Source organism: Mirounga angustirostris, unplaced genomic scaffold, assembly GCF_029215605.1.
Source record: "Mirounga angustirostris isolate CCGP_5_RB_7025 unplaced genomic scaffold, mMirAng1.0.hap1 SCAF_9, whole genome shotgun sequence".
NCBI classification, from domain to species: Eukaryota; Metazoa; Chordata; class Mammalia; order Carnivora; family Phocidae; genus Mirounga; species Mirounga angustirostris.
This window is the reverse complement of record NW_026991717.1, coordinates 4,697,060-4,904,306: the sequence shown is the minus strand read 5'-3', so window position 1 is coordinate 4,904,306 and position 207,247 is coordinate 4,697,060. Positions and strand designations below refer to the sequence as shown.

Below are 207,247 nucleotides of genomic sequence, written 5' to 3'. Positions count from 1 at the left end.
ACACATGTGGGCCATACTCTGAATAGCACTGTCCTCTAGTATTTTCTGTTAATGAAAATTTGTCAGCATTGTCTACTCACATGATTTGTCCTGAATGTTAACTTCTCTAAGGAGATGTGGGAAAAGGCAGCAGGACTCTGGTTGGAATCTAGGACGCATGTCTTTCATGAGAGAATGTACGCAAAATCGCATGGACAGAGGCACCTAGGTTAAGCGTCTGCTTTCGGCTTAGGTCATGATCCCAGAGTCCAGGGATCGAGTCCCGTGTTGGGCTCCCTGCTCGACGGAGAAACTGCTTCTCTCTCTGCCCTTCACCTGGCTCGTGCTCTCTCTCAAATAAATAAATAAATCTTTTTAAAAAATTGCACAGACAGTAGAATTCCAAATAATTTATGCAATACTTCCCTTAAGGGGAAGTGCAAATCAAATTTTGCCTCAAAAATGTTTCCCTTCGATCCCAGTTTTGCCATTCTGGGCCATTCAGAACAAGTCCTATCTCATGGATATATCTTTATTGTTTGTTTGTTTAATTTTAGATTTATTTACCAAAGGAATACTTGCTCATGGGCTTTAAAAAGTCCAATCTTAGAGAAACCTTATAGACGTGTTTTAATCCCTTTTCCTCATGGCAGCTCTTCAGCAGTTGGAAGATGGCAAGCATCCAGGCTTCCCTTTTCTGAGCTGGGACCCTTAGTCCTTTCACTTGTTCCTCACATAGCACGTCATGGTTTCAAAATTTGCCCCAGACCTGATTCTTAGCTGTTCTGCACTTATATGCAGACATTGCGCGTCTCATGAGCCAGTTCCAGACTGAAGCCAGAACACAGGGGGATAAATAGGATCTCATGGGTGTAACCACGATGATGGGATGGGACTAGAGATTGGATGTAGCCGAGGAGGGAGGGTATTTAAGAGAGGCAGACCTATAAGGAGAGTGTTAAGAAGCTACGTGTCTGCTCCAGAAACACTCCAAGCCGAGCGCTGGCATGTTGAGGGTGAAATATCATGGAGGGAGGAGAGAATAGGAGAAAGTTCTGTCCCAGAGCACAAATGGGACCACAGATAGGATAGGAATGGGGTGGGTGGGACCTTGCCTATTGGGACATCCGATAGGACTCCTACTTACCTACCATCAAGGGTGCAACAAGTTCATAACTTGCCTAGAGGATGATTTCCATCCCCAGAGATAAAGGGAATTGCTGCTTTTTCTTTCTTTTTTTTTTTTAAGATTTTTATTTTTAAGTAATCTCTACACCCAACATGGGGCTCGAACTTATAACCCTGAGATCAAGAGTCGCATGCTCTGCTGACTGAGCCAGCCAGGTGCCCGGGGAATTGCTGCTTTGGACCGAGTTCTGATAAAGATGTGGACCCGTGGAGTGGGAGGCGCCATGGCAGCAGAGATTATGTGACTGGAAGTGACGGGGAGGCTGGCACAGCTGGGCACTTTGTCCACATTGAAGACAAAGGCGTTCAGAAGACTCTGGGAGGAAAGACTGGTTCTGCTGCAGGAAATATCCCAATGAGGAAGGCAGACAGAGATAACAAAAGAAACCAACATGATTATGAATGAGTAGCAGGAACCTGGTTCAGAAGCTCAGAATTTTAAAACAACAGGCACCAAGATCTGACCAAAGGACACATGACCCAGCATAGGCAAGAGAGCTGGTCATCCTCCCACAGTTATTCTCCCCTTTTTCCTGTAGTAATCACTAAAGCTCTAGCTGGGCAACGGGCCAGCTAGCATGAAGACTACATTTCCCAGCATTCCTTGCAGCTAGCTGTGGCCACGGGACTTGGGTCTAGTCCTTGGCACTTGACTTCTGAGCAGTCCAGTAGGCAGCCTCCAGATCATGCCCTTAGGGAAGGGGTCAGCAAACTTTTTTTTTTTTTAAGATTTTTTATTTATTTATTTGAGAGAGAGAGAATGAGAGACAGAGAGCAGGAGAGGGAGGAGGGTCAGAGGGAGAAGCAGACTCCCCGCTGAGCAGGGAGCCCGATGTGGGACTCGATCCCGGGACTCCAGGACCATGACCCGAGCCGAAGGCAGTCGCTTAACCAACTGAGCCACCCAGGCGCCCCAGCAAACTTTTTCTTAAATAGAAAAATAGATGTACCCTCCCTCAGCTACATCCAATCTCTAATCCCATCCCATCATCAACAAAAAAATAGATGGTAACTATTTTTAGGTTTGGGGGTCCCTACTATCTCTCTTGCAACGATTCAACTCTGTCCTTGTAGTCTGAAAGCAGCCATTAGGCAATGAACAAATGAGAGTGGCCATGCTCTGATCAAGCCAGGCTTACAAAACCAGTCGGCCAGCCCAGAGTCTGTAGTTGGCTGACCCCTGCCTTAGCGAAGGGGCTCATCCTCCATGTCCCCAGTATGTTTCAATTTTCTTCCATGCCATTTGGAATACGGATGGAAGATGAGCCCACTTAGATGGAGACAATTTCCATACCTTAGGGATGGAGCAGCCACAAGTTAGGAGGAGCCTGGGCCTCTGGTGTCTTGGTAAAGGGGCTGCCGTGACGGTGAAGACTCCATGTGACCCAGGAATACTGTTTCTCTTGTTCATGGCATCATTTGGTGTCTTTATTACACACGCCCTGCCCGTGGACAAGAAGAACAGACCAGGCGGTAAGAAAGAGCAAGTTTGGGCACCTGGGTGGCTCAGTTGGTTAAGCGACTGCCTTCGGCTCGGGTCATGATCCTGGAGTCCCGGGATCGAGTCCCGCGTCGGGCTCCCTGCTCGGCGGGGAGTCTGCTTCTCCCTCTGCCCTCTTCCCTCTCGTGCTCTCTGTCTCTCATTCTCTCTCAAATAAATAAATAAAATCTTAAAAAAAAAAAAAAAGAGCAAGTTTGCCTCTTCCCTGCAGGATTCCTGATGAACAAATGGGAAACAAGATATTATTAACCGGGTGCCTATCATCCCTGGCATTTCTGATTCCCTGGCAATTTGGAGCTGGTGCATTCCACTGGAGCCCTAAATAGGACTGCTCCCTCTGACAAAGTCCAAATCTGGAATGTACCCACCCACCTGCCACCAAGATTTAGAAGAGAGAGTCCTCACACACGTGAGAGGGAATGCGGAGAGAGAGCCATGTGGCCAAACTGCAAAATTTTCCAAGCTAGCTTTGTTCCCCGTAAAAATAAAACTGCCAGTTATTTTACCAGCAAAAGATGGGTTTATTCGAGAAGAGCCGAGAACTGCAACCCAGGACAAGCAAGAACAAAGGAGAGTATGCTCTTTTATAGAGGAAAGGCTGTTGTAAACAAAAGGTCCATCAGCGTCAACTGGGAGCTGGATGTACGGAGGCTTGTCATCGACTGAGTTTTGAGTGTCCGTCATTGGCTGGACTGTGGTGGGGGGAGGAGGAGAGTCTCACTTCCTCCTGCCACAGCAGCAAAGTGGTAACCACGTGCGAGGGGAGCAAAGTCCGTCTCTTCCTGTGGGATTTGCAGGGGAGCCCCCCTGCTCACCTCCTGACTCCATTCTACTGAAGTCCCCCTCTCTTGATTCTCACAGCTTCATGGCAGGAAAGCACCAGCAAGAGAAAGAAGGAAAGAAGGGGCAAGGTAGGGTCATATCAGCTTCACACCTCAGGCCACAGACGCAGGAAACAGGAAAGAGGCTGATCACCATGCAGAACGTGTTCAAGTACAATGACTTGGCCCACTGGTAAAGGTGGCCCAACCCATGATGCAGCCTCTGCCCGGATGGATCTTGGTCCCCTCCTCTTGGAGAACAGCGAGATGGAGCTAGAAGAAGGGCCTTCCTCCCCAGTCTCCAACCAGCTCCCCCCTCACACGCCACGCATTGCAAATTATATTCAGGGCATAAAAGAACAAGGAAGAGGTCATCTCATGAAGACTGTGGAACAGACCTCACATCCTTCCACGGGTTTCTGTTGCTCTCTCTCTGCCTTCTCTCCGCACAGACTCCTTTCTTATCTTTTCAAGATGGCACCGGTTTCTCATCTGTAAGGGAGACAGGGAATAACCCCAGGTCACGGCTGCTCCCCGGACTGGCACACAGAACGTCAAGAGCTCTCCTGGCTGTCAGGAAACGGCGGCATGCGCGGACTGCCCGCCCTCAGCCCCCCGAAGTGAGCTCGCTGAGGCGGGGGGCCCTCCAGCGGGGCTGCGCCTGTCTGTTCCGCTCCAGCTGACCAAGGACACAGTTTTCCCCAAGGAACCCGCTTCTGTTTTTCTTTCCATGAAAAAAAGAAAAGTCATTTAGGGACGGAATGGGAAACTCATTTTATAAACTAAAGATCGCTTTTATCTCCTGCAACTTAGCTTCTGAATAAGATTCTTTTCTACTTTTAGAGACATCGTTTGTTTATATTCTAACCAAACTATTTTTCCCCCCAAAGCCAGTGCCTCGATTAGAGGAGAAATGAACTGTATCAGAGCACATGGCGTTCAAGGGATCGTTTCTCGGGCAGCGCCCCGAGGGCACGTGTGTCTCATCCCCTCAAATCTTCTTTGTCTGAGCCTGGAGTGGGGGGCGGGCAGCAGCCTTGGCCCAGTGTGGCTGAGCTGCAGGCTGGGCCCAGGGTCATCTTGTTAGGACAGAACCTCGAGGTGAGAAAGCCTGACGACAGGTATGGAAAAGGAGGTGGCCCGCCTCCCGAAGAGTTTCCTTGCTCAGTGCATCATCATGTTCAAGGACAGAAGCTGCAGTGAGCTTTCAGGAAGCTCAAGTCGGCAGGCAGCTCTCCACACTTGGGTCAGTTGCGAGGTGTGTCAGAGGCATGACCTTGTTTCCTTGGAGTAGTGAAAGTAGTGGAGTTTATGGACAATTTACCTTCCTAATAAAACGATGTCTAAATCAGAGCAGTCGGTGACTCAGAACTCTTGCAGTTGCAAGTGACAGAAAACAAATCACAGGAAGGGATGGGCTCTGTCACCAGAGAGGTGCAGGTGGACAGCTGTGGCACCGGGCCCCGGGACCTCGTGGCACCAGGACTCTGTGTGTACCTCTCGCACCTGCTTCTCATGGTATCTTCCTGCACAGTGACCTCCTTCGCGTGAATTGGTTTCTCCATAAGACTGGGATCATGGCTGTCAGGCAATCCTGGATTCATGTGGTAGCTCGTGTCCCTAACAGCTAGTTGACGATAGAGGGGCAAAATCTCCAAGAGTGTGATTGATCCTCTGGTCCGCCCTTCTCCAGACCAGTCATGAAGGCAGAAGGCGGGATGTGATTACTCCAGTCCAGCTCTTTTGTCAGCTCCTTGAGCAATCACTGTGACCAGGAGGCAGAAGATGGCCACTCCCATTTGGACGGGTTGGTTGGCAGCAGGGGGGATGAGTGGTTCCCCCAAAGAATGGGGGTGTTGTCCCCTGAAGAGAGGCAGCTATTCTTTCCATATATCTGTAAAGATGTGCCATGGTAGCATACCTTAGCAAGTCCGAGATAATAGAAATAATGGAAATTTAGCTTCTGAAATAATTTAGGGAAAAGAGACTACCATTTTCTGAATGCCTACAGTGGCCCAAGTTCTTCACATCTACTGTCCTGTGTAATCGTCAAGAAAAAACAAAAACCCATACCCAAACCCTCTAAGGTAGGTATTATTCTCATTTTGCCAGTGAGGAAACTGAGATGTAGAGAGGTGAATTGTCTTGTTCCCGGACACACAGCTCAGTGGCTGAGTCATGGTTTGAACTCGGTTCTGTTCGATTTTAATCTTAGACTCTTTCTTTTTCCTTCTTTCTTTCTTTCTTTCTTTTTTTTTTTTAGAGAGCATGCATGAGTGGGGGGGTTGGGGGCAGAAGGAGAAGGGGAGAGAGACTCCTAAGCAGGCTCCATGCCCGGTGCAGAGCCCCATGTGGGGCTCGATCTCACGACCCTGAGATTATGACCCGAGCCAAAATCAAGAGTCAGACCCTCAACCAACCGGGCCACCCAGGGGCCCCTTAATCTTAGACTCTTAACCATGATAGTACATTGGCTTCCTCATTCATCTACCCAGTGAACAGATATATGTGTAAAGTACTTTAAAGTAAATCTTTCTGATTCTGACAAATAGTATTGGGTGCTTGTGGTAGTTTTAAAAGATGACTCCAAATTCTGTAATGCTGCTTCCATCCAGAGGCCAGCATGTGTCCCCTGTCTCTTTTCTCAGACAGGCTCGTGACCACTCAGACCAACAGAGTCTGATGGAAATGGTGCTATGGGCCTTCTGAGGCCGGGTGTCCCAGTCAACTCGGGCTGTTATCACAGAACACCACGGGCTGGGTGGCTTAAATGACAAACATTGATTTCTCACAGTTCTGGAGCTGGGAAGTCCAAGGTCAAGTGCTGGCAGATTTGTGTCTGGTGCGAACCCTCTTCCCAGTTGGCAGATGGCTGCCTTCTGGCTGTGTCCTCACATGGCTCTGGTCTCTGTCTCCTTATAAGGGCACCAATACCATCATGGGGGCGCCACTCTCATGACCTCATCTAAACCTAATCACCTCCCAGAGACACCGGGGTGGCTCAGTCGGTTGAGCACCTGACTCTTGATTTTGGCTCAGGTCATGAGATGCAGCCCCGAGTCGGGCTCTGTGCTCAGCACAGAGTCTGCTTGGGATTCTCTCTCTCTCCCTCTGCCCCTCCCCCTACTTGTTCTCTCTCTCTCTCAAAATAAATAAATAAAATCTTTAAACGTAATCACCTCCCAAAGGCTCCACTACTAAATACCACCACACCAGGGATAAAGATTTCAACACATGAACTTTGGGAGGACACAGACATTCCAGTCCATCACACTGGGTCATAAAAGGCGAGGCAGCTTTGGCCTTGTTCACTGGTGCACTCACTCTTGACACCCTGATCCACCATGTAAGAGGTCTCGCTATTCTGAGGAAGCCCAAGCCACATGGAGGGGCGGCATGGAGACACTGAGTCAACAGTCCCCCGCCTTCAAGTCATCCCAGCCAAAATGCTTGATGTGCATGAAAAAGCCTCCAGCTGGTTCCAGTCCCCAGCCATATGAGTCTTCCCAGCTGAGGCTTCAGATATCATGGAACAGAGACAAGCCAGCCCTATGGTACCCCATCCAAATTCCTGGCACACTGAATCCTGCAGCCTAATAGGCAGTGGCAGTCTGATGCAACTAGGTTCAGGATGGTCTATGACACAGCAAGGGACAACTGGAACAGCTCCAGGGCAGGGATCAAAGGTGTCTGGTCATGGAGCATCTGAAGGAAGAGGAAGATTAAAATTGAGGACTGTCTTGTATTCATCAAGTAGCAAAGTAGTGATTCTTCCCACCAGGGGAGCCGTGGCAAAAACCCTGACAGCTTCGGGTTGCAATCTCCCTCCCTCCACCAGGTGGGGCGGGTGCATAGGCTGCTCCCTCTCGGCCAGGGCGCGGTGACAGACTGGGTCCGCTGGCTCAGCGCGACTGCGGAGGACCCCAGCCCGGCCAGGGATCCTGGGCTCCAAGGCTGCAGAGAGCGGAGCCCCAGGAGGGTCTGGGTGTAGCTGCTGCTGGGAGCCTCCTTCTTTTGAGGAGGGCAGTGCCTCTGAGGGAGGGTAGGACCTGGAAACCAAATCGTGCGGGCTGGATCCACCAGGCCACCGCAGGAGGATGTCCTCTTCCCGTAATGGGGCCCCCTTCCGTGTTGCTCCCTTGCCTCTCCCATCAGATGCCGTGAACGGGGATCGCCCCCAACCCTCCTGATCAAGGGCTGGGATCCAGGGGGATTCCCTGATTCACTGCCTCCGTCCCTCCCTTCCTTTTTCCTTCCATTCCAATCAGCGTTCTCCATTTACAGGATTTTAAAAGTCAAACAATACCATGAGGTTTATAACAATGACAACAGTAAGAGAAAACAATGCCAGGAATCCCCTGCCCAACCTTCCCAACCCCAAATTCTCCCCTTCAAACTCCCTCAGTTGCTTCTTCTGTTATTTCCCTACATATTTCTAAATAATGTACTCACATGGCTATTTTTTTTTTTTTTTTAGTTATTGCTTTTAGTTGTCTTTTTACTCCCCATCATGGAAGATGAAGTGTTAACTCTCTTATACCACCCCATGCCTTATTTCTCCTTCCTCCATCCTCCCAACACGGCAATATCACAGTTTTTGGTAAAAGCCCTATTCCGTGACTGCTTGCCCACCTCTTCACAGCTGTCCATCTGGCTCACTCACTCACAAGCCACGTGGCACACGATAATCACACTCCTTCCTTGCACGCCTTTTGTCCTTCTGGAGATTCCTCTAATTCTTCCAAACTAAGACGGAAGCTTGAATGCACCATTATTTACGTAGCACTGAGAATGAGGCTCCGACTAAGCCATCGTGTGCTGGGTGCGGGTCAGTGCCAGAAAGGTTGGATTGGGAAGAATACGTGCATTCGCAAATTCATATAATACCATGTTTGCCTCCTCTTTATTGCTTCATTTTCTTTGTAACTATCATTAATTCTCCCCAAATTTTTGAAGAATATTATTATTTCTTTTAAATCCCAAACCTAGAGACCTAGTTTCTGTAGGGTCAAAGGCTCAGATGCTATGTCTGATTCACGGTTTTCCTGGAGACTTTCTTCCTGGAACCCCCCCCCCCCCCCCCTGCTTCTCCAGCTCCAGCCCGCTCACAGTCGCCCCCTGGGTTTCCTTGAACCTTTCTCCTGTGTGGATCCATTACTTTTGGATTCCTTGTCTTTCTCTTTCTTGGTTGACTCCCTTTGGAGGAGAGAGCATACACCAGAGATAAAATTTTCCGAAGTGTTGCATATCTGACAATATCTCTATTCTGTCATTACCCTGGGTTGCTAGTTTGTCAGGGAATAGAATTTACGTTTGGAAATCATTTTCTCTTACAGTTTTGAAGACTATCCATCCGCATTCTGGCTCTCAGTGTTGGCGCTCAGAAATCTGATGCCATTCATTCTGATTCTTGACCACTCGTTCATGGACTGCTTTTTCCTTTCTGGAAGCTTTTAGATAATTTCTTCATCCTTGGTGTTCTAATGTCATAATGGATGGTTTTTGTTTTTTTCATGCATTGTGCTGGGAATTAGGTGGGACTTTCAATCTGCAATTTCATGGAGCTCTGAGAAGTTTTAGAGCCTTTCTTAGGTCATTTCCTCTTCTCTCTTTCTGGAACTATTATTTGAATGTTGGACCCTCTGGGTTTACCTTCTACTTTCTTCACCTTTCTTCTTTGTGGGTTTTTTTTTTTTTTTCTTTTCCTTTCTGGAAATTGTCCTTTAAGTTTATCTTCCAATTGCTCTATCAACTTTTTTCTCCCCACCATAATTTAAATTTAAAAAGCTTTTTCCTTATGATTAGATTGTCTTTGTCTTTAACTTCTTTTTGTTTCAGGGATGTAATATCATTGCCTCTGTCTGCAAGGACATTAATGGTTCTCAGGCATTTTTCTCTGCCCACCTGCCTTGTCTCTGGACCCTCTGCTCTTCTGTTATATTTTGTTTGTTTTTACTTCTGTTTTCCATATTGGGTGCTTTGCTCAAATATCCAATGATCCTTTGTTTTTCTTTCATTCATAACAAAGAGGCTCTGAAGAGTTGCTGTGGTGTGAAGAGTTTACTGGGGGCTTTGAGGGATGAGGCTGGGGGGTGGGGTCTGACTATGGGGTCATACATTTGGGAACACCCAAACAACAGTACTGAGAGATCTCTTTTTGGCGGGTAGGGGAGGTAGTACGTTTCTCTAGAGAGGACCGGTCCAGTTTCCTGCCTGAGGGGTATACACAGGATGGGGAGGATCCTGGGAATAAAGTAGCACAAAGTAGGAGGAGGCGGTTCTCAACATTCAGTGTATAAACTCCCACTTAATCCTTCTGTTAAAATGCAGTGCCTTGCTCTTCCCCTAAGCGGCCTGAGGTGACCTCTGAAAATGGTTCACTATTTGCTTGACCCAGAAAACCCTACGAAATCATGCAAACCAAGAGGTTCAAATCTTTGTGTTCACTTTAAGAACACACGTGAGACTGCCCAGGCCATCAAGGGTATGCAGATCTGAAAAGCCACCAGGTTATCTGAAGGATGTCACTTTCCAGAAGCCTGTGTGCCATTCCGTCGCTCCGATGGTGGGGCTGGTAGGCATGCCCAGGCCAAACAGTGGGACTGGACACAGGGTCAGTTGCCCCAAAAGAATGCTGAATTTTTTTGCACACGCTTAAAAATGCAGAGAGTCATGCTGAACGTAAGGGTTTAGATGTAGATTCTCTTGTCATGGAACACATCCAGGAGAACAAAGCTCCCAAGAGGCAGCGTAGAATTTATAGGGCTCATGGTCCGATTCACCCACATGGGAGCTTTCGCTGGCACATTGAGAGGATCCTTACTGAGAAAGAGAAGATTGTTCCTGTTCCAGAAGAGGAGGTTGCACAGAAGAAAAAGATCTCCCAGAAGAAATGGAAGAACCAAAAACTTATAGCCCGGGAGTAAATTCTGCATAGAATAAATGCAAATATATATATATTTATACATATAAATATATTTTTATATATATTTATTAAATATATTAAATTATTAAATACATATATATACAGTGCCTTTTCTCCTCCACTTGCCTGTTTCCCTGATTCAGTGTCGGAATAGAAGTGCACCTTCCTGGGGTGGGGGAGGGGCAGCCACCTGGCTCCGGGGGGTGTGGGTGGTGAAGAGGCCTGGGGCTCTAGGCTTTCAACCCAGCCTCCTGTCTCCAGTCCCACCTCCACCCCATCTTCTGCAGTAACAGGTGCTTTTGGTTCCTCAGTGTTGGGCTTTCTTGGCGTTGGCTGGCCCCCCTCCTTCTGCTCCTCATCTCCCCAACCTTTGTTAGCATCTCTTCTCTCTATCGTTGCTGCTCTCATTCTCTTTGTCCTTCTCAGTTGATAAATATTTTATTTTTCTACTCTCTTCTTAGTGGGGTTGTGAGAGAAAACGGTGCTGAATGCCTGAGCTCAGTCCACCACACTTCACTGGCAGACCCCCAGTCTACTTTGTAGGGAGAGAATGGCAGAGCGAAGGGAGAGTGTGGGCTCTGGAGCCAGGCAGATCTGCGCTTGAGTTCCGGCTCCATTTCTTCACAACCCTGTGTGACCTTGGGCAAGTTAATCAACTTCTCTGAGCTTCGCATTTCTCATTTGTAAAATGAGGACACGATCCCCTCTGAACTCACAGAGGTGTTGTACGCATTAACACTGACGATGCTGGGATTTCCTCCGGGGCCTATGTGAGTGCGAGGCCATGCCCTGAACCGTGGAGCCAGCCTGCCTCCCTAGAGAATGGCAGGAGTCAGAGAGCGGCTTTGCTTTCAGCCTAGACCCCAGGATGAAGAAGACACGTGGAACAGAGCAACCCCCAAGCTGACTTAGGCTGTGGGTGGGAGATTAACCTCAGTGGTTGTCAGTCACTAAGATTCTGAGTTTGTCTCTTCGAGCAGCACAACGTAATGAGAGCTGACACAGCAGCAGCTTGGGGGGGGGGGGGTCCATCCCCAGGAGATGTTGGGGGAGGGGAGCTCAACCCAGGTAAGGTCAGCAGGGGAGGGAGCCAGGAATGAGGGAGACGGACAACAGCAGTGCCTGTCGCATCAAGAGCCGTATTCCTTTTTTTTTTTTTTTTAAAGATTTTATTTATTTATTTGCGAGAGAGAATGAGAGACAGAGAGCACGAGAGGGAGGAGGGTCAGAGGGAGAAGCAGACTCCCCGCTGAGCAGGGAGCCCGATGCGGGACTCGATCCCGGGACTCCAGGATCATGACCTGAGCCGAAGGCAGTCGCTTAACCGACTGAGCCACCCAGGCACCCCAAGAGCCGTATTCTTCACCACGCAGTGGGGGCAAGATGATTGAGATATTTAATGGCGCTCATTTGCTTTGCATTTCTCCCCCCGTCTGGTTCTTTCAAGCAGGGAGCCAGTCCTTTGATATTTCCTTGCCTTGAGTCTTTTAGTGGTCAGAGCACTGAAGCTTCTGGAAGTCAGTGGCTCTTTTTGCCTTTTGCAATAAACTTGACTCTTTATGGAGACTCTGTGACATATTCTGGAAGAAGGAAAAAAGGGTGGGCCTTTGAGAAGAGCAAGGAGGGAGAGGGAGAGGTTTTCACCGCAGAAGGGAAAGGGGAAGCGTGCAACTCGAGAGGGAAGGGTGGGGACAGGTTCCATGCCGCATTCTAGGCAGTGCCCAGGAGGTGACGAGGCCTTGGAAGGCAGTGCCTGCCGGGTACACTCAGGGAGGGTGGACCTGAGACACAGGGCTCACACCTCTCCCCCACAATTCCTACACCCCAAAGGCTGATCCAAATCAGCCCGAGCCTTAGAGCCTGCGGGGCACGAGGGCTGGGAGGCTGGAGAGTCCTGCAGTCACTGGCGTGACCAGAGGGGCCACCCCCAGGCTCTGGTACTAAGACTCTGGGACCTTGACAAAACACTGAGGTTGGGGGGCAGGGAAGCTCAGTGATATGCCTGAGATTGAATTTCTTGCTAGCTCAGTGGGATAGTGGCCTGGAGTCAGATTTCAATTGAATTAGAGAAAATAAATAGGCCAAACCACTATAGCTTTGCAAGCCCTCAGGCAGCCCCTAACCACACGGCTCCCTCCCATGCCCGCCAGCAAGCTACCAGCACGGGATGCTCCTGTGACCCAGAGTTGGGGTTATATGTGCCCTCCATCCAGGAGTGGGTGCCCACCAGTTGTGTTCCCCTGGCCAAGGCTCCCCAATCCTCCATCCTGAGGTCCTGCTGGAATTGGCCAGCAGAGCATTTCCTGACCAGAGGGAGGTGGGGAAACAGGGACCTAGTTCGGGAAGCGGGGGAGAGGGTGTGTACCCAATGGTGGGCATGTGGCATGGGCTGGGACATAGGGCCCGTCACCACACAACGCCGCAGTGAGCAGGCTAGCTCATCTTCAACTCTGGCGTGGCCAGGCCGGACACCTTCCCAGGGGCCCAGCTGTACCCTCAGCTCTCAGCCGCTGCACGCCAGGCCGGTTGATGGTGGGACCTGCCCAATACCACCCTGGATACCAGCCAGGCTGGGTAAGGACAACGGGGCGGTTAAGAAGCAGATGACCGAGTTGGTGCTTTTAGGCAAAGGGCCAGCTCTTCATCCCAGCTCATGAGGGTTGTTGTGACCTGGCCCCTGAGGATACGCCTCATTTCATCTCTAGCCACTTCCCAGCACATCCCCTCCCCTGTCCCAGCTCCAACCCCACTGAGTTGCTCCCAGGCCCTTGAAGGAGTCACCTTCTTTCCTGCCTGTGGCTCTTCTGCAGACTGTTCCATGTCCTCGAACACTCCCTTCTCTCACCTGGCTCATTCTACTCATCCCTCAGGACCCAACTCCTACCCATCCCTCAGGACCCAGCTCTAGGAAGCCCTCCGAATCCCCGAGTCTGGACTGGGAATCTGTTCCAGGCCTCCCATAGCACCCTGATTCCCTTTTCTGGTCCTTGCCATATCTGGTGTGCGGGATTGTTTAACTGTCTGGCCCCTAGGCTAGACTATAAGCTCCTGGACACAGGATCTGCATCCCTTTTGTTTATCATGGAGCTTTGGTGCCTGGTGTCTGATGGGAGAGGAAGGAAAGGGAAGGGAAGGAGAGAGTAGGGGAGTGGTGGGGAGGATAGGGAAGGTTGTTGTTGCCCTCTTTGTGTTGCCCACAAGCCTTGAGACTTCCTTGCCTTTGAAGCTCCTCAGTGAGGAAGCCTGGCGGCCCGCGTGGATGGCGGTTTGGTTGGGTGGTTAAGAGAGCTGTTTGCATGGAAGCAGTCCATGGAAGCCTCCTGTTCTGGACTTAGGACAGCCTGGGTGCAGATATCCAGAAGAGTTGGAAGTTGCATGGCTGGAGGGAAATTTCAACTGCAGCCAAGCAGAAAAATAAAGGTCACGGCTGAGCGAAAAGCCCGCGTGTGTGAGGTGCAGCAGAAGCAGGAAATGCTCTGGGGGCAGGAACGGGGTCGGATGAGAGAGGGAAGCCAGCAGGGACTGCTTGTTCATCCCAGTAACTGCTTCCTCCTCTTTTGTTATAATGAGAGATTAACTAAACATATGGCCTCCAGAATAAAATCAACATTTCCTGGCCTCCCTTGCAGCTAGACGTGGCCATGTGACTAAGTTTTGGCCAATATGATGAAAGAGACGTGTTGCATGACTTCCAAAAAGTGTCCCTAAGGGAGGGTCCATGCCCTTCTTCTAGGGTGACCAACTTCTCCTGGTTTGCCTGAGACGCTCCTGATTTTAGCCCTGAAATTCCCACGTCCCGGCAAGTCCCTCAGGCCTGGGTAAACCAGGAGAGTTGGTCACCCCACATTCCTCCTCCCTTCCTCCCTCCTCCTGCCTAGCACGTGAGTGTGAGGCCAGCCAGCTTGGCCCCTCGAGGTGCAGCTGCAGGCTGAGGACCACTCAGGACTGGCCTGGGGGGACGGTGCTGACCCCTTGACTCCGGCTGATTCAAATTGCCCTGAGTTGGGATCACCTGAGCCTGGATCACTGATTATTCCCTCTGAGCTTCGTTTACTGGAGAGAAAAACAAACGTCCGTGTTGTTTAAACTTCTGTTATGCAGGGCTTTCTGCCCCTTAATCCAGATGGTACAGAAATAGGATGAGAGCCTTGATGGATGCCAGCGGGGCGGGGGGAGCTGGAAACCAGCTCTGGTGTGCCGCCCGTCATGCGGGTGGCCAGGTGGGGTTCGGCCTGAAAATGTTCTACCTCTTCCACAGAGGTGCCTCCAGGGCTGCGCCCCCCCCGCCACAACCCGGGAGTCTGGGGGAGTTTCTGCCTCCCACCTCACCGAAGGCTTCAGTGGTTCCTGCTCTTGTTTCCCTTGATAAAATGATTCCCTTCCTAGAAAGCAATTTGAAAGCCAAGGGTTCTTAAGGGAATGGTGGCCACCTGCCCCCCTGTCCTGCTCTGCCTCTCCCCTGCAGTCGTTTAGCCACTTCTTGCCCACTTACAGGTAGACCGCGCAGAATCCGTTGACACTGACATAATAGTGAACATAGAGCCCACAAAGAGAAAGGACGTCAAATCCTAGAAAAAGTTGCATAAGCCTAACCCCCCAGGAGAAACCTGGTCCCAGATGGTGTTTCTGGCAACAGCTGTGTTTTGGACTTGCCGCTCCAGAGACTTCTCCGGGGCCACCTTGGGAAGCTACCTACTCCCAGGGCTGTTGCGTCATGCCCCAGGTGACTTTGTTCCTAACAAAGCATCCCTGTTGCTGGAAATACGGCCTTTGGGTGCATCTGTGCAGCCCAGGAACTGTCTGGGTCTGTAGATGAGCCTTGGGGGTGGGTTGCCAGGCCAGGGAGGAGGGCACGAGCAGGGTTATCTGCAGATGCAGATTTAGGGAACCTGGGAGTCAGGATTCCCCTTCTGGCCCACTCTTGGGTGATTTGGAAGCAGAACCCGGTACTGGAGGACTAACGGGGGCTGGGCACCCAGGGCAGATGTCATAGAACAGGGAGTTTCTAAGGCACATGCGGGTTAGCGGAGCTGGGCGGGCTTTCCCAGCCTAATTCTTGAAAAGAGGGCTTTGTTGTCTCTCATCTTGGCTGTGTCCTGTCTGTGCCTCAGTTTTCTCTTATGCAGCTTGGGGAAATCATGACGTCTACTTCATGGATGTGGTGAGGTAGGGTGCAAACACTCAGTCCAACATCGATTTTGGGGTGGCTAAGCTGGTGTTCCGGCCAGGTTCTCTCTCAAGCTTGCAGTTAAGCTGTGGGTCAGGGCTGTACCCCTTTGAAGGCCTGATGGGGCTGGTGCATCCGTGTCCAATATGGCTCATGCACAAGGCTTTGGCAAGAGGCCTCAGTGCCCTCTATACGGGCCTCTCCCTAGAGCTCTTTGAGTACTTTCTCCACATGGCAGCTGGCTTTGTCCCGAGTGGGTGATCGAGAGTGAGGACAAGGTGGAAGCCACAATGACTTGCATGGCCTAGCCTTGAAGTCCCCTGCTGTCATTTCTGCAGTATCCTAGTGGTTACCCAGGCCAACCCTACTTAATGTTGAGGGACTACCAAGGATGTGAATTTCAGAAGGTGGGGATCATGGGGGTCATCTTGGAAGCTGGTACCACAAGGACCTCACCGGACTGCTAAACCAATCCTCAAACCACCCGTAGCCTGACTTCTTGTTATGTGAGATAAGAAGTCCTATCATTAGTATACTACTTGTAGCCAAAAGCATTCCGATATCCCTTCCCCAAAGTTCTTTTTTTGGCTTAGGGTAGCCAGAGTTGGACTCCATGACTTGCAACCAAAGCCCTTGTCTGATATCGGAGAGGAAGCCTAGACCATCAGCCTGGTTTAGGGGAGAGGGAAAGGCGGGCTCCTGGGCTGGAGGCACCTCACAATTCTGACCTGGTCTTCCAGGGTTCAAGAACAAGCACTGTGAGGGGAGAGAAAGCCTAGTTTTTCTATGTCTAAATAGTCATGGCTGGTTGAAAACACAAAGAAAAATGCTTTGTTGTAATGGTACGACTCTGGTTCTGGTTGCTTCTCCAGCAAGCTTTGTGCCTTAGTTTCTGTGGAGGGACGGGATCCTTCTCCTTGCTCTTCTCCTGCAATGCCCTGATGACCTTTGGCATTGGGTTAACCCCAGCAGAGATTCCCCAGGCTCTGGCCCTCGGATGGCCAGCCACCAGAAGACTCTCTGAAGTTGCCCCCGTGGGCCAGGAGAACACTGAATTTGCACAAGTCTGGTCTCCTACTGAAGGTCGGTCAGAAATCAGGATTCACTGTGCTCTTTGTTGCCTTCATGTGGGCACCGCAAGCTTTCATACTTCAGAAGGAAGAGGGGCCTGTTTGAACTCACCCCTTCTGATCTTCTGGGTCAGCTGCTGCTGGCGGCATGGTAGTGGGGGGCCCAAAGAAGCCAGCCATGCATGCTGATTATGTGCTGGGGAAGACAGTCCTGCTCCCAGTCGGACTCTGTATGCTGCTGGGTCCCCAGGCATGCATGTAGATGTAGATCGGGGAGGCTACAGGGTGGACCATTATCTAGGCTCATCTTCATCCAATCCCCGACTCCCCTTCAACTCAGGGAAGCTGTAGGCAAGTGGGAAATGGAGTCATTTCTTAGAAACAAGCACTGTTCGGCTCTGATCGCCATCTCTGTATGAAGGGCTTGGCAAAGGGGTGGAGTGGGAGAGATAGCAGCAGCCTAGGGGGTCCTGACTGTGCCACGCCCAGGTGTGACCTTGGACAACTTCCCTGCTGCCCAGCCGTGCTTTCCTTCTTTGAAAAGAGACGACTCTGAATCCCAAGATGTTAGCTCTAAAAAGGACAGGGAAATTCATCTGGGGGCCAAGCGTGTAAGGTAGAATGCGATTTGCGGAAGGCCCAACTAAAAATAGCTTAAACAGGGTGCCTGGGTGGCTCAGTCGTTAAGCATCTGCCTTCGGCTCAGGTCATGATCCCAGGGTCCTGGGATCGAGCCCCACATCGGGCTCCCTGCTCGGCGGGGACCCTGCTTCTCCCTCTCCCTCTTCCCCTGCTTGTGTTCCCTCTCTCGGGGTCTCTCTCCCTCTCTCTGTCAAATAAATAAATAATATCTTTAAAAAAAATAAAAATAAAAATAGCTTAAACAACAGAAATTTATTATACCACCTAACAAGGAGTTCAGCTGCCGGGCGGGTCCAGAGTTGGTTAACTCAGCAGCTCTGGGATTACACTCTGGTTGCCTGGGCAGACTTTTCCCTCTACCACACCTTATGTCCGTGGCGGGGTGGGGGAGATGGAATTCTCGAGAGCTTACCTGGGCCCTTGAAGTTTGTCGGCCCCCACCCCAGCGCAACCCACAGGAGGCTCTGCTGTGGTGCCATGGGGCGGATGGAAGCCAAGGTCAGATCCCACCGCTCCCTCTCTGCTCCTCATTGGCCCCAGCGGACCACCCTGGCAGGAGCCCGCGACAGAGGCAGGTCCTAACAGCCCCTCCCGTCGGTGACCATGTCAATCAGCGGCCAGCCAGGCACGGGGAAGCCGCTGGAGATTTTCAGGCAGAGCAGTTTTAAAGGAGGGAATTGGTTACAAAAGTGTTGGGAGGCCTGGAGGAGCAAAGACACGACAGGGGTGTTCCCCGGGGACCGGGAAGCTGCCCCAGGAGCCCACCCACCTCTTTGCTGAGCTGCTGGAACTGCTGCCCCCTCATCCCCACCCCCACCCCCACCACTGCTTTTGCCCTTCCCGCTGCCTTCTGATGGCCTCAGCACCTCCACTGGCTGAACCCAGCTAGAAACCAGCTGCTCACGGTTGGGAGTGGGACAGAGGGAAAGGGCCAAGGTCGTTGTGGATCCACAGCATGGATTTCAGAGTCAGGGAGGCTTGGGTTTATGTCCTTTTTTCTGTGACAGTAGGCAAGTCACCTTCCCTGTGTGGGCTTGAGTTTACTCATTTGTAAAATAGGAGTGATAACACATCTATCCCAGAGCACTGGTGTGAAGGCTTAAAGGAAAATTATTATAAAAGAGCTTTAGGGGGCGCCTGGGTGGCTCAGTCGTTAAGTGTCTGCCTCTGGCTCAGGTCATGATCCCAGGGTCCTGGGACTGAGCCCTGCATTAGGCTCCCTGCTCCACAGGAAGCCTGCTTCTCCCTCTCCCACTCTCCCTGCTTGTGTTCCCTCTCTCGCTGTCTCTCTCTGTCAAAAAAAAAAAAAAATTTTTTTTTAAAAAGAAGGAGCTTTAGCATAGTGGCCAGAAGCCTAGAAGGGACTCAGTTCCTGAATATACCCTGATTTTTCCTCTCACTTCAGGGCCTTTGTACTCTGTGCTTTCTCTTACTTCTGCCAGGAACATTCCTTCCTATATTTTTTATCTCGTTACTTCTGACTCATCTTCCTAGTCCAGGTAGGACACTTGGTTGCAAGACACCAAAAACCGGACCCAAAGAGACTTAAGCAAAAAGCAGAAGTCATTGGCTATTAAAGCTGAAAAGTCCCAGCATAGTTCTGACTTCAGGTATGGCTTGATCAAGGGCTCAACCAATAACACCAATACTCATTAACTCTGGATTGGCTCATGTGCCTATCTCTAAATCAATGTCTGTGGTCAGGGAAGTGGCACCTGCTAAATGTTCTACCCAAATAATTTGAGCTGATACTAGGGGTGACCGGTTTCCCAGAGGAAAATTCGGTACGGTTCTAAGGAGGGCAAGTGGGTGCCAGGCAAGAGAAGCAGCTCTCCACTCATGTTTCAGCTCAGGGAAAACTTCCTGGTGCTTATTCTCCTCTGTCCAAGGTAAAGTCATTTCCTACTGTGATATACACTCAGAGCTCCTTGGATATCATAGCACTCATGAACTAGTAATTATACTCCTGTGGAGTTGAGTGATGCCTGCGTCCCACCCCAGATTATGAGCTCTGTGGGGGTGGGGGCTCTTTTGTCATCATTGTATCCTCGGTATCCAACCCAGTGCCTACACATGCCGGATGCTCTGTAGAGTTTACACATGAAGGGATGAATCTGGAACCCTGGTTATGATGAGGCCCGGCCTGTTACCTTGACTTTTTCCAGCTGCACAGCTATTTAGGCCAGAATCTTCCCCCCCTCCAGAGTCTTCTTTCCCCTGCAAACAGGCTCGGGGACACATAGGACACAATTCTCCAGAGAAGAGAATGACAATTTTCCCTTTGGACTGGGGGGATGGGGTGGGGGTGGTTCGACCCATAGCTCCGGAGGGTGATTCAGGCCAGCAGAAGCAGCTGGATGAATCAGGAGAGGAGGCAGGGGACAGGAGGGTGACTTTGGATTAAAAGCTTTAAGAAGAGTGATTCATGATCATCGTGGCTGCCATTTAAAAAGCCCCAAATACTTTTGGTAACCAGAGTGCCGCTTTGCATTTAGCCTCACATTTATCCTGGGAATGGAGCAGCCCCCAGTTACTCTGGGGAATATCATATTTCACTTTCTGCTTCTCAAGCATCAAGGATGTTTGGCTCCTCAGTTTCCCGTACATAACTTGTTATTAGCAGGCTTTATTTTCGTGGAAGCTCTTGTACAGGAGGGACAAGTTGGCCTCTGGGGTCAGACAGGGCACGGTTTGAAACCTGGTTGTGCCATATGCTATCTGTGTGACCTGGGACAAGTTACTTAACCTCTCTGATGCCAACCTCGCAGGGCTTTGGGGAGATTTAGATAGGGATGTTTCCGTGTAGTGTGAACTCAGGTTTAGCCTAAGCTGTGGCAGAATGGTGGAAGGAGAGGGAAGGAACATGGGTACTGTGTGAGGGAGAAGGGGGTAAGCCACAGGGCTCTGGTGTCTTTCCCTTCTGCCCAGGGTGGGCATGAGCTGAATACCCAAGAGAAACTCTGTGGACTGAAGTTGGAAGGGTTCTTTGCCCAGATATAAACTCTGGGAGATGCAGGGCACAGAGGGTGTGGTTTCAGGGCCTAGGAGACAATGTGGCACATCGTGTGTGTGTGTGTGTGTGTGTGTGTGTGTGTGTGAAGGAAATTTAAGGTGACTGACCAGCCTGGTTTGCCTGGGACTGGGGGTTTCCCTGGATGCAGGACTTTCATTATTATAACTGGGAGGGTCTTGGGTGAGCTGAGACATGGTTGGTCACCCTGGAAGTGTGCCTTTCCCCCACTCGCCTGGAGCCCAGAGCCCTTCGGCACCCTGAGGACTCCGGAGCCTCAGCTTCCCAGCACCAGGAGTCAGTGCCAGGGCCCCAGAGACAAGGATAATGATGGGGTGACCTCACTACCTCACTTCAGACCCACCTTCAGATACTCCCAGAGGCCACTGGATGAAGCTTCGTGGGAGGCCAAAGGCCTGCATTGGTAGAGTGGGTAAAGCCAGCAAAATGTGGGTTCTCACTGCCATGGTGATCCGGGTGAGGTCTGGGGAAATTTGGTTCCATATAAGGGCCTACCCAGTACCTGTCACTTGGGGTGATTTTTGTCATTGTGTTGTCCAAGTGCATAGTACTACCGCTTTGCTTTGAATCTGGTCACTTTAGAGAAATCTTTTATCGTAGTATCTTTTGAGTTGATTTCTAAGTATCTTGGATAGAAGCTATATTGCCTGCTATTAATGATAAATGTTAGCTCCAGGCCCAGTGTCTGTACTCTCATTTCTAAGTCATGTCTCATTGCACTTCCCAGAACATCCAGACATCATCGGATAATAGCAGCCATGCTTGCTGCCCTTTGTTTTCTGATTCCATTAGTTACGCTCAAAGCAAGGACTCCTTGGTCTTAGGACACTAAGAAGCAGACCCACTAAGACCCAGCCCTCGGAAGTGCTTTAGTGTTTCACTATTAAGTATCCTGAAAGCTCTTGGCTGGACATAAATACACTTTATTATTTTATTTTATTTTTATTTTATTTTTTTAAAGATTTTTTATTTATTTATCTGAGAGAGAGAATGGGAGACAGAGAGCATGAGAGGGGGAGGATCAGAGGGAGAAGCAGACTCCCTGCCGAGCAGGGAGCCCCATGCGGGACTCGATCCTGGGACTCCAGGATCATGACCTGAGCTGAAGGCAGTCGCTTAACCAACTGAGCCACCCAGGTGCCCACACTTTATTATTTTAAAGAAGCATCTTTCCATTTGTAAAAAGAGTCTTTATAAAGGATGGGTACTGGGTTTTATTAAGGACTTGCATCAGCCCTGGTTCTAAAAAACCTCGGTGTCTTTATCTTTAAAATGGGGGCAGGGTGGAGGGGCGGGAGGGACAACAGTAACCACTTTATGGGGCTGTTAGGAGGAACGAGTGAGCTCAGGAGGTGCTCATGTGTGGTGTGTGGGCGAGAGCCTAACACAGTCAGGCTGGCAGTGGTCACTGCTATATCACAGGTCCCCTCTCGGGGATGTCTTGATACTGGGCCAGGAGAACCCGTGGCCCCGCTCCTCCCCTACTCCTCCCCTCAGGGAGGGGTGACCAACAGTGATCTCAGCCCCAGAAGCCAAATGCTTTTTCAGGTAGAATTTGGCTGAGGGCCCCAGGCTGGCAGTTGGGAGGCTGGATGGGTTGGGCTGAGCACTCCCCCTCCCCCGGGGAGAGGCCAAGAGCTGGAGGACCTTGGGGATCCTGGCTGTGCACCATCCAGCTGAGTGACCTGTCACCTGACCCTCTGCGTGTCCACTTCCTGAGGAGATGGTCTCTGAGGTCTGTCCTACCCACAGGGGTGGTAGAGAGAGGGGAGGCCTGAGCCAGGGGGCGACGGAGAGGGGATGGCAGGTGACGACTATCACTCTGACATAACAACCTGAGCTGTAGGAGCAGAGCTTGTGAATTCCTCCTGGGGCACCAGATTCTTCCACACACTCCCCCATGCTTCTCTCCCCTCCATATACCTGAAAAGTGAACTTTAAAAAAAAAAGATTTATTTATTTGAGAGAGAGAGAGAGCGAGCATGAATGAGTGGGGTGAGGGGCAGAGGGAGAAGGAGAGAAGCAGACTCCCTGCTGAGTGGGGAGCCCAACACGGGGTACCATCTCAAGTCCCTGAAATCACCACCTGACTGAAACCAAGAGTTGGACGCTTAGCCGACCGAGCCACCCAGGCAGCCCAAAAGTGCACTTTTTAGAAGCGGTAGACAGGACCAGCAACAGAATTCATGGGGCCCAGTGCAAAATGAAAATGTGGGGCTCTTTGTTCAACAGTTATTAAGATGGTGACAGCTGAGCATTAAACCAAGAGTGGGGGTCTTTCTAAGCATGGGGCCCTGTGACGCACAGCCCTGGGAGTAGGGACGGACCCCTGGGACACTCCACATTAGGAACTTGGGACGAGGAACTTTCATGGTGCAGTGGAAACCAACAGGGTAGTCATGGGACTACCATGAAAATGGAAGCCAGGGCTCCCGAACCATGGCTTCAGCATCACAGCAAACCTTGTCTGGAAGGTCAAGGTGTCAGGATCGAGAGCCGGTCCTAGAGGCATCTGGGTCTGTGGTTTCTGCGTCTCTGATGCTGAGCTCTCCTTGCCCTTCCTGTCTTTTGAGGAAATTAACCAATAAGTACCTACTTTTGCTAAGCTAGGTGGAGTTGGGTTTCTGATATTTACAATCAAATTTGACACTGTTAGGAATTCTGGACTTTATCCAATTGGTGGGAAAGCATCTGACCCCCTTGCCTAGTGGGAAAGGGTGAGTGGAGCCAAGGAATAGGGCATGAGGGGCATGTGGGTACTGGGGACAGAGCCCTTTGTTGGAAACGAAGAAGCCCGAGATTCCAGGTCATTTTGAGGAAAGGAGTCAACATTGGGTTGTTAATCCCAGACTCTAGGTGAACTACAAGTACCAAGGTCTGGAGCCAAATAGGGAGGAGAGAAATGCAGGTGCACCCCTGAATTCTGGAGGTAGAGAACAGTGTCCTAGAGTCTTAGTCATCCACTGTTCTGGCCTCTAGGGGGCGCTCCTCCCTCCTTACAGTTCTGGCCTAAGAGTGGTCACTCAGTTTCTCCCTTATCTGAGAAAGGCTGGAACAATCAAATATACTTTACTAAAGGTGTGGGAGTACCAAGAGAGAGAAAGATAAGGAGGCCTGTGAGTCTGGAGAAGCTGTCCAGGAGAGCCCTTGCATCTGGGGCTGGCTGGATGCCCCCCTTCTCCAGGGGCACAGCGGGTATCTAGGGAGTTCCTCTTCTCAATCTTTCATCCCTGGCTGGGCTATATGTTTTTTTTTTTTCTTTTCCTTTCTTTTCTCTTTTTTCTTTCAAAGATTTTATTTTTTGGGGCCCCTGGTGGCTCAGTCGTTAAGCATCTGCCTTCAGCTCAGTTCATGATCTCAGGGTCCTGGGATGGAGCCCCGCATCAGGCTCACTGCTCGGCTGGAAACCTGCTTCTCCCTCTCCCACTCCCTCTGCTGGTATTCCTTCTCTCGCTGTGTCTCTCTCTGTCAAATAAATAAATAAAATCTTAAAAAAAAGATTTTATTTATTTATTTGAGAGAGAGAGGGCAAGAGTGAGCATGAGCAGGGGGAGGGGGAGGGGAAGAGGGAGAAGCAGGCTCCCTGCTGAGCAGGGACCCCCCCCCCCCGCCACAATGTGGAGCTGGATCCCAGGACCCTGAGATCATCACCTGAGCCGAAGGCAGAGGCTTAACCCACTGAGCCGCCCAGACGCCCCTCTTTCTGTGTTTCATCCCTCCTGGAGTTGGCATAGGGTGGGACATACTCTTTGACCAAGCAATTCAACTTTTAGGAGTCCATCCTACAGAAAAAGATATATTCAAGGATATTTACTGCAGCTCTGTTTGTGACATTGTAACAGCTCTGCCTGTGTGTGTTGTGTGTGTGTGTGTAATATATTTAACATAGAAACAGGTCTGGAAGCATATGGTCCACACTGTTAGCAATAGGGATGGAAGGAAGGAAGGAAGGGGGTGGGGGAGAAAGAGAGACTTTCCTTTGCCTTTGCACACTTTATATACTCCTGCTTCATTTGATTTTTTAAAAACTATTTCCCCAGCATGTATTCATGTGTAAATTATAGAATGTGTAATTTTAAAATGACTTTTTTAAAAAGTCACATGATACAAAGTTTTGAAAGAGAAATTAACGTGATGAAGTCTGATGCACAGATTTGTGGGGGTGTTGATCCTCATGGTGATTTCGTGTCTCCAGAGGTTTCCAGCAGGCTGGGGTAGGCCTGGACGAAGGTGGTGTGGAATGGGTCTGGGAGAAGGCGGTGAGCTAAGGAAGGCACCGCGGCTTAGTAGAGGGGCATATGACGTTGGTTAGCGTCTTTAATCCCACGGAGGTAGGTATCACGAATCCTGGATTCACAATGGAGGAAGGCAGCTCTGAAAGACGACCTAGGGAAGCGCGGGGACTCAGACCCCAGTGCACAGGCGTTCTCCCACTTGTGCTGCTTCCAGCCCCTTTCAATGGGGAAGGCGAGGGAGGGGAGTAGGGAACTCGGTGGCCCGGGCACAGTCTGAATGGCTGACGCCTGGGTGCAAAAGGCAGTAAAACCAGGAAAGAGAACTGGCTGAGGAAGGATCAGCTTTAGTGGAAGAGGTGTGGAAACCGAATATCAGATTCTGATGTTAGATAAACAAAGCTGTGTAGGAACCACGCCCTCATGTCTCTAATGGACAGCCTGCCGGGGAGGTGCAGGGGGAGGGGGGAGCCCCACGGGGTCTCCTGGGAATGACTGGTAGTGGGAGAGGCTGGGCCCGGCCATCTACCCCTTGGTTTGTCTCCTTTCCGAGCCCCACTGACCTTATGCTGACCCAAGGAGTAAGAACCGAAGTAGACACTTAGCTACAACGCTAAGCCTTGTGGGGGTCCAGCAGCTCTGCCTGGAGTGGGGTGGGGCACACTGGGTGGAATGGATTGGGCGTGGTGGTGGAGTGTGTTCTACTGCAAGCAGAGCTTTGAGGTGTCTACATGCCTGACATGGTGGGCAGTGTGTCTCCTCCAGCAGGATGGGGATTGTTCATGAGCTCCTTAGACACCTCCAAGCGGTGGGATTCTTTCTAGGGGCCTGGGAGGCCTGGGTGATCTAGTGGGTGGCACATGCCAGTGAAGTTTGGGTTACTTCTGTCGATATGTCGTCCCTTTTCTGTCCACTGTCACCGAGGACTGGGGGGATGGGTTTCATAGGGTGAAATGTTCAGGGGCCTCAGAGTGGTTATGACTGGGGAAGGTGGGGGCAGGGTGGAATTGATGTTAGGAGCTTCAAGCTGAGGGGGGCGACTTGTTGTGACTTCCTGGACATCCCAGGCTGAGTTCCTGGGTGTGGAAACAAGTGAGTGGGGTTTGTTCTCTGTGACCCCAGAAGTAGGCAGATGACTCTTTTCCTGTCTGCTCCTGCATCCTTTTTTAGCTTTAGGGTCTCTAAGTCTAGGGTCTCCAAATTGCAGAACTGGAAATCAGTGAACGCTGCTCCCCAACAGGTCTCTGGGAACAGAGAGAGTAAATGACCAGCTTGCCAAGGCCACAGGCAGCCCAGGGAGCCAGCAGGTGGGGGCAGGGAAAAGAACACCCCCCCCCCCCCCCATTAGCTCAGGGCTCAAGGATTTCCGAGGAAAGGCCAGGACACGGAGGTGCTGCCTGTCAAGGGAGGGACCAGTAAGGGCTGAAACAGCCTGGAGCTGGAGAAGGCAAGGTCAGTGCCCAGAGTCATCAAGGCCTGACTTCTTGGCCAGGCGGGGAGGACAGAGGACACGCGATAGACTTTCATGCACTCTGGTGGTTCGAAGCGTTTTCTTCATGAATAACTCTTTATTTAGAAGGGTCCAGATTCTGCTCTGAAAATTACGGCTTAGGTGGAATAACGGGTGATAATAAGAATCTTTTCCTGTGTCTTTCAAGACATCTTCATTGAGCCGGTGGTACTTTTATAAGGTAGGGAGGCATAAATATAATTACTGCTTAACGTGCTTAAACTTGATAGTAGAGTCACGTGCCAGTGGTTTGGGCCAGCTCGGCTAGTAAAGAGGGCCAATAGCACCAAGCCGCTCTCGGGTTACCCTGCCTCTCCGCTCCGCCGCCGTCGGGAAACCGCCCGGTGGGCCCCTCGGGCCCCGAAGATTGCGGCTGGAGGGGCGCCGGGGCTGCGGATTTTGAGTTCCTGGCGTCCTGGCGCTCGGGCCGCGCAGGGGAACCAGGACCTGAGCCGGAGCCGCAGTCCCAGCGCCAGGGCAGGGACTCCAGTCCGAAGTCCGCCTCCGGGGCTTCACAGTAACCGGCCCGAGGCGCAAGCGGCGGCATCTCAGGGTCGCTGCGGGGCCGCGTTAGGAAAGGTGTGGACAGCTGGAGAGGAAAGGAGGGGATCGGCCTTGCCGGGGTGTCCCCGGACCGGGAGTCGCAAGAAGGGCGGGAGTGGGAGCAGGCCCGAGGTGGGCTGCTCGCGGGGTATGCGATGGGCACCCAGGGGCGTCGTCCTCCCTCCGACTGGGGCTGGAGCCTCAGGCACAGAGAGGTTACGTGACTCGTCCAAGGTCGCACAGCGAGCTGCTGTGTGTGTGTGTGTGTGTGTGTGACAGCGCGCTTGGCTCACAGGCCCCACTTTGCATGTCGGACGCCGCGTTGTGCCCGCAAGCAAGGTGCTTTGGGGTCGGGGCGCCAGGTGAGAGGACAGCGCCCCCCGCCTGCCTCGAAACGTGGCCTTTCAGCGCCGCCGCCGCCGGGTCGCCTGGGCAGCCTGGCGTTGGCGGTCCAGGTCGTGGCGCGCGCGGGAGCGCACCGGGCACCGCGGCTCGGGCGATTAACGCCCGGACCCCACCCGCCCGGGACCCGGAGGGCGGGCGCCTTCCTTGCCCTGCCCCCAAACGTAGGTCCGCCGGCCTCATTAATGAATGAGAGGTCTAAGGCTCAGCGACAGTGGCCTGACCCGAGTCACGCAGCTGCTAAATTACGGAGCCGGGATTCGAACCCAGCGGTCCGGACTTTTGTGGCCTCAGGCCCGAGGTGGCTGTGTGTCCCTGGGCGAGTCCGTTCCCTCCACCCGGCCGCGGGGCCGCGCGCCCCCTCCGTCGTGGCCGCGCATGCCCAGTCTTCGGCGGCGCCGGGAGGTGGCGGCGGGCGCCCCAGCTGCTTTGCATTGACGCCAGCACCCGCTGGAGGTCACCGCTGGGGGCTGGGCGCGGCGTGCTGCCGGCAAGACCCGGTGCGGAGCACGGAGCCGGAGCCGCGCCGCCCGCGGCTCCCGGGTGAGCGCAGCCGCTGCTGCGTTTCTCGACGGCGCGGCCCCAGACCCCGCCGGAGCCGACGGCTCCGTCCCCGCCCCGCGGGCTGCGTCCTCGCCGCCCTGACGGGCGTCCTTCGACCCCCAGCCCTCAGCAGCAGGAGCGTCGAGGCCAATCTTCCCCGCCGCCGGCGCTTGGGCCCGCGGCGTTTCTTCGCGGCGCGGGCTGCGGGCCCGGCGGGCGGCGGCGGCGCGGCGGGGAGCGCACTTCCCCCGGGGGTCGCGCCGCCCCGCGGCCAGGGCGGCGTCGCTCGCGCGGCGCGGGCTTGCCCGCTCCCGGGTTGGGAGAGCGCGAATCTCCTCCCCCGACATTCCCCGGAAGCGCGGCGCGGCCAGGCGAGCGCGGCGATGTGAGGGAGGCGGCCGGCGGCTCCCGCCTCAGGAAGGGCATGTTCGGAGGGGCGGCCGCGGCGCGCCGCCCGCCCCAGCGCCCCCTCCCCAGCGCCGCCGCCGCCGCCGCCGCGCCCGCACCGCGATAAAAGGGGCGGCCGCGCTTCCTGACGCGAGACCCGCGCTCGCCGCCGCCGCCCGCCCAGGCGGCGATGACACGGCGCCCGCGGCGGCCCCGAGGCGCCGGGCGGGCCGTTTGCTGACCGGATCGCGGCTGCCCGCCAGCGCGTCCGCCGCGCCGCCGCCAGCATGGGCTGCGCCCCGAGCATCCACATTTCCGAGGGCCGGGCGGTGTACCACGGCGGCAAGGAGGCCGAGGACGCGCCGGGCGCCGCCGCGCCGCCGCCGCCCGCCGCGCCGCGCCTCGCACCCGGCCCGAAGACCACCGCCTCACCCGGGGCCCGCGGCGCCGGCCTCGCGGAGTCCGAGCCTCGCGACGGCGGCGGCAGGAAGGTAAGGGGCGCCGGGGCTGGCGGCGCGGGCCGGCGGCAACTTTCCCGCAGGGGGCGGGCGGGGCTGCCGCCCGGGCGGCGGGCCCCTCTCGTCCGGCTTTGGGCGGCTTTGACGGGGCGCCAGCACCCGCTCGCCGGGCAGCGGCCCGAGGGAAGCCCGAGCCGCGCGTCCTCGGACCCTCCCCGGTAGGCTTGCGGGCTGGACGCCCTCCGAGCCGCGGCGTCGGTTCCCGGGCCCCACCCGACGTCTCGGGTGGCGGGGCCCGCCGTGAACGTGCCCGGGGCGCTCGAGTCCCTTCCCTGCCCCAGAGCGGGGAACCCCCAGGACATCGTGGCGCGCCCCTGAAACGTTCAGCGAGCGTGAGCTTTGTTCTGTGGGCTCTCGTGATGGCGAGGGATGGGCGGCTGGCCCCGGGGAGCCGCGGCGCTGGATCTCAGCACCCTGTTTTGTCCTCCCTCTTGTCGGTTTTGCACATGCCTGCAGTTGCAGTTTCCCGGTTTCTCTGGGGCTGTTGAAACGTAGTCTGAAGAGGCGGCAGCAGCTCTGCTTCATTGCACGTGCATCTGAGGTTCACGGTTGTTACCGCACGTGTTGTACTTAGAGCCTATGTAATGAGAAAATGCCATCAGAAACGCGATTTTTGAAGCATTCAGCGGAACAAAGTTAATTTCTTATTAAGGACTCTCGCTGGGACATTTTGCGACTGCTTTTCACAATTGTGTCTTCTCCAGCGCGCATCGCCTTGGCTCAGGTTTCGTCAAAGTTTGTGGGCTTAGTCTTCGTTAAGATTTCCTAAAGGAAAGATAAGGGGGAAAAAAGGGGCGGGGGTGGGGGAGATTTTCATTAAGGCACACAGCAGCAGCTTTCCAGTTCTCTGATTTGGAATTGTAGAGCTGATTCCATGCGTTTATGGTTTATTAAACTGGGAAAAAATCTCTGGTGTGCATGGCCTCAGATACTTGATCATCCCTCTCATTGCTGCTGCTTTTTAAAAAGTCATTTGCGAAGTCGTTTGGATTTTCTGGCTTACTGGGGATTGCTAGACCTCCCAAGTCTGATACCGTTTGTTCACTTTCTGTGTTAAATTTCTAGCAGTCGCCCATGAGGCTTTTTCCATACGAAAGCGAAAAGTCTTTTTCAGTGTTGCATAACCTAGATGAAGTGACTTCCCCACCCCTCCAGTACCCTAGGTGAAAAATCTAACTTTGTTTCGATTATCAGAAGTTGGATTCCTTCTATAGATCCTTGAAGAAACCTGTGATGTAAGTTTTCGACTGTGAACACGCTGCTCCTAATGTCAGCTTAGTGCTTAGACATTAAGCCTACCTAGTTGGCTTAAGAAAAGCATTACACCTGTGAAGTTAAATACGGAATTGTTAACAGCTTTCAAGTTTTTGACCCACATCTGATACTGGTTTTCTTGCATTAACTAATAATGAACTTTTAGGTCACCAAATTAGGTGTTTTAGAAAGAGGCCCTGTGTCTTGCCTTTTTGTGGTGGTGCAGGTGTCCTAAAATTCACGTGTGTCTTATAAGCATCTCCAGTGCAGCAACTTCTTGTTCTGCTATCCACAGTCTGTAGGGCCCCTGAGTTTTTAAGAGTCTTACATATTCTGTCCCATTGTCAGACCGTTGTTTTGAGTTGGGGCCCAGAAAAAGACATCCCTCATTTACAGTGCTTAATCCTTTGGCATGCATACAGTAGCTCCTAAATAAATGTTTGCTGAACTTGGCTCTTTATTGTTAACTGAACGATGAAACTTTTCACTCACTGGAATTTTATTCCAGAAAACCTCCAATATAGGCTTTAAGGTAATATTAGTATTTCTAGAGAAGTCAAACTGTAAATAACAACACCAAAACCGCAGAAATGCTTGTTAGTCACAAACTGTACATGTTGATACCACATCTCAGTTACAGATATTTGTATGTAGGCATTTCAGGTAATAAGGCCGAGGTAAATATCAGCATGTTTTTTAGTTTGTTTGTTTTTTTTTTCTTTAAGGGAAGGAATCTTTTATTTTCATTTTTTATTTTTAAGACTTTATTTGAGAGAGAGAATGAGAGAGGGGTGAGGGATAGAGGGAGAAACAGGGAGCCCAATGTGGGACTGGATCCCTGGACCCCAGGATCATGACCTGAGCTGAAGGCAGACGCTCAACCGACTGAGCCATCCTGGTGCCCTTTTCTTTCTTTCCTTTTTTTTTTTTTTTTTTAAAGATTTTATTTTATTTTTTTTTTTTTAAAGATTTTTTTTTATTTGAGAGAGAGAGAGAGGGAGAGAGGGAACACAAGCAGGGGGAAGTGGGAGAGAGAGAAGCAGGCCTCCCGCCGAGCAGAGAGCCCAATGGCGATGAGGGGCTTGATCCCAGGACCCTGGGATCATGACCTGAGCCGAAGGCAGACGCTTAACGACTGAGCCACCCAGGTACCCTTTAAAGATTTTATTTTTAAGTAATCCGTACACCCAGTGTGGGGCTCCAACTCACAACCTCAAGATCAAGAGCTGCATGCCCCACCAACTGAGCCAGCCAGGTGCCCCAAGGGAATGAATCTTTTAAAATTATCAGACACATTCTAGAAATCTAAAAATACATGTTTAGAGAAGATAAACTTCCAAGGATTTAGCAAAATCAAATTATTATACAATTAATTTGAATTCCTTTATAGTAATATACCAAGATCCAATTTTAGTTTATTAAAAGTTATTTATTTTAGGGGCACCTGGGTGGCTCAGTCAGTTAAGCATCTGCCTTGGGCTTAGGTCATGATCCCAGGGTCCTAGGATTGAGCCCCACAGAGAGCTCCCTGCTCAGGGGGGAGTCTGCTTCTCCCTCTGCCCCTGCCCCTGTTCATGCTCTCTCTCTCAAATAAAATGTTAAAAAAAAAAATTTCTTCTTAAAAATACAGTAAATCAGCATATCACTGAATGGATTTCAAAAAGAAGTCCATTGGGGAAGTTTTTGTATTTTAGTAGTACATATAGAAAACACTAGTTCATCAAAATGCTTGGGAGATTGATAATTGCATTTTCAGATTAAGTAGTGTGTCCCCCTACTTATATCTCGCATGTGTTCCCTGAAGCATCTTGTTGACTGTTAATAAGTATTAAATGAAAAAAGGAGCCATGTCAAAATAAGTTTGGAAAATACTGGCTCAGACTAAGTTCTGCAGATTTCTCTTATGCAGGATTTGTCAGAAAACTTCATTTCCTAAAATACACTGTGAATCTCCAAATGGTGTTTAGAGTGTGCAGCATTTCCCAAACTTGTTCGATTATAGAGGCTTTTTATAGAGTTGTGTCTTAGACCACATGTTAGGACATGATTCCCAACATGAGATACCAATATGCAAAGTACAAGAAACATGCTTAACAGTAGAACACAGTAAACGTGATTTGCTTCTTAATGATTCCAAAGGTACTTCAGGATCTTGTAATACATTGGGCTGGGTCATCTTATAGGAACTTATTTAAGTGTTACTAAAAATGTTCTGTTTATTCATTTCAGAAGTTATAGTCTGTGTGGTTACAGATAATGAATGCTGTGTTCAGTTTGAACACTTAGAGTTTTGTTTTATTTTTAATCAGCTTGAGTTTTAACTGTAACATTTCAATATTTTCTTGTCAGTCTGGATTTACTTGGTCTTCCCTTTCCTTAGCTAGGACTTGAGTTGCCCTTGAAAGATTTGAGGGTGGAGGCAGGAGTGTCAGAGGAGAGCCTGTGCACCCCCCTCCCCTTTTTGCAAACACCCAGTGCACTGCTGTGATCCTACCCCCCATTTGTCATTTAACAGCTCTGTGAGGGTGGCACTCACGTCTGTTTTGTTCACTGCTGTATCCCCCCATATAGTGGGCCTTCCACAGACATCTGTCGAATTAGAGAACTGCGTGAACCAGGCTGGAGAAGGGGAAAATCCACCCAGCCCATAGAAAGGAAATAGAAACCAGTTTTAACTAGAGTGGAGGCTGGAGGATTTAGCTCTGGTTTTGTGGAGATCTCTGGTTATTGCCCTTTCAGAGCATTTATACCAGGGAATAACAGAGTTCTACCGTGGTGAGCGGAATAGATTCCCCTCTGAAGGCTGAAGGATTAGTGCAGCTGGGCGGGCAGCGCACAACAGGTGACAGGTAATAGGGGGCCACACACTGACGTCTCCCGGAGGGTTCCTGGCCTGAGCGCTCAGAGTCTACTCACGCCCACTCTCCATCCTGTCGCTAGTCTTCACTTCTGTCCTTCTCTTCTCCTTCCCCCAGTTTTCTTGTATTTTTTTTTTTTTTTTACTACCTTCCTCCCCTTCTTCCCTTCCTCCTCAAAACTGACCAGACTTACCAGCTTTGATGTCCCCCCAAGTTTAGTGGTTTCTTGGTGTTTCTTAGCTATGGAATAAAATATGTTGCTTGCTCTTAATGTACAGAGTGGGTTAATCAAATTTTTCTGTTTCCCTTAACTAAAGCAAATTTCTCTTTGCGTGACCTGCCTGATTTTTTACCCCCACTAGGGGACATTGACTCTGGGTGGATTATGGAATTATTGAAAGTTTCCTTCGGAAAGTGTAGTTGACAAAATGAGATCTAACTTTCTGTTCCTGAAATACGTGACTATAATTTATCGCTGTAGGTACTGCTTTTTCATTTTCTTGAATTCTTATTATATATATAAAATACTTTGCATTTATATTCTATATTGTTTTAGTGCTTAGTATCATTACCACCTTAACATGAAGTGTGGTTCTTAAGATAGATGTTTTGAATGTCTCAACTCTATCAGCACAGACGTGTGCTGGGCTAGCCCAGACCCTCCTTGCTGAAGTGAGGGTTGGGATAAGGCCTGTGGTCCCCTTCTGACACAAATGTTCCCTGTGAAATGGCTTATGACACTGTTTTTTGTTTTTGTTTTTTTTTTCCCTTTGTACAGCTTGCCCATTTGGGATGGGCCCTTTAATAGGGGAAGTTTCATGATGTGAGTCTGCAGGTTGAGGCAGATGTCTCAGAATAACGTAAAATGCCTTAAAGGACAAAACTTTTTAAAAATTAACATCAAAAAGAAGAGAGGGCGAAGTTTCTTAGAACATGAGTAATCCCTTGGTCTTGTCCAAGGTCAGTGGCTTCAGCCTGCTTTCTCAATACAGTAAGGTGGTAGGAGGCGCTGGACTCAGAAGTTCCTGGAGGGCAGACTATTCATAGTCATAATATCCACCATTTCTTGGATGCTTTTGATGTTGCAGGCACTGTGCTGAATGTCTTACAGATGTTATCTCATGAAATCCTTACAACCCTGTGAGGTGACTGGTGTCATTTCCATTTGCAGATAAAGTACTGTAGGTTAGAAACTCACCCACGCTCATACAGGTGAGCCTCTTCAAACCCAGTGCTCCTGGGCTGCTCTCTGTTACTCCCTATCTCCATTACATTTCCCATCCTCTGGCTCTCTTCTAGGTTGCAGATGTCGCAGGTCCACCTGGGTTTTGAGCAGGTATCCTGAATCCACATTATCAGGATTTTGTTAAGTCATGACCTGCTGGGGAAATTGGTTCCAGCCCTGCCTTAGGTTCCTGTGTTTGTGAGAGTCGAAGCCATATTTGGCCCTGCCCCAGTGAACTGAAGTCAGGCATCTGTGAGGCCTTCTCGTTTGTTCTCTTTGCTCTCTGACATGAGTTGGCAGGCCTCCCTCGAGAGGCCTTTTCACTCTCCCCTCCTCCTGCCCAGGCTTCAGGTAGCCTTCCTTAGCCAGGAGCCCCCCTGGAGCTAGTTCTTCCCATCAGCCTTTGTCCAGAGCACAGCACTCCCTACCTCCAGCTCTGCATGTGTGCATCTTCAAGGCCCTACTGACGAAATCTTTCTTGAGCCCCTGGTTGTACTTGTACTCTCTTTTCTCTGCTCTTAGGATCTTCCCCTGCAGCCCTTGGAGATCTGACTTGAGCCTGTGGTGGGATTACAGGCCTCTTGAGGACAAGGACTGTGTCCTAGATTCCTTACATTTCCCAAAGTGGTTAGTACACTCAGTGAATGTTTGGATAAATACACCAGTCTCTAAGGCTGGGAGGGCTTTTATTCCTGTTCCACAGGGCTCTCTCACCTTATTTAAATTTAACAAAAATTGTTGGGGTGTGTTGTCTGTGCTTTCACAAAAAGCCAAAATACCCTGAAGCCAGTGATTAATGTGTTGGGTGATTGCTAAAGCTTTTGCCTTCAGTTCTGGCTGCACTAGGGTTGAGCAATGTTCCTGGGCCCCCTCCTTCTGTTCTACTTTTGTTCTGCTCTGGTAAGAAGAGTGGTGGAATATCTTGACAGAGAAGTGTTTTGACAAGTTTTGTACTGCTGTTTCTTAGCTACAGGCGTCGTGTGCAGTCTGTCCATCTACACAGACCGGAAGGATGTCACAGATCTCCCTAAACTTTGAAGATGGCCTCAAAGAACCGGGGGAGTGGGGCTTGCCAAGTGCTTTTGTGCCGAATGGGTTTGAAGTAGACCTTGGGTCGGTGAAATCATGCTTTTTCACTGTCTGCTTGTGTCTGTCTCCGCTGTGCTGCTGGGGACAAGAGCCGCCTCGCTCCTCGCACTCTGCTGGTGGCGGCCCAGAGGGCTGGTCACGCCAGCAGTTTGCACGTTGCCTTCAGCTGTTCGGGGAGGATGGTAGCTCCCCAGTGAGGTGTGTTTGAAAGACCACAGAAGAGCCAGAGACCTTTGTGTTGGGTCCAGCTCCGTCAGGCACTGGCTGTGTGATATTTGCCAAATTCCGATCCCGGGTTTTCTCAAGCATAAAATGAGACCAGAATACCCAGGTTTAGGTGAGGATCACTTAAAATAATCTGTGTAGAAGCGTTTTGCAAACTCCAAGGCACCAGCACGTGTAAGGATTGGGCTTTTTCTTTGAGTCGCCTCTCTCAAAGGCAAGCTCGCTCAAATATATCCGCTTATTTTTTTAAAAGCCAATCTCTTCCCTTTGAAAATATGTTTTTGTCTTTTCTCTAATATTGTGAAAAATTTTAAGCATACAGTAAAGTTGAAAGAATGCGTACCCATCTACCTCCCACCTAGATTCTGCAGTTAACATTTTCCTCTATGTGCGTTATCACCTCTTTCTATCCCATTATCCATCACAATGTTTTGTTTTTGCATGAATTTCAAAGTTTCAGACATCACTGTACTTAACTCCTGAACACTTCAGTATGCCTGTCACTTACTAGAGTTCAAAATTTGTTTCCTTTTTGTTTGACAAATGTATATACTGTCTAAATGCAAATCTCTGCCAAGATACACAATATTACTGTCCCCCAGTGGAAAGTTCTCTGTGCTCCTTCCCCATTCCTAACCCCACCTGCCAGCAACCACTGTTGTGATTTTTTTTTTAATTTTTATTTATTTATTCATGAGAGACAGAGAGAGAGAGGCAGAGGGAGAAGCAGGCTCCCAAGGAGCAGGGAGCCCGATGTGGGACTCGATCCCAGGACCCTGGGATCACGACCTGAGCCGAAGGCAGACGCCCAACCATCTGAGCCACCCAGGCGCCCCACTGTTGTGATTTTTATCCATTATAAATTATCTTTGCCTAGCAATAGAATCTTAAAATATGTATTCTTTTGTATAAGGCTCCTTGTACTCAGCACAGTATTTCTGTGATTCATCTATGTTGCACATGCTAGTCACGTGTTTTTTCTTGCTAAGGAGTAATTTTGTTGTGACTAGATCCCAGTCCACTTCTTCATTCTCTTGTTGATGGAGAACAACAGGGCTCTTTCTAATTTTTGGCTATTAAGAATAAAGCTGCTATGAATATTCTAGTATAAATTATTTTGTGGGCATATGCTTTCATTTCTCTTAGGGAAACACCGAGTGGAGTTGCTGGATCATAGGATAGCTGTATGTTTAGCTTTTTAAGAAGCTGCCTGACCTTTTCTGACATGGTTCTACAATTTCACACTCCTGCCAACAATGTATAATAAAAGTTCAGTGGCTCCACATCCTTGCCACTGTTCGGTGTTATCAGTTTCCTAATTTTATCCATCCTCGTGGATGTGTAGTGGTTTCTCATTGTGGTTTTGACTTGCATTTCCTCAATGGCTAATAATTTTGAGTACTTTTTATGTGCTTATTGATCGCTTATGTAACTTCCTTTTTGAAGTTTGTAACACTTTTTTCTTAAAAGGAAATATAAATCCTTTCATGACCCCTGGGTACGGAAGAGCTTATTAAACAAGTTACACAAACCATTTGCCATAAAGGAAAAGGGTGATAAATTCTACTACCTTAAAATAAAGTACTTCTCATCAAAAGAGTGAAAAGGAAGGAAAGCCATAGTTTGGAAGAAGAAATTTGTAACACATAATACCAATGAAGGATTAGTATCCAGAATACATACAGAACTCCTGCACATCAATTAAGAAAAAGACAGCCCAGTTGAAAAACAGTTAAAGACACAGACCGGCCTGTTATTTAAGAGGAAACCAAATGGCTGATAAACACATGAAAAGATGTTTGAGCTCATTGGGGAAATGCAAATTAAAGCCACAATGAAACAACATTTTACACCCACGAATTGGCAAACCTTTAAAAGCTTGACAGTGTTTTGAGGCAGTCTTCAACACTGTAGGTAGACGTATTCATCCACTTGGGAAACCCATTGTCATGACCAGGTACAGATGAACGTGTGACCCTATGACCTAGCAGTTTCACTCTTAGAAACACACATGTGAACTGGAAACATGTACAAGAATGCTCATAACAGCATTGCTTCTAATAGCAACCTTTTTATTAAACTCAAATATCAGCAGTATAGTGGATAAATAAGTTGTGATATATTCAAATATATTGAAAAGGGATACTTCACAACTTTGAAAATGAATGGGTTATAGCTTCAGGTGTCAGCAGATCAATTTCAAAAACTTGATGTTGAGAAAAAGAAGTTACAGAAGAATTTATAAAGTATAACTTTTTAAAGCATAATAGCTGAACAGTGTATTATATGGGAATATATAGGACATACATATAGATATTAAAGCTACACAGAAAACCAAAGAAGTAATTACTATGAAATTCAGTTAGGCAAAGAAAGTTTAAGTACTAAAATGATTAACAGATTAATTTCCAGCGCCTAGTTTAGAGGATGTAGGAGGACTGTGCCAGGCCCTGCCCTCAGGACACAAGTAGTCAGTCTTCTCTGGAAAGGTGGGGCAGGCCTCTGAGCTGGAAGTGAGGCTGGCACCTGAGGGATGGAGAGGCACGAGCCTGGTCTGGATTGGTCATAAGATGCAGAGAGAGCCCAGGTCAGAGCCCTCGCCCCTGCCTGGGGAAGATTGGGAGGACCTGGATAGTAGAGAATAGGGGGATGTACATGGGGGTGGGAGGTGTTGACTTGTTCTGCGGAATTTGGGGACCCTGACCACAGGTAGGAGGGAGGGCCTAAAAGCCGGGGGGAGGAGTTTGTGAAGTCCATCCTGTAAACCTCCACAACTCCTAAAGGCTTTTCATTTTCAGCAGGGTAGTTACAGGGTAGACCTATTTTATGAAGATTAAGTTTAGGAGGAGATCGCAGAGGCTGGGGGGGAGGAAAAGCTAGCAGTGGGGCACTAGCCACGGGGCGGTGGCTGTGGTTCAGGCCTAGGGTAAGACCAGGTATAGGTAATGCGGTGCGGTGGTTTGGGAAAGGACAGAATGAGCGAAGGAAGAGCTGGGAGGCTGGGGGACAGATCAGACGTGGGGAGTGAGGGGCAAGGGCAGTGGAGGGCGACTCAGAGCAGAGGTTGGGGTTTACTGGCTTGGAAGGACTGTGATAACATGTCGCCATTGGTACAGCGCTCTACAGTTTACCAAGTGCTGTTTTTATACATCATCTTATTTGATGTTCCCCAAACTCCTGTGAGGTAGGAAGGAGGGATTTTATTGTCCCTGTTGAAGACCTAAAGAAGCAAAAACTTAAAGTGATCACATGACTTGCCCAAGTTTGCAGTGACCACCTAAAGGTTCACTATATAACAGCATAGGGCAGAAGCCAGACGAAAGAGAGGTGAGAGTTTTATTTATTTATTTTTAATTTTTAAAAAGATTTTATTTATTGGAGAGGGAGAGCCTGTGTGTCCCTTAGGGGGTGGAGGAGGTCCCGGGGAGGGGCAGGGGGAGAAGCAGGCTCCCTGATGAGCAGGGAGCCCCATGTGGGGCTCGATCCCAGGTCCCTGAGATCATGACCCGAGCCAAAGCTGGACGCTTAACCGACTGAGTCATCCAGGCACCCCAAGGTGAGAGTTTTTAAAAAAGCCTCTCTTGTCCTTCGGTTCTGGATTTGTTTTATAAAAGGAAACTTTGACTTTTCCTCATTGTAAAAGTAACATTCATTGTAGATAGCTTGAAAAATAGGGAAAGGAGCAAGGATCGCTTAAGTTGCACAGTCACTGAAATTGCACAGTCAGGAGTAGCTTCTCATAAAACGGTGGTATGTTTCCTTACATCCATGTAGGTTACTTCAAATAACTGTAATTAAAACTATTTTTTGAACAGTTTTGTTCTTTAGTTCTAGGAAACATTGAGCTATTATTTCTTCAGATGTTGTCCCTCTTCCATTTGTTCATTTCCCTTCTGCGGTTCTGTCCAAATGGTGGGACTTAGACGATCTTTTTTTTTAATTAAAAAAAAAATTTTTTTTTAAGATTTTATTTATTTGCGAGAGAGAGAATGAGAGACAGAGAGCATGAGAGGGAGGAGGGTCAGAGGGAGAAGCAGACTCCCTGCTGAGCAGGGAGCCTGATGTGGGACTCTATCCCAGGACTCAAGGATCATGACCTGAGCCGAAGGCAGTCGCTTAACCAACTGAGCCACCCAGGCGCCCGACTTAGATGATCTTGATCTGTCCTTTGTGTCTCTGCTTTTCTTTCCCATCTCTGTGCTGTAGTCTGGGAGGGCTGTGGAAGCTACTCTTGTAGCTAGCTTTCTGGCTCAGTCCTCAAGGTCTCTTCCACTCTCCAGCCTGTCGAGCTCTTAAATTGGACGGGTTTTGTGTTCAAAATGTGTGCTTTGTTCTCTTCCTTACTGCTTATTCGTGTGTTTTGGTTGCACCATACTCCCTTATTTTTTTGAGGATATTAATTATATGTGCTTTAAAGTCCTATTCTGATTGCTGCTAATTTAAGACATTTTTTGAGGTATAAATGCAGTCAGCAAAGTGTACATCTTGATACAAATTTTACCCAGGTGTGCCACATATAACATATCAAGATAGACCATTTCCAGCACTCCAGGAGGCTTGCCTAATGGCTCTTCACTGGGTTTTTTTTTTGTATTTTTAACACTTTATTATGAAAAATCTCAAATATACAGCATTTCTTTTTTTTTAAGTAAGCTATATGTTCAATGTGGGGCTCGAACTTGTGACCCAGAGATCAAGAGTCACATGCTGTACCACCTGAGCCAGCCAGCTGTCCCAAATATACAGCATTCTTGAAGGAGTTTTACAGTGAACACTTGTATACCCAGCTCCTGTATTTTACATTAGCACTCTACTTGCTTTATCACATGTGTCCATCTATCCGTCCTTCTCTCCATCCATCTCCTTTTTCTTTGATGCATTTTAAAGTAATTGCAAAAAAAAAAAAAGTAATTGCAGACATCAGTGCAGTTTCTCTGAAACACTACAACATGAATATCATTAATTAAGAGTTCAGTCTTTTTTTTCTTTTAAGGTAGAATTTACATACTGTAGTGAAATGAACAAATACTTATTGTACATTTGCTGCGTTTTGACAAATGCATACGTATAGTTGTGTAATCCAAACCTCTGTTAAGGTATACTACATTGTCCTCACTCCAGAACCCCCCTCCCCCGTGGAATTCCATAGTATGTACTCTTTTATGTAACACTTTCACTCAGCACTCTGGTTTTGAGATTCATCTATGTTTTCTGTATTAGTGGTTCATGGTATTGTAACTGTTTTAAAAGCACATGATACATACGGTTAAATTTCCCTCCAGAAAGATGTGATCAAATTTTAATATCACAGGAACATCTGAGAGCACGTTTTACACTTTCAACAATCTGATTGTGAGAGAATGGTATTTTATTGGTAATTTAATTTGAGTTTATTTCATTTATTGTTTATTATTATTATTACTATTTTTTCCAAGTGTGTATTAGATATTTGAACTTCCTCTTCAGCAGTGTTGGTATTTCTCTGTTAAAGTCTGTTTCCCATTTCTCGATTTGGGCTTTAGAGTGTAAAAATTTTTATTTGTAAGAGCTTTTTCAAGTACGTTTGGGAGTTCAGTTTTGATCTCATGCTTATTGCACATCTTTTTCTGTAGCCTTTTCCATTTTACTGGGTGTGTTTTTTAAAAAATGACAGACATTTTACATTTTTATGAAATCAAGTTTACTGCTCATGTTTTTTCTATTTGCTTTATATAACGTCAGCTTTTACTACAGAAATAGTATGTGGTACAGGTATTGTAGAACATTAATAAGTGTTGAAATGCAGTTTTCACTACCTGGAGATCGTTGAGCGTGTATCTTTCCAGATTTTTTTCTGTTCATATATGTGCATTTTTTTCACTGAAATTAGATCATATGGTAGTAATGCTGTTTTTTTTTAAATTGTGGTAAAGTATACTGTAACATAAAATGTACCCTTTTAATCATTGCTAAGTGGACGGTTCAGTGGCATTAAGCGCAATCACATTCTTGTGCAACCATCACCACCATCTATCTCTAGAGCCTTTTCATCTTCCGAAACTGAAACTTCCTACCCATTAAATACCAACTCCTCATTCCTTCCTCCTCTCCAGTTCCTGGCAACCACCATTCTACTTTTGACTACTCTAGGTAACTGGGAATCACATGGTATCTGTACTTTTGTGACGGTCTTATTTCACTTGATATGTCTTTGAGATTTATCCATGTTGTAGCATGTATCAGAATTTCATGTTTTTTTTTAAGGCTGAGTAACACTCCACTGTATGCGTATACCACACTTTGTTAATCCATTCATGCACTGATGGACACTTGGGTTGTGTCTACCTTTTGATTATTGTGAATACTGCTGTGAACATGGGCATACAGATTTCTTCAAGTTCCTGCTTTCAGTTATTTTGAGTAAATATACACCCAGAAGTGGAGCTGATTGATTATATGGTAATTCTATTTTTAATTTTTTTTTTTTTTTAAGATTTTATTTATTTATTTGAGAGAGAGAATGAGATAGAGTGAGCATGAGACGGGGGAGGGTCAGAGGGAGAAGCAGACTCCCCGCCGAGCAGGGAGCCCGATGCGGGACTCGATCCCGGGACTCCAGGATCATGACCTGAGCCGAAGGCAGTCGCTCAACCAACTGAGCCACCCAGGCGCCCTATTTTTAACTTTTTGAGAAGCCACTGTAATTACATATTGTTTTGCAATGGACTTTTTTTCAGCCAATAATCTGTACATTTTCATTTTAGTAATGTTTTATCTAATACCCGTAGCATAGCACACTGATATCCCCTATGATCTCAGAAATGTTCCCTGCATTGTATTTGCTTGTTACGATCCTTATATTTCTTTTAACCTAGCACATCCCTTCCCTTACCCACCACTTTTTTGTTACACTGACTTTTTATAGAGACCTGACCAATTTGTCCTAACTTCTGAATTTGTCTTATTGTTTCCTTGTGGTGTCATTTAGCTATCCTTCTTTCCTCTATATTTCTTGTAAACTAGAAGTTTTATCTAAAATGGATGAAAGTTACATATTTTGGGTTAGAATACTTCATTAGTGATCCATGAATCAAGTGAGAAGACACAAAATATCTGATTGACCCACCATTATAGATGGTCAGATTGACTACTGGGTTAGGGTGATGAGAATCTGAGCCCTCCCTCTTGAATCAGGTTCCCCTCATAAGGACAGAAATTGATCTGTGTGGCACTCAGCACTGTATGAATTTTCACTTCACCAGAGGCTAGTCACCTAGATTCCGCCGCTCTTTTAGCACCAATCGATAATCCTTATTTAAAATAACAGTTCTGATCAGGGTTAATGGATGATGTTTCCTAATTCAGTTACTTTTCTACCTGCAGTAGTTAATGTTCTCTGCAAAGTGAAAATTTCCTTCATCAGTTGGGGCCAGGGCTATTTGGTTACTATAAAATATAGTTCCTATTAAACAGGCAGGGTAAATTTTCCCCTTTAATTAACAGTTTTAATAGTTGAGGAGTTGCTGCCTCCAATGGGAATGAATATGTTGTTATTTTTTTTCCATTTTTATAAAGTGTAATTGTGGACATAGGGATTTTCATTGGTTGGATGTGCTTGGATCTATTATAGTCTCTCTCTCTTTTTTTAAGACTGAAATGGTAAAACCTTTGGCCACTGGGGGCTCCTTCAGATTGCCTTCTGTATCCTTCTGACATGATTCTATTCATTTTGAAAGCACCTCCGGTTGTCCCAGGCTCAGCTTGTACCTTCCTTGTCCCGGACCAGACATGGGCCTTTTCTCCAAGGTGCCCTGGTGCTGTTAGTGGGAAATGGAGTTGGAAGCTCCAGTTTAGGTGCTAGGAGTGCTCAGTATTCGTTTTGGAGCATTTTAGGGGATAGATCCAGAAAGTGTATCACTACAAAATCAAACCCCAAGTTACACAACTCATGTATACTTTCAAATTAGTTTTTTTTCTTTTTTAAAGATTTTATTTATTTTTTTGAGACAGAGAGAATGAGAGACAGAGAGCATGAGAGGGAGGAGGGTCAGAGGCAGAAGCAGACTCCCTGCCGAGCAGGGAGCCCGATGCGGGACTCGATCCCGGGACTCCAGGATCACGACCTGAGCCGAAGGCAGTCGCCCAACCGACTGAGCCACCCAGGCACCCATTTTTTTTTCTTTTTTAAAATATTTTTCATTTACTTATTTATTTGAGAGAGAGAGCAAGGGAGCATGAGTGGGGGGAGGGGTAGAAGGAGAGGGAGAAGCAGGCTCCCCGCTGAGCAGGGAGCCTAACGTGGGGCCCAATCCCAGGACCCTGAGATCATGACCTGAGCTGAAGGCAGATGCTTAACTGACTGAGCCACCCAGGTGCCCCTCAATTTAGGTATAATAATTCAGTGTTTTATCTCCATTTGCTTGATTTTATAATTGTATTGCTTTTCTTTTACACTGACAATTTTGATTTTTCTTCCTTTGTTTTAAGCGTAAGTCCTTATTCATCCAGATAGAATTAAGTATTCATATGTCAAAATATTTTTGTGTGTTTATTTAATTTCAGCATTTAGTTTTTTAAATCTGGCATTTATTTTGGGTATTTAGGTATTTTGGTGTGAGGGGAGGATCTTAGTGCTTCAGAATAGCGAGTTACTGTTCTAGCACCTTTTATGTACATAATTATTTTTATTCCCTCTGGTTTATACTTTCACCTGTATCATATTTTTGGGTTCTCTGTTTTTGGTTATTTATTCTCGCTGGTACTATTACTGCACTGATTTCATTTTTATGGCTTTATGTTTTCATAGTGTCTGGTAATGTTAATCCTTTTTCTCGTTAGGTCCCATTAAAAAAAAAACCTCCTTAACCCATCCTTGTCTATTTTTCCATGTCGTATTAGGATGGTTATGATCTACCCCCAAGCTTTGGGGGGATTTTGATTATATTAGAGTTTAATCCACTGTAATTTGAGAAGAGTTGATAGTTTTATGGAATTCTTCTGTCCATGAACATATTTATGGTTCATTTATCTTACACATTTTCACGTCTTTCTAGGATAATTCTGTTGGAGCCAGAATCTTTTTTTAAATTAAATCTTTTAACTATTTCAATTAGATAAAATATGTTGATGTGGCTGAATTTTCCTAAATATTCTATAGTTGTTCAGTTGATTTTTTTTTCATTTGTTTGTGAAATAGATAAATCTTAAGTGCATAGTGTCTTGGGTTTTTTGAGATAAATGTTTACATTATTAGCCGACTGATGGTTTGGGGTTTTCCTTTCCCAAAGTAATGCTTTTTAATGTGTTTCCATGTTGGATTGCTTTGGGGTTTCAGAACATTGTCAATAATAATGATTTTTAGCATGCATCTTTGTTTTATCCTGATTTTAATGGTTGTATGTCCAGTTCCTCACTCTTAGGTGTGATCTTGGCTGTTGCTTTTTTAAGACCATGTGCTTTTATATACTTCATTAAGGAAATAGCTTTCTAGTCCCTGTTTTCTATGAGTGTTTTTAAAAATTGCAAATGTCAGATTTTATCAAAAGCCTTCCCCCGACCCTTGCTTTTTGTTTCATCTAATGAGATAATCACATGCTTTTTCTTGGAATTACTGATGTGACATGGCCTAATTGGATTTTTGATATTTTAAAAACTTTGCATTCCTAAAATAAATCCTGCTTGCTTGTTATAGATAATTTTTTTAAAAAGTTAAAAATATAAAGTTGAGCTTTGAACAAAATGGGCATTAGGGGTGCTGACCCCCTGCCTGTCTAAAAGCCCATGTATAACTTGTGACTCCCCCAAAGCTAACTATTAATAGTCTACTTTTGACTGGGAGTCTTATCGATCACATAAATAGTTGATTAACACATATTTCAGTATTTTTTTCTTTTTGTAGGCTCAACTTCCAGTGTGGTGCCCAACATGGGGCTTGAACTCTCTGAGCTACCCAGGCACCCCTGATTAACACATATTTCAGAGAAAAGAAAATGTAATTAAGAAATCATAAGGAGGAGAAGATACTTTTACAATACTGTAGTATATCCATTGAAAAAAATTTGTGTATAAGTGAATTTCCAGTTTATGTTGTTTGGGGCATCTGGGTGGCTCAGTCAGTTAAACATCCGACTCTTGGTTTTGGCTCAGATTATGATCTCAGGATTGTGCGATCGAGCCCCACAGCAGGCTCTGCATTCAGTGGGGAGTCTGCTTAAGAGTCTCTCTCCCCTCCCCCCTGCTTGTGCACATGTACTCTCTCTCTCTCTCATAAATAAATAAATCTTTAAAAAATAAACCCATGTTGTTCAAGTGTCAACTACTATGAATTCAGTTTGTAGTAATTTGAAGTTCAGTTTTCTGTATTCATGAGTGAAAGCAAAGTCATCTACAGTTTTATACCCTAACAGAAACCCTTATTAACATTTTATATTAATTTGTATATAATATATATAGTAATAACTCCTTACATTCTTTTTTCCTGTGCATGCATGGGAAATTTTAAATTTAAATATTAAATGTAAGTTTTAAACAAATACTTCTATATAGTTTTATATCCTGACTCCTAAATTTAATAATAAATTACAACTATCTTCCCATGTCCTTAAAATTTCTTCAAAATGTAATTTATAGGACAGTACTAATGCTGCCATGTATGGTCTTCTTATACAAGCGTTTATGCATATCTGTGAACATATCCTTAGATTCTACTTCTAAAAATAAATCCTATTTTTAAGTATTGATTTAAAAAAAGAAATTCTGTTTGGGCAGACTTTCGAGCAGTATATAATGAAAAAGAATTCTATTTTATTAAACATTTTTATTGATAAACTTGGCTCAGGTAAGTTACATTTTCATTTTCTTGGAACTTTATTCCTTAGTGGGACCTTCAACTTTACCATATCCCTCTTTCTCGTTTTATGGAGGAGGAAATTGAAGCCCTAAGGGATTTAAGGCTTTAAGGATTTAAGGATCCAAGATCACACAGCAGGTATCGACAAGGCTTGAACAAGTACCTGAACCTGGCACTTGCCCCTTATCCCCGGTACCTTTATATTCATAGGAAGCGGACCTCTGGTCATTGCACTGAGCTGCCTGGGCGTCAAACTTCCCGCACCACTGTCCAGTTCAGGTTTGCAAAGTATACTCTTGTCCAGTGGTTTTCTTGTACAGAAGCAGTAAAGAAATTGAACACCTGGAATTTCTGAGCTTGGATATCATTAGCGGAGTTGCTTGATTATTTTATTTTATTTTTTTAAAGATTTTATTTATTTGACCGAGAGAGACACAGCAAGAGAGGGAACACAAGCAGGGGGAGTGGGAGAGGAAGAAGAAGCAGGCTTCCCGCTGAGCAGGGAGCCCGACGTGGGGCTCAATCCCAGGACCCTGGGATCATGACCTGAGCCGAAGGCAGACACCTAACGACTGAGCCACCCAGGCGCCCCAGAGTTGCTTGATTATTATAAAATGGTTCTGTTTTCATTTTAAAGCCTGTACAGATGTGTGTTTTTTCTTCTTAGTTTGTAACGCATGCATTCAGAGTTGGATGCAGTAAAAACCTACATTATTTACATAGTCATTCACTGCATTTGAGCAGCTTCCTTTGCTGCCCCAATATTTTTAGATAAAAGCAGGAAGTCTTGTTCCTTTTTCCTCCCTCAGCCTTTATGCTGTCTTTTTGTTATTCTAGTGTTAAGAAACAGGGTCTTGAAAAGCCAAAGATTCCAAATGAGCTGAGCTGTAGTATAAAGCCTTGCCTTGGGGTGAAGGCAGGCATGGGGTCAGCCTGGCACTGGGTCCAGCAGTATTTACAAAAGGCTCAGACACTGTGTGGTGAAAATTGATAATTGACAATATGAGCAAACTTATTTTAATACTGACAAAAATCAGTACTTCCATTAGACATCAATCTCTACGGTGAGATGAGTTTTCAGAGAGTACGAGTTGGGAAGTGTGTTAGTGGTCTTCTTTCTAGTCTCACTTCTTCCCCATGGCAGGCATTCCCTCAGTTCTCCATCTACATAGAAAACTCTAGTTTGCATGATACAGAGGTTGCTAATTTTTTATTGGATAACAAAGAACTGGGTCACTATAATCGCACATTCAGCACACCTCTATCTGGTGCTTACCTGTGGGCCAGGAACTGCACTAGGCATTTGCAGGTAACATGGAGATGAGTGAAGATGTAGCCTTCCTTTTCAGATGATACACTCCTTAGAGCATAGGCTTGCCTCTAATTGTCTGTCTTTCTGTCTCCTGATTCTGCAGTGCTTGTTCAGAAATATGAACATACCATTTCTGTGATAATAGTCAAAGAGGGCAGGGGAATTGGAATCAGAAGAATTGGATTTGAATTCTGGCTTTGGTACTTGGAGCTGAGGCAAATCATGTCACTCCTGTGTGAGTCACAGTTCCTTGTACGTAAAGCGAACACAGAAGGTATAGGAGATGTCTTCTAATCTGTTATACACCATTGAAGTGGTAGATGTTTTCTTGTGTCTCTTTGCTTATTGATCAAAATAATGTTTTCTCACCAGTGGGTCAGAAGAGAAGGAAGCTCTGTTAAAATCCTTTCAGTGCTGCCGAATATACTGATAATGGAAAAATAAACAGGGGTGCACTGATTTTCTGGCCCGTAAACCAAAAAACAGTTTTCAGTGCCAAAAGCTGTGTTTGTCTTGAGAGGCCAAGAATATTTCTGCAATGTAGGACTGCTTCAGATCCCACGGTGAATCTCTTGGGTAATCACAGGGTTTTGGTTTAGGTTCAGTTGTTTATGGGGTTAGCTTTGCTACAGTGTAGTTTGCTCACTGTGCTCAGTTTCTGCCGTAGTAAAATAAGGTAGGCTGGCTGGAGGGGCTCTCTCCGGTCAGGGCTAATATGAATTGAACTTGTTCTTTCAGTATGAAGGCACTGGCCAGTTGGAGCAGTATGCCTATGCCATAGCCAGGTTCTAGAAAGCCCTCTGACCATGACACTTACAATGGGCCCTGGCTCTTCCTCACCAGATTGCTTTGGAGTCAGCTGAATGGTGGCATGAGAGTTTGCCCCCGCCCCCCCCCCCCCTTCTTAGCCTTCTTTACTACTGCAGAGCCAACTTGCTAAAGTGGTCTACCTTCCTGTTATTTTTCCCTTATGAGGAAATTTTTTGGAATGTCTACCCCACCTAAGCTGTTCTTCTGTACAACAAGTCTTGAGACTGCATTTCTCTGGGTCCCAGATAACCAGAACCCACATGCAGAGGGCCAGGGGATCTGCCCTACAAACAGAGGTTCAGAGAAGGGGCAGAGTGATCAAATGCTAGTCTGACTGTGTCCTGTCCTGCTTAAAACCCTCTGTGGCTCCCCAGTATCAAATTCAGACTCTTTTTTAACCTACAGAGCCCAGCCCACATGTGGCTCTTACCCCCCCTCCAGCTTCATCCCGTGCCTTATGTGTTGAGCACCTCCAGTACTCCCTTTCAGGGACGAATGGCCTCTGGACTTGTGACTGTGCAGTTTGCTCACAAGTACTCTGCTGAGAAAATCTCCCTAACTTAATCAGTAGAAGTAGCAAAAGAACGTTGATGAAGGTAGAGCTCTAAGAAGGAGGTAACTGTTGGAGGAAGTATTTTATGTCTGGAAGAAATGCCCTCGGAGTTTTGTGTTTGTGGTAGTCCATTAAGAGAGAGAAAGAGAAGATTAAGATAGGATGAAGGGTTCAAACAGTCAATGTCATGTCTGCCCAGAGGATAGAGAGGTCCCTGTGGGCTATTCTGGAACAGTGTTTGCCCTCCTGGCTGCTTCTCTGTGGCCCCGAGGACCGGGGCACTGAAGAGGGCAGCAGAGAATGGGTAGTGTCTGGGCTAGAGGAGCACGCTGGTGGCTGACACAGCCTGTTTTTGCTAAGTACCTGGGGGTCTGAGGCTGCAGAAGTGGCCTCCCCATGGTGGGCACCTGAAGAAATTACCCTTTTATTACAAATAAAAGAGCTTCTGGATCTGATGGTGTGCTGCTGAGTGTCAGGTTAGGTGGGACAAACGTGCTTTTCTGTGATCAATTTGATGCTTATTTTGGTCTACCTTGTTACACCTTAACTAACACATGGGTCACTAACCTGGAAATCAACTAAGATTGATGTAACATAACAATAAAGCTTTCATGTATTGAATGTTTACTACATACCCGGTACTGTTCTAAGTACATGTATTAACTAATGTAATCCTTATGAACATCCTTGGGCATGGTGTTACCTTAAAGGTTCGCCCTTCAGAGTAAGAGAGTCGAGGCAAGTGGGAGATTGCACGGTATGCCCAAGGTTTCACAGCTAGTGATCGGAGGGAGCACTTGGGTTCAAACCCAGTGGCTTGGTTCCTGAGTCCATACTAGACTTTGCAATTTCTGTATTTTTCATTTTATTTTTTGAGGTTCTTGATATCACGATTTTTTGTTGCTTATTTTTCTGTTTTTTTCAGACAGTTTTCCTGATTATATTGGTCAGGATTCTTTTTTGACTGTGGGTGACATCAACCCGGTCTAAACCAGCTGAGGCCAGAAGTGAAACTCGTGGGCCACTATAACCCGGCTTACAAAACCACACCACGGGAAGGACGGGGGGTATACTAGCTCTGGGGTGAACAAAGTGAGGACTCTCTCCCGCTCTCACATAGTGCCCTCTTCATTTTCGTGGGCTGTTTTTTTCTGCTCAGCAGGAAAAGTGCCCACCAACAGCTGTTGGCCTCACGTGTAACAACTTCATCAATGGAGAGGGACTGAGCCCCTGCCTTTAATTCCAGGATAGGAGTCCCTGGAAGGACCGAAGAGGGCCTGGCTAAGCGCACCGGCAGCCAGTGGGTGGCTTGCCTGGTGGTGCAGCGTTCCCAACCCTGAGTGGTGCTCAGGGAGGAGCCGCTCTAAGAAAGGGACTGCAGCTCAGAGCCAGAGCTGCCCCCGCCCTGGGGTCCAGTCCAAACCCCCCAATGCTTTTCGGCTTAAGAATGAATACCACTTGTATGTGTAAGGAGAGTTACTGTTCCTAATTTTCATTCTGAGGAGTTTGTGTTCTGAGTTATCAGAGAAACTTTCCATTCTGTTTGCTAAGAGAAGAATGGATAACAACTTGTGGGAAAATTTCAACAGCTTTTGAAATAGGGCTTCCAGTTGACCTTCTGCCTTACTCTTCCAGTCTGCCTGCGAGATGTTCAAGGACTCCCTATTGCTCATTACTTCTCTTTTTGTCCAGTGCATTCGTAGTTAGGACATGTTCTCGATTCTGTTTTTGCCTTCCACTGGTAAGATCATTGCATCCAGTGTTTTTGTGTTTCTGATTCATTGGCTGACTATAACCTGGGTAAGGCATCCAACCTTGTGGGCCTTGATTTTTTCACCTGTTGGGATAGGCTGACTATTGTAACAAACCCCAAAATATGCAAAAGTCTTAACCTTGGTAGAAGTTTCTTAGTCATGTAAAATTTAAAATAGGTGTTCCTGATCACAGTGGAAAGCCCTCCTCAAAGTGGCAATTCAGGGACCAAGGCTCCTTCCATCTGTGACTCTGCCATCTTCAACACATGGCTCCCAGGGTCACTCTGCATGTTTGCATGGGCAAGCTCACAGAAGGGGAAAGAGATGAAGGGTGGTAGAGGGTTCTTAGTTGCCAGACCTGGAAGGTGGTCCGTGTTCGTTTTTCACATTCCATTGGCCACTTGGCCACACCTAACTTTACTGAATGCTGGGAAACACGATCTATCTGTGTGCCTTAGGAGAAGAGGAACTGGGATTGAGCAGTTTGTCAATCTTTGCCATACCTCTTTGGTAATATCTGTAATTCTTTCCCTTTTCCTCTTTCCCATGCAAAGCAGTTGTAAAGTTTCTGTGGGATTGAGCCCACCCCCAGTTCCAGGGTGGTCTGTAACATCCTCCTTGCCCCAGTTATCGGGTCAGTATTAGATACATAACCCAGGCCTAAGTCATGGGATTTGTCTGGTCCCAGTTACTAGTTCAGGGGTAGGCATGTGACCTAAATGGTCGCAATCAGACTGTGAAGTGGGTGGGGGCATCTCTTCCCCCCCCCCCCCCCCATGAGGACAAAACCAACTCCTGGGTGAGAATAAGCTCCGAGAGTTGCAGTCACAGAGCTGGGGTCCTACTGAACCTTGCCTGAAGCTTACAAGATCTCACTCTCGACTTTGCGTTTACGTGAATGATAAATCTATTGGATAATTATTTGAGGTTAATTTTCTTTACTTAAAACCAAAAGCTTCCTGACTGATATAGCTTGTGAAATGAAAGGGGAGCAGGGAGAGAAAAAGTTTCAGTCTAGATCTCTAAGTTCTGCTTCCCTTTTTTTTTTTTTTTTTTTTTTAAAGATTTTATTTATTTGACAGAGACACAGCGAGAGAGGGAACACACACAGGGGGAGTGGGAGAGGGAGAAGCAGGATTCTCGCTGAGCAGGGAGCCCGACGCGGGCCTCGATCCCAGGACCCTGGGATCATGACCTGAGCTGAAGGCGGATGCTTAACGACTGAGCCACCCAGGTGCCCCAGTTCTGCTTCCTTTTGTTGCTGGCGTGTCTCTGATGTTTCTTTGAATACCTGAGCACCCAAGCAGGGTCTGAATTGATGTTAGCCTCGTTTGACTTCCCAATTTCTTGGAGTTACAGCTGGGACAACTATGTTCTTTAACATTCTAATTTTTTCTACCTTTAGACAATGATGTCTCTCTGGATTGAATGGTGTATAATTTCATTGACATATAAATTACGACCTTTTATTTGTCTTCCACCAGATTGAACAGAACATAGTTGATGTGCTTTCTTTTCCCAATGTTTCATTTTAGGAACTTCTTGGAAATCAGCTTTTTCATCAGGAAAGTGTATGGAATAGATAGATCATACATATTGTAAAATGCATTTGGTTTATTGCTGAGTATTATTTCTGTATCATATAGGAATTCTTTATTTCTTGAATTAGAATGTTCTAAGCCCTTTTGGAATTTGAACAGTTTGTCAAATTTGTTGATTTTATAGCACCTCCATCTTGAAAAAAAATGCCATATGGTCTTCCTGAAAGAACATTTTGAGAGAATTACGTGGTATTCAATAAGGCATTTGGAAATAACCTATTAAGTATTTAGGAATTGTTGTACAAGAAGCTAATTTGCACAACCAGAAGCCATTAGCCCAGCACACGGACACCTCCTAAAGCTAGCGTAGCAAATGTAAACTATGGAAGCCCAACCTTGACTCATCCCTTTCAGGATATGGAGAACAGCAGAGGGGTGACAAAACCACATCATTAGAACTGCCCTACCCTGCTTTGTTTCAAAAGGATTTGAGGTAACGTAGAGAATACTTACAGTAAGATAGAAAAGGACAGAGAAGGGAATTGGGGCCAGTGGAACACAGCGGGTGGGCTAATCCGTTAAGTCAGTAGTCTGTGCCATAGGGACTTGCCTGGTTGCCGGGGTGGGGGGTGGGGGTCCCCCACATTCGGCTCTGAGCTTCCACAGCCTCAACACATAGGAAGACAGTCCCAGAATTCCTGAGATTAGCATAAGCTCATGCCTCAGGAGAAGTATAGTTTCTGAGCTGAGGCCTGAAGAAATTACTCTTCTGGGCCCATTTTAAGGGATGAGGATCTCAACAGTGTTCCCATAATAAAGCTGGTAGTGAATGTCCCTCATGCAAGCCGGGGGCAGAGTGCTATACATGGGCTTCAGGTGAGGCCAAAGCAAGCAGGCCCGGCACCCTGCCGATTTGATTCAGGAATTAAAATTTAGTCTGTCTGGGGGGATGTGGTATTACCAGTTTTTAATTTTGGCCAATTTTATTTACAAGTGGAGGTCAGTCTTTTCCCAAATGTTAATCAGCCATTTGTAATTTATCTTTTGTATACTGTCTGTTACTTTGGCTTTTTCGTATTCGAGAATTGGAGGGTTTTCAATTTGGGATTTTTAAAAAGTGAAGGAATATTAATGCATTTGTCATTTGTAACAAGTAACTTTTTTTTCCTAGTTTGCCTTCTGAAGTTGCTGATTTTATGTCCTTAGGCTCGCTCGCTGAGCTAGGAGCGAGCACGTGTGCTGAGTGGGAGGGGGCTGAGCTAGGCGCGGGACGCGCGGAGTCGCCCCTCCGAGGAGGGGAGGCTGCTCGGGGCTCTAGCGAAGGCCCCCGGGCAGCACCGGCAGCCAGCGGCGTGGGGACACCCGCATCCGTACGCCGCTCTGCCGGGGGCTGTGAGCTCTTTCGTCAGTAGCGTGTGGGCCTGAGCTGTTGGGGGCTGACCTGAAGTGGGGTTCTGCCCCGCTCCCAGGTGCGCCAGCTGCTGCCGCGGCCGGTGGGCTCGGGGGGACGGCAGCGGCGCACCGGGCGAGGCCTGGGGGCCAGGAGAGCAGCGGGAGCAGGCCTGGCTGGCAGCCCGGGGCGCGGGGCGCGGGGCGCGGGGCGACGGCTGCCGAGGCGAGCCCCCTGCCGTGTGCAGAGCCGCTCAGCACGGGGCCTCGGGCGGCAGTGGCCGCGCGGAGACCGAGAGCCGCAGGAGCGGGGCCCCTGAAGGCTGGCAGGACGACGTCCGCTGCTAGGAGCCGGCACAGGGCTCCTGGGAGGGGGGACGGGGGCCTGGTGCGCTCGGGACGTTGCATCTTGACCCGGCTGCCCCTCGCACGAGTGTGAACACTCGGCCGTAATGCGCCGACATACTTTCCCTGTGTTCGATAACATGTGACGAAGTGAATGAGAGCGGGGGAGAGAGTGCTCGCTTTGGTGCCAGACCGCCTCTTTTCAAATCCCAGCTCTTGATAGCCAGTTCATAACCGTGGGGCCTTGGGGAAATTACTCAGCCTCTCTGTGCCTCGGATTCAAGTCCGTAAAGTGACAGTAATAATGACGCCTGTATCTTAGCGGTGCTGGGAGGAGTAGACGAACTGATGTGTGTCAAGCACTCTGAATTGTGTACAGCGCGTAGTAAACCCTCCCTAATGTTGCCTATCATTCGTTGTTTTTCTTAATAGTGGTTCTTACTATGAATGCGAAGAGATATGAGGAAGGCTTGGTGCCTCGGGCAGTTGTGGTCCCCTGAGAGCCGGTGGGCGCCCTGCCAGGTGAAGTCCTGAGTGTTAGCTGTGCCCTGGGGCCTGGAGTGGAGGGGGGTGGGCTGCAGGTTGCAGCCACAGGTAGAGTGAAGGAACGGATGGGTGCCTGGGTGGCTCAGTCGGTTAAGCGACTGCCTTCGGCTCAGGTCATGATCCTGGAGTCCCTGGATCGAGTCCCGCATCGGGCTCCCTGCTTGGCGGGGAGTCTGCTTCGTCCTCTGACCCTATCCCCTCTCATGTGTTCTCTCTCTCTCTCTCTCTCTCTCATTCTCTTTAAAAAAAAAAAAAAAAAAAAAAATGAAGGAACGGTGAGGTGGTGGTGTTGCCATGTGAGCCGTGATACTCCCCAGGCTAATGGTAGGATTTGCAGTGGACGAGACCGAGCTTGAGGTCAAGGCCCCAGGGCATTGCTGGATGATATGTGTCTCAGGCCCTGAGGGAGAGGGGCTGGCTGGGAGTGCCCGTGGGGCATCAGCAGCAGCCTTCCTCGGATGGAGGGGCCTGGATGAAGCCAGCTGTGGCCTTTGGGAGGCTTACTTGGCTTTCCCAGGAATCTTGATGCCTGCGCAGTTAGTGGCCCAGAAAGGTGTCAGAAGCCAGGTGACATTTGGTGTGTTTGACAGTGAAATACAGGTTAATTATATCTGCTTTAATATATTTTCAGAATTCCACTCTCATTCTGCCAGTAGCTGTAATGCTCTGCCTAGCTCCCTGCCCCCTCCCTTCTCCTTGAACCTTGGTTATGTTTGTCCCCCCAGACCCCTCCTCCTCCTCACTGGGTAACCATCCCAACCCCCACCCCAATTCAGTTGGAGGAAATTAAAGTCCCTCTAGTTCCACACTCTGGGACTCACTCCCATTTCTCATACCCGGACCTTGTTGCCTTGGCCCTATTCCTGTCTTAAATTCCACTGCCAGGTATGGGTCTTGTTCCTCTGTCCAAGCCCGGCTACCTGCAGGGCCCCGGTTTCCCCACAGTGGAGGCCTCCTTTGCATTCACTATTTCCTTTTCTGATCCCAGGTTTCAAGGATGAGATCCTCCCACCTGACATGGACTTCCTCTCCACACTGACATGTCCGCCTGAATCTTTTGCTACCACCCTCCTCCTCCCCCACCCCATCCTGCCCTTGCTTGCTGAGCCATCCGCCTTTTGCTGAATCTCCCTAAAGCAGTGTCTGCCAGCATTGTTGGCTGGGGATACTGTGCTCTTCCTGACGAGGGGAGCCTCCCTCCCCTGGGGTGTGAGTAGCCAGGCACCTACTCCACCTTAGTAAGCCCATGAGACTGCCCAGCCGCCTCCTCCCAGGCCAGCCTGTCCTTTGTCTTCAGGGCTCCTGTTTTGACAATGGGCACATGGGAGGGACAGGTTTTGAGTCCTGTAAAAAGAAAAAGGAAGGAAGTGTCCTTCACACAATTTCTGCCCCCTTTTCCTCGTTCTTCCTGGGGTGTCTGTGTGTTCGTGTATGATGTTTTGTTGTTTAGGGGCGGGGGAGAAGGGTGGGCGGGTTGAAGAGCAGTTTTTACTTTGTGCTTCGGCGGAGAAGTCTAAAAAGCCAGCCTGGAGAGCATTCTAGCTCTCTCCTCTCTACCTTTTAATATCATACAAGTGACATAAAAACTCAGCCTCTTTTGTCAGTGACTATTAGAAAGCCATTTGGGGCTGTAGGTGATCTAGAATATTTTATAATCATACCAACAAAATATGTCCCTCTATGTTTGTTTCCTATGACCTGGAATTGTATGAGAGATCCTATGATCTCTCATTGTAATGGAATTTATTGTCTCAAGACTTTACCCCTTGTAAAATTTAGGAATTTGGGGTAGTAAATCATGAAATTCATGTAAAGGGGTATATGTGGGGAGTTCAGGCTGGAGAAAGGACTCTTAGTCTTTGTTTTTTCATGGCCAGTTTTCATCAAAAGTTTAGATTTTCTCTGGACTGTGATAGGTTATTCTGTCTGTTATGACAAAAACTAGCCAAACAAGAAACAAATGTCATATGCTGTTAGTAGGAATGTAAATTGGTAAGATTACTTTGGAAAACTGTCTGGCAATATTTACTAAAGTCCAACACAGGCATGTTCTCTCACCCACCAATTCTACTCCTAGGTATACACCCAACAGAGAGGTGTACATATGTTCATAGCAGTAGTGTTCATAATAGCTAAAAATAAGAAGTAACTCAAGTCCATCAAAAGAGTAAGTTGTGGAAGAAGCATATCACGAAATACCCTGTGACAGCAGAAATGGAAGAACTGTGGCTACCCACGGCAGCATGGGTGAATTTCACAAGCAAAGTATTGAATGAAAGAAGCCAGGCAGAAAACTATATTGTTTGATTTATACAAAGTTCAAAATCAGGCAGAGATGTGGTTTTGGGAGTCAAAATGGTGCTGACCTTAGGGGAAGAGGGCGGGATAGTGACTTGGAGAAGGCAAAAGGGCTTCTATGTTTGGTGTGTTCTATTTCTTGACCTGGATGGTAGTTATGTGGGTGGGTTCATTCTGTGACAATTCACCAAGCTACATACTTATGATTTATATTCTGTGTGTTAACCTTCAGTAAGAATTTGTATTAAAAACTTCAGTATGTGTTCTGTTTGAGCCAGTTTTTATGAATGTGTCTGTCCCTCTGGTCCGTGGACTTGGTATGTACTTTTGCCTCAGTCTAAAGTACTTTTTTACTCCCTTTTCACTCCATTCCTGTTCCTCCTTTGGGTCTCCCTTCCCCACACGTGCAGCGTCCAGGTCCCCACTTGTGTGCTCTCTCGGCACCCTGTTGTGGAGCACAGCTCGGACTTCCATGTCGGTGCGTATTTGATTGCCTCTCCCCCCGTTCTGCAAGCTCGAGGAGAGTGGAGAAGCTGGGCCTGTCTCTGCCAGCCGGGTGTCTCCAGGGACTGGCCCCAGGGCCCACACCCACTGGTAGTTGTCAAATGAATGAACCAAATGGACTGACTGCGGAGGGAGCGGCCTTTTTCTCGACCCCTTTCCAAGTTAGCTTGGGGAAGCGCGAGGCTGAAGGAGCCCTGAGGTTGAAGCCCCTCTGAAGGCGCGTGAAACGTCTTTGAGACTCTAGTGACTTTCATAGCCTTAACGTGTGACCTGTAGGAAGACTTCGAAGCTGAAAGAGCTATGTTGGCTGATCAATCGGCGTCCCTTAACCTAGTTCTGTATTCTCTGCCCACTAGTCATGTTCTTGAGAACAAACAGTTTATATATGATGACTTCATTTGTTCTGGCTTTTCTCATGACAATCCTAAGGTCAAGCCTATTTTAAGCCTGAGAAATATGTCCTGGAAGTTAGTTCCAGAGTCCCTATTTCCTTTTTCTTTCCTTAGCATGGAAATCTTGGCTGTCTTCCCCATCCCCGCCCCCCTGAACTGTTCTCAGAAACAACTTTGAAAGTAACGTAAATATCCTCTATGTTGATTTTGTGTGTGTGTGTGTGCCCTTTAGTTGTTCTTTTTCACCTAGATGTGGGGAAATAGCACGTTCTCATGTACCGTTCTAATCTGACAGAAGGAAGCCCAAAGCCGTGCTCAGATGGACCCAGAAAGAGGAAGAATTTAAGTCAGTACCTTTGCATTTAGGCCTTATTTGTTAGGTGGTTTTTGTCGGGTGTTTTCCTCTTGTGTAAAGTGGTTGGGAGGCGGGCTTTGGAGCCAGACACTGTCGGTCTGGTCCGAATCCCAGGCCTGCCACTCCCTGCCCTTTGACCTTTGCCAGTCACTTAGCCTCTCTGGGCCTAAGCTTTCTCTTTGTAACACGGGGGCTAGTCATCAAGATTGGATTAAATTATGAATGTAAAACAATCTGTTCAATACTTAAGAAGCTGTAAACACTTAATAAAGAGTAGTTACCTAAAGTGGAAGATTCAATTTTGTTGTTTGAAAAAGAATGGTTTTAACATATATTACCTATTGGACTCTAAAGATTAGGACTTATTTTTAAGAACATATTTGGAAATTAATTTTGTGATTTATTTTGTGATCATTTGTGTAAATGATTATACAAAACCCAATCATACGATTTACCTTTGGGAACAAGAAGGGGAATATAGTAGCATTACAGTGGTTTGTATGCTACTCCCCCAACCCCCTTTAACTCTGAAAACAAATAAGAAATTTGGAGAATCCCATCCACTGTTAACCCTAATGATCGTTTCCTGAAGAACAGCCCCATCCAGAGTCACACAGAAATCTAGGATATGAATTGGAGCTTTGAGCTCTTGTCATTTTTTTTCTTCCTTCAGTGATTTCTGGTTGCTTAGTGTGAAGGGTCACACTAATGACGCTGTGTTTGTTGGTGAGCAAAGGGGAAATGGAGAGGTGCTTTGCGAGGGATGGAAGATGGTATTTACATACAAAATTTCAGATTTGGACCTTAGCAGCTTTGGTTCTGATGGGCTGGATGTAGAAATTTCAAGATCAGAAGGGCTTTGAGGTATGGTGGAAAAAACAGACTTTCTGTATCCTGCTTCAACTACTGTGCAACTTGAAAAAATTGCTGCTTTCTCTATCATTTTTCTCGATTTTCTTATTTGCAAAATAGTAATAATTCTTCCTGACAGAGTTTTTTGAGAGGCTTGAGATATATGATGACCTTTTCCTAAGAGACCGTGAGATACGTGTAAAGGAGTTTTTATTTGCTCTTTCTTTTTCCATTTAACCTGTTGTCTGCTCTGACAAGAATAAAGGAATTGTTTAAAGGATCCTCTGTAATTAGCCAACTTACTATTTTGAAATATTTTATTGTGGAGAATTTATAACATGTATAAAAGGAGAGAAAAGGATATTACATTTGTTGCATAACAAATCACCCCAAAATTCTGTGGGTCAGAAATACGAGAGCTTCTTGGGTTGGCGGTTCTGGTCTCTTGTGAGGTTGCAGCCAGGTGTTGGCTTGGGCTGCAGTCATCCAGGGGCTTGAGTGGGCCATAGGATTCGCTTCCAGGGTGGTTCACTCACGTGGCTGGCTAAGTGAGTGCCAGATGTCTTGGGGTGGGGGCCCAGTTCCTCTTGATGTGGGCAGTCTTCAGAGGGCTACTCGTGTCCTCAGGACATAGTAGCTGGCTTCCCCCAGAGAAAGTGATCCTGTGCACCAACACAGAAGATTACGATGCCCTTTTTGACCTAGTCTGGGAACTTGTGTATGGTCAGTTCTGCTCTATTTTATTGGTTCCATAATAAATCTGCCCTCGTTCAGTTAAGGAAGGGACCATGCAAGATCTTGTGATGATCATTGCGTCTTTAATTCATTAATGGTTGCAAATGGTAATAATCTATCATTCCTTCCTCATTTAATACTGAAATACTTATTAAAGAGAAACTTCCCCTCATTAACTATGTGATAAAATTTGAATAGCATACGTAAAATAAATGCTTGTTTCTTGCCCTTCATTTACCAGTTTTTAGAATAAGGATTTGGTTCTCTAGCATCCTTCAAAGGGGACCAGTTAAAAAAAAATTATTTTTAAGATTTTTTATTTATTTATTTGACAGAGAGCGAGAGACACGGTGAGATAGGGAACACAAGCAGGGGGAGCGGGAGAGGGAGAAGCAGGCTTCCCACCGAGCAGGGAGCCCGACTCGGGGCTCGATCCCAGGACCCCGGGATCATGACCTGAGCTGAAGGCAGACGCTTAATGACTGAGCCACCCAGGTGCCCCAGGGCACCAGTTAAATTTTATTTTTTATTTTCATTTTTATTTATTTTTTAAGATTTTATTTATTTGACAGAGACACAGCAAGAGAGGGAACACAAGCAGGGGGAGTGGGAGAGGGAGAAGCAGACTCCCCGCTGAGCAGGGAGCCCGACGCGAGGCCTGATTTCCAGGACCCTGGGATCATGACCTGAGTCTAAGTCAGAGCTTAACTGACTGAGCCACCCAGGCGCCCCTAAATTTTATTTTTTTCAGTCATTATGAACTTAAGGATTTTAATATATTTGATGTCTTTCAGCCTTTTGCATTTAATCTATTTTGATGTTCAGTTATTATACCCCTGTTAGATAAGTAGCATACTAAACATACTCCTCTTTGCTTTGCTTTGCTCACTTAACAGTATATCCTTGAGATCATGCCATCGTTGTATGGACAGGAATTCTTTTTCAAGAATTGAGATCTAATTCATATACTCACCCCTTTAAAGTGTACAATTCAGTGTTGTCTTAGTGGTAATGGTTGCACAACTTTGTGAATACATTATCTGCCTAATTCTAGAATATTTTCATCACAGAAACCCTGTAGCCATTAGCAGTCAGCCCCCATTCGCTCTGGTCCCTCCCACCAGTGCCGAAGCCCCTTGCAAACCCCAATCTGCCTTCTGTCTCTTCTGATCTGCCCATTCTGGACATTTTATTTTATTTTATTTTTTAAAGATTTTTTATTTATTTGATAGGGCAGAGTAAGCGAGAGAGAACATGAGTGGGGGGAGGGGCAGAGGGAGCGGGAGAAGCAGGCTTCCCGCTGAGCAGGGAGCCCCATTCGGGGCTTGATCCCAGGACCCTGAGATCACACCTTGAGCCGAAGTCAGATGCTTAACTGACTGAGCCTCCCAGCCTCCCCTGGACATTTCTTTTTTAATGGAATCGTATACTTTCTGGCCTTTGTGTTTAGCCCTTTTTTACTTAGCATCATGTTTTCCAGGTTCATCCATGTTTTAGTTTGCCCCAGTTCTTCTTCTGTTTTTGTAGTGGTACACTGCTCCTGGGCTGGTCCACCACACCTTAGTCAACCAGCCTGTGTTGGTGAATAACCGGATTGTTTCTGGATTTATTATTAGATGGCTTTGTGGATATATCCTTTTTATTTTATTATTTATTATTATTATTATTATTATTATTATTATTAGAGTACCCTTTGGATAGATTCCTACAAATGGGATTGCTGGGCTGAAGGATAATTGCATATGTAATTTTGCTAGTTGTTGCTGAATCCCCCCTTCTAGGGATTGTACCATTTTGCATTTTCACAAGCAGGGTATCAGAAATTGTTTCCCTACTGTTTTGCTTCAGAGTAGGATTTTGTGGTACCTCACTGTAGTTTTGACATTTTATTTGTATTTCTCATATGCTGATTGAGATTGATTGGCCATATATCTTTTCACATGTTTAGGGGTCATTTGTGTTCTTTTTTCCGTGAATTACTGTTCCTTTTCCTCTAGAACCCTTCTCCAAAGGATTGTCTTTTTCTTCCATTTTTGGATGCCATTTCTCTATTGTACATATTTTAATCATTTTCCTTCTTACTCTGCAGAAGGTGTCTTGTCATGCAAATTAATAAATTTTTGTGTAATTCTGCTAATACTTACTGTGTCTGGAGTTTGAGTCATAGTGGGAAAGTTTCCCTCATTGCCAGGTTGTTAAATATTTACCCATGTACACATCCTGGTGTGTGAAGAATAGATCCACTTTCCCCCTATACTGCTATTGAATTATTCCCAGCACCATTTATTAATAAGTCTGTTTTCTTCACTGTTTTGATAGGTTACCATTATGATAAATTTCATACAAAATTGGATCCATTTGTGGATTTTTTATTCTTTTCCGTTAGTCTCTATGTCTATTTGTGTGCCATTGCTATGCTTTTTTTTTTTTTTTTAAACTTTATTTATTAGAGCTCATGAGCACAAGCAGGGTGCGGGTGGGGAGAGGGAGAGGGAGAAGCAGACTCCTCACTGAGCAGGGATCCTGATGCGGGGCTCGATCCCAGGACCCACGGGATCATGACCTAAGCTGAAGGCAGTGCTTAACTGACTGAGCCACCCAGGTGCCCCTGCTATGCTTTTTAAATATCTGGTAAGGCTAACCTTCCTCATTTCTTTCCCTATTCTTACATATTTGTTATAGATGAACTTTATAATCTGCTTGTTTAGCTCTGGGGAAAAAAAACCTTGAAGTTATTTTTATTGGGGTTGTGTTAAATTTATAAATTAGTACAGGGAGAACTGACATCTTTGTGATGTTGTATATTCCTACCCAAGAACATGGTATGTCTTTCCATTTGTTCAAATTTGTTGTGTTTTTGCGGGCAGTGTTTTTATACCTCTCTTCAGAGGTTCTTCTTAAGCTTCTTCTTAGATATTTTACTATTTTTTTGCTTTCGTAAGTAGGGTTCTCTCTTCATTGTATTTTCTAACAGAATTTTCCTTTTGTAAATGAAGCCTGTTGGTTTTGATATATTTATTGTGTAGCTTTCTAAATCTCTGATTTGTAATACTCTATCAATTCTTTTGGGTTTTCCAGGACATGTCATTATATTATTTGTGAATAGAATTTTACTTCTTTCCCAATTCTTAGACCACTAATTGCAGCCTCTTCTCTAGTTGCATTGGATAGCATTGGATAGCATCTCCAGGGCAGTGTTAGAAAGTAGAGAAGATAGCATTTTGTTTTTATTATACAGTAGTGTTTGTTTCTAACTTTGGTGAGAAAGTTCTAATTTTTCTCTGATAAGATTTAGCAGACTTTTACATGCAATGAAAGGAATAGAAGAAGGAAATTATGTGGAGAAAGTTTTTGTTTTTTGTTTTGCCTTTTGTTTTGCTTTTCAAAGTGTGGGTGAGATATACTCAACATTTGTAGTAAATGTGATTATTTCTACTCCCAACTCTGTAGTATAATATCTTAATTATTATATCGACAGTCGATGAAATTAGTTATTTTCAACTATTTGACAAGGAAAATACTTAACATGTGAGTGATAAACACAGTAGAAAACTGTTACTGTGTAATTCTAATTTTGAGAATAGTTGCATAGAAAAAAATACTAAAGGGGGTTTGAAAATGGAAAACTTAGTCTTTATCATTGTGATATTGCTGTGCCAACACCTGGTTTCAGGGTTTGCCGTGGTGGGGACAAAAGATCCTCGCGTGGCGTCAGTGAAATGCCTCAGTGACACACGTCACTTCAGCTCACAGTCTGCTGGGTAGAGCTAGTCAGCGGCCTGACCGTACGGGGAAGGAAGGGGATCCTCCAGCGTGTCAGGAAAGAGGAGAGCCAGATACGGGTAAGCATGTGAAAGTCTCTGCCACAGTTGAGAACCTCTTTTGGTGCTAATTCTTTAAGATTTTCAGTTTCTTCTATAGTTACTGGCCTGTTCTGGTTTTATTCTACTTTTATAAATTTCAGTTTATTTCCGGAAAATTGTTGATTTCATTAAGATTTTAAACTATATTTGTAACATACCTTGAATAAGCATGGTTTGATGGGCATTTCAAAATGATGAACTTGATGATATCTCCATAAAGCTGGGAATAAAATCACTGTGGCTACTCTGGAAAAATGGGTCACAGGGGCACAACTAGATTTCTGCCGCTGTCCAGTTGGAGAGGTCGTCTGTGTTTATGACATAGGTGTGGAGGGATGTGGGCAAACTCGGGATATATTTTGGAGGTGGGATCTAGAGGTGCTATACAAAGGAGCATGTGGACTGTTTCTTGCTGTTTTGGATAAGATCAGGTATTTATGCCAGATGTAGATCAACACACTGGTTTCTTAAATGAGAATATCTTGCTGTTTACAGTTTTTTGTGTGTGGTTAATTCACACTCTGGCTTAAACTCTTTTATTTCATTGAGGGCCAGTTACAGTTGGTCCATGGGCCACACTGTCAGTAGTGTGATACCAGTGTCCACTCTTTCCATTGTAGGACATGCCATGATTTTATTTAACCAGCCTCTTACTGGTGGACATTTAGGTGGTTAGACCTCTTGCCCCAGCACCCCTGCCCCAAATCTTCTTTGACATTAGAGATAAGTCCTATTGCTATGAAATCCTTATTTATACAATTATGTGTATAGTTTTTATGACCGCTTAGGACTGTTCCTGGGAGAGAATAAAGATTTTGGAACATATGACAAATTGTTCTCCAGAAAACTTGTTACCCACTTACAGAGACAAATTTTTACTATCCTTTTTTTTCCCCAAAAAACCTTTGCTAATTTAGATGACAAATAGCATTATTTGAATATTTATTTCTTTATTAGTAAGATTGAATTTTTGTCATGTGTATTTCAGAGTTGATATTTCCTTTGCCAATTCTTTTTTTTTTTTTTTTAATTTAATTTATTTATTTGACACAGAGAGAGAGACAGCTAGAGAGGGAACACAAGAAGGGGGAGTGGGAGAGGGAGAAGCAGGCTTCCCGCTGAGTAGGGAGCCTGATGTGGGGCTGGATCCCAGGACCCTGGGATCATGACCCGAGCTGAAGGCAGACACCTAACAACTGAGTCACCCAGGTGCCCCTCCTTTGCCAATTCTTTGAGGCATTTTATATATATATATATTTATTTATTTATTATCATTTTTTAGGATTTTACATACTTATTGAGAGAGAGAGAACTCGAGTGTGGCGGGGGCGGGGCAGAGGGCAAGGGAGAAGCAGACTCACTGCTGAGCAGGGAGCCGCACCATGTGAGCTGGACCCTGTGGGACTCAATCCCAGGACTCTGAGATCATGACCTGAGCTGAAGGCAGATGCTTAACTGACTGAGCCACCCAGGCACCCTCAATTCTTTATGTTCTTTGATTATTTTTATTTTGGAATATAAGTACCCTTTATGAAGGGTATTTACTCTTTGACCCTATAATGGCAATATTTTTCTCCGTTTTTAAAATAGATTTTCATTTTTTTGCTTCACATAGAAAGTTGTCCTTGTTCCAGAGGCTGCTAGCAGGTGGTTCCTTGTGTGGGGTGGTCAAGGCTCCTGGCTTCCTTGTCTAAAGAGGCTGCCCTCCACAGGGAGCACGTTTGCTTGGAGTCCACCATTCTGGGGGGAGGAACTTGGGCATTCAAAGCTCCTGTGTCAAGGAAATTTGCAGGGGTGATAGAGGATATTAAGGGATTATTTTTTACTTAGTTATAGTGGAATTGTGGTTGGGAAGAAAAGTCTGTACATACACAGAAGTATTTCAGGGTGAAAAATGTTAGAGAGTTGCTTTAAAATACGATAGCACTCTCTTTGCCACATCTCCTGTGAGAAAGAATGAAGGCCATTCTCAGCAGACTGTCGACATTCCAGAAAATGTCGACATCACTCTGAAGGGACACACTGTTATTGTGAGGGGCCCCAGAGGAGCCCTGCAGAGGGACTTCAATCACTTCAGTGTAGGACTCGGTCTCCTCAGAAAGAAGAGGCTCCGAGTTGACAAATGGTGGGGAGATAGTACGAACCGTAGCCAGTTCTTTTCTGTCTGTAGTCACATGCAGAACCTGATTAAGGGCATGAAACTGGGCTTCCGTTACAAGATGAGGTCCGTGTAGGCTCACTTCCCCATCAACATTGTTATTCGGGAGAATGGTTCTCTTGTTGAAATTCGAAATTTTGGGGCGCCTGGGTGGCTCAGTCATTAAGCGTCTACCTTCGGCTCAGGTCATGATCCCGGGGTCCTGGGATCGAGCCCCGCATTGGACTCCCTGCTCCGTGGGAAGCCTGCTTCTCCCTCTCCCACTCCCCCTGCTTGTGTTCCCTCTCTCACTGTCTGTCAAATAAATAAATCTTAAAAAAAAAAAAAATTCAAAATTTCTTAGGTGAAAAATACATCTGCAGGGTTTGGATGAGGCCAGGTGTTTCTTGTTCAGTATGTCAAGCCCAGGATGATGAGTTAATTCTTGAAGGAAATGACATTGAACTTGTATCAAACTCAGTTGCTTTGATTCAGCAAGACACAACAGTTAAAAATAAGGGTATCAGAAAATTTTTGGATGGTGTCTGTTTCTGAAAAAGGAACAGTTCAGCAGGCTGATGAGTAAGATCTAAGTTGTCCCTCTATAGAAACAGCAAGATGCCAGATGATTTTTCAAACTTACTTGTGATATATATATATATATATATATATATATATATTTTAAAGATTCTATTTTATTTGACAGAGAAAGACACAGCGAGAGAGGGAACACAAGCAGGGGGAGTGGGAGAGGGAGAAGCAGACTCCCTGCCGAGCAGGCAGCCCGATGCGGGACTCGATTCAGGGACTCCAGGATCATGACCTGAGCCGAAGGCAGTCGCTTAACCAACTGAGCCACCCAGGCGCCCCTACTTGTGATATTTTATTATTAAAAATATTTTTTCATTATACATTTATTTTAATACAGGTTCACAATGCCAGGTAAAGCATAAAATCTCCAACCGCCTACTTTTTTTTTTTGCTTTATTTTCTTTCCAAGTGTTTATTTAAATTCCAGTTAGTCAGGGTGCCTGGGTGGCTCAGATGGTTAAGTGTCTGCCTTTGGCTCAGGTCATGATCCCGGGTCCTGGGATGGAGTCCCGCATCGCATCGGGCTCCCTGTGGGAGGGAGCCTGCCACTCCCTCTCTCTCTGCCTGCCACTCCCCCTGCTTGTACTCTCTCCCTGTCTAATAAAAAATCTTAAAAAAAAATAAATTCCAGTTAGTTAACATACAGTGTAATATTAGTTGCAGGTATAGAATTTAGTGATTCAGCACTTACATACAACACCCGGTGCTCCTCACCACAAATGCCCTCCTTAATCCTCACTGTGTGTGAAGTAAAAAAACAAAACAAAACCCAAAAACTATAGCAAAAAAAGGGTAGATGTAGCGAGTGTGTCAAAATTATAATAATTGAATCTGGATGGGCATATGGAGGCTCTTTATACTGTTCTTTATTTTTGTGTATGTTTGTAAACTTTCATAATAAGACATTTTGAAAAAGCTCTTGGGTCTTTGGAGGGCTTAGTGTGGGGGGTGGTTCTTTCGAGTCCTTGTGGCTGGGGTTCTCTTAGCCCCTTTCTCCTGGCACTCTGTGGTTGATGTGGTGATTCACGCCAGAAATGGAGCCACCATTAAAGTCAGGAACGAGTCCAAGAAGGAGGCTCATTATTGCCTCTTTATTTAAATGTCCACAGTCATTTGCAAATAATACATATTCTCTCTCAGGTACAAAGTTCTAAGTATATCAGTTAAATTCGCTTATTAATCTTCCAAGTCCTGTCTGTGTTTATTTGGTATGTGCCCAGTCTGCCAAAGAAGGAGAGTGGCACAGTTGTGGTTTTGGCCGCTTTTTCCTTGTACTTCTTGCAATTTGGGGCTTAAACAAAAAACTATTTTTAAATTTTGAAATAATTTCAGACTTACAGAAAAGTTGGAAAAAATGTAGTGCAAAGAATTTCTGATACTCCTCACACAGATTGCCCAAATGTTCACATTTTACTGTGTGCTCTTATCATTTATTCTCTGCCTATATCCATATTATAATTATTTTTGGAATCATTTGAAAGTAAGTTGCAGACATTATGTCCCTTTACCCCTGAATACTTCATTATGTATTTCCTCAAAACGAGGACGTTTTCTATAATCAATACTGATATCAGAATAATGAAATTAATATTGTTACAGTACTGTTACCTATTCCATAAACCTTACTCAGATTTTACCAGTTGTCTCACTGATTTCCTTTATAACAAAGCAAAATTAATGTTGTTATTATTTTTTAAAGATTTGCATACCCATTTGAGAGAGAAAGAGAGCATTAGTGGGAGGGGTAGAGGGAGCAAGGGAAAGAGAATCCCAAGCAGACTCTTTGCTGAGCTGGGATCCCGTGTAGGGCTTGATCCCACAACACTGAGATCAGGACCCAAGCTGAAACCAAGAGTTGGATGCCCACCAACTGCACGGTGCCCCAAGGAAAATTATTTTTTAATCTAGGATCCAATCCAAGATCACCCATATAGTTGTCATGTCTCTTTAGTCTTTAATCAGAGAACGTCCCTTGGTGTTTATATTGGGATCTAGACATTTTGGAAGAGTACAGGCCAGTTATTTGTAGAATTTTCCCTATTTTAGGTTTGTCTGCTGTTTCCCTATGATAGATTCAGGTCATGCATTTTTGGCAGGAATACCACAGACATGTTATGGCCTTCTCAGTGCATCATATTGGAAGGCACGTTATGTCCCCTTTTCCATTCCTGGTGCTGTTCGCTGGGATTCCTTGATTAAGATAGTGTCTTGTGGGTTTCCTATTTTTCCCTTTGAAATCCGTGAATATCTTCTGGGCAGATATTTTGAGACTATGTAAATATCCTTTTTCTCATTAAACTTTTCACCAACTAGTTTTATCATCTATTGATGATTTTTGCCTGAAATGTTTATTACCATAATGGTTACCAAATGGTGAGTTTTAAATGCTGGCTAGCATGTTTTGGCATGACAGCAACTTGCAGTCAGCCTCAGGTCTTTTAACTGAGATACAGCGGCGTTCTGGCAAAGAGCAGCTTTACTCCAACATGCATGCCTGCTTCACCTTTCTCCTGAGAGAAGACCTGCTTGGGTCCAGTTCTCACCCCTCCTGTGGTTTGGGCACCAAGCTGCCTCTGCTTGTCTGCTGTCCTCTCCGCTCCAGCACTATTCCACAGCCTACCAACGACGTCTGGGTATTGGGAGTGGTTTTGTCTGATGTCTGTGGCACAGAACAAGCATAGCGTTATCAACTAGAAGAAACCAGCTGAGACTGCTTTTTTCAGAAGGGTCTATGGCATGGTAGCATGCATTGGATTTCCATCTAACAGGGTCTGGGGAAGATTTGTTCATTTTGTTAAATGGCAGATAGATGCGCATGTTTACATACTGAAGGGAAAGCGTCAAGCGTCGGTAGAGGAGAAGATTGCCAGTTAGGACAGAGGGACTGTTGTTGCGATCCTTGAAGAGGTGGGCTTAGGTGATAGGATTAGCTCTGGGCAAGAGGAAGGACATTTCTTTTAGGAAGACATTATAAGAAAGGAAGTGTACATGGAAGTGAATGCTACCGTTTTTGCAGGTTAGGAGAAGGCCCAAATTGTAAGGAGTTATTATTGCCTGATTGCCTTATTTTTCTTTATGAAATAGAAGTGTGGTCCTATCCTAGGAGTGAGGGGACACAAACCGTGAAGACATCATTGAATAGGGAAAGAGATGTGGGGGGATAAGAGCTATCTGGGGCCTATAGAGAGATTTCCAAGCAGCTGGGGGTAGAGACCATGCATGCTTGGTGGCCTCAGTCTACAAAGCTGTGTGATTTTCTCCAGTAAGGCCCAGCATCCCAGGTGTAGAAACATAGGAAATGAACAGTTGTGTTGATTAGGGCACATAATTTGCCCCACATTGTGTTAGCAGGGAAAGGGAGGTGGGAGAGCAGAAGGTGAAATGAGAGGGTAGCACTTTATCAGGAGGGGTGGTTTGTACAGGATAGGAGAGGTGGTAAATTGGGAAGAAAGTAGAAGAGTGAATGGATTGGAAGAGAATTTTAAGAAGAAGAATAAGGGTTCCACTGAGCAGGCAGAATGGGTATATTGGTCAGAGAGTAGGATATTGGAGTTGAGTGTTTCCATCGTGGGACAGTTCTGGCTCATGAGGGGCTGGAATGGAGTAGGGTAGAGGTGAAAATCACAGGCTTGTAACAGAACCTGTGGGAGTTGCTGGATGGCTTATTTACATGGATGTTGACAGCAGGTTGATGGTGGGACACTGGTGGAGAGGGGATGACCATGTTCCAGGTGTTCAGGGAGGTGCTGGAATATTCAGAGAAGGAGGTGGAGGTGAGCGGGAATGAAGCATGATGTCAGCATGGCGTTTTGTCTGCCAAGGGATTAGGATGGCTGGCACTGGCTGTCTCCAAGCCTCCAAAGATGCCTTGGAGCTAGTGGAGAGAGGCGTTTGTTCAGCTTTCCAGACGGGTTGGCCGTCAGATCTTTGCTGGTTATTTCTTCTTCCTGTAGCCCCCTTCTCTGCCTGGCTGACTCCTGCTGGCCCTTCAAGAATGAGATCACTTCTCCCAAGAATCTTTCTTGAATGCTGTGGTCTGTGCTTACCTCTGACTTAGCAGGTAGCATACCATTTTGTCCTTGTCTGCTTGTCGTTCTCCTCCAGACCATGACCACCTTGGTGGAGTAGGGGCTGTATCTTTGCAACTCTGGCACAGTGCCTGGCATCTCTTTGGTTGACCCGTAGGAAATTGCTACTTAGTAAGTGAATTTGGTTGGTTTATTATTTCTCTCCCTCATGGGTGACTTTGCTTTTTTGTCAGCTCATCTTGAATCTTTTTCTGAAGTCACACGGCCCTTTCTTAGTTTGGCCTTAGCCAGATTCCATGCAGATGAAGAGAGTTGTTTCATAGTGACCACCTATAATTTCTATGCAGGCCACAGTCCATCTGTCCATTCCGCTTAGGCTTTTGTTTTTGTTTTGTTAACTTCCCTTTTGCTTTTCTGTACAAGTCGTAGAAGAGGTAAAAAAGAAACTTGTTTGTATTCAGTCTTCCCCAGGTGCCAAGAATTTCTCAGCCTGTTTGTCGATGCATTTCATTCTTCTCTTGATTCTTACTGAGTATCTACATACCAGGCAGCAGTCGGGACCCAGGCTAGTTTCTCTGCTGCTGGTGGGTCTCGTGCTGGTGCTTGTTGGCTTCGGTCTGCTAACAGGCTGCAGCCGCTGGGCTGGTGGTTAGGTGCTTTTTTGAGCAGTGACTTTAGCTTACCAATTGCCCCAGATACAGGTTTTTAGACACTTTTATTGACCCGTATGCATTACACATTAAAGAATTCAGTGAAGAATAGCACATCCAAGTTAAAAACAAAACAAACAAACAGAAACGGAACCAGGTTTATCTGGAGTAATAGTGAAACATTTTCCTTTATAGGTTAGGGAGAGACACGCTGTGCATAAATGAGTTAAGTCTAGGGTCTTTGAGTGGCTTCCAGTTCTTCTTTTTGCTTGATCTTTTCTTCTGCCGTCTCAAGCTCAGAGGTGTTTGTTCTTGCTTTTGTGGGCACTGAGAATATAATAGAAATATGCTTTTCATATCCCAAGGCCACCATAAGTGCTTGAAGTCAACTGAACTCTGACTTGAGGGTTCCCTGAGGGCCCATTCCCATTTCCTCTCTGATCTGGACCTTTCCTTTCAAGGGGTACTCCCTTGAGGCCGGGTCCTTGAGATGAGCTCCTTGCATGAGGCGCACTTGCTCAAAGAGCTTCCCTTCCTTTTGGGAAGTTTCCTTAGTGCTCCCATTCCCAGGCTGTCCTTCCTGGGAGTCCGGTCCTCGTCATGAATTTCCTGGTTTTTTTTGCCTCAGGACGAGTACTGTAATATTAACCTAACTAGCGACATTTAAAGAAAGAAACCAAAAGCCTGTTTAACCAATAAAAGTTCTCTGGCCCTAGGCCTGCGGGACACTCTCCTTCCACCAAAAATGCTTCTTACTCTCCCTGCCCTTTTTTTTTTTTAAGAATCTGCTAATCCTTAACAGATTAAGCTTGAGTTTATATTTAGATGAAAGTTATCCATTAACAGAAAAGCCTGAAACTGTAGATAGGCTCAACAGTGTTGAAAGTGGATAGAAGTAAATAGGTAGCCTTTAGACCGAAAACATTTTTGGGGCATGGGGACCTTAAGTATCTGTTTTGGCAGATAGTTATGCAGGGACATTGGACCATCCGTAGGAGGTTGGGAGCACCTTGAGACTCAGACCAGAACAGTGTGACCTTCCTGTGCTTCAGAGTTTGGCTCCCATGAATCTCAAGCCTTTCTGATGCTGGCTCGTTCATATGGGGCCAAAACCCAACTTTCTGCCTTACCCTACCCAACCCATCCTATCCATTCCCAGTTACAACCGGAGTATGCATAGATTCACAGAGAACTTTGCAGGGTTGAATGCCAAGCTTCACGTACTGAATTAGTGTCCTCTGAACAGCGTTTGTCAAACTGCCCACTAATGGATCACGACCTCAGTTTTGCAGGTTATGCCTAGCACTATCGTTCCAGTCATTACTGCTCTGGTACAAACCACCCCAAACTTAGTGGCATTAAACAATAGACATTTTATTATGCTCGTGGATTCTGGCCCAGGAATTTGGACAGAGCCTGATAGGGAGTGGCTTGCCTCTGTTCTGTGACACCTGGGGCCTCAGCTGGCAGGGGATGACTCCAGTGACTGTGAGTTAGAATCCTTCTGAGACCCCTTCACTCACATGTCTGGTCCTTGGGCCTGCTGTGCCTCCAAAGCTGGTGGGATCAGCTGGGACTGTTGACCAAAGTGCCTATATGTAGTCTTTCCCAGTGGCTTGGACCTCGCATAGCATGGTGGCCAGGTTCCTGCAGGGAAGTGTTTGGGGAGTGAGTGTTCTCAGTTGGTTGAAGCAGTTATGAGCCTGTCCAGGTTCAAGGGAAGGGAACAAAGACCCCCACCTCTCAAGAAGGAGGGCCGAAACAAACTTTACTTTAATTCATTAGTTAATTTTTAAAGCCATTCTTTTGTTGTTGTTAAAGATTTTATTTATTTATTTTGAGAGAGAGAACAGGGGGAGGGGCAGAGGGAGAGAGAGAACCTCAAGCTGACTCCACGCTCGAGCATGGAGCCCAAGGCAGGGCTCGATCTCACAACCCTGAGATCGTGACCTGAGCTGAAATCAACAGTCAGACCCTCAACAGACTGAGCCACCCAGGGGCCCCACTCTCGGTTATTTTAAAATGAGATGGACTATAAAGTAACAGTGGCTCATGCAGTAAGAATAAGTACGTCAAACTTGTGTTTCAGTTATATTTGGGATATGCATATATTCTGGTTCATGATGTAGCATGTTTTTCTTAGTATGGACGACAAAATGTATTTCTAACTGTAGTAACATCTAACTAACATCTAACTTGGCTAATGAACACCAAATTTTATCTCTTAATACCTCAATGAATAGGTTATTGTGATGTGGTTCGTAGTCACTTATAAAGATGAAAACCTAAGGAATTGGTTGTCATTTGCCTGTAAGGACAAAAGAAAGGCCTCTTTTTTTGGGTCTGCTTTGTTGTTGCCCACTGGGAGACCTCCCCAGGCTCCATTGGGGTTACCACACCTCAGAAGGGGCTTCAGAAGTGGTGGGGTCTGGCGGCCAGAACTCCCTCAGGTTTTAATTTAATCTTTGCCTATCAGTTTCCCTAACTGATGTGAAATGAAGAGGGCATACTTCTTTTTGCAGATGATCAGAAAACATTTAAGGATCTGAAGGCCGAAGAATGAGCCAGAGCAGAGAGAAAGCCAGCCACCTTCTCTGAGGAAGGTGGTGTGTGAAGTAAAACAGTCTCAGGAGAGGTGTCCCACATCAATATTGAAACCAAAATGAAAGATTGAGAATGGGGTCTGCTAAAACAATCTGCCTTCTTCTCCTGCCTCCCTGTAGTTATTTCCACCCTTTCAAAAAAATGTGGAGAGATGACTAAGCAGTGGCATTCGGTGTCATCTTATAAAACATTGTATCACACAACAGCTTTTGTGGAATAGTGCCATAAAAAGACTAAAGTTGTACTCGAATATCTTAGAAAATTTACATAATTCCATGTTATTTCTTAATGTGAAAATTACATTCACTCTGAAAAAGTAGAAAATACAGATAAGCAAACGTAAAATAAAAATTATCTGCTATTTTATACTTAGAGAAAATCACTGGTTTTGTTGTTGTTTGTGTATCCTTCCTGTCATTTTTTCTGAGGACATATCTATACATTGAAAACAAACAAATGATGGACTCCTACAGTACATTTTTCTGAAACCTGCTTTTAGAACTTAGGTGAACATGTTCCATGTCAGTTAATGTACTTCATTACTGGAAACACTTCATACTATTACATTTTATGGGGATAGTATTTAACCATTTGCTGATGACATTTGACTATTATAAATAATGTTGTGGTGAACATCCATATAACTGAATCATCTTTCCCCACACCATGATAATTCTTAAATTGTTCCTAAGTTAACAAAATTTTTTTTGAGTATGTGATATATGCACATGGTACAAAATATCGTGGTTTTTTCTTTAGGAGCTGTACGTGTAACTTGAACTGCTGAATAAAAGAATGTGAACATTCAAAAAACTTTGTATATGTACTGCTTAAGTTGTCCTTCACAAATGTACCAGTTTACACTCCTCCCAGAAGTGTTGTCTGTTCCTGGTATTTGACAGTTTGACAGGGTAAAAACTCATTCCTTGCTTGCTTTTAATTGTGTGATTTATTTGGGTTGTAACCTCAGCCTTTTTGCCTCTCAAAATCCTGCCTGCCCTTCAAGGCCCAGCTCAGCCTCCGTCTCCTGCCCGACCCCTCCCTTACACCTGCCAGCACAGCGGACGCTTCCCTTCTGCTGTGTCTCTTGGATGTGTCGTCCTTTTCCATCAGCTGTGGTTATCTTGAGAGCATTAAGCACCGTGTCTTATTTTTAATCTTCTTTTGCATGCAGCTTATTTCAGTGCACATCTCCAGGACCTGTAAATACGGAGTGAAATGGGAGTCCACCAAAAAGGACTGATGATAGCAAATAGGAGTCTTTTAGGAGAGGAGGGATGTCAGGAATAAAAATATTCATCAAACTGAAGACCATGCAAAGGTCTCTGGAGAGTATATTTAGCCTGGCCTTGAAATTCTTTGTTAATAATAACTGACATATTTTGTCACTTTTCTTATTTTAACCATAGGTAGTAGGATCCCCTCCGGCCAGGATTTTTTTTTTTTTTAATGACCCAACTTTCCGTTAAAAGTTATTTCTCAAATTAATGTTGGCTATAGTCAGAAACTTACATTTTCTATTTTTACTGTCTTTCCCTTCTTCTGCGTTGTCTTTGCTTCAGACTCCATCAGAGCTACTCTGGCCTCATGGGTCTTTTTTTTTTAACTTTCTTTAAACTTTGGAGCATCATTCATAAATTCGCAGAGACCATTATTATTATTTTTTTAACCAAAGGCCCTTTTCTGTACTTATGACACCCATTTCATTTGCCTTCTATCCTTCATCTTCTCCCAAATATACAGCATTTTATTTCTATTTATTCCTTTTCTCCTTCCACTCGAATTGTTTTGGTGATGCTGAGTAACATTATGAGAAGGTACGATGGTAAAACGGTCTGTAAAATCTTGGGATAGAAACGTTTCCTCTTGCCAGACTCTGCTTACAGTCTCCCTGCCAAGCCCTTGCCCAAGACCTTTCTTTGAAGCTGCGCACGCGGTCTCTGAGCACCTCGGAGTGTTCGGCTGTGTCAGGCCCGGCTTTTCAGCTGCAGCTAACAAGCCCCTTCCTTCAGGCCACAAGTCTGGAGGAGAGAGGTTCTAGGACGAGTGATTCAGAAGCCCTGGGGCCACACGTCCGCCTTCACATGCAAGGTCGCAGCCCTGTGCTCAGCATATTTCTCACACGACACGGTCTCAGGCAGGAGGGGACCCTCTTAACAGGGAGGAGGATGTTTCCCCTGAGGCCCCCCACCCCGGCTGACACGCCCCCTCGGGTCCCCGGCCCCCCCGGGGCGGTTGGTGGTGGAGGTGGTTCTGAGTGCCAGTGCTCGGCCTCGGAGAGAGTGGCCGCCGGGCGCCGTGGGCCCTGCTGCTGTCACGGGAGAGGCTGTGAGCATGCCCCCTCCGGCGCCTGTCACCGTGTAATTCCTTCTCCAGCTGAGCTCAGACCTCTGTGACTTCCGAGGACCAGTTCCAGTTCTCCTCCTCGGAGCCCCTGCCACCATTTTTGCTCTCTTTTCTCAGGCGATGTCCTACAGAGGTCCGACGATGGCTGTGTGGGCTCCTCCTGGGTTTTGTCTTCCTGTGGAATAGCCTCAGGTCCTCGAGGCACGTGGCCCAGTGGCCTCCACGGAATCTTCCCCGTCCGGCAGGATCTTCCAGCCACTGCCTGCCCCCCCCCCCCCCCCCCCCCCGCCCGCCTGGCTTCCTTCTGTGGCCGTAGCCGCTCACTTCCAGAGCTGGCCCCGACGGGAGCAGTGTTCGGAACCCGGTTTATGGTTTCCACCTGGTGTTTGTGCCCGGACCCTGGCGTGTTCACCCGACTGCAGCGGGGCTAGCTGCTCGGCCCTCTGCCATCTGCTCCTAGTCCCTCCGTAGCCTCCTCTATTGTGGAATCTTCCATCTCAGTCACACTTAGCCATTGGTTGTTCCTGAATGCCCCTTCCCCTCCCTTACCTGGCACAACCCTACATTTCCTTCAAGACTCATTTGGGCAGGGTCACTCTTCTGAAAACCCCTGTGACCACCCTCACCCCCGCCGGGTGGAGTTAATCAGTCACTTCGCACTCACACTCTGTACAAGCATTTGTTGTTAAACATTCACAAGGTGTTGTAATTATTTGTTTGTATTTTTCTGTCCTTCTATATTTAGCATCTAGGAGGTCGGATCCATATTTTTATTTCTAGAACTTCAGCACTTGATATAGGTTTAGTGCATAAAAAGTGCCCCGTAAATATTTTTTGAGGTGGAGGAATGAATGACAATTCCATATCCATACCTGCTGATTGAGCAGCTACTACATATCTTCCTTGCAAAGGAAATCTATATATACTATAAGATTATAAGTGATAAAATAGCATAAGCTATTATGTTAGCTAAGCTGAACCTGACAGCACATTACAGTTCTTATCTGACAGACTAGAATGAGGCTCAGCGAGAAGTGTCTAACCTAAGGCCATATGATGGCAAGAGGCAGAGCTGGGACTAGACTTCTATCTTTGTCTCTCACGTATCTCATCTTCCAGTTTCTGTAACACCATCTTGCCAGATGGACGAGAGGGGGTTATAATTAGCACCGTCTGTGTGGCTGTCCAAGATTCTGCCTCTGTGTTCCTCTTCTGTGTGCCTTTGCTCACATGGACCTTTCCGTACCTCTCTGCTTGCCCAAGTCCTGCCTGCCTTTGCAGACCCAGCCTGATTCTTGCCTTTCTGCCTTCCCTGGTCAAAACTACCTTCCCTTTTTCTGAGTTTCCATGGCTGTTTAGCACACACAGTTTAGTGCAGAGACAAGCATGGGCCTTGGGGGTCTGTGCTACACCCTCACTTACTAGTTGTGTGACTGACAAGTAGATGAACCTTGCTGAGCCTCTCTTTCCCAGTTATGAAGAGTAACAGTACCTACTTCATAGGATTGATGAGATAAGATTAAATTAGATACTCTTTAGTACATAGGAAACACCCAAATGTTACATGCTATTATTGTTGGTAGTGGCTTGATTACTATTAATAAATCACTGGAGGCTGGCTCCTGGCCTTCTCTAGCTGCGGTTCTTCTCGTGCCTGCCTGTCGTTACCCAGTGTTACCCAGTTTTATAGGGGGCGTATCTGAACTTACAGGCTACATTCAAACACTTGTTGGAATGTTTTTGCGAATAACATTCACTTATAGCCTGTTCCTTGGCACGTGCCAGTACTTAGCCATCTGGAGGTTTGCTCATTTATGTAGGGGATGTTTCGTTGAAAAAGTTGTTTCTGTGGTCTGCTGAGAGAAAGAACAGAATGTTTTCTATCTTCACAGCTACAACCAGCTTTGAGATTCAGTGTTTCTGTAGCTGAGTGTCTATTAATTGAGGAAATGGATTAGAAAAGACAGTTTAATGAAAACTCACACTGCAGGCAATTTGCACACACTCCCTTATTTGACACCCTAGTATAAGCTCAAGCTCACCTCTAGTTGTAAGAGGAGCTGTCTCTAATTCTCTTGACTGTCTTCCTGATTTAATAACCTGTAGAGATTGTTTGGCCTCAGTATAAGACTTGGATAATTTTGTTGTTTGGATTTTCTCTGTCTTGTAAATGAGAAACCAGGAAAATGCAGTCTATTTATTATACAAGGAACAAAGGTCATGGAAACTGTAACTTTTCAAAAGAACCCTTAGTTACCTAGCTTTTAAAGACCTAGGCCAGCTTGTTTTATTTCTAAAAGCCTGTGGAATAAACCCCTCATTTTCTCTGATTTACAAGGAAACTAAAATATGGAAAATTTGATCTTGAGGGGACATGACTTCTGGTTTATGGGATTGTTTATTTTAAAGTTTAAACATTGCAGTGCCTCATGATACTTAGTTAAAAGGAAGTTCTTGTGAATATCATGTAGCTATTAAAATTATAATTCAGATCTAAATTTCCAAGAAAATAGTCAATTTTAAGTGAAAAAAAAAAAAAAGCACAGGAAAAGGTAGATTTATATGCCACAGGGTATGTGCTCCTATGTTGACAGGGATTACTTTAGGCTAATGAGATTTCAGGTAATACCTGTTTATTTTTTTTTCCTCTGCACCCTTTCTGTATTGTCTGGATTTTGGAGTGCCATGTGTTACTTTATATTCAAAAAAATTATAAAGCCATTTTCTTTTTGGAGGAAAAAAAGTAGAACTTAAGATTTGAACATGCTAAAGTCATCCTTTCTCTGTCCTTTCCTGGAATTATCCCTGGCAACTAGGAGAAAAAAACAAACAAAAATGAAGCTCTGTTTTTGAAGAAATTAGGAGATGTCTGAAACCCCAAGCCAGAAAAGAAATGGAGAGGGTCTCTGAAAGATTGAACCAGGAGTACAAGAGGACGTGGACAGAAGACATTTATAGCTGTAGATCTGAGGAAAAGGAAAAAAAAAAAAAAGCAAATAACATTTTCCAAGATGAGAAATACACACATGGGTTTCAAAGCCAAAATGTTCTGTTTGAACTAATGGAAAGGTATACACAGGCTGGTGGCAGGAGCTGCACCAGATCCAGTTTGATTCTAAGGTACAGAGGTCGGAGAGTGAATGAGGACTTACACAAGTATTGTGTGCAGGGAACAGTCTGATCTGTGGTGGCGGGAAGGAGAGGCGCTAAGCCCCTGCAGCTGCCTGTCCCTTTTGGTTACGGAGAGAGAGAAGCTAAAGAACACCTTCCCATACACCATAGTCCTGCCAGAAAAAGAAAGCAGTCTCCTGTTCCCTGAATATGGCTCTGGCCATTCTCCCAGATGAATCTTCTTCAAGTAACTGGTCTAGGAAAAACTGCCTTCGAAAATGAATGATCAAAGAATGGACCAGTTTAGGATCTAGTCAAACATAATTACCAGAAAAAATGATAAGGAAACATTAAAAAAAAAAAAGTTGAACAGCACTCACTAGAAAAACACCGGCACAGAACAAATGAAAATTATGACTGAACATTTCACAAATTAAAAAAAGTCAATCCACCTTTATAAAGAACTGGAGCACAAAAAAAAGAAATACAGGACCTCAGGGAAGAGCTGACAAGCCAATAGGGAAAGAAATCCAAGTCCTAGAAGGACAGTGAAGGAAAAGAAGGAAACCATCAAAGACAGGGAGGCAAAGTTGAAAGTGATGTAAGACAATGTCTATACATCCATAAAATTGGAATGGAGTAGGTGAGCTAAATGAAATAGAAATAGTTACAAAGAATTAGGGAGTGAATGGTAGATACACAAAAAGTACAAAAATTGCCTAAAGCAGAAACAGAAATGTGAAGGGGTTTTTTTGGTTGTTGATTTTTAGAAGATCTATTTATTTATTTTAGAGTGTGTGTACAGGGGTTGGGGGAGAGGGAGAGAGAATCTCAAGCCAGCTCCCTGCTGAGCACAGAGCCTGACCGAGGGCTTGATCCCAGGACCCTGAGATCATGACCTGAGCCGAAATCAGGAGTCGTCCACTTAACCGACTGAGCCACCCAGGCGCCCCAGAAATGTGAAGTGTGGGGTAGCAAATGTAAAGAAAAATATTGGGCAGCCAGGCCGAAAGATCAACTTACTTGTGAGAGGGGAAAGTGTGGCTGCTTCATATCATCAGTCAACTCAGGAGAACAGGACAGAATCCTTCAGAAGTGTTGATGACTCCTCCACACTCAAGGATTTTATATTCAGTGTAATTGTTAAAAAAAAAAAAAAGTTTTTTAATGTAAGATACTGAAAAGATTATTCCCATGAACCCTTCTTGAGGAGTCTATTCAAAGACATTGCAGACCCCAAAAGAACACTAGAGAAATTACAGCAAAAGAACTGGTTATGAGCACATAATCTGTTTAATTGTAGGTTATTAAAACAAATTTAAAGAGTAGTGCAAAGAACAGAATGTAAAGGTTATATAACCTGACAGTGGGAAATTAACCAGCCAAATTTGGGAGGAGAAAGGGAAAGAAGATGGGTGGTAAAGTAAGAATGTTCTCTTGTCTTTAATAGCTAGGGTTCAAAGAGAATCATTTAGAACTAATAGATAAGCTAATAGAGGTGTAGGTGTATTTAAGAGTACAAAGCTAAACAGGAAAAGAGGATATAATGGGATAAAGGGTAGTGGAGGGGTGGTGCAGGAGAAGAAAATATCTTAATTCCATCCTTTCTTATAGGGGATTAAGTAGATAATGCCTAAAGAGATAAGGTTTACAAATATTAATAAAAGTAACTGCTAAATAAAAACATAAACCTTATCTTAAGTATCAAAATACACACACCAAAAGAAAACAGTCTTTAAAAAGAAAAACAAAAATAATTGATAGAACTAAGGTCAATATCTGTCATATCAATAAATATAAATGGGAATTGGAGGTCACAAGATGGCATCCAGCAGCTTGGTCGTCAGGAAGTCAAGCCACATACTCCACTGATACAGACCCTTTAACAGTAGAGGCACCGCAAACTTCATATTCCAGAAGTGTTGAGGACCCAGGAATTCCATCTCACTTCTGGATATTCACTTTATACAGATTTGTCTCCCCTCAGCCAGCTACAAGGAAGTGTTTGGTTTAAGGAGATTAGCTTCATTCCTTTGAAAAAATTAAAAATCCCAAGCCAATAAATAAATGAAACTAAAAAAAGAAAAAGCCAAAAAGTCATTTAAAGTGAATAGTATATTGGAGGTTTTGGTGAAGTTCTTAAGAGCTGTCACTGGGCTGGGGTGCCTGGATGACTCAGTCGGTTGAGCCTCTAACTCTCCGTTTCAGCTTCAGGCATGGTCTTGGGGTTATGGGATCAAGCCCCACGTGGGGCTCCATGCTTAGTGCAGAGTCGGCTGGAGATTCTCTCTCTCCTTCTCCCTCTGCTTAGGTGTGCTCTCTCACTCTCTTTCTAAATGGACAAATCTTTTTCTAAAAAAAGTTATCACTGGGGACCAGGAAAATATGATATTTTATTTTTGGAAGCTCCTAAAATATAAACAAGCCCTCATCCTAAAGTATTATAATATTTGGTCCTTTAATGTGTGCGTCATGGCATCTCTGCTTCACCAGCAGAACCAAAGCCTTATTTATTCTTTAATCTGTGGTTTCATGAAGATTGTGTGCGTGTTTAACTGTCATATACGTGAGGATTCTAGTTCAGATGCATTTAGCAGTCTTTACTACCACCCTCCCAAATCTTCAGTTTGACTCTCCGAGGTTGGAAACTCACAACACTGAAAGCAGGCCTAGGAGGCCACTTACTACTAGAGTTTACAGAACTGATTGATGGGGCTGGATTGAACCACACACATGCAATGCAACAGGAGTATCAGCCCTGCCAACCTGAAAGAAGAGAGGAAGACCCGTTGCCTTCCTCGTGGTCTACCTCCTGGTTCGCCTTGGTGGCCACCCAGATTCCTCTGCTTTTAACAGCAATCCTTTTCTTCCTCCAGCTTCCCATTGGCTCTTCACTTTTTTTTTTTTTTAAAGATTTTATTTATTTATTTGAGAGAGAGAGAATGAGAGACAGAGAGCATGAGAGGGAGGAGGGTCAGAGGGAGAAGCAGACTCCCTGCCGAGCAGGGAGCCCGATGCGGGACTCGATCCCGGGACTCCAGGATCATGACCTGAGCCGAAGGCAGTCGCTTAACCAACTGAGCCACCCAGGCGCCCTGGCTCTTCACTCTTACATCCATTCAGAGATTCCTGCTCTCGGCACATGTCTGAGCAGTGGATGAGGATGCTTTCTTCAAGGTGCCTGTTAGTAGCAGGGAGGCTTAGACAGGAAGCACCCCCTACATTAGAGGACAAAGCACTCCTGTCATTCAGGCAGAGCCATTTCACCCGAAAGCACAGTGGGCTTGAACGTGAATGTATCAACCTTCCCCCCAACTAAACAATACATGAGTACTCAGCAGAGCTGTGAGCACAACTTGGCTTTGGGCAGATGCTGGATCTAGGTAGAATGTTGATGTCAGGTCATTCTCAAAGGTTTCCTGCCTAAGAAGTTAGCTGACCAGGCTGAGGGACCCCTGCACTAAAGGCTGTGCTGTCTACATTGGGGAAGAAGTTGAGGGAGAATTGGGAAGAACCAGCTGGATGAGAGGCACTGCCTATCTGAAGCAGTTGCAGTGGGAGGGACAGAGAAGGATTCTCTGAAGAAACCACAAAGATGCGCCAAAAGAGAAAAAGCTTTAAAAATCCATCAGGCTCCAAGGGTGAGAGATCATCTAATGGTACCAGGCAAGTGAGAACTTCTCTCTGGCCTTTTCCTATGCTCCCTGCCTCAAACAGCAGCCAGGAGGTGGTGGGGGGTGGGGGAGGAGGAAGGAAAGGAGAGAGAGGCAGCCACCCCCCCTTTCCCAGAGGCATGCTGCCCCTGCAGCTGGCCCTGCTGGTGGAGAGAAGTCTTCTTCAAATGAAAACTGAAGCACTGTTAAGATATTGGACAGATTGCTTTCTTTTTGAAGTAAACGCTTTTTGAAAGTTAATGCAGAAATCCTAAGTGTACAACTTGATGAATTTTTGTAAATGTAACCAGCACACAGATCAAGAAATAGAACATTCCAGGACCCTGTAAGGCCTCCTTGTGTTCTCTCTCTGCCTCAGCCCCCCGCCCCCACAAAGAATTACTACAGTTTAGCCCAATTTGATCTTTATGTAAATGAAGTGGATTAATCATTTTTAATGATTGAATTGAGGCCGAATGTGTGACTTAATGAGTATGCCGGGTTGAATAATGTCCTTCCAAAATTAATGTCCACTGGAACCTCAGAATGTTGACCTTATTTGGAAATAAGAGTCTTTGCAGATGGAATCAGTTAGGATAAGGTCATACTGGATTAGGCTCGGCCCTAATCCAATGACTGGCATCCTTACAAGAAGTCCATGTGAGGACAGAGGCAGACGTTGGAGTGATGCAGCTACAAGCCAAGGACTGCTAGGGGTTTCTGGCAACCACCGGAAGCTAGGAGAGAGGTTTGAAAAGCTGCTTTCTCCCTCAGAGCCTCCAGAATGAACCAAGCCCCTGCCTCCACCTTGCTTTTGGACCTCTGGTCTCCTGAACTGTTAGAAAATAACTTTCTGTGTGTTTTAAGCTATGTGGGTTGTGGTAATTTGTTATGGCAGCCTTAGGAAACTAACAAAATGCAACTCCGGGACTTTGTGTTGAGAAAGAGTGGGCAGAAAATTTACCAGACTTGTCTCAGTTTAAAGAGTGGAGGAAGTAACTATTTCCATTAAACAGGTTTAAAGTGGGAAAATGACTTAAAAATCACTTTTTTGGTTACCCTGCAAGAATAGCTCTGCATCTTCAACCTACCAATTACAGAAGCAAACTGTTGGCTTACTAGAATATCAGAATCTTAAGTGTACAGCAGGGCAATGGAGGTAAAACCTTGCCCAGATTTATTTCATGCACTGTCATTTACTACCAAGCTCTTTTTTTTTTTTTCTGAGTCAGATGTCCCCAAGCACAGAAACCTCTGGGAGTGGGTTCTTCCAGGAAGTTCTTCAGTGATTCTGATGGGGTCCTGTCCTGAGACCCACCACAGTTCACATACCCCCAAGTGATTGCCAAGTAGAGCTGATCAAAGTTAAGAGGTCATAAACGCAAAACCACATATTCAGGCTTCTTGTGCTCTTCTGCTACTAGTCTGTCTTTAGGCCGTGTATGATTTGGTAGATTCAGCTAGCCCTGCGGACCTGGCCCACACTGTCCTTCTCTTGAGTTTTTAGTGTGCTGGGAGTCTGTGTGTCCCCAGTCCTTCAGCCAGCTGTGTACTGGAAACTATTTAGAGAAAATTAACATGTAATAAGTGAAACCAGCCACTTGGAAAAGTGGCCTGCCCTCATTTCATTTTCTGAGGGTAATTATAATTTCATGTTTTTGATTTATTTCTTATCACTGTCGTGCATGTTAAGTTCTAATCTTTTCATTGGGAAAATTTTCTTACATTATTAAATCAACATGATAATATTCAGGTTTCCTTTAGCTTGATATGTAAAGACATTTTTTTTTTTTTAAAGATTTATTTATTTGACAGAGAGAGACATAGTGAGAGCAGGAACACAAGCAGGGGGAGTGGGAGAGGGAGAAGCAGGCTTCCCGCGGAGCAGGGAGCCCGATGCGGGGCTTGATCCCAGGACCCTGGGATCACGACCTGAGCCGAAGGCAGACGCTTAACGACTGAGCCACCCAGGCGCCCCTGTAAAGACATTTTAAGTGTATATAGATACCCAAAATTTATTATTAATCTCTACATTTTTTTTTTTTGCTTTTGTTATTGTTGTTACAGATTTTTTCTACAAAATCACATGGTCATAGCCTGACATTTTTATATGAAAATTGTGCCTTTGGTTGAACTAGAAGGCTCACTTCCTGTTTTTTGTGCATCATGCTTTATTTTCAGGTTCAGTTATGTATGCTCAAAACCAATACTGTTTTTCACTTCTCATTATATGTTATAATTTAAATGGAAAACAATTTTTTTCAAAAGGAGGTCAGGCACTTTCTATGATAGCTGAAGAAAATGTGGTCGAAAATAGCAATTGATATGGTAGCTAAAATACCCAGAGAAGCAACAAGACAAGAATCTAATCAAACAGAACTCTGAATATTTGGTTAATTGAGGATATACTCAACTGTAATGAAATTAAAGATTGTATCATTTCTGTGGAGACCTTTGAGAATGAGAATATCCATTTGGTTGGAGAGCTTTCACAGTGAATTAGAAAAAGAACAGAATGATTTATTATAGAAGCCAATCAGGAAGCCTAGTCATTCTTCATTTTACTCTATCACCTGGGATTGTTTATCCTTTCTTCTTAGATGTTTCCTTTACGAACATTTATTATCAAAACATGAGGAAATGTTGGGGACTTTAATTATTCAGTGGTTATTCAGCAGTTACCAAGCACTGTATTTGTTTAGGTTCCAGTTTTGTGAAAGTGAACAGAAGTCAGCAGCTCAGCCTGGCGCAGGGGAAGTAAGAGAATGAAATTCCACTGTGGTGAAGGTAAGCCCAGGATAACTTGGGAACACATAGGCTTGGCCCCTCATCCAGATGGAGGTTGGGGCTACGGGCATAGTATGTTTGAGTTGTGGAAGATGAGGAAGAATTAGGGGAGAAGAGGAAGAAAGCAGGACCATGCTGTGCTCACTGAGTCACGTGGCCATGGCACGCTAGTAAGAGACGTGGGCTCTCCAGGAGGTTTTAAGTCGTTCGGGCAGCTGAAGCTCAGGCTTCAGACACCACTGGAACCTTGAATGCCGTATCAGAGTCCAGGCTTTATCTAGGGCAATGTGGATCCCCTGAAGGGATTTTACATGTACTCTATTTATGCATCATACATTCCAACTCCTTTTGAAACCAAACATTCTGATGTTTTTGTGACTTTGGATTAATAATTTCATGCATTCCTCACTCTTCCCATCCCCCATAGTATATAGTTTATCTGTTGAATTCAGATAGTAGTGACAGAAGGTAGACAGAACTGACTTTTGTCTTGTTCTGTTGATACAAGAGAATGGTTAAGTGTAATAGTTGTGAAGTGAGCAGAAAGATACTTGGAAATGTTTCAGGTTCTTTGTGGTCAGTATTTTTGTACATCCTGTAGAAATATGTCATTCCCTATATATTTTCAGGCACTTGTGAAATTTTGGGGTGTATGAATTCCTTTTAGGATTTGTGTGGATGTATTCTCATGATTAATTATTACTGAAGTAGAGGAAATGATATCAGCAGATGTGCAGAGCTTTTATTCGCACTGAATACACTATTCATTTAGACAAAAAGATCATTTCTCAATTCAAATCGGAATATTCTAATTTAAGGCCTAAATCAGTTGTGTCATAATCTCTATGGAAACAAAGCTTTCTACTGTGTAGTAGTTGCGTAAGTAACTCATTTCCCCCTTGTAGATACACAAACTGTAGATGCAGATGCTTCTTTTTCCATTTTCTCTCAAGAACTCTTAAAATAGAAGAGACTTTAGCCAGTGACATTTGTTTATATGTTTTATAAAATTTAAAATATCTGTTCAAATATCCTGCTTACATGCATTCTTATAAAATTGCTGGAATTTAACCATCACTGAAAAGCTGCTTTCTTTTCCTAGTTGAATTCTGACTCAGAGGGTTAAATTATCCCACTCAGTTCTTAGCATATTAGCATCACCTGTCTGTGCAAGGCTCCCTCTGGTTGGGCTGTCTCCTTATTTTTTTCTGGATCTTCAGGCATTTATATATCATGGGTATATAGGAGTCCTTTGTCAGTCATATGTTGTGCAGATACCGTCTCCCATTCTGTAGCTGACCTTTTCATTACCAGGGTCTTTTGATGAACAGAAGTTCTTAATTTTAAAATCTAGTTTTCAGTCTTTTCCTTTTTATGTTTAAGAAATCCTTGCCTACCTCCAGAGGTTCCTCTTTTTTTGTGGTTTAGTGATCTTCATCTGATTCTCCACTCCCTTTCCCTCCCTGCCAACTAATCATAATCATTCTAATGTGTTTAGTATCTATGTTATTTCATTTTTGTGTGTTGTTGTAAAGTATGTATTGTTACGTGCTTATGTATTTTTAATTTTTGTAAATGGTATTGTATTGCAGATCTCGTTTCTTTTTTCACTTAGCATCTGTGTTTAAGATTCATCATATTACTGGGGTGCCTGGGTGGCTCAGTGGGTTAAGCGTCTGCCTTGGCTCAGGTCATGATCCCGGGGTCCTGGGATTGAGCTCGGCGCCGGGCTCCCTGCTCAGTGCAGAGCCTGCTTGCCTCTCCCCCTCCCCCGCTTGTGCTCTCTCTTGCACACTCAAATAAATAAAATCTTTTTTAAAAAAAGATTCATCATATTACTGTGCCCCAATTAGATGTACGCATATTGTCTACAGCTCTGCTACTGCACATAAGCCTGGACAAACGTCTTTGCACGTAACCCCTTACAGATCTCTGTTCGTAGACCCCAAATTCTCACTTCTGGGTTTTAGGGTATGCAGGTACAGGCATTTGGGGCTTAACTCAGTAACTGGTTCCTGAACATCACATGCTCTAAGTGGAAATTTCAACTAGGAGTCATTACTTAGTCTTTTAAATGGAAAAATTTGTACAATTCATTGTCAGTCACCTCAAAACCCTGAACCTGTTTCCTGCAACATAACAAATTTACTAAAGCCCTATACGTAAATAACATTCTAGCTTGTTAGGTTGTAAAATGCTTAAAACATCACTTTCTAGTCGCCAGGTGTTGTGGTTATTGACAAATAGTTGCGCCTGCGCAGTGCGTCTCTTCCGCTCTGGGCTCGGCCCTAGTTTGCTGTGACTTGGCTGAACAGGACGCCCCAAGGAGGTCGGAATCGTGGGTAAATATGGGGCCCGTTAGGGTGCCTCCCTCAGGAAAACGGTGACGAAGACTGAAATGAGCCAGCACGCCAAGTACACTTGCTCCTTCTGTGGCAAAACCACAATGAGAAGATGAGCTGTGGGGATCTGGCACTGTTGTTCCTGCCTGGAAACCGTCAACGGTGGCGCCTGGACCTGCCACACCACTTCTGCCGTCCCGGTAAAGTCCGCCGTCGGACGACTGAAGGAGTTGAAAGGCCAGCAGAAGCTCCGCCATTTGAAACATTGCTAGCCTAGAATAAATGGGTTGATTTATGTAACAAAATTACCTTGGCTTGTTAGATTTATGACTTAGATGTTCCAATTTGCGTTGCATTAATTTTGCTTTCTCAAAAAGACTTGGAAATTAAAAATCTTATTTTTTATGGGGCTAGGGGAGGAAACAAGTTGTTGCTTAGAATGCACTAATAAGAACAGTTCGCCTGCCTTCCTGTAACTTCCAAAGGAAGGCAGTGGCCCCATGGAGGATGGTGCTAGGATGCCCTCTCTGCACCAGCAGCTTTGGGAGCTGCACGTCACCTTTGACACTCCATGCTTTCCAAAGTGCTTATGCAATTATGACTACTTGCTGTTCTAACAAGTGTATTTGGATTGTAATTTGAGACTTCCTGCACATCATTTTGTTAAAAATGTATTAGACTTCTAGTTTCTAGTTCTGTGCATGAGGAGCTTAGAAATCAACTCTGTCCTAACAATAAGTAAACAGCTGAAGAGACTGAAGAATCAACAACTCTTAAATCCATGAGGGAAGACACAGTGCCCCCAAGATGGGAGAGCCAGGTGAATGCGGGGATACACTGCTTACCAGAGACTCAGAGCAAAAGTCATTCAGGAGTGCTGGCATAGGGAAACCTGAACTTCAATTGGCCATTGCTGGAGGCTCAGTGCAGATAACTCTGAGAGAATTAGAATGTTCTGAGGGACTGTGGTATGGGGTGGGGGGCTCACAGTATTTTGAAGTTTGCCTCCAGGAGCTTGACACGATTGGCACAGTAAATATCAGAAAGAAAATATGTTGTCTACAAGAAACTCACTTTAAATATAAAGACACATGGGGCACCTGGGCGGCTCAGCCGGTTAAGCATCAGACTCTTGATATTGGCTTAGGGCACGATCTTAGGGTCCTGGGATCCAGCACCCCCATCAGCTCTGGGCTCAGCGGGGAGTCTGCTTGTCTCCCTCTCTCTCTCTGCCCCTTCCCCCTGCTTGCGCCCATGCACGCTCGCACACTCGCTCTCTCTCTCTAAAATAAATCTTAAAAAAAAAAAGACCTCTACAATAAAAGTAAATGGTTAAAGACATGCCGTGCTAACACTAAAAACAAGCAAGCGTAGCTCTATTAATTTCAGACAGAGCAGACCTCAAAGTAAGGGAAGTGATCAGGGATATAGAAGGACACCACATGATGATAAAGAAGTCAGCTCTCCAAGAAGACATAACAATCCTTTATGTGTATGCACCCAACAACAGAACATCAAACTGTGTGAGACAAAACCCAACAGAACTGCAAGGAGAAATGGATGAGTTCACTATCATGGTAGGGGACCTCAAGACCTTTCAGAAATGGACCTATCCAGCAAGCGGAGAGCCAGTAAGGACATGATGGAATGCAGCACCACCATCAATCAACTGGATATAATTGACATCTATAGACTACATCATCTAATAGTAAAGTACACATGTTCCCCTGCCCTCTCAAGCTCCTGTAGAACATTCACCAAGGTAGACCACATTCTGGGCCATAACACTTGAATAAATTTGAAAGAATAGAAATCATGCAATGTCTGCTTTTATTTTTTTAAGATTTTATTTATTTATTTGACAGAGACACAGCGAGAGAGGGGGAACACAAGCAGGGCGAGTGGGAGAGGGAGAAGCAGGGAGCCCAATGTGGGACTCGATCTCAGGACCCTGGGATCATGACCTGAGCCGAAGGCAGACACTTAGTGACTGAGCTACCCAGACACCCCAATGTCTGCTTTTAGACCACAATGGAAATAAACTAGAAATCAATAACAAAGATAACTGAAAAATCCTCAAATATATGGAGATTAAACAACACACTTCTAAATATAGATGGGTCAAAGAAGAAATTTCAAAGGAAATTTTAAAATATTTTGAAATAATGAAAATTAAACACAACTTACCAAGAGTTGTGAGATGCAACAAAAGCACTGCTTAGAATGCATAACTTAAAAAGAGTGATCTAAAATTAGTAATCTAAGTTACCACCTTAGGAAACTTGGGGAAAAAAGAGCAAATTAAATCCAAAGTAAGCAGAAGAAAAGAAATAATGGAATTAAAGCAGAAATTAGTGAAATCAAAAACAGGAAATCAACAGAGAAAAATTAATGAAGCCAAAAGCTAGTTCTTTGAGAAGATCAATAAAATTGATAAGCCCCCAGCCAGGCTAGCTAAAAAAGAGAGCAGATACTAATTCTTAGTATTAGCAATGAAAGAAGGAACTTCATTACAAATTCCATGGAAGTTAAAAGGTTAATATTATAAACAATTCTGTGCCCACATATTTGATAACCTAATGAAATGGACCAATTCCTTGAAAGACACAAACTGTCAAAACTCATACAAGAACTTGATGATCTGAATAGGCCAAATCTGTTGAAGAAATTAAGCCAGTAATTAATAACCTTCCAAAACAAAGTACCAGGCCTATATGGCTTCACTGGTGAATTCTACCAAACATTTAAGGAAGAAATTATACTAACTCTCTACAGTCTCTTTCAGAAGGTAGAAGCAGAGGGAATACCTCCTGACTCATTCTGTGAAGCCAGCATTACCTTAATACCAAAACCAGATAAAAGACATTACAAGAAAAGAAAACTACAGACCAGTATGTCTCATGAACATAGATGTAAAAATTCCCAACAAATTACTAGTAAATCAAATTTAAAAAGTATAAAAAGAATTATATGCCACACCAAGTGAGCTTTATCCCAGGTAAGCAAGGCTGGTGGTTCGACATTAGAAAATCTGTTAATGGGGCACCTGGGTGGCTCAGTCGTTACGTGTCTGCCTTCGGCTCAGGTCATCATCCCAGGGTCCTGGGATCGAGCCCCACATCGGGCTCCCTGCTCAGCGGGAAGCCTGTTTCACCCTCTCCTACTCCTGCTGCTTCTGTTCCCTCTCTCGCTGTGTCTCTCTCTGTCAAATAAATAAATAAAATATTAAAAAAAAAAAAATCTGTTAGTGTAATCTATCACATCAACAGCCTAAAAAGGAAAAATCACATGATCATATCAGTAAATGCAGAAAAAACATTTGAGAGAATCCAAAACCCTTTCATGATAAAAACTCTCAGTAAATTAGGAAGAGAAGGGAACTTCCTCAACTTGGTAAAGAATATCTACAATAAGCCTGCAGCTAACATCATACTTAATGATGAAAAACTTGAAGTTTTCTTGCCAAGATCAGGTGTAGGGCAGTGATGTGCCCCCTCTCACCACTCCTTTCCAACATCATACTGGAAATTCCTGCTAATGCAATGAGACAAGAAAAGGAAATAAAAGGTGTACAGTTGGAAGACCTAAAACTGTTTTTGTTTACAGATGACATCATCATTTATGTGGAAAATCTAAAATAATTGACAGAAAAACTAACAATTGACAGAATTCATAAGTGATTATAGCAAGGTTGCAGTATACAAGGTTAATACATAAAAGTCATTGCTTGGGGTGCCTGGGTAGCTCAGTCAGTTAAGTGTCTGCCTTTGGCTCAGGTCATGATCCCAGAGTCCTGGGATCGAGCCCTGCATCAGGCTCCCTGCTGAGCCTGCTTCTCACTCTCTTCCCTGCTCGTGCTCTATCTCTGTTACTCAAATAAAATCTTTTTTTTTTTTTTTTTTTTAAGTCATTGCTTTCCTGTATACTAACAATGAGCAAGTAGAATTTGAAATTAAGAGCACAATATTGGGAGTGCCTGGCTGGCTCAGTCAGTAGAGCATGTGACTCTTGATCTCAAGGTTGTGAGTTCAAGCCCCATGTAGGGTGTGGAGCCTACTTAAAAAAATAAATAAAAACACAATATCATTTACAATTGTACCCCGAAAAAGGAACAAAATATTTATTAGTATAATTCTAATAAAGTGTGTACATAATCTATATGAGGAAAACCACAAAACTCTGATGGACAACATCGAAGAACTAAATAAAGGGAGAGACATTCCGTATTTGTGGATATGAAGACTCAATATTGTGAAGATGTCAGTTCTTTCCAACTTGATACATAGATTCAAGGCAATCCCAGTCAGAGTTCCAACAAGTTACTTTATGGATATTGATACACTGACGCTTAACGACTGAGCCACCCAGGCGCCCCAGCCATTCTCATTTTTTATGGATCGATTTTCTTACCACCTTTTAGAGGCAGTCTTCTTCCAGGGTTTCAGGAAAACCTTTATTTGTCCCTTGTACCAAATACATTAATATATTTAAGAACTAGGTCCTATTTTTTACACATATTTCAAGGTATCATGAAGTGAATGGTTCTTATTAGAGATTACCTTTGTGCTCTGAAAGAAATAGCTCTTTGGAAAAATATGGTTTTAAAAATGCCTTAAAGTGTGTATGTTTTTTTTTTTTTTTAAGTGTGTATATGTGCATGTGTAAAGTTATAGTTTTATAGCAAAAGCTTCTTGGAAAATCTTTTCTGTAGATACTTTAGAATTTATTGGGCGTTTGCTCACAGTCAGGCATTGTGTTAAACTCTTTAAATAGTGCATTTAACCCAGACACCATTTTCTGCTCGACACTATGGGTTTGGGGAAAAAAGGACCTGAACAGTTTTACCCAAGCATGTGACTTGATTTTGACATTCGGTTGGGAAAACATATAAAAGTCTCCTTGTAAATATTTGCTGTGTAAATTGACTGAAGGGACAATTAGGAGCAGGTAAAGAGAGAAAAGAGAGAGGCGGACAGTGGGGATGGATGTGGAACATTTGGCCTGCTCAGAGAGAAGGACCTGGGAGAACAGTTAGGAGCTTTGCCGTGGGGTAGATCTTGGTGCCATCTTGTGGGTGGATCTGGAAAGAACCAAACAGACCCATACCAGCCTCTACCAGGATGCCTTGCAGAACCCCAAATTTCCATGAACACCTAAATAAAACTGTAAGTCAGATATCAGAACTCTGGTCTAGGAACCAGTAGATTTGATTATGTCCTGTCCATCAGCAAGTCTTGATCACCCTGCCTCCAAAATGCCCCAAAGCCATCTGCTTGTCTCCATGGCAATTCCTGGGCCGTAGGGCCATCCTCTCTCACTTGGACTGCTATGGAAGCTTCCTCAGTGGTCTCCTTGCCTCTGCTGTCACGTCCCACTGTACATTCCCCACCGGGGATCCATTTAAAATATAAAGGGGATCTATTTAAAGGGATCTATTTTAAAAAATAAAAATTAGATCCTATCACTTTCTTGTATAAAATTCTTTAGTGGCTTTTGATGAAATTTAGGATAAAACTCAAGTTTCTTGTCCTGGCTTAGAAAGCTCTGCATCTTACTGCCCCTGTCTAGCCATGACCTCATCTCCTGCCCTCTTCCCCTTCCTTTCCTTGAATGTCCCCCATTCCCACCATAGGTCCCATGCACCCCTGTTCCCTCTGCCTGGGGCTCCTTCTTCCGTTCCTTGCATGGCTGCCACCTTTTAATTCAGATCTCATCTTCCACATTGCTGCCTCAGAGGCCTTTCTGGACTCTGATTCAAAATAGCACCCCCGTTAGTCTCCATCACATCTCCCCCTGATAGGTGGAGATACTGTCTGTCTTGTTCTCTGTTGGGTGTTGAATGCCTAGGAAACCAGTTAGTGTACCAGGGGTGCCCAACAAAGATTTGTCAAGTGGGTGAATGCTGCTTTCCAGGTTCTTGGTCTTATTTCCACTAAATATAGGTTAGGGTCAGGTGATTTTAGGCCTTTTTCAATGGAGCATAAAAAAGACCACAGGAATTCAGTCCCCCTGAATTGGGTCTTGTTCTCATCATTGTCCTTTACCAACTGTTGAACCACACTGCTCTGAGCTTCAGTTTCTTCATCATTAAAATGGAGTTAATAAGGGGAGCCTGGGTGGCTCAGTGGTTAAGCGTCTGCTTTCGGCTTAGGTCGTGATCCCAGGGTCCTGGGATCAAGCCCCACATCAGGATCCCTGCTCAGCAGGAAGCCTGCTTCTCCCTCTCCCACTCCCCCTGCTTGTGTTCCCTCTTTCGCTGTGTCTCTGTCAAATAAATAAATAAAATCTTTTAAACAAAATTAGCTGTTGAGTAAACATCGATTCAAAAATATTTCTTGGGGGCTCCTGGGTGGCTCAGTTGGTTAAACGACTGCCTTCGGCTCAGGTCATGATCCTGGAGTCCCGGGATCGAGTCCTGCATCGGGCTCTCTGCTCAGCAAGGGGTCTGCTTCTCCCTCTGACCCTCTTCCCTCTCGTGCTCTCTGTCTCTCATTCTCTCTCTCTCTCAAATAAATAAATAAAATCTTTTTAAAAAAATATTTCTTAAATGCCCACCGTGTGCCAGGGACTGTTTTGGATATTGGAAATACAGCAATGAATAAAGCATATAAATCCCTGCCTTCATAGAACTTACATTCTTAGTGGGAGAGGCAGACAGTAAAGAAGATAAATAGTAAAATATGGAGTTTTGCAAATGATGACTGAGAACTACAGAGAAAAAAACAGCAGGCAAGGGATAGGCGACGTTGGTTTGGGGGAACAGAAGTTTTAGGTAGATTGGTATTCTGTATCTCTTTTCTCTCCCACCCCTACCCATGATCAAGATTCATAACCCTGGTTTGGCCTTCTAGTGTCACTTCTAAATGTTAGGTCAGTTAGGCAAACAAAAGAAATCTGATATGTGGTTTGTCAAAGTTACAATAATAATTTATTTCGTGTTTCTGTTAGCCATATTTACAAATATTACTTTATTAAAATACAAAGAGACTACTTACAATCTCTCTTTAACAATCAGTATTAATAACACATATCTAAAAATCCAGAAGACTAAGCAACTTGTATAATTACCAATATCCATGAACATAGTGTTGTTTCTGTATTGTCGAAAGATATCAATTGCTTTTGAAGCTGAAAGATTAAATCAAAGCTGTGATATTAAACTTAGCTTGAAGAGGACTATTCTCTTTTAAATATTAATGTGCACAACAAATTATTAAGAGGGCCGTGACCTTGAAACATTAGGTCAGTTTGATTCTGATTTTCATACACAAAGAAAGGAAGAATGCAGGAATTCTATAGTTCTGATCCCCTTTTCCAGAGCAGTTGGGAAGTTGTTTACTCTTTGAGGGCTCACTGCTGACGTCTGCTCACTGAGTAATGTCATTAGATTTCCTGGTGGTGGTTATTTTGGGGGGGCAATGGTAAGTAGTTGTCCGGCTCTGCTGGGACACTGCTCGACAGAGGTCCTGAGAGCCGGATATACCCCGTAGACAGGATGTAAGGTTAAAATGCAATCTAGTTAAGTAAATAAGTGTTCGGTGGTAAAATACAGTTGCTGAAACATTACTGTTTTAAAATGATATTAAAATTATACTGAGGCAAAATTAATAATTTTTAAAAAATCTATAGCTTCTTTTATTTCTTAAAATGAATGCAATGGTGAGTTATTTTTGTAAGTTGAGATCATAAAGTTATACTGTCCTTTGTCTGTGAAAGTTATTTCACCCACTTTTGGTGTGGACCGTGTGCTCAGAGTTGTTTTCCTGGGAGGGATAAGGCTTTGCCCTGAGCCATTCATACTTTTATCTTGTCCCTCAGCTTGTAATCAACTCTGTATTATACATCTATGTGTGTGTGTACACACATATGTATTTTTTTAAACGTGCTAGTCGTTATCATATTTTTAAATTTTATTAATTATTAACCTTAACTTTATTTTTTTTTCCTCTTGGTTTCCTTAAGTTTGTACTGTTGACTTTCTCAAACTTAGTGACTTGAAAGCTTGGTAAGTGTATTTAATTCTTGTTTGGTGACAGAAGGATTTAAGGCTATGAATCTTGCCTCTGAGTAAAATTTAGCAGTATCCCGTAAGTTTCATTACATGGTATTTTCATTTTTATTATTTTCCAGGTAATCTGTAGGTATAATTTGCATTTCCCTCTCTGACCCAGCAATTACAAGTTAATATTTAAAAATTTTTCAGGGCAGTGGTGGTTCTTGATTTTGCTTAAGCTCATGTTTTTAATTTCTGGTTTGTTGGCATTATGGTTGAAGAATAAAAATGGTACCATTTTTACTTTTAGCCATGTGTTTTTAAAGTTTCCTCTGTGACCTAGTATATTATATGTTTTTACACTAGTCATAAATATTTCTTTTTCTCCTTTGAGACTTTTTTGTCTACTTGACCCTTCAGAGCCAATTTCGTAAGTATCCTCTGTCAGAGGCTACCGCTCCCCACTCACGTAGGCGACCCAAGTACTGCCTCGCTCCTGCCTTATCTTGGGCAGTAGCAGCGGGCTTCCTGCTCATGAGTCTTCTGCTTTCTCCTATGAAACTGTCCCCCCTGCTATAGAAAGTTAGCGAAATGATTTTCCTTCTCTTTCTTTCTCCTGTCATTTTCTTCCTTCTTTCTCCTGAGTAGGTCCGCTGCATTCTCCAAGCAGTCCGTCTATATCCTTCTTTGTACTTTCTTTCATTCATTCCTTTAAACTTTGTAAAAACTGACAGAAACTCTTTGTTCAGATTGGTCTCAGTGCCTCTTGCTTTCCTTCTGAGTGCACCATGAGCGTATGATTGTATAGAGCAGACCTGTCTTTGAAGACTCTCCTGGCCTCCTTGGATCATCTCAGGACTGCTGGCTTTGGCATCAGCTGCGCCCCTCGCTATGAGGCTGGCCTGCAGCTACACAGTGCAGGGGGTAGATCGTGCTGGGGGAGGTCTCTTCTCAGCCTCCCGCCCTGCCACAGAGTCCCCCTCAGTCTTAGGTCTGGAATAGTAGTGGCCCTCATTCTTAGGATTTTGAGAGATGAAATTGTTACAAAGCAGATCAGAAACTAGGCTGGTGTCCCATAGTTGGCAGGCATCACCTTCTAGCAGTGAGAAATAAACATGGACTTGCCCCATCACTGAGCAAGCTTTGTTTCATTTGTTAACTGGGGATAGATCGCTACTTGAGGGGAGACATGGGAGGTGGGCAGTCAGGAAATATCTTGCAGGAAAGCTTATAGATCTAGGATTTTTTTTGCCATGGAATCATACCACCACCCAGAGGCCTGGGGATCCCTTCAGTACATACAGTGGTTCTGGGAAAATTGCAGAAATTTGTCTCCTCCTCTGGGTAGCAACTCAGTGCCAGCACCCATCACTCAGGGCTGTATTTCAGCCCCGTATTCTTCCTCCCCTGGGCTCCCTTATGCAGTGCACAGACTGCCCACACCTTCCAGTGGCCCTGGCTTTGCAGTGAAATCCCAGCTGCCACTTGCTGACTCTGTGGCATTAAACAAGGTACTTGGAAGCTCAGTTTTCCAACCGTAAACCTCTCTGTGTTACTATAAAGATCGAGCAAGATAACACACGTTCAGCAATTAGGATGACGCCCAGTATACGCTAAGCCCCTCCATTGGTGTTATGATTATTATTGCTCATTGGGATTTGGTTATGACATTGTATTTACCTGTGTCGTTTTAGTGCTGAGTTCTCAAGTAGATAAGCAATTATTGATAAACATTGTGCTCCTCTGTAAAATGCTCTGATGTCACATGATTCTAACTGCTGGATTTCATTATGTGTGTGCCATTCTTGAAGTAAGATTTCATGGTACATCAGGAGAAAGATAGAAGGAATCAGTGTTCATTCAGTGTCTAGTTTGGGGGGGCCCTTTATATTGTAAACTCATTTGTCTTTGTAACAAGTGAGAAGGCTGAGGAAGGTTGAGTAATTCACTTAAAGTCATACACAGCTAGGAAAAGCAGAGCCAGGATCAGATTCATTTTATTTTTCCCTCCCTACTCTGCACCTTTCCTGAGGGTTAGAAGGAGATCCCTGGGATTCTGTGTAATAACTATTTATGTAATTTTTCTCTGGAGTAAAAATCTCACTTTCATCTGTGGCACTGATTAGAGAAATTTTAAAGTGAGCTTATCTTTAAAAAATATATATATTTTAAGCATACCTTTTTCTTACAGGTAGCAGTAGCTGATGTGCAGTTTGGCCCCATGAGATTTCATCCACATCAACTCCAGGTAATAATAAGCCATACTGTGATTTTTACATATTGATTTTCTTTAAAGAGGGGGAGGGAGAGGGCCTAACAGTGAAAACAGTTTTCTATTTTAGGTAATAGTATTGGATCAATGGTAAACTCCTGAAGCTGATAATAGTACCCTAGTTATACAAGAGAATATACTTTTCTTGGACACACATGTGTGTGCACCGTACTTTGAAAGGTTCAGCAATAAAGAAAAGAATGTGCATAATTGTGGGGGGGGAGGGGGAGAGCAAAGGGAGCACAATCTTCTTAACAATTGATGAAAACAGAAGAAGGGTCCACCAACGTTCATTGCACTCACAGCTTTTCTGTAGGTTTGAAATTTTCCAGTATAAAAAGGCAAAAGCATGGTCTTTTCTGTGTGGCTGAATATGCTCTGTCAGAAAATATTTAAGCGATCAAATCCAAAATATTAGACGACATCAGCTATTGAAATTGAGCTCCAAAGTTATTTGATGCTTCCTGCACACAAACCGCAGAAGTGTGCCTTTGTGGTAGTTGCGCACTTGGCGAAACTTAGAGGAGCTAAGCCTTGGGGGACAGGGTCTCCGTCAGCTTTGCAGTCTTTCTCACAGGCCGCCCCCCTCCACCTTACCAGTGTTGCCCTCATGAATCCATCTGGGTCTGGAGGGACAGAGCGGTGCGCTTTTGACCCAGACCTGGCCGGAGGTGGGGGGTGGGGGGTGGGGGGTGCCTGGCTGGAGAGGCGAGAGGCAGCAGATGCAGGCCTCCGCTGATCGAGGCCAGGCCCCGGGACAGTGAGCCATCATCCTGGGCCAGGGGCATAGCTGCCACCCCTTGAGCCCGGCGCTGTGCCTGTGTTGCTTAGCCGACGGTTTTCTTTATTTTGTCATTTGCTGTCAATGAGAACTTTATCGATTTTTATTGAAATGCAGTTGGCCTACAGTATTATATTGGTTTCAGGCGTACAACAGAGTCATTCAACATTTATACACATTAGGAAGTGACCATCACGATATCTCTAGCTACCATGTGTCACCATATAATGTTGTTACATATTGTTAACCATATTCCCCCTGCCATACCTTGTAACCCCGGGGTCGTATATATTTGAGACTGGAAGTTTACCTTATTTATTTATTTATTTATTTACTTGAGAGCAGGGGTCAGGGGGTTTGGGGGAGGGGCAGAGGGAGAGGGAGAGAGAGAATCTTAAGCAGGCTCCAGGCCCAGCGCGGGGCATGGAGCCCGACGCGGGGCTGGATCTCACAACCCTGAGATCATGACCTCAGCCAAAATCAAGAGTCGGATGCTTAGCCGACTGAGCCACCCAGGCACCCTTGGAAGTTTACCTTTTAAAAATCACTTTCCCCCTTGGGGCGCCTGGGTGGCTCAGTTGGTTAGGCGACTGCCTTCGGCTCAGGTCATGATCCTGGAGTCCCAGGATTGAGTCCCATATCAGGCTCCTTGCTCAGCAGGGGGTCTGCTTCTCCCTCTGATCCTCCCCCCTCTCATGTGCTCTCTCTCTCATTCTCTCAAATAAATAAATAATAAAAAAATCTTTAAAAAAAAAAAAAAGAATAAAAATCACTTTCCCCCAAGACAAATATCATATGATTTAACTTACATTTAGAATCTAAAAAAATAAACCACCACCAACAACAAAAAGCAGAAGCAGACTTATAGAGAACAATCTGGTAGTTTCCAGAGGGAAGGGAGGTTGAGGGATTACCTAGCTGGTTATGAGGTATTATATTTTGGTCTGCTTGAAATCTTATCATCAAAGTAATTTCTTTTAACTTGGAGGAATTACATAAAATCTTGAGTCAAAACATTTAATACATTATTTAAAGTTTTAAGTATTTGGGGCAGCTTGGTGGCTCAATCGGTTAAGCATCTGCCTTCGACTCAGGTCATGATCTCGGGGTCCTGGGATCGAGCCCCACATCAGGCTCCCTGCTCAGGAGGGAGTCTGCTTCTGCCTCTACCTCTGCCTCTGCCCCCCACTCATGCTCCCTCTCCCTCTCTCCCTCTCTCTCTCTGAAATAAATAAATAAAATCTTTTTAAAAAATAAAGTTTTAAGTATTCTAAAAGTTTGACTAAAATAGTTTTAGTTTTTGCCATCTAAGGACTTGTCTAGTTAACTTACTGTTAATTAAAATAAGTATTTGTGTGTTGTAATTGAAATAATTTTAAGATAAAATGCTTAATCAAGCTTTTGTTGAGTTCTGCCAGTGAGCTTATTAGCAAAAGAATAAGTATATGACCCATGCACTTGGACTTCCAGACAAGAGCAGATAAAATAGCACTAATTTGGGGGAGCTGAGTGATAATGTCCCTGACTTATGTGTAGGAGGATTTCTATCAACAGATTATTATGTTCACATCTGTGTACTTGCCTTGAAAACACTTGGGAGTTTTCTGTGGCATGTTAAGAAATTACCATTCTAAAACTTTTTTTTTAAAAAGTGTTCACACTTTTTTGATTCAGGTACTTTTAGTGTTTACCAAAGAAGATAACCAGTGTAATGGATTCTGCAGGGCGTGTGAAAAAGCAGGGTTTAAGTGCACAGTTACCAAGGAGGCTCAGGCTGTTCTTGCCTGTTTCCTGGACAAACATCATGACATCATCATCATAGACCACAGAAACCCCCGGCAGCTGGACGCAGAGGCGCTGTGCAGGTGAGCCTGGGACGCGGGCCTAAGTAGCCCCACTGGCATGTGTGACAATAGGAGCAGCCCAGAAGTACACCAAGTTAAATTCACGGTCTTCTAAGTTGCCTTCTTTGCACGTAAAATAAGACATAAGGACATCATTATTTCTAGGATTGATCTTCCTCTGTTCTGTTTTACTTTGCTTTGCTTAAAACAGTAAAAAAAAAAAAAAAAGAAAAGAAAACCATTAAGGGTTAAAATGAAACCCAATCTGTAACTAACTACAACCGTCACCTGCATGTTACTGCAACAGGAGCTAATAAAATCTTCCAGATGTTTTTAAAGTTATAAAAAATTGAAAACTGTCTTCTAATGTTAGGCGAATGTGCCTTGTTTATAGTACTTGCAGAATATCAAAACATGTGAACTGGGTTGCTTAATAGGAGGTTCTAGAGAAGTATAGATTGTCATGTGTGCATGTCCTCTACTAAGTTCCCACCCCTGACATCCAGCCTCTGTTGGGGGGGGGGGCGGTTCCCAAGGGAAAGCTCTGAGCTGCAGAAGTTCTCTTTCTTGCTGAGCCCAACCTAATCCCCTTTCCCAGATTTGCAGCATTCAAGGGCAGGAATGGTCTTTCCTGGGTGGAGCATATCCTCACTGGTCTTGGCAGCTCCTAAGGTTTCATGTCCCAGCCCCATCAGGGCTGCTTCCTCTGAGTGTCCTCTTCCAGGCGGTAGCCCTTGTAAGCGTGGTTCCAGAACTGAAAATCTCACACCAGGTTTGGATGGGCCAGTGAAGAGTAAGCAGGATAGCCATCCCCCTTAGGCTGTCCAGGGAGAAGATGATTACAAACGCAGCCCCTGAGCATGTTCCTCTCCTGAGGGCTGTGTCACAGCCTTGGCCAAGAATCTCTGGTTTTTCTTGCTAGCTGTGTTTTACCACATCATCTCCATCTTGTTAGCTGAGGGTGTGTGTGTGTTGTGTGTATGTGTGTTGGGGGGGAGGGTCCTTGTGCCATAGTGAGTGAGTTTTCTAGAGGCAAGAGTAGGCCCTGATTTAGTTTTCTAAGTCACTTTCATCTCAATTCTGGTTGTGCCTGGTTTACCTCCCTTAAGATCATCCCTTTAAGGGAACCTGCCCACTGTGGAGTGTTCCTTCAAGGAGTCATTCCAGGCTCTCCCTCCTGAACTTGTTCACATGCTCTCTGTCCCTCTGCTGACTTACACAGTTCATGAGGCCTTCGCCCTGGCAGAGCTCTGTCCTTTCCTTCCTCTTGCTTTTGGGATACCTAATCAACACCACCTGTGAAGGGTTTTCATCAGTTGCTGACTTATCTAAACAACCAGCCTTCTTCTGTATGTCTCTACTGGGGACATTTGGAACTCCTCACACTCCTTTATCAGATGCCTTGCTGAAGGCCAGATATTCTGTGTCTGTGCCATTTCCAAATCCACTGGTTGAGGAACCCTGCTTTGCAAGTCTTCTCCATTCTGGGCACGGTCTTTGGTACTAGAGCTCCACAGGTAAATAAGACATGGTTCTTGCCTCTGAAGAGCTACCGTTCCAGTTGGCAGGGCAGGTGAGTGATTTTAGTACAGGCTGCCCACGAGGAGGAATATGCAAAGTGCCGCAGTTGGCCTGTGTCGGGGAGAGCTGCTCCAGGCGGAGGGGGCAGCATGTGCAGGAAGAGGCAGGTATCCTGGGCTTCTCTGCTCGGGATTGACGGGTGCTGGGCTGGGCAGGCATGCGACGTGGCTCTGGCGAAGGCTGGAGGAGCAGCCCGGAGCCCCATCTTGAGGGCCTTAGGTGCTGAGCCGCAGGCTTGGACTTCAGCCTGTAGGCAGTTGAGACACTGACATGGTCTGTGCAGGGGCACATCAGGAGCAAGTGGAGTGAGCCGCTGCCGGCTAGAGAGCGGAGGAGAAGGGCAGGGGGGCCAAGGCGAGTCAGTCACCTGTGAGGCTGTTGGAGGCCGTCTTGTGCAGATTACAGTGCCGCCTCCCCGCTTCCTGTCAAGAAACCCGTGAAGCTGACAGACAAAAGCTGACCACAGCAATTAAGAAGCCAAAGATAAGCTGATAGTTATATCTGAAGCTGGGAGAGCAGAAGGCGGCCAGGATTCCCACTGTATCTCTTGTACCGTGGGGCCTAATGAAGAACCTCTCCTGAAACGTCCTCCGCATACTTCAGTCTCTGAAGCTGAAGTACCAAACGAACCTAAAGGAAGGAGATGGAAAGAGGCTCTGCTTCGCTGCCACGGTCGTGCTGAGCCTGGGACGCTGGAGTTGTGCTGACCAGAGAAACAGACGGCTCTGCCTTAGCTGAGCACCAGAGCCCTGCCCGAGGTCCCCCAGTCCCTGCTGCCTCCTCATTCTCTACTTTCTGTGTCCCCTGGGATCCCCAAGACCTAGAGCAGAGGGAGAGGGACAGAGACCTGGGTTTTTCTACCATGTTGTGAGGAGGGGCAGGAGCCTAAGGAGTGTGAAAGCAGTCTTTGACGTGTTACAGTTGCAGAACAGCAGACTGCATCAGTTCTCAGGTTTAGTTAGAGGGTGGGGAGAGCCAGCCAGGAGTCCACTGTGTGCAGCTCACCTCTGCCTGCCTGCTGGCCGTGCTCCCTGAGCAGGAACTCGCATCTGCTGACTTGATCTGCAGGCCCAGACCGAAGAGGAGGGCTGCCCATGCCAAGGGCCTAGCAAAGGCGTGCAGGGGAGGCTTCTGTGACCCTCTCTGCTGCAGGCTCCCCATGGGGTTGATCTCGCTTCCCTTCAAGGATGAATGACCAGGATAAAGGCCTATAAAAAGCTGCCAGATAACAGAGGGGAGAGAATAGCCTTAAAGACTAAGAAAATGATTCACCACAAGGAAGTGCCTTCTGAGTGCCTATGGTACTCAGAAGAAATGAAGAACTGTTCCTTTGTGCACCAGGAGCAGGGCTCTGTCATGAAAGGGAAGACTTGATAAAGGGAGGTGAAGGAAATAAAGCCCTGCATGGGAGCCCAGAGGGCACCAGCAGAATTAGATCTAGGTTGAATGCAGGAGCAAGACTCAACTCAGGTGCCGGACGCCTTCGACCATCTCTGGATTCACCTCAGTCCGGGACTCTTTGTTCCACTGTAAATTCCATTCTTTTCCATCCGAAACTCATTCCACACGGTGGAGGGAACAGTGGTGAAGTACAAGTATGGAGTTGTTGTAAAATGTGACTCACTGAAGGGCCTTGCTGGGCTCTTGGAGTAAGCCTCCGTCCCCTGGCCTTTCTTCCAGGGTTGTGTTGAGACCATCATCAGATTTATTTGTAGTTGCCAGTGTGTCTGGAGAATGGTAGTTGCCCCCTATACCCACTTCTACTCTTTCCTAATAACAGAATTTTTAGTGTTTAGCTGGGCCTCTGGCCACCTAGAAAATGCACGCATTCCCCAGCTTTCCTCGCAGCTGGCCAGTGGGAATGTCCTGCGCATCTTCTGGAAAGTGTCCTACTGTCTAGAATGTGGGTGTTGTGGCTAGAGTGCAGCCTCCGTCTCGGACCACGAGGAAGAAGCCCTGTGGAGGCAAGACTCGGGACACCTGGAAGGAGCCAGGCTCCTGGTGCTGCCGCGTGCTGTCACAGCCTTGGACCGCGTGCCTCTGCGCGTCTTTTACGTGGGAGAAGAATCTTGCTTAAGCCACTATTGTGTGGCGTTTTCTCTTACGCATAAACCTGGTGCTAGCCAGCCAGCGTTGCTGTGAGGGCTTCCCAGAGAGCTCACGCGGTCTTCCAGAATCTCGTGCTAGAGATTCGTGCCCGCTCTTCTCTGACTTCTCGAAAGCTGCCTTCCTAATGTCTGGGTATGCATTTTGATGATGCCAAGTCATTGCTTTCTTCATTTTCCTGAATCTGAAGTAAAGGGGGTGTGTTTTTTTTCCAAGCCAGTTTCCTTACATTTCTATTTTCTGGTCTGTTCTTCCCCCTTATGGACCAGAAAAAGTCAGGAGTAGACCTCTGCCTTTTCATACAGTGTTAGCCCTTCTTTGCGGGTATCAACTTGCTTCCAGGTAAACATGGCCTTCCCTTCTGCTTTGTCCTTCGCCCAGCGCCCACCCTCATTCCTGTGTCCCGAGTAAGTCATCTAAAATGACTTCCCAAGTGTATCCGCACAGTTACCTGCCTGCTATTTATACCACTCAGATCTCTGTTTTTCTTCTAAAAAGATGAGAACTGGTTTGAGATAGCTGACTGCATATTTAAGTTTGTCTTTTCTTTCTTGAGATCTTTATGATACAACAGAAATATGAACACAAGAATAAGTACGGTGCCCTCAGAAGTCACGGAAATACCGTCTGTGGGCGCCTGTCTCTCCCCGGGTAAGATCTGTGCTAGGCTCAGCAGCAGCCCACAGTTTTGAGAAGTAAGCTGGCCTTGTCTGTGCGAGTCTCCGCTGTGCCAGTCGCCCTTCCACGCTAGTACAGCCCTCCCCGTGGCCCCGCTCCAGGCAGGTGAGTGTGGCTGTTCTCCAGGCACGGAGGCCCTGGGGGAACCGGGGACCGGCACCTGGTTGGCAGATCTGCAGTGAGCTGTCAGGAGGGCTCTTCCAGTACAGCAGCTGGGCAGCACCCTCGCGGTTGGCCTTGCCTGGCATGGACAGGCGGACAGGAGCCGGAGGAATGGACTGGACACTAGGGAAAACAGCAACAGAGAGAGAGGTGGGAGCTGCGCGGCCCGTGAGAGCGACTGGCTCGTCCCTGGAGCTGCGCGTCCACCCCTGAGCCACTTCTGTTCCCCACATCCCGTCTGCGCCTGTCGTGAGACCCAGCCTTGAGAAAATGAAGCCCCAGTGCTGTGAGGCAGGGCTGTGCCAGAGGGGCCACGGCCACGCCATTCGTTTAGGCATCGTCTGTGGCTGCTTTCACGCTACAGGGCAGAGTGGAGTGGTTGTGACAGAGTCTGCCTGGCTCACAAAGCCTAAAACACTTGCCATCTGGCCCTTTACAGAAAAAGTTTGCCAAACTGAGGTATCCATTGTGTATGCTGAATTGATGTCCTCTGATGCGTCTGGGAAGGCTACATTATGTACCATCCTTGGGAGAATTGAGAAAGAGTCATGCAGATGATTCTCTGTGTTCTGTGACTCAGGAGTGGTTCTGTTTCTTGAACTAACAGAACGGAAGTCATGCAGTAAGTCTTAGCTGTTCTCTGTCCCATCCCGGACACACTCTCTAGGAGGCCAGCACACTTCTGACGTGGCTGGGGCCGTCAGGGAACGGTCGCTCTGTTCTCCTGCTGGAGCCACCGTCCTGCGTGAGTGTCTTCCTTTCAGCCCAGGGCTGCCTTCCCCCTCTTCCTGTGGCATGGCTCTGAATCTTCTCCGGAGTCCCGCATGCACCCCCTCCCGCCCCCCCGCCCCGGCCCAAGGTAGGGTGAGCTGTCGTACATCTCCAGTGGAGCCGTTCCTCCTCCTACTCTCCTGGGTCACGTTGACTTCCACCCTGTCTCATCTCCTGGCTGGGTTTTCGTTCCTGGGAAGGGGTGAATGCACTCTCGGTGGGAGATTTCAGTGGGGCAGCGTCCCCCACGTCTCCTGACCAGTCCTCCATTCTTACCTGTTTCTGTCAGGTGGCCATTCTCTTCTTAACCAACTGAGCCACCCAGGCGCCCCCTGTGGCGATTCTCTTCTTTCTGATGGGTTAGAATATCTTGCATTTCCTAGTTTTGAATTTGTTGCTACTGCTTTTGCCTACCTAGGAACTCTTTGTTTATACGGCTTAGGGAGCTGATCTTTGGGCTTTGTCCCCACTGTAATCATGGCCATCAGCTTGCGGTAACACACATGTACTCACATTTCCCTTTGGCAGGGAGAGACAGATAATCCCAGTCAAGTAGGCCCAAGGTAAGGAGCGTTCTCCACCTGAGGCTGCTTGGATTAACAAAGGCCAGAATGAGTAGCAGGCTCACGGTCTCGCCAGTTGTTAGGTCCGCACTCCTTGAGCGTTAAGATTACTTGTCTGCTGAGCGCAGCTTGTGCCCTGGAGGGAGGAAGATCAAGTAGCGGAGAGGGTAAATCGGAGTATGACTTGCTCCCTCTTCTACCTCTCCCCAACTTTAATTGTTCTACCGAGATTGAGTGTATTTATATATTTTTTAAAGAATTGCTTTACATTTATTTAAAAAAAATTTTTTTTTAAAGGTCTATTAGATCATCAAAACTCTCTGAAAACACAGTTATTATTGGTGTAGTACGCAGGTAAGCTCTCATTTTTTTGACCTTGAAGTTCAGGTGTCAATGTCATGCTTGCTCTTAGCAGGGGCCTAAGAGTTTGTAGGCTATGAAAGGTGTGACTCTTTTTAGTTTAGCATTTTCTTCCATTTCACCAGTTAACTCCCTGGTGGGAGTTTCTGCTCTCATGTGGGGTTTGGGATTTTGGACTGCTATTCACTTTAGAAATAGGCAAACCATGAGAGACTTCCATTCCTAGAAGTACAAATGTTATCCAGGGACACCCCTCAAGGGCTTTCTGACTCCCAAATATCTACAAAGGTTTGATTCATATATAAACGGGGAAATTGGAGGTAAGGAAAGAATAGAAATATGTTAGGAGAAGGGCAGTATTCAAATAAATGTTAATTGGCTTATATACTTTTGTAGATAGAAGAAAGGATTCTTTGTCCTTTAAACTTTTTTCCAGAGCTTTCAGGGGAGAAAAGACTTTTTTTTTTTTAAGAAACTGCAAGTAGAAGAAAATGGGGAAGAATTTAAATTAAAATTTTTACATATCAAATAGGTATGTGGTTACTTCTGTATTCTGGCTGTTAGTGCAGAATCTCCATATTTCAAGCATTGCCAGAAAGTGACATACAGAACTAAAACAGAAAACTATTTTCAATTTTACACTTCTGATTGGTATATTAATCTAATTCATCAAAAGGTATTTAACATGATAGTCCTAGTATTACGTAAATTAGTGAAAAGTTAGAGGTGAGCTGTAATTGATAAAAACGGTCTCTAACCCTTTACTATGTTCTTCTGAAGGACGGATAGAGAAGAGTCATCTGTGATGCCCCTCATTGCTGCTGGCTTTACAAGGGTATGTACCCACTACTTTGTTATGCAACTATAATTCAGCCTGAGAAATTACATTTTATCTCTGTTGAGAGCCAGCAAAAGTTTTGAATTCATTTGAAGAAAAAACTTTGTTGTCCTTGTGCTGTTACAGTGTAGTTTAACTTTAGAACTTGGTAATCTTAATAATCTACAACACTTTAAGTTTTTGCTCTCTCAGGATTATGCCTGCTAAAGTCATCTAAACATCATAAAATCTCCTTTAATGGCATACTCATTAAGAGTTATGCCACATGAGATGTTGTTATAATGCTGACATGTATACGTGCAATTTGAAAGGCAGCAAGGATTCTGGAAATGAGACAGCCCAAACATGACTCCCTCTCCACCCTCAGCACTGATCTGTTGGTTTTCCCTAAGCCAAAAGGCTTCTAAAGGCTTTGGTCAGCTGGTTGCCAGTGAGCCTTGGGAATCACAATGGAGAGAACTTATGTAAGGCTGATCCTGGGGCAGATTTGTGGCCAAAATTTATATCTGGGAGGTAGTCAAGACACCCCAAGCCACAAATTTAGTTTAAAGTGGTTCTAGGTGGTAGGTCGTATTCCTGGGTACCTGGCAGAAGCGAATACAGATCCTCTCCAGAGCAAGACACCTTTATCTCTGGCCTCAGAGAATCTCTGCAAGTAATTGCTCAAAGGCAGCAGCCAGCATTCCACGGATGCTGACCAGTCCACAGGAGATGAGGCACTGCAAGTGAGAAGTAGTAGGGGAAGGACAGCAAAAACATCCTCACAGCCCACAGACACCAGAATTATCAGACTCGAATTATAAAGGAATTATGCTTATTATATGTAAAGAATAAAAGACAAGCTTGCAAATGTCTGCAAGAAATAGGAAAACTATAAAAAGTGACACAGCAAATTCTAGGCAGAACATAATCGAATTTTGAGAAATGAACACATTATAACTGAAAATTTTAAAACGTAGTGGGTCTGAAGAAATTATCCAGCACGTACCACAGAGATTCAATAATAGAAAATAAGTTAGGGAGGTTAAGAAGTGTGGAGGATAGAGTGTATAGTTTAGCGTATATGTAACTGGAGTTCCAGGAGGACAGGAGAGAGAATGGGGCAGAGTGATGTTTGAAGAGAATTTTCCAGAACTGATGAAAGACTGTAGTCCACAGATTCAGAAATTCCAGCAAATTCAAAGAGGAGTAAATAAAAAGAAGATACATCATAGTGAAAATCTCACCAGAAAAAAAAAGGGGACCTTCAGAAGAAGGATGACTAACAGCTTCTCAGCAGTGATAAATAGAAAATAGAAAATAATGGGATAATACTTTGAATGGGATAAAATAACTGCTCACCTAGAGTGGTAACCCCAGCAGGAAGGTTTTCAAGGATGAGGCTGACACACTTTCAGCAATATGGAAATGGAAGGAGTTGGTACGGGGCGTGCCCCAAGCAGAAGGAGGTGATTTCCAAGCGAAAGTCTTGAAATGCAAGAAGGAATGAAGCCAGAAATTGCTGAACTTGGTGGTAAATATAAGCACACAGTTACTGTATAAAACAGTCCTAGTAATGTCTAGTCTGATTAGAGATGACAGCAGGAGAAGGATGCACAGCCGAGTCCTTGTTCACCTTTCAGGGCATAAAATTCAGAGTCCTCTTTCCCCAAGTGTCCTGTCTGAGGCAAAGAATTGAGAAAGGACCCCACTGATACAACAGATGAACTCAAGCAGAAACTTGAAGAGGAGGGAGGAGGGATGACGTGGAGGGAAGTGGGGAGCAGCGAACCTGCCATGCACATGTGCCTGCCTGCCACCTCCCCGTCTCTGCGGCCTGCCCTTCTTCCCCTGTGCGTGCACAAATAACCTGCAGTAGAGCTTTGTTTATAGTTAGAGAACGTACGAAATGTAAGTAAAATATCTCTATCTATCTAGGCGTCATGTTAGACCGAAAAGGAAAAACAGAGTGGACATACCAAAAGAAAAATTTGAACAATAGGTCAGTCTTTAAATGCTAGACTGTCTTAGCAAACGTAGGCCTTTTCAAGTTTTGTGGGGAGGAGGTTGAGGTAAAAGCATTCTCAGGGCTTTATCTAGCAAACGGGGGGTGGGGGAGAGCAGGCAATGAAAGTATTCCAAAGTGTTCATCTGGGAAATGTGCAGACTAGAACATTTGTTCTCTGGGAGATAGTCGATTCTGGGGGTGACTGGCATCTTGTTTTCAAATAGTAGTAAGGAAATCTATGTCGGCCCTTGAGATCAGTGAGAAGGAAGGTAACAATTAATAGAAAAGTTTAACAAACCTTCCAGATTCACAAGAGGAACTGTGAAATTTATAGCAACTTGGTCAAACTGGCTGACAAGGAAGAAGAAGCAACAGTGTGAAACCAGTCATGAAGACACAGCAAGATAGAAAGAGTAAAATCAAATGCATGTGAACAGACTAATTTCTCCCATTTTTTAAAAAGATACGCTGCTGTGAGAGACGATGGACTCTGAAAAACAAACAGGGTTCTAGAGGGGAGGGGGGTGGGAGGATGGGTTGGCCTGGTGGTAGGTATTGAGGAGGGCACATTCTGCATGGAGCGCTGGGTGTTATGCACAAACAATGAATCATGGAACACTTCATCTAAAACTAAAGATGTAATGTATGGGGATTAACATAAGAATTAAAAAAAAAAGATATGCTGCTGGACTGGGTTATTAAGTATAGTTATATGACATTTCTAAGACAAAGTGATAAAAGCTTAGTAATAAGTGAACAAAGGTAGCAAATAAATGCAGACAAAAAGAGCACAGAAATTCCAGTAATAACATCCAATAATATGGAGCTTAAGATTTTACTTTATACACACACAATTTTATATAAAAGCACACATTAGATTATTATTGGTTTTGTGGTGCCCTCCTCCCCCGCCTTTTTTTTTTTGACAACTCCCAAAGCATACACCCATATCAACACCTCCCCCCATTGCCTCACCTCCAGGAATCCATACTAAGTTGTCTGAGAACAACCCAAGTCAGCCAGTGTGAAGGTGAGTGTTCCTGTAAGTACAGGTTCTGGGGTGGGAAGCTGTGGATCACCTCTTGCTGGTGGTGGATCCTAGGTCATGCCCTACCTCCAACCAACTGGGCAAAGCATTCACACAAGGAGAAAAACTGCCCCAGCTAGCTTTGAAAATCTTTATGTTATTACTCTTGAGCTTCAAAACTGGCTATTTTTAAAATTTTTTTTTAGCAAGGACCTCTGAAGCTTCCACTTTCTAGTGAAACTTGGGGATAGATGATGTGCCCTGCCTTGGATTCTTTGCTTACCAACAGCCACCAGAAGTCATGAAGCTTTATGTTTGTATGAGGTCTCTTTGAAAGGGCATAGATGTGTGTTGGGAATGCGTGTGTTTGAAATTCCCCACAGGGCAGCACCCTGGCACGGCGTGTGGACTGGAGAGAGCATCCTGGGAGAAGGGATAGCACACCTCAGTCCTTCTGTTTTCTTAGTATAATCGAGCTATCATGAAGCTGACTTGAAATGCAAGAGCGGCTGACGCACCCATTCTCCGCCCTCTCACCCACACACTCAGTCATGGGGTCCTCAAGCCGTTGCTAGAACCACTCTCGGGTGCACGTCCCCAAGCACAGAAGCTTTAAAGTAGTCACTGTAGAGGTACATGACCTGGCAAATAAGGAGGGAGCAGCAGGCTCACCATTACGTAGATGATTAATTCAAGTGGATGGCCAGTCCTCAGAGACCACAAGTGAAAACTAATTTTCCTCTAAGCAGAGTCCCATACCTTCACGTAACAACAGGATACTGAGGTGACAGAGGGCACGGTGACTCTCCCAAGTCCCATGGCTGGTAGGCAGTGATGCCAACGCCTGAGTCAGCCCTAGACCTAAAAGCCAACCCTGCAGTGGGGTCTCTGGTCTTCAGCGGGCAGTCAACTATTTTATGGGTTAGCGCCATCGTTCAGGATTTCAGGATGGATGGAGACCTGCTTGCTTCCTCAGTTGGACCTGGTGGCACAGCCAAGCATTTGCTGACTAACATCTGAAAGGTTCAGGCTTGGTGTATCTCAGTGCTGGTTGTGCGTGAGAATCCCCTGAAAAGCTTCCCTAGAGAGTCTCTTTCAGGTGGTATTGGAGGGGCCTGCACATTGGTATTAGTTTGTGAGATTGCAGGTAATTCTAATAGCAGCCCAGGGCTGAGAACCACCGGGTGGGGCCCAGCCGGGTGGGCGTGATAAAGGCTCTGGAAAAGCGAGGTTGAGTCAGCTCAGGAGTCCATAGGATTCGTGGCCCGGCCCCCCTGGAGGGATGGGGTAGGGCGAGGAGGCGAGCTGCTGCTGCAGGAGTAGGAGGGGCACAGCTGTTTCCCAAGCGTCCCTGGACCCGGGGCCCTTCTCTGCCCTCCATGCCTCATGGCATCTTTGGGACATACTTGGCGAAGGGCTGGGAAGACTGGATGTTCACAAGCAGAGCAGAAGTAGCGAGGGAGGGGCAGAAAGCAGGGGCAAGATGCTCTACGTGGGGCCCCACGTGCTTATTCTGTAACTTCGATGTCCGCCTTTGGGGTGAAGAAGTTTGGATATACACATTCCTACCCAGTGAAAAGCCTGGTTGCGTGCCTGGGAGGCCATTTATAAACTCACGTGTCTCCACATCCCAGGATCTCACCTGCAGAGCTGGTGAGGCCGGCCAGGCCCTTGGACAGCGCCAGTCCCCACCCCCTTGTCTGCCTGCAGTAGCACAAGCGCTGGGCCCAGGAATCTCCTCCCTGTTCCTGCCGGGCAGCAGCAGACGCCCGCGCGGGTGGACGGCCTTCTCCGGGGTTCTGTGGAGTCGGGGCTGACCAGGAACGGACGGCAGGGCCAGCGCCCTCCTCCTCTCTCAGTAGGTGAGAGCTGCTGGGCGTGGCACCTCTCTGACTTCTGTTTTGGCCTGTGGGTGAGGGACCACCCCGCCCATGGCCAGCTGTCTCTGCCTTCCCCCCTCCCCTCCGAGGGACACAGCAGGCACCGTCCTCGGTGGTCCTACAGCACTTTGCAGCCAGAGCGCTTCCGCCCCTGCCTCACTCGGTTCTCATGGTCATCCGCGGCGGCTACGAGCAGGATAGTCTTGTTCTGCAAGTGGGGAAGCCAGCCCAGGAGGGTTGGGGGCCTCATTTAGGGTCATAGGGTTTATAAGGCATGAACCTGGGGCTGGGTTATTATTAGCTTGCCTGACACTCAGACAAGGTCCTGAGCACTGTTTAAATGGGGGGCTATTCACCTTCACTGTGGCAGAGGCAAGAGCTCTCTGAGGGGCCCGTGTTCCAGACAGGTCTGGCGTTGGCTTGGAGGTGGTGGCCTGTAGAGGCCCTGCCCTGCCTCTTCGGCCTCAGCCTCCCCCTCTCTGTTAGAGTATTAGCCATGCATTGAGCAAGTGAAAGCGAGCCCTGGTCATAGAAATAGGGGTGAGTAAATATCCCCAAATATTTCTTCCGCCTGAATGGAACCGTGTGACAGAACAAGTGAGTTCCAAGATGTCTTCATGGAATCCATCATTTGGTGGTGGAATGGGTCCATGCTTCTCAGAACTGTGTAATTTGCTTTGTGGTGTGGTGCCTCCTTTATGTAAATGTTATTATATGAGGTAGTCATTGTCCACAGCAGTGAGAGCTGCTGGGCAAAGCCACGGCTCTGCCAGCACCTCTCACGTGGAGGACCATCCTCTGATGGCTTGGTTGAGCCGTGGTTAGAGGTGGGTGTAGAAAATGTCGCCTGAGTGGGGGTTATCTTTGTGAAATACTGGTGCAAAGAGAAATGCAAGCGTGTGTTTGCTTACTGTGAGCTTGAACAGCTGTAAGGAGGACAGCATACTGTGCTTGAATAAGGGAATATACTCTGGAAGTTAATATAAATAGGACTTCAGTAAGTTTCTTCCTTCTACTTATTCTAGCCTCCGATAGTGACATGCAGACAACCAAAATCCTCTTACCTCAAACAAAGCATTCTTAAGCCCTGCCTTCTTAAAAGTTAATTTGGTACCCACAGGTTTTCATTTCTCAGTTCCTGTTCATTACTAAAGATGTAATGAATTTTAGATTTCGGTTACCCACTTGAGAAGTCTGTTGAAAAGAGTTATTTTTATTGATAGACCTATTAAAGATGCACATTTGTTTATCCACAACATCTCCTTTCTCTTTGTAGAGGTATGTGGAAAACCCCAGCCTCATGGCCTGTTACAATGAACTGCTCCAGCTGGAGTTCGGAGAGGTGCGGTCCCAGCTAAAACTCAGGTAATTAATCCCGCCACTTCTGGAATACCCACGTCACACCACGCAGGGCAGCTTTGCCAGTGAGGTCTTGGGTTGTGGCTCTTGGCTCTAACTGACCTCCTGCTGAAATGGGAGGGGTGGTGACCTGGCAACTCTCCTGATCCAGACTCTTAGCGTCTGCCTGGGTGTCTAGCAAGTGGTTACTTTAGTGATGGGAGACTCACACTTAAAGATGGGGCCCCAAAAGAATCATAAATGAAAAAGCAGGCTGTAAAAGTATATACTGAATTATCTGTTTAGTTTTTTACGAGAAAAAAAAAAACAAACTTGTATACATACACCCAACCTATTAATACTGGTTATCTTTGCTAGGTGACATGTTTTCTTCTCCACAGATAAGCATTTTGTAGTTTGCTCCTGAGCAACAGTTTTTTGTTTTGTTTTGTTTTGTTTTTTAGTGAAATGAGTAGAAACCTAGTTCCTTGTACAATAGGAAAAGCAAAAAATTAGTAAAATTATATGAGTTTGACAGAAGGAGAAAAAAATCAGCTCTTTGTCATCCTAGGTTTCTTCCTTGAGTGGTCTGCTATTCTTTAATATTTCCGGGGATCAAGGGGAGAATGAAATCACTCTGTATATGCCCAGGGCAGAGATAAGGGGGTCAGGCCTTGGAGGAGGAAAATTAGTAGGGACCAGCACAGGGTTCCACATGCAGGGAGGGAAGTACTTCACAGACCAAAGGAAATGAAGGTTGAGGTAGCAGAGTTCTGGCGAGCAGACATGTTTTAAGGCTAGTAAAGTGTCCAGAAGAGTTTTGTTGCCAGATTTTGCCAGGAATCTAAGGTGGATGGCTGCCTTGAGGCCTGCTCCTCCCTCACTCCGGATGCAGGCTGACTGCAGCATCCCTACAGTGAACTAGGCTACCGGCCACGCTGAGATTGTAAAGCGGGATTTTGGAGCAGTCAGTGATGCTAGAGCTTTCTGGGTCCCGTCAGGATGCAGCAGCTGACACCCAGGGAGATGAAGTGAGTTAGATCTGAGACCTTACAAGCGGCACACCGCACAGGGGATCCTTCGGGTTGTAATCAGCCTTTTCCAAACTGCAGTCATTGTCTCTCCTCCAAATCTAACTGTAACCTCTGACCTTTTCTTCCTCAGTACCTTAGCTTAGTGAACACAGCATCATCTCCCCTGTGGTCCTAGAGAAACCACTGTGTCTCCTTCACACATCCCTAACCAGTCATTCACCTAGTCCTGTTGATTTTGCTTCCTGAGTATCTGTGGAATATGCCCACTTATCTTCCTCTTTAGGCCACTCTTCTCTCTTCTTACCTGGATTATTGAGCCATCAGTTAGTCTCCCTACATCTTTCTTGACTCCTCTTTGTCATTAGTAACATGCAACTCCACTTGTGTGTCGGCTCTGCACCTCCCCATTGCCTTCAAGATAAAGTCCAAGCTCTAAGGTATGGCCTACACAGCTCTCTGTGGTGCGTCTTCTGCTTACTTCTCTGTCCCCATCTGCCATCGTGCCCTGCTTTGTTCTCTGCACCAGCTGGCAACCAAAGGGAAAAGTCCATTATCGAGGGCCATATGAAGATATGAAGGGAAGGAGATGTGGGGCTAGAGAGCTGGGAGAAATCCAGACTTGTTCTGCCAGATGTTAAAATGTGCTAACAAGGTATAAGAAGCACCTTTGTGTTACTGCTAGATCAGTTAACTGGAATGTAAAGTGTAGAAATAGACTTGAGTATATTTAAGAATTTAGCATATGATCAACATGGCAGCTTAGATCAACATGGAAAAGGGCAGACTTTTCAGTGAATAGAATTGTGACAACTTGTTAACTGTTTGGAAGGAAAATTAAGTTATATCTTGATCTCACACTTAACCCCAAAATAAATTCCAGTGACTTAGAGACTTGATGTTAAAAAGTAGGGCTACATGAGTACTAAAAATATAAGTGAGCATATGTAATTGGATGATGAAGTCTTTTTAAATTCAGCATGGCATAAAAGCCAGATTGGGTATAGGAAGAGAGTCAGATTGAGCACTATAAAAATGTTAAGCTTGTCTACAATTTCTTTTAAAAACCTTAAATAATGTTACATTTTTATTTTTATTTTAAAGATGTATTTATTTGAGAGAAAGAAAGCACACATGAACGGGAGGGGCAGAGAGAGAGGGACAGAGAATCTTAAGCAGAACTTGCTGCTGAGCATGGAGCCCGATGGGGGTGGGGGGCTCGATCTCACGATCCTGAGATCATGACCTGAGCCAAAACCAAGAGTCAGACACTTAGCTGACTCTGTCACCCAGGCACCCCAATAATGTTACATTTTTAGATAAATAACATACTGGGAAGAATATATCTGTAACATATAGGACAGACAGGTTAAAACCCAATAATGTAAAGAGCTTTGATGGATCAGTTGAAAAATGGAAACATCCAGTAGAAAGAATTAAAAAGGCCGTGATAAAGCAGTTCACAGGAGATATTAATGGCCAGTAAATGTGAAAAGATAGATATTCAGCTTCACTAGTAATCAAAGAAATGAAAATGAGAATGATACACTATTTTTTATTTACCAAATCTGCAAAAATTTTAAAAAGAATGATAAAACCAAGTACGGCTTCTCACAGATCCATCTACTCTAAGCTTGTTATGTCAGAGTTGGGAACTTCTTTCTCCTTGTTTTTTGATTTTTTTTTTTAAGTAACAGCTTTATTAATATATAATTCACATTTCATCACTTGGTTTTTATATACCAAGAAATAAAAGCTAATTTGTATTGGCTAAGATGCTTTGTTTTGTTTAGTGAGATAGTTTATTAATACCAGGAATAATGTAAAAGCATTGCTATTGTTAGTTTCCTTAATATTGTCTTTGCATTTTATGAACAAGTAGGCAGTTGCTTTCTTTTTTTTCATCTTCTGAGGCATATAAGAGAACTAAATTGGAAATAACCTAATTGTCCAGTCACGGGGGATTGTTGAATAAATTATGGTATAACTTTAAATAGAACCGTGCCATTTCTTTTCAGCTTTAATTAAAGAAGTCCCTTTAACATTTTTGGTACAGCTGATTTAGTGGTGATGAACTCTTTTAGCTTTTGCTTATCTGGAAAATTCTTTGCCTCTCTGACTGTTCTGAATGGCAGCTTTGTCAGGTGGAGTATTCTTGGTTGCAGGTTTTTTCCTTTCAGCACCTTGAATAAGTCATGCCACTCCCTTCTGGCCTGCAGAGTTTCTGCTAAAAAATCTACTGATTTCTTCCAGCTGAAAAGAAATGGCACTAATTAATAATAAGAAAATACATGAAAGTAAAAATGTCACTGGAAAAGGTAAATATATAGTAAAGGTAGCAGATTAATCACTTATGAAGCTAGTATGAAGGTCAAAAGACAGAAGTAGTAAAATTAAGGAAAGCTACAATAATTAGTTAAGGGATACATAAAATAGTGTAAAATGTGACATCAAAAACAAAACGGGGGGTTAGTAAAAATGTATTTTTGGAACATGTTCAAATTTAAGTTTTTACCAACTTAAAATAGACTGTTAAATACATAGGACAATATATGTGAAATTCATGGTAACCACAAAGCAAAACTTACAGCAAATACACAAAAGAAAATGAGAAAGAAATCTAAACATAACACTAAAGAAAGTTATCAAACCAGAAAGAAAGAGAAGAAAGGAACAGAGAGGAACTACAACAACATCCAGAAAACAGTGAACAAAATGGCAGTAAGTACTTACCCAATAATTATTTTAAATGTAAATAGATTAAATTCTCTGATCAAAAGGCATTATACTTGAATTAAAAATTAATAATTTTCAGGCTCCTGGGTGGCTCAGTTGGTTAAGCGACTGCCTTCGGCTCAGGTCATGATCCTGGAGTCCCGGGATCGAGTCCCGCATCGGGCTCCCTGCTCGGCAGGGAGCCTGCTTCTCCCTCTCTCGCTCCCCCCTCTTGTGCTCTCTCTCTCTCTCAAATAAATAAATAAAATCTTAAAAAATAATAATAATAATTTTCAAAAAGACTCGTCTGTGTGCCTGGCTACAAGAGACTCACTTCAGAAGTAAGGATACACACAGAATGAAAGGGAAGGGATGGAAAAAGATATTCCATACTGGAAACAAAAAGAAAGCTGGCGTAGCTATATTCATATGAGACAAAATAGACTTTAAAACAAAGGCTGTAATATAAGAAAGGAAGGGCATTACATAATGATAAAGAGGTCAACCCAACAAGAAAATAGAACATTTATAAATATATATGCATCCAACATAGGAGCACCAAAATATATAAAGCAAATATTAACAGACATAAAGGGAGAAATTGACAATATAATCATAGTAGGGGACTTTAACACCCCACTTAAATCAGCGGATAGATCATCCAGACAGAAAATCAATAAGGGAACATTGGCCTTAAACAGTACAGTAGACCAGATGAACTTAATAGATATATACAAAACACTTCATCCAAAAGCAGCAAGATACATATTCTTCTCAAGTGCACATACAACATTCTCCAGGATAGATCATGTTAGGCCACAAAAGTCTCAGTACTTTCAAGAAGATTGAAATCATAGCAAGCATCTTTTCTGACCACAGTGGTATGAAACTAGAAATCAGTTACAAGAAGAATCCTGGAAAAACCATAAAAATGTGGAGAATAAGCCAACACACTACTGAACAACCAATGGGCCATCAAAGAAATCAAAGGAGGAATTTTTAAAAATGCTCAGGAACAAATGAAAAAAGAAATCTATTGGGATTGCAACAAAAGTGGCTCTAAAAGGGAAGTTCGTAACAATACAGGCCTACCTGAAGAAACAAGAAAAATCTCGAACAATAACACTTTACACCTAAAGGAACCAGAAAAAGAAGAACAAACAAAGCTTCAAAGTTAGTAGAAGGAAGGAAATATGATCAGGGCAGAAAGAAATGAAATAGAGACGAAAAAGATCAGTGGAACTAAATGCTGGTTCAGAGAAAAGATAAAATTGACGAACCTTTAGCTGGACTCACCAAGAAGAAAAAAGAGAGGGCTCAAATAAATAAAATCAGAAATGAAAGAGAACTTAGGATACCACAGAAATACAAAGAATTATAAGGGGACAACTATGTACAGTTATATGCCAACAAATTAGAAGAAATGGATAAATTCCTAGAAACATACAATCTTCTAAGACTGAATCACGAAGAGATAGAAAATCTGAATAGACGAATTACTAGTAAGGAGACTGAAGCAACAATCAAAAACCTCCCAACAACAGAGTCCAGGACCAGATGGCTTCACTGGTGAAATCTACCAAACATTCAAAGAAGAATTAATACCAGTTCTTCTCAAACTCTTCCAAAAAACAAAAGAGGAGGGAATTCTTCCAAACTCAGTTTATGAGGCCAGCATTACCCTGATACCAAAACCAGACAAGGATGCCACAAAATAGTAAAATGACAGACCAATATCCCTGATGAACATAGATGCAAAAATCCTCAACAAAATATTAGCAAACTGAGTTCAGCAATACATTAAAAGGATCATATACCATTTATTCTGGACCTACAGGGATACAGGGATGGTTCGATCTACAAATCAATCAACATGATACACCACATTAACAGAATGAAAGCTAAAAATCCTATGATCATCTCAGTAGATGTAGAAAAAACATTTGACAGAGTATAACATCCATTCATGATAAAAACTCTTCACAAAGTGGGTATGGGGAACGTAACTCAACGTAAGAAAGGCCATATATGACAAACTCACAGATGACGCCGTACTCAGTAGTGAAAAACTGAAAGCTTTTCTTCTAAGATCAGAGGCAGGACAAGAATCCTCCCCCCCCCCCCAACACACACACACTTTTATTTAACATAGTACTGGAAGTCCTAGCCAGAGCAATTGGCAAGAAAAAGAAATAAAAGGCATCCAGATTGGAAAGGAAAATGTAAAACTGTCACTATTTGCAGATAAAATGTTACTATATAGAGAAAACCCTAAAGACACCACCAAAAAGCTACTAGAACTAATAAACAATTCATTAAAGTTCCAGGATGCAAAATCAATATACAAAATTCCATTGCATTTCTACACACTAATAATGACCTATCCAAAAGAAAAATATATCCCATTTATAATTGCTTCAAAAAATAGAATACCTAGGAATAAATGATCAAGGAGGTGAAAAACCTGTACACTGAAAACTATAAGACATTGATAAAAGAAATTGGAGACTACACAAATAAATAGGAAAATATACCATGCTCATGGATTGGAATAATTAATATCGTTAAAATGTCCATACTATGCAAAGCAATCTGCAAATTTAATGTAATCCCCATCAAAATTCCAATGACATTTTTCACAGAAGTAGAACAAATAATCCTAAAAACTTGTAGGAAACCACAAAAGACCCTGAATAGCCAGTGGAATCTTGAGAAAGAAGAACAAAGCTGGAGGTACCATGCTCCCTGATTTCAAACTATACTACAAACCTTAGTAATCCAAACAGTATGGCACTAGAATGAAAACAGACACATAGATCAATAAAATAGAATAGAGAGCTCAGAAATAAACCCATGTTTATATGGTCAGTTAATCTACAACAGAAGAGGCTGGAATATACAATGGGGAAAGGACATTTTTTAAAATAAATGGTTGTTAGGAAAACTGGACAGCTAAATGCAAAAGAATGAAACTGGACTCCTGTCTTAACCATATACAAAAATTAACTCAAAGTGCATTAAAGACTTGTATGTATGACCTGAAACCATAATACTCTTAGAAGAAAAATAGGTAGCAAGCTCCTTGACACTGGTTTTAGTGATTTTTTTTTTTTAAATCAAATTCCAAAGGCAAGGGGACAAAAGCAAAAATAAATGAGACTACATCAAACTAAAAAGCTCCTGCACAGTGAAGGAGGCCATCAACAAAGCGAAAAGTCAACCTACTGAATGGGAGAAGATATTTGCTAATCATATATCCACTAAGAGTTTATATCCAACATATATAAAGAATTCATACAACTAAATAACAACAACAACAAAAAACTGATTAAGAATTAGGTGGAGAATCTGAATAGACATTTTGTTCAAAGAAGACAGATGGCCAACAGGCACATGAGAAGATGCTCAAGATCACTAATCCTCAAGGAAATTCAAGTCAAAATCACAGTGAGATATCACTTTATACCTGTCAGAATAACTAAAATCAAAAACACAAGCTACAGTGTTGACGAGGATGTGGAGAAAAAGGAACCTTCATGCACTATTGGTAGGAATGCAAACAGGTGCAGCACTGTGGAAAACAGGAGTTTCCTCAAAAAGGTTAAAAATAGAATTACTGTATGACCCAGTAATTCCACTATTAGGTATTTACCCAAAGAATACAGAAACACTAATTCAAAAAGATAGTATGCACTTCTGTGTTTACTGCAGCATTATTTACAATAGCCAGTTATGGAAGTAACCCAAGTATCCATCAGTAGGTAAATGGATAAAAAAAAGATGTTTTACACACACACACACACACACACACAGAGAGAGAGAGAGAGGAATATTATGCAGCCATAAAAAGAATGAAATCTTGCCATCAGAGAAAGATAATTAAGTGAAATCTAAACAACAAAACAAATAAAACAAAACCAAACCTAGACTCATAAATACAGAGAACAGAGTGGTGGCTGCCAGAGGGGAAGGGGATCGAATTGATGAAGGGGATCCCGAGGCACAGACCTACAGTATAACATAAGTACATCATGCAGATGTAATGTACATCATGGGGAATAGAGTCAAGTAATACAGTTGACCCTTGAACCATGCAGGGCTTGGGGCACTGACCCTTCATGCAGTTGAAAATCTGTGTATAACTTTTGACTCCCCAGAAACTTAAAGTACTAACAGCCTACTGTAGACTGGAAGCCTTATCCATAACATAACCAGTCAATTAACAGAGATTTTGTACGATATGTATATTATATACTGTGTCCTCACAATGAAGTAAGCCAGGGAAAAGAAAACGCTATTAAAAAGATCGTGGGAAGAGAAAATATATTTACAATACTGTATTTATTGAAAAAATCCACGTATAAGTGAACCTGTGTTGTTCAAGGGTGAGCTGTATTGTATTAATTTTGTATGGTGACAGATGATACCTAGACTTGCTATGGTGATCATTTGCAATGTGTACAAATGTCGAATCACTATGTTTTACACATGAAACTAATAGAATGTTATATGTCAACTATATTTCGTTAAAAAAGACTGAATTATCTTTCTGGTAACTGTAAAAAATACATTGTGATATGAATAAGCAATCAAAGATTATACTGACATATATATGGAAACTGTCCTACAGATCTGTATCCGGTAGTTTATTAATAAAATTACAGTTGACCCCTGAACAACATGGGTTTGAACTGCACGGGTTCACTTATACATGGATTCTTTTCAGTAAATACCTATAAATGTATTTTCTCTTTCTTATGATCTGTTTACTAGCATTTTCTTTTCCTGAGCTTACTTTATTGTGAGGAACAGTATATAATACATATAACGCACAAAATCTGTGTTAATTGACTGTGTTGTATTATGGATAAAGCTTCTGGTCTACAGGAGGCTGTTAGTACTTAAGTTTCTGGGGCATCAAAAGTTATAGGCAGATTTTGGACTGCACAGGGGGTCAGCACTCTTAACCCCTGCCTTATTCAAGTTTAACTGTATGGTTATTTTTCTGGATTTTGTGATGATTATCATCTTTCTAAGATTGTAATTTACTGTGATTTCTTTCCTCATTCCAAATACATACTCTTTTTTTACATTAAAAAAAAGAAATAATAACTACAAATGACTGACCGCCTCCTTTCTGTTGGACTCTGTGCAGGATGCTTGATTTTCTTCTCTCATGTAGCTCTCAGGAGGGCTCTTCAGATGGGGAGAAGGGAGACTCAGGAGGTTCAGTCCCGTGCATAGGGTCCCAGAGCTGGGGAACGGCTGAGCTTTGGCCTGGCGTCTATCCCACCTTGGTCCTCACGCAGGAATGGGGGCACCCAGTAGTCATGGTCCCAAGTAACACAGTTGTGGAAGGTGTTTCTTTTTTCTTTATGCTTTTTAATATTTCCCTCCTCCTTTTTCTTGAGTTAGTATTTGTTACTTTTATCATCAAATGAAAAATACATTTAAATAAGTTAATGCAATAACCCAAGATTTGTATTGTATTTTTTGTAGTATTTACATTAATCAGTCTTTTTTTTTTCCTACCCGTAAAGGGCTTGTAACTCAATATTCACTGCATTAGAGAGAAGTCAAGAAGCAATTGAAATTACAAGTGAAGACCACATTATACAGGTTTGTTATTTGGGAAGTTCATTTTTCTGAATTTCTGGGATTGTTTGTTCTTCTAGGACTGAACCCCGCCAGTATGATCTTTTTTTTCTTTTCGAAGTTCAAGAGCCCAAGTTTTCCTTAGAGGATTATCAGAACAAAATTTATAAAATATGTACTTTAAAATAAGTTCCTTATAGATAAGAAAAGGTACTAATAATTACTTAAGGTGCTAGAAAATATTCTGTGGAAATAACCACATTTGCATTTATTACTGTTCACCTTTTTGTTTATTTATTCAGCAAGAGGAGACTTTTATCCAAAGGGATTACCACTGGAGTAGGAGGAGGCTCTGACCATAAGGTCTGCAAGCTCTTGCCTTTCTCACTGTTTTTGAAGATCGTTTACACCTAAAGAAATTTACTAGAAACTACTCAGAATTTCCAGAATAACCTAGTAGTTGCTGAACAAATTACCCATTATTAGCAAAGCAGATTCATAAAAGCGGCTTAAGATAACGTAACTTGTACTTTTAGATAACAAAAGAGGGCTTGTACCAAGGAAATGCTCCTTTTGTTTGGGAATCAGCTGCACTTTGATGTCTGTTCTGAGCACTCCAGCTCTTCACTTTAATCTCACTTGAGCTTGCTCAGGAGGGAGCTGCCGATCGATTGCGGCTTTCAGGGGTCAGTGTCCTGAGAGGCAGCCTGGGCCAGTGCTGAGGGTACAGGCTGGTGGCAGGTGGGCCACGGTTGCAGGCAGCTGCCACGCCTTCCTAGCTGAGCATCGCTGGGCAAGTTCCTTAGTCTTTCTCAGCTGTACAGATGGGAATGATAGTCGTACTCACAACCACCTGCCTTTTGTCAGGAGGTTCTAAGTGGGTGAGTGTATGCAAAGTGCTCACTCCGGTGTCTGGCAAGGAAAATAGACCTTAAGCGATATCAGTTATTGCTTTATCATCATCACTATTTTATTATTATTACTATTAGCACATGCACAACTTTCCTATACGTTTTCTTCTAGTCTTGTGGTCCTCTCTGAAATTTAGCCATACGGCCTTGCATCTGTAAACATTTCCCAGTTCGTAGCCTGCTTTCCCAGCGCATTACTCATGTGTATCATGTGAGAGCAGCAACCTAGAGGTTTCATTCCCATTAAACAGATACACAGACTGAGACTTAGAGGGTTAAGTCACTGCTGGAGGAGAGCCTGGGTGCTTCGCACTTCAGTCTGGTGCTTCATTCTACTATGTCATCATCCAAAAAGCCCTTTTGTAGCACCTCAGGCCTGTCTCCACGTGGCTTCTTTCCTCTGTTGGTGTTCAAGTGGGATGGGGCCAGCTCCTCTCTCTGGGGCCCCAGGGACCACGGCAGGAAGCCCAGCCAGGTGTCCCAGAGCAGAGGCTTCTCTGGACTCCAGGGATCTCCTGGGGTTATGCTCTTATGGCTTTAGAACTGTCACGGTAAGCTCCAGGCTCCTAAGCTTTCTGGGCAGAAAACATGATAGCTTGGGGTGAAAAGCCTTGATTGTCCTCTTTTCAAATTCTCTTTTAATTTGCTTGATGTTGTTTCTCTTGTCTCCCCCCAGTATGCAAATCCTGCATTTGAAACAACCATGGGCTATCAGTCAGGCGAATTAATAGGAAAGGAGTTAGCAGAAGTGCCTATAAATGAAAAAAAGGCTGATTTGCTCGATACTATAAATTCATGCATCAGGATAGGCAAGGTAAGTAAGAGGTCAGTACCTTTTTTACTTTCACGTAACAAAGAGGAAAGGAAGGAGGCGTATTCACTGAGTGTTGGTGCGTGCCAGGTGATCTGAGTCTTACTCTTCGCAGAAGCCCAGGGGAGTGTCAGTGGTGTCATCCCTATTATTCCCATTTTGCAGATGAGGAAACTAAGATCAAGAAAGTGTAGGATGTGATCAGCTATTATGCAGAATAACTTGGATTGACACTTGAAATCAGTGTCTTTATCTTTGTAATAAGTAAATTGACCTTGCTAATAATGGATCATCTAAGTGGTAGATGTTGGCAAGTGGCTTAGGGTAGAGGACTGCCAGTGGGGTCCGAGTGTCAGAACACATCTGAGCCCAGCAATTCTCTGAGCCTCGTGCATCTGTCCAGCCTTTTTTGGAATGTCTCCTGTGTGCCCGCACTCTGCTAGATTCTGGTATAGAAAGAGGGGCAAAACATAAACAGCTGCCTTAGAGAACTCCTATTCCAGGCTGTGAACACAACAGGTCACATAATCACGGCACTGGAGGGACAGACAGAAGGCAGGCAGGCTCAGTCTGAAAGGACATTTCTCAGAGCACTAGCTTCTGCTGCACCTCACTGTTACTGGGTTTTCAGGTGTGATGACAAGGAAAAGGCTATTGCTTCTCATAGTCTTTCCTGCTGGGCTCTTTTTAACTTTAGGAAGTTGGGGAGAGACTATTAATCTGATCATTCAAAACACTTGAAAACACTGGTGACCTGCTGTCTGGCCTGCTCCTCTGTGGCATCCGGCCAGCATCTTTCCCGTAGCCCAGCAGAGCATTCTGTCATGGGGGGCAGAAGGGCTCTGCAGAGTCTGTACCCCCACTTTACCTGGGCCCTTGAGATGCTGTTTGTGGGCTCGTGTCCCTTTGCTCTCCCGTGGCTCTGAGCACACCAGTTTGCCTTGCAGTGAAAACAAGGAGAGGGCAGGCTGGCTGTGAGGGCCCAGTGACCTACACCCACGGGAAAACAAGAGTAGGCACAACCCGAATCCCATTCTGCCTCCACCTTTCTGTCAAGGATGATGATTTTCTTGCTGGCGAGAGGCAGGTCCTTTGGAAAGAGCAATGAAGGCTAAGATGGATGAAGAGCCCCTCAGGTGCTCAGGCATAGTGCCTGAGCTGGACTCCGGGTTCCCTCGCTCAGTTAGAAGGGGCGTCCTCAGAAGGCAGTGACCAAACAGCAGTCTTCCTGACCCAGCAGCCTTGGGGGGCTTTACCGTGGCCTTCCCGATCCTGCTAGAGAAGGGGTCAGCCGGTGGTTTTGTTGTGAGTGTCGGGTGGGCATGAGCCAGAGAGGACGGCCCTCATGTGCCTCGATCTGGCCACAGGGACACCGAGACATCCCACCCGTCACTGAGGAGAGCGAGTGGAGATGGGGAGGGGCGGTTAGTGGATGAGCGCGAGGCCCTGGGGTCCATCCAGATCCATGTGAACAGCGTCTCGCCTCCTAAGTGGTGTTACTGGCACCAGGTACAAAGGGCCTCGAGCCTGAGCAACAGGAGACCTGTTCTCTAAAATCTGTGTTTATCGTGAGCAGAGAATATGAAAGATTATCATATTGTCGACCTCAGTACCACTTTATTTCAAAAAGGAGCGTGGTTGTTTATTTGTCGTGTCTTGGAGTTCCTGGGGAGGCACACGAGCAGCCACTTGGCCTCTGTCGCTACCCGGCTGGTTTGCTGGCAGCGCTGCAGCCGGCCTGGCCGCTTAGTTGGGCGGATTTTTTGAGGTGAAAGAATATATGGCCTTTCTGATTGAGTCTCCCTAGGGAGGGAGAAGCAGGGCTTGCTGAGGGGTCAGCCAGCCCTGGGTGGCAGCGGCACTGGGCTCAGTGGAGAGAGCTCAGAGGTGCCCTGGGAACCAGAATGGGGACCCAGGCAGTGGTTAGGTGACGGGCGGGGGCTTCAGAGGGTCAGAGCTCAGGTGTGCCACTTGGGGGCGGAGAAGAAATTCTGATGTTCAGAGAGCCTGGCAAACACGGCTCTCCACAAACCCCCTCCACCTGTTGTTCTCAGCCTGCGGCTCCTCTCCGGGGTACATCGCTACTATGACATGACCTTGATCTTCAGCCTCCACGCTCATATGCTGCTTTGCATCCCCATGTATATCCTTCCCGATTCCCTCCCTTTCCTCATCCCCAAGACTTCTCTGGCAAGGCTCTAGAACCCATGCTCTCCTCTTCTCACGCACCAGGGGCTCTTCCCTTGCAAATCGTGTCTCGTAGGTGCCGAGTAAATGTCGGGGGCTCGATGCCGGCCTGTAATCATGACGTTTGGCTGCAGAGCCCTCTAGCTTTTAGAAACTTGGAGCTCCCGTGGTGCCTCTACTTTCCTCCCTCACAGGCTCCCCTCTTCTCCCGACTCTTCTTCACGTTTCCTCCCGGGTTTACCAGGGTTCTTCGTCCCTGCTGTGTTCCTCAGAAAGCTCCTTGTTAGCTGCTCTGCATAGATGACCCACTCCTCCCCACTTTTAGCCCCAGCTGCTCTCCAAGGTCTCGTGCAACTTCCTGGCATCATCTTGAAATCACCTTGTCTAACAGCGACTTTTCTCTCATCCCCATTAACCAAAAAACCCATGCTCTCCAGCCTCTGCCATCTCTGCTTGTTGGCTGGCCTCACACTTGCCTGGGCTTCCATTCCTGGAATGGTTTTACTTCCTCTCTACCCTTCAGTGTCCAGGGGGCCTCCTTCCCTGCCCTGGGCTGTGGTGGCTGAATCCAGTCAGGGCCCTTTGCCCTGGGACCTCCACCTCCAGTCAGCACACTCGATGCTCCCCAGGGGTTAGTCTGATCACACCGCTCCCCCAGCGTAGAGTTCACATCCCTTGGCCTGGCTACAGGGATTCTACACTCTGACCTTGGCCTACCTTTTCCATTCGGGGAACAAAAGCCCCAGTGTCCCTTGACCGTTGACCATGTGCAGGCCCTGTGCAAGCCCTGGGGCCAGAGCAGCCCGATGACTGGGCGCCCAGAGCGGGCTGTCTCAGCAGAGAAGCCCAGCTCGGTGCTTAGCCTGCCCCAGAACAGAAGCGGGGTGTGGGCCTTAGTACAGTTCTGAGGGGACCCGGCCCGGGGAGACCTGTGCAAAACCCCCTGGGCCGGAAACAGGCCATTTACTGAATGTTTGCTATGTGTCCGACTTCGCTCAGACTTTCTGTGCATTACCAGATGTGATCTTCATAATCGCATTCTAAGGTAGTACTCTGTTATTCTTAAGAACTAAAACTCATGTATTTATAATAGGTCAGTATTTTTGATAAGAAATATGATCTGTGGTAAGTAAGAAGTTCTTGTTTCTGTTAGTGACTGGGGAACTTACAGGCCCAGCTGTTCCCCAAGCAGAGGCACTGGCTCAGTTTCCCTGATCCTCAGCTGCACCACTGAGCCCTGGCTGAACTGGCTTCTTAGTCCCCTGCTTGGGATCTGGCGGCTGCTCACGTCTATGCAGAAAGGATTGGAGAAGGTCCTGCATGTGTATTTTAAAGTGCTGATTGATGGATGGACTGAACCGGTCTCCCATTTTTCTCCCTCTCTTTTGTATAACAGCGCTATTGAGAGAATTCTCCATTGAGAATAATTGAGAATTCACATACTATACAATTCGCCCATTTAAAGTCTACAGTTCACTGGTGTCTGGTCTATTCACAGAGTTTTGCAAACATCACCACAACCAATTTCCCCCATTTCTCTGGATAGTGAGCTTCAGAAGTAAGTCTCGTACCTATCTGCGGCAGCCTCCTGCGGCGGATACGTGGGCTGTGCATACGGAAGGCAGGCGGTAGCTTCCTGCCTCGGAACCCCTGTTTGGCCCTTGCCTGGCACAGGCCAGTCTCCCCTCAGAACTGCAGTGCGTAAGACCCTCACCTCCCTTCTGCTCGGGGCCAGTAAGCACGGAGCTGGGCTCTCGGGCTGTCTCATACTTTAGTCCTTCCTTGGCACACAGTGTTTTCAGAAGTACACCGGGGAGCGTCAGGAACCATCCTTTGCTTCTGTCAGAATGTCCTGGCTTCTGCTGCATCCACTTTCGTAGAGGAGCCTGAAGGGGAGATTCTCCTGTTGGCATTTGCATGCAGGTTGCCAGGCTGGAAGCATGGAAGATTCCAGAACGGACCCTGTGTAAGGGTCTGGACAGGAGATTTGAGCTAGCCACCGAGGCTGCCGTGGTGGTCTGCTTCCTGCCTCGGTCAGCCCCAGGTCCTAAGGGATCTAGAAGGTCAGGAAGGTTAGGGAACACCCTAAGAGTTGAGTGTCCTGCAGTGGATTTTAGGGCTATTTCTAGCTGAAGCATGTTTTAGGTGGTGACAAAACCCAGCTCCGTCCCAGGCTTCTCTGCACTTCCCAAGAGTAGGGGTACCACCCCCAGCCCCCGTTCTCACTGTGGTCATGGCCTGCGCACACCTCCTCTTGCAGACTGTGGTTTCACTCGGATCCATGCGTATTCTGTCTGATCGTGAGGGCGCGGCTGATGTAGCTGTGGCCCTGGCTTTTAAGGTCTCACCGATTTCTCCTCCCTGAGTCCGGACCTGTCTGTGCTCCTCCTCCACCTCCCTCACATGTCCCAGAGGGTGGAAGCAGGCCACTGGGCTAGTGGCAGCAGAGGTGGCCCCTCCTCTGCCCCTGTCCCGAGGTTTGCCGCCTCCCAGATGCAGGGGCAGAGGCCATGCCACTCCTCCACTGCAGCAGGCAGGGGCTCGGAGAGTGCGAGGAGCCTGGGTGCTGCAGCCGGGGAGCATTCTTCACTCGTGGGCCCAGGCCCTCTTTTGCCAGCAGACAGCCCCTGAAAACCTGTGACCACTCACACCGTGGCGAGCTGGCGTTTGGACTTGGGAAAGGGTCACATACCCAAAATTGTGTTTGTGGTTGGGGTAGTTTTTTATCCTAATTGCTTTAGCCGTGGTAAATGAATCAGAACCTGAAGTGGAAGATGTTCTTGGGTTTATGTTTTGAATGCACGGTATAATGATGCTTACATTCCATTTATAGGAGTGGCAAGGAATCTACCACGCCAAAAAGAAAAATGGAGATAATGTGCAACAAAATGTGAAGATAATACCTGTCATTGGACAGGGAGGGTAAGTGGAAAAACCAGGTACTCCAGTCAACATGCCATGTTTGGCTTAGTGCAAAATTTGCTCTGAATACTTCAGTAAGCTAAGAACTGCATGCAGATATTTAAAAGAAAGACTTGTCACAAGGTCAGGTGTCATCAGAGAACAGCCTTCCAGGTTACAGCATCTTCATGGCTGCAGCCTAACACCATCCCCCCACCCCCCGCCACCGCCCCCAGCTTGCGGCCCAGAGCCACCAGGCTCCAGACGGTCTTGCTTCCGCTGCATGGACCAAGAGAGACTGAAGTATTCCCATTAGAATGTCACGTTATTAAGCTGTGTGGTAAGAACACTGACTGGTAGACTCCCTATCTTTAAAAGATTTTTAGCTAATATGAAAGCCTGTGTATTATTTCTGCGTAAACCTATCAGACTAGATAAAGGTATTTAAAATCCTCCCATTTATAGCAACTCTCATATAAAACAGATGTGACTACAGGGCGCCTGGGTGGCTCAGTTGGTTGGGCGACTGCCTTCGGCTCAGGTCATGATCCTGGAGTCCCGGGATCGAGTCCCGCATCGGGCTCCCTGCTCGGCAGGGAGTCTGCTTCTCCCTCTGACCCTTCTCCCTCTCATGCTCTCTGTCTCTCATTCTCTCTCTCTCAAATAAATAAATAAAATCTTTAAAAAAAAAAAAAAAAACAGATGTGACTACAGATTGCAAAGTATTATATATCAGGAGCCTAAAAATTTCATATGGTTTGTCTCAGAATCTATCTTAAATAATATGAACAATGGGAACTTATGAATATGAATTACAGGACACCCAACAATAAAATATGCAACTGTTAGAAATGATCATAGAAAATTAAGTGGTAAGGAAAAATGCTGAAGATAAACACAAAAATCAGACTGTAAAATCATACCTAGTGTATGATCACTCTCCTAAAAAGGAAGGAAAGAAAAGAGCAGGAGGAGATGTGGCAGTGGTGGTAACAGCAGGTGCTGCCATTTCTCGAGCTCGTCCCTCAGTGGGCAGGCTCTCGGTGCCCTCCTAAGCGCACACTGTGGCCTGGGCACTGTGATCATCTCCATTTTACAGATGAGGAAACTGAGGCCCGAGGCGGGAGGTTTCTGGCCCAGGGTCCGCCGCCGGCACTGGGCGGAGCGGGGCCGCCGAGCTGACTGCAGGGCCCCCTGTTTTGCTGCCCGTTGGCAATGGCCTCAGGGAGGTGGGTCTGTGTGGGCTCTCTGTCCCGATCTTTGCCTTTTTATGTCCTTCTCCAAATTTTTTTTTGCGATCAGTAGAGGGCTTTGACGATCCAGGGGAAAAACTGGAAAAGTGGAAGGCCCAGTAGGTGAGTGAGGAGTCCAGTTGGCAGTGCGTGGTTGTAGACCCCCCGCTGGTGAGCTCAGTGTGGCCTGTGGTGCCGCCCTGAATGGCCATGAGTGCGGCGTCCACTGGAACCTGAGGAGGAACGTCCGTACAAAGGGCTGTGAAAATGAAAACATGCTAAGGAATGAAAGGCTTTTGGTTGGTTAACATGCAGTCCATTGTTTAAAACACCAGTATTTTTTATTGTATGTTGTGACGACTTGGAAGAATTGTGTTGTTTTCACTGAAGAGTCCACTTCTGTTCGGCACAGACACCAGAGGATGCTTGTAGACTCTCGCCTTTTTATTGGTGGCCTTGGCCACAAACAATAGAAATGCTCCCCTCAGAGCATTTTGTAGACTGTGAAAGAGAGATGCTCTTTCATAATAAAAATTAGCTGCATACCCCTCAGACTAGGGAGCCAGGAGAGAAATAACGCCTTGTTTTCTACTTGCAGAAAAATTAGACACTATGTGTCCATTATCAGAGTGTGCAATGGCAGCAATAAGGTAGGTAAGGGGAGCCCTGGGGACCCCAGGGGTGCCCAGCAAGATTCCCCCGATTGCGTGACTAGACAATCAGAACTAATGGCTTTTACATTCATTTTTAGGCTGAGAAAATAACTGAATGTGTTCAGTCTGACACTCATACAGGTATGGTGCTCCACGTTCATTCTTAGGGGTCATCAGGCTTGTGGAAAAGATAAAACCAGGCCCTTACTCTGCCGAGCTCGCCTTGTGCACCGGGGGGACTGTATCTTCCCAGCACCGCGGCAGCGTGTCTCTCCCTAACTGCCCAGTATGGTTGATGAGCCGAAGGGCCTGAGCACTCATGGGCATTCTGACAGGCGTCCTGGGGTGGGTCTCAGCCTCTGGGGGGAGAACTGGTCGCCTCAGATTCATGAACTTGCATCAAGAGGTGTGGAGGGAAGAGTGACTTGTTGGCCCCACCTGCACTTGACGAGGCAGCAGTGCTGAGTGTCAGACTACAGACAGTACTCGAGCAGGACATCTTCACCCCCTGACCGTAGTCCCCTGCAGCCCATGGGGCGGTAGCTGGACCCCATCAGACTTGGCTCACCTCATATCTGTCCCCTGTTGTGCCTCAGACACCACCCACTCACTCGTCCCCACGTCCGTGTTCCCGCGCATGTTTTTCCCTGGCCCGGAATTGCCCGTTTCCCTCAAGCATGTGCGGGGGCCTCAGCTAGCCGCCTTCCTCCTCAGGCGGTCGCCGGTGAGAGGCCGGCCTGTGATGGTGCCGAGCTTCTGGAGCTCCACGCCCGAGGCTCTGCGTCACACCCAAGGAGCCTCCATCCCTCGGCTGTTAGGGACGTGCTCGCTGCAGTACCAGAACATCATTCGTTCATTCCGGGAATGCGTCCCTTGTGTTTTTCTGAGCATTTACTGTGCATAAAACACCCTGCCAAGTGCTTAAATGACAGCATATTTAATTGAAGCCTTGCAGTGAACCAGTGGGGTAGACATTTTGTGGCTGAAGGTCCCTTTTTACGGGTAAGGAAACTGCAGGGCCGATTCGCCCAAGGATTGTCCGTGTAGGACACAGAGCTGGCATTGGAATGCTGACGGCCCGCTCCAAAGCTCGGAAGCACACACTGGGCAGCTCCCTGCGGGGGCAGGCAGGGCTTTGACCTGGAAAGAAGAGCGACTGTCCACAGGGGACAGAGCAGTGATAAGAAGTGAGGAGTAGTGGGTGGGAAAGGGCTAGTGGTACCATGATGACCTAGAGGGGAAGGTTCCAGTTAGGGGAGGTAGACTCGACCAAGGAGAGGGGTGTGGGAGGAAAGCATCCCAGAAATAAAAACAGTCCTAGAAGAGGGAAAGGTCAGAGCATGTTTGAGAAAGAGCAGGAATAAAATTTGATCAGCGTGGAAAGGGGAGTTGGGATTGTGAAGGATCCCTGGATGCCAGGTAGGAGATGAGGATTTTCATCTGTAGGCAGTGGGAGTCTGAGGACTTTTGAGCAGGGAGTGGTGTGCTGACTTCTGAGCTCTTAAGAACCTCGTAGAGCAGTGTGGAGCAGAGATTCCGTAGGAGGAGGGACCAGAGACAGGCATACCAATAATGCTGCAGGCTAGAGGAGAGAAAGCAATGGCCACGGCATTGCAAGGTGCTGACAGGAGGAAAAGAGGGGAGTGGATGGATGGTGGTGGGACCAGAGAGAGGGAGGCAGGAAGGAGTCATCGGAGAGGCAGTTTGTAGGTCTGGAGATGCGGGGCATGGCCCTAGGGCTGGGCAGGATGGATTTGGAAAGTGTTCCTCGTGAGGTCTGGGGTTTGTGTGTTCACTCATCTCTTCGCTCTTTCTACCACTTTCTGTTGCATACCGGCGCCCTTGTCCCTGTGTTCTGTAAAGAGGTGGGGCCTGGAGATGTAAACTTGCTGGCCAGCAAAGCATTCACAAGTAACTTAGGTGTGGACGTGACGAAGTGGAGCCCAGGGGGGTACGGGGGGGCACAGGCTTCGAGGTTACTGAGGAAGACATGGCAGGGCAGGAGCAGGGAAGGCAGTTCCTGGAGACCCACGGGCACTGGGCTCAGAGAGGGAGCGGGGAGCCGGAATGAGTTACTGAAGTCGGGGAAGGGAGAAGGGGAAGCGTGGATCATGGTCCCAACCGGCCACACACACACAGGAGGGCAGAGGCAGAGGCCGAGAGGGACCTTGGCTCTTGCATCCCAGAACACACTTATGACCTGTGGAAATGCAGGGTCAGGAGGGCCAAACTGTAGGACCGGAGGGGTCAGGATGGGGGCCACACATGTAGGCCTCTGCCAGGACAGTGACCCTTACACTGCAAGATCATGGGGTGCCTTTACTTGGATTTTTTTTTTTTTCTTCCGGAAGAGCCCTGTGAAGTAGGCCTGGCTGTTATTAAGACCTCTTTATTACAGAGAAGGAAACTCGGTTTCTGAGGGTCAGAAGGCTTCAGTGCCACCTCAGTGTCGGGCAGAGTCAGTGACACAGTGCTCGGTGTTAGGCAAGGAAGGACTCCCTTCCTTGGAGGGACGGCTGGGCCGTTCTGTTAGCCCACTTTGTGATCAGTGCCCACTGTGGAGTCTTCCCATCGCAGCCCGCTGAGCTGGCTGGCTGTCAGGTCTCCCTCCCGTCCCTGGCAGCATACCCACCTTGATGTCCCAAAGACTGCCAAATGTCTTGCCTTGGGAAGGCAGTGACGCTGTCGTAGGCCCCGGACCAGCCACAACCCTTGGTTTTACACACAGCACAAGCACTTCTAAAGCAGAAAAGGAGTTCCTCAAAGGAAATCGGGGGGCTCACAGTTGCACCAAAAAGCTTAAGAATCAGTCGGAGAAGAAGGGCAGGAATGACAGGAAGCTGGGCGGCCACCCCTTCTGTGGAAGGTGTGCCCTGGTGCCGCCACCAGCGTGGCAGAGTGGTTCCCCCACAGCCCTGCTGCCCTGCCCCACCAGACTCCGGCGGAAGCACTCATCCGGCTGGCCTGGGTCACTGTCCACTCTGTCGCTGACACAGAATGGAGCAGGGGGGGGGTCTCTCGCCTTCCCCCTTCTGTAGTGGCCGTCATGAGAAAGGGGATTCTGGGGGTCCAGGAAAATAATATGTTCCCAGCACCTGGCCCCTTTTTCCTGGCCTCTGTATTGTTTTCACATGATACTGAGTCTCAGCCAAGACACTCAGTGTGGCAGCTGTCCACTCTGTAAACCTGCAGGTGGTCTGGACCGAGCCCGGAACCTGGCTTCAGGCAGCCAGAGATGAACATGGGAGTTCACTGTCAGATGGACGGGGGCAATAATCTGCATAGACTGTCCTTTGTACCACAGGGGTGAACTGGGAAGCACTTCCCAGCAGTGATGACATGGTTGAGCCCGTGTCTGGGACAGAGGGAGGGGTCAGCCCAAGGACAGGAAGAGCATTCCTGGAGGGACGAGCTGCACGCACAAAGCCATCGAGACAGGCGAGGCTGAGTCAGACCAGCTTGGATTTCATCCTGTAAGCAGAGGAGGGCCGGGGAGTCTTTCCTTAAATAGGTAAATGAAAAGGGGTCCCTTCCAGTAAAGATAGTCATGGTGATGGTGTGGAGAAAAGAGGCAAAGAGACTGGATTCGGAGATACTTCGGTATAATCAGTCCTGGGAAGCAGCTCAGTATGAGGGATGAAGGGAAAACACTAGAGAATGTCCCCACAATTTCTAGCTTGACCACTGCATGATGTGAATGAAACTAAGAAGTACAGGAGAAAGAGCAGGTTTGTGCAGGGAGAATTCAGCGAGTTTAGATTTGAACTTGGTCCATCTAGGGTGCCTGGAACGGCCCTGTGGAGCTGTCCAGTGGCATACGGAGAGGCCAGGGCCATGGGGCAGTGCTCCTGGTGAGAGGAGGGGAGGGAGGCAAGAAGACAGCTCTGTGCATGGGAGCCCAGCAGTAGCAGACAGGGGATGTGGCAGTCATTCATGCAACCAGCATTCTGTGCACAGCCACCACGTGCCCGGCAGTGTGTCTCTCTGCTGGTGAGAAACCTGCAGTCTATGTTTCATGGGTAGGGGGCGGGGTAGCGCAGAGGATGAGGTGAGGGGCAGGAACAGCCTCCCCGGGAAGGTGACAAGTGGCAGGCCAGGCAGCATGGCCTGGGGCGTCAGCGTCTCTTACAGGTACTCCTGGGTGCTACAGGGTCGGGCCTGTGGACACAGGCCTCCTAGACCGCTGGCAGGACTTGGGGCGCTGCTCTGCATCTGGAGCAGGCAAGCTTTCTCCGGCAGTGGAGGTAGAGAGGCCAGGGAGGAGGAGGACTGACCAGGAGCTGGCTTTTGGGAGGTCGGTGGTCCCAGGGCAGAGCAAGCATTCCATATAATGCTTGAACTGTTGGGAGGGTCCCGGAAAGTTCTCTGAAAGTCTGCTGTGTTCCCGGCAAGTCCTGCCGGACACCCAGTTCTCGGCTTCCCCATCTTCTCCTTCCAGAGCACCCGTTGCTGTAGGAATGGAGGCAACTGCTGTTCACATGAATGCCTGCCATCCTCACTGCCGCTCCCCGTTCCCTGGATTTACTGCTCAAGCGGTGGGTGGTGTGGAAGGATCACGTTTGATGCAACAGGAAATCGAGAGCAGAGAGCTGAAGTCACAGGTGGTGCTGAGCCCACGCCCTGGTATTTGGAGGCCTACTAGCCTTCTGTCCATTAATAGGCCAGGTGCCTCGAGCACTCCATATTTGTGGTGCACTCACTAGGTGAGAGGGCCTGGACTCGTGCTCCTTCAGGGCTTGCCGTCATCCCCCAGTGGTCCCCGAGTCAGCTTCTGAGAGTCGGCCCCCCCCCAGCAGGTGCAAGCTGTTTGAGATTGGTCTACACGATGCTGCCAGGCTCCAGCGGGGAGCAGGGACCTCACTGAGGCTCTTGGGAGCAGGAAGATGGAGTATGTACATAGCGATAAAATAACTTTGAAACGTTCGGTACAAATGAGAGCCTGGAAAGCCTGCTTCTCTCCTTCCACTTTTGCCATATTCTGGTCCTTGGTGCACGCAGTGCATTTCCTTCTCTGCAGCCACATCTCCACAGGCACAAGCAGCTTCCTCCTCCTGGAAATGCCGCCGCCTCTTCGTGGCTCCGTGTACAAAACCTAACTTACCTGCTCTCTGCCCCCCTTTCCCAGAGGAAAACCTGCCTTTTCTCCTCGGGACTCCTTCTGCCCTTCAAAGCTATTACTGTACCTCCTAGTTCACCTGCCTTTGTTTCCCTCCATCCCAGCCTGATTGTGGACCTGGACCATACCTTATTTGTCTTTGTATCCCTAATGCCTGGTGTAGGTCCCGGCACAGGGGAGGTGCCCAGTGACTGTCTGTGGATGGCTACAAGGGAGAAGCATGCGAGAGCCACCTCGTATGTTCAGTGCCGTCTTACCAGGTGGCTGTGGGGATGTAACCTCCATGGAGCTCAGAGGAAGGAGACAGGCCAGGGTCTGTTTCTGGCTGGAGGGGGGTGGGGGGATGTTCCACTTTGAGGGAGTGAGCATCTGGACAGAATACGGCGGGACTGTCCTGTCCTTGACTGGCAGCCAGGAAGCAGATCGGTTTGAGCTGCAGTACTTTGACCCATGCTGCCCACAGAGAATGGAATGAAGGGGACAAGATTGGGGACTGTGGTACCAGTGAGGGAGGCTGTCATTCTAATCCAGAGGAGGATGGTGAGTGTCTGAGCTAGGACAGGGACAGAGCAGGAGTAGATTGAAGACCTAGTTAGGAGATAAAATGTGTAGATTGAGCTGGGCAGTTGAGGGAGAAGAAGGGAGAAGTGTATGACTTGTTTCCAACTTCAGCAGATCTGGGGGAAGATGATGAGTGCACTGGAAGTGCCTGGGGTGTCCGACGGGAGGGGGCTGGTGGCCAGTTGAGATAGGAGTCTGGCTCTCAGGAGAAGCCTGGGATGAGACAGCAACACAGCAGCTAGTTAAAGCTGCAAGAAGAAATGAGATCTCCCAAGGAGATGCATTGTCTGGGAAGACCAGAAGAGCTAAGGACAAAACCTTGGGATCAAGGAGAGGGGAACCATGAAGAGGGGGGCTGAGGAAGAGGGAAGTTAGGAAGGAAGAGTAAAGGGACAGATGGAGAACCAGGAGTTTCCAGAAAGACTGGTCAGTGTGTCTAGTACCATAGTCAAGTCAGGTAAGAACTGAACTGTTTCCTTCCGATGTAGCAACAAGGAGCTGAGCAGATGTAGACCACGGGTGGGAGGCTCAGCGAGCGCGCCGGCTCGGTGATTGCTCATCAGCAGGGCAGTTCCCGGTTTCGATGTCTGTGAGATGGGGACAGGTTGGAGAGGCTCAGCAGTATGTGTAACACCCAGCAGGTGCCCAGAGGAGGGGGCTGGAAGGAAAGTCAGCTCTGCCTTGTCATTGATTGGCATGGGGTCAGGGGGAGAGAGGAGTCAAAGACAGCCCCTCTTGGGAGCCTGGAAGAGCAGTGGCCCCGCTCACAGGAAGTGGGGGCAGCGGGGAGAAAGACAAACTGTCATTTGAAATAGACTCCAAACTAGTGTTCCCTATACCATGCTTGAAAAGAGAGATACATTCTTCCCTGGGACATTTTAAAATGTGTACTGTTAAAAAAAAATTTTTTTTCCCTTTGGGGCAAGGATGGGTGACAATCAAAATTTTTTCACCATTTTACTTGATTATATAGAAGTGTAATAGGAAAAATTTTCCTGAGTTGATTTCTTCTAGTTTTTACTTTACATCACAGGACTCTGTAATTATGTAATCTGGAACCTGTAAAGCACTTGTTTATGACTGTACCAGTTGGGACATTCTGAGAAAGTCACCCCCCCCCCCCCCACTTAAAACCTCATTGGTCAAACAAAGTCATCATCTCTGGGCACTCTGTTGATTTTTGTGTCTTCTTAATTGGTGTTCTAAATCATAAATTTTGTTATTTAAAAATTTTAGATCTGTAATTTTCCTAATACGTTGTTAAAATCCTTTTGAAGAGGTGATTTATAGTTTAATTGTTTCCACAGATCATCAGTCAGGCAAACATAAAGACAGAAGGAAAAGCTCACTAGATGTCAGAACTCTTGCTTCTCGAACAAGCGAAGGTAGGTGACAAAGACAAGGAGAAAATGTTGGACACGTGAATACCTGACATCCGTCCCCAGTCTCCTCTCCGGGTCACTGCCCCCCTCCAGTTCAAGACCGGGGAGGGGACCCTCTAGCAACCTGTGTCCATTTCCCCCTCCTCCGACTCCTGCCAGTGGGCTCCATTCTCAGCCTTTTGATGGAGTTAGGGAATAAAGAAAAACACATACATTTTACTATCCATCCTATAGTTGATTTTCTAAACTGTTAACAGCAGAGGATGTCAGTTTATCTGCTGTAATTGTATGGGTAATACATAATGCATTTGGAAATTCTTCATATATTCCATTGTGTGTTGCAGTTTGCCATGGAAACTTAACCTTTTGGTGGGGAGGTGAGCTGCATGTGGGCACGTGAAAGACTCTTACTAAGCAAATACTAAGTTTTAATTGGAAAATAATTTTTAAGATTACGTAGATATGTGGCCTGAATGATCTAGTAGTATTTAAAATGTGATGAAAATTACTAATACCGTATGGAGGCAAATATCACTGCTAGCTGTGTGCTTTCTTTGACCCAGAGATGAATGGGGAAGCATAAGGAGTTGGTTGGTACTAGATAAAAAGCCACAACTTTCCAGGGCAGTGGCAACTCAGATGAGACAACGGAGATCCGGTGCCCTCAGGTTTGTTGTGAGGCTCAGAAAACACTGGAGATCCTGCACAGACCCCACCCTGCTGCGAGGGGAGCGGTGTGGTGTCACAGGCCAGAGCATGGGCTTTGGCCTCAGAGTGACCTTGATTCCAGTCCCAAGGTCATCTACTTCGTGTGCAACCTTGGCGGTAGACTTCTGTGCTTCCCTTTCATCACCGTGAAATGGGGACAGTTATCCTGTGCACGGAGGGCTATGCCCGTGCACCCCCATGGTCCTCGGGCAGAGGGGGCAGGGACAGGGTCACCCTTCCCCACAACGGTCTTCCTCCCATGCTCTTACTAATATTTGTCCTTAGGCTGACTTGGTCCATTTCTGTATTTTTAAGAGGTAAACGTTTTTCTTTAATAGTTTGGGGTTTTATTTTTATTTTTTTAAAAGATTATTTGAGAGAGAGGGAGGGAGGGAGCTGGAGTGGGGGGTGGCAGAGGGAGAAGGAGAGGGAGAATCCACAAGCCGACTCCTCGGCTGAGCGCAGAGCCCGACTCAGGGCTCCATCCCAGGACCCTCAGATCATGACCTGAGCCGAAATCAAGAGTGGGCCGCCCAGCCGCGCAGCCACTGAGGCTCTGCATGTCTCTGGTTTTTTATCACTATTTTTAACTGAGTTTAGTTTACCCACAGTGAAATTCAGGTATTAAGTGTTCGGTTCTGTGAGTTTGGACAGTTCCATGAGCTCGGGTAACCACCATCCAAAGCAGATACAGAAACCACGCACGCACGCATGCATGCACTCACACACCTTGTACCACATCGAGGCAGCCCCTAGATTTCCAGCCCTGTAAGGCTGTCTGGCCTCTTCTTGTGCTTCGAAGACATGGAACCATACAGCCTGCACGCCCGGCGTCTGACTTCTTTCCCTCAGTGTTCTTGAGATCCCTCTGTGTGGTTAGACGTGCCAGGAGTTCGTCCTTTCTACTGCGTGCAGTCCCCTGCTGGAGGGATGTGCTGCCCTTGATCCATTCTCTCATTCATGGGCATCTGTGTTCTCTTCCCACTTTGGGGCTGGTAAGAGTAAGGCTGCATGAATGTTCTTATGCGTTCCTGTCCTACCTAGAAGTGGAATTGCTGGCCTCTGGGCAGCTGCAGACGTCTGTCCACAAGGTGTTGTCCCACGTTCCTGCCCACTGCTGATGTGTGAGTAGTCCCGTTGCTTTGCAACCTCCCACACTTGGGTATCTCGGCATTTCAGCCATCCTGGTGGATATGGTTTTAATTTTAATTTTCCTGATGATGAATGAAGTGGAGTACCCCTTTCATCTGTTTACGGACCATTTGGACGTTCTCTTTTGAAGTGCTGTTCAGATATCTTGCCTGTTTTTATAATCGGGCTGTTTATCTCACTGGTTTGTAGGAATTCTTTATATATTCTAGATATGGATCCTGTTGGATTACATGCATCACAAATATATTTTGTTAGTCTCTGGTTTGCTTTTCACTCTCTTGATGGTCCTTAATGTGAACAGGAGTTCTTAATTTTAATAAAGCTCATTTTATCAATGTTTTCTATTATAAGCTGGTGCTTTTTTGTGTCCTGTTCAAGAAATCTTTCTCTCGCCCAAGGTCAAGATATTCACCTGTGTTTTCTTGGAGAAGCTTTATTTTATCTTTCACCTTAGGTCTGTGATTCATTTCAAATTAATTTTTATATCTGGTGAGGATAGGGATCAAGGATGAATTTTCCCCCCACGTGGAAGTCCAGTTGGCCCACCACCATATTGAGAAAACCATTTTTTTTGCAGCAGCGCCATTATTGTAATCAGGTGACTATAAATATATGGTCATTTTCTGGACTCTTCGGTTTTCCTTGTTCTGTCGGTCTGCACGTGCACCAATACCACTATTGATTGCCACATCCTCTCCAGTAAGCCTTCTTACCTCGTAGCGTAAAGTTGTTCTTCACGATTGTCTTTGCCATCCTAGGCCCTCTGTGTTTCCATACAGCAGTTAGCATCAGCTTGTTAGCTCACTCACACACACGCACACACACACGCCACCTCCTGGGCTTGCATCTGGGAGTGTCTTGAATCTATAGATGGGTTTAGGGGAAATGGAAATCTCAATGATACTGAATCTTTCAAACCATGGATGCCTTCTGTGTCTCCCTTCAGGTGGCTTTTGTTTTCTCTCAGCAGCGTTTTGCATTTTCAGTGTGTAAATCCTACACATCTTTTCTTACATATATTCCTAAATATTGGTGGGTTTGGTGCTTTCATAATAGTGTTTTGTATTTCAATTTCTAATTGTTTGTTGCTAGTTTATAGAACTAGAGCTGGCCTTGTACCCGGTAACCTTGATAAACTTGCTCGTTGGTTGTCAGAGTAGTATTTATAAATTCCTTTGGACTTTCTGCACATAAGGCAGCCTTTATGCCCTGTAGTTCTTCTTCTTACTTTATTTATACTGGTTTCATTTTTTATAAGCATATGTCACTTTCATGACATTTTTTAAATGAGAACAGGTCCTCTTATGATTAGTGATAAAACAGTGGATTTTATTTTTGGTTTAATGACCTCATTGGGTAGAATGGAAAGTTGGCAACCATATGCTGGTCACCAAAATCAGATGTAAGGAGTGTTGTGGGTCCCCAAAATTTAAAGTACCTAAGAGCCCCTGAGTTGGTTCATCTTGCCCCGTGCTTCTCCTTAGACCTCAGTTTGGTGAACCAAGGCTGATGTATCAGGCTGTGGAACAGTCTGTGGTAAACAGCATTTGGCCTGACAGTGGGGCTTTCAGGGAGACACACAGAACTCTATGTGTATGTTTTTTTCCTGCCTGCACACTGCCCGGCCTTCACTTTACCCCAGAGGAACCGTATCTTGACAGGAGCACCAGAACATGAACAAACTTCAGACAGAGCCCAAGAGTTGCCTCCTGTCTCATGTGAGGGGTTTCCCTCATTGATGTAGATTAAGCATCACTGTGGAGAGCACCAAAAGCTGCCTTGAGAAATTTAAACAAAAACTCATGTATTTCGGTTAAGGGGGAATTGTGTTTATTGCTCCTGACATATATAAGACAAAGAGCTTGTGTGGCATTGTCTTCCAGAACATTTTTGCTCCTAGATAGCGGCAAACTGAATATTAAAAGCCTTATTGTTATAAACGCAGAAAGAGGCTAACTGTTTGGCCTTGACTTGCTAGATTGTTTCCTCTGTTTTTTCTCTGGCCTGTGACATCAGAAGTCCAGTCTGGGGGGGGCACGTGCATCCTAGTGCCTAGGACTGAAGGAAGCACAGTTGGTTCTGCCCGAACCCCAGGCTTGTTGGGATGGGGTGGCACTCGTTGTGGACACGCAGTTCCGGTCCTGCCCCTTCATCGTGCAGCTGGGCCCACGGAGGCCCTGGGGGAGGTGGGGGGAGCCAGGGAGGGCCCGGAGCCCTCAGCTGTCAACAGGTGCCTGGGGCCGTACATACTCTGATCTCTGCGTCATGTGGTCTCCCCACAGTTGGCAGCCAGAGGCGACACTCCTCCATGGCCCGGATACATTCCATGACGATCGAGGCGCCCATCACCAAGGTGGAGCAGTTTGTGGACGGTCTCCACCAAGCCCGCACAGAAGGCCCTGGCTCTCGGGGTTGAGTGTTTCTAGTGAGAGGAAACAGGCCTGCAACGACGATAATGCTCTCCTAGTTGTAGGAAGTGGCCCTCTCTAAAGAGAGAGGGTGTGGGACTTGAACACTGAGGCTAGTCTTAAGTTAGCCTGGAGCACTGTGGCCAGCCTGCCCCTCTGGATCGCTCTCCCACTGTTTGTAAGGTTATGAAACTCAAGTCTTCTTTCCATGTTGTAGGTAATCAACATTATCAATGCTGCCCAGGAAAGCAGCCCCATGGCTGTGACGGAAGCCTTAGACCGTGTCCTGGAAATTCTAAGAACCACTGAATTATATTCACCACAGTTTGGTGCTAAGGATGATGATCCTCATGCCAATGACCTTGTTGGGGGCTTAATGTCTGTAAGTACATTTGACCAGGCTGCTGGCTAGAGTCTTCTGTTCTTGTCTGTTTTCCCAGAGGTTATTTGTTTATGGGCTGGCCTGCACCCTGCCATCACCCCGGCTCCACTGCTTTCTGGCCAGAGCCGTCACCCGCCCTGTTGCCTGCTGCCCAGGGAGACCTCAGCTCAAAGCAGAGAAGGGAAGAGCATATTCTAGACAGTCTGCTGGGCTGGGCTCTCCATTTTTGCTTAGGGATCCTATGAGGAATTTAAGCAAAACTTAATTATTTTAAAGATTTTGAAAACTAGGGCAGAAAAAAGTATATATATGAAATGTTTCCTACCAGCTGACGAACCAGAAAGACTACATATGTTTGAAGAGGCACCAGGGGATGGGGCACGGTTTCCTTCCAGAACATCCTGCACAGATTTGGTGGCTTCGGACCATGGGCTCTCAGGGGTCCTGGAGGCTTCCAGCCCATGTAGCAGAGTGGTCTCACAGGGGAAGAACAACTTTGTGGGAAACAAATCATTCTATCACTGTCCGTCACTTCTTGTCTTGGTCAGAAGTGAAATTCACCTCACCAGCACCAAAAAAAAAAACCCACAAAAACTCCCCTCTCCTCGCAGTGCCTGCTCTCTGAAGTTCACTTGGTTTCTTAAAAACAAGGTTTCAGGCAGTAATCTGCAGGGTGGGCGGTTCCCGGGGACGGTAATGTCAGACCATGATCCGGCCTATTTGAAGCAAAGGCACCTCCAGCTCGTCGGTGAGGGGTGAAGATGATGGGGGGTGGAGTGGGACCATTCCGTGGCGTGAGGGGGGGAAGAGAAGGAGGGTGGGAGGGAGGGGCTGCTAGGGGCTCGTGCAGTGGTCTGGGAGGGCTCTCACCCTGAGAGGCAGCAGGAGGGCTCAGGGTGTGTGCAAGGTCAGGAAGAATCCACTTTCCCAGAGGAAGCCGATGTCCACCGTGGCAAGGAGGGTGGCAAGAAAATGGTGGGGGAGGCTGGAGGGGAGAAGCCAGTTGTCCCTGAGACACCGAAGCAGCGCTGAGGACCCCGGCAGTGCTGGTCTCCGGGGCCTCAAGCAAGCTCACCCCGCTGGTGCGGCCCCTGAGCTTAGCCAGTTTTCCCGGCATCGATTTGTGTCCTCTGCGCCAGGTAACTGAGTCCAGTGGTTGCCCACAGGGGCACTCGGGGCGCCTTGGTGGAGAGGCTGCCCTCAGCTCTCCTCGGGGACCGACTGTCCCACCGTCTTCCAGAAGTGAGGAATAGTTATGACTTCTCTTTTTCTTGTTTCCTTGATTTTCATCAGGATGGTTTGCGAAGACTATCCGGGAATGAGTATGTTCTCTCAACAAAAAGTAAGTTTGAACTTTTTAATTTTTTGGAGCACTGACAATATTATGGTGACACCGAAATGATGAAAACAGGTGTTCCAGTCAGGTTTCCAGTTCATTTTTCTCATCAGTAACAAGTTTCTTGGTAGGTCCTAAAAACTGCACAAGGTAGCTGTCCCCCGAAGCAGTAAATACTGTAAAGCCTATTAACTTTGTTCTCCAAACCACATCCCTCTGCAGATCTTCAGCAGATGCCCAGCAGTATAAACGCCCCCATCTCCCTTCACGACGTCCCCCCACGGATAGCTCGGGCCATGGAAAACGAGGAGTACTGGGACTTTAATATATTTGAACTGGAGGCTGCCACACATAAAAGGTGAGTCCACGTGCAGCCTGGCAGACACACAGCTTAGCTCTGAGCGCCTCTGTGGAAAAAGCCATCCAAGGAGTGTGGTCCTTCCAGAGCCCGTGCCTGGTCAGGGAGGGAGGCTCTGGAAAGAGGAGCTGGGCAGCAGGTGCCCCTGACGGCCTGGGCCTACAGGGGTCAGGGAGGGCGGCCAGGTCGCCACTCCTGCAGAGACAGCAGACTCAGGGCAAGTGGGAAGTTGAGCAAGTGACTCACCTTCTCGGGGTGGCTCCGGTTTCTCCTATAAAATACGGATATTAGTGTCTTCTGTATGTGGTAATATGTTGAGACAGCGGCACAGAGTCCCACTCAGGATAGAACTAAAAATTAGAAATACACAAACAGACACATTTGCTAAGAGCTGTCCCCAGATCGCAGTTGCTGTGCTGGTGACAGGCCTAGAGCCTCCCAAAACTCCAGTCATCCTGATCTGGGTGTGCTCACAGAGTGAGGGTGGGATCGGGATTTTTACCTTCTGATTTGTGCTCTCTGGAAAAGAACAGTTGGCCACAGGGGTGTAGTTGACGTGGCACACAGAGAAGGCTGCCCTGTCAGGTGGTGGCCAGGCCCAGAGCTGCAGGAGAGGTGTGCTCTGTTGGCCTGTGGGATAACTAACTCTTCACACCTCCTTCCGGTCTGTCCCCAAGACAGCCCTGCCCTTCAGGCATGCTCACCAGGAGTCAGCCTTCTAGTGTCTTCTGTTTCCATGTACCGCACGTGGGCAAGGACAGTAGAAAGGATCCTCCGAAAGCACATGAACCTTCGAACACCTGGCTTCTAGGTTAGTGACGCTGCATTCATGGGAGGCAGGCCAGGGCAGGTCAGTCCGAGCCCTGTGGGCCAGATGGCCTCTGGATGCTGCCTCAGCATGGCTGTCTCTTGACTCTCCAAGCTGAAGGCCAGATGCCGGATCAAGGCAACTTCTCAAGGAAGGGCCTGACTTGGTGGCCTGTTGGTCACCTTCTCAGGGGAAACAGCCTCATGCTGCGGCACCCACCTCCAGATTACTGAGACCGTTACATGACAGGTGACGGTGTCTGGCTCATAATGCCACCTTCAGAAACTTACTTGCTTCTAGACCGGACATCTGGCCAATAACATAGGTCCAGCGAGTGCAAAGGTGAGGCAAGGGTTCAAGCCTGGCATTACATTGATTTTGAGGAATCTACTGGTGCAAGTAGAAGTGTGAATGAGGAAGGGGGTGGCGAGCACACCTCACCCCAGCCCGTGGAGAACACGGACAGAGAGCCGGCACTGGGTGGTGGCTACCGGGAGAAAGGGCCACCCGGCACTGTCCGGGCGGGCTCCCTCGCTGCCCACACGCTCTCTGAAGACTGGCTCCGCTTTGCTGGTTGGGTCTGAACCTATTCAGGGCTCCCAACACTGGGCCCGTTTCTTTGTTTTAAGGCTGTGCATGTTTTTCTCTGTAGGCCTTTGATTTATCTTGGTCTCAAAATGTTTGCTCGCTTCGGAATATGTGAATTCTTGAACTGCTCCGAGCCGACGCTGAGATCGTGGTTACAGATCATTGAAGCCAGTTACCACTCTTCTAACCCCTACCACAACTCGACACACTCTGCCGACGTGCTTCACGCCACTGCCTACTTTCTCTGCAAAGAGAGGATAAAGGTGAGCTGCGTGTGTGCACCATGCTTAGAGGGCAGGAGTGGTGGGATGGGCTGCGGCCTCCGCCACCACTGAGGTGCTCTGCAGGGCCACTGCCCAGGGGTCCCCACCTGTGGGCCACCTGGCCCCGCGGAGGGTGCGGCCGCATGGGGGATTGGGCAGGAGGCTGAGCTGCGGCTCTGCGGATCGATAGGTCAATTCATGACGTGAGCCCCGCCCTTCTGTGGGAGTGTAAGGAGCGGATTGGTCCCCACGGAGAAAACCAGCCAGAACAGTTGACTGCAACTTGTCTGTAGGCTTGGAGTGAGACCCCAGAAGAACAGCCCTAACTGTTGCAGAGCACCTAAGTCTGAATGAGCTGCCCCTATACTCACCCCATCCCTCGGTGTCAGCAGGGGTTGAGGCCAAGTTGATCCTTGGCCAGCTCTGCTCCCTCCTGGGGTTGCCGGCCCCGAGGCCGGAGTTCCACCAGCCAAGAGGACAGCCAGGTCAGAAACCTGGAAGCATTTTCTGTTCTCTCCTCTCCCAAGCCCGTGTCATCCAGTAGGTCCTGGGACCTTGCCTACCGGGGCCCCCAGTGTCCTCAGGATTATCTCCACCTCCTGATGCCCTTGAGCCGTCCTAGTGAGGGCCCTGCTTTCTCCTCTCCCTGGTACCACTTGAGCACTCCTGCCCCCCCGTCCAGCCCCCCGCGGGACTCCCCCACACTGCCGCCAGCACGAGCTTTCTGAAACGGCACATCTGACCATGCCGTTCCCGGGAGCGGCTTCCCACCTCCTACCGGACTTAAACTCCGCAGTAGGGTGATTCACAGCTCCCGACACACAGGCCCCGTGTGGGCCGTGCTAAACCACTGAGGTTTCTGGCTCCCCTGCCCTTGGTCTGCTGTTGCCTTTGCTGCTGCTGGCTTCCCTGTGTCCCCACCTGTCCTTCAGGGATCCGTACCAGCCTTTGTTCCTCCAGGGAGACTTGCCTGGACTACCCTCCCCCCGCCCCCGGTATGGACTTCGATGCCCCTTTTCTGTGTGTCCCCTCCATGTGGGCCTGCTCCTGAGATGACTGCATTGGCACAGCAGGTCTGTCCTCTGCTGACTCAGTGCAGGGGCCACTGGCCCTACTGGTGGCCAGTCACACCTGGCTCAGAGCCCCCCTGGGCGCTGCCTGGCAGCTTGACGTCTAGCTTTGAGGCAGCAGGAAAGGGGGATGAAAAGAGGTTATGGTACGGAGAGCTTCACAGAAGAAAGGTTCCAGTCGAGGAATGTAACTCACTGCCCACCCCCAAACCAAGTTCCTAAGAAAGCTTTTCACGTTGTAAATGACTTCATTAGGGAAATTTTCAAAGCAGCAACTAGACTTGCACGGATCTGCCAAAGTATTTGTGTTCTTTCCATCAACATCCATCATAAAATGGCTCAGAGGGTCCAGGGAGTTCTGTGGCATCACCATTTCAGTTTCAGAACTCAAGAGCAGAAGGATCCAACCATGGGTTTTGTATCTAATTAACAAGGCTTCTTGAGGGGGGAGACAGCGCTGTGTCATTGCCTGGTGTCCTGGCACCTGGGGACAGCCCTACAGGGCCATGGCAGGTGGGCAGAGCATTTTAAATAATTTTAAGAAATCAACACAATGAGAAATTAATATATTAAGACCTATAGAATGAGAAGACCAAATGATAATCCAAAATGGTTCTTTGAAATAACCAAGAAAATTAAATTCTAGCCAAACTAATCAAGAAATGCAGAAAGAAGAAGGTGCCAGACACTTCTGTACTAACTTAAAAGCCTTAAGGTGAAATGTTTTACGTCACATACTAGAAGTAGGAAACCAAGAGGTCAGTACCGCAGAAGTAGTTCTTAACCTGTCGACAAAATTCTTCATAATCTGGCTCCTGACTCAGATCATCAGTGAGTTCTTCAGCCCCTTGAGGGATTTTTCCAAGTTACATAAACCTTTTCAGAGACTTGAAAATGATGGAGAACTTCCAGATTATTTTACCAAACTCACAAAACCCTGACATCCGCCTGACAAAGATCGTGAAAGGGAGGGAAACACTAGACCAACCCTGTTAACGTAAATGATGCACATTTTAAATTATTTCTCAATAATACTGGTTTACGTTGGTCCAAGTCAGTATCTCAGACTTTTTGTGATGGGTCTAGAGCCAGACTGGCTGAGGAGGTGACTCCTGTCTGTTGAGGACACCTCGTATTTGGGTAAGTCCTTAACTTGTGTGAGACCGGGAATCAGATAATGTTCTCTCGTTAACAAGCACAAACATGCAACTGTTTTTCAGCGGATGTAGGGAAACTGGATTTGCTCAACACTGTGCTTTTCTCCGAAATCTGGGATATTTTTCCCTCGAAGTAATAGGGCAGCAAGGAAACTCTATAGAAGGCTTCCCTGCTTTCAGGGCCAAGCCCCCGTTTTTACAAGCTCTCTCATTTGCAGCAAACTTTAGATCCGGTCGATGAGGTCGCTGCGCTTATTGCAGCCACTGTCCACGACGTGGACCACCCTGGGCGGACCAACTCGTTCCTGTGCAATGCTGGAAGTGAGCTGGCCATCTTGTATAATGACACTGCTGTGCTGGAGAGCCACCATGCGGCCCTGGCTTTCCAGCTGACCACCCGAGATGACAAATGCAATATCTTCAAGAACATGGAGAGGTGAGAGCACTGAGTAGGGGAGCATGCTGGTCCCTCTAACAACTTTGAGATACGATTCACGGACTTGAGAATTCTCTCATTTCAAGTGTACGGTGGGTGTCAGGCTATTCAGAGCAGTGCGGTCATCACCGCAGTGAACTTGAGAACATGTCCATCCTCCCCCACAAAGCACCTCAGACTCGTTGGCAGTCACTTCCCGGTCCCTGCTAGAATCCCCCCAGCCACAGGCACCCGTGGGTGCGCCTTCTGTCCCCATAGATCTGCCAGTTCTGCACATTTCCTAATAAATGGGAGCACCCCTAATGGTCTTTTGTGACTGGCTCCTCTCTCTTAGCACGATGCTTTCAAGGTTCAGCTCTTTTATATCTTGGCATTTCGAGGTGGCAAAGTGTAATGCTGACATCGGAGCTTCTCGAGACTCAGAGAAGCTGTCATCTTCCAGCTCTGCTCCGAACACTCCACTCCGCCCTCCTGGGCCCAGCACGCTTCTCGGCAGTGTCAGCGTTCAGATGTTACTTTGAGGAAGCCTCCCCTGACCCCTCAGTGCCAGGTCCCTTCACAGCCCTTGTCACATATTTACATCATCATTTTTCATTACTTGGCTAATGCCTGATTTGATTCTTAAGTTCTGTAAGTAGCCACTGCCCTTTGTTCATCACCGTATCCTCAGTGTCTAGCATGGTGCCGGGACCATGAGAGGGACTTCATAAATATCAGGTGGAAGACATTTATTTGGAAAACTTCCTTTTGCCATGTTCTGGAATTTCAGTAGGTTTTATTCATAGTTGCTGGTATAGACATCAGTTAGCTCTGGAAAAATACACAAGACCCTGGTAACCTGGGTCGTGTCCAGGGAAAGCAATGGGGTGACTGGAGAAGGGGTTGGACAGAGAGAAATGTCACAAAATGATTGAATAAAAACAAGGACTGGAGGAAGAGGTACACAAGTATTCCCTGTGAGCTTCTCAGCTGTCGGAAGCTACCCTCTAAGTTTCTGGGCACTGAAATTGTTGAATCTCAGGGTTCCTCTGTAGGGGGTACATTCTTCATAACCACAGATCTCTGCCTTTGTTCACCCCTGCTATGTTCTCTTATTCTAAGAGCTGTGTGCTTTATGCTACAGAATGATGAACATTGCACCTGTAAAGTCGTGCCCACAAGCTTCCCGATTTTAGCCTCTGCTCAGGTTCCCCTTGCTAATGATCTTGTTTTAAAGTGTTTCTTGTGACTTCCTGTCACATTAGAATTTTACCACAGTGGGTACTATCCTAGAGAAGAGACGGTTTCCAGGAGTACCTGTCTGGTCTGGATGAGTCCTCTATAGCACCCTCTCGTTTGTCGTCTGAAACAGGAATGACTATCGGACGCTGCGCCAGGCTATTATCGACATGGTCTTAGCCACAGAAATGACAAAGCACTTCGAGCACGTCAACAAATTTGTCAACAGCATCAACAAGCCCCTGGCAGCACTCGAAGTAAATGGGGTAAGGAAGACCGACTGTAAGGAGAGCCTCTGTTTGGGGCCCTTATCCCTGTGTCTTGTGGGGAACCAGAGGGTAAGATGTGATGAGCTGTGGAAGACTTCCCAGTAGTTCCTTGGATTTAATTTCCATTGGTTGAAAAGTTATTTAAAGTATACGAACCTGTCAGGAAAAAATTAAGACCTCCGAAAGTAGATGTGGAAACTCTGCAACTAACTTTAGGTTGGGTGGACCATTCCTGTGCATTCTCACACTCTTCCCTCCCCCTCTTCTTGGGCATCCTGGGGTCAGTTGGTGCCCTTGAGGTCTCCCCCACCTACTCCCCACTGTGCACATGCTTGGCAGCAGTGCTGGTCTCTGTCACGGGAGGGTGGGGGGTTGAGAAGGACCCTGTATTTTGGTCCCAAGGGTGACATTATTGTTGGACATCATTTCTGGATTTGAGGCCTGGAGTCCACAATGACTGCCTGGCAAGGACATTAAACCTCTGGCCAGGCAGGAGACCACAGCTGAGTTCCATCCCAGTTGTGCTTCCCCAGTTCCTTGTCTGTAGAATGGGCAGAATAAAGCTGAAGGCATAGGACTGGTGGGCATGGGACAAGGTAGGCACGGAATAAATGGCACCTGTTACACTAGATTCAGCATGAGATCAGCACCTACAGCATATATTTTCATGTACCCTCTTCCTCTGAGGCCCTACCACCTCCCCCACATACACTGAGCATCTTGGCACCAGCTCACAGTCGTTTCCACAGCCTTCGCCCCTACCCCTGCTCCTGTCACCATCCTGAGAGTCTTTACTAGGCACAGCGATGGTTTATTCTATGAGGCTAGGATTACCATTCCTTGAATTCTGACCCCACTTGACTCCCGCAACTCTTCTGGCCCTGGCCTTTGTCCCTGGCTTTCTAGCTTATTACCGCCTTTACACTTGTTCCTCTTTCACCTGATCTGAAACCCACTGAGAACTCTGCTTCCTTCACCCACCCTGTTCTCTCAGTTTGTCAACCTGCTTCTGACTTCACTTCCTTTCCAAGGACTTCCAGTGTGGAAGCACCCACACCACCAACCTTTTGGATGTCAACCAGGCCACTGCCCCTGGCCAACTCCATGCCACAGTCTTGGTTTCTTCCATCAAGTCTGGGCAGGTCCCAGACTCAAGCTGAGGATTCTGTACCATCGCTCATCTGCTAGTACTTGGGGTTGATTCTGTTCCACTTGAAAGTCACATCTCTCAGCTGTTAGTACTTGGGGTTACTTCTGAGACTGGAAACCAATCTGGTGAGCAGAGGAGGGACAAAGTAATGTGAAAGTTAAAGTTTACAGCTAGCAGGACTGAACCGTAGTCACACAGCTGAAGAGAGAAGAGTCAACACAAAGCTGGTTGGTGGTAGGAAACTTGGGGCAAGGAGACCTATCAAGGCAGCCTTGGTCATGTCCACTGTGGCACTCTCCAGGAGAATAGGCAGCCTGGGCTCTGGATGGGCATACGCCCATCTTAATGGCATATCTGTCCTCATTGAGATGGGACCATCAGGCCGTTTTAGATCATTGTGATTACTCAGTGGAACCGCGTGATTGACTTTTTTGGAAAGCATAAGGAGACTAGCTTGTTGCGGTCTCTGACCATGCTCTTTGTCCTGGTACTCCCTCTTCCAACCTGAATTTGCTTCAGAGGGCTTAACCAGCAGGTCCGTTTTACCACAGGTTGAGAATCCATACCAGTGACGCTCCTTTAAACCAGACAGTATATGGTACTATGAATAGACAGAGCCCACAACTAAAGGTAGACCTGAAGTTCTTACCCTGGCTCAGCCGGGTAGCTCTGGACAAGTCTTTTCACCTCTCTGAGTCCCAGTGTCCTCATGTATAAAATACAATAGTACATAATACTGCTTCCCGTGCCTACCATAAATCTTTGTGAGTGAAGATCAAAAGAGAATGACTGTTAAGTATCACTGTATCTGACAAATCTGGGTACGCTGACAGCTAATTCTCAAAATCATACCTATCATGGGACTGGGTTAGGGGTTGGGTTGTGCAAAGCGGGGAGCCTGGTGCACCACAAGTTTCCTTTTGGTGAAAGAGAAGAGAAACCTTTTATGTTTACAGTTCACACTTTTTTTTTTTAGTAGGTATAAAAAAGATACTGCTCATGTCCCAAGGGAGAGCAGTAGCAATAGAACAAAGAAAAAGCAACTGTGAGAAATATCTGGAGTGGGAAGAAAAGAACCAAGAAGAGGGGAGGGGCACAACGACAATCTCGAGTGCTACCCTCTACTCTTGGGTCCTGCTGGAATCTCACTGGACCTTGGTTTTCCTTTTTGTCAAGTGAGGGGCTGAGCTCAGTGCTCGGATTATACTCCTCACTGGTCCGTGAAATGCCTTACTTGTAGATCCTGGTCAGTGCCTTACTGTATGTCCAGTGGGGGCCACACCTGTAAGACAGGGCTTAGTACCAGGGAACCCACTTTGATTGTGTTCTCTCATGTTTTAGGAAGTGAATAGAGATGAAGAAGCCATAAACACTATGCTCAGGACTCCAGAGAACCGGACTCTGATTAAACGAATGCTGATTAAATGCGCAGATGTGTCCAATCCCTGCCGACCCCTGGAGCAGTGCATTGAGTGGGCCGGACGCATCTCAGAAGAATATTTTTCTCAGGTGAGATGCAGCCTCTTAAGTTCCTTAACAGAGAGAAACACAATACAACCATTAGAGGCAAGGGGCTTAACACTAGGAAATAGAGTTCTAAGTGAAATTCTGTCTTTGAAGAGCACTTCTTGCATTACAGGTTTACCAGGAGTGAATTCGATTAGTTTTATCTTATCTGAAAATGTATTTGCCTTCTTTCTTGCAGAGTATCTTCACTGGCTATAGAATCCTGGGTTAAGAATTTTCTCCTAACAGCACTTTACACTGTTGTCTGCCCTTCATATTGTCTCTGGGTAGAAAAAATTCTTGTGGGACAGGAAAAAAAACTAGAAAATGCAATGGCTAGAAGTTTTTCAAATTTATTGAAAGCATGTACATACATGCCGCATCCAAGAGGGTAGGAAGGGCACCTTGAAGGAGCCAAATGGACCTCCAGGGCCGCCCATGGTAGGGAGGGACAGGCGCAGAGAGGGGAAAGGAGCAGACCCCACACCAGGAAGACAAATCCCCATAACATTTGGCTTTGAAAAAACAGAGAGGTTTAACTTCTAATCAGTGGGGCTTATAACCTGGAACTTGAAAAATCAGTGGACTTCAGGGCGCCTGGGTGGCACCACCTCAAAGTGACTCCTGCTGCAGGGAGAGGGGAAGAAACCCACACATACTAGTTCAACTGTGGCCCCAGTAGGTCTGGTCTGACCCAATTCAAGCCCCAGACAGACCCGCTAACAGCACAGGGACCAAACCCTACCCACAGTAGGCACAGAGAGCCATTTCGACTGGAGGCGAACACGGCACAGCAACACGCATATGAGACACCCCTGAAGCGCCAGGTTCTGGTGAACAAGGGACACTGCACCGCAGGGCACTACAGGACCTCGCCTTCTTAAGGCCACTGCTTTCAAGAGCAGCAGACATAACTGAATTTCCAAACACAGAGCCAAAATGAGGAGACAGAGGAGCATGTCCCAAATGAAAGAACAGGACAGAATCACAACAAGAGATCTAAGTGGAACAGAGATAATATGCTTGATGAAGAATTTAGAATAATGGTAAGAAAGATGCTTAACTGGACTTGCGAAAAGAGTGGAAGACCTCAGTGACACCCTCAACAAAGAGATAGAAAACATAACCAGTCAGAGATAAAGAACTCAATAACTAAAATTAAAAATACACTAAAGGGAATAAACAGAGGAAGGAGAAGAACAGATCAGTGACCTGGAGGACAGAGTAACGGAAAGCAATTGAGCTGAATATGAGAAAAAAGGGAACAGAATAGAATGAGGGAACTCAGTGACACCATCAAGCATAATAACATTATAGGGACCCCAGAAGAGGAAGAGAAAGAAAAGGGGGCAGAAAATTTGAAGAAAAAGCAGAAAACTTCCTGAATCTGGGGAAGGAAACAGAAATCCAGATCCAGGAGGCACAGAGAGACCCCAGCAAAATCAACCAAGAGATTCCCACACCAAGGCCCATAGTAATTAAAATGGCAAAAAGTAGTGATCTTCAGAGCATTTTTTTTTTTAAAAAGATGTTATTTGTGAGAGACACAGCAAGAGAGGGAACACAAGCAGGGGGAGTGGGAGAGGGAGAAGCAGGCTTCCTGCGGAGCAGGGAACCCCATGTGGGGCTTGATCCCAGGACGCTGGGATCATGAGCTGAGCTGAAGGCAGATGCTTAATGACTGAGCCACTCAGGCACCCCAGAGCATTTTTAAAACAGCAAAAGAAAATAGTTACATAAAAGGGAAACCCCATAAGACTACCAGCTGAGCTTTCAGCAGAAACTTGGTAGGCCAGAAGAGTGTGGCATGATATATTCACAGTGCTGAAAGGGGAAAAACCCTACAACCAACAATATCTGGCAAGGCTATTATTCAGAATAGGAGAGAGAAAGACTTTGGCAGATCCACAAAAGAATTCATCACCACTAAAGCAATTATACAAGAAATGTGAAAGGGGATTCTTTGAGTGGGAAGGAAGGACCATAAGCAGGATTAAGAAAAGTAGGAAGCAAAAAAGCAGTAATATTAAGTATATCTATTAAAAAAATCCATCAAGGGGCACCTGGGTGGCTCAGATGGTTAAGCGTCTGCCTTCGGCTCAGGTCACGATCCCAGGGTCCTGGGATCAAGTCCCGCATCGGGCTCCGTGCTAGGTGGGGAGCCTGCTTCTCCTCTGCCTCTGCTTCTCTCTCTCTTCTCTCTCTCTCATGAATAAATAAATAAAACCTTAAAAAAAAAATCCATCAATGGATTCACAAAATGAAAGGATGTAAAAAGTATGATACCATCTACCTAAAATGTGGGGAAGAGAGGAATAAAAATTTAGTGCTTTTAAAGCTTTTTTTTTAAAGATTTTACTTATTTAATTGACAAAGAGATTGAGAGAGGGAACACAAGCAGGGGGAGTGGGAGAGGGAGAAGCAGGCTTCCTGCCAAGCAGAGAGCTCGGTGCAGGACTCGATCCCAGGACTCTGGGATCATGACCTGAGCCAAAGGCAGTTGCTTAACCAACTGAACCACCCAGGCACCCCAAAATTTAGTGCTTTCAGAAAGGGTTCAAATTTAAGTGACCATTAACTTAATATAGACTGCTATATGCATAAGGTGTTATATATAATCTAATGGTAACCACAAATCAAAAAGTGGTAATAGACAAAAATAAAGACGAAGAATCCAAGTATCTTACCAAAGAAAGCCAATTAATCGTGAGAGAAGAGATTAAGGGAAGAAAAGAACAGAGAAGAACTACAAAACAAACATAAAACAAGTAACAAAATGGCAGTGAATACTTACCTGTCAATAATTACTTTGAATGTAAATGGACTAAACAATGAAAAGACATAGGGTGATGGATTAGATAAAAAATTAAGACCCATCTATAGGCTGCCTACAACAGACTCATTTCAGACCTAAAGATACGCAGACTGAGAGTAAAGGGATGAAAAAGCATTTATCATACAAATAGGTGTGAAAAGAAAGCCAGGGTAGTAATACTTGTGTAAGACAAAATAGACTTTAAAACAAAAGATTATAACAAGAAACAAAGAAAGATAGGTACATAGTCATAAAGGGAACAATCCAACAAAGCGTAACAGTTGTAAATATTTGTGCACCAAACATGGGAACACAAAAAGCAGCTAATAACAAATGTAAAGGAAGTAACCAATAGTAATACAATAATAGTAGGAGACTTTAACATGCACTTACGCCAATGGATAGATCAAACAGAAAATCAACAAGAAAACAATGGCTATGAATGACACATTAGACCAGATGGATCTAACAGATATATCCAGAACATTCCACCCTAAAACAGAATACATATTCTTTTCAAGTGTACATGGAACATTCTCCATAATAGATCACATATTAGGCAAAAAAACCCCCAAAATTTGGAGTGATACCATGCGTCTTTTTCCAACCCACAAAGCTATGACACTAGAAATCAACCACAGGAGAAAATCTGGAAAAGAACGCAAATACATGGAGGTTAAATAATGTGCTAGTAAACAATAAATGGGTCAACCAAGAAATCAAAGAGGAAATAAAAAAAATACATGGAGACAAATGAAAATGAAAACACAATGGTCCAAACTCTTTGGGATGCACCAAAAGCTGTTCTAGGAGGGAAGTTTATAGCAATACAGGCCTACCTCAAGAACCAAGAAAAATCTCAATCTAACCTTACACCTAAAGGATCAAGAAAAAGAAGAAAAAACAAAACCCATAACCAGCAGAAAGAAGGAAATAGTAAAGATTAGAGCAGAAACAAAATAGAAACAAACACCAATAAAACAATCAATGAAACCTGGCGCTGGTTCTTTGAAAAGATCAACAAAATTGATAAACCTTTAGCCAGACTTATTAAAAAAAGAGAGAGGGGGCGCCTAGTTGGCTCAGTTGGTTGAGTGGTTGCCTTGGGCTCGGGTCATGATCTCAGGGTCCTGGGATCAAGCCCCACATCAGGCTCCCTGCTCAGTGGGGAGTCTGCTTCTCCCTCTGTCCCTCCCCCACCCACTCATTCTCTCTCTCAAATAAATAAATCTTAAAAAAAAGAGAGGTTTCTAGGAAGAAGTTGCTGCGGCTGAGGTCGAAGAGGTTGCTGCCTGTGTTCTCCTTTAGGATTTTGATGGACTCCTGTCTCACATTTAGGTCTTTCAACCATTTTGAGTCTATTTTTGTGTGTGGTATAAGGAAATGGTCCAGTTTCAATGACGTGGATGGAACTGGAGGGTATTATGCTGAGTGAAATAAGTCAATCAGAGAAAGTGGTAATATGAGGAGTTCTTAATCTCAGGAAACAAACTGAGGGTGCTGGAGTGGTGGGGGGTGGGAGGGATGGGGTGGCTGGGTGATAGACATTGGGGAGGGTATGTGCTATGGTGAGCGCTGTGAATTGTGTAAGACTGTTGAATCTCAGACCTGTACCTCTGAAACAAATAATACATTATATGTTTAAAAAAAAGAAGAAGATAGCAGGAAGGGAAAAATGAAGGGGGAGGAAATTGGAGGGGGAGACGAACCATGAGAGACTATGGACTCTGAGAAACAAACTGAGGGTTCTAGAGGGGAGGAGGATGGGGGGATAGGCTAGCCTGGTGATGGGTATTAAAGAGGGCATGTACTGAATGGAGCACTGGGTGTTATACACAAACAATGAATCATGGAACACTACATCAAAAACTAATGATATAGGGCGCCTGGGTGGCTCAGTCAGTTAAGCGACTGCCTTCGGCTCAGGTCATGATCCTGGAGTCCCGGGATCGAGTCCCGCATCGGGCTCCCTGCTCAGCGGGGAGTCTGCTTCTCCCTCTGACCCTCCTCCCTCTCGTGCTGTCTCTCATTCTCTCTCTCGCAAATAAATAAATAAAATCTAAAAAAAAAACCAAAAACAAAAAACTAATGTTATAATGTATGGTGATTAACATAATAAAATTTAAAAAAAGAGAGAGGACTCAAAATCCGAGAAATCACAACCAACGCCACAGAAATACAAAGCATTATGAGAATAGTATGAAAAATTACATGCCAACAAATTGGACAGTCTAGAAAAAAATAAGTTCCTCGACACACATAACCTCCCAAAACTGAACAAGGAAAAATAGAAAATTTGAACAAACCCCTCTTACCAGCAATTAAATTGAATTGAATTCTGAACAAACAGAAGTCCAGGTCCAAAGGGCTTCCCAGGTGAATTCTACCAAACATTTCAAGAAGAGTGAATACCTATTCTTCCCAAACTATTCCAAAAAATAGAAGAGGAAGGAAAGCAATTCATTCTATGGGGCCAGCACTACCCTGATACCAAAACCAGATAAGACACTACAAAAAGACAACTACAGACCAATATCTTAATGAACTGAATATAGATTCAAAAACCCTCAACAAAATATTAGCAAACGAAATCCAATAATATATTAAAAAATTTATTCACCACCATCAAGTAGGATTTATTCCTGGGATGCAAGGGTGGTTCAATATTTGCAAATCAATCAATGTGATATATCACGTCAACAAGAGAAAGGAAAAACCATATGATCATTTCAATAGATGTAGAAAAAGCATTTGACAAAGTACAACATCCATTCATGATTAAAAAAAAACCTTCAACAGAGTAGGTTTAGAGGGGACAAACTTCAACATAGTAAAGGCCATAGATGAAAAACCCAAAGCTGGGGTGCCCGGGTGGTGCAGTTGGTAAAGCGTCCAACTCTTGGTTTCGGCTTAGGTCATGATCTCAGGGTCATGAGATCAAGCCCCACTTGGGGCTCTGTGTTGAGTGCAAAGTCGATGAGAGTCTCTCTCCCTCTTCCTCTGCCCCTCCCACTTGTGCTGTCTCTCTCAAATAAATAAAGCCATACAGCTAACTTCATATTTAGTGGTGAAAAACTAAGAGCTTTCCCCCTAAGATCAGGAACAAGACAAGGATGTCCACTCTAGCCACTTTAATTCAACATAGTACCAAAAGTCCTAGCCACAGCAAACAGACAAGAAAAAGAAATAAAAGGCATCCAAATTGGTAAGAAAGAAGTAAAACTTTGACTATTTGCAGATGACATGATACGATATATAGAAAATCCTAAAGACTCCACCAAGGGGGTGCCTGGGTGGCTCAGGTTATGATGCCAGGGTCCTGGGATCAAGACCCACGTCAGGCTCCCTGCTCAGCAGGGAACCTGCTTCCCCTTCTCCTCCCCACTCGTGCTCTGTCTCCTATCTCTGTCTCTTTCTCAAATAAGTAAATAAAATCTTTAAAAAAAAAAAAAAAAAAAAGACTCCACCAAAAAACTAGACCTGATAAATGAATTCAGTAAGGTCACTGCATATATAATCAATGTACAGAAATCCATTGCAATTCTGTATACTAATAATGAAGTAGCAGAAAGAGAAATTAAGAAAATCCCATTTACATTTGCACCAAAAATAATAAAATACCTAGGAACAAACTTAACCAAGGAGATGAGAAACCTGTATTCCGAAAGCTATAGAACACTAATGAAAGAAATTGAAGATAATACAAATGGAAAGATATTCCATGCTCATGGGTTTAGAGAATATTGTTAAAATGTCCATACTACCCAAAGCAATCTACAGACTTAATGCAACCCCTATCAAAATACCAATAGCATCTCTCACAGAACTAGAACAAATAAGCCTACAATTTGTATGGAACCACAAAATACCCTGAATAGCTAAAGCAATTTTGAAAAAGAAGGAAAGAACTGGGAGATATCACAATCCCAGATTTCAAGATACACTACAAAGCTACAGTTACCAAAACAGTATAGTACTGGGACAAAAATAGAACATAGATCAATAGAACAGAATAGAGAGCCCAGAAATAAACCCACAACTATATGGTCAATTAATCTTCAACAAAGGAGGCAAGAATATGCAATGGGAAAAAGACAGTCTCTTCAATAATTGGTGCTGGGAAAACAGGACAGCTACATGCAACAGAATGAAATGGGACCATTTCTTAAACTATACACAAAAATAATCTCCAAAAAGGGGCACCTGGGTGGCTCAGTCGTTGGGCATCTGCCTTCAGCTCAGGTCATGGTCTCAGGGTCCTGGGATCGAGCCCCGCATCGGGCTCCCTGCTCCGTGGGAAGCCTGCTTCTCTCTGTCCCACTCCCCCTGCTTGTGTTCCCTCTCTTGCTATGTCTCTGTCAAATAAATAAAATCTTAAAAAAAAAAAATGGATTAAAGACCGAAATGTGAAAGTTAAAGCCATAAAAATCCTAGAAGAGAGTACAGGCAGTAATTTCTCTGACATCAGCTATAACAACATTTTTCTAGATATGTCTCCTATGAAACAAAAGCAAAATATACTATTGGGACTACATCAAAATTAAGCGCTTCTGCCCAGCAAAGGAAACAATAAAAGGCAACCTATGGAATGGGAGACTGTATTGCAAATGACCTCCCATAAAGGGTTATATCCAAAATATATAAAGAACTTGTACAGTTAAACACCAAAAAAAAAATCCAATTTAAAAATGGGCAGAAGACGTGAATGAACATTTCTCCAAGGAAGACCTACAGACAACCCACAAACACATGAAAAGATTCTCAACATGACTCATCATCAGGGAAATGCAAATCAAAACTACAGTGAGATACCACCTCACACCTGTCAGAATGGCTAAAGAACATGACAACAAGTGTTGGTAAGGATGTGGAGAAAAAAGAACCCTCTTGCACTGTTGTTGGGAATGCAAACTGGTGCAGCCATTGTGGAAAACAATATGGGGGTTCCTCAAAAAATGAAAAACAGAATTACCACATGACCCAGCAGTTCCACTACTGGGTATTTACCCAAAGAATAGGAAAACACTAATTTGAAAAGATACGTGCACCTTTCAGTTTATTGCAGCATTATTTACAATAACCAAAATATGGAAGCAACTCAAGTGTACATCAATAGATGCATGGATCAAGAAGTAGTGTATATATATATAATGGAATATTACTCAACCTTAAAAAAGAATAAAATCTTGCCATTTGCAACAACATAGATGGAGCTAGAGAGTATAATGCTAAGCTAAATAAGTCAGAGAAAGACAAATACCATATAATTTCACTCGTGAAATTTAAAAAGCAAAACAAAGACACTTTAATATGGAGAACAAATAAAATCTTTAAAAAAAAGGGGGGGGCATCTACAAAAACTTACAGCTGACATTATATTTAATGGTGAAATATTGAATACATTCTCAAGATTGGAAGACAGGGAAGGGCACCACCTCTGTTGAACATTGTATTGGCTGTCCTAGCCATTGCAATAAAGAGAAAAAAGGTACAAAGAATAGAAAACAAATTTTTTTTCTATTTGCAGATGACACAATTTTTTATATGGAAAGCTCTAAGGAGTGTACAAAACAATAGCATTAATAAGGATTTGATTTAGCGAGGTCCTAAGACACAAGGCCCTAAGACACAAAAATATATAGTATTTTTATACTAGCCAAAAACAACTGGAAAATGAAACTAAAAACCTAGTCCTATTTGCATAGCAATAAAAAAATCTAGGAACAAATTTAATAAAAAGAAGTCTAGTCCTTTATACTGAAAACCACAAAATATTGCTGAGAAATCAAAAGAACGCTTGAAAATACATAGAAGTATACCAAGTCTACAGATTGGAAGGCTTTCTTTTGTTAAGGTACAGTTTTCTCCAAACTGATGTGTACATCAATGCAATTCCAATCAAAATCACAGGGGGTTCTTTTGTTGTTGTTTTGTTTGGGGGGAGTTTGGGGTGGTTTTGGTTTCTTTGTAGAAGCTGACAAACTGATTCTAAAATTTATATGGAAAGGTGAAGGATCTTGAATAAGCAAAGCAAACTTGAAAAAAGTTGGAAATTTTACACTGTTTGTCTTTAGAACTTAAGCCAGTGTGGTACTAGCATAAAGATGTCTGATACATGGATGGAAAAGAATATAGAAGTCTCAGAAATAGACCACATCTATATACTCAGTGGGGAAAGGAAAATTTTTTCAGCAAGTGGTATTGGAATACTTAGATATCTATGTCCAACAAAAAATGAACCACAACTTCTACCTCATACCAGAGGAATATCATTTCACAGTGGATCACGGACCTAAATATAAAACCTGAAACCATAAAGCTTTTAAAGAAAAACATAGGAGAACTCCTTGGCCATTTAGAAGTGGACAGATATTTTGTAGTTATGGAAAACCACCACCATAAAAAGAAAATTTGGGAAATGAGAATCAAAACTCAGGAATAATGCTCATCTAGCACAGTAAGCCACACTGGAAGAAAATATCTACAAATCCTGACAAACAGCTGTATTCAGGATATATAAGCAATCATAGCTCATTAATAAAAAGACAAACCACCTAATTTAAAATGGCCAAATATTTTAACAGACACTTCACAAAAGGAGACGTATGAACAGTCAATAAGCCTTTGAAAAGTGCTGAACATCCTTAGTCATCAGGGAAATAGATGTTAGAACCACAGTGAAAGGCCACTATGCACCTACAAGAGTAGCTAGAAGTTTCAGAGACTGACAACACTGTTCATGAGGATGTGGAGCATCTGGGATTCATTCATCAGTAATAGGTGCGTAAAATGCTACAACCTATTTGGGAGGCAATTTAGCAGGAGAGGTGTGTATGTGTGGTAAAGTACACATAAAATTTAACATTTTCAGTGATCATGTGTTCTGCTTTCCTTCACTATTTTAATATGGTGTATCACATCAACTGATTTTAGATGCTGAACCATCCTTGTATTAGTGGATTAAATCCCATCTAGTCATGGTGTCTGATCCTTTAATGTGCTGCTGGATTCTGTTTGCTATTTTGTTGAGGATGTTTCTATCAATATTCATAAGGGATATTGGTCTGTGGTTTTCTTGCCATGTCTTTGCCAAGCTTTGGTATCAGGGTAATGCTGGCCTCATAGGTTGAATTAGGAAGTGTCCTCTCCTCTTCCAATTTTTTAGAAGAGTTTAAGAAGGATTGGTGTTAATTCTGTTTAAGAGTTTGGTAGAATTCACCAATGAAGCCATCTGGTCCAGGGCTTTTCTTTGTTAGGAGGTTTTTGATTACTGGGTTGAACATCCTTACTAGTTACAGTTCTACTCAGATTCTCATTTCTTCATAATTGAGTCTTAGTAGGTTGTAGGTTTCTGAGAATGTTAATTTCATCTAGGTTATCCATTTTGTTGGGGTACAGCTGTTTACGGTATCCCCTTATAATAATTTATTTCTGTAAAATGGGTAGTAATGTCCCCCCCTTTTTTTTATTTTGTTCTTTTGTTCCGCTTTTACTTCTGATTTTAGTATTTTGAACCTTCTTTTTTCTTAGTCTATCTAGTAAAGATTTTTCAGTTGTGTTGATCTTTCCAGAGAACTTTTTCGGTTCTGTGGATTTTCTCTATTTTTCTATTCTCTATTTTACTTAACTCTGCTCTAGTCTGTTATTTTTTTACTACTGCTGACTTTGAGTTTAGTGTGTTCTCTTTCTAGTAAGGTGTAAAGTTAGGTTGTTGAATTGAGAGTTTTCTTTTTAATGTAGTTACCTATAGCCATAAATTTCCCTGTCAGCCCTACTTTTATCTCATCCCATAACTTTCTAGATGTTGTGTTTTCATTTCTGTTTGCCTCGAGGTATTTTATCATTTTCCGTGTGATTTCTTCTTTGGCCTCTTGGTTGTTTAAGAGTATTTGATTCCCACATACTTGTGAATTTTGCAGGTTACTTCCTGTTGATTTCCAGTTTCATTCCAAGTAGAATAAGTACTTTGATTCTAATCTTTAAAATATTTATTAAGACTTGTTTTGTGGCCTAACATACATTTTATCTTGGAGAATGTTCCACTTATGCTTGAGAAAAATTACGTATCTTAAGTGTTGTTAGATGAATATTCTCTTAATGTCTCTGAGGTCCCATTGGTTTTTATTATTCAAGTCCTCGATCCCTTATTGATCTAGCTGTTTTATCCATTATCCAAAGTGTAGAATTGAAGTCTCCAACTATTATCATAGAAGTGTCTGTTTCTCCCTCCAGTTCTGTGTTTTCTTCATGTATTTTGGAGCTCTGATGTTTGGCGTATATAGGCTTGTAATTGTTGCTTCTTCTTGGTAAATTAACGTGTTTATCAATACATAATGTCCTCCTCTATGTCTGTTTTTGACTTAAAAGTCTATTTTGTCTGATAGTAGAATAACCACCTCAGCTTTCTCGGTTATTTCATGGAATACCTTTTCCCATTCTTTCAACCTATTTGTGTCTTGATATCTGATAGAAAATCTTTGGTAGACAATATATAGTTGGAACAGGATTTTGTCCATTCTGCCACCTATGCCTTTTGATTGGGGAGTTTAAACCATTTACATTTAAGATATTTACCGATGAAGAAGGACTTACTTTTGCCATTTTGTTTTCTTGATGTCTTACAGCTTTTTTGTCCCTCCTTTTCCCCATTACTGCCTGCCCTTGTGTTTGATTTTTTTGTAGCACACATTTGATCACCTCACTTCCTTCTGTGTGTAAATATTTTGGGTTTTTTGTTTGTTTTTTGCAGTTAGCATAATACATATACCATCTTAAAGTTAAGCAATTTATTTTAAATTGATACCAGCTTCAGTCATATATACAAACTCTTGTAGATCTCTGTCCCCCCACCCCACTTTGATGTCACAGATGACATATTGATACATTATATACCCATTAATGTGTGTAATTCATATGCATGTCTTTTAAATCCTACAGAGTATAATGGAATTACAAACCAAAATTAAAGTAATATTGCTTTGTATATTTGCCTTTATGTTTACCTTTGCTGGAGATTGTCACATCTTCATATGACCTGGAGTTACTGTCTGGCTTCTTTTCCCTTCAACCTGACAGACTCCCTCTAGCATTTCCCGTAAGCCAGACCCAGTGCTAATGAGTCCTCTCTGCTTCTGTTTATCTGGGAGTACCTTCATTTCTCCCTCGTTTTTGAAGAACAGTTTTGCCGGATAAAGAATTCTCAGTTGACAGGTTTGTCTTCTAGTCCTTTACATCATTTCTTTCCTTGCTTACCGGCCTCCAAGGCTTCTCCTGAGAAATCAGCCGAGCATCTTACAGAGAATTTCTTGTAACAAGTCAGTTTTCTCTTGCTGCTTTTAAGAGTCTTTGTTTTTGGCTTTTGACAGTTTGGTTATAATGTGTCCCAATATGGTTCTTTTGGGGTTTATTTGGAGTTGTTTAGCTTCTTGGTTTTATAGATTTAGGTCTTTCTTCAAGTGATGGCCGTTTAGGGCTATTTCTTCAAATAGCCTCTGCCCCTTTCTCGACAGGACTCTGATAATGCATATATTGGTCCCTTTGATAATGTCCTGTAAGTCCCTCAGGCTCTTGTCACTTTTCTTCATGTCTTTTTTCTTTCGCCTCCTCAGACTTGAGAATTTCAAATGCCCTGTCTTCTGACTTGTTGATTTTTTTTTTCTTCCACCTGCTTACAGCTGCTGTTGAATCTCTCTAGTGAATTTTTCAAATCTTTCTTTGTATTTTTCAGCTCCAGAATTCTACTTGGGTCCTTTTTATAATTTCTTTCTCTTTTTGCTATTCTTATTTGGTTCCTATATCAGTTTCCTGATTTCCTTTAGCCCTTTGTCGTGTTTTCCTTTAGCTCTTTGAGCATCTGTAAGATGGCTATTTTACAGTCTTTGTTTAGTAAGTCCAGTGCCTGTGTTCTTCAGGGGTGGCCTCTGCTGGCTTATTTTCTTCTTTTGGATAGGCTGTTCTCTCCTGTTTCTTTGGCCTTATGTTGAAAATTGTACATGGGGGTGGGGGGAACGACCCACCTCTCACAGTCTTTGTTCTGGTCGGGGGCGGGGGGTGGGGTAGAGGGAACATATCTTTCAGTCTTTGCAGTTTGCTTTGTGCCGGGGAAGTCCTTCACTAATGAGCCAGGCTCTCTCCAAGCTGCAGGATTAGCCCCATGTGAAGGCAGCAGTTCACCTCACGTCGTTTCTGCACAAGTCGTTCCTGGGCCCATGTGTGGCCCTCTCAGTTCTGCTGCATATGCAGCTGCTTTTGAATGTGTACTGTCCAAGTCCTCCCAGCTTCTCCTTGGGGCCTTACACTACTGGAGGTCTCCATCCATAACGTCTTGCCCCCAGCATCTGTGGGTCTGTAAACCCCATGCACTTTCCCAAGCACCAGCCATTGATTTTGCACTAGAGAGCGGAGTTAGGTGAAACAGAGACCAGCCCTTTGGGCGGCCGTCAGACGGGTTAGAATTTTGCAAATAAGATTAGCTCTAGTCCCTCCAGTTCAAGGGAAGCAGCTGGGAATAGGGTTGCTGTTTCCAGACCAAGACTGTGCCGGGGCTGCAGAGTGGGGGGGGAGGTCAAGGGTGAGTCAAGACACCATGATGTTTTCTACCATTTTGAATCTCATGGGAAAACCGTCTCCAGCAGAGCCTAAGGGCCCTGGAAGAAGTTCCACGCACCTGTCACACTGGGCCCAAGAGGACCTGGAGTATGAGGGTCTCTCTGATCTCCAGTGGGCCAGCCACTCCCGTGTGCAGGCAGAGAGGGCAGCAGGGACAGAACGGGCACTGGAGCCACAGAAGCTGTGGCTGCCTTGGCTGCCTTGAGAGCGGGTTCGGTGTCCGGCAGAGCCCGAGAGAGAATGTCAGGAGAGCCCCCCCGCCCCGGGGCCCAGCTCCCCGAGCCAGACAGCCCCGTCAGGCCGTGAACCTGAGGCTCTACCCGCTCTGCCTGCTCCTTCCCGGACACGCGGCACCAGGCGCGTCGGGACAGCTGCCAGCCTGCGGCCTGACGCAGACCTTTCCCCAGCCAGCAGACGCCGACCCTTGCTGGCGGGCCCTCCCGCCCCCGCCCCCGCCCCCGCCCCCCAGCCCGCCCTCTGCAGCGCCCGGAGCAGCCTCGGCTCGTGGCGCTGCCGGGAGCGCCGGCCTCCTCCTGGGCCCCGCTCCCGGGCCCGCTCCCGGCAGCATCCGCAGCAGCCTCGGCGCCTCTCGGGAGTGCTGGGCCCCGTCCCTTCCGAGGAGCGTCCAGCGGAGAGCTGGGGGAGTGACCCCCTTCCAGGGAAAGTGTGGGGCGCCCTTCTCGCCGGCCCTGGGGGCTCAGAGCCGCCCGTGTGCAGAGCAGCGAGGCCGGCGATGGCCCGGTGTCCGCAGAGACCGCGGGACAGGAAGCTGCTCCCGGCCAGTGGTCAGGGAGGGTTGTGCGGCGAGGGCCAGGGCCGCGGTTTGCCCCCGGGACCAGTGCAAGGGCAAGAGTGGCGCGGTGGGCACCAGCTCCCCGCCCCGGGAGGAGTTTTCTTTCTTTGGTCTTGCGGAACACCTGAGCCCTCGGCCTCGCCGGCCGCTCCCGGGCCCGCCCTCTGTTCGGAGCAGCCCTGCCACCCAGCCCCCACCGCCGGGCACCCTCGGCCCTGGGGTCTCGCTGCACGTGCTCCCACCAGCAGGTCCTGCGGCGAAGGCCGTGCCAGGTCACTGTGCCCGCTCTCCCCGCTGCACCCCTACGGCGCCCCTGCGCGCGCCCTCCCTGCGGCCCCTCCCTCCGTGTCGAGCAGCCCCTGCGCTCTCCTTCCTCGCCTCACCTGGCCCGGCCGCCGGCACCCCAGGCTCTGGCGAGCTGCTCGGACGGCCGGGAATGACGACCCAGGTGCCCGAACCTGGGGGGGGGGGGGCACGCCCCAGTGCCTTCGGTCACCAGCCCCCTCACGTTTCCTTTTGAGCTGCCCCGGAGCCCGTGCCCCCCCCCCCCCGACCCCATGTGACCGGTGACTCTCGTGCCTCACTGCGGACATCCCCTCACCCTTTCTCCAGGACACTTTGGTGAAAGCAAGACTTTTTTTTTTAAGATTTTATTATTTGACAGAGAGAGACACAGCGAGAAAAGGAACACAAGCAGGGGGGGTGGCAGAGGGAGAAGCAGGCTTCCCGCCGAGCAGGGAGCCCAATGCGGGGCTCGATCCCAGGACCCTGGGATCATGACCTGAGCCGAAGGCAGTCGCTTAACCAACTGAGCCACCCAGGTGCCCCAAGACCTTATTTTTAAAAAGGAGCTCCCTTATCTCTTCAAGATAAAATTAAGATCCTGGGGAAAAAGGCAGATTTATTTTCGTTTTTTTTGCAAAGCTCTCTGGAATCCTAAAGACAGTCTGGAAGAGTCTGACTGAAGGACATAAAAACTGCTCGTCTCAGAGCTTCCCCCCCCCCCCCCCAAGGATCTCAAGGGTGTTTAGAACTTTTTCAAATAAGGTAACGGACTTGGAAGTGAGAAGCAGCCCCTCGATTCTTCTTTGTGAAGCGGCGCTTTCTTTCCCACCCTTGCGGGCCTGGCGCTGGAAACGCTTGCGGGGTAGGGGGGCCGGGGTGTGACGAGCAGCCGAGCGTGTTCGCGGGCTACACAGGCTGCTTGGGATCACAAGCTTCGGCAAGAAGCTTCCAGGTGTCGGAAAAGAGAGCTGGGCAGGGGGTCATCAGGCCCCCCTGGCACGGAGCCGCCCCACTCCGGGCACACTTGCTGTCTGGGGCAGAGCCGGGTCTTCGGCTCGAGCGGTGGTCACTGCTCCCCACGAGCTCCCGGGTGAGCAGAGCCAGCTACTGGAGTCTCCTAATTCGGGCATTTTCTGCTTTACAGACTGATGAGGAGAAGCGGCAGGACTTACCTGTGGTGATGCCAGTTTTTGACAGAAACACCTGCAGCATCCCCAAATCCCAGATCTCCTTCATTGACTACTTCATCACAGACATGTTCGATGCCTGGGATGGTAAGGCCTCTCCCAGAATGAAAGGGGCAGCCGCATGTTAATAGTGTAGCTGGCTCTAGAGTGGGTTTGGGGGCTTCGACTCTCAAGGAGGACTAAGGAGGAGAACTCTGCCTTCCTCGAGGACCCCCGAAGCCTGGGTGCCCTTCCTGCCCCCTCCCCTGCTCACGGCTTCAGCCACCCCAGCCCTGCGTGCTTCCTGGCTCGTGGCTTTTCCCCCCACCCCCTGCCCGCGAGGACGTGGTGTAAGTGAAGCCCGTGTGGAGTCAGAAGCTGGGGGGGCGGGGGCGGAGAGCCGGTCAGGGCCATCGGTGGGGGGCTCACTGCCTTCCCAACAGCCCCTCCCCCCAGGAGCTGATGAAATGCTCAAGCAGATTCACTCCCCTCTGGCACCTGCCGGCGTTGTCAGCTCCCGTGAGCCTGGGCTCACTGCACCTGCACGGTGGGTGCGTTTGTGTGGCAGGACGCAGGTGTTTGCCGCCACGGACCCTTCCTCAAAATACCCTCTCCTTAGGCAGCCCGGGCTTCTCATCTGAGACTGGGAAGGAGGTCACATTCCTGTCCTTTTTGTCCAGCCTTTGTAGACCTGCCTGAGTTAATGCAGCATCTTGACAACAACTTTAAATACTGGAAAGGACTGGATGAAATGAAGCTGCGGAGCCTCCGACCGCCCCCGGAATAGTGCGTCACACCGCCTGGGCCCCGAAGCTTTGTCCTTCCACTCATTTGGAATTCCTGAGGGCAGCCAGGGTTCCTGGATCCTTTCAGTATTAGGCAGAACAGTGCCCAGGTCTGCAGAGCCTGTGAAAGCACACGGGGCATCGATGACCTTCTGCAGCCACCATCCGATGCCATTGCCGCAAAGTGCGACCCAGTCCGCCATATTGGGCGTGCAGCAGGGGCTCTCTAGGAAAGTCACAGGAGAACCAGTTTGCACTAACTTTCCTTATCATGAGCTCAGAGGGACCCTCCAAAGGACACTGATGGATTTCCTCCCAGTGACAGAGAATGTCTTGTTGCAAACAATTTCTCTCAACTGTGTCCAGCACTTACAAACAGCTCATGGCAATCGGAGCTTTAGGAACTTTTTCACATCATAGAAGGTGCAATCACTCACTTTGGAACACTACTGAAAGTGACTTCTCTTTTGAAACTGAGTAGCAAATGAAAAATACAAAAATTTTGAAGTTGATTATTAAATACAAAGAAATTTTGAAGTTGATTAATATCAATTATTAAAATGTTTTATTTATTTTATTAGAAGTTCAATATTTTCTATGAATTTTGAAATACTTCAAAGCCAAAGCCAACTTTAAATGCCATGACCAAATTTACATAATTCATATTCATTAAATATGTATTACGTGGTGTACAGACTTATTTTCATAATGCAAATTAAAACTATAAAATGACACATTTTTACTGCACTACAGAAATATTTGTGTATGTTAGACTCTTTTCTGATTGATGCTAGTTGGGAAAAGCGGTCTTTGGGAGGCTCCGAGTGTAAAGCCCTCCAGGAGAGCACCTCCTCCGTCCAGGAAGCAGAGTTCTGAAACTCTGGTCATCTGATGGGCTTTGCCAGTGACTCCCCAAAGTCAACGAAACTCAGACCTAACACCTTTTTCCTAAAATAATTGAATTCCCAAAAATCTGCCTTATTTTATAGTGTTTCTACAAGATACTCCCTATGAAAGAACAAAAATGGACTGTTTAGTGAGCTGACATTTTATAACCAATCTGTTTTCATCTGAGGTGGGAATCTTTGATTCCAGAAATTTATAAAGTTCTGTATCTTCATGTTTTGAATACGTGTAGTACCGTAAAAAATGACACATGATAATATGTCAAAGTGCTTGTCATTTCATTTTAAAGTTGTATTTTTCCCCAGATAAAAATGAAATTAAACTATTTGTTTTTAAGAAATCATGTGTCACCTTTTCACTGGAGTCTTCTAATACTTAAAATAAGATACCTTTATATTACAGAGAAGATTAACAGTTAAATGACTTTTTCAAGGTCACAAAAAGACAGATGATTATGTTGAAAACTTCTCACTGCTTGGTACCCATTTAAAGCTGTCAGGGCTGGCTCCTCAGGAGTCCCTTTTTCTAAGGAAACAAAGACCCCTCTTCCTGTGTGAAGACATTTGACCTAGCTTGGTCATTGTAGACCAAAGTGGGAGAAAGCCCTCTCCTCTCCTCTCCGTGCCAGGAAAGAAAAGGAAATGACTTCCATGAGCAACTCAACCATCATGAAGTAGAGAGAGCAGTGCATGCGATATCTAGAATCTGCACCGCCCAGACCACCACAATAATCCAAAAGAGACTTTAAGAAGAGTATGCCTAACATGTTTCAAGAGAGAAAAGCAGCAATAGAAACCATAAGGTAAACCAAGGTAGTTTTAAAAATAGGTAGATTTGAGAAAGAATCTAATAGACATTCTAGATATGAAGAATATAGTCATTGAAACAAACAGAAAACTCCTGCAGAGATTTAACAGAAGGCCGGACGTAAGAGAGAAGTGGTAAACTGGAAGACTTGAAGTTCCAGCCCAGCAGCACAGAGGTTTTAAATTAAAGCAAAATTAAAATACAGAAGGTTGAATGAAATGCTTCAAAATATGTCTAACTTAGGAGATCCAGAATAAGTGGGAGAGGCACTATCCAAAGAAAGCCCGGGAGTCCCTCAGGGTTTGAGAGACACACACCCTCAGATTTAAAGGGTGCACTGAACCCCAAGTAGGAAAACAAAGCCCATCTACACAACATAATGTGGAGCTCCAAGAGGAAAACCTAACAGTTGTGAGAAGAGACTGGTCACTTACAAGGGAACTAGTGTTGGACTGCTGTCAGACTTCTCAGTGACCGCAGCCAGAAGACTAAGGAATAACCTCTTCAAAATATGCAAGGAAACTGTCAGCCTAGAATCACATACCCAACTAAACTATCAAGAGTGAAGTTGCGGAGTACAATTTTAGACATGCACAGAGTTAATTATAAACAGACTCCTGTGGAAAGAAATGTTGAAAGATATACTTCTATAAAATGAGTCCAGAAGAAAGAGGTAGGTTATGAAAGCAACAGTAAACAAAGAAGTTGGTAAATATCTGGGCAAGGCTAAGTAAGTATACTGAGTGGGGCAAAAATAATAGTGATGTATCATCAGGAAGGGGCAGGTATATAAGAGGATAAGTTAAATGTTGCGGAGGACAAAAGAGATGTTTATTATAGACTTTCAATATGATTACCTAAAAGTTAAGGGAAATTGTCAAAGGAATAAAAGAATATTGAATTTAAAAGCACTAAAAGCTAAGTGAAGAAATAAAATGTAACAGGACAAATCTGGGTGGCTCAGTCAGTTGAACGTCAGACTTGGTTTCAGCTCAGGTCATGATCTCGGGTCATGAGATCAAGCCCTGCATCAGGCTCTGTGCTCAGTGCAGAGTCTGCTTGAGATTCTCCCTCTGCCCCTTCCCCCCACTTGCACATTCTCTCACGCACTCTCAAGTAAATCTTTTTAAAAAATTAAAAAAAAAAAGAAAATGTACCTAATGCAACCTGTAAGAAATAAATGGAAAAATAAACTATGAATAAGACAATGACAGAAATAAGTACAAATATAAGCACACAGCATCTACTAATCAATACTAGATTAAAGATCTGTAGGTGAAAAATTACCTGTTGACATGGGACTATGGAAACATTCCTAAAAGGACACCAAGGCCTTTAGAAAGCACACAAATAAATTATCTACAAGTTAAAAATTCTATATGACAAAATACATAAGTCATGCTAGAAACCATGCCACGGATGAGGAATGACCTACAGAAGTAACAAATTCATATGCAAAATATGTAAAGAATGCCTAGAAGTCTGTAAGGGCAAAAAACCAAAGTATTTTATACCCTTCAGATTAACAAGTTTTTAGCATCTGACAATACCAAGTGTTGATGAGAGGATGAGAAAATGTGAACTTTCAAACTTCCGTGTAGGAAGGTAAGAACCACAGTGGAAAGCAATTTGGAAATATCCACTAAAGTTCCTCAATTCAGCAATTTTACTTCTAGATCCTAGAGAAATTTGCCAGTGTGCACAAAATGATGTATTTAAGGATCATCACACAGGATTTTGTCACAGTGAAAAAGTAGCAACAGTCTAAATGTCCTTAGGAGTAGAATGGATAAAGAGATTGTGACTTCATACTCAGACTGTGGTATATTGTGGTAGACCATATCTCCCAATGGTCCCTGCCTCCTGGTATCCACAACTTTGGGATGGACCTAGTAGTTTGCTTCTAACCAATAATGTATGGCAAAAATGATGGTGTGACACTTCCAAGATGTGGCTACAAAAGATAATATGCTCATTTCCTAGGGCTGCCCTAACAAGTGACCACAAATGGGTAGCTTAAAACAGCAGAAATTTATTTTCTCATAGTTCTGGCGACCAGAAATCTGCGATCAAGCTGTCGACAAAGTGGTTCCCTATGTAAGTTCTAAGGGTGGAACCATCCCATGCCTTTCTCCTAGCTCTTGGTAATTGCCAGCAATCCTTAGCATTTCTTGGCTAAGTAGATGCATCCTTCCAATTTCTGCCTCCGTCTTCATGTGGCCTCTATGTATCTGTATGACATCTCATAAGGACACCAGTCATTTAGGGCCCACTCGGATTTCAAACATTCCAGCTCACAATCCTTAATTAATTCCATCTGCAAAGACTCTCTTTCCAAATAAGGCCCCATCCTGGGGTTCTAGGGGATCTGAATTTTGGTGAATACTTCAACCCATTACAGATAGTGATATCCATCTTACTCACACCCTCTTGTTCTTATTTGCTTGCTCTGATGAGGCAAGCTACTCTGTTGTGAGCTGCTCCTTGGAGAAGCCCACGTGGCAAGAAAGTGAGGGTATCCTCTAGCCCACAACCATGATGCAAAGGAGTCATGCTGCCAGCAACAACACGAGTGTGTTGGAAGCAGATTCTGCCACAGCGGGCCTTCAGATGGGAACGCAGCCCAGCAGACACTTTGATTACAGCCTTAGGAGAGACCCCGAGCCAGACAACTAGGGATCCACACTTGGGTCGTACCCACAGAAATCCAGATACTCAATGTTTTGTTAAGCCAGCCAACTTTAACGTACTGCACACTAACAAATAACTGATACGTGTACTATGCACAGCAGTTAAAAAGAATGAAGTAGAGTACAGATGTCAACTGGGGAAAAGTGTAAGAACAAGAATGAAAAGGCTAAATTGCAATAGGACACCATGCGCATAAATTTTTTTGAATACCCAAAACAATACCCTGTTGTTCATGGAAAAAGTAATGGTAGGAACATTAAAATGTTGAGGAAGTTTACAAATATGGTGAATTGGCTTGTGCAACACTAAGATCCTGGTGTACACACAAACTAGAGAGCCAAAAGCTGTCCCGCCAAACTCCCTTGCACCGACATTTCCGTATCTAATTTAGGGTCACCTGTCAGATGCAACTGCACAAGATTCTTGATTTAGAAGTGAGACAGAAGGGGAGAGAAGAACACAGAGGCCTACGTTTTGCGCGTCAGAAATGGCTTCCCATGCCAGTGGCTGCAGTGGAGGAGTTCCGACTGTGGTAGAAGCAGGAAGGTTCCGGGGCCACAACAGCGGACTTGGCCACACAGCCCAGCCCAGCCCTGAAGCATGGTTTTAGGGAGACTTTCTGGGAAACTCAGGCAAGACTCTGTTTCTTCAGTCCTTCCACTGATAAATCCCTTCTGCTTCAACTGGCTAGGGGAGGAGGGGGTTCTCTGTTCTCAAAATTAAGGAATCTGACCAAGACCAGAAGGCCACACACCAGCCAACTTCTTGAAAGTGGTTCTTGGGGGCAGGGGAGGGATTTGTACTGGGGAGACATTCAAAGGGAACTATCCTCATTTTATTTTAAAAAGTAAACATCTAGAGCAGATAGCAAAATATTAACATTTATTAATTTTGGTGATGAGTATATGTTTTTTAAAAATATATTACTCCACTTTTTAATATGTTGAAATATTTCATAATTTTTAAAAATGAGATCATGCCTGGTGACAAGGTGGCTAGGAGAATATATTTAAGTAGAGAAAGTCTAAGTAGTGTGCGAAACAGGGAAGCCATATGAAAACAATGATGAAGTCAACTATAAAAAATATATATACCAACCACAGTAATTCAAAAGAAAAGGGAAAGGTTTGTGGTTTATTTGACAAAAAGCTTACTTCCACAATACTGGTTTTTGGAGACGTCTATAAGGAAAAAATTCAGTAGAAAAAAATAGAAACATGATATGAACAGAAAATTCATAGAAAACAGCAGTATAAGAGTTTCTTAAACAAAAGTTTATGCTAAACCTGATAGTAATTGATACAAATTAAACCAATTTGAGATATTTTTCAGCTTTAAGATTAGTAAAGAACAAAAAGTTTGGTAACACAATGTGTTCACAAGGATGTGTGGACACAGACACTCTGACACAGGACAAGTGAGCGTAAATTGGTACGACCTCCATGGAGGGCGATTTTGTCAAATCTATCCGAGTCACAAATCTATGTGCATTGTGACCTAACTACTTCCAAACGTATCTTAAGATATACTCACACATGAGAAATGACACGTATACATAATTATTTACAACAGCCATGCATATAATAGTAAAAGGCTGGAAATAGCTTAAATGTCTATCATTTAAGAAGAGTAAGTAAATATGTGATGGTATGTATGTTCCCACAGTGGATACCATGCAGATATAAATGAGAAGGTTCTTTGTGTTACTTATATGAAGAGATTATAAAGATGTGTTGATAAGTGTGGGGGAAAGCATAACACAAAATTTGTGTGTGTGTAGAGAGAGAGAGCAAGAAAATGAGCACACTAGAATTGTTTAAACGCTAAATAAGCTTAAAATCTCTGTTGTAAATGCAGGAAACAATACAGGTTGCCTGTGGAGAAGGCATTGGTGGCTCGGGAACAGGGCTGGAGGGGAGACTTCTCGTTGTATGTCCACTGTCCCTTTTGAATTTTAAATAGTGCCCCTGACAAATAGAAAAGATTTGAAAAAATGAAAAGGCACACCCTATTTTCAGGATGAGTTAATTTTGCACAGATGTCATTTTTTCCCCCTCAACTATTCTATGAATTGAGCATGATTCCCAATTGAAAAAAAAAAAGTCTTTTTAATCTAGCCAAGTCATTCTAAGGTTCATACAGTATGTGAAGCAAAGTCAGGAAAATTCTGAATATGAACAGCACAGAGAGAGAACGAGGCCAAGATATAGAAACATATTTAAAAGCTGCCATTAATAAACAGTGATGCACTGACCCCTATTTGGATGAGTAAATGGAACTAAATAGAGCCAGAAATGGGCCAAAACACACACAGGTATTTAGTATATGATACAAGTTGCTATTTCCCATCACTGGAGGAAAGATGGGTTTATTCAATAAATGTTGGGATGACTAGGTAGCTATCAGAAATAATGTGCAAATGCTTTAAAAGTAAACAAACAAAAACAGGATGGGGGCATTTAGGGAAGATGATGTAGGAGGATCCCGAGCTCCCCCATCCCACAGACACACCTCGGTAACAGCTACGTATATACAACTAACTCTGAAAACCTGAAGACTGGCGAACAGACCTTTCACAGTTAATCGTACAGAAGAGGTCACACTAAAAACGGGAGGGGCAGAGGCATGGTTGGGAACCAAACCCCCAGTGAGACTAACTACAAATGGGAAGGACACCACAAGCACAGAGAAGCAGGAGGATCAGACCCCCACCCCAGGCACCGGGAAGATGAGTCCCTAAGACATCTGGCTCTGAAAACCACAGGGGTTTAACTCCTGGAGAGCTGGAGGGCAAGAGGAAACTGAGTCCCTTTCCTTAAAGGGCCAGCATAATACATAAGGTGGCTGAGACACTGGACAGAAACAGCAGTTTGAGAAGTGCTTGTGCAGTACATGCGAAGCAGATTTGCTGACTAAGACCGTGTGCTGGCGGGGCAGGGGTCTTCAGATTTCTCCAGAACCAAAACTGCCGGTGGGCACCATTTCCCTTCCCCTCTGCCAGCCTAGACAGCCAGACGTTTGTGGGAGTTGGTGCGAACACTCTCCATCTATCTTACCAGCACTGCGTACCCTACTCTAATATTCCCCTGTGAACCCGCCCCCTCCAGCCCCCCATCCTCTGCAGGCACCCCTCCAAAGCAGCTTCTGTGTTGCCAAACCCTGCAGGCAGCCCTGGCAGGGACCAAAACCTGCCAGGTGACTCCTGCTCTAGGGAAGAGGGGAAATAACCCCCACCCCCACCCCGCCCGAGTGCCTGAAGTCTAGCAGCCGAGCGTCTTCCCTGGCTGCACAGGAGGCAAGCCCTGCGGTTGGGTGTGCCTGCGTCTGCGGCAGAGAGGCTAATGACAGCTAGGCTGACTGCTGGCCCACCCACCAGTGAGCCCAGAGTGGCTTCAGGTCTCCCAACAGCACAGGGACCAAACCCAGCACAGCGCACCCCCAGCGGGCAAAGCAAGTCATCTCAGCCAGCCGGGCTGAAGGCCAGTGTGGCTCGGCCATGCAGTAGGGCACATGCAGCCCACACAGGGGACAGCCCAGAGCACCTGGTCACCAGAGCAATTATACTGTAAGGCACCACAGGACCTCTTCTACACAAGCACACAAGCCACTACTTTCAAGACCAGGAGACATAGGTGGCCTCCCTAATGCACAGAAAGAGACATAGACAAAATGAGAAGGCCAAGGAATGTGTCCCAAATGAAAGAACAAGACAAATCACAGCAAAAGAGCTAAATAAAATGGAGATAAGCAACAGGCTTGATAAAGAATTTGAAGTAATGTTCATAAAAATACTCAGTGGACAGGGGCGCCTGAATGGCTCAGTCAGTTAAGTATCTTGCCTTCAGCTCAGGTCATGATCCCAGGATCCTGGGATGGAGCCCTGCTCTGCGGGGAGCCTGCTTCTCCCTCTCCTGCTCTCCCTGCTTGTGTTCACTCTCTCTGTCAAATAAATAAATAAAATCTTTAAAAAAAAGATACTCAGTGGACTTAAGAGTGGATGAACTCAGAACTTCAACAAAGAGATAGAAAATATTAAAAAGAACCAGTCAGAGATGAAGAATTTAATAACTGAAATAAAAAATACACTAGAGGGAATCAATGGCCAATTAGAGGATGCAGAAGAACAGATCAGCAACCTGGAAGACAGTGTAATGGAAAACAACCAAGCTAACCCGCGAAAAGAAAAAAGAATAAAACATGAGAATAGGTTAAGGGAACTCAGCGACACTATCAAGTGTGATAACATTTGTATTCCAGGGATCCCAGGAGGAGAGAGACGGGGACAGAAAATTTATTTGAAGAAATAATAGCTGAAAATTTCCCTTATCTAAGGAAGGACACAGACATCCAGGTCCAGGAATCACAGAGAGCCCCAAACAAGATGAAGCCAAAGAGGTCCACACCAAGACACATTGTTAAAATGGCAAAATGTAATGATAAAGAGAGAATTTTGAAAGTAGCAAGAGAAAAGAAAACAGTTACACACAAGGGAAAACAGTTACACACAAGGGAAACCCCTCTGATTTTTTAGCAGAAACTTTGCAAGTCAGAAGAGAGCGGCATGATATATTCACAGAGCTGAAACAGAAAAACACAAAAACAAAAACAAAAAACCAAAAAAACCTGCAACCAAGAATAATCTACCCAGCAAGGTTATCATTCAGAATTGAAGAAGAGTTTCCCAGTCAAACGAAAGTCAAAGGTGCTCATTACCACTAACCTGGCCTTGTAAAAACTCTTTAAAGGGAATTCTTTGGAAAGAAAAGGCCATAACTAGAAAAAAATTATGAAGGAAAAAAATTCACAAGTAAAAGCAAACAGAGTAAATGTAGAAGATTAATCCCTACCTATAAAGCCAGTAGGGAGGTTAAAACACAAAAGTAGTAAAAATCAATTATATCTAAAATTTCAGTCAAGAGATACACAAACTAAAAAGATGTAAAATACGACATCATACAAATAAGATGTGAAGTGGGAAGTAAAAATTCAGTGCTTTTAGGGGCATGTGGGTGGCTCTGTCAGTTAAGCGTCTGCCTTCAGCTCAGGTCATGATCCCAGGATCCTGGGATTAAGCCCCAAATCAGGCTCTCTGCTTGGTGGGGAGCCTGCTTCTCCCTCTCCCACTTCCCCGCTGTGTTCCCTCACTCGCTGTGTCTCTCTCTGTCAAATAAATAAATAAAATCTTTAAAAAAAAAATTCATTGCTTTCTAACTTAAGCGACCATCAACTTAATATGTTCTGCTACATATTTAGGATTTTTTAAAAGATTTTTTTATTTATCTGACAGAGAGAGAGCGCAAGCAGGGGGAGCAGCAGAGGGAGAGGGAGAAGCAGGCTCCCCGCTGAGCAGGGAGCCCGATGTAAGACTCAATCCCAGGACCCTGGGATCATGACCTGAACTGAAGGCAGACACTTAACCAACTGAGCCACCCAGGTGCCCCTATATTTAGGATGTTATATATGAACCTAATGGTAACCACAAATCAAAAACCTTTAATAGGCATACACAAAAAAGAAAAAGGACTCCAAACATCACACTAAAGGAAACCATCAAACCACAAGGAAAGAGAGAAGGAGGACAAAAGAAGAGAGAAGAACAACAACAAAAAACCTAGAAAACAATTAACAAGTGGCAGTAAGTACATACTCACCAATAATTACTTCAAATACAAAGGCTCCATTCAAAAGACATAGGGTGGGGGTGCCTGGGTGGCTCAGTTGGTTCAGCATCCAACTCTTGATTTCAGCTCAGGTCATGATCTCAGGGTCATGAGATTGGGCTCCGTGCTCAGCATAGGGTCTGCTTGGGATTCTCTCTTTCCCTCTCCCTCTGCCCCTCCCCCCCCCAGCTCATGCTCTCTCAATAAATAGAGAAATAAATTAAAAAGATATAGGGTGACTTAGCTGATGTAAAAAAAAAAACAAGATCCATCTATATGCTGCCTGCAAGAGACTCACTTCAGACCTAAAGACACATAAAGATTGAGAGTAAAGGGCTGGAAAAACATAATCGATGCAAATGGAAGTGAAAAACAGCTAAGGTAGCAATACTTTGATCCAACAAAATAGCTTTTTTTTTTTTAAAGATTTTATTTATTTGAGAGCGAGAGAGAGAGAATGAGAGAGAGAACACGAGAGGGGGTAAGGTCAGAGGAAGAAGCAGACTCCCTGCTGAGCAGGGAGCCCGATGTAGGACTCAATCCCGGGACTCAGGATCATGACCTGAGCCAAAGGCAGTCACTTAACCAGCTGAGCCACCCAGGCACCCAACAAAATAGACTTTAAAACAAAGAGTGTAACAAGAGACAAAGAAGGGCACTATTCAGTGATAAAGGGATCCATCCATCAAGAGTAATTGTAAAAAATCTATGCACCCAACATAGGGGCACTTGAATACATAAAGCAAATATTAACAGACATGAAGGGAGAAATTGACAATAATATAATACTAGTAGGGGACTTTAACATCCCACTTCCATCCATGAATAAATCATCCAGACAGAAAATCAAAAAGGAAACAGATACTATAAATGACACATTCGATCAGAGGACCTAACAGATATTCACAGAACATCCTATCCAAAAACAGTGGAATACACATTCTTTTCAAGTGCACATAGAACACTCTCCAAGACAGATCACGTTAGACCACAAAATAAGTCTCAATAAATTTAAGAAGACTGAAATCCTAGGAAGCACTTTTTCCAACCACAATGGTATGAAACTAGAAATCAATTACAAGAAAAAATTTGGAAAAAACACAAATACATGGAGGCTAAACAACACAATGGGTCAACCATAGTCAAAGAGGAAATCAAAAAATACATGAAGGCAAATGAAAACAAAAACACAATGATCCAAAATCTTTGAAATACAGCAAAAGCTATTCTAAGTTTACAGCAGTACAGACTTACCTCGAGAAACAAGAAGTATCTCAAACAACAAAAATTACACCTAAAGAAGCGAGAAAAAGAAGAGCAAAAACCAAAACTAGTATAAGGAAGGAAATAAAAATTAGAGCAGAAATAAATGAGAGACTAAAAAAATATGAAATCAAGAGCTAGTCTTTGAAAAGATAATCAAAATTGATAAACCTTCAGCCAGATTCATCCAGAAAAAAAGAGAGCATAAATAAATAAAATCAGAAACAAAGGAGGAGAAATAACTGATACCACAGAAACACAAAGAATTATAAGACAATTTATGGAAAACTACATACCAACAAATTGGACAACCTAGAAGAAATGGACAAATACCTAGATATATAAAATCTTCCAAAACTGAATCAGGAAGAAACAGAAAATGTGACCAGACCAATTACTAGTAATGAATCAAATGAGGAATCAAAAAACGTCCCCAAAACAAAAGTCCAGGTCCAGACAGCTTCATTGGTGAATTCTACCAAACATTTAAAGAGGAGGTAATACCTATTCTTCTGAAACTACTTCAAAAAATAGAAGAGGAAGGACAATTTCCAGATTCCTTCTATGAGGCCAGCACTACCCTGATACCAAAACCAGATAAAGACACCATAAAAACAGAAAACTGCGGGCTATTATCTTTGATGATCACAGATGCAAAATTCCTCAACAAAATAGCAAACCAAATTCAATAATACATTTAAAAAGTCATTCACCACAATCAAGTGGAATCTATTCCAGGGATATGAGGTAGTTCAATATTCATGAATCAATAACATCACAATACCTCATGGTACATCACATGAACAAGACAAAGGATAACAATGATCATCTCAATAGATGCAGAAAAGCCATTTGCCAAAATACACCCATTCATGATGAAAACTCTCAACATAATCAAGGCCATATAAGAGAAACCCATAGCTAACATCACACTCAATGGTGAAAAGCTGGGAGCTTTGCCCCTAAGATCAGGAACAAGACAAAGATGTCCACTCTCATCATTTTTATTCAACATAGTATTAGAAGTCCTAGCCACAGCAGTCAGACAAGAAAAAGAAATAAAAGGCATCCAAATGGGTAAGAAAGAGGTAAAACTGTCACTATTTGCAGATAACATACTATACATAGAAAACCCGAAAGACTCCACCAAAAAACTATTACAACTACAAATGAATTCAGTAAAGTTGCAGGATACAAAATTAATGTATAGAAATCTTTTGCATTTCTTACCCTGACAACAAAATAGCAGAAGAGAAATTAAGAAAAAAAAATCTCATTTACAATTGCACCAAAAGGAATGAAATATCTAGGAATAAATTTAACCAAGGTGGTGAAAAAACTATACTCTGAAAACTATAAAACACTGATGAAAGAAATTGAAGATGGCACAAACAAATGGAAAGGTATATCATGGTCATGGATTGGAAAAATATTGTTAAAATGTCCGTACTACTCAAAGCAATCTATAGATTTAAGGCAATCCCTATGAAAATACTAATGGTATTTTTCACAGAATTTAAGTAATCCTAAAGTTTGTATGGAACCACAAAAGACCTTGAATACCCAAAGCAATCTTGAAAGAAAGAAGTACAAAGCTTGAGGTATCACAATCCCAGATTTCTACAAAGCTTTAGTAATTCAAACAGTATGGTACTGGCACGAAAATAGAAACATAGGTCAATAGAACAGGACAGAGAGCCCATAAATAAACTGACACTAATGGTAAATTAATCTACGATAAAAGAGGCAATAATATATAATGGGGAAAAGATAATCTCTTCAACAAATGGTGCTGGGAAAACTGGACAGCTACATGCAAAAGAATGAAATTGGGTCACTTTCTTACACTATACACAAAAATAAACTCAAAATGGATTAAAAACCTAATGTGAGGGGCACCTGAGTGGCTCAGTCGGTTAAGCGTCTGTCTTCAGCTCAGGTCATGATCTCAGGGTCCTGGGATCGAGCCCCACATCGGGCTCCCTGCTCAGCAGGAAGCCTGCTTCTCCTTCTCCCTCTGCCTCTCCCCCTGCTCATGCTCGCTCTCTCTCATTTATGCTCTCAAATAAATAAATTAAAAAAAAAAAAAGATCCAATGTGAGACCAGAAACCATATAACTGCCACAAGAAAACATAGGCAGAAATCTCTTGACCATCAGCCTTAGCCCACTGTATTTATGGATATGTCTCCTCAGGTAAGAGAAACAAAAGCAAAAACAAACTACTGGGACTACAAATAAAAAGCTTTTGCACAGCAAAGGAAACCATCAACAAAACAAAAAGGCAACCCAGTGAATGGGAGAATTTACTTGCAAATGACATATCTGATAAGGGGTTAATATCCAAAAATATATAAAGAACTTATACAAACTCAACACCAAAAAACAAAACAAAACAAAACAAAAAACCCAAAAAACCCTCCCACAAATAATCCAATTTAAAAAGGGCAGGGGTGCGCCTGGGTGGCTCAGTTGGTTAAGTGTCTGCCTTTGGCTCAGGTCATGGTCCCAGGGTCCTGGGATGGAGCCCCTCATTGGCGGGCTCCTTGCTCAGCAGGGAGCCTGCTTCTCCCTCTCTCTCTGACCCTCCCCTCTGCTCATGCTCACGCGCTCTCTAATAAATAAATAGAATCTTTAAAGGGGGGGGGGGGCAGAGGACCTGGATAGACATTTTTCCAAAGAAGACCTACAGATAGCCAATAGACACATCAAAAGATGCTCAACATCACTCATCCTCAGGGAAATGCAAATCAAAACCACAAGGAGATATCACCTCACACCTGTCAGAACGGCTAATAACAAAAAGACAAAAAACAGCAAGTGTTGGCGAGGATGTGGAGAAAAGGGGACCCTCATGCACTGTTGGTGGGAATGTAAGTTGGTTCAGCCCTTGTGGAAAACAGTATGGAGGCCCCTCCAAAAATTAACAGAACTACTATACAGTCCAGTATTTCCAATACTGGGTATTTACCCAAAGAAATCAAAAACACTAATTTGAAAAGATATATGCACCCTTATGTTTACTGCAGCATCATTTACAACAGCCAAGATATGGAAGGAACCTAAGGGTCCATCAATAGTTGAATGGATAAAGAAAATGTGAAACACACACACACACACACACACACACACACACACACTGGATTATCACTCAGGCACCAAAAAATCCTGAGATGGGGGCACCTGGGTGGCTCAGTTGGTTAAGCATGACCTTCAGCTCAGGTCATGATCTCAGGGTCTTGGGATTGAGTCCTGTATGGGGCTCTGCGCCCAGCGGGAAGTCTGCTTCTCCCTCTGCCCCTCCCCCAGCTCGTGCTCTCCCTCTCTTTCTCTCTCTCAAATAAATCTTTAAAAAAAAAAAAGCATTTAAAAAATCATGAGTACCATCGGTGACAACATGGATGGACCTAGAGGGTATTATGCTAAGTGAGATAAGTCAGACAAAGACAAATACCATATGATTTCAGTGGAATCTTTTTTTTTTTTTTTAAGATTTTACTTATTTATTCATGAGAGACAGAGAGAGAGAGAGAGAGAGGCAGAGGGAGAAGCAGGCTCCCCGCGGAGCAGGGAGCCCGATGCGGGACTCGATCCCAGGACCCTGGGATCATGACCTGAGCTGAAGGCAGACGCTTAACCGACTGAGCCACCCAGGCGTCCCAATTTCAGTGGAATCTTAAAAACAAAACAAGCAAACAAAAACTCAGAGAACGGAGTTCTCTTAAATACAGAGAACTTCTGGTTGCCAGAGAGGGAAGGGCAAAATAGGTTAAAGGGATTAAGAGGTACAAACTTCCACTCATAAAATAAATAATTAATGGAGATGAAATGTAGGGCATTGGGAATGTAGACACTAATATCTAATAAGGTCAGCTGCTAACAGATGGTGACTGCACTCACGCTGAGTCATGCATAGAATTGTCGGGTTAATATGCCACGCACCTGAGACCAACACTGTATGTTAATTATACTTCAATTTAAAAATAAAAAACTAAAATAAACAATAAGCATAGGAATAGCAGCAGAAACCATGAAGAAAGTATCTTTACCACCTCCCAGTGGAAAAGACACGAAAAAGAGCCAGAGGTCATAAAAAGAAAGGAAGGAAGGAAACTGCCAATTTCACCTGTTTTTTGTTTGTTTGTTTGTTTTTTTAAATTTATTTATTTGAGACAGAAAGATACAGAGAGAGAGAGAGAGTAGGAGCAGTGGGGAGAGGCAGAGGGAGAGGGAGAAGCAGGCTTCCCACGGAGCAGGGAGCCCGATGCGGGGCTCGATCCCAGGACCTGGGATCATGACCTGAGCCGAAGGCAGACGCTTAAGGACTGAGCCACCCAGGCGCCCCCAATTTCACCTGTTTTTAAGAGACAAGCCAATGTGCCCAGGCCGGGGCTGGGGCGGGCGGGGGGCACACAGCATGAACACGCAGCAGGCGGGCCCCACGCAGAATTCTCCCGGGCGCTCCCTGCCGCCGTGTCTCTGAGGTTGAGCGATTAGAAGCAACCAAAAATGCCCCCACAACAGGTGACTGTTTTTAAGAAAAGTTTCCTGTGATTCCAAATAGAGTTCTTTGCAACCACTAAAAACAATAATTTTTGTCACTGACAAAAATTAGTCAGTGAAACTGGACACCTCGAGACTGTGTCGTTACGTGAAAACAGGCTGAAGAACAGTGTACATGGAATGACCCATTTTGGGGGGAAAGGGGCAGATTCGCGTGATTGAGGGGAACACTAGGAGGGAGATGTCAGACCTTGCAAGTTGCAAAAGCAATCCAATGTGTTACATTCGGGGGACCCCCGGAGAAGCGCAGGCAGGCGGGAAAGCCCCAGGGGGAGCCCCAGCCTCCGGAGATACGCGCTGGAAACGGAACTGGACTCCGTATGAAGCCCGTGCCTTGTGTAGCTCCATGGACGGGACACAAGCCTTGAAGTAGCCAAGGGTGAGGTGGGGAGGGGACGGCGGAAGGGCACTGGGGTCCCTGGCTGCTGGGGTCCCTGTGGCGGCCACGCACAAGGCCCGGGGCCCCTGGGGACGTCCAGGGCTGGAGAGCGGCAGAGCAAGGCGAGTGTTCCAGATCTCCCGCCTCCTGCCTGAGCAACCTCACAGGGCATGGAGCTCCACCCGGGAAGGACAGTGACACGAGAGCCCTACTAGTCTGTCCCTCGAGAACGGAGAGAAGCCCAACGATGAAATTTTAAATAGAAGCCAAAGTTACCCACCTGGAAAAAGACCAGTGTCTGTCTGCCCACCTCCCTGGAGCTGAACCCTCCCAGAAGGGAGAGGGAAAGGTCACAGGATTGTAGGAAACCGTTTTGCTCCCATTTCTTCAAAGAAATAATTGGATGTGGAAGCAGCAGCTTCTGAGTCACAAGGAAGCCTTTTCCCCAAGGATTGGCATCAGAAACAATGGGGAAAGGAATTATTCAAGCCACCAGCTCACAACAGGCTCAGGAAGAAGCTGAATAAACTTTAAACAATTTGTCTCATCCTGCGATACGAAGAGGAAATTTCAGCAAGTTGAGAACGGTCGTGTGCGCAGTTACACGCCCTTCCACTCCGCGGATAGGGTCTTGTGTCCCGAGAGAAAGAGGGACGGGTCTTCGCTCCCTCCCTGATGCCTGTGCGTAGGGCAGTGCCCACAGCCCCTGCCTGCTCCTGGGGACATGCAGCCTGCAGGCCCCACCCACCACTGTCCCAGAACCCGTATTCCAGCAGTCTCTGATGGGTCTGTGGGATGGGGAGAATAAAGGCAAAAGAAATACACGAAAATTAAGATTCCTTTGCAGCCCACTGACCAGTACTTGAGACAGGCAGAGTGACCTTCCATGACCTTCCTTCAGGAGATCAACTGCCTGTGCTAAGGGCAAAAGGCAACCTTAGCCTGACATGAGCGCAACCCCCAGGATCTTATAAGTCTTCCTTAACACATAAAAATCCCTTTGGGAACTTCCTTTATCTCGACCCCACCCAGGATATAGGTTAGCAATCATCCTCCAAACATATGGCCCACTGATGTCCATCTGCAGGGTCTCATGACGAAGGTTTTCCGGGACAGTAGTAAATGACCCCTCAGGGTCCTGGACACCTTGCTTCCAAATTCCGGAGATGTACACTGTCCCTAACCCCCTCCCAACCTGAAAGTATACGATGGGCCACTCCTCACGCCCCCAGTGCAGCTCTTTCTTCCCATGGGTCCCGTCCCCTGTGCTTAAGTAAACCACCTTTTCTGCACCGAAGATGTCTCATGAATTCTTTTGTGACCGTTTGCTCCTGAACCCCAACATTTCACATCACATGTGTGCTGGTGTTTGCGAAGTGTGGATGGACAGACGCTTTCTTTGATAAATGAATGGGCCCTGCACCCGTATCACCTCCACTCTTCCCATTTCTTCTCACCAACCCCCTCACCAAAACCTCAAACCCCAGCTTTCCAAAAAGCCCCATTCTTGTCCCACGGAATAGATCCTATTCGATCTAGAGAAGGAAAGAAACACGCTCAGCCTTCAGGAAGCAAGAGCATTAACCTGCGGGCCAAAATCAACCCCGCAAACAGGACAATGCAGGAGGGACCTGGGGGCTATTGAGGCAGCTTAGCCTGGTGGTCGGGTCACTAAGAGAGAAAGGAGTCCTGGGTGCAAATCACACAAATGGAGGGTAGACTGTGCAGCCTCCAAAAATAGGAGGAATGCTTTAAGAACTTGTCTGAGGATTTTTCAGACTTTGAAAATAAGTTTCCTTTAGGACAGAGATTGGCCTCACATGACACACCAGTTCCTTAGTTCATGGTTCAGCATAAATAATCTACAAGAGATTTGGCCACGGACCTAGCCACAGATCACTGCACGCATGTGGGATGGAACTCCCAAAAGGAAAATTGTTGCAGAAGGAAAAAAAGATTTTCCTTCCAAATTACTTTATAAATAGGGAAGACTCAGGTCTTCCTTAAGAAAAAACTAATGATGTAATGTATGGTGACTAACATAATAAAATAAAATTTTAAAAAAAAGAATAACTTTTGAAAATCCAGAGTTAAAAATATTGTTAACATGCTCCATTCCAAGAACTTGTAGTCCCAGAATTTCACACAAGATTAAAAATGAAGATAAAACAAGCTAATGCAAGGATAAAATAGGTCCCATAATTGCTACGAGTACAAATTTAGCTCGGAATTTCCAAGCAGCCAAAGTAAAAACAAAACAGGATCAGTTCAATAATGATAAAGACAAAATAAGCCAGTGATCTAGAAGTCTTTTCTTGGTAGAGGTTTCAGATTTTTCTCCTGTGGGATCCTCTATAAGGTAGTCCTGGGATGTCTGACTAAATGCTGTCCTCGTACTGTGCTATATCAAGACCCTTAGACCAAAGCTCCAAGGTCAGGCTTCATGTTGACCCTTATTGCCCACAGGAGGGGCACCATCTTTGCTTCACTCAGAGTGTGGTTCACTCCCTCTAGGTGCTCATCCCGTACCCACCAGTGACTGCTTCAGGCTTGGACACATGACCCTGTTCTGCCCAGGAAGCCACAAAGAGAAGTCTGCAGGGGCCATTCTGAATAAGGTTCTCAATCCACCAGAAGGCCATGGGAAGAGACAGTCTCTTCCCCTCTAGGTGGGTTGGGTCTGAATGTGACACCCGGAGCTGCTGCAGCCATATTGCTACCAGCCGAAGGATAAAGCTACCTCCAGCAGTGACAGTGCTGAAGGATGGAGAAAAACTGAGGTTTCAGTGTCAGCACCGAATTACTACACCAATTTCTGGACTTCCTGTCCAGTGAGAGAAAATCCTGTCCTTAGGGTTTCAACTGGGTCGTTCCAGGTTTCCATTTTTACAAAAACAAAAGGTAAAAGCCCAACTTTTCGAAGGGAAATACAAATGCGACATGAAAATTTTCCACACAGAGAACTATTGCATATACTAGGCTATTCACCCCAGCATTGTTTGAAAGAATCCAAGACTGGATGCAATCTTAATAGCCATCGTTAAATGAAGGGACACATATCCATCCCATGCTGTTGGCCAAATACATGCATGATGGAATCTCAAAGTGCCATAAAAAAAAGAACGGGAGGGGCGCCTGGGTTGCTCAATCAGTTAAGCGTCTGCCTTTGGCTCAGGTCATGATCTCAGGGTCCTGGGATCGAGTCCCGCATCGGGCTCCCTGCTCCGTGGGGAGCCTGCTTCTCCCTCTGCCTCTCTCTCTCTCTGTCTCTCATGAATAAATAAATAAAATTAAAAAAAAAAAAAAAAAAGAACGGGAAAGACTCCTTGGCCCCCAGATGATGAAAAAGAACATTTACACTAAGTGAAAAAAGTGCAGAACAAGGTGTATAGTGTGCTTTAATATGTATTAAAAAGGGGAGAGGGGCGCCTGGCTGGCTCGGTCAGAAGAGCATGCGACTCTTGATCATGGGGTCTTGAGTTTGAGCCCCACGTGAGGTATAGAGATTAAACAAATAAAACTTTCAAAAGAGGGGGAGAAATATATATTTTTTGCATATGGTAATCTATTGATGCATAACAAATTACTTAAAACTGAGCCATTTAAATCAAAACAAACATTTATTATCTCAGTTTCTGTGGGTCAGGAATTTGGGAGTGGCTTAGCGGGGTGATCCTGGTTCAGTGTCCCTCATGTGGCAATAGTCAAGATGTTGCCCAGGGAGTGACATCAGTGAAAATGGAGAAATAAAGACCCCCCCCCCCCAAATTCTCTCCTTCATAAAGACCCTGGCAAAGTTTCAGAATCAACTTTTCAGAACCCTGGAAATTAACCAAGGGACTGAAGCAATCTGGAGAATTTTTATCAAGAAAAATGGCTAAATCTCAGTAAGAACAGTGAGTTTTGTGGCAATTTAACTTGTCCTATTCCCATCCCCTCTTACCAGCTCTGAGATGCTCTTGGGAACTAATAGCTCCCGTCACAGCCTGGCAGACCATGGGGTAGGAGGTGGGGAGAAGTTTGGGGTTGGAGGTCCTTAAACCTTCATTTGCATAAAACTGTCATTTGTGACCTGTTTGGTGGCATCTTTAAAACTCCACTTGCAAGGCTGTCTTTGTTTTACTAGACTTGGAGTTCATCCAATGTGAAAAAGCTCTTCCCTGGGAGTACTGGTATGAATCTTCAGATTCACACCCTTGTGGATAGACTAAAACCACTATATGGCTGACCCTTGTTAGGGGTGCCAACACTCCATGAAATCGAGAATCCACATATAACCCTTAACTCCCCCCAAAACTTTACTGGAAGCCTTACTGATAACATCAACAGCTAACACATGTTTTATATGTATATGTATTGTATATATTGTATTCTTACAATAAAGCAAGCTAGAGAAAATATTAAGACAATCCTAAGAAAATACATTTACAGTTCTGTATGGTAAAAGATCTGCATATAAGGGGACCCACACTGTTCAAACCTGAGTTGTAAATACAAAACTGTATTTACATTTTAAAAGGACACATTTTATGGTATCTGAATTATATCTCCATTAAAAAAAAAAGATGTTGTGTTGGGGTGCAGTCAGCCAAAAGCCTGACTGGGGCTGGAGGGTGCACTTCCAAGATGACTTTTTCTCACATTGCTCTACCAGGAGGCCTCAGCTCCTCACCAGATGGACCTCTCAAAACACTGCTCAAGTGTCTTAGCAACAGAGCAGTTGGCTTCTATCAGAACCAGTAATTTGAGAGAGAAAGGAGAAAGTCACAAATTTTTTTTTACGACCTTGGCTTAGAAGTTATGACGGTCACTTATGTCAGGTTCTAGGAGTTCCTAGTGAGCCACCAAGTCCAGCCCATTCTCAAGAAGAAGGAAGCAAGCTCAAGCTCTTAAAAGAAGGGGGTAGGACATAATGCATGGACACGCTTTCAAACCCACAACACATACATATACCATCTCCAGGACACACAAGAAACTGACAACAGGGCTCCTCCATGTGGAAAGGGGAACCAGGGGGCGCAAGGTCAGGAGCTGGATGGAGGGCACACACCGTAAACTCATTTGCATGGTTGGAATGGTGAGCCATGCGTATGTGCCGTCTGTCCGAATGATTCAAAACAACTTTTGAAAGCTAAAAACAAGAAGTAAATTTGTATTCCTATAAGAAGGAAAATAGTTTTAACCTGTAACATGCTTTGCTAGCTGAATTTGTTAGGTGAAAGTCCTAAATTGTACCTAATGAATACATAAAAGTTTTAAATATTTATATTCATCCATCCATACATACTTTCTCACTCCTTAGCTCTGAACAGCCAATTTTTTTTTTAAAGATTTTATTTATTTATTTGACAGAGAGACACAGCGAGAGAGGGAACACAAGCAGAGGGAGTGGGAGAGGGAGAAGCAGGCTCCCCGCTGAGCAGAAAGCCTGATGTAAGACTCGATCCCAGGACCCTGGGATCATGACCTGAACTGAAGGCAGATGCTTAACAAATGAGCGACCCAGGAGCCCCCTAACAGCCAATTTTTAACTAAAGAAAAAACTGGACTCTTCTTTGGGCTCTAAAATCTATTTTTGTATATTCTTATGTACCCATTATGCTTTAGTTTCAAGGTTTGTGATAAAAAATTACAAAAATATAAAAAAATAAAAAAATAAAGAAAATTACAAAAATACCCCAAACTCTAGCAAGCATGAAAATTAAGGAGAGATCACAAATTTTATCACTGAGTAAATAGATTCAGTACTAAGCTCCCCAGTCTCCTTTCTTGGACCTGATGTTTCCTACAGCTGTTAACTCTCCTTGTAACTCCTGGGGGAGAACATCATTTCATCATTAAGTTTCATTGACAAAACCTGTCCACTAGATTCCTGCACCCTAAATACAATGCGAAACTACTTTGTCTTTTCTTTGACTGTTATTTGCTGCTGAAATTTTCTGATCCGCTCCGCCTTAGAGGTAATAGTGCCCATGGGTTAAGCAGGGGCTGGAAGTTTGCCTCAGTTCAAACACCGATTATACGGCAACGTAGGAAAACCCTGAACTCACCTCCTGCACGGACACACCAAATCTACACTTACAGAGCAATTTCTCCTGAAGAACTGTGGGCTGATGGAACAGCTTCCATACAACAAGAGAGAGACCACCCAGAGAATGGCAAGAGAGAGAGACACGGTAACGAAGGGAACCCCACCTCTGACACCGTCAGCTGCAGTGGGAGGGATGGAGCTGAGGGACTGTGAGCAGTTTCATCCGTCCTGAGGCACAGAAAAAAAAGCTATGGTTTAAAAGAACTAGAAGGGGTGCCTGGGTGGCTCAGTCGGTGAAGCGTCTGCCTTCAGCTCGGATCATGATCTCAGGGTCCTAGGATCGAGTCCCACATCGGGCTCCCACGTCAGCAGGGAGTTTGCTTCTTCCTCGGCTCCCCTCCCTCTTGTGTGCTCTCTCTCACTAATAAATAAATAAAATCCTTAAAAAAAAAAATAAAAGACCTAGAATATAAATAATCAAACTTCAATATTCTATCAAATGGCCAGGGAGCTGCTCGAACTCTCCCCTGGTTGGAGGGGCTGGTGAGCACCATGGTTTATGTCCCCCTCCACCTTGACAGCACAGATAGGAGCAGGGTCTGGGAACCACAACTGGCTTACTGCCTCAGTGAGCCCCAGACACCTAGCCCACATTAGCCCCAGCATTGTACACAACAGGAAATCCCTGGTCAGGGCTCACTCCAATGTATCTCACCAAGGTCACACAGCACAAGCACCCCAGAACACGCCAGGCCTGCACTACTTCAGCTCCAGATGACTTGCCAGAGACCCCCAAGGCAGAGAACCCTGGAACAACCCACTTCAGCTTCAGCTGGCCTGCCAGGGTGCCCTCTGTATAGAGAGCCCTGGAATCAACCTGGACCATGCCCACCTTCAGCTCCTGTTGTCCCACCAGGCAGCCCCAGCACGGAATTCCCTGGGACCTCCAGTCCATACCAGCTATGCATTAGCAAGCCAGCCAAAGTCACCAGGCACACACAGCCCATACAGGGGACAACCTTACACAAAATCTTATCTTCAAGTTTAGAGGAAGTAGCTGTTCTGCCTAATTCATAGACACAATACAGAAAATCAAGCAAAATGAGGAGACAGAGGAATATGTTCCAAACAAAAGAACATGACAAAACCTCAGAGAAAGACTACATGAGATGGAGATAAGCAATCTACGTGATAAAGAATTCAAAATCACGGTCATTAAGATGCTCACTGGAGAGAAGAGTGGATGAACTCAGTAAGAACTTCAACAAAGAGCTAATTTTTTTTTTAAAGATTTTATTTATTTATTCATGAGAGACAGAGAGAGACAGAGAGAGAGAAGCAGAGGGAGAAGCAGGCTCCCAAGGAGCAGGGAGCCTGATGCGGGACTCGATCCCAGGACCCTGGGATCATGACCTGAGCCGAAGGCAGACGCTTAACCATCTGAACCACCCAGGTGCCCAAGAGCAAATATTTTTAAAAAGAGTAGAAGAAATGAAAAATACACTAGAGGGAATCAACAATAGATTAGAGGACACAGAACAGACCAGCAATATGGAGAGGGTAATGAAAAGCACCCAAGCTGAACAGCAAAAATTAAAAAGAATTTTAAAATGAGAATAGGTTAAGAGATCTCTTTGACAACATAAAGCAAGCAAATATTCAGAGAGGAGTGGGGGGACAGAAAAATTATTCAAAAAAATAATAGCTGAAAATTTCCCCACCCTGGGGAAGGAAACAGACATCCAGATCCAGGAAGCACAGAGAGCTCCAAACAAGATGAACCCAAGGAGGTCTTGCCATGACACCTAATAATTAAACTGCCAAAGATTAAAGATAAAAAAGAATTTTAAAAGCACCAGGAGAGAACAACTAGTTATATACAAGGGAAACTGCATAAGGTCATCATCTGATTTTTCAACACAAACTTTGCAGGCCAGACAGAAGTGGCATGATATATGCAAGGTGCTGAAAGGAAAAAACCTACAACCAAGAATACTGTACCTGACAAGGCTATCAGTCAGAACAGGAGAGATAAAGAGCTTCCCAGACAAAAGTTAGAAGAGTTCATCATTAAGCCAGCCTTGTAAGAAATGTGAAAGTGACTTCTTTAAAAGGAAAAGAGAAGGCCATAATTAGATGAAAATTATGAAAGGAAAATACTTTGTGAGTAAAAGCAAACAGATGGTAAAGGGAGCAGACCAATCACTTATAAAGCTAAAGGAAAGGATAAAATACAAAAGCAGTAAAATCAATTATATCCAAAACCTTAGTTACGGGGCCTCAAGGTAAAAAGATGTAAATTATGAGAACATATACATAAAATGTGGAGGGGACGTTAAAATGTAGTTCCTTTACAATGTGTTCAAATTTAAATGACCATCAACTTAATATAGACTGCTACATACTTAGGATGTTATATATGAACCTCATGGTAACCACAAGCCAAAAATCTATAATAGAAACACAAAAAATAGAGAAAGTAAGCCAAGCACAACACTAAAGAAAGTCATCAATCACAAGGAAAGAAAGCAAGAGAAGGAACAGAGAAAAGCTACAAAAACAACCAAAAAACAACAAAATAGCAATAAATGCATACCATTTAATCATTACTTTAAATGTAAATCATCTAAATGCTCCAATCAAAATATAGGGTAACTGAATGGATTAAAAACAACAAGAACATAACACCTATCTGTATGTTGCATACAAGAGACTCACTTCAGACCTAAAGACATGTATAGACTCAAAGAGAAGGGATGGAGAAAGATATTCCATGCAAATGGAAGTGGAAGAAAAACAAAAGCTTTGGTAGCAATACTTATACCCAACAATATCTACTTCAAAACAGACTAGCAAGAAACAAAGAAGGGCATTAGATAATGATGAAGGGGTCAACCCAACAAGAGGATATAACAATTGCAAATAGCTATGCACCCAACATAGGAGCATCTAAATACATAAAAGTAAATATTAACAAACATAAAATGAGAAATTGACAGTAATACAATAATAGTAGGAGAATTTAATACCACACATGCATCAAGGGGGAAATCATCCAGACAAAAATCATAAAAAAAAAAAAAATAGTGGCTTTGAGGGGCATGTGGGTGACTCAGTCAGTTAAGCATCTGATTCTTGGTTTCAGCTCAGGTAATGACCTCAGGGTCATGGGATCCAGCCCTGCATTGGCTCAGGCTGAGCACATAGTCTACTTGGGATTCTTTCCCTCTTCCTCTCCCTCCCCTCTGCCTCTCCCCCACCCCACCCCCACTTGCACATGCACACTCTCTCTCCCTAATAAATGAATAAAAACTTAAAAAAGAAATAGTGGCTTTGAATGACACGTTAGATCACATGGTAAATCACATGTTAGGGCACAAAACAAGACTCAGTAAATACAACTGATAAAACTTCAGCAAGATTTGTCAAGAAAAAGAGAGAGGATCTAAATAAAATCTGAAATTAAAGAGAAGTAGCCACCAACACCACAGAAATACAAAGGATTAAAAGAGACTACTATGAAAATTATATGCCAACAAATTGGACAACCTAGAAGAAATGGGTAACTTCCCAGAAACATACAGTCTCCCAAAACTGAATCAAGAAATAGAAATTCTGAACAGACATTCGTCCATCCGTCAATCAATGGATACTTGGGCTATTTCCATAATTTGGCTATTGTAGATAATGCTACTATAAATGTAGGGGTGCATGTATCCCTTTGAATTAGTGTTTTTGTATTCTTTGGGTAATACCCACTGTGAATGCTGGATCCTAGGGTAGTTCGATTTTTAACTTTTTGAGGAACCTCCGTACTGTTTTTACAGTGACTGCACAGTTTGCATTCCCACCAACAGCGTAGGAGGGTTCCCCTTTCTCCACATCCTCGCCAGCACCTACTGTTTCTTGTATTTTGATTTTAGCCATTCTGACAGATGTGAGGTGATATCTACCAAACATTTAAAGAAGAGTTCATAGCTATTCTTCTCAAACTATTCCAAAAATAGAAGGAAAACTTCCAAATACATTCTATGAGATCAGCATCACCCTGATACCAAAACCAAAGACAGCACAGTATAGACAATTACTGGTCAATATCTCTGATGAACATAGATGCGAAAATCCTCAAGAAAAGCAAGCTAATTCAGCAGTACATTAAAAAGTCATTCTCAGGGTGCCTGACTGGCTCAGTGGTAGAGCATGTGACTCTTGATCTTGGGATTGTGAGTTCGAGCCCCACATTGGGCATAGAGACTACATACATACATACATACATAAAAAATAAAAACCATGATCATCTCAATAGATGCAGAATAAGCACTGGACAAAATCCAACATCTGTTCATGATGAAAACTCTCAACAAAGTGTTTCTAGAGGAAACATACCTGAATATGATAAAGGCCATATATAAAAACCCGCAGCTACCATCATACTCAGTGGTGAAAAACAAAATTTTCCTCTAAGAATAGGAAAACAAGAATGTTCATTCTTACCACTTTTATTCAACTTGTACTGGAAGTCCTAGCCACAGAAATCAGTCAAGAAAAAGAAAAGGCAGGGACATCTGGGTAGTTCAGTTGGTTAAGTGTCTGCCCTCAGCTCAGGTTATGAGCCCGGGGTCCTGGGATCGAGTCCCACATTGGGCTCCCTGCTCAGTGGGGAGTCTGCTTCTCCCTCTGCCTGCTCTGCCTGCCGCTCTCTCTCCTTGTGCTCTTTCTCTCTCTGACAAATAAATAAAAATCTTTAAAAAAAAAAGAAAGAAAAAGAAAAGGCATCCAAATTGGTAAGAAGTAAAACTGTCACTATTTGCAGATGATATGATACTAGAAATCCTAAAGACTCCACCAAAAAAACTAATAGAACTAATAAGTGAATTCCATAAAGTTGCAGGATATGAAATTAATATACAGAAATTTGTTGCGTTTCTATACAAAGTAGCAGAAAGAGAAATTAAGAAAACAATCCCATTTATAGCTGCATCAAAAAGAATACCTAGGGGGCGGCTGGGTGGCTCAGTCGGTTAAGCGACTGCCTTCGGCTCAGGTCATGATCCTGGAGTCCCTGGATCGAGTCCCGCATGGGGCTCCCTGCTCAGCAGGGAGTCTGCTTCTCCCTCTGACCCTCCCCCCTCTCATGTGCTCTCTCTCATTCTCTCTCTCTCAAATTAAAAAAAAAAAAAAGAATACCTAGGAACAAACTTAACCAAGGATGTAATAAACTTGTACTCTAAAAAATATAAAACAGGGGCGGCTGGGTGGCTCAGTGGTTAAGCGTCTGCCTTCGGCTCAGGTCATGATCCCAGGGTCCTGGGATCGAGCCCCGCATCGGGCTCCCTGCTCGGCAGGAAGCCTGCTTCTCCCTCTTCCACTTCTCCTGCTTGTGTTCCCTCTCTCGCTGTGTCTCTCTCTGTCAAATAAATAAATAAAATCTTTAAAAATATATATAAAACATTGATGAAAGAAATTAAAGATGACACAAACAAATGGAAAGATAAATCATGATAATAGATCAAAACAGTACAGTGCTGGCACAAAATATAGATCTGTGGGGAATAGAGAGCCCAGAAATAAACCATGCTTGTAAGGTCAATTAGTCCATGACAAAGGAAGAAATAATATATAATGGGGAAAAGACATGCTCTTCAATACATGGTGTTGGGAAAACTGGACGGCTACCTGCAAAATGAGACTGGACTACTTTCTTACACCATACACAAAAATAAACTCAAAATGGATGAAAGATCTAAATGTGAGACCTGAAACCATAAAACTTCTAAAAAAAAAAAACAAAAACAAAAACAAAAAAACATAGGCAGTAATTTCTTTGACATCAGCCTTAGCAACATATTTATGGATAGGTCTCCTCAGACAAGGGAAAAAAAAAAAAAGCAAAAATAAATTATTGGGGCTACATGAAAATAAGAAACTTTTCACAGTGAAGGAAACCATCAACAAAATGAAAAGACAACCTACTGAATGGGAGAAGATATGGGTAAATGATATATCTGATAAGGGGTTAATATCTAATATATATAAAGAACTTATACAACTCAACACCAAAAAAACAAATAATTAAAAATGGGCAGAGGACCTGAATAGACATTTTTCCAAAGAAGACAGACAGCCAACAGACACATCAAAAGATGCTCAACATCATTCATCATCAGGGAAATGCAAATCAAAACTACAATGAGATATCACCTCACACCTGTCAGAATGGCTAGAATCATAAACACAAGAAACAAGTGTTGGTGAGGATGTGGAGAAAAGGCAACCCCCGTGCACTGCTGGTGGGAGTCTAAGTTGGTGCAGCCAATGTGGCAAACAGTATGGAGGCCCCTCTAAAAATTAAGAAGAGAACTACCACACAATCCAGTAATTCTGGTACTGGGCATTTATTTACCCAAAGAAAATCAAAAACACTAATTTGAAAAGATATATGCACCCTTATGTTTACTGCAGCATCATTACAATAGCCAAGATATGGAAGCAATCTGAGTGTCCATCAATAGTTGAATGGATAAAGAAAACGTGGTGTATATATACAATGAAATTTTCTCAGCCATGATGAGATCTTGACATTTGCGACAACATGGATGGACCTAGAGAGTATTATGCTAAGTGAAAGAAGTCAGACAGAGAAAGACAAATACCATGTGATTTCACTTATATGTGGAATCTAAAGAAACAAAATGAATGAACACAGAAAGAAAAGAAACAAAGAAAAATAAATACAGAGAACAAACTGGGGTTGCCAGAGGGAAAGGGGCAGGGGGAGAGCAAATGGGTGAAGGGGAGTGGGAGGTCCAGGCTTGCAGGTATGGGATGAGTACATCATGGGATGGACGGGACAGCAGAGGGACTACAGTCAAGGGTATTGGCATAGTGTTGGCGTGGTGACAGACGGTGGCTACACTTGAGGTGATCACAGTGTCACACACACACTTCTGGAATCACTATGTTGTGCGCCTGAAACTAATGCAACATTGTGTGTCAACTATACTTCAATAAATAATAAATACTCATAGGTTTGTTGTGAGGATCAGATGAAATGAGGTGCAGGGCACACAGTTGCATGCCCAGCACGTGGTACACACTCAATAAATCCATGCTCATCATCATCAGTCAGACTGTATTTCCCAGGGCCTCGTACTTAAGAAACAAGAGTTGAAGGAATCATCACAGATTTAGGTAAAATGAAAACATCGTCATTGGAGAGGCCCGCCTTTGGCTGAGACGTGATGAGCCCCCCCGCCTTTGGCTGAGACTTGATGAGCCCCCCCGCCGGCCGCTGCAGAGTCCCACCTGCGAAGTCAGATATCCCTGAGAAACGGGCCTTTGACTCAGTCTCCCAGTAAATCTCCAGGAAAGTACTAGGGGTTGTGGAGTGAAAGAGATCCCTGGAGGGGAGTGAGCAACAAGGAGAGCTTCACTCATCAGGCACCTGGGTGTGCTCAGTTCCTCTGGCCCTTGCATCCCATGTGACAATCTGTGCGGCCAGTTCCCTGGCCCTTTAGCTACATTAAAAGGCCCATGTTCCCTTCGCTGTGTGTACTGCAGTCTTTCAGGCAATCACTCCTGCTTGAGGACCACCCCATAGCTGACTTTCTGAAAACACTGTCAGCACTGAAGCAGATGAAAACAACACAATTCTGGAAGGTTCAGAGATGCTGTGAGGCCCCTGTTGCACAGGATGATCATGGGGTCCAAGGACAGTGGGCAGAAAGGAACACTTTGCAAAGATTCTATCAACCCAAAGAAACACTGCACCCTGGAAGCTAGAATTTCAAAAAACTAGTTATTCTCCTCCTCCAAATGAGAACTTGCTGGCTATAATGAACAGAGAAAGAAAAAAATCTATTTTGCGCTAACCCCAACAGATTACATGTCATTATTTAATTATTCATACAGAATGAAGAAACTTTAAATTCTGTTTACAAAGTATTCATCATGTTTAGATTGTATTTAAAATATTTAAACCATAGGTCCTGAAACCTGAAGAATGCCCCAGAGGTTTTCAACTGAAAATAAATTTTTTTTTCAAGATTTTATTTATTTATTTGAGAGAGAGAGAATGAGAGACAGAGAGCATGAGAGGGAGGAGGGCCAGAGGGAGGAGCAGACTCCCCGCCGAGCAGGGAGCCCGATGCGGGACTCGATCCCGGGACTCCAGGATCATGACCTGAGCCGAAGGCAGTCTCCCAACCAACTGAGCCACCCAGGCGCCCATTTCTGAAAAAATTTAAAGACTTAAATAAATGGAAAGAAATCCATGCTCATCGATTGGAAGACTTAATGTCAGTACTACCCAAAGCTATCTACAAATTCAGTGCAACTCCTATTAAAATTCCAATGGCAATTTTTTTTTTTCCAGAAATAGAAAAGCTGATCCTCAAACTCATATGGAATTGCATATGGTCCATGTCTTGGGCTCAACTGTCTTCCCCAGAATTCATATATTGAAGTCCTGAACCCCCAGTACCTCAAAATGTGACCATATTTGGAGATAGGGTCTTTAAAAAGGTAATTAAGGGGCAACTGGGTGGCTCAGTCAATTCAGCGTCTGCCTTCGGCTCAGGTCGTGATCACAGGGTCCTGGGATTGAGTCCCACATCAGGGGGCGCCTGGGTGGCTCAGTCGTTAAGCGTCTGCCTTTGGCTCAGGTCATGGTCCCAGGGTCCTGGGATCAAGCCCCACATCGGGCTCCCTGCTCCTTGGGAGCCTGCTTCTCCCTCTCCCACTCCCCCTGCTTGTGTTCCCTCTCTCACTGTGTCTCTCTCTGTCAAATAAGTAAAATCTTAAAAAAAAAAAAAAAAAAAAAATGAGTCCCGCATCAGGCTCTCTGCTCAGTGGGAAGCCTGCTTCTCCCTCTGCCTCTACCCCTCCCCGCCCCTCCGCTTGTGCACTCTCTCTCTCTTATGCTCTCTCTCTCTCTCAAATAAATACTTAAAAATAATTTTAAAAAGGTAATTAAGTTACAATGAGGCCATTAGTGTGGGCCCTAGTCTACTTGGACTGGTGTCCTTATAAGAAGAGGTTTGGACACATGCCAGGACACCAGGGGTGCACGTGCTCAGAGGAAGACTGTGTGAGAACTGTCCTCTGCAAGCCAAGGAGAGAGGTCTTAGGAGAAACCAAACCTGCTAACACTTGGATCTTGGACTTCCAGCCCCCAGATATGCAAGGAAATAAGTATCTGTTTAACCAGCCCCTCCCTGGTCTTGGGTATTTTGTTATGGCAGCCCTAGCAAAGTAATACAACCCAAGCAGCCAAAAAAAAAAAAAAAAAATCTAAAAAAGAACAAAGCTGGAAGACTCATACTTCAAAACTTACTACAAGGCTACAGTAATCAAAATACTGTGGTATTGGCCTAAGGACAGACTTATAGACCAATGGAATAGAACTGAGAGTTCCGAAATAAACCCATACATTTATGGCCAAGTGATTTTTGACAAGGGTGCCAACCCCATTCAATGGGGAAAGCATAGTTTAACAGATGATGCTGACACAACTAGATTTCCACACGTAAAAGAATTAAATTGACCTCCTACCTCATATACAAAAATTAACACCAAGTGACCAAAGACCAAAATATAAGAGCTAAAAACCATCAAACTCCTGAAAGAAAACATAGGGATGCTTCTTCATGACCTTGGATTTGGCAAAGGATTCTTAGATGGGACACCAAAAGCACAGATGACAAAAGGAAAAAATAAATTGGACTTCAGTGAAATTTAAAACTTTTGTGTGTTAAAGGACACAATCAACTGAGAGAAAAAGCCACCCACAGAATGGGTGAAGATATTTGTAAATCGTATCTGATAAAGGACTAACCAGAATATACAAACAACTCCTATAACAACAACAAAAAAACCCAACAATCCAGTTTTTTAAAAAATGGAAAAGACTTGAACAGACGTTTCTCCAAAGAAGATACACAAATGGAAAACAGACACATAAGATGTTTGACATCACTAATCAGAGAAATGCAAATCAAAACTATAATGAGGGGCACCTGGGTGGCTCAGTCAGTTGAGCAGCCCACTCTTGATTTCAGCTCAGGTCATGATCTCAGGGTCCTGGGATCCAGCCCTGCATCAGGCCCCCCACTTAGAGAGTCTGCTGGAGATTCTCTCTCCCCCCTGTGCCCCTCCCCTGGCTTGCTCTCTCTCAAATAAACAAACAAATCTTAAAAAAAAAAAACAACACTATAATGAGATACCACTTTACACCCACGAGGATGGTTATTATAAAAACAACAACAGCAACAACACAGAAAATCACAAGTATTGGCAAGGACGTGGAGAAATTAGAACTCATATGCATTGCTGGTGAGAATGTAAAATGAAGGAGTGGCTGCAGAAAACAGTCATGCATTTCCTCAACAGATTAAACATAGAATTACCATATGATCTAGCAATTCCAATCTTTGGTAAATACTCAAAAGAATTGAAAGCAGGCGTTTAAACAGATATCTGTACACCCATGTTCACAGTAGCATTATTCACCATAACCAAAAACCAGAAGCAACCCAACTGTCCATCAATAGATTAAAAAATACATATACACATTTTGTTTATCCATATAAATATAAAATATCATTTAGCCATAAAGAGGAATGTAATTTCGTATATGCTACAACATGGATGGACCATCGATTGATGAATGGATAAAGAAGATGTGGTGTATATATACAATGGAATATTACTGAGCCATAAAAAATGAAATCTTGCCATTTGCAACATGGATGGATCTAGTGAGTATAATGCTAAGTGAAATTAGAGGAAGATTAATACTCTATGATTTCACTCATATGTGGACTTTAAGAAACAAAACAAACAAGCAGAAGGAAAGAAAAGACAAACCAAAAATCAGACTCTTAACTCTAGAGAACAAACTGATGGTGACCAGAGGGGAGGTGGGTGGGGGTATGGGGGAAATAGGGGATAGGGATGGAGGAGGGCACTTGTCGTGATGAGCATCGGGTGAGATATGGAAGTGTTGAATCACTATAGTGCTCACCTGAAACTAATATAACACTGTATGTGAACTAACTGGAATTAAAAACTTAAAGAAAAAAAAAACTGCTAAAAGGCTTTCGTAATTGAGGATTCACTCTTTTGGTAGGTTCCTACTTACCTGGTTAGGGATCAGGAACTTCTCCTTAATTCTTAGTTACTGCATAATCTGCTTTGACTCTCTGGCCAAAGCTGTTTTTGAGAATAGAATAGTCCTTGCTCATCCTTCAGCTGTGCAAGAAGGCATCTGTGCTGTGGCCGACACCCCCTGCTGTACCTGGATTAACACTTCCAGGGATGTTGAAACTCAATTATATAAGATTACAAAACAAGCCGCTTGGATTCCACATGGACTTTCTTTGACTTACTTGATTTTGATTGATTTGGGTCTTGGGGACCATGGCTTCAAAGTGCACTCCAAACACTGGACATTATTCTGTTTAGACTAATCATAATAATCTCCCCGCTGCCTTATTATAGTCTCTCAAAATCTTTAAATGCATGTTTGTAGCCACTAACTACCAGGCAAACAATGCTCCCTAAGACTGGAGCGCCAGAAAAGGAACAAAGAGGATGACGGACCTGAAGCCATAACCTGTAAATACCACCGAGTGGAACGTACAAAAGCATGACCTGCAGCTGCCATGCAGAGGATCAGCACAAGCTGCAAGAGCCAGACCGCTCACCCTGCAGGCTGCAACCACAGAACCTAAGAAGGCAGAGAAAATTTCATCTCCCCCACAGTTATCATGAGGAGGATAGGGTATTGCTGGCTGGGACACCCTGCTCACTTCGGAGGCTGCAGCTGAGATCTTGGGGACACTTGAAAAAAGCCAGGGAAAGGTTCCTAAGACACAGGCCCTCTCTACATGGAGACAGAGCACCTATAAACAAGCCCTATTCACCAGTCCCTCTATCACTGGGGGGTGGGGATGGGCTCCATCCCATGAAGCGAGATCATGACTTGAGCCGAAACCAAGAGTAGGATGCTCAACTGACAGAGCCAGTTTGCTGGCCCTGATTGCTTTTATTTGAGAGAGAGAGAGAGAAAATGAGTGAGCAGGGGGAGGGGCAGATCCTGGGATCATGACCTGAGCCGACCGCAGACAACCGACTGAGTCACCCAGGCACCCTTGATGGCTCCTTTAGATAAAATCCCAGGAAAATGTAATTGTTATACCATAGTTTCCCCACTTGACCTACTGAAGGCATACTCTGCATCCACCGAACCCACAGCTTCCACGAGAGTTTGCACATTGGCAAAAGGGAACAATGCCCCCATTTACAACGACGCCAGGTATGCCTTTGGAGTCTATCACGTTGTTGGCACAATCTGGAAATCCTGTGGATTCTTAACCTCTCTTGACGCCACTATTGCCGATGAACATCTGATTGTTACTCTCTTACAGTCCATTCATCTTGCTACCAAATTACTATTGCTCGTGGTCCAGCCCATACTAAGGAGACTGATACTGTATCGCTGGGAACAGGACTGATAACTGCTCAGCTCGAAAAGGTCCCACTATCCTTTCTCTACTAATTTATAAACCTGCTTTTATCCCCGATGTTATTGACTATCAGGCAAATATCCTGCAATCTGAAAAAGACAAAGTGATATAAAAGAGTGTTATGTACCAGATAGAGTGTGCACTGGGCCAAATGGACATCCTGTACTCCCCTCTTTGCTTGTTCTTACCTCCCATCAATCAGATGGGACATCTGTACAGATGAGAGAACATTAAGGAACCCAAAGACAGTTTGTCCTCCGGGGCTCACCCTGGACCCAGCAGCACTCCAAATGGATTTTAAGTTTTCCCACCAGCTTCAGGCTATTTCTACTGTGTGGTTATTGTCTGCATGATTAGTGAATGGATGGAATGCTATCCAACTAGACATCCTGATGCCACAACATTGGTAAAGAATAACATTTTTTTGTCTTAGCCTTCCTTTATGGACTAAATCAGACCACAGAACTCGTTTTATAGCAGAAACAAACTACTTGCTTACAAGAACTCTGAGGCACTCATTGCAATTTCATACCTCACAGCATTCTCAATCATAAAGGCAAGTATGATGTAAAAATCTAGGGCGTTAGAAAAATCTGTGAAGAAAGGTCTTAAATAGTCAGAAGCATGACCTCTGTCCTCTGTCAAAATCCAGAATACTCTCAATAGGAGACATGGATTAACCCCTTTTGAAATAGTTTTTCATCATCCTACGCCTACTGATATCTCTAAAATTTCTGTTCCTAGATTGAGGGAACATCATAGGGACAATTTAATGCTGTGATTAGCTATACGCAAGAGCTAAAAAGTCATCTACAGGTAAAAAAGACATGGCCTCCACTGACAAGCCTTCCTACCCCTTTCAACCGGGAGACTGGGTATACGTGAAGATTTTTAGAAGCATGAGCTGTCACCAGACTGGGAAAGAACTTGCAAAATACTTGCTGACCTACCCTGCCATCAAAATTAAAGGAAAATCTGGGATTCTTGTGAGCCACTCCAAGCAAGACCCAGATCACTCTTCTCAGGACAAGTAGATGATCTCAAAGTAAGGATTTCCAGAGCCAATTCCCAGTCCCTGGAAAAAGCACCGCAAAATAGATACATCCCAAGATCACGTCTCGAAAACCTTTGCCTCCACCTACATTTTCCTCCTTTTAAGTGTCTGTTCTCCCTGAAGAGGGAAAAATCATTTAAATTAACCTCACCTTTCTTGCTGTTTACTGAAAGACTGCTGGTTATGTCAACGCCTCAATAGCATTAAAGAACCTGAGCTAGTATTTATCGTTGACAACGTGAACACTTGGTGGACGAGCAGAAGACGGATGAAAGCGTAGGATATCCATGACCAGAAGAACAAGTTCATTCTACTTCTCCTTGAGATGAGTCCACTGGGCTCAGAGAAACCTTTATGGAAACTCAAGGACTGTCCCTTGCTCAGGTAAAGATATCGGGAGAAAACAGAGCTAGTTCTCATTAGCCATAGCTAGGTGACATACCGAAACAATACTGCAATCAAACCCTGTGGTTTGATCCTCAGACCCTTCGCAGAGGTCGTGTTTCAAGCACAGCCTTTTAAGGCACAAACATTTGCCAAATCATCAAATGTTTCAGCTGGTTCACAGGCCATCCTCAAAAAACAACAACAAAAGCAGCATGGGTAGACCATGCTTAGTACGATAAGCCAGTCACCAAAAAGACAAATACTATATGAATCTGCTTATGTGAGGCACCTAGAATACACAAATTCATAGAGACAGAAAGCAGAATAAAGGTTACCAGGGGCTGGGGTTCGGAAAATGGGAAGTTATTGTTTAATGGGTAGAATTCTTGTTAGAATCGATGAAAAAATTTAGACAGTGATGGTGGTCAAGGTAACATTGCAAAAGTATTTATGCCACTGATTTGTACACTTACGAGTGGTTAAAATGATAAATGATATCTACGTGTTACCGTAATTCAAAACAAAATTCATGGAACTAATGATGGTTACGTCTGAGAGCAAATGAAATGTATTGTTAACAGTACTGTGAGATACTTTCTGCAAAATACCTACTAATGAATAAGGTTTTAAACATTTTAAACATGCAAGCTTTGAAATTTGTCCAAAGAAGCCTTTTTCTGCCCCATATAGATTTCTACCACCACCAGTTGTAACATTAGCTCAGGTTATATTGAATTAGTTACTTCTCATCCTTAAAAATATTCTCACCTTCTAGGTGAGACTATTCAGAGGTTAATTCCTCAGTCTCTTCAAACTCAGCATCAACTCCTGCATAAACACCTGAGTGGTACTGATAACATTTTCTGACTCATCAAGATCCAAGGAAAACCATTCAAAATCATTTGCCTTGTTTTGATAAATTCTCTGTCACTCCCAATGTTCTCACCTCTTCAAGCTACCATTTGCAACTCAAAGGCTGACAGTCTTAAAAAAGTTAAGTTTATATT

The 207,247-nt window shown here is 45.2% G+C and overlaps 1 protein-coding gene, 1 long non-coding RNA gene and 1 pseudogene across 8 annotated transcripts; all 3 read left to right on the top strand.

Moving 5' to 3' along the window:
• Positions 1–27,803: 27,803 nt before the first annotated feature.
• On the top strand, positions 27,804–171,219 carry PDE8A (phosphodiesterase 8A). Of its 6 annotated transcripts, none has more exons than XM_045899328.3 (22): positions 27,804–28,432; positions 97,621–97,677; positions 100,157–100,347; positions 106,485–106,541; positions 107,328–107,382; positions 113,556–113,644; positions 122,904–122,982; positions 124,546–124,683; positions 129,701–129,789; positions 131,599–131,650; positions 131,752–131,794; positions 138,638–138,715; positions 142,855–142,925; positions 143,198–143,362; positions 144,656–144,704; positions 144,921–145,056; positions 146,517–146,715; positions 149,161–149,378; positions 150,730–150,862; positions 153,357–153,524; positions 169,167–169,296; positions 169,808–171,219. In XM_045899328.3, exons 1-22 carry the CDS (start codon positions 28,229–28,231, stop codon positions 169,885–169,887), a joined length of 2,481 nt encoding a protein of 826 aa, XP_045755284.1. In that variant the 5' UTR covers positions 27,804–28,228; the 3' UTR covers positions 169,888–171,219. The 6 variants fall into 6 exon arrangements, with proteins under 6 accessions (XP_045755284.1, XP_064425899.1, XP_064425898.1 ...); XM_045899327.3 differs by having other exon boundaries at positions 27,810–28,432; positions 169,869–171,219; XM_045899331.3 differs by lacking the exon at positions 27,804–28,432 and adding an exon at positions 57,673–58,601 and having other exon boundaries at positions 169,869–171,219.
• Positions 85,073–92,248, top strand: LOC123861981 (large ribosomal subunit protein eL43-like; annotated as a pseudogene). The gene is made up of 2 exons (XR_008508191.2): positions 85,073–85,094; positions 87,410–92,248. The product of XR_008508191.2 is annotated as a large ribosomal subunit protein eL43-like (transcript).
• On the top strand, positions 131,802–138,454 carry LOC135361519 (uncharacterized). Its single transcript, XR_010404809.1, has 2 exons — positions 131,802–136,541; positions 136,933–138,454. It is a non-coding gene; the product is annotated as an uncharacterized LOC135361519 (long non-coding RNA).
• Positions 171,220–207,247: the final 36,028 nt, after the last annotated feature.

Excerpts from the sequence above, each read along its gene's own strand:
- PDE8A (XM_045899327.3), top strand. The coding sequence starts at position 28,229 with ATGGGCTGCGCCCCGAGCATCCACATTTCCGAGGGCCGGGCGGTGTAC. Across the intron at positions 113,645-122,903 it reads CGGTCCCAGCTAAAACTCAG|GGCTTGTAACTCAATATTCA; the intron begins GTAATTAATCCC and ends CTACCCGTAAAG. Across the intron at positions 124,684-129,700 it reads CATGCATCAGGATAGGCAAG|GAGTGGCAAGGAATCTACCA; the intron begins GTAAGTAAGAGG and ends TTCCATTTATAG.